This window comes from Pituophis catenifer, unplaced genomic scaffold (genome assembly GCF_029215685.1).
Source record: "Pituophis catenifer annectens isolate HBS135680 unplaced genomic scaffold, rPitCat1.0.hap2 SCAF_6, whole genome shotgun sequence".
Taxonomy (NCBI): domain Eukaryota; kingdom Metazoa; phylum Chordata; class Lepidosauria; order Squamata; family Colubridae; genus Pituophis; species Pituophis catenifer.
In genome coordinates this window covers 41709704-41992710 of record NW_027256886.1, presented here as the reverse complement: position 1 = coordinate 41992710, position 283007 = coordinate 41709704, and the positions used below count along the sequence as shown (strand labels likewise).

At 39.6% G+C, this 283007-nt stretch overlaps 11 protein-coding genes across 14 annotated transcripts; 5 read left to right on the top strand and 6 right to left on the bottom strand.

Moving 5' to 3' along the window:
• Positions 1-25064: 25064 nt before the first annotated feature.
• On the top strand, positions 25065-45236 carry CNNM1 (cyclin and CBS domain divalent metal cation transport mediator 1). Its single transcript, XM_070944938.1, has 13 exons — positions 25065-26583; positions 29795-29938; positions 31079-31219; positions 32844-33013; positions 33983-34082; positions 34964-35011; positions 36788-36850; positions 39174-39340; positions 40995-41175; positions 41434-41547; positions 41648-41764; positions 42073-42178; positions 44289-45236. Exons 1-12 carry the CDS (start codon positions 25065-25067, stop codon positions 42147-42149), a joined length of 2841 nt encoding a protein of 946 aa, XP_070801039.1. The 3' UTR covers positions 42150-42178; positions 44289-45236.
• Positions 45237-46159: 923 nt separating this feature from the next.
• On the bottom strand, positions 46160-53325 carry GOT1 (glutamic-oxaloacetic transaminase 1). The gene is made up of 9 exons (XM_070945384.1): positions 53060-53325; positions 50521-50702; positions 49896-50019; positions 49582-49694; positions 48874-48978; positions 48532-48682; positions 48172-48337; positions 47927-48069; positions 46160-47199 (listed from the first exon to the last, which is right to left on the bottom strand). The coding sequence occupies exons 1-9, from the start codon at positions 53181-53183 to the stop codon at positions 47063-47065; spliced, it is 1245 nt and encodes a 414-aa protein (XP_070801485.1). The 5' UTR covers positions 53184-53325; the 3' UTR covers positions 46160-47062.
• A 49953-nt stretch (positions 53326-103278) lies between these two features.
• NKX2-3 (NK2 homeobox 3) lies at positions 103279-105936 on the top strand. Its single transcript, XM_070946278.1, has 2 exons — positions 103279-103828; positions 105305-105936. Exons 1-2 carry the CDS (start codon positions 103279-103281, stop codon positions 105934-105936), a joined length of 1182 nt encoding a protein of 393 aa, XP_070802379.1.
• Positions 105937-115837: 9901 nt separating this feature from the next.
• Positions 115838-120509, bottom strand: SLC25A28 (solute carrier family 25 member 28). Its single transcript, XM_070945917.1, has 4 exons — positions 120161-120509; positions 119214-119442; positions 117615-117671; positions 115838-116747 (listed from the first exon to the last, which is right to left on the bottom strand). Exons 1-4 carry the CDS (start codon positions 120449-120451, stop codon positions 116230-116232), a joined length of 1095 nt encoding a protein of 364 aa, XP_070802018.1. The 5' UTR covers positions 120452-120509; the 3' UTR covers positions 115838-116229.
• Positions 120510-121295: 786 nt separating this feature from the next.
• ENTPD7 (ectonucleoside triphosphate diphosphohydrolase 7) lies at positions 121296-134135 on the top strand. The gene is made up of 12 exons (XM_070945622.1): positions 121296-121567; positions 123367-123546; positions 125271-125476; positions 126652-126802; positions 127883-127986; positions 128327-128383; positions 128987-129135; positions 129221-129387; positions 130529-130853; positions 130936-131021; positions 131179-131340; positions 132079-134135. The coding sequence occupies exons 1-12, from the start codon at positions 121560-121562 to the stop codon at positions 132305-132307; spliced, it is 1824 nt and encodes a 607-aa protein (XP_070801723.1). The 5' UTR covers positions 121296-121559; the 3' UTR covers positions 132308-134135.
• Positions 134136-135887: 1752 nt separating this feature from the next.
• LOC139318255 (V-type proton ATPase subunit e 2-like) lies at positions 135888-137492 on the bottom strand. Its single transcript, XM_070945623.1, has 3 exons — positions 137389-137492; positions 136676-136723; positions 135888-135981 (listed from the first exon to the last, which is right to left on the bottom strand). The coding sequence occupies exons 1-3, from the start codon at positions 137490-137492 to the stop codon at positions 135888-135890; spliced, it is 246 nt and encodes an 81-aa protein (XP_070801724.1).
• A 2079-nt stretch (positions 137493-139571) lies between these two features.
• COX15 (cytochrome c oxidase assembly homolog COX15) lies at positions 139572-147128 on the bottom strand. Its single transcript, XM_070945472.1, has 9 exons — positions 146986-147128; positions 144482-144669; positions 143786-143908; positions 143379-143565; positions 142396-142563; positions 142087-142168; positions 141655-141809; positions 140961-141074; positions 139572-140231 (listed from the first exon to the last, which is right to left on the bottom strand). Exons 1-9 carry the CDS (start codon positions 147058-147060, stop codon positions 140100-140102), a joined length of 1224 nt encoding a protein of 407 aa, XP_070801573.1. The 5' UTR covers positions 147061-147128; the 3' UTR covers positions 139572-140099.
• A 10-nt stretch (positions 147129-147138) lies between these two features.
• On the top strand, positions 147139-158089 carry CUTC (cutC copper transporter). Of its 4 annotated transcripts, none has more exons than XM_070945474.1 (9): positions 147139-147196; positions 149573-149644; positions 150110-150169; positions 150744-150953; positions 152415-152450; positions 153476-153609; positions 153782-153809; positions 154724-154829; positions 157684-158089. In XM_070945474.1, exons 1-9 carry the CDS (start codon positions 147157-147159, stop codon positions 157793-157795), a joined length of 798 nt encoding a protein of 265 aa, XP_070801575.1. In that variant the 5' UTR covers positions 147139-147156; the 3' UTR covers positions 157796-158089. The 4 variants fall into 4 exon arrangements, with proteins under 4 accessions (XP_070801575.1, XP_070801574.1, XP_070801577.1 ...); XM_070945473.1 differs by lacking the exon at positions 147139-147196 and adding an exon at positions 147242-147339; XM_070945476.1 differs by lacking the exon at positions 147139-147196 and adding an exon at positions 147776-147819.
• Positions 158090-161158: 3069 nt separating this feature from the next.
• ABCC2 (ATP binding cassette subfamily C member 2) lies at positions 161159-197956 on the top strand. The gene is made up of 32 exons (XM_070946062.1): positions 161159-161203; positions 163967-164140; positions 167858-168004; positions 168990-169124; positions 169442-169564; positions 169848-169903; positions 170276-170507; positions 170723-170901; positions 172786-172963; positions 173535-173789; positions 177463-177528; positions 178582-178719; positions 180117-180263; positions 180802-180886; positions 181038-181104; positions 181463-181589; positions 182035-182211; positions 182479-182646; positions 183399-183585; positions 183778-183904; positions 185662-185785; positions 187697-187916; positions 188294-188448; positions 189712-189867; positions 190678-190877; positions 192097-192223; positions 193180-193281; positions 193395-193538; positions 194139-194297; positions 196127-196293; positions 196541-196735; positions 197548-197956. Exons 1-32 carry the CDS (start codon positions 161159-161161, stop codon positions 197675-197677), a joined length of 4692 nt encoding a protein of 1563 aa, XP_070802163.1. The 3' UTR covers positions 197678-197956.
• A 376-nt stretch (positions 197957-198332) lies between these two features.
• Positions 198333-240165, bottom strand: DNMBP (dynamin binding protein). Its single transcript, XM_070946061.1, has 16 exons — positions 240021-240165; positions 234292-234414; positions 230780-232642; positions 208682-208875; positions 207857-207956; positions 206059-206206; positions 205797-205814; positions 205006-205205; positions 204377-204507; positions 204156-204260; positions 203632-203760; positions 202212-202544; positions 201680-201862; positions 200670-200868; positions 200140-200570; positions 198333-199673 (listed from the first exon to the last, which is right to left on the bottom strand). The coding sequence occupies exons 1-16, from the start codon at positions 240163-240165 to the stop codon at positions 199488-199490; spliced, it is 4488 nt and encodes a 1495-aa protein (XP_070802162.1). The 3' UTR covers positions 198333-199487.
• Positions 240166-261349: 21184 nt separating this feature from the next.
• CPN1 (carboxypeptidase N subunit 1) lies at positions 261350-276290 on the bottom strand. The gene is made up of 9 exons (XM_070945332.1): positions 276013-276290; positions 273702-273898; positions 271919-272074; positions 270055-270237; positions 265848-265959; positions 265435-265574; positions 264348-264447; positions 263491-263609; positions 261350-261635 (listed from the first exon to the last, which is right to left on the bottom strand). Exons 1-9 carry the CDS (start codon positions 276233-276235, stop codon positions 261507-261509), a joined length of 1359 nt encoding a protein of 452 aa, XP_070801433.1. The 5' UTR covers positions 276236-276290; the 3' UTR covers positions 261350-261506.
• Between the last annotated feature and the right edge of the window lie 6717 nt (positions 276291-283007).

The window sequence follows — 283007 nt, the reverse complement described above, 5'->3', positions numbered from 1 at the left end:
TTACATAATGCTTTTATTCTTGTAAACTCAAACTCAAACGGATGGGCAAGGCATTTTTACAAACGCAGTTCAATACATCTGTCCATTGATTCAACTTTACTCCCAACCATATTTGTCCCCATCTGTAGAGGCATCTGCCTGTGTAATGGCTGATTGGGGCTTTCCTTCTTATCAGAGAAGGTTGATTTAAACTATGAAAGATTCTGCCAGCTAGTTGTATATTGTTGATTCTGGCGCCATTGCTTGTATTATACATTCTCTTGCAGCGAGTTTCCTCATTATAGATCATGGTCTCCCATCTTCACTTTATACTCCTCTTCCTCACTTGTAGTCTATCACTTGGACTACTTTTGCAGATGGTTTACCACCATCACCTTTTTCTTTTTTTGAAAGAGCACTAGAGCAGTATTGAGAAATAGCTTGACAGACAGGTCACAGATGACTTGGATAATCATGATAATACAATCTACACCTACACTAGTCCACCTATGTCCCACCCCATATTAAGGAATCCAGTTTGTTTGTTTTCCTGCCAGAAAACAGTTGAGAGAGAAACAAAGTCAGGGAAATCAATTACTTACCTCAACTTCTCCTGCATTAAAACAATAAAGAAACCATCAGTTCTTGGTATTGTAACTGTCAGAATACTGTATGGCTCAGCAATCGGTGTATTAAATGTTATGACAGCATACTTTATTACACAGCTCCTAATATTAGAGATTGATGTCCTTCCTTGAAACTAAATTCAAGAAGTTTCAAGATTGACAGAAAGAAATGTGTTTTCCCCCCCACACACATCACATAAATAAAATGTGAAATTCACAACCATCACTTGAAATAATAGCCAATTTGGATGGTTTTGAAAGCACAGTAGTCATATTCATAGAGGAGCAGATTATCAATAACTAATATCAATCTCTTGAGGTTTGTGAGCTTCCAAAGCATCCAAGTTACCATTGATGACACAGAATACTGACTAAATGGAATAGTATGTCTTTCTTGATTCAGCTGCCTCCCACAGAATTTTATCACAAAATGAATCTTTTGCCTCATGGAAGAGATGTCATTTCCAGGATGATATAGGTTTTTTAAAATTTCCTGACTGATCTTCTGGATTCAAAGGTAGCAAGGGTGGACATTTCCAGTTGTTTATCACTAGGCAACTTTGAACTGAAGAATTAAATGCTTAAAATCAGTTGTTATTCAAATTTGGCAACTTTAAAAGGTGTGGCCTTTAACAGTAGTTAAGGTGTTATCTTCCGTAGCACTTGGTGAAATCCAGCTTCAAGTCTATCCTTACCTGTCCAAATTTAACTGAATAATTTGTAGATGGTCACTAACTCTCATTCTTAACTGCTTCATAGGCTTTGCCGCATAAAATTAGCAGAAAACCTCATTCTTTCTTTGACCTTCTGGAGAAAAGGCAAGGATGATGATGATGATGATGATGATGATGATGATGATGATGATGATATAACATGCTGCCTATAGGCAATTTGTTTATTCAGCCATTTATTTGTTTATTTGTTACATATAGCCTTTGGCTTATGACTGCAAGTGAACCCAAAATTTCAGTTGCTCAGCAAGACAGTTGTTAAGTGAGTTTTGTCCCATTTTACAGCCTTTCTTGCTGCAGTTGTTAAGTGAATCATTGCAGCTGTTCAGTTAGTAACCTGGTTGTTAAGTGAATCTGGCTTCCCCATTGACTTTGCCTGTCAGAAATTTGCAAAAGGTGATCACATGATCCTGAGACCCTGCAACAGTCATAAGTGAGTCAGTTGCCAAGCATCTGAATTTGGATCACGCGAGCATGGAGATGCTGCCATGGTCGTAATGTGAAAAATGGTTATAAATCACTTTTTTCAGTGCCATTGTAACTGTGAACAGTCACTAAATAAACTTGTAAGTCGAGGACAACCTGTATATGGCAGCCAATCAACCTGTACAATCAACCTGTAACTCTGGGTAGTTAATCAACAACCTTTATCTAGATAAATTGACTTATTGTGCCATTATAGCTAAGTGTAATCTGTTCAAAAGCCTTCTGTAATTTTTTTATTTTTCTTTTGTTTTCTGGCTTTTTTTACTGTCTTTTATCTGTTTAGCTTTTATGTTTTTGCTATTTAATTTTTTACTGCTATTAGTGAACACATTTATTGGCTACAAATTTAATGAACAAACAAATGTGTTCTAGCACAACCTGCTTAAAAATAAAACAAGGTTTTCTGATTGCTGTTGTTGTTTTAAAGCAATCCCAATTAAACTGGGATTCCAGAACAGAACACATCTGCTCAGAAAGATTAGGGATTACCCTACTCTCATCTGGATTGGGGATGGGGAAGGGAGTCAAAAGAAGAATATCTTTTGGCACACATGTATAGGGCAAATAAAATAAAACATTTAGAAAAGGCCCAGACCCAACCAAAAACTTCACTGTTTGCACCACTTGAGGATCTGGCACCCAGTTGGTGTGAATGGGTTGTTTCTTTCAGATATTATCATAATTACTTCTGAAAGCCAGGTTCCTTTTAAACTCTCCCTGTAAACATTTAGTCCACAATTTTGTTAGGCTTGTAAATAAGCCCCCACACTCCTCCTTCCTCTTCTAGGCTTGCTGTTTTTAATCATAAAAGGAACCTTTGAGAAAAGGGAATATGAGAATGAGATGTAGGGGGTTGTGTGCAATGGAACTTTGTCCAGAGCAGAGGCTGCTTTGGTCCTCCGCAAATTTATGAAGGAGCAAAATTAATCTGATTCTTCGTGTGTTTGACAAGGTTTATGTCAGCATTCACTAGCTTGGAGCTTATGGTCCCTATACAAATGGTTCCCAGCACTAAATGTGCCATTTCCCCAAGATGTTCTTTACTTGCCAGGAGGCAACCAAGGAATGTACCCCCCTCCACCTCCCCCAGAGGTTCCATTGAGTATTTTGGTTTTTGTAAAGTGTGGATGTAGAATCACACTGTACACAACAACCTTCCAGGTGTATCAGTCATTCAAAAGCTTTCTGTCTCATCTTGGGCATCTTCCATGTTTCTTAGCAACTACATTCCACAGGTATGTAATTCCACAGGTAATCCTTACAACCACAATTGAGAATTTCTATTGTTAAGACAGGGGGATGTTAAATGAAATCACACCCAATTTTATGACCCTTTTTTTTTTTTTGCTACAGTTCTTAAATGAGTCACTGTAGTTGTTAAGTAAATCTTGTGGCCTTTAAGCTTTCCCTATTGAATTGGCTTGCCAGAAACCAGCTGGGAAGGTCATCAATGGTGATCTCAGGATGCTGCAAACATTGTAAATATATTCCAGATGCCAAGCAACCAAGCTTTGATCACATGACTGTGGGGAGGCTGTGTCAGTTTTATGTGCAAGGACTGGTTGTAAGTTACATTTTTCAGTACTGTTGTAAATTTGAAACACTAAATCTAATGAAGGCACTAAATAAATGGCTGTAAGTTGAGGACTATCTGTATATGCATTTTGGGAGAAAATAATATTTTAATGCACAGAATAAGGTAAAGTGCGCTTACCCAACTCACTGCCTTTATTTCAACACACTGAGCTCTTGATATCTTTGGTGAGCCTGCAGCATAAATCTATTCATGTTTACTCAGAAGTAAGATTTAGCGTGCTTTCTTCAGAGTAAGACTGCATAATTTTGTGCAACTTAATGTTGGTGAATCTTTGGGTAAGTTCAGAGAAACCAAATGACCCATTTACCCCAAAAGACAACCATGCATTTATTAATACTAATAACATTTTAATAAACAAATTGAAAAAGATATAGTACATGATACAGTTGAAATATTACTTCATTAAATAACTCTCTAGGAGAATTTTTAATAAGCAGGGTATTGCAAACATTCATAGACAGAGATTTAAAAAAATAAAACTCTGAGACCTTTTCTAAGAATTTATTTAATACATCTATTAAAAAAACTCTGGAAATGGCCTCCTTCCAAAGAAAAGCAGGCTGCCAATTAGCTGGAAAAAAATATCGTAAGAATGTCTTTCCTGTATTTAAGCTAAGTTTGTAGTGCAGAAATTGGCACCAAAAGCTTTTGGTGGAGATAAGCATTATCACTTGCTAATATCTATGCATCAATCTGCTGCAGAGTGAAATGGCCAAGACAGACTGGCAACTCTTCATTGAGATATTTCATTTCAGCTTTCTCTCCAACCAGGGACCTCCAGATGGATTGGATTGCAACTTCCATCTTTCTCTTAGGTTATGGCTTTTTCCCCACTTACAAAAGAAATAATGTCCACACCATCTCTAATGCCCCTGGCATGTTGCCTTCATTTTATTCCCAGCTCAATGTTTAAACAGACTAATATATGTGTTGTATGTAATTTTAGATCCAAGCAGCAGTAAATCTTAATCCAAAATTGTCATTTTATAGCTTCAAAGTATGTAAACTCTAAATACTTTGCTACCCATTATCAAATTACCTGTTATGGGTGTGACCAGATATGTTTTGGGTGATGCTGGCACACCATATTTTTTCTGGTCATTGCCAAAACTTCGCTTTCATACCATCAGCACCCCGTCCCCCCATGCTTCCTAATGTTGAAATTAAAACCCTCAAAAGTTTCCAACCAGGCAAAATAGAAAAGAGCCAAGTGCTATTATATCCAGGGAAGAAATGGGGTCATATTTATGCAACTGCATATTTACACAATTCTGAAATGACATCAGGTAGATATAACACCCCTGCTTTTCGTCATTGTAGCAACATGAAAACAGTAAATCAAACTAGACTTTTACTGATTATTTGCCAGCTCATATATTCTTGACAGTTATCTGCTCCTTTACATCCGGCTGTATAGTGATGACAGCTTCTGTCTTCCTCCTCTCCTGGTTTTTGAACTCATGTGTCTCCCTGCATGTATTCAACCACAACTCTTTGTCCTGGAACTTGTTTTCCAGTTAATTTTCCTGTAAGAATACATTTGTGATCAAAACCATCTACTTCTAATTCATGAAAGGCCCAAATGGGACATGAGAGGAAGTCAGACACTTATGGCGTGGCACAATGACATCTGACCCATCTGTCCATGCTGCACTGTCCAGATTAGTGGATGTTTCCCAGCTGGTTTGTAAGATACTGAACAGGAGGATGGCAAAGGCAAATGAGAAAATCAGTCTGTGTCCCTGCACTGACTGGCACATATTCAGATCTGGACAAAACTGATGGGCAAGGAGTTGAAATAGAAACAACAGAGGCAGAATAGAGACAGGTGATGCAGTAGCCAACTTTATGATGGCAATATGATGTTCCAATCCAAGGAATAGTGAATAGTGTTTCTCTGTCTTCCAATGTTTAGGAATGATTGTTTGTCCCCTCAATCTGCTAACCTGAGAAGGCAGCCAGTGGCTGAACAGAGAGAGGAAGAAGTTATGCCCTTTGTGTATTTTCTGTGCCCCAGATGAATGAAAGGGTGGGTGACAGGTAAGCAAGAGCAATTGTGGCCCCATGTCAAGTAAATAGAATTGGTACTTGGATGATGGCATCATCTTCCTTTTGCCTCCAGGCTGCTTGCTTTCCCCTTTCTCCTTTCCCCTTTCCTTTCTTCTCTCCCTCTCCCTCTTCTTTTCTCTCCTACTCTCATTCACAGACATTCAGAGAGAGAAAGTCTGTGAGCCAAGTGCATTTGTGAGAGCAAGTGAACATATTGCAACCCCCTCCTTCCATCTCCACCTAGAGGAGTATCCAGATGTTCTCTCTCCCTAAACCTCTCTGCTGCTAATGCTTTACTGACTGCAATCACACATGCATTTAAAACTGGGATCAATATGCACTGCTGAGGCTTGAGCTCCTTTGGAGTATTAGTCGATGTCACACACACAGGCTGGGAAGTCAGGTTTACCTGGTGCCATGGCACTTACCCTAAAGTCAGCTGGTAGAGGGCTGTAGTTTGAATTGGGCATAAGTCCAATTGGACACAGCTGTATTTGCTTCCCAGCTGAAATGCACAGCTGTGTGAGTGTTATTTTTGCCAGTGCACATTCCATAAGTGCACTAGAGCTGTATTATAGTTTTCATTTGTGGACTGATGTTTGGTTTAGTTTGAGGATGTTAACATTCTTCAAAGCTTCTTCATGGGGTGTTGCTATCTCCCTTTGCCCACAACTTGAAAAGCCAAACAAGTCAGAAATCCAGGTATTATTACCTAAGTATTGGCATGATCTTCCATATAATATCTTGTATTGCAATATTAAAAACAGAACTAGATCAGTCCCATAAAATCTGCAGAATTTTTTGCTGAGCAGGAAGCTGGATTTTGGCCCAAGGCAACCATGCTATCAGTGCACGGATATCACTTCTCTTGGCAGCCCAGGCTGGTGATGTTTCCAGTAAAAGGAATTAGGCGGAAAGCAAAATGCCCTCGCCGTCTTGACTACTTCAGAGACTGGAACACTGAAGTTATCTAAACTATTTCTACAGCCCGATAGCCATATTAGCCAGGTGCTGAAATCACTGCTGTAGATCATATCCAGATGGCTTATGCTGCAAAGGGAGTATAGGTGTTTTTTACCAAATCCGTGCCTGTAATTTCTTTGTTAAGAAAAACATATTCAGTGCAGATCATTTGGGAGATGCCTGGCAAGCAAGGCCACAGTTACCATACCCTCTTTCTCTAAATGAGAGTATGTTTAAACTAAGGAAGGGGAATTCAGAGGAAAGAGCTATCGCTTTGACAATTAACATTACTAAATGACCTGGAAAAAATGTGTCTGGCTGCCTTTTTGCAGAAGTCAGAATGATTTTTCCTCACCGTGTTTGTCATAGCATTACCAGTGGTTACCTAGGCACAAATAGGCAACAGTTATTACAACGTTCATTTCTCCTAATTTCTATATAACAATATGTAGCTTGACTGCATGGATTCATTGTGAGGCTAAATAGTTTGGGGCACAACTATGACACAATAGTTGTTAATTTCTGTAGGAGGTGTCCTTCTGGACTCACTGCAATGATTAGGAATGGGAGCCATGGTGTTGTGGTGATTCTCTAGCTTTCTCCATAGCCAGTTCCAGTTGGTATAGATAGCAATAGCACGTAGACTTATACACTGCTCCATAGTGCTTTATAGCCCTCCCTAAGTGGTTTACAGAGTCAGCATATTGCCCCCAACAATCTGGGTCTTCTTTTTGCCGACCTTGGAAGGATGGAAAGTTGAGTCAACCTTAAGCTGGTGAGAATCAAACTGTTCTGTCCCCGTACCACACACGCACCCCCACAGACGGCCTGGAGTTAATAAGCCACACGACAAAACTCTTTGAAGATAAAGCTGGCAGCAACCCAGTGGCTAGCTGCCAATTCAGACTTTACTCACACAAAACAAAGATTAGACTGCAAGCATTCCGATAAAACAGGCAGAGTTTCAACAATACAAGGATTAATCCAAATGCAGTCCGATAAAGCAGGCAAAGTCCAGTAACGCAGAGATCATGGATTATTTCGTTTTTGCTCATCACAAACTGAACCGGCCACCACACCCACATTTATACCCTGTGGGGTGTGGTCCAGTGACTCAGCTAATCTCTGGCACACCTTCCCCTCTGCTGCGCATGCTTCTCCCTGCGCCTCTGCCGAGGGTCCAGCCAGCACTTATCTTCTTCGTCACTGTCCACCTGTGGCTGCGGGGACGTGCTTGGCTCTGAGCCTATCATTTGGCCTTCGGTGTCCTCCAGAGGCATTGCCAGAGAGGAGGGTCCTGGAGAGGGAGGCCTTGCCAACTCCTCTCCCTCACTCTCAGAGTCTGCATCTGTCGATAGCCCAGGCTCAGGCAACGGAGCCACAACACAAACTGCTGGAAGTTGGCAGAATTAGCCTGCAATACTGCACTGTAACCACTGAGTCGTTCGGGAGTAGGGTGGTATATAAATTTAATAAATAATAACAAATAATAATAATAATACTGCGCCATCACAGCGCAAGAGACAGAGAAGTCAAGACTGAGGCTCCTGGTGTATGGGGTGCCACAGGGCTTGATACGCTGACTCTTGTCTCTGTGTCTGAAGGCTGTTGGGGCATGGATTGGGAGGAATAGGGTTAACCTTAACTTTGACAAAACCAAGTGGCTGTATGTTTTGGATTCTCTAGTCTAATAGTTAAAGTGCCAGACTACATACCTGGAAACTGAGTTTCTAGTCCTGTTTAGAGATGAAAGGTGGCTGGGCAACTTTGAGCCAATCATTCTCAGTTCATTTTATAGGCAATATACCTTTACCATTAGGGTGACTGCCCCGAAATACTATTCTTCTGGAGTTTTTGAATTGTCCTGATAATTAGAACTGTCCTTTAAACATCTGTCAATCATGGAATTTCAGCAAGAACAAGATCAGTCTATCTACAGGACTTTATCAAGTAGGTCTAGGGTCTTTGCTCCTTTTCCTAGACCCCGTTCTATGAAAATAGACTGCAATAAGACATTCTAAGAAGTTGAGTAAAATGTGCAAAATAGTAGGAATCACAAATAGAGCTAAATTGTTGCCCATGCCCATCTCTCCTTTCTTTAAATTTTTTGTGTAGCCATCACTTGTTGTCCTGCAGATTCATCTGTGTCTTATTCTGAGGCAAATGGGTTGGATGGAATTAGATTTACCTTGTGTTTCTATTGTCAGGTTCCAAACAAAAAGAAAAAGAAAGAAACACAGCCAAACATAAACCTGGTTTGTTGCTGCCTGCTTTACTTCTTTTTTGGCACGCACTGACAATCGCAAAAGGAACTTCTTATGCTATTTCAGGCTGAAACCATATTATATATCAAGCAAATTTTGCACCAGTGTGTCCTCTGTCTAGGTTGTCTGTAGTAGATGTTGACCAAAATTTAGAGGGGAGAAGAGGAGTTTGCATCAGCTTGAAATATCCATGAGATAACACTTTGATCCCATTTTCATTACTGATTTGCATCTCATGTCAGAGGTAGTAACAAATAAAGATTTGAGGCTACCATATGATTATTAATATCATTAACAAAAATTGAAATAAAACAAATTGAGAACAAGGGATATATAGTATAACGCAACCCTATTCAATTTACTCAGTAGTACGTTTCTCTGAGTTCACTGAGAGTTACTTCCCCGTAAGAAGATAAAGAAAATTGGCACTCCATAAATTTTACACATTACACAACTTTGTTCAGCAGAAAGACATTATGAAGTCATTTTATTACACAAATTTACACTTCTTTGCCTATCTTTGCTGCACGTTTCAAAGGGCATTGTGAAGCAGAATGTTCTGTTTATATATAAACTTTTTGATCAATAATCTCCCATGATGGGGCAAAGTATCAATGTGGGTATGTGTGTGTGTGCATACATATGTACATATATACTAATTGATAGAGAATATTCCTGATAAACAACAAAAAATATTTTTAGTTGAAAAAATAAAGAACATCATTTATGAAAATTAAAGGATAATAGTCCTTTTTTCTTGAGCCAGCAAAATACCATACTGGAATGAAATTTGCTGATGCCTATTCTGCTCCTATTGTCTCTATTCTGACTCAGTAACATATAACAAACAAAAGCAACAATTTATTCTTGTGGCTTTTGCTGTCTTCCCTTTCTTTATATCATTAGCCAATAGGAAAAATGCCAAAAGTAGCACTGAGGGGGTCTGGCTTCAAAGTTTTGTACATCATCTTTAGAATTCTCCTCGTCTCTTTTCTCCTAGACCTCATTCTAGCATATCACAAATTGAATTGAAGGGGTGCTTTTTTTTAAAGGGTTTTTTTAAAAAAAGGGAAATCATGAATGACAGCCAAAACAAAACAGGTAGAATATAAGTTATAAATTGGTTTAAATGTTATATTTATTATTTAATCAAGCTATATATTAGCAATTTGTGTGCTGTGATAGCAGCTGAGAGTCATAACTCTACACAGTTCTTTTATAATCTGTAGTATTATAAAGAAAATGAACAAATATTTAATTCAAAGTATCAGATACATTTTTTTGGACTTTCCATAACTATGTCAGGCCTGGAAACCATCTTTTGCATTAGGCCTTCAGGCCTGCCACATTTACTACTCTGGGAAACTGGGAGGAGGGATTGTATGGAACAGGGGTGATATATAGTCATAATAACATTCCTTTCTTAGAGAGTCAAGGACATCTTGCCCTGCACCTGGAGGCCTGGAACTGGGAGGCATCTCCAGTTGGGACAGTGCTTTGATTGGATCATGTGATGGACATGTGGGTGCTGGGCAGGGACTTGGACTTTCCTTTGGGTGGGGAGAAGCTTTCAGATTTGGGTTTTTCCAGATATGCCAATATGACATATCTAATAAAATGGAACTTTGAGGAACTTCAAGCCTCGGAGTCTTCTTTCATTGGGAGTGTTACTTGGAACCCTGACAAACTATATGAGGTTTAAGCACTTCAGAATATTTGCTGTTTGGGAATTATGGAAATTTTGTAATCCCCCCAAATGTTGAAAGTCCCAGGTTAGGGAAGGCCTCTGTTATAATTAATCCACAGCTATTCCAGGTCTTGAACCCACTAACTCTCAGGCAGACAATGTTACCTGATGACAATTTCATTAGAATAGAATAGAATAGAATAGAATAGAATAGAATAGAATAGAATAGAATAGAATAGAATAGAATAGAATAGAATAGAATAGAATAGAATAACAGAGTTGGAAGGGACCTTGGAGGTCTTATAGTCCAACCACCTGCTTAGGAAGAAACCCTACACCACTTCAGATAAATGGTTATCTAATCTCTTCTTTAAAACTTCCAATGTTGGAGCATTTACAACTTCTGGAGGCAAGTTGTTCCACTGATTAATTGTTCTAACTGTCAGGAAATTTCTCCTTAGTTTTAGTTCTTAGTTCTTCTCTGTAATCAGCTCTTTCTGACAAGGGAAACAAATGCAGAAGAATATAAGAGCCCCATGGATCATGCCAGTGGTCAGTCTAGATCAGCATTATGTTCCTATAATGTACACACAAATGTCACTGGCAATTTCAACTATTGTCACTGGCAACTATTGCAAAACAAGTACAAGTATTCCTATTTGTGTTTTTCAGCAACATTCACAACACATTGCCTCTGCTTACTTATGTCAAGAAAGTTAAAACCACTGTTTGTTTAAAGTATTCATTTATTTGTTCAGCTTAATACTACTAATGCACAAGATCTCTGAAGCAAAGGATGACAAGAACGGCTATTGCTATTTACATGGAAGATAGATACAGGTAGTCCTCAACTTATGACACTTACTTAGCGACCATTTGAACTTGCAACAGACTCCCTAAATGTACCTACAATCCAATTTTGAAATTACAATAACTACAGACACATATCCTGCAATCACACAATTGCATTTTGGGCACTTAGCAACCAGCTCATATTTATGGCCATTTGCAATGTTATACAGTCACATGACCACAATTTTCAATGATTTTGCTGGTTTCCGGCCTTCACTTCAAGTTTCCAGCAAAAAAATGCCCATTGGGTATAATGGATTTGCTTAACAACCATTACCAAAAAATCTCATAAAGTCAGCTCCTGTTAAGTGGTGACTTGCTTAATATCACAACAATTTACAGTTGTAATTCAAGGTTCCATTATGGTTGTAAATTGAGGGCCATCTGTGCATATGGAAGACTCACTACTGGATTTTGTTCTAGAGAGAGGGATCTTCCCAGGATGCCACAACAAATATCCTGTTCCTCCCCAAAATAAGACATCCCCTGATAATAAGCCCAATCAGACTTTTGAGCGCATGGCAATAAGGCCAAGCACTTATTTCAGGGTTCAAAAAAATATAAGACAGGGTCTTAGTTTTGGGGAAACACGGGTATTATCATAGAAGGGAAAGCTAAAATAATGCACTCGCAGCATAACATAAGCTGACGTGTATGTTTCATCGCCATTGGGCTTTTCCTCATAACCACATCTCTGTTCCAGTGTTTCTCAATCTGCCAGCCTACTAAATCGAAGTCCACACATCTTAAAATCATCAAAGCTAAGAAATACTAGTCCAAGCCTGGCAGTGAATGACTGTGTGGCACCATCTAAAAGTAGCCCATCAGTGAATAAAATGGTATACATCAATGTTTTTCAAACTTGGCAATTTTAAGATGTATAGGTTTCAACTCCAAGAATTCAGTAGCAGCCTAAAGTTTTCAATAGGAACTGGACAGATCCCCATCCTTTGCCATATCATCAAGCCCACTGGAAATGAGGTGTCCTAGATCATACCAATGTTAAAAAAAATTGGTTCAATAAAAAGAGAGCATGGTATTTTAAAACTAGAACACCTAAAGATGACTGTGGGATGGAAAGAGGATGAAGGCTGGAGTTGAGGTGAGTTGAGTGCAATGTCATACAGAGAAACCATGGAAAAATGGTTAGTGAGGCACATTCATTTTGAGATTAGAAGGATGTGTGGATGTCTTTTTCGCATCCCTTCTCTGGAGATGGATGTTTCACGACCACAGTTCCTCACAGCAGAAAAAAAAATGCAGACTTAAATATAATGAGTTATACATGCTGCTCTCTAGATGATCTTCCTTAACTGTTGATTTTGTGCGACAAGAACAACCTGCTTGGAAAGATTTATAGTCTATCCTTTATAAGCAGAGAGAAAAAGTGATCTGATTTGTTGTTTAGCTTTTGTCCTTTCTGGAATGTGCAAAATGTTAAATTATACCATAGCTCTCTGCAGTTTGTATGACCATCTGTCACTGATTACATATTTATATGTAGAACTAGATCAACGTAGGCAACTTATTCTGATCTGAAGGCTGCGTTCCTTCAACTAGTTCTTTAGGTCCTTGTGAGAAGGGAGATTGCCTTTGGCTGTTGTCCCAGATTTGCCCAACTACTACAAACACTGCCTAAAGGCCTTCCAGAGAAAATGTACTGCAATCCTTACATCCGTAACACCCCCACCCCCCAAAAAAAGACATTTGGAGTGCAGATAGAGCAAGCAGCTTTTCCTGAGAAACTCTTGTTTTTATCATTTTGCAAATATCTCCCTTAGCAGGGGAGGCAAACAATAGATCAAAATCTATTGATAAATTTCTGGGGTCATTTGCAGTTCAGATTACTAATTCCAAATTTATTCTCTTTTTAGCGTGTGTGTGTATGTGCGCATACATTTGAGTGGGTGTCTCAAATAAGCCTGAGAATTTTAAAAAGTTTGTGGGAAGAAACAGATGAATGTATTTTGTAACAATTGCAAAAGCCTGCACATTCAGTTGTGGTACTGAAAATAAATTTCACAGTTTAGTTTGTACTCGGGGAACTTGCTGCTTAATTTGAGGCCTCCTCTAAACCAGTTTCCAACAGTGTTTTGAGCCTGCCTTGGAACTTGAGCAGGGAAAAGTTGATCCATTCAGTGACTTTCAACTACAGTATCTCACGTTACTCTGTGGGTATTTCAGATATACGGTATATACAAGTGGCTTATAGGTTTGTTTTCTTAAAAAGAGTACATAAGCTAGAAAGAGGCATATTTTTGTACCTTTCAGAAGAGAGGTCTAATTTAATTTTCTTCAAAAGGATCCAACTGTTATAATTTATAAGACACTACAGTACAGCAAGAAGGAATGTTTATTATATGGCCTCTTCAGCAAAAAAGAACAGATAACAACATAATGCTTTGCCTCAGCAGAAGATATTGCAAATGTGACTTGTCAAAAACAGAATACCATTTTCCTAGCAGTTAAACAAGGCATGGGGAACTCAGAAGTTTCCTATTTCCTATCAGGGCACTACTTTTGTTGCTGAGGTTGCGTATCTGTGCTGTTTCTGTGCCTGAAGGAGACTCCATGATGCCTGGACATTGGGCAAATTTTACAGATATTTTTCCTATGTTCACCAAAACAGTGTTAAAATAATAAAGCAGATTAAAATAAAGTAGTTATGTCTAGTAGGTTTACAACTTAGCCATACCAGAAAACAGAATTAACAGAACGTAGATGTGCAAAATGAGAACAAAAGGGAAAAAAGGAATTGTTTTCTGGAAAAGTTACAAAGGGAATCATATTCAGCCATCAATTAAATCTGAGCTTGTTCCAGAAGTCTTGCAATTTATATGTACGGTATATGTCTTCAAGGTATATGCATTATGCATATGTACTGTATACATGCATGGGGCAGGAGAATATAGAACTTTAGCCAGGTAATGGACATTTTGGGGCAACATTGGCAAGTGTCATTATATTGACCAACCTAAGTAAGCAGTTGGCAGTTGAGGATCTGCTACTATATCATCTTCTAATTTGCAGTAACCAATAAGATTTTATAATTGTAATTTCATTGTAACAAGTAAAGGACATCTTCATCATCCAAGCATTTTTCCACAGGTGTAGGGGCTGTTTTTTTAATCAGTTTCTGAAGCTGAGCTGAATATGGACCAGCCAACAGTTTTGGGCAACAAGCCAGTCAATAAATTTTCGTCACAACTGATGGAACAACAAATAAGGAGCTTAATATACACAAATCTGGTGGCGCAGCAGACTAAAGCACTGTTATTAACATCAGCTGCCTGCAATTACTGCAAGTTCAAATCTCACCAGGCTCAAGGTTGACTCAGCCTTCCATCCTTTCTAAGGTAGGTAAAATGAGGACTCGGATTGTGGGGGCAATAAGCTGACTTTGTATAAAATATACAAAAGTATGAAGGCTATTGCTTAACGCATTGTAAGCCGCCCTGAGTCTCCGGAGAAGGGCGGCATATAAATCAAATCAAAAACAAAAAAACAAAAACCCTGTTTTAAAAAGCTTTTAGGAAAACCTAGATGGACTGAAGGGTCAATTTAGGATTAAAAAATAAATTCCTGATAGGTAGGTGCTCAGGAACAATTTTTCCTTATTTCCAAGCCTGCAAACTAAAATATGTTTAAACATTCACCAAAAAACAGCCATGAGGCTGTGCTTAAAAAGTACTGGGGCTCTGATAGGCAGAACTTGAAGTTCTAAAAAAGGAGAAGAAAAGGTTTTATAAATACAAATTTCATCTGCTTGCCCCTGGCATGGAATCTTTTAGATGCTAGCAATAATACCTATCCCTCTGCCTAAGATATGTGAGATCCTTTTGTGGGTATTGTAATTATGTGAACAAACACTATAACAGTGCCCATGCAGTTTCAATTTCTAATAAAGATCAACACTGAAATCAAGAGAAGTACTACATGGTTTGTTTATGCTGTTTCCATGATAAACAATTTTCCACCTCTATACAGTACTTACTGTCAAATTTCCATACAATAGAAGATCAGACAAAGGATTAATCACAACTTTAGTGTTCTGAAGCCTTTCATTTTCATACATACTAGTTTCAGATCAACCAGTGGAAAATTAGTCCCTTCAACATGCAAGCATCATAACAGCTGTAAGTCAACCCCTCTAAAGAATTTCACAGTCCATCTACATGCTTTGAAAATTACCAGACCTGCAGTCTTTCTGTTTTCAGAAAGATGGAGAAAGGGAGCCACCATATGGCTCTTAAAGTTATTTTCAAATATAGTGAATGTAAAGGAAAGTGTTAGCGACGGCCAAAGAAGGGAACTCTGCCTCAACCAAATATTTTTCTTCTAAACAGAATATTGTGTTAATATGTTGCAGGTACCTTTAAATGCTACTTCAGCATTAAACAAAGGCAAGCCGTGTATCGTTCACTTCTAAACAAAATGCAGACTACAATCTTTTGATTTGATCTTTAAAGTATCTTTTAATCCTATTTTGGATGTTGATTGGGATAAGAGGAACATGCTGGCTAGGAAATTCTGGGAGCTGAAATCCCCACATTTTAAAGTTGTTGAGGCTGAGAGTATATTAGGGGATGTAAATTTCTTTCATTAGTTTTACTTCTTAGAAATGTCGTAATAGGATATAGTGCAAATAGACTGAACAGACTACTGTGTAATATACTTTCATTTAACATCTTGTAGTGCAGGATGTTTCAGGGTATGTCTTCTATGAACTGTCATTTATTTTGCATTTTAAAAAACATGCTAATTCTTAAATACCCTTCACTTTAAAGTTCTCCAACAAGTAACTTGGATATGTCATGTAACCTCCTTTGTCATTTCTAGATTCAAATATATTTATCTGTCCAATAGAGCAACAAAAACAAACTTTCCTCAAAGATTTATACTTTCTGAAATGATTTTTAATCATTTGAAACAATGTACTGTGTTGTGATGGACCTGGAGTAAAATATTTTTTATTCTGTTTTTTCTTTTTCTGTGCGTGAAGACTTGGTCTTTGTACAGTATAAAATGAGGGATTTTAATTCTGATGGGTCTCTCAAAGAACATCTAAAAAATGATTCTAGCTTTGGATTGGTCCAGTGCTGTTGGATTAATTAGGTCTTTCAAAGAACAAGGTAGAGGAAGTTTACAGAGCATGATTTTTGGAATTTTTTCACACATTAGCTTCGCTCTAGATTATGTTACCAGAAGGGAGGAGGAAGAAGGGCTTAAAATGCTTAAGAACATTTCTCTGTGCAATTTTCAGAAATATATAGGACCGACAATTAAAAGAGCCCTGACCCTCTTTTATATAATTTCTATATTTTTGTTGCTGTTGTTGGAAATAATAAGGGAATGCATGGAGAGTATTGCTTCTGGGTATTTTTCCAACCCCTTAATATTTCTTCCACTTTGGCTCATATGAATAGGAGGAACAGGGGCTTAAGGCTGGGCAAGGCAACTGCATTCCAAGTCATTGGCCAATCCATCTGGTACTCCCATAAGGATGCATTAGGCACGTTTTTCAGGATTTTTTTTTTTTTCTGTAGCACCTAGCCAGACCTGGCCTTTTTTCAGACTCAATTTTTCTTTTGTGGGCCTCTTCCACCACACTGCATATGATCCTGTTGGGGTCAGTTTTCAGAGAGTTATTCCGTGATAGATAAGCAGACAGACAGACAGACTTCCAAGTCCATTCGCCTAATTTCTTTCCAACATTCTATTTAGTTGGAAAGAATAAAAGAGTTCAGTTAGAAATTATTATACTTACAAAATTGCCCCTGATTAATTCCACTTTATTTTATTCCTTTTATAAAAATATTTTCCTTATGAATATAATTGTAGAGATAATGGGGAATTTCATTTAAACTAGAAATTGTCCAGGCCAGCACTTTCACGTATGTAATGTTTGTCTGCACTATTTACTTGAATCAATTTCAGCTCCTGATAGTTTCATAGATAGGCTTATTTGTTAGACTTATATCCTGCCTTTCCTTCAGGAGCTCAGTATGGTGTTTCAATTTTTCCACATAGCAACAATCTTCTGAGGTAGTTTGGACTGAAAGTGATTGTCTCAAAGTCAGCCCATCAGTTTCTGTGGCTTAGGGATCATTTGACACCTTGGCAGCAACATACCAACATACACTTGGCAGCAATGTGGAAGTAGTGTATTTTCTATTTTCTTCTTAAAATACCAATCTAGTTCACAATTCTAGGATTTCCTAGGGCCTCCTATCAAAATACTAATCATGTCTAAGTTTAAAAAGCTTTTTAGATCAACCAAAATTGACTTTATACTGCTACATACTAAACACTAAGAAGCACAGTTATAGACTAAATCGGGTGTCTGCAACCTGTGGCTCTGGAGCCGCATGCGGCTCTTTCGTCCCCCTGCTGTGGCTCCCTGTCCACTGAACCCACCACTGGTTGGCCCCGCCCCTCGCCCTCCCCTCCCAGTCACTCCTCACCTGACCTGAGACGGTAAGGACGACAGCAGGAGATGGAGACTTGCTCCATATTCCAGAGCGGGAGCAAAGCACCCCTGTACTCGCTATATCTCGCAGGTGCGTCTTCTGGCCCTTGTTGGTGCTGCACGGACTTTGGTCGCTCAGGGAGATGCGCGACTTGCTCTCTGCCCCAAGACACTGGCCCAGCCGGCTGTGACTGATGCTCTGCATTGTAATGGGCTTCAGGAGAAGGAGGGGACACCATCTGCTCCATTGTGAAGCATGTTAAATTTAACTGTGCTGTGCAAGGCACTGTAAGAGCAGTGGGCAGACTATGGAGGTGGCAACAACAGCTGCATCAGCTGCAGCCAGGCTGAGCCAGGAGAGCAAGGGGAAGGTGAGGGGTGGGGCCAGCCAGTGGTGGGTTCAGCTGACAGGGAGCCACAGCATGGGGACAAAAGAGCTTCATTTATCTGGGAACCTGAAATGAACTCTTGATTTAAATATGGTAAAAAGCACCGAAAGAAGAAGAAAGAACAACATCAGCAAAAAAAAAACACCAACCCTCGACTGTTTTTGGAAATGGTTCAAGAGGGAACAGAGAGAGTGAGTGAGAGAGAGAGAGAGAGAGAGAGAGAGTGAGTGAGAGAGAGAGAGAGAGAGAGAGACCTGTTTCCCACAGAAAAGGAAACACCAGGAGCCACAAAACCTGGGTAAGTGTGGCTGGGGTGTGTGTGTCATGTGACTGAGTGGGAGTGAGTGACGTTGAGTTGGCCACACTCACCCAGGTTTTGTGGCTCCCGGTGATTTCTTTTCTGTGGGAAACGGGTCCAAATGGCTCGTTGAGTGTTTAAGGTTGCAGACCCCTGGATTAGATAGAAAGGAGCCTGCAAATACTTTTTTCTTCTTTAATTATTAAAACTAAAAAGGTAAGACCTCTTACCTTTGTGAGAGCCAGGGTTCAGGTTAATCAAAAAACAACTCCAAAGTGGTTCTATATTACAGGACAAGTAGACTACCTTTGCAGCAAGATTAATGGTTTGAAATAATAGAATCACTGAATGTTGGAAGGGATTACAGAACATGTAGTTTATCCCCCTACCTGTCTAGGAACCCATATTGCAATATCCTCAACATAAGGTCTCCCAGCCTTTGCTGAAAAACAATCATCTGTTCATTCTTGAACAGTCTTTATTGTTAGAAAATTCTTCCAACTGTCCAATTGGAATCAACTTCCTTGTAATTTCAATCCATGGTTTGTTGTCTTACTTTTGCAATCACAATGAAAAAGTCTGTCCCATCTTCTACATGAAAGACCTTCTAATACTTATTATTTATTTCTTTGTTAGATTTATATGCCACCCTTTTCCGGAGACTCAGGGCGGTTTACAATGCATTAAGCAATAGCCTTCATACTTTTGTATATACCTGCTTAGTAGGGCTTTCGCCCCCCCCCAAGCGGTGTTCTTTTTTATACAAAGTCAGTTTATTGCCCCCACAATCCGAGTCCTCATTTTACCTACCTCGAAAGGATGGAAGGCTGAGTCAACCTTGAGCCTGGTGAGATTTGAACTTGCAATAATTGCAGGCAGCTGGCAATTTAAGTGCTACTTTAACAGCACTTAGTCCACTGCGCCACCAGGCTCTTATCTTGAAGACATTTCTCAAGTCTATTTTTCCTTTGTACTCTTTTCTTATCCAAACTAACCATAATATCTCTAAGCATTTCTCATGATCTTTCTTTTTGCAGACTTCACATTGATTGTTCTCCTCTGGACACTTTGGTATTCTCCTTAGTATGTCTGTTACAACCCCACCACAATCTTTGTGTCATCCACCAGTTTTAATAAACATCTTGTCTAACTTCTCATCCAAGTTATACATAAAATAATTTCCATTTTTCCATTATTACAGTTCTGGTAAAAGGACTAGAATGGAAGCCTGCAGCGTGCCACTTGACCGCTCTGCCCAGTACTGATACAGAGCCACTAATATATAGTTATTATAAACCTTTCCACCAGTTCTGTATCAATCTGGTAGCAGCATAGTTTACTTCACATTTTGCTATCTTCAGTGCTAGAAACACATGAAGACTTTATCATCTGTTTTGCTAAATTTAATATAGACAGGCAGACGGACGGACGGACGGAAAGATAGATAGTGTTCATCTCATTCCATTTGGTTATAAAAGTGGCCAGAAAAGTGGTTTGCAAAGTGGTTTGCCATGAGTTGTTCTTGATTAACATTTACTAAGCTCTTGCAAATAATACATTCTAATCTAAATGCTCACGAACTCACTGATAATCTATTCTAGAATTTTGCTGTTATCAGCATTAATTTAGCCAATCTATAATTACCAGGTTCTTTTTCCACTCCTCTCATTTTTAATATAGGACAGTATTCTCCCTTCTCCAATCTTCTGGCACTACAGCCATCCTTCATGATTTCTAAAGATCATAGAATGGAGCTCTGAGATGACATATATTCAAAAGTGTCACATGTACAGTAATTGATTGATCCTGGAGACTGAAAGTAGACAGTTGTTCCTAATTATCTCTCGTTATCTTGGATCACCATTCTCTCTTTGTATCAGATGTTCTGCTTAGCTTCATTTAAATTCAGTTCCCCTTTGGGAAGAAGACCAAAGGAGTAGAAAATCTCTGCCTCACTCTATCATTTGTTATCATTCTACCATCATCTCAAGCAGCAGACCCATTCCTTCCTTTTTTTCCCTCCTCAGCTAACATATCCCACAAAACTTTCTTTTTTGCATTCAGCTTCCCTTGCAAGCCTATGTTCCTTCTGTATTTTAACATTTTTGATATTATGCAGGTATTAGTTACTACTTGCTGGTAGGTATCCTTGGTAATTACATCCATCTTCCATTTCCTGTACATGTTCTTTTGAACTCTTAGCTCAGTGTATCCACATTGCTTTTCTACACCTATTTTCCCCCCCTTTTTTTAGAATTGTGTGTGATTGTATTTCCCTAAGAGTCAAGCTGACAGATTTGCCTGATCTCCTTCACCTTTTCTTCCAGGAGTTGCAACATGTTCTTCCTCGACTTGCAACATGTGTAATTCTTGTCAACTTCAAGAACAAAAATAAAGGCAACATATCCTTGATAGTTCATGAGAGCATTTTTCTCTATCTCCATGATCTCTGATGAACAGAAGAGGAACACCCTCCATTCAATTTTGTTAAAAGCTTTTCATTTTTCTAAAACCCATGGAAAAACCTTTCAGTATCCCAGATTGGTGGCTTCCAACAGAAAATGACACATAGTTTTTAGTTGCCTCCCTTTGACCTCCCTTGCCAAATTCCCCCACAAAACTCCTATTTGCTCTTCTTTGTTGGTGTTCAAATTATAGTTTTGTTCTGAAATGACAGTTTACAGTTTAGCTACTCAAATATTTTGAAAATATTTGCTGAAAGTATGTTTAATTATAATTTATTATTTTTTACACATGCAAAGTCTATGCTTCAAATTTTGAAATATGATGTATGGTGTATTCATATCATATATTCATCCTGTTTTCCAGCACCAATAATTCCCAATGGGGTATCCTCCAGGTGTGTTGAAAGACAGCTGTTCTTATTCCAAGTCAATAGATATGCATTGCTGACTATGACAACTAGGATGATTGTACCTAAATAGGTTTACAGCTAGTGAATGCCAACTACAGCATGGTTGCCAAAACATACACAGTATAGTTGATATAGCCTCATTAGCAAGTTTAGTCTCAGATATAGCATCATATGTTTCATACAGATACTCAAACAAAATAGTTTGTACTCAGTTTTCTACCATGGCATTGGGGAGTGGTGGTATTTAAGATTCAGATAGCAAATATTTTTCATAGGAAAGATGGAAAATATAAATGGATAAAACAGAAGATATTAAAAAAATAGCCAGGAAGACTTTAGGAAGAACAAGCCCGGAAAGGAGGTGATAACAGACAGCTAAAATGAACTTAAGGTAGTAGAAAAAGGATATTCTAAAATATATTAGACAGTGCTCACCCTTGCTAGTTTGCAAGTAGTCTGATTCCCACTAAGCTTTGAGTGTGTTTTCAGGAAAAAGTGCCAAAGAGAATAATTGAAGGGTCTTATCTACTCATTATAAAGACTCTTCCATGGAGTTAAAAAAGATCAAATATTTTACTAGTCAAAGAAATCACCAGCTAGCCACCAGTTCATCCAACTGAGAGAAGAAAAAGAAAATTTGCCACTAATAAACTATAAATATTTTCTTAATTTTTCTTAAGAAAATTCTTAATATGAGAAGCGGTTAAAAGTAGGATAAAATTAGAAGAGAGTATACTTACACCTATTAAGTGCATAGACTAGCTTAAAATTGGAAGTTTAAAAAAATTGTATGTTTTAATGTGCAGGTTTGAAACACTATCTGAATGGGAGGGAGCTAATATACAGAGCAATCATGTCTGCAAAGCTGAAGAAATGAAACAGGTTTTTTTTTTTTGCTGTATTTTATTGGTAGTTTGAATTAAAAGAGAGAAACCTCTCCCTCAAATTACAATTTTGCACTGTTTCTTTCCATCAAATTCTTCAAATCCTCAGGTGCTGTGTGCTACTTGCCTATATCATCTGAACTCATATACTTGAATCTGTGGGTTTAGAAAAATAGAGATTAAAATAAAAAGAATTAGCAACAAATGTGATTTTGACAGGCAGTCTGCACATTTTCTTAAAACCATTTGGCATTTCTTCCATTAGTAAATTAGTAAACTATATTCTTACCATAGAAAGATTTTATATCTAGGAAGGCCTTTTGTGAAGCTACTCTAAAAGCTTCACATTCAAATATATGGACATGAAGAAAATGCCATGTGTTTTTAGAAAGTCTGAAAATTAACCCCAATTAATTTTCAATTTTTTAAAAAAAACTATGGAGAAGTGAGGATATATCGGATAAGGAGGTTATGTTTGCAGATTTTTCAAGTAGCATGAATACATGGATAAGACTTACCATTAGATTTAAATATTGGGACACCAACAGTATTTGTAATATTTGCTCTATTTTCTAATACTGTAAGTAACTAGAGAGTATTGGTAAGAAAAAAAGCTACTCTTCTGGAACAAAGATGATCCCTAATGTTGGACTGCACATGTCTTTATATAAGACATAGATATCTACATTCCAGAAGATCCTACTAAAATGTCCAAGTTTTTTCTTTATTATGCAAAATTTACCTATTGATTCTACTGTGTTCCTTACATATACATATAAAGGAAGACAATGTCCAATTACATACAATTACCCAGCTTCACTTCCTGATCCAGATCTTGCTGTTATTATATATGCAGATGCAATGTTTCCTTTTTCTTTTTTCTTACCAGAGATCAGTATGAACAGCATAATGTTCTTCAACTGGCACCAATAGGAAGGTATCCCTAACACAGAGTTGATTCAAGACCCCACAGCCAAAACACTGAGTTTAAAATAAATAATTTAAAAAAAATATCAGGGGGGAAATATTCAACACACTAAAAGGAGGCCCTTCAGAGTTCTAAGAAAACAAGATTGCAAAATGAAGCTATCCTTTTAAATCTTGACTCCCATCAGATAGCCATTACTCTGTTGGCTTTTCCCCCCCAACCAGGCATCTTCTAATTTTGTTGGGATTACAAATTCTAGAATTTCCAGGTAGTCTTGGAATTCTAGAAGTTGAAAGCTCCCCAAAACAGGAGAATGTCAGGTTGGGAGACATTCTCAACTTTGCCACAAAGTTAAGATTCACTCATGGTAATGACCAAAATTACAATTCAGGGACAGGACACTTTCAAACAACAGGGTCTGGCTATGCTTTTCATTGGTGAGTCTCAAACATTGGTCCATGGACTTTCCATCACTCGTGGAGATTCACCAGGTGGCCTCCCAGTTTGTCTGCATTCACACTTCAGAACCCATCCACTGCTTCAGTCCCCATCTGAGTTGTGCACTGACAGTCATCTGGCTCTCAAGAACAGATCACTAGCTGAAAAATAATTCGGTGAAGTGTAAGTAATAACATAAATAATAATGTAAGTACTAACAGCAAAATGACAAGTAAACAGTTTGCAAGCATAGTTACTGGCTACCAGTCTGCCCGGTTGATGCTGAATGGAAGACATGCAACCTGAAAAATGCAAATAGGAAATGGAACAATGGATACCTTAAAAAAAAGGGCTGGAAATGTTTAATGACAAAATTTTGTTGAAGAAAATTTTGATCATCAAGTTTGTACTTAAGAGTTGCTATTATGACATGGCGTACATAAAAAATTAAGTGTTAAATAAAAGCTTTAATCTGGATTAAATTTTCTGGTGCAAAATTTAGTTTTAAAAAAGAGAAAGCATATACTGTAAAAATGCAAACAAAAATGCTCCCCCAAGATGAACTTCCATATTCTTGCATTTTCCTTGTGTTTCTTTTGTGGTGTATGATTGAAGAACTTCTAAGCAACATTGCCTTGAATGATAGCAGTCCAATACACTCAATCATTATAAATTTATTATATTCTAATGCCTGTTTTCTACAGTATACATTACTGTTTTTTCATTTTCATATAGCTATTTCAAAATTAATACAAAGTACAAATATTTATACAAGTAGAAAAGAAGAAAAAAGCAAATTATTTTATTAGCTTGCCATTAAAGGAGACTAACCAGGAAGAGGGAAAAAATAACAATCCTAGTGCAATTACTGTAAACATTAGGTTAATAAAAACTAATCCATCAGATCTGTTGATACAGCTAGTGCTTCATTCAGTCCTCTTATTTGGTTGCATCTTTCTGGATCTTCAGGATTTGACAGTGTTATTCCAGTGTATTACGATTTCCCGCCTTTCTAATTTTATTCTCTTCTCGGTGGAAGCAAATTTCCATTAACCTCCCTCACTGCACCAGAATCCTAATGTTGCTCTACATATATATTTAAAGAGTAGGAAGATCTGGCAGGTTGCCCAGACAAGCAGGTCAAGGATGCATTAAGGACTGCGCGTTTTCGCTGCACTTCACGATGCATCCCTGCAGGCTGCCTGCCTCCAATAATCACAGCTGGGCCCAGGGACCCCCGGGACCAAGGCGCAGTTAACAGAGACCCACCGATTTCGCAGGGAAATGGAAATATGGAACGTGGGTGGGCTCCACCTTGAAGAGAAGCCCAACTCTGCGACGGATAACATCCGGGGCCATCTTCGCGGCACGCTAGGCTTCATCCACCGTGCGGGTAAATGGGGCGCCCCCGACCCTCTGAGGAAAGCCAAGGGGTTGGCAGGCTCGCCCCATACACACGTGGTCCAGCGGCCGCCCCCAGCGCCTCGAGAGAGTCACGTGCTGCCGGCGCCTGCTCCTCGAAGCCCTGTCTTTCGCCTGGCTGCTGAGGATGGTGGGGCAGGCGGCAGCAGCAGCTTTGGGCCGAGGGCTGGAGCGCAGGAACGCCGGCTGCTGGGGTCGGAGCCGAGGCGCAGTTCTGCTTCTCTTCTTCTCCCTGTCGCCCAGGCCCTCTGGCGGAGCGGCGTGGCTACTGGGGCTGCGGCCAGAGGATACGGCGCCCGGGCGCGTGTGGCTCGAAGGGGGAGCGCTGCGGGCGGCTGAGGGTTCCCGCTTCTTGTTGCGCCTCTACTTCCAGCCGCCGGCCGAAGGGAGCGCCGCCTGTAACGGCAGCAGCGCGAGCGAGAAGGTCGAGCGCCGCGTCGTCTTCGTGGAGGAGCCAGCCAAGGTGGAGCGCTGCCCCGAACGCAGCGCCTGGGCCTCGGACGTGGAAGTGCTGGGCCCGCTTTTGCCCGGAGGCTCGGCCGGCTCGGCTTTAGCCGAGGTGAGAGTGCGGCAACCGCGAAAGGGTGAGCCCGGCGCCGGGCCTGAAGGGCGTCGGTTCGGGCTCTGCGCTTGGGATGGACGAGCCTGGCAACTGCACGGCGCGCCGGGGGGCTTCGTGCTGCAAGTGGAAGCGCCGCCGGCGGGCTCGACCGCGTGGCTGGTCCCGTTGCCCGCGGCCGGCTTGTTGCGGGCTCTGGGCGCACTAATCCTGCTAGCTCTGTCGGCGCTGTTCAGTGGCCTCCGCTTGGCCGTGCTGTCCCTCGATCCGATGGAGCTGCGGGTACTGCGCAACAGTGGCTCGGCTGCAGAGAGGGACCAGGCGCGCAAGGTGGAGGCTGCGCGCGGCCGAGGCGGAAGCGGCACTTACCTCCTGTGCACTCTGTTGCTGGGACAGGCGGGTGCCAACGCCACGCTGGCCGGCTGGTTATGCGCTGCCCTGCAAGCCAGTCACATTTCCCTGCCCGAAGAGAGCCAAGGTGTGCCGTGGCTGCCTGTGCTGCTCTGCACCAGTGTCGTCTTCCTGGGCGGTGAGGTGTTGCCCTACTCCATTTGTTCCCGCCACGGGTTAGCCATTGCTGCACACACGCTCTTTCTCACCCGCCTGCTTATGGCCGCCACCTTCCCCATATGCTATCCACTCAGCCGTTTGCTGGATTGGGCTTTGCATCAAGAGCTGAGCACCTTCTCCACAAGGGAGCGCCTGCTGGAGACCCTGCGGGCTGCTGACCCCCATGGTGATCTTGTGAGTGAGGAGCTAGCCATGGTCCAGGGTGCGCTGGAGTTACGCACCAAGGTAGTTGAGGACATCTTGACGCCTCTGAATGATTGCTTTATGTTGCACTCTGCTGCCATACTTGACTTCACTACCGTTTCTGAGATTCTTCGCTCAGGCTATACCCGCATCCCTGTATATGAAGGTGAGCGACGAGACAACATTGTCGACTTGCTGTTTGTCAAGGATTTGGCTTTCGTGGATCCTGATGACTGCACACCACTGCAGACAGTTACTCGCTTCTATCACCGCCCGCTGCACTGTGTTTTCCATGACACCCGTCTAGATACGCTGCTCGAGGAGTTCAAGAAGGGTGAGGGCCCGGGGCCCCAGCCACTCGCCTCCTGCCAGCATCACATGCCTCTCTACTCCCTGTGCACCCTGCTTGCGAGGTACCCTGGGATCCCACCGTGCCCCCTCCTGCACTGGTCTGCCCTCTTTCTGTAGCCTGGATGTTATGGCTGAATTCTTGGAACAGCACATCAATGTGTCTGTGTGTGTATATATGTGTGGGTGTGGGTGTGTTCCCATTAATGCTCTATCACATATGGCTCATTGTAAATCACTGGAGTTATCCAAAAAGTTTTCCAAATAAGTTACCATATATACTAAGGAATTTTCTCCTGAAACATTTTACCCAATTTGTTCCACTGTTTACATGAACTGCAATGCTGTTGTCAATCTTTCTCCATACAACTTTATGCATTTCTATTCAGTGCAGAGAAACCATGAGCTGAAATTTCTTATTTCTTTACCTTCAATTCTAAAGGAGAAATTAGGCATAATTTTCCTATTACAGCAAAGTGTTAGGAATGTTGCAGGACACACTTGGTATGAACATGTGGAGCTATTATAAGTCTGATTATAATTGTTAAGTCTGATCCATACTGACTCAGAAATGCTAAAGTCCAACATAACTAGAGGATACCAGGTTGAAAAAGATTGTCCAGTGCTAACTGGCAGTAGTTCCTCAGGCAGGGCCTTAGTCTTTTCCAGTCCTATCTGGTTACTCTGCAGATCAGATCTGAGTCTTGTGCATAAAGCATGTGCTACAGCATGGAGCTTTAACTCATCTGCAAGATGAAATCTGTTATTTCTTCTCCTAATATCTGTTGTAAATCTGTCTTCAGTAGCAAAATTATTATAGGACAATTAATGCAGTCTTTACAACTTTGATATCCTATTCAGACATGGCACTAAATGGTGTCTAATTTGTTAATATGGAGGCAAGAAAAAAACAAGCAAGAAATTACAAGTAATAACTATAAAGAGAGTTTCAGCTCTTTGCAAACTCGAGTGAGGTTGTGAAGTCTGGAGTCATTCAACAAAGCACATCATATGTTATCAGTGTTAACATTTAATTTAGATTTGTAGATTTCATATACAGAACCAGTAAACTTGGGAATTCTGCATACATTGAATGGGATGGTCCTTAACTCCCATAATCCTATAGTCAGTGTAACCATCTTCTGTGCTTGCTGGTAATTGTAGGAATTAAAATCCAAAACATCTGGAGAGAATGAGATTTGGGATTGCTGATACAGGTTATATGCAAGGGCATTGCTCACCTAAATTGAGAAAGACAGGCATTTAGTCGGACAAGAATTCTCATGAGATAGGGTTGGATGAATAAATGGCAAACTGAGAATCCAGAGCTACTTCTGGGCTTCCAGACATCATTTATATAAAATCTATGGGTTTTTTTCTTTGTCAACATGATAGATTGTGGTTTTGGATTTAGTTCTGCAATTAGTGATGAAACTCATCCTGGGAAGAAGAAACGAGACATAGTTGCACTATCACAATTTACGTTACACTGTTATAGTTCGCAATCAGAAGAATCAACTTCTTTCTCAGAAAAGTATTTTGCATTTCTTGTGTCTGTGAACATATTGGATCAGAATAATATCACTTTCAAGAGAATGGCCATTGGTGTCTCCACATATCACCATATATCCCTAACTGATACTAGTGTAATTCAGCTGAGCTGGATATAGCAGATGCCAGCAATCTAAAGCAGCTGTTCCCTTGAAAAGTGGGGTGAAAAGACATTTGGTCTTGAATTTGCCTTCTTTTGTTAATCTCCAGGGGTACACTACAGGCTCCCCCGATGCTTCTCCATTCTTCAGTAGCCATATGGAAATCCTTAAGACTCATTGATGTTGTTCGGGGTCATAAGCATTTTCAATTTTATTGTGAACCTTGTAATATCAACTACTAAAACTGAAGTAGCTGAAATACGTGGAGTTTTTGTTTTCAATCTTCCCCAAACTTCAGTTTTTCAGATACTGTCTGTGGTGTGCCTAAAAAAGTAGAAGGAACAGATACCCAAAAATTATATTTCTCTCAGAGCTATGATGGGTATGGTAGCCAGTTGTATAAGCAGAAGGAATAAGCACAAAAAGCTCGTTGTTAAGTAGCATTATGTAGAATGAGTATCTAGTAAAATCTGTATTTTAAATACCATAAAGTAGATGATCAGAATGACTAAGAAATTTAAGTGGAACAGCATCGGAGAGAAAAACAATAAATCTGCACTGTGCTTAACGTCAGAAAGTGTAAGAATTAGCATTTTTAAAAAATTATGCAACAATGCCACTTCAAAGAGAATTATAAATGGTGATCAAAGCTACTCATGGTATTCTAAATGAGATTTAGCTAATGTTCAATCCTAGTGTATTGTGTGGCTTGCTTTAATTGTGCTAATTGAGTAATATTCAGTTTGCTTTCTTAACAAATTATTCCACATTTAGTATATTGGCAGGATTTGCACATGATAAAGGTCAGCTATCACCATTATATAGTTAGTAATAGGGCCTAGTAGAGAGAGAACCATAATAAAAAGTCAAGCTAACTTGGCTTATTTTTTAAAAATGAAAATTGAAAATCAAACCTACGTTACCTTTGTTTCATGGTCAGGTTTTCAGATGTTTCACAAACATATTATACAGAAAGTATCGGCATCTAAGTACATCACCTTGGTTATCTAAAATGCTTGCCCTAATAGGATTTGAATATTAGCAAATATCCTGAACTTTAGGCCATTTTATAAACCTTTTGATGCTAGTTAAATTGCGGGAAGTACTGTAGAATTCATTGCTGGGGAGCATACAATCCCTGATTGGACATTTTGTGCTATCCCAAAGTAACTCCTTTGTTACCTTTTTCCTTTTTTCTCCCATCATTATAAATTCCTCCCTTCTCCAGGGCCAAAGATAACATCTCCTTCAATTTACTTCTCACTGTATGAAAAGTAGCATATATTCCTGAATTTCAAGAAGCAACTTCAAGTCTACGTTTGCATTGCTTAGACTTAGTTGCTTATGTTTCCTTCACATGGAGGAGCAGGTGGTTGGAATAACTTTGCTTTTCATTCCCATTTCAAAAGGGGGCCACTTCTTAGTGAACATTAGTCAAAGGCCCAGAATCCTCAAGTAATCCACTTCCTATCTTATTTTGGGTGCAGTGGGCATTAAACACAATATCTCCTGCATAATTTGTTTCTTCTCATTCTTTCTTTCTAGGTAAATCACACCTTGCAATCGTACAGAGAGTGAATGATGAAGGGGAAGGAGACCCTTTCTATGAAGTGATGGGAATTGTCACTCTGGAGGATGTGATTGAAGAGATAATCAAATCAGAGATTCTGGATGAGACGGATCTCTATAGTAAGTATTAGGGGACCCACTAAGAAGACCTCAAATGGTTTGGGGGATAAGTAACAACATAGAAATTATCGTTTGTTTGCTGTTATTTCTAGCAGTTATAAAATTCTTGCTAAAATCTCTTCATTTCCCTTTCCACAATTCTTACTTGTTGAACATAGCTTTTTCTTATTCTCCAATTAGGCCATATAGAACTTGCCAGTCTTTTCTTGTTGTGTTTTTTCTTGTGTAGTAGCAGCTTTCAGCTAGGGAATCAGGCAGCAATTGCTTTGATGACAAACCAGAATCTCATACATGCCCATCTAAATGAAATGGGATAAGTATATGTCTATCCCTGGATACTAATATTTCATTAGCATAAATGCAGATCCTTAAAATAGCATCTTCCAGAATGAGATCTTTCACTTCATCTCCTTCCTTCTCCTTTCCTGGAAGACTAATCCTTGGGCATTAATGGACTATGAAAAAATACCTTTAATTTGGATGGTAGAACTAGAATGGGAGATATTACTGTGTATGATTAAGATTGGAGACTGCAACAATTTTACTCACTAGATTTTAGTTTGGTGTAGTAGTTACGGCAAAAAGCTATAAACTGGGAAACTGAGTTCTACAGTCACATCAAACTGGGTGATTAATGGGCCAGTAACACTTTCTCAGCTCCATAAAGCAGGCAGTGGCAAACCATTTCCAAAACCTTGCCAAGAAAACTGCAGGGATTTCTCCACATTGTCTCCAGGAGTTAACACTGATTTGAAGGCACACACAAACAAAGAAAAGTTTAAGAAGGCATGGTATTTATTTTCTTCTTCTTAAATTGTTATCCTGTTAATCTAAGGCATAAGCTTGGTAACCCTTGAAGTGTATTACACTTCACATTTTAATTTTTGCTTAGGTATTGAAGTTTGTATTTTAATAAAGCATCACCTAAAAAAGGAGGGGTCTGTAGCTTTGGGTTGGACAGAGTTGATAAGATTTTCAGTGCTGTAGAGAATTGCTGTCTCTCATTTAAGATAAGGGAGCTGTGTCAATGTAAGACCAGCACACTCAAAATGTTGCCATGAGGTTAGGAAGTGAGATACAATTGAGTCCTTTCTAAATTTTCAAAGGCGTAACTATATTTTTTACTTTCTTAATCCTCAGCAGATAATCAGAAAAAGGAAAGGATCCCACATCGGGGTAGGAAACCTCATGATTTCTCCATCTTTAGGCTTTCAGATAGTGAGATGAGAGTAAAGATCTCGCCGCAGCTGCTACTGGCCACTCATCGCTTCATGGCTACAGGTATCTGGCTCTTCTTAGGCTGTTTGCTGCATCTTTGATACTTATTGTTTGATACCCATGCTATTGGCAAGTATCATGAGTATCTTGGAATTATGCTTTTCTAAGAACAGAATGGCATTCATGGTTTTTTTTAAATCTTAAGATTTGTCACCCAATTCTTCTATGGTTTATGTTTTAAGCAGCCAGTTTAATTTAAAGTGGATGAGATGTGTAATGGCATCATTTTCTTTCACTACTGTCTTTCTCCATTGGGGCAAGATATGGTGACCTGAAGTCACTTCTGCAAAAGCATAGCTGACAACTATAGCAAAGGCTAAGGAGCCAGTGAATAAACTGTTTCCTTGGCACCTCTCCAATTAAGGAGATGACAGGAGATCACCCACATATTCTTTGGATGGCTGCTTCTCACAAAAAGACCACAAGACAACATTTTTTCCATGGGTTTGAGTCAGTGGTGGGTTGCCCCCGGTTCGCATTGGTTCTATACAACCAGTAGTAAAACCGGTGGGAGGCTCCATTCACTGATCCTGACATCATCAAAATGCTTCTGCACATGCTCAGAAGAGCGCACATGAAGTGAAGCAGGCGTGCGCACGCGCCCTGTTGCAAACCGGTAGTAAAGGTAAGTAGAACCCATCCCTGGTTTGAGTGCTGGGAAATGATGGAATCAGCCATCTTGCTTATGTTATGCTTATGTTATGCTTATGTTAGTGTTATGACATTGAAAATATTAAAGGAAATCTTTGAAGAATTGAGCCAGAAGTTAGCAACTATAATATCCACACTTAGGTAATGATGTCTGCTTCTGTGGATATATGTTTAAACATATATTAATGAAGGAATGACAGATGTGGGGAAAAAATTATGTGACAAGACAGAAAAAGTATAGAATGGGGAGCTACAAATGACAGGCCAAGAGAATAATTTGGAAGAGGATTTTACTGGATATACAAAAGAAACTTGCTGAAGTTTTGAAAATTAAAAGAAAAATACAAATGATTAAACCAAGAAAATGAGCTGGAAAATATTTTCTTACTGGATCTACAAAAGAAGCTTGTTAAAACATTGAAAACATCTGTGAAAAAATCTGGGATAAAGAAGAATTGAAGAGAAAATAAATCCTGTGACAATATTTGATCGAATTAATGATTAAGACTGTTAGATGTAAAGGCTGTATAAAGTTGGTATATTTGATCAAGGTTATAAGACCTTTTTGCAATATTCTAGCAACCTTTATGGACTTTCTGCTGATAGTAGGATTGAAAAGTTGATGTTTCCTAAATTTGCCTATAGATAAGCGATGAGATATTGGGTGAAGAGATATTTGTTTAATCTTACAGGAGGTGAAATATATTAAATTATACGTCTGATGAAGGTTGGAAATCACTATTTCTTTACTGCATTCTTCCTTTTTTCTTCATTCTTTTTTCCTGCACTGCTAATTCTTTCTTTCTATTCTCTTATTCTAAGTTTAGTTTGTATTAGTTTTACTACTACCGGTATAATTCAAATCCTTAGTATTTTTAATTTGAAAAAAATTATCGTTCTCTGATTACCTTTCTCCTGACTTGTCCAAACACAGAAAGTATAGTTACTGCTTTTCTCCTCTTTTGTTCCTTTGCAGAGGTAGAACCTTTCAAGATGCCACATCTCTCAGAGAAGATCCTGCTACGACTTCTCAAACATCCCAATGTCATCCAGGAGATGAAATTTGATCACAAAAACAAGCGAGCATCTGAACACTATCTTTACCAGCGTAACCGGCCAGTTGACTATTTTGTGCTCATTTTACAGGTTTGTCAAGATTGTGACAGAAATTTGTAACATCAGCTTTATTGTTATAGGAATTAGTTTTTTAATTAGTCTTTTGGTTAATTAGTCTTTTAAAAAACTGAGAAATAAATGTGTATATAAATATGAAATCTTTGTACCAAAAATAGGAAAGGACATGTTCCAAGGATTTGTTTTAGATATTTCTGAATGGCTACAGATAACACATCAGTTCTGATCATGAAAAAATCTTTCTACAAATTACAAGATCACTCAAATAACTTGTACAGGTCTTATTAGAGAATAAAGAATAAGTAGTTGGCCTGCAAATAAAAATCCAGATCTGAGTTTCAGTTTTACATACAGTGTATTTGTTTCAAGCTTTAAAATAAAGGAGAACAATTCAGAAGAGAAAAATAATTTTTAGAAATTTGTCTTGAAGTGACTAAGTTTTATCCAAATAAGTTTGAAAATATGTTTTCTTCTATCACGGGGGCACATTATTCATATTTTTTTTTAATTTAAATATTATCCAACTAGTCATGTAAATTTAAAGAGTTACTATAGTCCCATGAATTTGGAACTGGGGCTGAAAGATTATGTTTTAATTTGACTCGTATTGTTTTAATGGTTCCCTAATAAATTTCCTTACGATTGGTTAACCTTGCTCATTTTTTCTTAGGATCTTCAGTTCTACTATCCTTCCCTTTGATATTTCCATAGCTGCTATATTATTGAGTACTTCAAGATATCTTTTCTGATGTTCCACAGCTATTTTGATTCATATTTCTGTTTTTTTTTTCTTTTATGAAGGAACACCTACAAATATTTGTGAATGAATTGGCTTGTTCTTACCTGAAGTCATTTTCTTGGGTTACATTATGTATATTTTCCTTTTTTCAATGAGTGATCAGATATGAAAGAGAAATGACTGGTGCAGCTGGATTACATGCCTTTGTTTTGTTTGTTTTGTTATTTTGTTTTGTTTTATAGGGAAAAGTGGAGGTAGAAGTGGGAAAAGAAGGATTGCGATTTGAAAATGGTGCTTTCACATACTATGGTGTCCCAGCAATCATGACTGTCATCTGTTCAGGTAGAAATCTAAAATTAAGCACAGAATAGGATGATAGAAGTCACAGAAACAGAACCTAGAATGTTCAGAATAAATGAGCATAAATATGTAATATACAGGAACTTGAAAATTTATTCTGATTTTCACTTAAGCATTTAGGCAAATATAAGGTAAATAAGAAAAAGGCAAAAGAAGACAGACTCCATAATGTAGGGGAGGGCTGGAAAAAAACTATGTAGCATAACGTCTGTTGGCTGAAGAATTACTCCAGACTTTGCATGATGCAATATGAGTTCCAAAAGTGGTAGTAGACCCTGGGCCTGGATCAGGAGAAAGTATAGAAGTTTTTAAGGAGTGAAATGTGTACCTTAGGTAACTGCAAGGCCTAACACTTTTCAAACTCTCATAAATTGAAAAAAGTACCTAGTGTTTTTACCCCATCTGCAAAATGAATACCGGTAGGTTGCATGTGATTTCAGGACTATTTTTTTTCCAGCCCTCACTTGTTTTGTTTCTATCCCTTCTCCTGAGCTTTTGGAAGGAGCCACAGACACATTGATAAAATGATAAGGCTAAAATATTTTTAAGTAGAACACCTTCATTTCATATTACATAAAATTGCAGTATTGCAACATTAACAGAAAATCATATGTTGGGAAGGAAGAGATTTATAAAGCAATTTTCTTTTCCTTACAAGCAGGCAGGTCTTGAAAAAACAAATAATAATAATAATAATAATAATATTTGAGCCATTCATTTGAGCCTGATCCAGGCAAGCAACAGTTGATATTAACCTTCTGCCTCTATATGCCTGAAAATGTGTCTTTTCCCTGTTCAGAGCAGGGATGATACAATAAGGGTCTGATTGGGGATTCACCTTCCATTTCTCCCTGTCTTTTCAGATAATGATGGGCGTAAAATGAGCAGCCTGGCTGGATCATCTTTTCTGTGTATGTACCTCCTACCTGACTTGTTTTTTAATATGGTGATAAGGATTTTTACTAAGCATTGCCAGCTCTACCAGAAAAGTTAAATAAAGTCCACTGTTTCTTGACACCCCAATCCTCCTACAACAGAATTATGAATCAGGATGGGGAGGGTCAGCTACAGTAGATAGTCTTATCATATAGTTTTGCTACATAAAACTTCTTTAATATATAATCTGATATGCACGTTTTAGAGCAACAGTTCTGATGACATAGTTGATAGAACTGTAGATTTTGGTTAAGCCAAGGCTATTTTTAAGATTCGTTTACTACACAAAAAATACGTGGTCTTGTTTGCAAAATACCCTAAACCCGAAACAAATCATGACTCAGTGTAATATGGAGCCAAGTGTGTTAGTTAACTCATGCTGAGAGTTGTGAAGTTCTCAGTTTAAGGTTATATAAACACAAAGATGATCTGCCTTAGTACTCTATCCTGAACCAGTTCCACAGTAAAGTATTGGTCCACTTCGGAGCAACTCATGGCATGCACCCAATAGAAAAGATTTGAGCATCTCAGGGGCAGTGGGAAATAGGGAGGGAGTCACAGCAGGATGAGGAATGAAGAAATCATGGAGATATCATAAACCATCCCAGAGAAAAAGGGCTACAGATAAATATTTGCAAATACCCTGTTCTGCTACTAACATAGTCCATTTGATACTCATTTTATTGGTGAGATATTTAAATATGTTGATCACCAACTTGGTTCTTTCCAGACCTGCTGGACTTCTTCATTATAAATCAGCATAGTTAATTTATAGTAAATGAAGCTGGTGTAATGTATTTTTTCTTTCCTATTCCTTTTCTGTAATGAACAAATCAAGTGCAACCATATAAAAACCTAACCTTCAGTTGACTGACCAGTTGTATATTAATATATCTACCACAGGTATCCATAGATTTCTGCAGTCCGTTTTAGCTAACAGCAGCATCTATTGTAGCTACATGTCTTTGCTGGTTTCATTTTCTTCTCTACTTTTCATTATCTCTTACAATATACATTTTTTAAAAAGCTCATCCCACCATCCTTGACTTACTTAGTTGCTTCTGCTGGCCCCATTTCTTTGTTTTCTTACCAATAATTTTCCCTCCCTCTCAGCCTTAGTGCTCAATCCAAAGCAGAAAAAGAAGAGCATAATTTGTGCCAGACATATTGTAAATGTGCATTTTTGCATTATTTTCCTTGCCTTTGAAAGCTAGAGCTGGCCCTGCATAAACTATTCTGAATAGTAATACAATCAAATAAATATGCACTCAGTGCAGTTCAGGTAAGTCTTTAAAAATAAGGCAACTTCTAAAGCTTGGGTCTATAACTCATGAATATTTTAAAACTAATTTGGTGTTTAGCTATCTGCATTCCATTGTCTGTGTTCTTGGTGCCATCAAATGGTGATTTGTGGAATTGCATCATGGATCTATAAATGCTCATGAAGTATTTATTAAATCCACTGTTTTTAATTTCTGTGAGTCTCAATGTAGTGATGTGAAGTGAAATGCAATATTCAGGATATAATGCCAGGCAGCCTGCAGAGGAACTTTTTTTTTTCAAAACTTACATTCTGTTTACTTCTCGTCCAAGTTATCTAGAAAAAAAACTAAATTTTACAAAATGAAAAGAGCGTAGGTAATGTTCATAGCTCTAGCCTGTCCATGATGCTGAGTAGCTCACTCTAAAGTTTCCTTGCTCCTTTTCCTTTTCTCCTGGTTTTTGTCTCCTGATCCTTGTCTTCTCTCTAGTGCCTGTTTCTGTGTCTCGTACCTTTGCCTTCAGCCGAGGGGAATCTTTGGCTGGGTCCCCAGGTAATAATATACAGTACATGTCACCCAGAAAGAACCCCTGTTTTGCTGCCTTATAATTCGGGGGCGGGGGTGTCCTTCTCTGACTCTTTTCTCCTATGAAAGATACAGGCTTAGAATATCCTGCATGCTTGCAAAACAAATCACTGTGAACCTGTGTGCATGTATTCTGTTTGTCTACTGAATCTGTTTTGCCCATGATGAGCAATATTTTGTGTCCAGACCCATGCATATTATTACAACAATGACTATTTTTCTCATGCTATTGTCATATAAGGAGAGAAGCATTTCTTAAAAGATTATTTTTTAATAAAAGAAGAAGCTAGTATAGTCCAAAGCAAAGGATTAATTTATCATTGTGGTTATTTACAAAAACATGCTTGGGGCCCTTACAAAGGACTCATTGACTTTATAAAGAATAATTTGGAGGCTGGCTTGTTTTACAGGAAATGGGCATTCTGGGATTGCTGTGCTCATGACAACCACTTTTTGACACTACATAATCTCAATGGTTTAAATATTGCCTAACCCTTTCCACCCTAGGAAATGTGTTACTCAAAAGTACTGGTATATTCCAGTCATCCGATTTAAGTGAGGAAAAAGATATTAAATAAGGCTGAATCTCTTTAGTTGCAGCTATGGTTCACTGCTGCAGCCATACATGCTTCTGGTTGATAATAGAAACATATTTTCACTGGTGTGCAGGAGAGTTTTACTTAAGAGAGATCTTCTTAATAAAGCAGCCAAGTGGCAATAATTGAAGGGGGGAAAGAATAATGACAATACAGGGGGAAAAATCTACTGTATATAAGCATTCACTCAAACACCTATGTAATTCAGATCATTAAAAGGGAAAGAATTAAGATTGTGTGGAAGGTATACTTTTAAGTTAAGCCTCTTGAAGTACTCTTAAGCCTCTTGAAGTAATCACAGTTTATAAAGTCTTGTGCCATAAAGTTTCCAGCTGTAAGTTCTTCTTGGAATGGGTCTTTACTTTGGGAAGACATGGAGTGCCGTAGGTTTCTGTAGTAGTTTTTCCTGAATAGGGATCCTAAAATGAAAAACAAAAATTAAAAAGGAGAGTGGAGGACAAGAGAATTTAAATTTGGCACTAGAAAGATAAAGATACTCAAAAGATTCCTCTGTTAGGTATAGATACGCCATGGAGAGGAACCAGCTACTTCCATTTCTGGAAGAAGATTCAGTATAAAAGGCAGCAGCATAAAAGCTGATTCCCTCCACCTCAGCCCAGGCATTCTAGTAGAAGCAGTTGAAATGCAGTCTTACATTTCACTGAGGTATTAAACCAAGAAGATTTTTACAGGAATATATTTTTGTTTTCCTTTTTAAAAAATCTGGTACTTTTCTTTTTCAATTAGGCTTTTAGGCTGCAATCATCTTGGCCTTGCAAGCCCTGATTATTGTTACAAAGTCCCTGTTCTGTGAGCCTGAACAGAAAGCACAACATGTAGGAACCAGGAAACATACTGTAACATTTTGTACTGTACCAATTGGAAAAAGAGAGAGAGAAGAGATCAATTACAAGATGGAAAAGGAAACTTACAGTTCCAAAATGAGATTAAAAAGAAAATAATTCAGGAATACTACGAAAAGTTATATGACAAAGAAAAAATCCCAGAGGAAAGGATAATGTAATACCTGGAAAAAGCCAAATTACTGAAAGTGACTGAAAATATTAAAAATATGTTAAAAGAAAAAATAACAATGATGGAGCTGACAGAGGCGATAGAGACAAGACCAAAAAAAAAAAAAAAACTCAGGACCAGATGGACTACCAGCTGAAGTATATAAACAATTACAGGATATGCTGACTTTGTCAATGTTAGAGGTTTACTATGAGGTTTTGTTAGAAGCTAAGATACCAAACACCTAAATAGATGCTAATATCACTTTAACTCTGAAAGAAGACTCAGACTTGACATAGATAAATAACTATAGGTCTATATTATTACTAAATGCAGATTATAACATTTTTGCGTTAATAATGGCAGAAAGATTAAAAAGAATTCTGAATGAATTTATCCACCCGGATAAAAATGGGATCCTTCCAAAAAGACAAATCAAAAACATTTTGTTGTGGAGATTTCTAAAAGAACAATTCAACACATAAACATTCAGATTTTGGGGAGGAAGCTTATGCAAAATGAAAAGCCAATTGTTGTTATGGGTGGAGTTCATTCCAGATAAATTGTCAATGTTAGGAACAATTAAGAGAAACTTAAGCAGTTCTTCCCCTTAGATCATAGAAGCCAAATTTTAGGCATTGTGTTTTTTCTGTTGTTCATCACTACTTCTTTATTTCTAGTGAATCAATCCCCATCCCGTTGCAGTGGATTAAACCGCTCTGAGTCTCCAATTCGAGAACGTAATGACTATGGAGGCAGCAGCACCCAACTTCATAGTGGCAGCAACAACAACATATACACTCCAGATTACTCTGTTCATATTCTCTGTGATGTACAGTTTGTCAAGGTATCTGCTGGACTGAGTGATTGAAAGAAGTGCCCTCCTTATTGTTCTTTTATGCCATGGATTATGAATAGCCTCATGCCAGGATTGCTCCATGTATCATGTCCAAGAAAATGCATACAAGATTGCACTTCATGTGAAAATAGGTTTGTTAACTGCATAATTAATTAGCAAGCATGCTGGACATAACACAGGGATAATGTGAATCTGGTGAACTTACTAACTTGAGTTAGAAGTGAAGAGACAAAACAAAATTGAGTGATAAAGGAAAAATGGGTGGGAGAATGTTAAATCAGTAGAATAGCACATATAATTTTGCTTCCAGCAAGCTTTTAGAAGAGTCAAGGCATCCTTGTAAACTTTTGGCTTCTGATGAATACAGATGTGTACCCTAAAAATTGTGGAAAGTGTAGTTGTTGGGAACATGCAGTTTTACTCATTACTGCCAGCTGTGCTATAAATTTACTTGGCTAACCTCTACCAAATCACTAAACATAGATGTCATGGCATAATGGCCAGCACATGATAAGAATTCTCACTTCTTATTTTACAAATAACATTTTATTTTTAAGAAAAGTGTTCTGTAACAGTATAGCATTTCAACACCAATACAATTAACTCTCTTTTTCTATCCGACATTATATAGCATGTATACATTTCTTTCTTTACTCCCTTGCCTTTTAAACAACAGCAAAAATGAGCTCCTTCCAAATAATGAAAGGTATAATGATTTCAGGTTGGGTTGGACCTGGTATGCAACAACCTTGAAATAAACCTCCATTTGTTAAGGATTTTGATTACTCTGCTTAAATTCTGTGAGAAAAAAGACAAAAACAATGTGATGAATGCAACTTTGAAAGCAAACATGTTGAGGAAAGTCATATTCCTATGGAGCAGAATAGTAAACCATAAATAATGCTGCAGGGAAGAAGGGGAGGGGAGACCAATGTGTAGAGGCTGTAATGGTTAAGATATTGGGCTAGAAACCAGGAGATTGTGAGCTCTAGTCTCACCTTAGCCACAAAGTCTAACTGGGTGACCTTGCGCCAGTCATTCTTTCTCAGCCCTAGGAAGGAAGCAATGGCAATCCACTTCTGAAAAGTATACCAAGAAAACAGCAGGTGCTAGTCCAGGCAGGAGTCAAAAACTGACTTGAGGGCACCCCCACCCTCCCGCTGAAAAGTGTAATACAAATGATGAAATGAAATAAGAGGGCAGCTCTTCACAGATGAGAACTGCACAGAGTTGAGGTGAAAAAGAATCAAGAGTTGGGAAGATGAGACAAAGGAATTTATTTAAGGCCTGATTTGTAGAAAATAGAAAATATAAAAACAAAAAATCTGAAGAGACAGGCTTCTGATGGAAACAGGGTTGTGTAATTTTACAGCAATTTTCTAGTCAATGAAAAAGAAAAGGGAGATGTGTGAAGTGAAAAAGCCCTTGCACTCAGGATGTAAAGTGGTGGGGTTGTTTATGGTAGCAGAACATCTCTCCCAATCTGTTGCCTACAGCCCTCTAGGTTTGTTGGGCATACAACACCCTTCAATGGCACCAAATTGGGGAAAATACAGAGAAATATAGTAGAAGTTAGAAACACTGAAGAAATGAATTTGCAGAACTAGATAGTTATCTGGCAATTCCTCTGTTTGATTCCTAGATTACTCGGCAACAGTATCAGAATGCACTGGCTGCCAGCCGCATGGATAGCTCTCCCCAGACCCCTGACATGGATGTTTTCAATGATGGTGATTCCACAAAGGCTCCCACAGTCAGAGGCACCCCGCAGACACCTAAGGATGATCCTGCTATCCTCTTGAACGAGAGAAGTAGCATTGTTGGTAGGTGTACCACCAAATAATGTTCCTATAGAGTGACTTGGTAAAAAGACGCTTGTGGGAGCCTTATTGTGAAAAATTATTTTCATTCTCTGCTTTAAATTTATACCCGTCCTAATCAGCCAAGCTTGAAAAAGTTAAATCAACTATTTTATTATAAAATCCTGTGACTGTACCCAGATTTGTATCTTCTCATGATATATTTATGATGAGAGATGTGTGTCCCAACAGGTGCTGCTGAGGTCTCTTTATATCATGCAGCCAGCAAGTCAGAAGGGAATATAAAGAGCCCTACAGACTCTTTGTTCCTGCACATGGAGGGGATCCCCCACAACCAGGAGGAGTTGACAGGCCACCCAGAAATCAGCATGCAGAGTGAGTATTTAAGAGCATGTAATAGCATGGCAGGAAGAAGGTAATGAGCTGTGAGGAAAGGAGGAATCCCAGCCTTATTTTGATTATTGTTGCCTTGCAGAAAATGAAGACTATATTGTCAGGCTGGAACCTGAGTCCTCAAACAGGGAAATGGAGCTCAGCACATCTCCAGGTGCTCCTCAGGAACCCCTAGGAAAGAAGCTACTTTGGACACTTAGTAAGTCATATCAATACCTGGGGGAGGCATTTGTTCACATAAAATTCATGGCATATCAAATGTAGTTTTGGCTGCTCAAGTACAGTCACCGCCCTCCCCCACCTCACTCCATTTATTGTTGATGTTATGGCACAAGTATCTAGGATATACCAGCCAGCATGTTACTTACAACCCCTGAGCTTAAAGAGGCTTAAGTAACTAGTGGGATACCTGGAAAGTGTCCTTTTTTAGAGCTATTAGTTTTGAGGTAGGGTTCCCCCCCACCCCAATAGTGATTATCAACTTTGATACTACTCTTGATACTGCAGGTGGGAGGAGAAAACCTTCGGCAGACGGTGAGAAAAATTCAGATGATAATACTAACTTCACATCGCTTATCACATGAGTGGCAACATGGCTCTGCCTTTCTCACAGGTTGGTACTATATGATGCCCCATTTTTGGCAGTACTGATTACTTCCTAAGTCACTCACTCTGAATATTTTAGAATAATGTGGCTAATCATAATGAAACAAACCAACTTGGAGAGAAATATACTTATATTTGTTTTTATTTATTTTCAAATAGCACATAAAGATTCTGTTTTTAGTCAGGCCCATAATAGACTCTCAAATCACATTTATCCGACAAAATTGTCCACACACTAAATAATTGCTAGTCCAATGTGTTGTATGAACCAGAAACTTGTCAGTTAAATATCAGGAGAGAGACCAGTTTGAAATTACATTTGAATTTTTTCATAGCTCTTCCCCTGACTATTTCATGTGGACCTATAATAATATCACCTCTGACTAGTGGCCTTGCATGGCTCAATTAGTCCATCAAGGAAACAAGGAAGCAAAAGTCAAAAACATGGGGTCAAAACATCAAACTGATAGGAGGGAAGTTCAAAAGTAACGTTAGATAGTATTACTTCACAGAAAGAGTAGTCGAAGCTTGGAACCAACTTCCAGTGCAGGTAGTAGATCAATCATCAGTAACTGAGTTTAAACATGCTTATGATAAACACATGTCTATCAACAAACAAAAATTAAAATTAATAAAATTTAAAACAATAAATGAAAATAAAATTAATTAAAAATAATAAATAAATTAAAAAACCAAAAACAAACAAAATCTCAAAGGGCAGATGGATATATGGGTCTTTTTCTATGTTTCTATAAGTTGTAGGTGCTGAGTGACCCAAATACGAAGTGTTTGATTATAAAACTCATTGCTAAGGCTTGACAGTCATACTCACCTCCTAAACATTCCAGCATCCAAGCAATGCTTCTGCTGACTCCCTAGCCAAAATGGAAGGCCTCATTGATGTAGTAAAGCTTTAACAGTATTTTTCTGGCCCAGGCTATGGCATGCAAGGCAGGAAAAGGTCAGAAACCCTTTATTCCTCAAGCTGGCTACCCTTGACTCAGCATAATTACATGCTGCCAGATCAGATAGTAAGGAACTATGACTGGGTTAAGCAAGTTGTGCAGTATCTCCAAACTGATCCAAATTGTAGACTGCTAGTGGCACACTAAGGTCCACAAGGTTGTCCATCACGTTTCCCAATGTATTCTAGCCAGTTCTCACTTCCTCACACTCACTATCTGTCTAGTCAGTCGGCCATATCACAGCCAGCATCAGTGCATACCATGACTTTTATGTTCAGCACCATTGAGCTTGTTGACAAAATGGATGAGTGGCTGAACATTACTTGGTTGAAGTTTACAAATGATACAAGAAGTAACAATATGTATACTAAGACAGTAATGAACAAGTTTGATCCATCTGGAAAGGCACATTGCTCTACTAAATGGAACTACAGTCTTGTACAAGCAACCCACTAAGAAAAGCGCAAATAGGGAATACAACAATGAATATCTAACAACGATATTTCACTGTGCTTAGTCCCATAGGAACCAGAAAACTAGTTTCCAGAAATTTCTATTGAACATCTAGTGCTAAGATGTTATGACCTGGGGTACATTAAATAATTCCAGCAGTAATTGCTTAATTCTTAATTCCTATTTTTTGCTACAAATGTTACTTTAAAATGGTCTGTAAACATAAAGGAGATGGGAAGGCATATAGAATGGATTTATAATCATTATATTGATTACAAAAAATGTGAACTTGCAAGCATTTTAAGATGAAAGTGTTGAGAGGCATGATCCTCCCATTTTCTATTTATTTAGTGATTCAAGTTTACACAGATGTAAACATAGGGTTTTTTCCCCCCAACACTTGATATTTTTCTTTCAACCTTCTGTAAACTTCCTGTCCTAAGGGCCGTTTGTGCTGCTAAAAATGGTTCTTGTGCATGCTTAGTCTAATGTAAGAAATCATAATCATATTTTCGGAGGTGACTATTAAGAGGAACAATATGCATCATAGTTGAGCCAAAAGGGCCCTAGATTTTCTCCCATGATATGTAGGAAGATATCAGTTCTGTTCTGGCTAGTAAATCAAAGTTGTGTGAATTAGAGCAGGAAAAACAAAGGTTTTTGCAAACTTAAAAGTCTAACGGTTGTCTTCTTTCCCAGGTCTGCAGCATGACAGCCGACTGTGACCAGATTCATGTGTATGTGACAGCACCTGCTTCTCCAACATTAACCACCCCTTACCTTTAGGGTTAAAGAGACCACAGCCATTTAAGCTTCAGAAGTGGCATCAGCAAATATGAGCTGAGAAAGTCTCAGGAAAAAGTGGAAATGAAAACTGTATATTGGTGGAGTGTAAAGATTCCTTTAGGTAGCTTAGCAGGGCAGTGTCCTCACCATCTCAAGAGTTACTATCATTGGGGAAAAATATAAAGGAGATATGCCACTCCTTTAGTGTAGTCCAGGAGAAGATATGAGTACATGTATATGCAACAACATCGCACCATATACTCATAGTTCATCTGCATCTGTGCATTATCCAAATCAGCCCTAGACATATTGGTACTGGTAAACAGCACCAGCAGGGTTTAGGCTGATGGTATGAAGTGCAGATCATGGTACAAATCACCTTGTCATTTGTAACCTGTGAATAAATGGGCTTTTGACCCAGATATTCTGACTTAAAATCAATTGACAAGAAAAGAAGAATTGATATAAGATCTCTGGAAGAAATAATATACACTTGTTTTAAATTTAATTCCTTTGATGTATAGTTTAAACACATACAGGAGAGATGGAGAGAGGGAAAGATAAAGAAAAAATGTATTCAAATTTTAGTAGAGATGCCTCCAAAATGTGACCTTTATGCATCTTCTTGATCAGGCTCAAAATTGAGATCATTGAATGCTTAAAAATGGTTTTGAAATCCATTTTTCCAGCTGTTTAGCTGGTAAAGATCCAAAAGTGGCATAACCAACATTTCATGGACAGACACATCTAACAGTGGCAGGTCCACAGAGGTATTTCTGAACAGTCACTTACTGCGATTTTATTGTTCTTCAAGTAAGGGAGAGGCAGTATTTGCATGTGAAGTAAAAAGAAAAGATTTATTCTGTCTATGGGATACCATTGCTTCTGTTTATTTTTTTAAAGAGTTTTCTGCTTTCCTATAATTTAAACTTGCTGAATTAAAAATAAATTATATCAAAATAAGTTCATGTAGGATTGTAGCACTAAGGTTCTTTCCTTAATATTGTGATTTTTCATTATCTGAAATCTTATTTGCCATCTCAAAAGCTCAACCACTTTCCAGTGCATCCGTGCAACTTGGCTCTAACAATGATATAATTTCTCATTCTGCATAATTTAAAATTGGACGTTGGCGAGAATCTGGACAGGTTTATTAGATGTATTAATCCATTTCAAGACGATCTTTCAAAAATGTGTTTAACTGTGGAGACATAGTGGAAGCTAACAGAAAAAGCATATTTAGTTTCACACACTAAAGAGGAAACAAACCACTTTGTATTGTACTGTATTATAAAAATCTGGACAGCCATTTGATGGCAGCAAAGAGATTGTTCTTTGCTGCTCTGTAGTGTTCAACTGGGGTTTTGTACCCCAAATCTGGTACCACTACCTTATAATTTAGTATGATTATGATGTGAAAAGAATGACTTTAGACATAACAGGATGGTGGCAGCCCTACAGACACCATGGAAGAGTAAGCCTGATAAGATAGTGGATAGCTACCTTGCACCAAGTCAGGCTTCCTTACAGAAAATACATTTCAGGTAAATCAAGATATTGTTGGGTATAGAGCCTTGTGGGCTCAAAGGGAATCTTAACATATTAATTTACCCATTGAAATAAAGTTTTCTGGTAGTTAAGAGAACAAAAAAAAGGGGGGGGGGAATGTGTTCTGTCTTTGTCCTCAAGTTCCTAGGAAGAAGCAATAGATTATGTCAAGCACAGGATCGTGATACTGCTTTAAAAATATAAACGTACAATATTTAAACACGTTGGCTTATAAATGGGAGGTATATGAAGAAATATTTATTCTGCATTGAGGGATAAGGTACAATTATGGTTTACAGTCTTAGTTCATGCGAGACTGAAAGCCAGCAGTAATTACAATCTTGCTTCCTGAAAAAACCCATACAACCCATAACTGCTAGACTAATTATTTAGTATCCGCCCCTGGGGCACTGTCCTTTTGCTTCATCAGGCTCCGGTCAGATGGGGTCAGTTACATAAAGTGCAGAATGTACACATACAAGGCATCAGGAAACGGTTGTATGCTTCCATTCTAGAAGCAGGTGCTATTAATTCGAAGTGTGCAAATTGACAGCTCACATATAGAAAGAACTCATTTTAGTTTCAGTCCCACTGACACATGGATACATAGACACATATCAAGAGGCAAAAAGACACTTTTGGGACAATTGCAGTTTCCAGTCACTCCTGAGCAACAAAGATGAAGGACAGTGAGACTACCAGCTTGGTAGAACGGAAGGAGACCATTCTTCAGGCTATTAAAGTTCAGGTCAACTATTGCATTCAACTGCATGTTAAGTTCTACCTTTTTGTTTTTAAACTCCCAAATCCAAAGACTGATTTGGAATCTAGTAAAGTTAGGAGACAAAAAGATTTAGAGGATTCCTTAATTTTTTTTGAATGTATACAATTATCAATTTTCCATACATATGGAAATAAAATAATATTTTCTCTCTTTCTCATATTCACAATGAGCAGTTTTGGGGAGGAAAGGATTTGAAGCATAAAAATGGTAATGGGGAAAAGTTAAGCAGTGCTCTTTGCTCACCTGCCTTGACTATTTTTGTGCATAAATTCCCCCTAACAGTGATAGCTTGTGTCTTAAAAACAGTTAAAATACTATGGAAGTGACATATATGCAGTGCCCAATTTCAGATTTCCTAGATTTTGGTGACTGCTTCATAGATGGACTTAGCGACATAATCCAGGTTCTTTGTAGTCAAACCACACATGTTGATACGGCCACTGGCCATCAGGTAGATGTGTTTCTCCTTGATCAGGTATTGTACTTGCTTAACTGGAAAGGAAAAAGACAAAATGTCAGGAGTTCTTACCAGAAACCTCAAGCAACTTTTGCTACATTTCATATTTGACCTAGAAGTACCCACAAGATATACTGTAAAAGGCAAGCTGGCAAGTCCCTTTTATTTTTTACCATGCTGTGGACGCTTGATTTGGTCAATGAGAAATAAGCAGTCATGCAGAGAAAATATAGTTAACATCCGCCAAGTGAAACATAAGCCTGTTGTGAACTTTTTTCAAAATGGACGACATGACTAGACTAATAGTGGGGTAGAGGCATGATAATTCATGGTAAAAATACAAAACCTTCTGCCAACCCTTCAAACTAAGCCTGGTTGAGAAACAGATGTCTCAGGGAGAGTCCCTTGTTTCAGAAGGACTGGAAATCCTTTCCAAAACCTTCATTTTTAAGAGCAACAAGGTCAATAGAGGGATGTTCTGAATCACTTGCTCATGCTTTATATTTTCCCAGGACTCGGCACCTCTCCCATCTTCCTTAAGGTCACAGTTAAATGCCTATACAGTTCTTCTTGGCACTCTTAATCACCTACCCCAGGGGTGGGCAAATGTGGCTCTTTTACAACCTGTGGACTTCAACTCCCAGAATTCCTGAGCCAGCCAATTCTGGCTCAGGAATTCTGGGAGTTGAAGTCCACAGGTTGTAAAAGAGCCACATTTGCCCACCCCTGACCTACCCCATCCACTTGCCCCATTGTACTCACTGTTGAGGCCAGTAAAGCTAAACATGCCAATCTGCTCTGTAATGTGATGCCAGGTGCCTGGTGTCCCTAAAGCCTCAAGCCGAGACCGGAGTTCTGCCCGCATCTGCAAGACCCGATCTGCCATTGTCTTCACGTTGTCCTTCCTGCCACAGAATGCGAATGACAAAAATAACTTAAGATTTAATGGCTACTTTTTGTCAACGTTGTTTTTACTGCTCAGCAAACAAATACCGCTCTCTTCTTACCACTCAGCAAAAAGCTCTGGTGTGGTGAGCGTTGTAGCCACAATTCGTGCTCCTTGAGATGGTGGGTTAGACCAAGTAGTACGGACAATCTTTTCCATCTGTGATAGGACACGCTTCACGTTATCCGCATCCTTTGCCACAACAGACAAATTTCCCACTCGCTCATCTGAGGAAAAAGGAAAAGTACAACCATTAACTGAGAAACCAGCCCTGCTCTTCCCATATCAGTAGCTCTGTATAACCACCTGCATTCCAAAGGAATTGCCCCAAAAGGGCTCATAGTTCAATGTAACATAAAACTACAAAGTGGGGAGGCACCCAAAATCTTCCAATTAAGTAACAGATCCCATGAATACTCACTGTACAAGCCGAAATTTTTTGAGAAGGATTGGGCACAGAAGAGTTCAAAGCCCTCCGATACAAACAAACGTACAGCCCAAGCATCTCTATCCAGGCAACCCGAGGCAAAGCCTTGGTAGGCAGAGTCAAAGAATGGGAACAGGAACCGGCGCTGTAAGAATGGAACAGTAAGAAGTGTAGGCTTTAGGCCTGCTCCGTATTATCAATTACCTCCTGGGAAATGAATCTTCACATACTAGCTCTTTGTACTGGGATGCCTTTGCATCAAGAAGTTAAATGCATGACAATAATTTTGGAACACAAAATGCATCTATCTTCTAGTAATATCAGAAGAGTCAGTACCTTCATAACAGCAGCAATTTGTTTCCACTGCTCCTGAGTGGGGTCTGTGCCAGTGGGATTATGAGCGCAAGCATGGAGGATGAAGATGGAAAACTCTGGAGCACTCTGGATAAAGAAAGCAAAAGAACTGGAGTTAACTAAAGTTGCTGAAAGTCAAGCATAAATAGGCTTCCATGTAATCTTGCAGGTAGTGTAGCAGTATTAACTGCTTTCTCATAAGTGGGAAATCTACTCACCCTTATAAAATCCAGAAGATTATTAAGGATTAGGGCCAAAGAAAAACCAAAATGTATTTTAACATTTCCCTGCATCAAAATTATTCAGTTCCTTTTTCTGCAGAATTCTGAAATTTACCATAGATTTTTTGGGGATGATTGATTGGGAGCATGAACAAATATAGTTTAAAAATGCTTCAAAAGTACTATGCGCATACAGGTTCTGCTTCCAGCACTTGGAATTCATACATGTAGAAGAGAATCCTGAGTGGAATGAAGCAAGTAAAAGATGACCATCTTTCTGGCAATTGTTCAGTTACGTGATTCTGAAACAATTCAGTGTAATAATGCTGCACTGACCTCTAGAATGTGCAGCTACTACAAATGATCTACACAGGAAGGTGCTCTCTGCCATGTCCATTGCCCAGCCTTATCTGGTGTTCTTTTCATATTGCTATCTAATTGTTCCCAACCTATAGGATACCTGACGCACCTCCAAATCAGAAAGGAATCCTTGAATGTCCAGACCCCTATTTGCTGCATCCCAGTAGCGATAGTTCCGTATGTCCTTGAAGCCAGCATCCATAAAGACAGATTTATGGTTTTCTGCGGAAAAAAAGGTTCAAGCAAATATGTGATCTATATTAAGAGGGTAGTGTTCCCAAATCCCAGCAATGAACAAAGGCTGTGCTGGAAATCAAGAGAGCTGAAGTCCAAGCATCTGGATACATCACTTTGGAGAAATCAGGATTTTTTTTCTTTTTGCCCCACTCCAGATCAAAAATATTAGCAGCTCTCTGCACTTACCCCAGGAAGGATCAGAAATATAGATAGGGGTGGCTGTGTTGTTGGTTCCATTATACCACCGTCTCAAAAACTCTGCTCCAATACGAAGAGCTCCAGTGCCCCCCAAGGATTGGACACCTCCCACCTGGAATAGAGGGAAAGAAATATTAAGTTGTAAGGTGACCATTCAGCCTTCCTTTCAAATTGGCATCCAAATTGCCATAAGATCTGATACAATGAGATCTCTGCTCTCTCCAAATGGTTCCATCCAATCAAATTGCACGAATTCTACTTCAAATAGGAGGAACAATGTAACACACCAGTCTGTCCATCCTTCTTAGCCCCAAATGTTTCCGTTTCTCCAACTTCTTGACCTAAATGATTCATACTAAGGTAAAACTACTTGTTTCAACATAATGCATTTCTCTCAAAAATGTGTTTTTAGAATTTAGAATTTATTCTCTAAGATCAATAGAATCATTTCATTAAAAATTTATTATTATTTCCTTTTTGTTTGGCAGGTGTATGATATTCAGTTGTGTCAAAAAATGTAGCTGGGTTGGGTAGTTGAAGAACCAACATTTCACAGACCTTTAAGAGGCCAACAATGATTGGCAACAAGTTTCTTTTCCAGCCTCATTCTTACCCTGTTCTCTTTGATGGCTGGGCTATCCTCTCCTAATGCAATTCGTGAGGAATTGGCACGGAAATCCGGCAAGCCCAAAATAGGTAGATATTCATGATTCAAATCGGTGTTCTTGGCAATCATCATTTCCACTTTCCGGACAACTGGCAATACCCATGGCTGCCCTTCATTTGTGCGATAAGCTGAAGGAGAGAATAGAATTACCTTAACAAATGCAAGGAATAATAATGATGATGGGATGGGTGGGTGGGTGGGTGGGTGGTGAGAGAGAATGCAAGGCACCTTCTTATTCTAGATTGTTGGTTTTTACTTTAAAATCTTTTAAGTATGTAAGACTAACAACAATGCAGGACTCTATTTGGAGAGACATTAATCTTCATGGAGACGATCAAATTGTTAGTCTGACTGTTACAAATAAGAGATCTGGGGAACTCTAAAGTTTATAACTGAATAGGAGCTTTGAGGCATAAAACTGTAAGTCTGTAACAAATGTCTTGATTGTTAGAAACAGATTAAAATCATGAGGATGCACAATGGAGCAAGTAACAACAGTTGAGAAATATTGGGAACATTAGTACAAAGAGAATTAAAGAATTTCCTTTAAAGCAGAAAATTTTGGAATGACTTTTCGGCTATTCTACCATATAATGATCAACAAAAGGATGAAAGAACAAGTGCAGATCTAATGCAGGGGCAAAACTTACTGTTTAACAAAGAACTGACCTGCCCATTCAATTTGGACTTTATTTCCTGGTGCAAAGTCTCCTTTCCCATTTCTGCAAGATTTAGGCAGTAATCTCTCAAGGCCCTGCAGCTTGGCTCAACTAGTATTTGGACATCAGCCCAAATCTTCGACAGCCAAACCTCAGTTAGAATATCTGGCACTAGAAGTACACATACCATACTATACCATAACCATAGACACCAAAACCTCTTCCTCTTTTCCTATTGCTGGATATTAGTCTGTACCTAAGGGAATTCAAAAAGGCTCCATAACATTGCTAATTAAACATAGGTAAGTAGCAGTGCTGAATCATAAAGGATTCCTGCAAATTTCAGGCTAGAGCTCTACCATGATCACATCTGTATTTAAATCATCTCAAAAGCATAAGCAAGGTTTTCATCATTAAGAGTCATGGGACTATGTCTTGAGAATTAGTGCAGGCATTGGACAGACTCTAAATTTGGATGTCCTTTATAAAGCAAAGGACACTAATACTGCCCTCTGTGATCACAGCTTGTTACAAAAGTCTTTGGGCAGATCAGACTAGCCATTACACATTCTGCAGGATCCTTTAACTCTAATCAATGCATTGCAAATACTTCTCTGATAATTTTGTCAGGAAATCCAACATAAATGAAACCAAAGAAAAGTATGGCACAAAAAAGAATGGAAATTACACTAATCCTCATGAGTCATCAGTTTAAGTACTTTGGGTTCTAATTATCTGGATCAATAATTATCTAGCTCCAGTATACTACAAGAGCCAGTTAGGTATAGGAATTGAGGCACCTTAACTGGCCTTGTCTTAGATAGAAGACCAGTGGAGTGACATTGGGCCAGTCTCTCTCTCTCTGTCCTAGGAAAGAGGCAATGACAAATCCCTTCCTAAAATCTTGCTAAGAAAACCGCAAGTTGTTCAGCAGTTGCCAGGAGTCAACAGTGACTTAAAAGCACCCACATACACAAAACATCCTTTACAGGTAGTCTTCAAATTATGACCACCATTGAGCCCAAAATTTCTGTTGCTAACTGAAACATTTGTTAAGTGAATTTTGCCCTATTTTACCACATTTCCTGCCACAGTGAAGTGAATAACTACAGTAGTTAAATTAGTAACACAATATAGTGAATCTGGCTTCCCCATTGACATTGCTTGTCAGGTTCCCAAAAGGGGATCACATGACCCTGAGACAATGCAACCGTCATAAATATGAGTCAGTTGCCAAGAGTCTGAATTCTGATGATGTGATCACGGGGATGCTGCAACAGTCATTAAGTGTGAAAAATGCTCATAAGGTTGCAAGTGTGAAAAATGGTCGTAAGTCACTTTTTTCAGTGCCGTTGTAACTTTGAATAGTCACTAAATGAACTATTCCAAATCGAGGGCTACCTGTATTCTATTACTGTACTACTACACCGGTAATTATTTTTCACACAGAAGAGGAATATATATCTGCACATGAAAAATCAAGTGCTTCAAGTCACAAAGAGGGCAAATTGTCAAACCAACATAAACGCCTGTTCGGTGTAAAGAACCAAGTGGATGGAGTTTACCCGCTTCTTATCTCTTCTTAAGGCACACATTCACTCGGGGCTGAGCTTTCAGAAATGCGGCTGCTAAGAACGCACCGCCTATATCGGCTGCCTGCTTCATTAAAGCCGACCCAAACTCAGCAGGGCCCTGTCGGAAATTCGGAGAGGGGATCCCCTGGATCCCAGGGCTCCGCGAGGTTACCTAAAGTGAAAACGCGACTGTCACTGGAGGGCAGAAGAGAGGCAGGCGCGCTTTTCTCCTCCCCGCCTTCCCTCTCTCACCTCCCACTCCGAGGTTGACCTTGCGAGGATCCTCGTCAGCGCGGAAATCTTCCGTGAGCTGGAAAACCGCCACCGGGGCGGCTTGGGGAACGGCGGCAAAGACAGATCCTGCTCCGGGAGCCATGGCGGAAGGGGTCCTAAGCAGCAGCACCACCACCACCAGCTGCGGCTCCCAACAGTGCAAATCCGCTGCCCGCCTGGAGGAGACTTTCACCTTCACCAGCGGAGGCGGGGAAAGAGCCACCCGCCAATCCGTACCTGCCTTGCTCCTCCACCTTGGCAGGCAAGGGCAGGCACAGACCAATCAGGCCGCGGCTGTTGAGGGGGGGCCCGAGGCCGCTCAGCGAATCGCCCGCGACTTCAGCCTGCCGACCGCCGGCTGCCGGCTCAGCTTATCCAATGTTGCAAAGAATGGGAGTGGGAGGTGCAGCCAATCGGCGTCCCCTAAGTTGTATAAAAGGAATGGTTACGCGACTGTGGGCGGGCGAGGCTGGGTTGCGTTGCGCTGCCTATTGGCGGGCCGAGTGAACCGGGAGTGACCCGGATGATGGGTTTGCAGTGTCGTTCGGATTCCTGTGGAGAGGAAGGGGGAGGCCCGTTTCCATCGGGAGGCCCTCCAAGAGATGGGCTCTAGCTAACTGCCGCTTTTCTTCGAAGAAGAGAACTTTCGTGAGGAAAACGAGGCCAAGTTCACTCAAAAGTGCTTTAAAAAAAAAAAAAAAGGCAACTGGACTGTTTTTTTTCCTTGAGAAAGAAGAACAAAACGTTTCGTTTCTCATCCAAGAAACTTCACCAGTTGTGATAATGAATGATGAAAATAATAATGAAATAATGATGAAAACTGAGAACCTCCACAGACCAGGCCAAGTTCACTTCAGATTATCTGAGCAGAAGGCAAAAAATAGGCTGCAATTGAACTGTCAGTGCCAGCAATCCTTGCATCAGGAAAGGCCATGGAGACCAACCCTTGTCATGTTTCCATTTCAAACACATCCATCTCAGTCTAATACAGTGTTTCTCAAACTTGGCTTAAAATTGCCAAGTTTGAGAACCTCTGCAGCTAACAGAACAATCTTGGAAATCATAACCCAAATGTCCATTGAAGCAAAATAGTCTTTAACAGCTCCCCAGAAAGTAACTAAAGTGCCAATTGAACCTCCAGGCAAGTGTTTAGTTTACTTTATTATCATTGCACATCGTACAACGAAATTAAATTATGAAGGTTTCAAGGCAAGGGGGCATACAATGAAAGGACTGCTTTTGAGATTACATTACATTATACTACAGAGAACCATATGAAATTCTTTGAAAGTTGTAATTCCAGATAACTTAATAAAATATTACCCAAATCATTCACATAGCATCCAAGCTCAAATGAACATAATTTTTTTTATCTGCAAAGAAACATGTCCTAGCAACCTGAGGAGCATTGGCATATCAATTCTTTCCCTGCAGAGCAAGTTACTCTGAACAGGATCACCAGAAAAGAATCTTTCAAAGGAATAAGTAGAGAAATAAGCATCCTTTGCTGTTTTTAATCACCACAGTGCAGGTCTGAACATGGTGGCGCAGCGGACTAAAGTGCTGTTAAGTAGCATTTAGCTGCCAGCTGCCTGCAATTACTGCGAGTTCAAATCTCACCAGGCCCAAGGTTGTCAGCCTTCCATCCTTCTGAGGTAGGTAAAATGAGGACCCGGATTGTGGAGGCAATAAGTTGACTTTGTATAAAAAGAACACCGCTTAGGGTGGGCCGAAAGCCCTATTAAGCAGGTATATACAAAAGTATGAAGGCATTAACGCATTGTAAGCCGCCCTGAGTCTCCGGAGAAGGGCGACATATAAATCAAATCAAACCAATAAACATGGGCTTGTACCTGAGCTTTGTTGTATTCATTCTTCACTTTTATCTTTGTTGCTCTAGGCATCTCTTCAACTGTTTGATGTCCTGGAGCTCACTGTCAAGCAAAGGGGCACCCTACCATTGACTATTGCGAGAAGCTTCTCGAGCAATTTTGTCTAAAGTACTAGCCATCTATGTGTTGCAGACAGTGACCAGGCACATGAGAGTCCTGTCCATCAAGTCACAATCAAAGTCCCCAAGTGCCCATAAATCTGGATTCATCAGGTGCCAGGGACAGTTCATCCCAACTGGTCTGCCATGCTTATGGAAGTCAAGGATGCTAACAATGTGACATTTTCCAGGAATGATCTGACAATGGCATAAGTAATGTCCTATGTCATCTATCCAAAGAAATACAGATCTAATAAGTAACCACCTATATGGCTTGAGGCTGAGAAAACCTAAAACTACCGGTAGCTGATGATTGCAACAGAGATAATGCAATCCTGAACACATCTGATTTCCATTCCCAGGACATAGCAGTTGAACTCCCCCAGTACTATAAGACTGGATCCGCTCAGTTTGGAACTATCTTCTCCCTGATTTCAGTTCTGTGGATGCCAGAGAACATGGAACTATACATCTTTCAGACTCCCAAACTTACAGCCTACTCCAGCCAAGATTCTTCACTTAAGGTCTCCAGGTACCCTTAGGACAGAAATAGTTGTGTATGTATTCCGAGAATGAGATAGCTGAAATTTTATACAGGGCTTCTATACTTAACACTTTCTGCGCTTCCAGGCATAGCCTATTCTTCCTGAATATCCTGGCCTTCAGTTATCTTGTCCCTCATAATCCAGCGTTGGCTATTTCATTATGGCTTAATGAAGAGAATGGACAACCTACCAGGCTATATGCTACTCACCAACCTGGGTTTTTGTTTTTTTTTAATCAGCCCTCAAATATTATCACTGAAAGCAAACTGTTGAATTCTGGCAGTGTCATTTTCTCTGGGAAAGCAACAAATTAAAGAAAATAACCTAGTTTTATAACATTTTTAAAAAGCCTCCTCAACTCTCACCACTGGTTCTGAAAAAGGACTGAAACTATCTACTTCTCTTCCTATGATATCATCAGATAACTTCAACAACAACAAAAAGGAAGATTTTAAAACCTTTTTTAAAGTTTCTCTTCCCTTATTATAAAAATCCATCTGCCCCCCCTCCCCCCGAGATAGACTTGGGTGCGAATCAGACTGTTGTTTGGGACTCCCTCCAATCTTGGTTTCTAATCCATTTTCTGAGCCATTTGGAAGGAAAGGTGATACGGTATATGCCCTTTCGTTAAGAAAGACCACGGAGGGGGGCTGCAAATGATTATGAGTAACTTTCAAGAATTAATTTAAACAACAAGTCTATATCAGATCACTTCCTAAATCAAGGCAATGCTCAACAATTTATCCCAATAAATATTTAATAATGCATTGTAATGTCTGTTTCTGTTTGAACAACAGTATAAAACTGTTTATTTATTATGTTTTTCTGCATCCAGCTTCATCCTGAAGATGGATGGAAGATTTTAAACAAACTTTGGCAACTTTTGTTTTCCTGGCAGATGTTTTACATTGCAAGCAAAAATTCAGCCCCCAGCCCCCCTGAAAAAACTGTAAGCAAGAAAACATCAGCCTCATGCCTTTCAGAAATAGAAAACAGCCCTGGCACAAAAAGAAGGAAGAAAACTTTTCTCTGCTTCCTGATTTCTGTTTTGATTCAATTTAGGGTTAAAAATGAGGATCTGAAGAAATAGCAGGTTTTGCAAAGAACTGCAAAACTGAAGTCCTATCTTACAAATAACAAATTAATGATATGAAAAAACCTATGGCTGAAGTGATTTGATGCCAACTTCAAAGCATATAGTTAAGCTATTTTGCACATTACGTATATAATCCATTTTCAGCCCACTCAGCTTCATTGCTGCTTTGGTTACCTGTCTTTTCTGGGCATTTTTTATTAGAGTAAAATTTAATTATCTAAGAAAAATATTAAGAGAAGGAAGGAAGGACACAGAAAAGTAAATCAGCAATTCAAAACTGAAACATTCTGGAAATGTCTGGCATACTCTGCTCCTTTTTTGGGGGGGGATCACCCCATTTTTAGAGTGGTTTGATAGTTTCCAGAAATAAATCAGAAATTGCTTTAAATTTGGGGAATTTACTTTGGAAATTACTATTCCTTTCCAGAATGGCATGTAGGTTCAGTGTGATCTAGAAGAGGAATATATTGATTCAAGAGTATAAACTTTGTAATTCCTTATTCCAAAGTTCATAAAAATGATAATACCTTTTGTTTTAAAAGAGTGGGTTTGGATATTGGTAATCTTAAAGATTATGTAAAGAATTTGAGTCTTTTATTGTAATGCTGTTGACAGCAAATGTCATTATAATAATATATATTAGATTTTACTGCATTTAATAATTCTGCATTGGCTCATGTTGATATTGCTCTAGTACATTATTTTCAGTGCTTTGAAATTGATAAACTAATGATAAAATATTAGTTTTAATAGAAGAGAATGTATGTAGCTCAGGATTGAACTGTGGAGTCCTTATTCTCTGAGCTTGTTTGCTTATGTTCCAGTACTCAACTAGACAACATAAGTGTCCCTCTGAAAGCAAACAACTAAGCTCAGAGAGCAATAGGACTCCAAATAATTACTTTCTTGAAGGTTGTGAGACTGGGGGTTCTCCAATTTTGTGCTGGGGAATATGTTTTAGATTAGGTGAACCTTCCATAAAGAATTCAATTTTTGAAACATTACCCATGCCAATCACTTCCCACATCTCAATAACCTTTTGAAGCCAGAGAGTTTTTGACAAAATTCCTCACACAAATAATAACTGATTAAAGATGACAAAGCTCAGTTCAAATGTCACAACACACAAATATAAACAATGTACATGCATTTATATTAAGTCCTGCCTTAGCCATGAAAGCCAGCTAAGGCAGCTCTGAGCTAGTCACTCTCTTAGCCCAAACAATCAACCTCACAGGGTTGTTGTGGGGAAAATAGAAACAGGAAAATGTGTTGAATATGTTCACCGCCTTGCATTGCTTGTACAATTAATAATAAATACACACACATACTATAACATTCTCAATTTTCTATGCTCAGTATAGCTACTTGAATGTAGCCACTGGGAGGCGCTGCTGTACCACTTTTGTTGGCTCAAGACTTAGTAACCTCTAATTAAGAATTGAGTTAAACATATTTTCTATCAAAGTTTAAAGAGTTTTCATAATCTGGATGCTAACAGATCATTCTTAAAATACAAGGCAGGAAATCTGGGAAAGGTCTCTTATGGTTAGCTATAACTTTTTGAATATAACCTAATAAATGGATCACAATGGTATTTAAACCAGCTTCCAGGATGCTGGTGCAAAGTGTCTCTTTTGTCCGAAATAAAACAAGAATAAGTACAGTCAAGCTTTCCTCCGAACTGACATCTGAGTTCTGAATCCCAAACATTTCCCTTGCACTCTGTCTTTCAGCTTAAAACAATTTTACTATCTAAGTTTTTCTGGTGCTTAAATGTGAAGGTGTTTTATTTTAGAAATTTGTTCTAGACTGTTGTTTTAGTGTGGTTGTAGCTCCAGTTTTCTTATTGTAAATTGCTCTGAGAACTTCAATGAAGAGCTGCTAATAAGCACACAAAGTAAATAAATTGCATTATCAAGTGATTAATTTGCAGTCTATGGCAAACTAAGTGTGAGCAATTCTTGCTTGTAGATGTTGAGATAATGCTTCAAATTCTTAGGGCTGTAAAAACTAGTCACCATTATTTTGCAATCCTGTGTGTATTTATTCATTATCAAATCATGCTGTGTTCCAAAGTGTGTTGAAGATCACAGCCTTAACAAACAAAATCGCTTATGTCATAATATATCAGACTAAAAGTTAGGAAAATATTAATAATTGAAAGGTATATCCAAATTCCACTGGATTGGCCTCTTATCAATTATTTCATTTGCCAGTTATATCCATAACCCAATATATTTGATTCACCTCCAGCTCTCTGATTTATAGATCACGCTGTCTAGAAATTCTAAATTTTATAAGACTTTAAAGCTATGTAAAAAGTTCAAACTTTTAAAGTTTAAATTTCAAAAACTTAACTTTTCTTCTTGTGCTCAGAAATGAGCCAGAAATCTGTAAAAGTATTTAAGCATCAGCAATGATTGTTGAGTCAGTTTACTAAAAGAAAGATAATACTCCACCCTCAAGGTCCCCACCCACTGCACTTTAATCTTGAACAGGTACACAAAAGCAATCCTGGAAAAGTATGTAAAAAGAGAAAATGTAGAAAGGGGCCTTGAGGCACCCCTGTCCCTTCATCTCTTGACTATGATTGATGCAGAGAAATGACCTGCCATTCAACATAAACTCACACACCTGAATCAAGTGTGAGAGAGGATCTCCTCCCCCACTCCTTGCATAGTCCTGTCCCACAGCAAGGCCCCTGCAGAGATCCGTGTTTATGTTTTTACATCCACCATGGAGGCCTTTGAGAAAAGGACTCCCCACAGAGAATGTGGAGAGTTGGGTGTGGGTGTAAATATATCTGTTCTTGGGTCTTCCTTTCTCTAGAAAATGACTTGGGCTAGACATATAAGGGGATTCCTCAAATTCTGACAACTGAACCCCAAAATTCCATTGCTATGCAAGATAGTGAGTTTTGCCCCATTTTATGACTTTCCTTGCCATAGTTGTTAAGTGAATCACTGCAGTTGTTAAGTTAGTACCACAATTGTTAAGTGACTCTGGCTTCCCCAGTGACTTTTCCTGTCAGAAGGTTGCAAAAGGTGATCATATGATCCCAAGGACACTATCTGAGCCATAAATAGGAGTCAGTTGCCAAGCGTCTGAATTTTGATCACATGACCATGGAGATGCTGCAATGGTCGTCGTGAGAAAAATGGTCATAAGTCACTTTTTTCATTGCCGTTATAATTTTGAACGGTCACTAAACGAATAGTTGTATGTGAAGGACGACCTGTACTTTGTTTTTTGTTTTTTTAATTTAATTTTTTTTAAACAAAACATAAAACAAATCCATCATCCATTACAAATGCAAACAGTGTGTCAGTCAGTTACAAATCTTTTGTGCTTCATCCCCATATTCAAAATTTACTAATTATCTAATTTCTCATATTATCAAACAAATCAACATTCTCATTTATCATTTATTTAACTATGGCTTTGTCGCTTCAAAAAATTTATTTTCAAATATTATATTTATAACATTCATTTCATATTTCATATTTCATTTCCATGTTTTATTATCTAGCCATTGATAAAATAAATCCCATGTAGTAGTGTTTATCTTCTTGTTCTCTAATTTCAAATGTCAATTTACTCATTTCAGCACATTCCATGATTTTCTTAATAATTTCATCTTGCATTGGTATTTTTTCATTTTTCCAGTTTTTAGCAAACGCAATTCTAGCAGCTGTTAAAACATTCACAATCAAATATCTCAATTCTCTATTGTATGTTTCTGGCACAATCCCTAATAAAAAATCTCTGGTTTAAAGGCTATAAGTTTTTTTGTCATTTTTTCCAACCATGTGTGGATTTTAGTCCAGTATCTTTTCGCTTCTACACGTGTCCACCACATATGGTAATATGAGCCCGGTATCTGATGACATTTCCAACACTTCTCAGATTTCTTCTTGAACATTCTAGCTATTCTTGTCGGGGGTAGATGCCACCTATAAAACATCTTATACAAATTCTCCTTATATGCTGTTGACATTGTCATTTTATAATTTTGCATCCACAATTTTTGCCATTTCTCTAGATCAATTCCATAACCAAAATTTTTCCCCCATGCAATCATTGTTTCTTTAACTTGTTCTTCTTCCAATTTTACCTCTAATAAATAACCATACAATTTTTTAATTACATAGTCATCAGAACCTATTAAAATTTTATCTAAATTCATCAGATTACTATAAAAACCTTCTGTCTTAGAATCTTTATCATATCTAGAATGTATTTGCATAAATTAAAACCAATCCATTTTTATATCCTGTTCTTCTAGTTCTTGCTTCGATTTAAGTTCACCCTTTTCATTCAGTATCACCTGTACTTTGTTAAGCTCCTTAGCAAAGTAAACCATTTGCTGTATCTGTCACTCTGCCTGCGATTTTAGGGAAAGTTAGTTAATCAATAGTAATGGAGCAGCCATGGGCCAGTTCCTCAAGTAGAGTTAGCTCCTCCATGACAGTGAAAAAAGTAGAATAATGAGCTCAGGTTGTCTCCCTTCTCTTGCCACAAATGAGAGAATAAAGTGCTACCAAATTAGAGCAGGCAAAAGGGGGAGAGGATAGGGAGATGAACTATTATAGTATCAAAGCAAGGATCATTCTTCCTGAGCACATTCAAGTTTGCTGTCTGGCATTGCAGAAGGAAATAGGTGATGATTCCAGATCAAGAAGTGACCAGTGTTCTTCCTGCCTATCTGTTGGTTCGTCTCAAGAACATCTGTAGCAGTTGCAGAGCTATGCATTTTTACCAGTAGTGTTTCCTATGCTTACTAAGTAATTTCCTGTCCTAATTAGTGGCACAGTTAGATAATTATAGACTGACTCTGGACTGAAGTTTTACATAGGATGAAGGACAACAGTTAGATTGTAGTAGTATTATGTCAGTTATTCCAGTACACAGCAAGGCAATTCTATTGTGTTGTACTGTATAGATTTTCTACTAAAAAGAAAATCCTGGACTTTGCCTCCCCACCTCCCATCCCCCATAACCCATACTCTGATGGCATAACTAACTTGCTTAAGTATTACTTACGCTCCTTATCATCTTGGGCAACTGTGTTGCATCAGAGACGTGATCATGTTAACATTCTTCTGATCATAACTGTTCTCTTGTAGACAGGTCCAGACTAGGGAAAGGGTGGACTGTTTTCATTCTCAGCCCCAAGGTCAGGTCAAGAAACTTTTCAGGTCATGTTTCTCAGATTAGCTGATTTCTAAAAGTTGATCCAGATCTCCCTCGTTAACCCTTCATTCTCCTGCATACACTAGCCCAAGATTCATATGCAACCTTGAATTGAAAAGAATATCATGTCCGTATGAGGGATAAAGTGAAACCTTTAGAAACATGATCTTGTGATTCTGGAAAGACATTTGAGATAGTGATACTCCTATTTGTTTACTCTCTACTCATCCTTTCAGCAATAATATTTTTTCTCCATTATTGCTCTACATAGCTTTCAGTGAGTTTATGAAATTCCAAAGGATGCAGAGTAGCTCAGTGTAACATCTGGAATGTGAACAAAGATATTAACAGCAAATACTACAGTCTATATACTCTTTGTATTGCTCCTTAGTTAAGTACACAAGACAAAAATGGATCATACAATTCAGAAACAAGCAGTAGGCACCCAGATTAGGAATCCGGTCCTCCCATATCAAGCATTTAGATAATTGGACAGAATATATTAAAGCTAATGCTCTGAGTAGTCAAGTAATATTATTTGCCTCCTGATATTTGTGCACTGTACAAGGCAGGAAAAAACCCAGAGATTTTAGCAATCTCCAAGATGTTTGGAGATTATTGTATTGCAGCAGTTCTAACAAAACCTCAATTACAGTAGGCAGATAGGTCTTCTTCACTATTCTACATCTAAATTCTAAAGGCAATTCTAAAGATGAAAGGCAATTCTATAAGATAAAATAGGTCAGAGAATCAGTTCAGAGTTGCTGAGGAATTTGGTCAATTTATATTCTGATCCTAATAATAATAACAGCGCGACATGAAAAATCTTCACTTCCCTGGTCTAATAGACAAATAGACATTACAATGGGGAATGGATTGTTATATGCTTATCATTTGGATATTAACAAAAAAAAGCTGGCACTAGGCAGTGACACACTAACAAGTTGATCTGAGGCTTGCCTTTTTAACTTTTCCCTTTTTGCTTCACAAGGAATAACTGCTCCACATGGAGAGAAAGTTTACCTGCTGTTGTAACTGGTAGATGAACATTCAGAATGTCATCACCACAAGAAATCCTAAGAGTGACAAAAAGTAATACCATGTCATCTTCCTAGGGACAAATATATGGGTATAAAAATGTCCGCCTTATGCCAGGCTCATTTGTGGCCAAATTGATGCTGGTTTCAGAAGCAGTCATTTTCCTCCTTAGAGCTACTTACAGTTTTTTGCATAAAAAGAACATGGGGAAAAAATTAAAGGGGAGCCCTTGGACCACCTTATAAGAGAATAAGTATTTTTATAAGAATGTTTATACAGGATTTTAAACATTCTGCACATTGAAAAAACAGAACAAATGGACTTCACTGTAAACACAGGTGAAAATTTCACTGACTGGACTTGGATGAGCCATCTGTTTTAATTACTTGTTGATTTTTAGGAAAGAATAATGTGGTCAAAATTTACTGTTTTGATTGGCTGCAGAATATGATTAAGTTTCTGTCCTTCGATTGGTCTAGTCAGTGGAGTCCAAAATATGGTTGGAGATAATTCAGATGGAAGAGGATATTTGAAGCTTGGGGTTGAACTGTGGGGCCTTTGGTGCTCTCTGAGCTTCATCTTTGCATACATTTAAACATTCTTCTGCATTCTTCTGCAAATGTTTAAAACATTGCAGAACTGGAGAAGTGGGATTTTTTTGAGGATCATATCTATCAGACAGTACTATGTTGACCAGGCTGTGCTACTGTTCTCCTATCTTTTCCTCCTATTTTGTAGTTCCTTCTCATCTCACTGAATCTGCGGTAATTTTAAATGCTTGCCCATTTAGATTGGAGATCTTCATTCGCCCAGCATGGAGACATGTGCATGCAGATTATTTTGAAAATCATCTGAACTATAACTTATTCCCAGTGCTTATCACTGTCATTTGCCCTTTTGAGATCTTGGAAGCTTAAAAAAAAAACACAGAATTTTACCCATCACTTAGATAAGTTCCTCTAAGCCTTAGAGTCTAAGGAACGAAGGGTTTCACAGAAATATTCCCCTAATATTCCAGGCCATCTCTTCAGAATCACTAGTAGAATTATGGGCCACGCGCTTCGTATGGACAAAAAAGAGAGAGAGGTCTCCATTTTCCTAGATTCCTCATTAATGCATTCTTGTTCCGGGACAAGAACCAGAAATCCAAAGACAGCAACGCTCCAGCATGTTTACATTCCTCTGCCTGAAAATATTTTTTGTAAGAAAAGAACTAGATGGAGAAAATTGAAATCTACTTCATCAGAAACTGATCATTTGGGGAGGATATGAAATACCCCAGGGATTGGTTTTGGTCCTGTAGCAATCTTGAAGATTTATAGGCAATAGCCTTCAATATTAACCATGCATTGTTAACAGGTTAACGTGGTCATTTGCCTGCCTGCAATTACTGCGAGTTCAAATCTCACCAGGCTCAAGGTTGACTCAGCCTTCCATCCTTCCGAGGTAGGTAAAATGAGGAACCAGATTGTGGGGACAATAAGCTGACTTTGTATAAAAAAGAACACCGCTTGGGGGGGGGGGCAAAAGCCCAACTAAGCAGGTATATACAAAAGTATGACGGCTATTGCTTAACACACTGTAAGCTGCCCTGAGTCTCCGGAGAAGGGCGGCATATAAATCGAACCAATAAATAAATAAATAAATAAATTTATACCAACTGGGAATTTGCTTCCACATATATCAGGGCAGCCAAAGGCATATCTGAAGCATTATTAAAAGGTTATAAATATGATTTAATTACTATAAGAGTGGTAGTGGATTTGACTCATCAAATATCAATAATTTGGGCTAGCCTGGCACAAAGCAAGGATAGGTTTAGAGCTAAAAAATTTGGGCATTGTTGATGGAAAGCATCAATCTAAAAGTGTCATCTGTTTATAAGCATTGTAGAAGAACTAGACAACACTAAATATGCTTTAGTGCTTACAACAGCCGTCTTATATTAGAGACAATGTAATGGATTGAAAACTCTGCTAAATAAAAAGATTGGTGGAAATCTAAAAAAAAAATTAAGACCAAATTATTAGTCAGAGCCTTTTAGAATTAAAGTGGGAAATGAACACATCCCCAGAGACATATAGAGATAGCTATATAGACAGATACATACACATGCCCATGCACATACACACACTTATCTATTCATGTTTTCATTTCCTATAAGACTGAACAATTGAAAAATCACAAATATAACAATGCAAATTATAATAATATCCATAGGCATTACCTTAATAATTTTACAGCCCTTGGTTAAGACTTCAATTATTATGTTTTTACTTAGATTGTGAATTTAACCACAGAATAATAATATCATCATCATCATCATCATCGATAGGAGGGCAAAAATGCCAAATACAGTCTGAACATCTAGCTGACTGTGCAACAAACCACAGCAATAATAATACCTCCAACAACATAAAATGTCAATATCTGCTAATCCTAAACCCTTGGGAAACACTCAATAGGTAGACAAAACTGCCAAATCCAGTCTAAACATATGGCTTTTCTGTGTAAAGAACCATCATCATCATCAAGGTATGAACAACTGTTATAGAAACTTATCTGGAAGGGGAGAAATTGGGTAATAAGATGCAAAAGTTTACAGATTCTGGTTCACATGGAAGTAGATCCAGCAGGGAAGGGAGGCAGAAATGAGAATTTTAGGCATTTTTTTTTAATTTTCCAATGCATGCATACAAGAGTCAGAGCTACATTGAGTGAGAGAAAAATGCAGATGAGCAAAATGCTGAAAAGAAGAGACACAGCAGGATGTTATAGAACCGTGATGGCGAACCCATGGCATGCGTGCCAGAGGTGGCACATAGAGCCCTCTCTGCTGGCACGCACACCATCATCCCATGTCAGATCTCCATGACATTTCTTTCGTGAGCTTCTATTTCCCTGAACAGAAACAGAAGCTCACGAAAGAAAAAGATCTTACCTTTTGCTGCGCTGCCAGTGTTGGGATTCCCCGCTTCCCACCGGCCGGCTGGTCTGCGGGTCTCTGCTGCACATGTTCACGCATGTCCACGTTCACACACATGCACACACACACCTTTCAGTTTGGGCATCTGCGCGTGCACACAGTTAGGGCACTCGGTGTCTAAAAGGTTTGCCATCACTATTATAGAATGACTGCAGATACAAGCATTTGGCAAGTCAGAAAGTAAATGAGCCGATAAAGAAGAAATGATAGCTGCCAGGCAAGCCTGGTGTGGATCTCAAAATTTGTCTGTCATCAAATTAGGGGAATGATGGATCAAACACTTCAAGACTTATAAAAGTTGTGGAGGAGATATCAGCAGCTTGGAGGCAGGCAGCCTCCAGGGCTGAAAACCACAGGCAATCATCAGGATTTCCTCCCCTCCTTTGTTACATTATTATAGGGAGCCAATTAATTATTTCTTCAACTTTGCCATATTGGCTACTTAAATGAAGAAATTGCCTACTTTTGGGGGGTATTGCCCTCTTGGACTTGATCTGATGGATGGATAATACGATAAACGGACTACCCAAAAACATTCATTAGTTCTTTTACACGTTAGATTTAAATTTTCTTAAGAGCACCCAAATCTGTGCACTGCAATTATAAATGTATAATTGTTCATTGCTTTGCATAAACCTAACTATACATATCTATATCTGGGTTCCTGTGATATCCTCCATGACAATCATCTTACCAAAGAATAGATTATCCATCTCTGTGGCTATCCATCTTCATAATGCATTCAGGTTCTTTTGGCATCTTGAATCTCTTCTGTTTCTGTTTCTCCTTGACAGAGCATTGGGATCTTGAACACTGTAGGGTTAACAATATCTATTTGCTGAATAGTTTGTTCACCACATAGACATGTTCCAAAACTAGTGGTGATTATCCAAACTTGATCTAATCTCTTCTGTTATCTGTAGGCACAAGTTTTGTTTCATCAACTAATACAGTTCCTATATCTGCCATATCTAATATAAGGAAATTTTCTTTATTCTTGAGGCTTTTGATGTATAGAAAAAATGTATATCAACAAAAGGGTGAGGAAAAATAGCAACTGTTTCCTGTCTATTCACTTAGAATGCATTCTAAGGGTGCATTCATGCCAAAAAGAGATTACATTTTCAAAGTGTTATTTTTCAGCTGTTTTCATATTTGGGGCTTTTGATGCAGCTTTGGGATTAGCATTGTGGTGCTTGCTGCTATAGTTCCATGGCTGGGAGAGCTCATATAAGTGCAGTGGTCTTAATATTGGACCAAAACTAGAAAAGTTCAGACTGAAACCATCCACTGAGTTTCCTCTAATGTCTTTGGTCAATGATTCTTTTGCAGTGTTAACATACCTCAGACATGTTGTGAATGTATGCTGTCCTGAGAATAGAATAGAATAGAATAGAATAGAATAGAATAGAGTAGAGTAGAGTAGAGTAGAGTAGAGTAGAGTAGAGTAGAGTAGAGTAGAGTAGAGTAGAGTAGAGTAGAGTAGAATAGAATAGAATAGAATAGAATTTTTTATTGGCCAAATGTGATTGGACACACAAGGAATTTGTCTTGGTGCATATGCTCTCAGTGTACATAAAAGAAAAGATACGTTCATCAAGAATCATAAGGTACAACACTTAATGATTGTCTTGGGTACAAATAAGCAATCAGGAAACTATCAATATAAATTGTAAGGATTCAAGCAACAAAGTTACAGTCATACAGTCATAAGTGGAAGGAGATGGGTAATGAGAACAATGAGAAGATTAATAGTAGTGCAGACTTAGTAAATAGTTTGACAATGTTGAGGGAATTATTTGTTTAGCAGAATGATGGCGTTCGGGAAAAAACAGGTCTACTTGTTCTGGTGTGCAGTGCTCTATAGCGTTGTTTTGAGGGTAGGAGTTGAAACAGTTTATGTCCAGGATGTGAGGGGTCTGTAAATATTTTCACAGCCCTCTTTTTGACTCATGCAGTATACAGGTCCTCAATGGAGGGAAGGTTGGTAGCAATTGTTTTTTCTGCAGCTCTAATTATCCTCTGAAGTCTGTGTCTGTCTTGTTGGGTTGCAGAACCAAACCAGACAGTTATAGAGGTGCAGATGACGGACTCAATAATTCCTCTGTAGAACTGTATCAGCAGCTCCTTGGGCAGTTTGAGCTTTCTGAGTTGGCACAGAAAGAACATTTTTTGTTGAGCTTTTTTGATGATGTTTTTTATGTTAGCTGTCCATTTTAGATCTTGCGATATGGTAGATCCTAGAAATTTGAAGGCCTCTACTGTTGATACTGTGTTGTCTAGTATTGTAAGAGGTGGAAGTATGGAAGGGTTTCTCCTAAAGTCTACCACCATTTCTACGGTTTTGAGTGTGTTTAGTTCCAGATTGTTCCAGTCGCTGCAGGAGCTCACTGCAGGAAGCGCAAAAAATAAATACATAAAGATAATGACAGTAATGACATTTTATAATGAAATTTCTTTTTTAATCCTACATTCAGATTTTAATCCTACATTCAGCTTCCTCCTATTTAAGGAAAAGAAGGTGAATTTGTATTATCCACCTACATACCATACATGTGGTTTATTTTGTTTTCCTGCAATTCAGGAGTTGTTTTTTCTCTTTGAAGGAGGATCTGCTTCTTTTGAAGCCAAGGCCTGCCCTACCCTGCTTTCCCATATTTCTGCTGAATCCTGACTACAACCTAGCCTCCAAAGTGATGGTGAGAAGCAAAGCAGGGCAATAAAAAGTGAAGGTGAGAACATGGCTGTCAGTTCTTACTTATTGCCTCAAATGCCTTTTCTGCCCATCAGGATTGACAGACCAATTTCAATCTTCATGATACAAGCCATATTCCAATCCATGTTGAAGCTCACACAACTTATTCCAGATGGAAACCAGACAGATACACAATTACCTGAAACTTCCTTGCACAGAAAAGAGCCTTTTTCACAGCCAGACTTGATGTTTTATCCCCTGGCATTTTAATTTACATTCACATGTTTGAAAACTTGTCCTTGATGCGCAGACACCATCACACATGTACTTTAACACTTCACCTATTACCAATGTACTCAGGAAAATTTCATTCTTTCTTTATGGTGATAATGAATTTTTAAGGAATTTTCTTTTTTATTTATCCTCTCAGATAAGGAACCATTTATTACATATGTACAACATTGATAGATTTTACCTGGAAGCAATTGAAATTTGCAAATAAATAATTAGGTGTACAATGCATGGCTAAATGTATTGAGAATTCCTCTTTTGTTTTTATAAAGATATATTAATATTTTAATGTCATAGTATTGTGTTGGCAACCATAATTTGCAGTTATCTTCTGTCTTATATATATATTAGTGATAGAAATGGATGTAATTAATTGTTCTTGTATTTTACATTACTCTATCATTGAAACAAAGATTTGATTGATTGATTGATTGATTGATTGATTGATACAAGTGGCATATTTGTCCTACCCAAAATAGGAAAAGAAATATTTGTAATACCTTTTGTGTCCCTAGTGCAAGCTGGATAAATTATTTTGTAGATTTTAAAATGTTGAGGAAATGGGAGTTAATGATGCTGAAGCTTCCCCTTAGCTTCCTTCCTTGATCTTTTCTCCTTTATCCATGAACATAAAGTCATTTCCATTGGCAGAAAATACACATTTGCAAGTAAATATGCAGTATTTAGTAAATAAGCCTCTCTCTATGCAATGATCAATATCTTTTTTGCCACAATTTTATGACATATCTTAAGGGTGGTACTTAACATTAGAACAGTCAGATAATGGACAGGAGATAAGGGAAAGACACTGACCAGAGAAAGAGAAAGAGAGAGAAAGAACTTGTGGGAGAAGGTGTAATTTCCCAATTTATGTTCTCTTTGTTCATTGAGAAGTTGGAGGCAAATCTCTGGTCCATAAATGGGAATGTTTGAAGACTATATTAAACATTATGGGGCAGGCAGGGGAATCTCTGCATGACAAAAAGAGAGAAGAATAAAGATTCATCAGATCAGATGAAGATTAGAAAAGTGCCACCAAGTCAGAAGCTGAAGAAAGAGATTTGTAGGGTCAGCTGAAGTTAAGAAAAGTTGCAATCAATTTAATTTTTTTAAAAAATGCTCCCCTAGTTTGGGCAGAATCATCCCAAGTATTTAGTCATTCAGGAATTCAAACAAACGCAGTTTTGCCCCAGCTAAGGGATCAGGCAGTGGGTGGCCATTTCATTTTAAGCACTGGGATTTGTGTCACGGCATCACCCGTTATTTACTAGAAATGCTGAAGCAGGAAACAAGATAGAGTTAAGCTTGCAGCAGAGCCTGCTACACTGGGGACATTTCTTTTTTAAAAACCTGAGGATAAAGATGGTTGATGCAGATAAGGAGTTCAAGATTCTGTTGTAGCAAGCCTCTGGCAGCAGCTGAAATCAGTTCCCATTCTCATTCAATATTTGAGGTAAATTGTTGCTGCTTTTTAGTTAAGGATTCTTAATTAGTTGGGGGGAACCATGATTAAATATTAAGTATGGGAAGAGGTGCTTGGGAAATAAACTTCTTAAGGTAGTGTTTCTGCCTTAAGATGGCTGGGGCCTGGGGGATTCTGGGAGTCAAAATACATACAGCTTACAGTAAATGGTGCCAAGCTTGAAAAACACTGCCTTAAGGTATAAAATAGCTTGAACAAACTTGACCAAGAGAGAAGAGGACTTCAGTTTTTGCCCCAGTTCTAACAACATGAGGCAGCTACTATTCCCTAACTGGGGACTTCAAGGGTGAATCATATGTGGCAGTGCTACACTGATGGATGTTCCATCTCAAGTGAAATGCTTTGTGCTCGAAGTGTTCTGCAACCTTCCTTAATATACTACAGTCACATCCACTGCTGAGAATTCATGGGAAGAAAAGAGAGCCCAGTGCAACTGCAGGTTCCCAAGAGAATTGTCCTGCAGGATGGAGCTGAAGGTAATTCTCCACTAAGGGAGAATATTGCCTCCTGAAAAGTTATGAAATACAGTGAGCGAGAGAATGCAAATTCAGGATTGGGAATGAATGAAGGAAACAGGCTAACCTGTGCAATGACATTGGTTTCCATTCAACTCCTCACCCTTCCCCTTCGAGCAGGGGAGAGGCAGGGGGAAGTGAGTACAGTGTGCCTCTGCCATTGCATGGAAGTTGAGTGTTTTGAGTGCAGGTTGGCTTCTTAGAGGCCCGTGTTCCTGTGTTTGCGGAAAACAAAGAGGCGTTCTCTGACCCAGGAAACCTGGTGAGATCCCCAGAGATAAACTCCTGCTTGGACACAAAAGCCCTGGCATTGTTCTTCCCCTAAGGCTGCCACATTCTCACAAGTGCAACAAGGCTTTTTTGGCAAGAAAATGTTATCCCTGTCCCTGAAAGCCAAGGAGTGTTCATCCCCACAGCCCTTTTGCCACACATATCCTGCTTCTCCAGGGTCATTTTTATGTTAATGTTGTTGTTTTTTTTTAAATGCCAGCATGAAGACATTATCATTATATTCCTTACATGCTTGTCATTTCTTTATCAAATCCATTCCATTATGCTTATTCGGAGCTAAAGTCAAATCAGCAAGAAGAGAAGTTGAGCAAATGGGCATGACAACAGAGTCAATGTGGATATAACGTGGGGGTGTGAAATGCAATTTCTAGGTTGAAGGTGCAAAACAGGAAACAGTTTTTAAGCAAGGGTTAAAATTATATGGTCAACTTGAATGTACTTGCTATAAAGTGTGTAATTTGATTCAGATAATTTCAAAAAATTATAGATTGTGGTCTGCCTGTCAATCCTTCAGTCACATTAATGTTTAGATACAGCTTTAGCATTTTTAAAATTCCAATTGTTTTCAATGAGTAAATCAAACACATGCTGAAATCCTATTTAAATACATGGGTTTAGAAAGTGTTTTTCTTTGGACAGATTGTGCTCAGATATGGAAAACTAATTTATGAACAAAGCTATAATTATGCTAGTCAAATTGGAAAAGGAAGGAACTCCTGCAAATCAAGGATTTGTTATATAACTTTTAAGAGAATTGCATGCATGGCAAAATGATGGGAAATGTGAAAGAAAACACATTTGTTTGGGAATCCTGAACTTCTAAAGCACCCTGTAATCATTTTTTGTAATACCTCTAATAGAGACTGGTGATATATTATAAATAACCATGCTCTCTGTTTCCCATCATAGATTATCATCATCTGTCAGGAAGAAATAGAATAAAAAATACTGAAAATATGCATCTGAAGAAGTGACATTAGGCAAAATTCAGAGTAAAGACTAAATCTGACCATTCCTTCTTTCAAATAGATGGTCTATCTTGGTTCCTTTCTCGAAACAGCGTTCCTAAGGTTTAGGCAGGTTGGTTGAGAATGATTGGTGCTACAGACATATCTATGGTCAAAGGACAAAACAGCCTTTTTCATATGTCTTAGCTACCATGCCAAACACATGTTTTTAAAAGGAAAGATGAAATTATTGTTGTTGTTTTTTAAATGTTAAGAGAATTCTAATATATCAATGTCATTTGTTCAAGTGGTAGATCAGCGACTCAGCATTGTCTTGACCACAGAATAAAGTTCATCACTATCATCCCTTGGTGAAATAAAAAAGTTATAGGAGTTTGTCACAGATTCTTAATTGTGTTTTCAGAAGATTGACCATACAACTGAATGGCTTAGGAGACCAAACATATAGAACTTGCTTTCATACTTCCAAATACAGGAGTCTTATCTTTTTTGCATGCTAATCCAATTTAGGTGCTGCCAAGAGAGGCAGATTTATACTTCTAAAGGCAATGTTCATTTGGTGAAAAGTGGGGTTCAAAATTATCATATTAAATCAATTTGAGAACCAGACTGATGTAGGGGTTAAGGCTAGAAAGTGGGAGACCATGAGTTCTAGTCCTGCCTTAGCCATGAAAGCCAGCTAGGTGACCATGGGCCAGTCACTCTCTTTCAGCCCAAATCCCCTCACACACAGGGTTGTTATGAGGAAAATAGGAGGATGAAGAGGTGTAGACTATGTTTGCCACTTTGAATTATTATTTAAATAATATGTAAGTAAGTTACGAAAATATTATATAAGAAACTGTAAAAAAAATTCTTAATTCTTAAAATTCTTAATGAATTAATTTCTTAATTCAAAGAAAACTAATGTTGTTCCTAGGAATTTTTCTCTGAATGAATGCAACCATATGAATTTTAACAGAAAGCAAGTAGAAGCCAAATCCTTACCAAACCAAAATTCAAGCCTGTTCTACAAGGCTGATAGTTGTGGGAGATGGTGAACCAGATGGTGACTGTCTGAATTTTCTCTGAGTCCCCTAATAAAATCACGTCACAAATATTTGGGAAGGATCTCTGTAAACATCAAGAGAAAAATGAAACCATGAACCATAAGCAGGATGGGGACTGTAAATAAGATGCCTGGCCAAAGAAAACAAGTGATGACTGTTTGGGAGATAATGTCAAGATTAGTGAGGAAAGGGGACCCACCAGATGTCTGGGACGAAGCCCAGTTCATTCTAGGCATACACCCCAGCCCCAGGTCTACAGCCTGCATTGGCTCCAGAGATGATTTATTGGTGGTAAAGACAATTGCATTTCTACTAGCACACACCTTTCACAGACGATAAAGGTAGCGCTGGATAATTAGCCAATTTTCCCCCCTTAACATTACATGTACAGGGTTTACTGGAATAGTGAATGTAAAAGAGCCTTGGTGACGCAGCAGACTAAAGTGCTGTTAAGTAGCACCAGCTGCCTGCAATTACTGCAAGTTCAAATTTCACCAGGCTCAAGGTTGACTCAGCCTTCCATCCTTTCGAGGATGGTAAAATGAGGACCCGGATTGTGGGGGCAATAAGCTGACTTTGTATAAAAAAGAACACCACTTAGGGGGGGGGCAAAAGCCCTACTAAGCAGGTATATACAAAAGTATGAAGGCTATTGCTTAACGCATTGTAAACTGCCCTGAGTCTCCGGAGAAGGGCGGCATATAAATCGAACCAATAAATAAATAAATAAATAAATAAATAAATAAATAAATAAATAAATAAATAAATAAAATGTAATTCTTCCACAATTCTTCAATTTTAAAAATATCATCTGTGTGCAAGTTTTACTGTATGTGTGATCTTAAGCCAGAACCCATTTTAAAATCTGTGCTTAGAGCCTTTCTCATAGTTGAAATGAAGAGCTATCTACCCACTTTCCAGTTGGTAGAAAATAATTCCACTGTGAAATCTGCTGGCCTCATAGATGAGGCTTATCCTGCTTCTCTTGCCTCTTTTTCCAATCACTCCTGGTCACCTGACTTTCTTCAAAGCTAACCTTGGATGATGCTGGATGAAGGAGAAAAATACCACTTTCATAACTATACAGCTAAGGAACACTTGAGCATCTCTCATTCATATGATTATCCCATATTCAGGGTAAGTTTTCTGCCTATCTAAAGACTAAGAAGCCATGACTTGAGCTTTTTAAATCCACTACCACCATCCCTCATTAAGGGGAGCTAGTATGTCCATTTTATAGGTTAATCCTATCTCCCAAAGTATCCTTCTCCAGAGATACAGAATATAGAGACAGAATGGAGATCTCTTGCATAGGATTTTGTACAACACATACTGTTTGAACTATTCACTTAACATATCCTGTATCACGCTTACTAAATCTGTCTAAGTTCACCTAGAACTTATCTATAGTTAAACAATGCATTTTTTCTAATGCTATTGTCTTCCGCCTCCCATCTTTTTGTAGCAGTCTTTCACTGTTTGTCTTCCATGCATTACTTTTTAACCTCTTTCTCAGTCTGGCAACCCAGCACCCTAAAACAAACGTCGCTAGGATGAGAGGGGCATTCCCACTCCAATACACAAAAGCTAAGCATTTCTATCTAGATGGGATGAGGTGCAGCAAATGGACTATTCAAAAACAGCTTGTGCCAGCAGAAATCAGAAAACGCTATTTTTGATGTGAAGCAAGGAAAGACAGACAGAGGTTGCCTTTGTGGTGTTATGTAGGTAGGTTAAGGACAAAAATGTGTGCTTCTATGCTTGAGAAACAGTGAGTTATCTTCCAACCATGAAAAGCAGGAAGTGTGGCTTATCAGCCATGATAATACTTTTAACTGAATGTTTGAATCTGAGTGGATATTTCATAGAACCAGATGTGGGATGAAAAAATCCCAAACAGAAAAATAATGTATATGCTAATACAATGTTAACTAATCCTATTAAGTAGCTGTATGTCTAATACAAATTTTAGCGGCAGGTTTCTTGTCTCATGCTGTTTTCAGCTATTTCTAAAGCCAGTTTAACAAATCCCAATCTCTGGTGGTTTGACAACAGGGATAGGTTGTCACTCAGTCTGGGCTAAGGCCATTTCTTTGCTTCTTGTCTTTCCCATCTGTGAAGGGAAGATATAAGGGTGAACAGAAGATATGCTGGTAGAGTACTTGGTGGGGGAGGGAATGTTGCCAGTGGTTTTATTTAACTATCTTTGGATCAAGTAGAAGATGTAATGCTTGTACAGGGCAGTGACCAGTCACTGAGGGGAGGGGGCCTGCCAGACTATAGCCAGTCAGAGCTGGGGATGTTGCTAGGTTGAAATGAAGCATTATAGACTAATCCAGGGGTCGGCAACCTTAAACACTCAAAGAACCACAAAGGTCCTAACCAGAAGCCCCACATTCAATTCTGGAGCCAACCGGAAGTCCGGTTCCCTCACCATAGAGCCTCCTCCAAGCATGGCATCCTTTTTCCTCTACCTATCCTAACTGAAAGCCCTATCAATTGTGGAGCCGACCAGTGATGGGGAGCCACAGCAGAGGGATGAAAGAGCCACATGCGGCTCCAGAACCGCAGGTTGCTGACCCCTAGACTAATCCCTCAGAATGGCTAAGATGGCCCAGAATGGAAAACAGGCTATGGATAGGAGGTGGAGTACAATGTCATCTGTTCTTATCCTTGTGGTTATGCTCAATTGGCAAAGGGGCAAAGAGAAAATACAGGTGTAAATTAAGCATAAGGAAAAACCCTTTGATATGAGATCCCGTAATCCAATCAGGGTATTAAAAACAAGTTTTATTACTTTGCTACTGTTTGTTTATTTATTTAGCACATTTGTATAGCCACCCATTCACATAATGACTCTGGAAAGCATACATAATAAAACAAAACACACACAAAAATTGAATTGCTGTTTCAGGTAAAATAAAAAAAGATTAAAACTAGATAAAAGACAGAATGCAAAGACTACTTCCAGTCAACTATCATACAGTGACTTATTATGGTATTCTCAGACTTGTTGGCAAAATCATGCTATGAGGGCCTAGAGTATTTGAGCCTATCTCACCTGGGGGTGGGGTGCATGATGTTCCTAAGGGGTGGGGCATTGCAGAAAAAGCTCTCCTTTTCCATTTTCCTTCTTTTTTTTTTTACTGTTGCTGCTATTGTTTATGATGGTACATTTTTTAAAAAACCAGTCCAGTTGGAAGCTTACCTTTATGTACAACAAACTGGACACTATTTGCAGTGGCATAAATTTTACTGTTTAACTCCTCCATACAAATTAATGCAAATTATATCTTTACACAAAGTTCATGAAAAGAAGCAGATTATTTTGATTACAATAACAGAGATAGATTGTTTCTATATCATATTCTGCTCCAGAAAGAGTACTGGGAAGGAAAACATTTTAGGAGCATCATCAGAGAAGCTGTGCCAGAATAACTATGACTATTGCAACTTCAAGAGGTAGGAGAAGACTATTAGCATACTATCAGCAGGCAAAACTCTCTTTATCGAGTTAACTTTACACTTCAACTTCTCTGCTATAGGGATCCACTTTCAAAAGCCCCTTGCTTAAGCTCTACTACAGGGTCTGCAGCTGGGATAGAGTGAGATTGATGAGAATTTTTGTGATGGATTGCTTGTTAAAGTTTATTATGATGCCAGGTTTTTTTTACTATTTGTGGTTGTATGTATGTATATATTTATAGTATGATGATGCTATTATAATGCTATTATAACGGTTGAGAGCTGCCCAGAATTCAGTACCAGATGGACAGCTATACAAATGTTTTAAATAAGTAAATAAATAAATAATGCATCAGTCAAGTGACTCAGCTTCATTCCTAGAGTTTCACTCAGCATGCTTCATCCTTGTGAAGGAAACACCCATGTCTTCCCTTTGTCTACTGAAACAAGAGGCTGCTTTGGGCCAATCACTGGTAGAGATTGACAGGAGAATATGAGCAAACCCAACATCTCATTCTGCCACAGGACAGCACCCTCCAGGCTATGATCCAAACAAGCAGAGTCATGCCCCATTCTTACTACTACATTTTGTTCACTGATATCTAGCATGTTCCAGGGGAATATCTGCAGGCTAGTAATACTTACCGCTGGGGGTGGGGGGAAGCACAACTATTTTCATTGGCAACCAAGACAATTTATAAGGAAAAACCTGTGTACTGCTAACTGTCACAGTAACTCCTTCTGTCAGTATAGCCCATATTGTTGCCAAGAAAGCAACATTGACGTGGATATGGCGTCACCAGGTCTCAAACCTGACTCAGAGGAGACTAGTTCTTTAACTGAGCTTCTGACAGGACAGTAGGAAGTGCAGAAAGCCTCCAAAACTGTTAAGAATCTGAGATTATAGCAGGGGATATAAATTAACAGAAGTTACACAAGCTAAATAAAATAATCCTGGACAGAATGCATGGAGTCTCTAAGCAGTTTCCATCTGCAATACAGTCCTTTGTTTATTCTATCTGTATTTATGTTAAAATGTTACAGGGAAAAGTGTGGCTGTGGATGAAAAAATAACTTGATATAAGGAATCTGACCAGAAGTTCAAATCAAAGACTCATGATAAGAATGGGCAGCCCCATGAGTAACAACACGATAGGGACAGATTTGAGGACAGGGAGAACATTACAACTCTGATCAAAATATTTATAGTGACGCAAACTTAATTCCATTACTAACAAAAGATTGAATACTATACCTAGGTTGGAATCTCAAGAAAGTGAAATCATTATAATAGTAAATGTTTTAAAATAACAGAAGTAGCTTAAAAAATTCTGGAATGCACATATTCTCAGATGAGGTCATATACTGTCCATACATGCACATATACACACAACACACACATACACACATGGGAGGAAGCAGTGATGGTAAACAGTGAATTTAAAAGTAACATTCAAATAGATAGTGAAAATAATAATTATTTTCTTAACAGTGACAGTTTACAAACCATTTTTAAAATGTTAAGTGTTCCATTTTATGAATGACCGGTATCAGTAAAGTGTGTGTGTATGTATTAATTAAATTTTTATGCCACTGATTTCCCCTACAAACAGACTCTAGGCAGCTTACAAGTTATAAAACAAATAAAATATTATTAAAATATTAACACATTAAAATTACACTGTTTAAAAAATTATTGAAAATTGTACTAAAACTGAAACTAAGAGTCGAGAGATAGGCAGAACAGGGATAAGGTCTTCTGACCCCATCCGCCATTATCTTTTAATTCTGCTTCTCTGTAAACTGTTCTAAAATACAGGATAAGAAAAACATCCAGAACAAACTAAGCAAATCAAGATGATCCTTGCTCAAATAGTACGGTACTTAGAATATGATTGAGTCAATTCTCCCAAACAAGGCATTGTGACATGAGGTTGAATTTGATTCTCAAATGAATATTTTCCTGATGTTGCTGCATAACAGCAGAAATCTTTATAGGCATATCATAGCATGTTTTTTGCTGACTAGCACTGCTTCCTTGAAAATTTGTAGCCAAATAATGGAAATTCAGATAGAATTTTGTATGTCATTCACAATGGTATAGCATAATGATTTCTCTTCCTATTGAGTGCAGAAAATCACAAGATGAATCACAAGCCAATTTATGGAACAAGGTGGATTTCTTAAATTCAGTACTACAATCCTATGCTTATTTTTTTTGTTAATAAGTCCAACTAAAGAAAGTGGGCCATCCAATTAGATATGCACAGAATTAGGCTCTTCAACAGGTAGAACTATCAGTAATAGTAGTACTATACTTATATACTGCACTTCTTCTCAAAGGAAATACTATAAAATCAGTGAATGAATGTTAATTGTAATGATATTACAGTGGTACTTCCTGATAACTATTTGCTGAACTTGGTTCCTCTTTAGATATATTGTACTTGAATTTAGTTGCATTATTACTGCAAGCCTTTTTGAATCAGATATTTTATTTTAAGATAAGTCAAAATCTGCATGTGCAATTTACAGATAGTAATAAAAGTGACACTGTTGCTATATTTTCAGGATCAGACTCAATAAATCATTTAAGAATTAAAAGTTCAAATATATCTCTCTTTATTTACATGAGGCATTCTATATTCACTGAATATTCACAGATAGAAGCAAGCAATGGATGTGTGCAGCTCCTTATATATGTACAATGGGTGGAGCTGAATATGGGAGTGGTGAAGTATGAATACATTAAGAAGTGGAGAATAAATTAACCCCTGATATCCCGTTCATGTACTATTTACATAATGGAGAATAAGGCATTTACTTGTGACAAATCCCCCTCTAAATGCCGATTCGATATGCTACACCAATTACATTCAGATTCAGAACAATACAAAACATGTAACTTAGAAGTCAGGTATTTATGTTGTTTAGATGGCAAAGGTTTCGTTAAAATGTCAGCCAATTGTTCGGATGTTTCACAATGCACCGCTTTAATAAATCCGTCCTGAGATAACTGTCTCACATGTTTAAATTTTATATCTATATGTCTGGATCTTTGTCCAATGGCGTCAGATCTAGATATTTCGATAGCTGCTTTGTTGTCTTCATGCATGATGAAAGGCAAGGTGGGTTTTTTCCAAATATCAGAAATTAAGTCATTAAACCATACAAGGTTATTTGCTGCTTTGGATAGACAAACATATTCTGCTTCTGTTGTAGAAGTAGCCACTAGATCTTGTTTGCCAGTGTACCAGTAAACTGGACAACCGTTAAGAAGAAATATATAGCCAGATGTACTTTTTCTGCATGAAGTGTCTCCAGCCCAATCCGCATCTGCATAGCATGTGAGGTTTGGCTCCTTGACATTATTAGGCTCTAATATCAAACAAAAATCTAAGGTATTCTTTAAATATCTTAAAATTCTTTTGACTGCTTCCCAATGGTACATTGTTGGTTTGCTGACATGTCTGGACAATAAATTGAGGGGCAAAGCGATATCAGGTCTGGTCCAATTGGAAATGTAAAGAAGGGAACCTATGACTGATCTATAGAATGTGTTATCTTTGAACTCAGGGGATGATTCATCTGCATTCCTTAAAAAATCAGTCTGCATAGGAGTGTCACAGGGTTTAGCATCGCTTAGATTACATTTGTTCAAGAGTTCTGTGATCTTATCTCTCTGAGAAAGCTTGAATCCTCTTCTAGTTTTACTAATTTGAACGCCAAGATACTTGTTTACTTTGCCCAAAGATTTCAGTGAAAAATGTTCATTTAGCTTTGTTGCAAATGTTTCTCTTTTTTCTTTATGTTTACCTATGTACAAAATGTCATCCACATATATCAATACAAACTCTATGGAATCATCACCCTTTTTAACAAATAAACAGTTATCAGCAGTAGTGGCACTGAAATCCATAGTTTTAAGTACTTTTACTAAACAATCATACCATCGTTTACCAGATTGTTTTAACCCGTATAAACTTTTGTTTAATAACCAAGTCTCATTTTTGTTTGTATATTGACTGTGAGGTGCTCTTACATATATTTCCTTGTCTAATTCTGCGTGTAAATACGCAGTCTGTATGTCGTATTGGAATACATCGAGATTGAGTGCTGATGCTACCACTAGAGCTGTTTTGACACTCTCAGTTCTCACAGTGGGAGAGTATGTGTCAGTGTAATCTTCGGGATATTTCTGTGCATAACCTTGTGCAACTAATCTGGCCTTATATAGAGTATTGCCTCCCTCTAGATTTTTTATTTTATATATCCACCTAGTGCCAATAATAGTTTTGTCTTTTGGCGCAATTGCAGGTGTAAATACATTTAGTCCTCGTAAACTATCCATCTCTTTAGTCATTGCTGATTCCCATTTTTCCTTTTCTTTAGGAGGAAGTTTTAACACTTCCTCATATGTATTAGGTGTTGTTGATTCTCCATTCATATGCATTATATAATCCTTGTACTTATTTGGCATTTGATTTCTGGTATTTCTAATTGTTTTTTCAGGTTGACTATTATTGTCATGCAAATATCTTGCTTCCTTTTTTGTTAATGTGTCTGTCTTTATTTTGTGTTGACTGTTTGTCCATGTTTTGGTTTTGTTTCTATGTTTGTTGTCATTTTGCTTTTCTATAGTCCTTTTCTCTTGGGCTTTTGTATCTGTGTTGTTGTTTGGGAATATTTCATTAAGATGTATTTTAGACCAGTTGGCCTGTTCATGGAACACAGCTGTTCTGGAAACTATAAATTTGTTATTATTATCAATGAATCTGTATCCTTTTGTACCTGTCTCATATCCCATAAATCTAAGTCTTCTAGACACATTTTCTCCTTTTCTTCTTAATTGTTTAGGTATGTGTACGTCTGCAGTGACTCCAAATATGTGCATGTGTGCTAATTTTGGTTTCCTATTATACATCACTTCATACGGTGTCTTATTTACAATGCTGGACCAAGTTCTATTTTGTGTGTAATTAGAATATTGTAGTGCTTCTGACCAGAATTGTTTGCCTAAGCCAGCATCTTCTAATGTGCATCTAATCATGGTTTGTAATGTTGAGTTCTTTCTCTCTACCACTCCGTTCTGAAACGCGGAAAAGGGGCTAGATGTGTAATGTAACATTCCTCTGTCCTTTAGCCATTGGGAGAATTCTTTAGACATGAATTCACATCCCCTATCTGTCATGATTTGCTTTATTTTAATGTTGTGCTGTGTTTCTACACGTTTGTAGAACTCTTTGAATTTCTGAAATGTTTCATCTTTATGTTTTAATGTGTAAACAAATCCATAACGACTATAATCATCAACAATAGTTAGAAAGTAACGTTTTTTGTAGGTAATTGATGGTGTAAGCGGACCAACTAGGTCCATGTGTACCAAATCAAAAATTTTGTTGGTTGATCTTGTTGATTTTCTAGGTCTGGGACTAGTTTTTAGTTTTGTAGACTTACACACTGAGCATTCCAAATAGTTTTCACAATTTTTTATTTTTACACCTTCTGCGTGTTCAGTCATCTTTTGTACTACAGGGAAACTGGCATGTCCTAACTTCCTATGTAAAACATGAGCACACTCATCGTGAATTGGCTTACCTATTTTAGGTTTTTTTTCATTGTGTGTATCTTTGTGATTATGAGTTACTTCACACTCATCATTGTCACTGTTACTATTGTTTCCATTATCTATCTCAATGCTATCTTCCATATTTGAATCAATGTTGTGTAACCATTCTTCTTTTGTCATTAAATAAGGTAGGCCTCCTTTGATTATTACTGTACCTATATCTATTCCATTCTTTTTTAATGTTGCGTTCCCCTTTGAGAACACAATGTTAGTGTCTGAATCTCTGCTAAGTTTTATGGCACTCAGTATGTTATGAGGTATTTCAGGTATTAGTAATACCCCCTCTATTTTTCCTAAACCAGGTAGGGTTACATTCCCTCTACCTATCACTTGGACCTTCTCTTGATTAGCTACTTTGATTACAAACTTATCTTCTACAAAAGAGGACAATATATTTCTATTGTTTGTGGTGTGATTGGTTGCTCCAGAATCAATGAGCCAATTATTATTTTTTGTTTGTTGTATGTTAGTGTTGTCTTGTTTGTTTAGTCCGTTTAGTGAACCAGATTTCCTATCTTTCGAATTGTCTCTGCCCCCTCTATGTTCTTTATAATTTGGTGGGCTTCTATATCTATATCTATCGATGGAAGACTGTCTATAGTTGTATTTGTTTCTGTGTTCTGACCTATGTCTTTCTTTTGAAAATTTGGGGCAATCTCTCCTATTGTGTTCCTTGGATCCACAGTTGTGGCATCTAAATGTTTCATGATATCTTTCTTGGAAAGCTACCTTCTTATATGGTTTGTGTTCTATGTGACTGTTAGAGCGACTCCTCCTTGAATTGTCTTCAGCTATTAACTTATTGGATAGACTTTCTATGGATAAGTACCCTAGATTGATTGTGTCTAAATGTGACATATAATTATCCCATGATGGGTCAAGTGAGTTGATGATAACACTTTTCATTGTTTGATCTGAAATCACCTCCCCCCTTAAATGCAGTTCAGCTCTAATTTTGTTTAAAGATATTAAATGTTCACTTATGGAAACCCCTGGTTTTATCCTAGAAGAAAAGAAATCTTTAGACATTCTTGTGGTAGTAGCTACACTATCACTGTGAAATAGGTTGAACATGCATTGAATAATTTCTGAGACAGTCATATTTTGCTTAATGCTGTGATACATTGCAGGAGATATACTAGAGATTAATAAGAAAAATGCTCTATGGTGTAAGCAGTCTAGCTTTAGAGTCCAAGGTCTTTTTGGGGGATTAGTGATAAAAAACAGTAAGTTCTCTTTCATAAAGACAACCTGGAGCTGCTGATACCACTCTTGTAAATTAATGCCATCTATTCTCAACTTTGGGAAGTCACTGGGCAAGTTTCCGACATTATTGGGTCCATTACTTACAACCGGAGGTAGTCCGTGGTCTCGTAAATGCTGGAAATTACAAAATGGCATGGGGATGCTCGCAACGAGTCTGCACGATCCTTTCAGCAACTCATGTCTTCCTGGGTCGTCTGCGTGGTCTTGCGCATGCGCGTTGCTCATTTCACTTCTGAAGTCGTCGTGAGAGGTTCTCGTCGTCGCGGCTCGCTCGCTCTGCTCCTCCTCAGATGAATCGGTCTCCGGCTCGATCTTGGGAGTCCTGACGATGGCGGTAGTTCTTTTACTTCTCTTGAGAGCGTTGGTGCTTGCATCGATCTGCGGTGTGGGACGGTATCTGCAGGGCTCTCTGGGTTCAGGCGTCGGTGCCCTCGTCGCCAGGATGGGAGTGGGTAGATTTTGAGGCGTTGACTTGCTCGCTTGCTTTCTATTTGATTTTTTGTTAATCTTTAGTTTCGGTCCAAAGGCAGCAAAAAGCGTTTTCATTGCTGACTCTATTTGTCTGTTTGTTGAATTATCTTCACTTTCCGATTCTGATTCTTCTGAGGCGTTTGGTTTTTCTTTTTTATTTTCATCATCAAGCAATGCCTTTCGCGCCAGAAATTTTGAATTAAGTTTTCTGATTGGCTCTGCATCGCCTACCCCGGAGGTCTGTTGAAACCAAGATGGCTGCCATTCGAAAATTTGCGCGGGATCACCGATTTTCTTCTTTACAGCATTTTTGTTTGTGGCCGTATCACTCACTATTTTTAATTCTTCTGTCTTTTCAGTAGCGATGTGCTTCTCTCTCGCTGCTCCGCTGTTTTTCAGCATATCTTGGAGGTTCGCGATGAGGCTTTCATCGTCCTTCTGACTTTTTAGCAGTTTTAATATTTCTGACCTGAGTTCGTTATTTTCTATTTTGTTTTCCTCTCGGTCATCATTCTCATTTATTATTTCTTCTTCTTCAGTGGTGTATTCTTCAGATTCTCTCGAAATTGCATTTGTGGACTCATCGATTATTTCTTGATCCGTTTCTATTTCTTTGCTGTATGCCCTGGTGTTGGGCCTATTTCTCTTAGACATATTTAAGTTTTTATTGAGTCAATTAACCATCCTCTGCTACCAGCTTGTTGCTATATTTTCAGGATCAGACTCAATAAATCATTTAAGAATTAAAAGTTCAAATATATCTCTCTTTATTTACATGAGGCATTCTATATTCACTGAATATTCACAGATAGAAGCAAGCAATGGATGTGTGCAGCTCCTTATATATGTACAATGGGTGGAGCTGAATATGGGAGTGGTGAAGTATGAATACATTAAGAAGTGGAGAATAAATTAACCCCTGATATCCCGTTCATGTACTATTTACATAATGGAGAATAAGGCATTTACTTGTGACAGACACAAAGAGGGAGAATAAAGTCAAGCAGTGGTCCGGCTATGCGGCCCCATCCATGCCGGACCATCCATACCAACCTGGCCTTGATGAGTTGTCCCATTCCACAGTAGTTATGCCCCTTAAAAGATTCCTCCTTAAAAAGCTTGAAAGGTTAAATGGCTGGAGGGAGAGAAGAGTTCAATTGGATTCTACCTGCAGACTTGAGCAATTGCCCTGAAAAGATCTTCTTCCATGTGGAGGAGGAAATGGAGGATGGATGTAGAGCAATGGACTAAAGCCCTAGGACCATGATGGCGAATCTTTGGCACAGGTGGCACGCGGAACCATATCTGTGGGCACGCGAGCGTTGCCCTAGCTCAACTACAGTGTGCATGCGCATACCGGCCAGCTGATTTTCGGGCCTTCTGGGCCCACCGGAAATCGGGGAACAGGCCGTTTCCAGCCTCCAGAAGGCCTCTGGAGCCTGGGGAGGGTGAAGAAGGGGCCTACCTGGCCCACCGTGCAATTGCGTACCAAAAGCGGAGGGAGTGCAGGGGGGGTCGTGCACGCATGCACGGGGGAGTGGGGCACATAGAATTATGGGTGTGGGCACGTGCATGCATGACTTCCCCCCACGTTCCCCCCCCACTTTTGGCTCTTGATGGCAAAAAGGTTAGCCATCACTGCCCTAGGAGATGTGCAGAAGAAGGTATTATAATTGCTCTCCTTCCTCCTCACTATTCTCAACCCAAAGAAAAATCTAGCAGAAATTCTACCTTCATTCAATTCTCTAGTCTAAACATAAATGTCAAATAGCATTAACTGAGGCTTGCAGCAAAATGATTGGAGAAAGCAAGTTAATAAATGAAAAAAGATATATTGAGCATCAACAAAATATTTAAAGTTGAGACAGTGTAGTTCTACTACACTGCAAAAACAGTTGCCGTGTAAAACTATGAAGGCTCTATTAGGAAAACAAGTGAGTAAACTATGCTATAAGGCAACAAATTAATGCTAATACTGTACAAAGAATTTCCACACAGAATAAGGAAGACAAAAAAGGAAATCCAGTCTCAAGCCAGAAGTGGGCATTTCTTTGGACAATTTAATCTCATTGCAGCAGTTTGCTTTATAAATTACAGTAGTGGTGTAGTAGCTGGAGGAAAAATGTGTTATTGGAGTCTTGTACAGTAGCTCTTAATGTGTTTCCTGAAATGCCCCCAAATCACTACACACGCCAAAAAATCAATTTCTCAATGAAATGAAGTCAGTTTATTTTGGGATTGTAAATTTATCTTTAGCTACTGTAGCTGAACTTCCAAGAAACATGCTGGAAGCTATTAAATCTATACTCCAAGAATCTACCAGAATCGATTTTTAGAAATCTTTATAGTACTTAGATTTAAAAATGCAATGCGGCCCCCTGTCAACAAAGGGATAGCCTCAAGTTTACAAGAAGTGATAGTACCACTTTATACTCCATTAATGAGGCCACACTTGGAATACTGTTTTGAATTCTGGTCACCAAGATACAAAAAAAGATTCTGAGGCCCTAGAAAGGGTGCAGAGAAGATCAACAAAGATGATAAAGGATCTGGGGGCTAAACTGTACAGTCAATGGTTAAGGAAACTGGGTATGTCAAACCTCATCAAAGAGAGATCCAACCTGGAACTAAGAAGAAGTTTCCTTACAGTGAGAACAATCAGAGGAACAGCTGCCTCCTGGAGTTTTAGGTCCTCCATCACAGGAGGTTTTCAAGAAAAGATTGGACAATCATTTGTCTGGGTTGGTATATAAGGTTTCCTGCCTTGGGCAGGGAGTTGGACTAAAAGACTTGCAAAGTCCATTCCAGTCCTATAATTCTGTTCTACTCTATTCTAAAAAGGAAATGGTGAATTAATTAGTTGCTTTGTGGTCCCAGATAATAGCTATTTATGTGTGTTTTGTGCTTTCATAATTAAGAGCGTGGAAAGATACTTGATATAATTCAGGACTATATGATGCAGAATAGTTTTTGCCTACTGAGGTGGCTTAGCCTAAGTAGGGACAGAGAGGAAGAAGGGTATGCCAATGCAATGTTTGCCCCCTTCAAAGCAAAATTCATTTTACACTTTCCTTCACAGTTGAACTCTGTCCACCGTATCAAGTCACAGATTCTCCATTTGCAATAGGATAAGACCAAAGACCAATACTCTGGGGAGGATAATGTCACCAACAAGCATTAAACAATAGACATTATTGGTTATTTATCTTCTAAATAAATCAGCCAGCCCTGGAAAGAGGCAATTTAGAAAAGGCCCTCCCTGGATCTTGGCTCAGCCTTTGCTGCCATCAGGAAGGCAGAAACGGGGAGAAACAGCAGCAAACTCTCACGCAAACAGCCTATTAAAAAAGCCTGTCAGAGGCACCTTGACCTGAAAGCTTGCTCTAGTCTTCAGCTGCCCAGCAGCCCTCCCCTTACATGATGTATTTCCCCTGCCATTTTTAGAGCTGCATTATGTTCACTCCAGGAAACAGCCTCTTCCTTCTTATAAACACAGGCCTGGCTAACTGACCAGCAGCCCTGCCACTCTGCAGCCACGTTCAGTCCATCCATCACAACTTGCTGTCACCCTAGCAACATTTCCCTCAAACTGGTCCAGCTCCAAGGGTGGTAGGGAGGGGGAAGCAGCCCGATTCCAGCCTGCTGACTAATTCCTTGGAAACTCCTAGACAACACAATGAGAAATTCTTTCCAATGGCTCCCGAAATGTCCCTGAAAGGTCACCCAAAGGTTGGTACAAGGACACACACCGTTTCTGCTTTCCATGTTGTCAGCAGGATTGGGTGAAGTGCGTACGTGTGTAAGCTGTCTTGATCTTGTGGTGAGCATGGGTCCCTTCTCTATAGAAATAACCTAGGGCAAGACTCTCAAGGAAAACTTAGTGAACAAAAATGTCAGAGGAAAAAATACTACTGTACTATACACTTTTTGATAAAGTACATACATTGTAATGCCATAGTTGTACTCCATATATTGCTCATTTTGCAGAATAAAATCCCTTTTGCTGTATAAAATATGGACCATTACGAAATAGATGATAGTATTTTACTGAGATATATTACTTAAAATAGATATATAATGTTCAATTTAATTGTTACATATAATTTATGTAATATAAATAATTCATATTAAATTGTATTATGCTCCTCTCATGGCATTTTGAAATTCTTTCCTCCAGATATGATGGATTACAATTCCCAGTATCCTTTGCTGATCAACTAGCACATCTGCAGGGCATGATGTTGAAAATACTAGTAAAGGTGATAGAATGACTCAGACGTTTAATAAGTAAACCTAAATAAAATTACAAATATGTTTCTCTCTATCTTTACTGCTTATACTGTATTGCCTATGGAATGCTTTCTTGAAAAGATTCCCAAAAAAGTGATACATCGTGTTAGACTATTTATATTTTAAGTTAAAGTGAGTTGCCTACCCATTCTAGCCTGATAAACAAGTCATTATGTTTTGAAATCTAACAGACTGAGAGCCAAATTGTGCTCAGGATGTCCCAATCTTCATTATTTAAAATAAATATATTAATAACAGAAGGCCAGTGCCTCATTCTGGACAAGGCTGTGCACCAGGGAGCTGGGCTTAATGCTTCATCCTGTACTATTTCCTCCTAGAAAGTCCCTCCTGCCACAACAAAATGCTTTACTTGGGGGAAATGTGTACACATTTCTCTATACAGTATAGGAATTTGGATCATAAAGATGCCATATAGGAAAGGGGTGGAGCAGCTTCTCTCCAACTCCAAGCAACTGAGTTGTTATTAGTTTATCCATACTGATTACAGATCACTTAATAATTCCTGGCCCAAGCAGAATGCTAGCAGTTTATAGCAATTCAAACTGGGACACCATTTCTGAATTCTCCCCATGCAAAACAATATACACAGGCACATAGAAAACTATCACATCTGGAAAGAGAAATGTTCTAGCTCGGCCTTTTAAACTCTTTTTCTTATGTTTCCTTCAGCAGTGAATAATGTTACTCCTTTCTCTAGGATCTGCACTCCGTTCTACAATCTCAATTTGTTCAAGTGCAAGATAAGCAACCTGTGGTCTCCAGATGTTGCTAAATCGCTACTCCCAATAGTCTTTGACATTGGCTGGTCATTGTATGCAACAATGTTTGAATTGTAGTTCAAAGACTACAAGTGTAGGACAAGTTTGTACTACGAAGAGAAACTAGTCCAACAAAACATATCCTTTCTAATGTGATTTTTTTTCTAGATCCAAGAGTACAGCAGCCCATGGTACATTTTAGAAGTCTGATTTGTGTTATGTGCCTCTGTGTGTGTGTTTTAATAGCACAATAATAGAGCTGATATATACTGAGTAAATCTTTACTCTGAGATCTGATCTAATCAGTATAATGCATGTAATGGCTTGAAACTGTCTAGCTTATATTAGATTAATGTACTGTGCTGTGTGTGGGACTGCCTTTGAAGAAGACCCAAAAACGATAACATCCAGGAACCACAAAATCTAAGGGGTTAACAGCTAGTAATATGAACAATGATATATAGTTAACTATACTGACTCTCATACTCTATTGCTTAAACAGGAAAATAGCATCCATGGATTAGGGAAAGAAAGCACATTATAAAAATTTGCACCATTTGCATTATGATGGTATCATATCATAGGCAACTATTGGACTCTTGAGCATCTTCTACTGCCTCATTTAAGGTCATCAGTGGAGATCCTTTTCCAGAATAAGTGACTATATAAAATGGGTTCCTTTCTTTATTCCCCCCATCCCCCTCAAGTTTTGGGACTTCTGTAGAATTTCTTAGATTCCTGATATTTCTATCTCAAGTTGAGCTTGATTCATGATAATTAATGGGCATGTTTACATTATTTACTTGGTAATAATATAAGGGAAAAATCACATTAACTTTTCCCAGGCCATATTTTTTAAACTTACAAGACTAGAAAATAGTTTTGGGCTCTCCTGATGGACTTCTCAAAAATGCAAATACAACTTCTTCATGGTGGAACAAAAAAAACTACGACTGTAGAATTTCTGCCAAGCATGAAATTTCAAACGATACGGACTCCCTCCATCAATAAAATGACAGTAGCATCAGTGTACAGTGAATATGCTCATTATCTAGATCTGATTTTTCTCACTTGCCTCTATTAAAAGTGCATATGATTCATAATTTACTGTTGCAAGAAATGACTGGGGCATAATGTTTCACGGTTTGGGCTATCCCACATTGTATCCCACAAGCCTTTCAAATGCAAAGGCAAGAAGTTCGTAGATGACTAAGTATGAACAGCAGTTGGGTCCCTATGCTAAGTTGAGTTGGGCCTCAGACACTGGAAAACTGTGATCTAACAAGCTGTTAAAATGTGATTTATGAGCGCTACTACTTCAGAAGAGGAATGTTTAACTGTCTCCTTTAACAGCCTGTAGCTTGATGGCTCTGTGCAGCTTAGATACACAACTGGCATGAAATATTCCATATAAAATCAGCCAGCAGTGTCTCTGTGTTGAGACATTTCCTACCCTGCTCTGACTCAGTGACAATATGACCTTTTCACACTCCTGCAATTTAATTCTGAGCATAGCTTTTACACATTAGAGCTACCCACTGTTCCTAACACTACTGCAACCATTATTAAGAGCTGACTGCTTAAAACCTCTTTAAAAAGTCCTAAAAATAAACATTTAAAGGAGTTTTGCAGTCAGCACAATTAAATTGGATTCAGTCTGGGATGAATGATGTTTCTTACAAATTGGCTACTATAATTTAAATTTACACTTAGCCAATGAAAATCTTTGTGCTGTCGAAGGACTGATTAGAAGGATCCTTTCTTCACACTCCAAATGAAGAGTTGGTAAATTTTCTTTTTTAAACAAATTTTCTGTCCACCATTCCTCTCTGTTTTTCATTATCCCATTCTTCTTTCTTTCTTGTTCCTTTTTTTCTATTACTTTTTGCATTTCATAGAAATGAGATATTACAGTACGAATATACTGTATGAGTATGAATATATGCACTGAATATTTGTGTATATGTGTGTGTGTGTATGTGTGTGTATGTGTATGCGTATGTGTGTATGTGTTTATATATATATATATATATATATATATATATATATATATATATATACACATACATACATACATACACACACACACACACACACACACACACACACACACACTGCTCAAAAAAAATAAAGGGAACACAAGCAGAAGACATCCGAGATCTGAATGAATGAAATAGCCTTATTAAATACTTTGTTCTTTACATACAGTAGTTTTGTGTTCCCTTTAGTTGTTTGAGCAGTGTATAAACTACTGTATGTAAAGAACAAAGTATTTAATAAGGCTATTTCATTCATTCAGATCTCGGGTGTCTTCTGCTTGTGTTCCCTTTATTTTTTTGAGCAATATATACAGAGTGTGTGTGTGTGTGTGTGTGTGTGTGTGTTTTCTTTTCTTTTCATAGGCCTTTATGTGTATTTCTCTTTAGCCAGGTTCTTCCTATGTAAACCCAGGTTTTTATGCAGCCCTAGTTCAGTGAAATCCCAATCCACTAGTTTCTAGGCTTTTTTTCCAGCAGCCAGCAAGTCTCCCAATGGGCAGCAGGGAGCTTGCTGGCTGCTGGCAAAAAAGCCTAGAAACTAGTGGATTGGGATTTCACTGAACTAGGGCTGCATAAAAATCTGGGTTTACGTAGGAAGAACTTGGCTAAAGAGAAATACATACATACATACATATATATACATACATACATATACACTCTGTATGTGTGTGTGTGTATTTCTATTCAAACATATTTGATTCTTAGAGACTGTCTGGACATATCCCTGCAGTGTTCTTGGCAACATTTTTCAGAATTGGTTTGCCATTGCACCTTCCTAGGGCTGAGAGAATGTGACTGGCCTAAGATAACTCAGCTGGCTTTGCGCCAAAGGCACAATAAAGGCAGAACTAGAGCTCCAGATTACCTGATGCCTTAACCATTACACCAGATAGCTTCACAAATAAATATAACAGGTCCTATAGTTTCTGCTTGAAAAAAAAAACAAGTTTGGAGTGTGGTAAGGGAAATGGATAATTCCCTTATTTGTTAATTCCTGTTATTTGCTTATACTGAAAGCATTACCCCACTTCAATGAATATTGTACAAACACATACACACACACATGTATTTTATCTAGAAACCATAGCAATGTTGAACAGTCTATCACTCACTATTTGGTAGTAAAAACAGCATATGTGTATAACCCCTTGGAATAGGATGAAATATGCATGTGAATTGTCATCTTCTCTGACAGCTGAATGGCCCATTTCATTGCTCCAAATTATTCCATATGGTATTATATCAGCTTTACATCACAACGCAATGCACTGTTACTATGTGTAAAATCTTTTCTAACAGAATAAAGATTACATCTGAATAAATACCCATACAATTTATCCAACAATAACAATTTATCCAACAATAACAATTTTTCCAGAAATTAGAAGCAGTTTTTGGGCAGAACCAACCTGTGTAGATTGAAAGTTTGTATTTGAATGTGGCCAGATACCAACTGCAGAAGAATAAAGGAAAGTTATAGCTACACATACAAGTACAGCACAGATGAATCTTGAATACTGCTTGTTTGGGATCGACAGTCCCTCTTTCAAGCGGGGAATTCACCCATTGGGAACAGTTTGGTCTAGCGGTTAAGAGCCAGTTTGGTCTAATGGTAAGGCACCAGGCTAGAAAGCAAAAGACAATTAATTCATGTCCTGCCTTAGCCATGGAATCTGGGTGACTTTGGCACAGTCACTCTCTCTCATCCCAACCCACCTCACAGGGCTGTTGTTGTTATTTTCCCAATAGAAGGGGAAGGTATGTTGGATATGTTCACCACCTTGAGTTATTTGTACAGATAATAAACGTGGGAAACAAATAAATAAGGAAATAAATAAATAAATACTTCAGATCATTATCAAAGGACCACTTGAGAACCTATGTCCTTACCTTAATTCAGTTATTGATGATATTCGCTGTGAAAAATATTTTACTCTCTGCCAGTCAAAGTCTTGCAATCTAGACTTAAGGCCTTGAATCTGACCTTAAGATCTTACTAATAAAATCAGATCTAATGCTTAACTATGCACAGCAATTTTTTTAACTAATGGTGTTCTTATTTATTTACTGTTTTATTGGATCATTTGTATGCCACCCAGAATCACTTTATGGGTGCAATGGGTGGCCATATAAATTTGATTCATAATAAATAAAAACCATGGTGGAGATGCATCCATCAGCCTCTGTGAAGAAGAGCCATTGAACTCTCTGCAACAACAAGGCAATGGGTTCGGTTTTATGTTTACTTGATGTTACCCAGTTAGGACTAGATAAGATGAATCAGATTTTCCCATCTACCCATGCAAACAAACCTGGAGGCCTTTTAATTTGGCATAGCTTGCCCTAATCATCGTGAGCACAAACCAGGCACATACACTTCTTGTACAAATAAACACCTTATTTATTAATTGTACCAATCTGCTCAAAAACTGCATGGACAACAATTGTTATCTGAAAATAACCTTTCTCCCTCAGCTGTGTTTCTCTCAATAGTCACATTGTGTGGCAGCTCCTTGTAATCCCTCAGAAAAGGAAATCCATCCAAAAATTAAGCAAAGATGATAATGAAACACTAGGCAGATTTAGGCATGTGGTAACTGCTGCTAATCCTTTTTTAATATATGATTTTATTAGGTGTTTTTATATGAGTAAAAAAAAACCATTAAATATGTGAAGAAAAATTAAGAAAAAGACAAAAAGAAAAAAAGTACAAGGAACAATATAGATAGAAAAAGGATATTTTAAAAAGTGACTTCTGGTGTCCTTTACAAACTAATTTATTATTTCTCCTCCCTCTTTAAAATTACATTACATAATTCCCCATTTCCCATATTTGACCCGTTTTAATCAGCTGATCCAAAGAGCATATTTCATTTCTCCCCCATTTTCAGCAAAAAGATTTCCAATCTTTTATAAAGTAACTGATGCTAATCCTAAAGATTTAAAAACCATCCCTCTCACTTCACTCTTGAAGAGGAAGCCATTCAGATGAGTAGTCCATAATGCTCTACAGTAGTTTTTCTCCAACCTGGTGCCCTCCAGAAACCCAGGATTTAACACCAAAGGTTCATGCTCATTGGGAAACAGGCAGGGGTTTGAAGACCAAAGAACATGGAGAGCTCTGAGTCGGGGGACCAAAGATAAACTTGGGTGTGAAGGACGAACTTAAAGAGGAATCAGCAAAATAGTTCGGGGTGCCAGCTCTTTCCGTGTGGAAACGCCCAGGAGCCCTTCCCAGAGCTAAAAGAGCCCCCTCCTCATTTGGACAGACCCGGCCAGGCTCAGCCTGTCAACCCAAGTGAAAAGGCTGAGAAGGCAACTCCGGAGACCAGTAGGCGCCGCCCGCCCGCCCGGAGCCTTCCCGGGTTTTGCTCCTGCCCAGCCTCCCGTAGGCTCATCCGCCCGGCAGCTCCTCATTCCCTCGGTGCAGGCAGGGATTCCCACATAAATCAGCGCCGCCGGTTCGCCGGGAAGAGCAGTTTCTCATCGGGCGCTGCTGACAGCCAAGGACAAACAGACCCGGCCTGAGAATAACCACGGCCTGGGCTGAGTTTACACAAGGGCAGGCGCTGTATAAATACGGAGTAAAGCGGGAAGGGATTTGGGGGGGGGGGGGGGCGGGAGAAACAGAGCCCTCGAGCTCGGCGCCCCCTGCACCCCACTGACTTGTAAAGGGTGCGGCCCGATCTGGCGAAAACCTTCGCTTACCACGAAAAGAGTGAAAAGAGAGGGGCATAAGGAGGGCAAGGTGTCCCCCTCCTCTTTAGCTTCTGGAGACCACCGGCCAAGAGCCGATTCTGTAAATAGCCAGTGAGAGTCAAAGGATGAGCCCAGCCTGCGCTTAGTTGGGGGAAACCTTCTCCCAGATGCCTGGTTGAATTGGCCCTTGAATCAAGGGGCACCACCCAGCTCTGCGCGGGCCAGGCAGCTTCGAGGGCCGAGAGAGTTTCAGTGATTTCGCAGCGCTTGGAATTAGGGAACCCACAAAGCCACAGAACTTCGGGCCAAGATATCAGAAACGGGAACTGAGCCTGGCCTAGCGCATCCGGAGGGCACCAGTTGGGGAGCCCTGGTTTAAGGCAAGGGGGTCCAGAGACACGGAAGGTAGTTGCGAGGAAGTGGCTCAAGGAGAAGAGAGGCTCCAGCAAAGCCGAAGGCAAACAGAATCGTGATTCAGCATCTCAGGCGACCCACTGGATCGATCCAGCTCGGGAGAGCAAAATCAGAAGGGATCAGAAGACAGCTACTGGCCGGATTTTCTTAACAGTGCTGTCTTTCCCCTTCTGCCTATTCGTCACAACATTCACACGTGTGCAGAAACCGCAGGCAAAGGAAGATGAAACAGCCTGGTCATTTGTGCATCCTTTTTCCCGAGTAAGCGTCGTCTCAAGCGGGATCGTATTGATTCCAATGGGAGGCGGCGTCTCGACATCTTCTGGAGGTCCGCTTTGAAATCAAGGAGAAATAAAAAATGCCACAAAGATGCTTTTGCAATAGGCAACTGGACTTGGCTTTCCCGTTCAGTCAGAACTGAAGAACTTCTCGGATGAGAAGCGAAATGTCTTTTCCTCAAGGAAAAAAAACGAAGCCCAGTTGCCTTTTTGAAAAAGCACCTTTGAGACAACCACGATCTGGATGACTGAGAATCTCCATGGACATCGAAAACTAAAAATGATTCATTTTGTTCAGACAAATAAAAATGATTAATTTGTGGACAAAGGGGAAGGTACCATTCCTGCAGGTGTCTCCGATTTTGTCTGAGACCCAGATCTTTGGACGTAGAAGTCGAGGACTTGAGGACGTAAGGGGTCAACCAGCACCCAAAGCGGACACAACCGCTGACTGAGCAGTTGGGTCCGACCCTCCCCCGCACTTTCCTTCCCTTTCACAGCCAGCGCGCCATTGAAGCGAAAGCTATTATCGCGCAAGCGCATTACGAATTTTTCAAAAGAATTCCTCCGGATGAAATCTACAGCACTGCAAGTAATTTCTCCGCTCCTTCAAGCACATCCCGATTCCCGTCAATAACTGGCTGTAGAGAGGCAGGAAACTATTGCTAATTTACAGAATCTAATATGTGTCGGTCACCGGGACAAGAGGTTTAGTCTTCCGAGTTTTGGGATTCGTGCTGGAGCCCATCCTCAGGGAATTCCTCCCTAGCAGAGTGTCTAGCAAAGTGGATTTTATTACGATTAGAATTAGAAGTTGCCACAATCTGAAAAAACTAGAATTCTTGTATGTCTGTATGTCTGTATGTATATCTATATACCTTGGTATACCTTGGTGGTACAGCGGACTAAAGTGCTGTTAAGTAGCACTTAGCTGCCAGCTGCCTGCAATTAGTGCGAGTTCAAATCTCACCATCAAGGTTGACTCAGTCTTCCATCCTTCCTAGGTAGGTAAATTGAGGACCCGGATTGTGGGGGCAATAAACTGACTTTGTAGAAACTTATGAGGGGCCAAAAGCCCTAATAAGCAGGTATATACAAAAGAATGAAGGCTATTGCTATAAGTGCATTGTAAGCCGCCCTGAGTCTTCGGAGGAGGGCGGCATATAAATTGAACTAATAAATAAATAAATAAATAAATAAATAAATAAATAAATAAATAAATAAATAAATAAATAAATAAATAAATACACATATACACATATACACACGCACACACATATTAATGCAATTAGGCCGTTTTTCAAATATTCATTCCTACATGATAACGGGATAATCCTTCTTTAAAATAATATCTATTCGGCCTATTTTTTTCCCCTTTAGAATGATTACATTTTTAAGAAATAACTTTATGCAGATAGAAACAATTTGCTTACTCAATTCACGGACAGAGCAATTGACTAAAATTAAACTGGTCACCCCGCTGAGATTTAGGACGGGGTTTCAACCTATGTTTCCTGGAGGGAACCCCCTCCCCCACCCACCGCTTCAGCCTTGATGAAGCCTTGAGTAGCAAAATGAGGGAGGCGAGAGGAAATCGGCGTGCCCAGCCCTTTCGGCTGAGGATCGGCTCCCCTCTCGAACTTCTTTCGCAAAGTCTGCACCCCTCCCTGGGCGGATCGCCGGGGTCCAGCTTGGATTAAGGTGGAGGCGTTTTCGTGTTTCCTTGGGTCTGTTCGGGACCTGAGCGGCCAAACCTGGAGGCTGCGGGGTCTCACCTGGGCCCCACGGGCTCATGGAGCTATTAGAGGCCACAAAAAGGGTTCCTTCCTCGGAGAAGGGGCTTCCTGCTCCGGTCGCTCTCCGATTCCCATCCCCCTCGTTCCGAAGGGCTCCGGCTCCATCCATTACCTTAATCCCTTGTCTAAACATTGCGCGGGGCGGCTGCGACAACAAGGCAGCGCTAAAACCCGAGAGGGCGGATGGGCAACAAAAGAGGCTAATGGGCCCTGCGAGACAATAACCATTAACTGCAGCGGCAGGTTTCGCCCTCCGGAGCACAGGGGGGATAGGCAAGGCGAGATGAGGGAATGGGCGCTCGGAGAGAGACAGCTTCAGCCGGACGCCTGAGAAGCGAACTCGAGGCTGGAGCCTTGAAAGCTTCGTGACTCAACCTCGAGAGCTTCTCTTTGTTGCGGGACTTGGGAGCGGGTCCTTTTCGGGTGTATTTGAGAGCCTTTCCGATCAATGGGAAGAAGGGATTCGTCCTCCGCTCGGCTGGGCGGCTAAACGAAGCTTCTTTTTCACTTCGATGTTAAAAGATGCTTTTGGTATCTTTTTCTCCTATCCAGAAAGCGCGCGTGAGATCTTCCTCTGGCTTCCCAAATGGTTCACACGTAACAAAAACGTATCCCCCCCCCCTTTAAATCCTAAGGCTGCTTTCCTAAGTGAACCTTTCTGGAAATAACGTAGGAGGATCTCCATTTTGCACCTAGCTCAACCTTCCTTTGTTTCAAACTTTCTTCAAGTAAAGGTGGTTTCGATCAAGGTGGGCAAAGTAGACAGAAAGTAGGCAGAAAGATTTCAATCGCAGTTGAAAAAATAATTGCGATAATAAACAGCAAACCGTTTTTCAAAGCCTGCAATCCTAAATGAGGATAGAATTGCAAGCAATGTCCAATTTATTTCAAACGCTGTTTTCGTGCACTTCTTACTAAAAGACCAAGGTTAACAACCCCATTTCGCAGCCCTAAAGTTGAAGGTGAAAAAAGAGGCTTACCGAGGATAACTTCCTCAATTCAGGTGAGATTTACATCAGTTTTCTGGTAATTTGAAGATTAGAAATACCAGAAAGCGCAGCTTTTCAGTTTCTGGAGGGGGAGAAAAGTCTCAGACACCTTGGAGATATTTTGACGTTTCTCCGTTTGTCTTAGTTTATTCAAAATAATAAGACAAAGCAGCTAGAGAAGAACCCTGGGAGAGGTGATAGGAAAGAAGAAGAAAGAAAGAAAGAAAGAAAGAAAGAAAGAAGAAGAAAGAAAGAAAGAAAGAAAGAAAGAAAAGAAAAGAAAGAAAGAAGAAGAAAAGGAGGGAGGGAAGGGAGGAAGGAAGGAAGGAAGGAAGGAAGGAAGGAAGGAAGGAAGGAAGGAAGGAAGGAAGGAAGGAAGGAAGGAAGGAAGGAGGAAGGAGTTTCTGCCTGAAAGACTATCTTCTCCTGGAGCTAGGAAGCTGGAAGTAGCTTCGCAGTTGCTCCATTGACAGGCTCAAGGCAGGTTTTGGCGAGAAGGGGACTTAATGCACCGCAGTTTTGTCCAGAGTCTACGCAACTGGAGGAGCGGGGAAAGTGAAGGATCGGGCCTCGCGTAGCCCGCGATTTCTGCGGCCTTTCGTGCAGTTGTCTCATGAATCTCTTCTAAATCTGCTGCCACCTCAGAGACTGCACAGTTTGATGCAATATGCGTGGTTGCACCAACCCTCTCGCGGACTACCGGTAGATCCCAAAACTAGCTCGGCTTGTTAACCGTTCCAGCCTTTCCTTTCTAGAAACACCGTCATGCTTTGGTTTCGGAAGGGTGAACGCGGTCAGGGCGGTGTATCCAGCCGCCGATTGGTGAAATCTCTAATCCAAAAAAATTCAGATTGGGTGCCACCATTCTAGAGAATTGCATTTCTTGGCGGCCCAGCGAAAAATCCCAAATTGGTATTTTTTAGCTTTCAGGACTACGAGGTAGCCGATTCCCACCAGCTCCGCTCTTGGAGAATCATCTGTTTCTCCCGCTGGTGGGACATTTCCTTAGAGTTACAAGTGAAACAACCGAGAAGCTGCAACTCCGAAAACTGCCCCCAAAGTTATGGACAGAGGCAGGTTCCGCTTAGCGACTGCTGCGCTTCCTATATGGCGATCATACCTTCCCAAATTTGCCGGCTTCGACCTTGTATAACAGCTACGTCAACCTGCCAATGCCGGATCAGTTGCTGGGCCCAGAGCTGGTCGCGCCTTTTTACAAATTGCTGGTGCTGAGTCGTTTTCTGCTTGCCCTAAATTTTTGGTTTTGCGGGGCTTCCTCAATGAGAGTCCATCTCGACAGGCTGCTCAGTTTACGTGTGTGTGTGTGAGAGAGAGAGAGAAAGAGAGAGAGAGAGAGAGACAGAGAGACAGACAGAGATGCACCTACTACCATTGTATTCCTTTCGTTTAAAAGCAAATTAAAAGAGCTCGCACAAAGAAGCGTTGCTTCCAGATTCCTAAACTGGCAACTACCTACTAAGAGAGCGACAAAAAGAGTTTCATTCCAAAGCAGCAGAAACCCCCTTTTAAATATTTTTTTCCGTAGCAACCTAATTTCTCCGTAAATCTTTTTCAATAGGCTTCGGTCTCTCAACTGTAACACATTTTCAGCCAGATCCCAGACGTGTTTACTGAAAAGGAAATCGCCCTGTTGTTTTGCGGCGCTTGAGTTGTGCTTGGGATGGCTCCCCGAAGCAAAGTCGGCAGGAAATACTTCTCTCCAAAACTGCTCTCTTGCAGATGGGATAATCTCCCTCCGAAAATGCGCTAAGGCTCTGGGCTTCGGGAGCAGATCGCCAGGCCCTAACTCCGTTTTCCCATCAAATCATTTACAAGAACAAAAAAAATTGACAAGCAGGCCTGGCCGGGGCTTTCATGGAGAGGTTGATAAGTGCACCGTGTTGCAGGATCTCCATCAGGAGCTCAGTGACTTTCGGAGCTACTCCGCTATGGGAGAACTTCTATTCCAGATCGCAAACAACAGTGTAAAAAATGCGCAGTGGGTGCCCGGGACGTTTGCAGCCTAAACCTAACGAGTTTGCATGACATGGTTTGGTCGCTAGGCCGTGGGGACCCGCTTTAGCTTTTCCTCTGGAGCCCGCATCGCACTTTCCATGCCCCTTGGCTCCCCTGTTTATTTTTAACCTCCTTAGATTATCAGAAGAGTCTTCTGCTGTCCATTTGCTCAGTGAAATTACCGACATTATTCTTGACAAAGTGGAAGAGCTGCCAAACGTCACTTTTATATTGCACAGAGTCCCCAGAAGGTGCTATAATCCGCGCGGCATAAGAATCGTTGTGAAATCAATGATGAGCAGTTACATCCATTTCCTATCGAATGGAATTCACTTACCCCATCGGGGATGGGGAACAGACCCTTCCTCGTCATTTTCCTTACTGAGCCCCCCCACATCTAATTATAAAAGTCATTATCTGTACATTTTGTTTAAAATCTCAGCACCGTTAATTTCAAGGGGAAATCAAATCTATTAAACTCTGTGGATCCATTTTAAGTAATGGCTACCGCAAAGTAAAGTACAGGAAGTCTTAGATACCGTCCAAGATCCACCTACAAGTCAACCTCGCACAAGTTGGGTAGCCTCTTTGGGGACCTAGGAGACTCAAATAAATTGACAATGCAATTCTGAGGTACAACCCTGCTTCACCTTTTATTTTCAGAGAACTGGTACAGGAATCTTGTGGGTTTTTATTTTTGTAGCTTGCCCCCACCTCAGAGAAGGGTACGGAAAGGAAGAGAAGGTAGAAGGAGAGAAGGAAGGAAGGAGGGAGGGAAGGAAGGAAGGAAGGAAAGGAGAAAGAAAAATAAAGAAAGGAAAAAGAGGAAGGAAGGAAGGAAGGAAGGAAGGAAGGAAGGAAGGAAGGAAGAAAGAAAGAAAGAAAGAAAGAAAGAAAGAAAGAAAGAAAGAAAGAAAGAAAGAAAGAAAGAAAGAAAGTCTTGGCAGTGGAAAAAGGGGCCAGCTGGTCGAGCTGGGAGGGGGGAGTTAGGAAACGGAGCCTGGGAAGAATTTTCCTTACCCAGCACTCACCGGACCAGGCTGTAAAGCCTCCCATTCCTTCCCTTCCCTCTGCTCCTGAATTCTGCAATTGCAACAATTCCCAGGAGAGAACAGCAAGCCAACAAGAGGGAAATTAAGAAACTTCGCACGAATTTCATCCATGGTAGTGACGTCACTGAATAGCCACACTAACTCATTCTAATTAGTTAACTTGAAAATGACTAAGGTGACTTTCAGAACTGTCCACGTAGTTGGAATACTTTCCTCCCATCTCTCTCAGACTCACCCTTCCTCAGCCATCTGTGGGAAAGGAAAAGAAAGGAAAGGAAAGGAAAGGAAAGGAAAGGAAAGGAAAGGAAAGGAAAGGAAAGGAAAGGAAAGGAAAGGAAAGGAAAGGAAAGGAAAGGAAAGGAAAATTTGGAGCTTTTTATTCATATTGCATACACAACAGAATAAATTCTGATCATCTCAGCTAATTGTGGAACATAAGATTACAGCAGCTATGATGACTTACTTTTTTTCTACAGATAGATTTTATAAATAATATGATTATTATTAGGAATAATAAAAATACTGTATTCCTGTTCCATAATCGATCAGGCAACCAGAGTAGAAAACTCATGTCCTTTGCCAATCCCTTTTAGTCTTATTCACATAACCGCAGGCACACTACTTCTGAACCAGGAGATTCATTTGATCAGGGTGAAAAGCCGCCTCTGCGATGACCTTCTGATCTTTAAACGAAAAAAAACCGTCCAGCGAGGCAATCCACAACCTTTAACAACCGTGCCTATATTGATAGTGCTGCCAGCTACCGTAACCGTCCTTGGGATGACGCTCATGAGGTGCCATTATTCTCTGTAGGGCGTTGCTTTAAACGATGGGGGAAGGCGAGCGGTGTCACAGGTGATGGCCGCTGTCCTCCTTCCTCGGTTGAATCTTCCTTTCCTCTTCCCGGAATAAGCCTTCCTGGCTCTCAATAGGGCCGGGTTGCCCATCCTCCGCCCGCTCCTGCAGCCGTCCGATCACCCTCCAAGGCAGCTCCCGCTTACCCAGCCGGGGAGGGGAACAGGGCTGCCGGCGCCCCTGCCCGTCCTTTTCTCCCGCGTGGCCCTTCCAGTCCTCTGGGAAAAGCCAAGCCAAGCGACTCCAAGCCAGTTCCCGAGGGACGGGCGGGAGATCTCCGGATTCGACCCTCGGGGCGGGCAGGGAGTGGCGGCACGGCCGGTCCAGAAGCGGGGAGGCTGGGCCAGATGGAGCCAAGGGGCCTTCTTTGTTTCAGGCGGCTCTGGGCGCTCCCCGTGCACCGTGCCCGGGCGGCGGTCTTGGTGGTGCCAAGCTTCCCACGGGGCTCCTCGCCCCTTCGGACTCAAGGCGGCCGCCGGGTCACCTCTGACCCGAAGCCTTGGCGGCCCGGCTCTTCCCCGCTGCCGGTTCACCTTTGGGCAGGTTTCCTCGGAGGGCCGGCTCCCCGCCTTCCAATGGGGGCCCGGCCCGGCCCCTCCTCGCCGTGACGTGCCCCCGCTCGGCCGAAGAGGCGGCTCCGAGTCCAGAGCGGGCTGCTGGTCCTCGCCGAGGCGGGGACTGGCAGAGGCGGCGCCGCGTTCGCATGGACGCCACTTCGCCTGGCTTCGCTCCCGGGCGCGGCCCTTCTGCCCCAGCCGGGCTGGCCGTCTCCTTCTCTCCCCGCCGCCCTGCCCAGGATGCTCCCCAGCCCCGCCACTTCCACCCCCTTCTCCGTCAAGGACATCCTGAAACTGGAGCAGCAGCAGCAGCAGCAGGAGCAGCAACGTCTCGGGGGGCCCCTCGAACCGCCTTTCCCCCCCGCCGCCGCCGCCGGTGCCCTCCTGCCTGCTGAGCTGCCGCTTCTCAGACGGCGAGGAGGAGGAAGAGAGCGAGGAGCAGCAGCCCTTCTTCACCCCCATGGCCTCCACAAAGAGCCAAGCGGACGGGGGCTTCTCCCCGGGCAGCTACGTGCAGGCGGTGCTGCGGAGCACCTGCGAGCCCAAAGGCCTGGCAGAGGAGGCAGAGCCGGCGCGGGACTCGGGAACCGGTGAGTACAAGAGCGCTGGGAGGCCCGACCCTGGCAGGCTTTGGGGCCAGGAGCAGGACCCGCCTAAACCCGGCGCAGGGGCTTCGGCCAAGCCCCTTCAGGGGACCTTCTCAAGAGTGGCCCAGAGCCGGTATCCTCCGTGTTGCCCTGCCCTCCTCTGGAGCCTCGGAAATATTTCTTGGTCACCCGGAGCAGACCGGGATGCTGAGCGCCGGACGCATCTTCCCAGCACGCTTTGTCCCAGGTGCTCCTTCTCGCTCTGCATGTTCGCTTTCAGTCCCTTTTTAGGGGTCCCTCGGGTGGTCTCGGCTTTAGCACCCCCGTCTTGTTGGGATGGTGGGGACGTGATGGAGGCTGCTTTGGAGTGTAAATTGTCTTGCCTGTCGCTAGGAAAGACTGAGTGCTTTGAAGAACTCTTAGGTTATGATCTCCCTTGTCGAAATACTGAGACCACTTGTATCAGGCTGTGTCCCTAAAAGGCTCGTGTGGGGAGGGGGATGATTTTTAATTATGAAATAAGATTGGTTTATTTGAACCGTCACTGGTTAACTTTGTGCAGGGCATGCAACCTTGTCGCCTTCATCTGGAGAGTCAGCCCTATTATAGTCCCTTACTAGAAAACAGGGCTGTAAGCTAACTAGAAAAGCAATTTCTACTCTCCCCCAGGCCCACCCAGCTCTTTCCAAAGAGTGGGGAGATAAATGATAGAGCCAAGGCCAAGCCTTCCTTAGCACAGACATAGGAGGTCAGATTTAGAGGCGGCTTTAAACTCTCCTAGGCCCTCAGGGTAGAGCACCCAAAGAGGGGAGAATCTGGCGCCAGACTTTGCTCAGGAGTGCAGAAAACAATTTATTCCTGATCTGTTTAGAACAGGCCTGCCAGGCCTAGACATGGTGATGGGGAAGAGAAGAGTGCTGTTGTATTTGCAGGAGGGGGATATACTGAAATTGTCCTTCTCTTATCTTGTGGGCAAAGGTCCTTCTTCCAGCTCCCAGTTCTTTCAGACAACCAGTCGCTTTTAATGGGGAAGAGACAGTAATTGATCTAGGCTCAGTTTGACTCCAAACTCTGGGCAAAGAAAATGGCAGGCAGCTCCAGCTCTCTAAGGGCTGCTCTCACATTTCCAAGCCAGGAGGCTAAAGTTGTGTGTAGTTGGAGACCTAACATTGCTAACCTGGTTAGGGTCTTTATTCAAAAATGGTTGGCCGTGTTGCACTTGTTTCATCAAGTCAAAATGCTACTCTGCTCCATTTTTATTTTTGCCTGATTTTTTTTTTTTTTAAAAAAAGTCCTCTTGCCTCTTGTGGAATCTTCAGTCTGTAATCATTGGGACTTGAGTGTAAATCCTGTAAAATAGAGATTAACCCAGAAGATAGTTTGTTTCAAATTGGTATATTGTGTGAATTCAATCACAGTGATTTGTAAGTGGGTGGAAAACACGATCTCAGTCAGATATGAATACTTCATGGTATACTAAACTTTGTGCAGCAAATCATTATAGGAATCCTAAGGATTCACTGTGCTGACTTTTCTTTGGTTGCATCAAGAGAGACTTGGGGACAAATCCATGCCCCACTCAGGAGAAGATAAAGGGAGCTTCCAAAGAGGGGGGGGGTTCCCTCCATGCTCATTCATTCCAGAGAACAGCTGATGGCCCTATTTCCATTATCAGTATCGTGTTGGCAGAGATTGCAGACACTTGTGCCCAAAACCTGGAAAGGGCATCAAGTGGTGCAGATGTGTAGAAATCTGAAAAGGGTCTCCTACTAGGTGTATCTCCAGGCGTTGGCTGCACCGAAATCAATGGCTTAGGGGCAACAATCGCGCTCAGAGGCGGCCGCCTTACCCTTAGGCGTCTTGCCCCATTACTCCTCTCTACTTTCGCTCTTGTTGCAGGCAAAGAGCCCGCGGAGGAGGCCTCGGAGCGTCCCAAGGCGCGCAGCCGGAGGAAGCCGCGGGTGCTCTTCTCGCAGGCGCAGGTATTCGAGCTGGAGAGACGCTTCCAGCAGCAGCGCTACCTTTCTGCTCCCGAGCGGGAGCTCTTGGCCAGCAGCCTCAAGCTCACCTCCACTCAGGTCAAGATCTGGTTCCAGAACCGGCGCTACAAGTGCAAGCGGCAGCGGCAGGACAAGGCCCTGGAACTCGGCGGCCCAGCGGCAGGGGCGGCCCAGCAGCCTCCAGCGCCGCCGCCTCCGCCGCCGCCGCCGCCACGCAGAGTGGCCGTTCCGGTACTGGTGAGGGACGGCAAGCCATGCCTGGGGGGCTCGCAGGCCTACAGCGCGCCCTACAACGCTCCCGCCGCCTCCTACGCGTACAACGGCTTCCCTAATTACGCCTACAGCGGTTCCAGCGGCGCAGCCTACGGCGCCGGCTACAGCTGCAGCTACCCCGCGGCCAACAGCCTGGGCCCCTCGGTGCAACCATCGCCGGGGCCCTATGTAAACGTGGGCGGCTTCCCCGGCGGAGCTCAGCCCTTGCACCAGGGGGCCGCCGGCTCCTCCTGCACTCAGGGCATCCGAGCCTGGTAGGCGGCGCTGCTCCTGGAACTCCGCGGGCCGGAGGGTCGCTGGTCCTCCGCAGCCACTCGGGGGCCGCGCTGGGACCCTTTGGGGAAAAAGGGAGCGACGCCCGAAGAAGCGGACTCCGGCGACGTGGGAGGGGGGCCTTTTCATGTGGCTGGGCTGGAGCACTTCGTCCGCTTACGGAGCTAACCTGGATCGCCGCGATGGACAAGAACAGATTCTCTATTGGGACTCCCGTGGGGAGAGCCCCCACTTGGCCCGAAGCTTCTGGACGGGGCAGGGGCAGGTGCAACCCGGGAGTCGCCGGGTTGCAGTGGGGAAACAGAGGCCAAAGCAGCTTCGCTTATACAAACCTCCCTCGACTCCCCTCCCGCTATCCGTGTATTAAATGTATCGATGTAGCCACACTGCGAGGTGTTTAAGGATCCAATAATAAACAGGTGCAATATCGAGATCTGCCCTTGCTATAGCGCGGAAGGATGGAGGAGGCGCAAATGCGGAGCCGGTCTGGCCCGCTTCCATCCCAGGCAGAAGGAATAAGTCGGTGCCAGCCGTGTCCCTTGCGCAGGTTTAGCCACCTTCCCCCGGTGACTACCCTGCAATTCGGAAGCCCTTATGCCACGCCCATGGCACCTCACTGCCCGGATCGGGGACTGACATGAGGAAGCGGGTATAGGCAGATGCTTCAGGAACGCGGGTTCCCCCCCCCCAAATGTATATGACCCCTACAATACCGTGAGACTCTCCTGGAGGGAATTATATTCCCACAACACTTTAACGGTGCGCCCTGATGGCGAAAGCAACCAGTGTCTCTCCCTCCACTCCATCCTTTCCGCTTTGCTAGGATAGATGTCCTGCTTCGAGCCTAATAAGTGAGAGGCAGGTTTAGTCCGCGAGGCTCCGCTTAGCACTTTCCTGGGGGTGAATTCACCTGTATGACCCTCCTCCCATTCCCCCTTTCCGTGTTAGCTAATCTTAAACCAGAGTAATCTTGCATTACACCGAGAAAGGTGACAAGGGGAGGAACTCGCATTAAAGCGGCGCCGTAGAAGCCCGCCCGGCTTTGGCGAGCAGTAGCCGAGTCCTACCCGAAGCTGCTGAGCCAACGCCCGCAGCAACTACTTCGCTTAACCAAATGGGGATGTGCTTTGTCGCTGCTGCTGCTGGTGAGGCGGATGCCAACTCTCCAGAGTCAAAAGTTTCTCCTTCCAGCCCCTTCGGCAGCGGTCCACTGTCATTCCCTTGTCCCGCGCAAGAAGAGGGTGTCAACACGCTGGCGAACTGCTCAGAGAAGTCCATTGTGGCTACAGGGCCGGGAAGGGACCAGCCGGGAAGGGGCTGAGAAGCGGCATTTACAGAATTGGGAGTTGGGACAAAGGCAGGAGATTAACGGCCTGCGCTGTCCCCACGCTGGGCTCGGACGGGCAAACTGTCCCCCCTTTTAAGGCAATTTTGTCCCGTCCCCCCTTTTAAGCCTGCAGCCCGAAAGCGAGATAGAGTGAAGGGACACAGTTCACTGCCCAATTTCGCCTCGGTTAAGATTTGAAACGGAAAAGATACTAAAGGGCAAAGAGAAGAGATATGGAGTCTATGGAAGCAAACACGTATTACCTACCTATTCTGCCTCCAATCCTCTGATTGACCACATAAATTTTCAGAGGGTTGTGCAGGTACTATAACAATAGAGACCCTCTAAAGTAAGGTTGAATCTCAGCTCTACAAATAACCAGTAAGGAGCTCTCACCTTTCCCACATGGCCTTAAGGTCTCCGTGTAGCATTGCTCCAATCCTGCCATTGGGAGACATAAATCAAATGAGCACAGGCAAGAATGGACCAGCCGGTTCAGAAGGAGATGGGTAGGCTTCTGCAACCATTAGCTTGGATCTGATGACCAAGTTTTCTTTCAGCTCTACCCAAAAGTCTTGAATGCCTATCTGTAATTCAAGTGAATCTGTGAATTCTGTGAATCTGTAATTCAACTGAGCCAGTTTGGTGTATTGGTTAAGGCGTCAGGCTAGAAATCTGGGGAATTTGCTCCTGGTTTAGACATGAAGACAGCTGGTTGATCTTAGGCCAGCCACTTTCCCTAAGTTCTAAGAAGGAGGCAATGGCAAATCACTTCTGAAAAGACTTATCAAGAAAACTGCAGGGACTTGTCCAGGCAGTCTCCAAGAATCGGACATGATAGAACAGAAAAGAAAAATGAATATAGGCGCTGTTACCACTTTTTAAATTAGGAGCTAAATTACATTTGAATGAATTATGGAGATTGCAAAGTACATTGTACCATGTCCATTGCAGGTGATAATCTTTTTTGGTAATGGTGCTGGGGTAACCAACTTAAGTATACCTATTCTTAAATTTTGCTCCTACTCTTCATATAAAAAGATATAGCACAATAAATACAAACAACTCTTCATATAAAAAGATATAGCACAATAAATACAAACAACTACAATGATTAAGCAATGCAGTTTAAAAGATATAGGGAGAGTTGTCTATCACCTGACCTGCCATCTATTGATTTTGCCTTCAGGCTCATGGGCTTGATCTCCACCTGCAATGGAATGAGGCTGCACAACACACTACAGTGTAGTAATTTAGGGGCATATTAGAGTTGAATTACTCCTCTATAACACCCCCTATCCCAGGAGAATAGAAATGGTTTCAGGATGGGACCGTGCAGCAGTTACCATGTTGTCTTTCCATTTGCATGGGGTAATTTCTTTTAACTAGTCAACCTGGTGATTTCCAAATGTGTTTCACTGCAGCTCTGAATCAGTACCTGTAATTCCAGTAGTCAGAGTTGAAGACACAGCTGGAGAAGTGCAGACACTAAGAAAAAAAGTGTAATGCTTCAAACCTAGATTAACTTTTGAGTGGAGATGTTACACACATGAAATCTGGCAATAGTAGCTGTTCCAGGTCCCTTAAATCTGAAAGATTACATAGTTGCAACTTCTCAGTATGGATGGATGGATGGATGAATGAATGAATAAATAAATATTTTTTCTCTGAAAAAATAAAGTCCAAGCAAAAGAAAGAAGAAAGTACTGGTCTACATGAACAAGGAGACTATGGAAGAATTAAATAATTAATATTTAATAGGCTCATGTGCTTGCCACTAGTGGGAAAATTGCATTACAAATTAAGTTGCACCCCACTACCAAATGGATCTGGAAGGCTCCACAAATATTCAACATTTATATTAAAATGTTAATGCAGCCTAGTTCGTTCCAGATGCATTGAATCTGTAATCTCTTTGGAGAAGATGGTCTGAAGGGAACCCTTAGGATGCCAGTAACTGTAGGAGTTACAGTATAAATCCTTGAGATCTTTGGATATTCAGAGAAAAGAGAAAGATCTTCACTAATGAGCAGCTCATTCTGTGATTAGATGGCACACAAGCAATCAACTGTGGAACACCTATATGGCACCAGATTTCAATGAATTAGTTTGTGTAGAAATATTATTAATTCTCTCAGTCTCATTGATCTGTTATTCATTTATTGATTTGTCATAGTTAGATCATAGGATCAGATCAAAAGCCCATCTGGTCCACTTTCCTCTTCTTTTCCCAATTCTCATAATCACAGTATTCTGCCACTCAAAGCACATCATAGCATCCTGCCATTCAGGTTCTGAAAGAGTTGCTTTTCAGAGTACACCAACTCCTTTTGCAATAATTTTTTCAAGGTATACCCAGCTTCTGCTGGAAGAGATTATAAAGCAAATATCTGGGGTAGAATATTAGACATTGGAAGACCATGAGTCCTAATCTTGTTTTAGGCACAGTCAGCTGGCTGACATGGGCCAGTAACTTTCTCTCAGCCCTAGGAAGAAGGCAATGTCAAACCAATTCTGAAGTCTTGCAAAGAATAATTTAGGAACCTGTCCAGGCAATCACAAAAGTCAAAACTAACTCAAAGATGCACATACACACAATTGGTAACAGGATCTGTGTTCCTCAGAGTGGTCTCTGTGGAGATTCAAGATCAAGTTCCGATCAAAATTCCGATCAAAACTATAAAGTCATGAAACCCCCAGCCTCTCTCTCTTTTGGTCACCTCTTGGAGCTGAGCAAGACAAGAGAAGCAGTAACACTACTGCTGGCAGTTTTGCCTCCCCATTTCCGCTCTCTCTTTACATCTGACTTGACATTTTACAATTGGTCTTTAAAATATCTGGAAAAGGAGGGGAGGGAAGAGAAGGAAGATCATTGACACAGCAAATCTATTCTGTAAAAGATAGGGCCAAGGAGTAGCAAAGTTGTAGCTAAAATTCGAAGGTCAGGGAAACACTAACCCACTGGACCACAAGAGAAGACACACCCTCCAGGAAAGGAGAATCCATAGTTGGATTGCTTGTTTCGTGAGCAGGAAGAAAAGCAACAGAGGCTTTAATCACAGATCAGGGATGACTTAGAGCAGAGGTCTTCAAACTTGGCAGCTTTAAGACTTGTGGACTTCAACTCCTAGAATTCTCCAGCCAGCTGGAGATAACCCACTTGTGTGGAAAGGCTCACTGAATTTGAAACTGGGGGCATGATTTATCCATAAAGAGTACAGGTAGTCCTCGATTTACAACAGTTCATTTAGTGACTGTTCAAAGTTACAACGGCACCAAAAAAAAGTAACCTATGACCATTTTCCACACTTACAACCATTGCAGCATCCCCTTGGTCACATGATCAAAATTCTGATGGTTGGCAACTGGTTCATATTTATGACGGTTGCTGTGTCCTGAGGTCATATGATCAGCTTTTGCAACCTTCTGACAAGTAAAGTCAATAGGGAAGCCAGATTCACTTTGCAACGATGTTACTAACTTAAATGCAACGATTCACTTAACAACTGTGTCAAGAAAAATCATAAAATGGGACAAACTCACTTAACAAATGTTTCATTTAGCAACATAAATTTTGGGCTCAATTGTGGTCATAACTCGAGGGATACCTGTACTAGCAGGATGCCTTGCCCCTGAAACGTCCAATCCTTATCTACAGTAAAATCTTCAAAATTGGGTAGCCATCATTATACTTTTTGCCAATGAATCTTAGAGCTTGACCAGGAACTGTAGAACAGAGATTATATTAGCTGTGCTGAATTTCCCTTCATTCAGCTTCATTAGATGGTCCCAGTTCCTAGCATTATGCCATGCAGGGCTGGAACAACTTGAGATTTTAATTATAGGGAAAGCGACTGTGTAGAAAATGAAGGGAAGAACAGTTATTTATTTCTCTTATGCACTCCTGGATTTAAAGGAAATGATCATATCCGAAGAATTGTTAGTTTTAATTTAAAAAAAGGAATCTCAGACCACCCGCAACTCCCTTCCCCACCTGATCCCATGATAAATACTCTTTAATAAATAATAGTGAAATTGTGAATAGTGAATAGTGAAATTTCCATAGAGTTCATGCTTTTCACCTGACACATGAAGCTAGTTAACAGGAATTTGTTCTCATCCTATGGCCTTGTATCCCTATCCTTTACTCCCTCTAGTAAGGGCTTTTTACTTGAAGATAATTCCATATATCACATGACCTTCAGCTCAGTTCTCACTTCCCTTCCGGAAACAATTTGATTGATTCATCTATTTTTCATTATCTAATCGAAGATAATAATCTCTTCAATTCTCTTAATCTTAGAAGTGTCACCCTTCTTGATGGATAAATACAGATGTATGTAAAAATATGTAAATAAATACATGGGAAAGTGGTGGCGGGGGGGATGGGGACACGGGACTAAGGGGAAACCCTGTAATAGCCCTCTGAGAACTCTGACTGGCAATCAGCAAGTACATGGAGTAGCCTGAATGCAAGCAGTGCAACATTTTGTAGAAGATCCCCTTTGTGGAACTAGAGAATGATCACCTCCTCCCATCCTCCATGAACAATACGGTATTGGTAGCAAGATTTTGTGATCTTGTGCAGGGGTGAAATGCTCCCGGTTCGGACCGGATCGCCTGATCTGGTAGCGATGGAGGTGGGTGGTTCGGAGAACCGGTAGCAAAAATCCCTGCCCCCCCCCATTGCCCAGCTGAGCCGCGCAATCATCAGAGGCTTTTTCTTATTTTTAAAAGCATATTTTCTACAACCTCTTCCGCCAAAGAGGTTATACAAAAAGTGCTTTTAAAAGTAAAAACAAAGCCTCTGCGGATCAGGCAAGTCAGCTGCGATCATCAGAGGCTTAAAAAAAAAGAAAAAGCCTCTGCCAATCAGGCAAGTCAGCTGGGATCGTCAGACGCTGAAAAAAAAAAAGCCTCTGCCAATCAGGCAAGTCAGCTGGGATCGTCAGAGGCTTTAAAAGCATTTTAAACAACCTCTTCAGCCGAAGAGGTTGTAGAAAAATGGTTTTAAAAGTAAAAAAAAAAAAAAAAAAACTTGGCCATGCCCACTCAGTCATATTACCCCCCAAGCCACACCCACAGAACCGGTAGTAACAAAATTTACATTTCACCACTGATCTTGTGTCCCACGTCCTAAGGAAAGCCTAGAATAACTTTACTGCCACAAGACTGCAATGCTAAGGCCAGCTTCCTTTCAATCCAGCTCAGTGGTTTCCTTAGCAACTCATAGATAGATGATAGATAATGGAGCAGCAGCAGCAACTCGGATTTTTCTTGGCATGCAAATCCACGGCACTGCTCCTTGAAAGGGCAGCTTTTTCGTGATTCCATCAACCCAGACAGTGGCGATACAGTATTGTATTCTCCAGGCAGAGCACAAAAAAAAAAGAGGATGGGAACGGCGCCTTTGGCAGCATCCCCACCTATTGGCTGGTGTAATAACTGCATCTTAAACGGCTTCACTGCTAGAGTAGATGTACTTACAGTAGTATAGAAGTTGTTCATATTTCTCATTCGGAGAAATTATGTGTTATAGGGAATTAAGCATTATATCCAAAATACTGTCTGGCTTTAATCAAGAACAATTAACAATTAAATGAGAACAATTAACCAGTGGAACAGCTTGCCTTCAGAAATTGTAGGTACTTCATCACTGGAGGTTTTTAAGAGACTGGACAGCCACTTGTCTCAAATTGTATAGCGTCTCCTTCTTGAGCAGGGTGTTGGACTAGAAGACTTCCAAGGTCTCATCCAGCTCTATTCTGATTGATTGATCATGTTCTCTCCTTAAGCAGAGGAGACTGTTATTTCAGACTGTTATTTATGTAGCACACAACTAACATTTCTCCTTTCTGCCCCACCATAGAAGAGTAGTTCTACATTTAGGATGTCTTTGTATAAAATTAATCAACCAACCAAATTAGCAATAATGGAAACATAGTATCCAGCAGATAATATTTTGTATTTTGTGCTTTTTAAGAAGCCTACCGCTATAATTATTACAGCAGGAATAATTCTCCTGATGCTAAATATATCAAATAATTCCAATAGAAGAGGATATACTGTATGTAGTTCAGGGCTGAACTATGGAACCATTGGTGCTCTCAGAGCTTGGTTGTTTGCTTCCTAACGTTTCATTAACCAACTAGGCAACATCATCAGTGTCATGATGATGTTATCTAGCCAAATAATAAAACTTCTGCAATTAAGCAACCAAGCTCAGAGAGCCCTAAAGACTCCACATATCAATGGTGAAGGATAATATTCCTTTCAAGAGTAAATAGAATGGACACCAGTGACAATTGATACCCAACTGGCTTCTGATTACATCTTCAAATATATAGTATATAAAAAGATATTACAATCACCAACCTCAGTCCTGATGACCTATCAACATGCATCTGGGAAGGCCTTCATGTTCCCTTATCAGCTAGCTGTTGATACCAAAACTGCCTGCTGCTTTTCCATAACCCTTCATTCTCAGAATATTCATATTCATATTCATATTCATTTATTTATTTAATTTTATTTATTGGTTCGATTTATATGCCGCCCTTCTCCAGAGACTCAGGGCGGCTTACAATGCGTTAAGCAATAGCCTTCATACTTTTGTATATACCTGCTTAGTAGGGCTTTCGGCCCCCCAAGCGGTGTTCTTTATTATACAGTCAGCTTATTTAGTTCCAAAATCCAGCCTAACTCCATTGCTGCATGAATATTCCAATACCTGAAATCAGAGAAGTGGGAAAGAGAGGTGGGAAATGATCCTTACCTTGGGCTCACATTTGGGCAGAGACCATGCAGACAGGATGCCTAAGAACGTATCGCTGTGGAAATATCTAAAAAGATTTATTCTCATTCTTTCATAACCACAACAGAAAGTGGCTCAAACTATGAACAGCCAAGCAAAAAGTTATTGAGTGCATCTGGCGGCTGCACACATGGAATCATCCTTTAACTTTTAAAGATTCATATCTTTATTTAGATATCTCTGATAAGAAAGGAATCATTCTACCCAAGCTTTATGACAGGGAGAGGGAACGCCTATCCCCATTTGTTAGATGATATTAGCAGGGAGTGTGGATAAAACCAACTGTAGATGAGATCAATCATTTCCATTTTCACCCTTGCACTCCTAATCTTTTCTAATCTGATCCAGTGTCATCCAGATGTGCTGTGATTGCAATTCCCAGATATCTGAAATTGCTAAAGAATCATCTTAAAGATATGCAGGGACACAGGAAACACCATAAAAGTAATTCCTGAGGGAGGTTTATACCACAGTAAAGCAGAAGTGGAGAATAAATACAAAATGCATTTTCCTAACCATAGACATTGCTACAGTAAGAATGTATGATACATATGATTGCATGTGTTCCCAAGTGGTGACATTTCCTAGGACATGACTTTCTAGCAAAGGCTAAAAGATAAGTCAGTAGAAGATAAATTAAGATACAGCAAGGCAGTTACGCGTGAACAAAAGGACACTTCAAGGAGAAAATATTTTACTTCCTACTTTGGTTCAAATTATGGCTCAGGAATGTCCCTTTCCCTGCAGCTATTGATACACTGCTAGGAATGTAAAGCTGGGATATACTCATCTGAAGCAGACAGAGAGCAATACTATACAAAGATTTATGTTGCATTTTGACAGAACTATTAACATACTAAAAACACTGCCTTAACTGCATTGCTATATTTATTGCCTCTATATAGCCCTCCATTGTAAAATGTCAGTTTCTAAGCCTTGAGATGAAGAAGGAAAGCTAATCACAATTAATTCCTTATAATGACAAATGCATTTATCACCTCCAAAAGTTCTGTAACTTTGAAGTTAAGTTTGTTCTTACAAGGCCACTCCATGTTAAATGTTAACAATTACAGAACTACTATCCCCTCTATTAAATTCATATTTCATTGGTGGACAGAAAAAGGTTTTATTGTTACAAATACAAGCTAATGCAGAGCAGCATATTTTGCAAGGGTTAATGGAGTAACATGTTCTACAAGAGCACCTCTTCTTCAATTGCAGTTTGGTACCCATCTGTTCTTGTCGTATCAGACTTGTGTATATGCATGTGAACAATTTTTACCATGCATATGTGTATTATATAACTTTTTCACAGTGTAATTTTAATACAACGCCTAACAAGTCAGTTGAAGGACACCACAAGTTAAAGCAGTGTCTCTTTTCACTATTCTCATACATACTGAGATTAAGTGGACTGGCAATAGTGCTGAATAGACTGTGCTAAGTGTTGAAAAGTCACAAATGCTTTATGAGTAGCATCCAACAGAGAACAGACTTTTCTTGGATCTCAATGTACATCATACAACATTCAGCATTATGAAAGGGAATCTTACTTATCTTCCACCTTTTCAGATCAGAAGACAAAACAATTCCTTCATAAAAGTGTAATGAATATCCTATCTATAAGGAAGGGTTTGCTGGGACTAATCAATGTTGGAATCTAACACCATCAGGAAAGCTGCACGTTCCCCACCCTCTTCCATAAAGAAATGCTCAGAATCATCTGGTAAGAAAGAGACAAGGCCTAGGACAATAAAGCAGACTTTATTGGAAGTGCCAAGGGCCACAACAATCAAAGCCTTCTCAAAGAGCATGAGGTCTGTGTGAGTGCTAATAGACAACAGCTTAGCTAACACTTCTTCTGCCTCTACTAATTCTTACCTGCAATCATTTCTGAAAATGCAGGCTATCACCCCAATTTCCAGTAATTCCACCCTGGTCTTTATTTATATCCAACACCTGGGGCATGTTTGTTAGATGATAAGCTAAAAGCAGGTGAAGTTGCTGTTTGCTGTATACTTTCCATTGAGAGAACAATGGGCTGTGCAAAATGCAGCAGCAGGCAAGAGGCGGCATCAGTATTCCAAAGTCTTGCTTGTCATCTGAGTTTGGCACCAGCCAAGTCGATAACGCCAATTCACTTCCTGGACAACCGTTCCTCCTTTCGCTTTGTTAAGATGTACTTGAAGAACTCATACACAGACCATGCAATAGCTGTGGAGGGCATCTGGTAAATGACACGTGCCTGAACCCCACGGAAATACGCAGTTAGCCCGCCCACGCGGTACACCGTCCTGAATGCGTGAGCCATACCTGTGATGTGCCCACTGATGTTGGTATTCAGTGCCAAGGCTTCCTGTGTATTCAGCAATGTTTTGCAAACGTCCAAAGGTGTGGTGGCAGCAGCTGCAATGGCACCTGCACAGGCACCTGCCACCATGTGGGAACTAGGGTTGTACTGTCTGTGGGGGTTGAGGTGCTCCTGTAGGGATTCATATGCCATGAAATGGATAGCCTGAAAGGGGATGTTCATGGTCAGCTGAGTGGTATAGCTTCGGTAGAAAGCTCCTGCCCCTTCATTGCACCACACCGCACGCACACAGTCTGTTACTCGTTGGTATGGAGAATTGTACATCTGCATTCTTTGTTTAACCACTGGAAATGGGTGATAACAGCAATCCAACCATATTGAAATGTGGGAAAGAAAGAAAAAAACTCTAATGAATAAAGGAGTATAACCTGCATTCAGTGTACACACTCACCCGGACTCTTATGCTTCAGTATTCAATACAGTCCTCACATAAACCTCAGTACAGGAATATATTATCAATCTATCAAGCCTTATACAATTGCATTAAATCAGCAGACCCAGACCCCCCTTTCTAGATTGTGGAAAATATTTAGGACCACTAGAATGAGTTTTGGTTTTCTTACAGAAAACCAAACATGAAGCAGGGAACATGAAGCCACGTTACAATATAATTTTCATTCACTTTTTCATGTTTATAATAAGGCAAGACCATATGGTTGAGGCAAGCTTTTCCTGTAGCAGCCCGTTCCATGGAACATCTTCCCTTCAGAGATCAGACAGGCCCCAACCCTGCTAGCCTTTTACAAGGTCCTAAAACCCTGGCTATGCCCCTGAGTCTGGAGTGCTGAACGTGCCAAGGGCCCTGTTAACTGGCCAATACCTTGTTCTTATATATCTTGAATTGGATTTTTAATCTGCTTTTTTTTTGCTGGTTTTATTATTTTTATTTTTTAAAAAAGTTTTTATTTTATTTTTAATCATAGTATATTTTCTGAATTGTAAATTGCAGTTTCATTGACGAAGATGGGCGGACACAGAAATTGAACAAACAAACAAACATATTCCAGTCAATGCAATCCATCATTCAAATGAAATTTGTAGAAATAATTGCTCTGTCTCCCTTTCTTCTAACAAACAAGTGAATATTTTCTGGTGATAATAAAAATAATTATCTTCATGAAAGATGGAGCAGACAGGAAAAACAGTATTACCTTCCGCTGGATTCATGGCTGCATCGTGAAGCAACGTTGCCACACAGCCTGCTGCACCTGCAAGACAAGGACTGTTAAATATGAAGAAAAGTTGAGATGAGACCCATGATGGTCTTAATGACATCCCAGATTAGGCCATCACAATATTATACATGTGAAAATAGGGACATAAGCCATTCCTTCCAAGGGACAAGTAGCTTATGCAGAACTAAGTCTTAACTTTCAATAAGAACAGCAGAAATAACCAAGATTCTAATACAATGTTTCTCCAAATTAAATCCATTTACAACTAGAAAAAAAGAGGAAGCAGAATATCTTCTAAACATTTTAGTTAAGATCTTTGTAATTAATATGAAGCAGACAAAAGCTAAGATAATTCTACTATTAGTAAGCTGTGCAGCATTTCAGTTTTGATCTTCTACAACTGTTTCAGAAAGAGTGAAAGCAGGGGCAGGAAGGAATAGGACTCAGGAAAAGATATAGCTACTTTACAATGTTGCATGCAAATGCTAATTTCATACTTCTCCTCCCTCTGCGGCATCTTTTGGATCCTGAATCTGAAATGTTGCATAAACCTACTATTTACATCCTTATAAACAGTCTTCAACTTTTGACCATTCATTTAGTGGCTTAAAAATTACGACAGTGCTGAAAAAGTCTGTCCTTGCACTTACAACCATTGCACCACCTTCATGTTCACAAAATTGCAATTCAGGCATTTGGCAACCAGCTTACTTTTATAACCTATATCCTACAGTCACATGATAGCTGTATTTGTAACCTTTTTTGCCAATTTGCAGCAAAAAACAACTATTCAAAAGAATGAGTTCACACTTATGATCATGGTGTTTGCTTAATGACTGTAGATGTACCAACAACCATGGTGATTCACTGACCATCATAACAATGATCATAAAATTGGGTCTGAATTGATTTATGACTGCAACAACTTAAGATGGAAATTCTGGTCCCAATTGTAATCATAAGCTGAGGACTATCTATACTATCTTTCTCCTAAAATGTCAACAAGATGCAGGGGGTGATGAGTTATGTCTTAGATTTTAAGAGATAAAATACCACAATCAGATAATCAGAGATTAAGTAGAAGCTTTAGAAATAAACTATTCTTAGGAAGCAGATTTGACTAAATGAATGGAACAGCACCTGTAACAGCAAGCCTGGAATTCTCCCCATTCAATTAAGTTGCTAAAAGAAAGAGGCATTGAGGCAAATACAAGCATATGCATCTTAAGCACATCAGTATGCATGTTTTAAAAAACAGAAATATATGCAATCACAGTCACTCTTCTACCACATCACTTTCTCACATAAGATACAAAAACACATGCCAGAAACCTTATTTGCCCATTTTTATCCCTAAATCCCTACAGACCATATATTGCTCAAAGAGACATACTGCTAACATACTGTTTTGCTGCAAACAGAATACAGCATCATGAAAGAATGTCCATAACCTTGAGGGTTCAGACAGTACTAATGCCAGAATAATAAGAATAAATCTGGCATCCTCTCACTCTGAGCCCCAACTGGTACAACTAGAACCCCAGGATGGGGTTAGGAGGCAGGAAGGGATAATACCGTTGGCCACGTGACTATTGCCCCCAGCATGGATAAGGTTGGTAAGTGTCTTTTTCAATTTTTCGTAGCAGGCGAAATACAAGGCATGGGCAGGACCAGCCCCTGTAGCTGTGATGTTCAATCCACGCATAGGTCTCCAGATCCCTTCAGTTCGGACAATCCGCCACAAAGCCTCCAGCACATTCCGGTAACGAGCAGCAGGTTCTGGTTGCAGGCTTTGCATCCTTGTCTGCCAGTGCGGGGATGGGGGGAGGGGGGAGCAGGTTAGATATGTTTAGAGATTTACTCAAATAAGTTCTCCCAGCCAAACTCTGTCCACCCACTTCCCGTTTACAAACCTTCAGCATTTGAGTCTCTGCTTTAATTCTGCTGTATGCTCTCTCTCCCTACTTACATGAGATTTTTTGCAGACAGTATGATTCCCTGAAAGGTGTCTGGAAGTATAATAAACTTCCAAACAATTCCCCCCCACCCCGCCCTCCTAAAATCTCCTATGCAATGGCTGAGTCCAATCCGTTTTTCCGGCAAAAAGGGACTAGTCTGAGATGGAAGGAATAGATCCAATTCTCAATCGCTGGTGGCAATGCTTCTTAACTGTCATCTCAAGTTCGGGACTCAGAAGACTGCCCATTGCCACTTCCGTCGCCAACCGCAAAAGGCACACAATTACTTGTTGCTCCCTCTTCTTCTTGGCCTCATTCATAGTAACCACCCCGAGACGCGCATCGCTTTGACCTTCTGTCAAACCTCCTTGTCGCTTATTGGAGCAATTCGGAGGGAGCCGAAGGATTCCCCCCAACCGGCCAATGTCCGACCTCATGGAGCACCCCCGTGAGGAGCCCTGCGCGATCTTTCTCCAGCCCTCCTCGAAGGCATCACCCGTCCCTGTTCCCTGCCCGCCCAGCCGCCCCTCGGAGGCACCGACGCGGCTCGCCGCCTCTCCTCACCTTGACACAGTCCACCGGGTACATAACGCTGTGCTCCAGCACCCCAGCCACAGCCCCTGCGAGCATGTGGGTGGAAGCGGCGGAGCCGCGGGGAAGGGCCTCGTAGTCCGGCTCCCGGCCGGTTTCCGTGTCCGTTCCTGTCCCCCCCTCCCCGCCGCCCCCCGAGGGCCACGGCCACACCCAACCCGACCCTCCCCCGCCATCCCCGCCCAGCAGCAAGAGGAGCAGGCGGCCCGGCGCCGCCGCGCCCCGCTGACCGGGCCCCGCCGCGCCGCCTGCCCCCAGCTCCATGGCGCCTCCGTCGAGTCGGTTACGGGATACCCCACTCGGTCCTGCGGCTCCCGCTCAGTCCATCCCGCCTACTGGCACTGCGGATTGGTCGCGGTCCGTGTTCGCGCCGCCCTAGGCCGACGCGCATTGGTCGGTTGGCAAAGGCCGGCCTTGAGCCCCGCCTATCAAAAAAAGGTATTCGGCGATGCCCCTTTGACCTTTTGTTCTATCCTCACTCCATTGGGCACCTTTCCGCCGAACGCGCTTCTACGTCGGAAAAGGGGACAGTCATTGGCTACGCTGCCTGTCAGGCTGGAAGTCAGCCTGGTAAGAAGGGATGGCCGCTTTTATGGCGCGTGTGGTTTGTTTGGAGAAGCTGGTTGGTTTGACTTTAAAGATGACGCTGCCGTGGGTAGCGTGTGTCCCTGTGGCTCGCCGGGGGGGGGGCTGCCGAGCGCGGGCTCATCGGGGATTCCACGGGGTCGCCAGCTTCTCAAATTTCGGCTGACAGCGAAGCCGATCGAGCCGAACTTTCGAAAGAGTCTCCTTTAGGCCTCCGAATTGGGCAACCTTCTCGTGACGTCAGCTCATGAAACTGGAACGCCCGCCCTCAGCCGAGACCGGCCCCTGCATTGGCCAGTGACGTTCCCGAAACTGAGGTTGCTTAACGACGCTTCGGGATTGTGTCTCGGCAACTGAAAGTTTGCGAGCTGATTGGGTAAGAAGGTCAGGAGGCGGGGCCGTGACTGCCGAACTGCTCAAAGCGGCCGCCTTGGGCCCGCTACGTCAACCGCAGCCTCGTCCCCATTGGCCGCCTCTTCCGAGCTCCCTCGTCCTGAGGACGTGGCTGGAAAGTGAGCCCCGGCAGGTTCTGGACGGAGGAAAGAGCGGCAGCTGTAAGTCCCTCCGTTGAAGAGGGAGATCCGGGACCCTCCAATTCGGAGGCGCGAAGATAAGGTACTTCGTGGCCGTAGTGGAAGAGGGGAGTCGGGGTCTGAGGGGGCTCACATCCTCCTCGACTTTCTCCTGTAAAAGCTCCGGGATCCTGTGGCGGAAAGGCAAGAGATGCGACTCCCTTCTGGAGACCGTTAGAGGACGCTGACAGACTCTGGACAGCGGGGGGGACCATATGGCCAGGTGAGGTGACGGGAAAGCGAAGTCTGTTAACATGCCTTCCTTCCTTCTTTCCCCATTCAAGGTCTGCATCCTCCCCAGACGGCATGAGAACGGTTGGTTGAGCCTGTTTAAGGGGGGGAAAAACGGCTGCTGTAGGTTAGAGGGGGAAATAATCTTATGCCCCAAGTTTCAGGGGAAATATATGCTTCTTTTCCCACCCTCCTCGCTCTTATAAACCGGCCCAGCACAGTCCGGTTGGCATCCAGGAGGGTTCAAAGATCACACTCCTTGCCTGCCAGTCGGAGAAGGTGACTGTATGATTCCTGTGGGTGGGGAAAGTGGGAGACAAGTTTCCTCCTTTGCTGTTCTGTTCCGAAAGGTAGGTCGAGACTTCCCGGAGAAAAGGGAAGAGATATGCTATAATGCTATTTATAATGCCTTGGTAGTGCAGTGGACTAAAGTGCTGTTAACTAGCACTTAGCTGCCAGCTGCCTGCAATTACTGTGAGTTCAAATCTCACCAGGCTCAAGTTTGATTCAGTCTTCCATCCTTCCGAGGTAGGTAAAATGAGGACCCCGATTGTGGGGGCAATTAGCTGACTTTGTGTGTGTGTGTGTGTGTGTGTGTATATATATAAATATATATATATAAAACACCGCTTGGGGGGGGGCAAAAGCCCTACTAGGCAGGTATATACAAAAGTATGACGGCTATTGCTTAACACATTGTAAGCCTCCCTGAGTCTCCGGAGAAGAGCGGCATATAAATCGAACAAATAAATAAATAAATAAATAAATGCAGCATTACATAGCTATATCATGACAAAATGATTATCTGTCTGCTGGTGGGAATTCTGAAAGTTGCTGTCCAGTCCACTGGAGAAAAATGGGCTGAGGGAGGCAGGTGTCAGTCACTCATTACAGTTATATGCAATAGGGGTAAGTCTCAGTACAATACAAGAGGAGGAATTGCAGTGGGTTGTGGTATAGATAGAAGCTTTAAAGTCTTGGTCATTTATTCAAAGGATTGATATCCCATATTTCAGCTGACAGGTTTGATTTTTTTCTAATAAGTACAATCCTCCTCTGTCCTCTTGCTTCCAATGAAAGCAATGATGAAGAAAGAATGTTCCGGTACCAATTATAAATATTTTAATCCCTTCTTTCCTTCTGCCATAGTCTGAATGGCATCCATAGTCTTTGATGGCAGTTAGGGAGGGTCCAATCCCTGCTAATGATCCTCCAAAGATATCAGAAAGTGGTCCTGTTTTTGTTTTCTTCTGCTTCTGTCGTGTGGAAGAACTGGTGTCATGAGATTTCTGGGCAATGGGTGAAGAAGCTTCTCAGAGCTGTTGATGGCATAAAGGAACCAGCTTTAATGTTCGTTTTTATCTGTGTTCTTTAATGTTCTTTATTAAAGAACACTTTAATGTTTTTTAATGTTTTTAAGACTTTAATATTCTTTAAGACTTTAATGTTCTTATTTATCTGTGAAGCTCATGTCAAGCCCAGTTACATTATATGTTGTCTCCCAACCCTATTGGAAGATTTCCTCCTTATAGCTTTGAGCCAAATTGATTTTTTGTGGATATTAGAAACATCTACACTTAGCTTTTTAATATTATAGTCCAGTGTTTTTCAACCTTGGCATGTGGACTTCAACTTCCAGAACTCCAGATAGCTCACTGGGGAATTCTGGGAGTTGAAGTCCACACATCTTAAACATCCTAAACAAATTTGAGAAATATTGCTATAATCATTGTACTTATAAGCAACAGTGGTTGAGACAGTCTTTGAAAAAACTGCTTTTTCTTTTTCCAGGATCAGTTTTTCCTGCCTGTGTCCAGCATCTTGGCACTTCACTGTGCCTTCAGTGAGCCTTTGTCTCCGTCAGCGTTTCGCCCTGGTACTCCTGTTATTTGCAGTCTTTCTTCTACTGATTGTGGCAATTAAAAATCTGTGGCACTGGAAAACTGATTCTCGGGATAGGCAGTTTGAAAGGTAGGTAAGTGGAGCATTGGGTTGAAATGAGACCTGCTAAGTTAAAACAAAGAATGCTTTCCAGAATAGCAGGGGTGGGGGTGGAGGGGCTGGAAGCTGCAATCGGGACAGCTTCCAAAAGTTGTCTGCAAGCCAAATGTGTTGATGTGTAAAAAAAATTATTTGGTTTCTATAGCTGCCCATCTCAGCAAACAACTCTGGGCGGCTCACAATTCAAAATCATACACTACAATTAAAATCTCAAAAACATTTTAAAACAATAAAAACAATAACCATTAAAACACTAAAAAAATTAAAACAATTAAAAATGATCAGTTTCTTCTCCAGCCACTTACAGAACAGAGAAAGAAAAAAAAAGGGATGGTAGTCAGAAGAATGGGAGTTTGACCATTATTCCCTTCATCCCTTCTTGTCATTGGCAAATTATTCCCAACAGATTACAGCTGAGAAAATATAGTTCTCAACAGAAAAAAAAATCCATGTCTTAAGAGAGAAATCTTATGGTTTTAAAATCCAAATCACATTGATTTATTTGTTATACAAGATCTCTATTCATTGTGGATAGCATTTTTATATTTATGCAGAAATAAGTCCAGTTGCAGTCAATGCAATTTACTTCTTAATAGGTATGCTTAGGACTACAATCTAATTAGATCTCAGTATAAACCCTGTTGGAGAGAAAAGAAGATGGGCCAATCAAGATTCATTGTCTCCATGTACAAATTAGTTGATCATCAAAATACATTGTAAAAGGAATTTTAGAAAGAAAAAAACCCCAGAGAACAATATTGCTCTAATGGAGCACAAATTGTCCAGTAAAACAATTAGTTATTATATTGGACATAGAAGACACTGGATGCTTGTAACCAAATTCTGAAGATATTATGTATGCACAATATAAATTCTAAATTTCTCTATTTAGAGAATAGAGACTGATTTCTTGTACAAATTATCAAGGGAAGAAAGTGATCACAATTTGTGTCATATAAAATCTTTCTACCTGCTTTTTCTTTAATCTTAGCAGAAAGATTTTAACTTTATTTTAAACACTGATTGAAATCTAAAACAAGTCAGAAGATATTGTAGTGCCCCCCCCCCCAATCCACATTCTCTTATTGATTGAAGTTAGCATTCGTTCTCCCCCAGGTGGTGAAAAAGGAGCTGCCTGGACCAAATTTAGCTTGTATTTTCTCACTAGTAAAATTGATCCTGTTATAATAATGCTGCTTTTTTTGGGGGGGGGGAGAGAAAATGGTTGCATTGGCCCTTAAATTAATAGAACAATGGAAAGAAAATCAGCATTAAGAGCCCAAGATATCCACTGGAAATTCTTCATGAAAGGAGGACAATTTTGTTCCTGTGCCTGGGAGCTCATAGGGTCCGGTTGGAATAAAATAGGCTGAAACGGAACCTTAGCAAGATGGAGCTGCTGTTTGTTCATTATGATTCCATTAAATCCCAGTGTAGTCTCTTGGGATTAAGCACTACCTCTAAAGGAACAGCTTGCTAACAAATGCAGTCATGAAGTGGGCTTTCTTAGCTGCATTGTTCAGATAGATAGGTGGTCCTCTTACAGCTAAGAGTGCTCCAATACTAGAATAACTGTCTTTTGGGGATGATTAGAACCATAGAAAAATATTCTATGAAAAGTCAGCTTGATTTCTGTGCTGCAAATTTACTCTTACATATTTTCACACAATGCTAAATCACTTTTCCACTTGCAGGTATTTAGCACGTTATCGTGCCTTGGAGGCAACAGACACAAAGGATCCAGCTCTGAGTTATGGGGTGGTTGTTGACTGTGGGAGCAGTGGGTCCCGGGTCTTTGTGTATTATTGGCCACCACACAATGGGAATCCTCATCACTTACTTGACATCCGGCAAATGCGAGATCACAGCAGTGAACCTGTGGTCAAGAAGATCAAACCAGGTTTGGAATGTTCTAATTACTTTCTGTTACAGTAGGCAGACCTCCATGAAAAGCAGGTGGCAGATCCCATAGTTGTCCTTGATGTGCTGGTGTACATCTGTACTTTGGCAAGAGATAATGTTGATGTGACCTTAGCTAGTCATTTTTTAATCTGTTTTTTTTTTAATTCTAACACCTGTACAAACTAAAATGTTTCACAAATTCTATTCAATGCAGTGTAAACATTATTCAGAGCAAGAATATTATTAGCATAATACCACACTCTCTTAAAGTATGAACAAATCTGCAGCTCCATCTTGCCATCAGTTTCAGCCCATTTCATAATAATTAGTATTATAAATTATATATGTTAATTACACACACACTAGATAAAAGTTGGATAAAAACTTCTGTTTTCAAAATACTTGTCCATTTTAATCAATTTAATTAAACTAATTTGAATTTCAACTTTAGATAATGGAATAAAATGTACCTATTATATGATATAAATATGGTCTTTTTTTTTCTTCTCAGCCAATATATTGTTTCATTGCTTTTTAAAAAATAGAGATAAACTGGTGTAAGAGTGAGAAGGCATTTATTCAGTGCTAAAAGATCCACATACAGCTTCCATGTCTTAAATATTTCTTGAGTAAATTGTACAGTAAATTAATATGCTTAAAAGATTGCATTTTTAAAAAGCTATTTTAAAGCTTTATAATTTACATTAATATTTGTTAATTTATATGGTTTAATAAAAAATGTGTTTAAGTTGAAATTTGGAGAGCCCATCCTCATTAAGATATATACAAATATAAATATAACAACCTCGTATTATTTAAGGCTTTTTTTAACTAACATTGAAAAAATAAAGTTTATATTTTTAATCAAATGAAAGGGAACAGAATGGAATAAAAATAGCAGTTTTGTTAGACCAGATATGTTAATACCCGTAGTTTAAATGGATAATTTTTTTATCACCTGCAAATTTATACATTTTAAAAGGGTTTGGATATATAAAATATATATATTTCCATTATTAGGGCGCAAAAAATATTTTTTAAGATTTGTTCATACTTGTAAGTGTGGTATTAAAAAATTCTGTTATCTAAACTTGTGTTATAAAGCCATCTGGTATGTCTTAGTTATTTGGTCTAGGTAAAGGAAACTAAAGAGACAGTTCTTTTCTTGAATAGGGATCTCTACACTGGCAAAAACTCCAGAGAAGGCTAATGAATATATGAAGCCACTGCTCACCTTTGCTGCTGCCTATGTACCCAAAGTCAAGCACAAAGAGACACCACTCTACATTATGTGTACAGCAGGCATGAGGCTGTTGCCTGACAAGTAAGTGATCAACAACTTTCTTAGACTTGATCCTGGCCTTTTGGGGACTTAAAAGCAGGAAGTACTGGGTTGTTAGACAGGGAGTGAATAGGGAAGATTTCTCAAAGTGCAGAACTCTTGTATGGCAAATTTTCTGTAGGGTTTTATTATTTATTTATTTATTTATTTATTTATTTATTTATTTATTTATTTATTTATTTATTTATTTATTTATTTATTTATTTATTTATTTATTTATTTATTTATTTATTTATTTATTTGTTCGATTTATATGCCGCCCTTCTCCGGAGACTCAGGGCGGCTTACAATGAGTTAAGCAATAGCCTTCATACTTTTGTATATACCTGCTTAGTAGGGCTTTCGGCCCCCCCTAAGAGGTGTTCTTTTTTATACAAAATCAGCTTATTGCCCCCACAATCCGGGTCCTCATTTTACCTACCTCAGAAGGATGGAAGGCTGAGTCAACCTTGAGCCTGGTGAGATTTGAACTCGCAGTAATTGCAGGCAGCTGGCAGCTAAGTGCTACTTAACAGCACTTTAGTCTGCTGCACCACCAAGGCTCTTATTTTAGCTATTCCTTTTTTTCCAATTTCCCAATTTTGCTCACTGTAAAGCAACTCTGTTTTCTTCATTTAGATATAGTTAGTGGAACTCCATTTCCATCACTACCAGTGGTGGGTTGCTACCGGTTTGCCCCAGTTTGGGCAAACCGGTAGTGGCGGCGGGAGGCTCTGCCCACCCGCCTGAAGGTCATCAAATATGCTCGCGTATGTGCAGAAGCTTCTGCGTATATGCAGAAGTGGTGCGCGCACAAGCAAACCGGTAGCAAAGGTAAGTGAAACATATCACTGATTGCTACCCTGACCTTCTTTGTAGCTCTATATTAAAGCTCAAAGGTTTGCAAACTTAGAACTGAAAACTGTTCCAATAGAAAAAGATTCAATTCTTGCACCAAGGAGTAAAGAGACAGGTTTTCAAATTGATGGGGGAGACTGCTATAATCTCTGGAAAGGTAAACAGAGCAGGATGGGTAAATAGGGTAGGAGGAAATATTCCTCATTTGCTTATGGATCTTTGCAGGCAGCAGGAGGCCATCCTGGGGGACTTGGTGAAGGACATACCCTTGGAATATGACTTCCTCTTCTCAGAATCTCAGGCAGAAGTGATTTCAGGGAAACAAGAAGGTACGGATCCGAGTTTAATCTCTTCATGTTTCAGTGATGCAATATCAAAGACAGACTGAAAGTGTATGTATGTAGTGAAACCAGATTTGGCTGGAATTGATGGGTGAATTTGGTCTTGGTGAATTGTTTTCTGGCCCAATGTGAGCTGTTCTGTGACTTGCCTTGTTTTAGGGGTTTATGGATAGTGGAGGTCAGCATGCTGCTCCACCTGTTGTTGGATGTACCTGCCCCTATAAGGGGCTTCCTTTTTTTAACCCGTGCAGAAATAGTGTTTAAGCACCAAAGCTGCTCTGCTTCTTTGGTGGGACTGATGTTGCATTTTGTGTTCTTTCTCTTCCAGGTGTCTATGCTTGGATAGGCATCAACTTTGTCCTAGGTAGATTTGATCATGCGGAAGGTGAGATTTATTTATTTATTGTTTATTTATTGGTTTGATTTATATGCTGCCCTTTTCCGGAGACTCAGGGCGGCTTACAATGCATTAAGCAATAGCTTTCATACTTTTGTATATACCTGCTTAGTAGGGCTTTCGCCCCCCCCAAGCGGTGTTCTTTTTTATACAAAGTTAGCTTATTGCCCCCACAAACCGGGTCCTCATTTTACCTACCTCAAAAGGATGGACGGCTGAGTCAACCTTGAGCCTGGTGAGATTTGAACTTACAGTAATTGCAGGCAGCTGGTGTTACTTAACAGTGCTTTAGTCTGCTGCGCCACCACTTGGTGTTATTTAGAGAAAGGTCTCTTGAAATATGGGGCCCAATGAGTGGATGGCTGTTTTCTCATTGACACATGAAGGAGGGAATTCTATGCATTTCTTCATTCCTAGCAGGAGCAAAGAATTGGCTGTCCTATTCATTTATTCCCTTTTGTCTCCTCAATAGAACAGAAACAAAAATAAAGTGAAAGGCAGAAACTCCTTTCCCCTTTCTCTTCCCTGTTTTCTTTTTTTCTACAATTAATAATTTATTCTCCCTCTCTTCTCTTTCTACCTGGGCTACAGAGGAAGATGCACTGATTTCTGTGACCCTGTCAGGTCAAGAAGAGCCTATGGTCCGAAAAAGAACAGTTGGGATCCTCGACATGGGAGGTGCATCCCTGCAAATAGCCTATGAGGTGCCAAACTCAATCCCCTTTTCTTCCCCACAGCAGGTACATCTCTTGACTAGAGAGGGTTTGTAATGGGGGGGGGCACTCAACTAGGTTTAGCTTTTTACCACTTTTCTTTTCCTTCTAGGAGGAAGCTGCCAAAAGTTTGCTTGCAGACTTCAACTTGGGATGTGATGTGCAACACACAAAACATGTGTATCGAGTCTATGTCAATACTTTCTTGGGCTTTGGAGGCAACTTTGCTCGGCAACGATATGAAGAACTGGTGCTGAATCAGACCATCACTCACAACAGGTATCCTTGTGCTGTTGAAATGAATTTCCAAGACAATTATTATGGAATTATTATTATGGACAATTATTAGGAAACCTTATGATATTATTTATCATAAGGTTTCCTAGGATTAGCAATTGAACTTTCTGTTCCCCATATACCAAGGAAGGCCCAAAATAGGGTTGAGGAACTACAAGACGTCAATGAAGAGATTCTGTGCAAACTGCACAGAATCCAATTATAATTATATACACAGAAAAAGGTGGTTTGGGATGGGGGATATTTAATCAATACTTAATCAGAAGACTTATTCTGTCTTTCTCTGTAAAGTCTGTAAAGTTAAAGATTTTTAAAAATATTACTGCCCTATGTTTTCCTGTTGAACAATTCCCCCTTTTCCTGCTATATTATTCCAAATTAAAGTCGGAATCAGACTGCAGGAATGATGCAAAAGAATTCAGAGTATTTGATGTAGAAAAAATAAATTGAGAATGCTCTTTCGGCATTCTTAGACATTATGTATCTATAAGATTTCATGACTAAATCTTGCTACATTTTAAAAAGTGCCCTGCAATCCATCCAATCTTCTAGGGAAGTTTGTAGGAAAGTCTTTTAATACAAAAATCACAATATACGGTTTATGTACTGTAATGTGTTATGTACTTGCAATATGCCAAAAACAGTCCATATTGCTCTTCAATCTGCAATTAAGGATTAGGTCTTCACTGTTTCTGTCTTAGACAAGTCAAAATGATTGACTGATTCAATGTGCTTCTGTACTACTAAACTTAAAATTGTGACTCCCAGTGGGAGTATAAAAGTATAAAAACCAATGAAACTAATGAAAATCCAAAACAGTCCTGTTGTGCTGAATAGCAAGGAAGCTGTGAAGATAGTATTATTGCTGCCACAGGTAATCATGCCTCTGGAGGTCAGTTTATATGCCGTTGTTGATTGTAGTCTCAAGTTTCAGGTATCTGTTATTAAGATGTGTGTGTTTGTGCGTGAGTGTTTATTTGTTTTAGGGAAAATCTGGGAAGTAAACTGGGTACCTGAATGAGGGCAAGGGAAAAATTGGTGTTCTGACCTGGTTGGTGCCATGAATTTGGAATGCTGTCTTAATTTTTACAGATATATTTATTTATTCATTCATTTGTTATAGATTGCGCAGTGTACAAATAGGTTTGAATCCTGAAGTGCCAGTCTTAGACCCGTGCCTGCCAATGGGACTAGAGGATGTTGTGGATAAAGGTGGGCAGGCAATGCATGTCAGGGGCCAAGGTGATTGGAGGAGCTGTGCAGAACAACTGCGCCCCCTATTGGCTGGAAACAACAGCAGTGGAAGTTCTTTGAGTAATTCCTATCAGGCATCTATTGATTTTATGAACAGTGAATTCTACGGGTTCTCGGAATTCTATTACTGCACTGATGATGTGCTGCGTCTAGGAGGATCTTATCTAAGCAGTACATTCACACGTGCTGCTCAAGTGAGTACGACTTTTGCCTTGATAATTTTCTGTGTGTCTCTTATTTTTTACACTAATCTCCCTTTGCTTTACTACCCTCCAGGATTATTGTAGCCTGAGCTGGTCAGTATTGCTACAGAGATTCCAAGACAAGCTTTACTCACCACATGCAGACCTCCACCGTGTTAAGTAAGGAGCCATTCTTACCTCTTGCAGGAGAAGAACTGGGGGTAGACTATAAATCTATAGTCCTATGTTTGCAGTGTTGGGACAAGAGCCTTAGAAATTACTAAGAGGAGTCCCAGATCTGCATCTTTGTAATGAAACTGATACGTTCTGTTTGCAGGTATCAATGCTTCAAGTCAGCTTGGATGCACCAAGTTCTACATGAAGGATTCCATTTCCCCAAAGATTACTCTAGCTTGCGTACAGTGCAGTTGTTATATGACCGAGAAGTGCAATGGACATTGGGAGCCATTCTTTATAAAACCCGCTTTTTACCTCTCAGGTATTATAGTATGTTATTTCCTGAGTTTTGTGAGTTTTTCTCTAGGAGTCAAGTCATCTTGGGAACACCAACATCAGCCTTTTGGAAGAAGAGTTTTAGGGGATATTTCCCTTTCTTTCATAAATTGTTTGTGAGATTTGAACTAACACAAGCCAAATCTTTAGGTATCTGGGACTTAAATTTTCTTCATGCATTTGAAGGTTTATTTACCTTCAATTTTTGGTAGCTAAAATCCTGTGACTTTACTTTCAGGTCAAACTAGAATACTGTATATGAACTGATGTGGGGGTTAGGTAGGAGTGTAATCTTCTTCCACAGAATTGGTCCTTAAAGAGTTCTCGCCTCTGGGAAGGCAGGTGATACAATATATGGAAGTATCCAGAAAGGTAGCCTTATCACAAGAAAGATGAGTTGGAGCTCTATGTCACAGTCCTTGCGCCTCTCGTAAAATAAAAGACACTATAAGTAAATAGTGTCAAAATTTCCATTAAACATTATCACACATTAGCAGGTACAGGATAATGTATGATTAAAGAAACTATTAAGATCAGTTGTAAATCCCTATTTAATTATAAACCATATGAGAAGACTTTGGGCCAGTTGCTTCCTAACCTCTCTCAAGACTATTGAAATGATAAAATTGGAGGGGGGGGCAGGGTTTACATATAACACTCTAAGCACTAGGGAGAATGTGATATACAAGAAGTATAACAGTAGCCAATTTCTGTTCTGTTTCAGGGACATCCAACGGGAGAGCTTCCATCAGTCACATAGCTCTTGGTTCCATCTTTCCTTTGTCTACAATCATTATCTGTTTTTTGGGTGTATTCTTGTGGTGACGTTTGCAATTGGGCTCTACCTCCTCCGTCTGCGCCGTATCCACCATCAGCCATTGCAGTCAGCACCCCTTGATCTGCTGTGGCTAGAAGAAGTTGTACCACTGCCAGCTCAGAAAGAAGGCTCCTGACAAAAGAATGCTGTTAGGACTGTTGCGGTGACTGTCCAGTGTTTCCTGGTTTTTAATGGGCCAAAAGCTGTGATTCCCTTTTTCCCCCCAGTCCAAAATACTGTAACACTCCTTGTTAGTCTCAGAGTGGCTGCTCAATATTATTCTACCCCAAGGGCCATGGCTGCCAGGGGACATCAGATTGTACCTGAAGTTCCTAACTGGGATAGGACAATCATGTTGCAGGTGTTACAGGGCAAGGACCAAAGGTTCACTTCCATCCCTGTTGGAATTGAAACAGTATCAATGCAAATAACCAAAGAAAACTATCTGCTCAGGAAAAGGTGGGTGGGAGAACTTGCCACAGGATATTTGCAGGACCAAGCAGCTTTTCTGAGGGATCTTCTGCAAAGGAAAGTGAAGAGCTCATACTGGTGCTTGCCCTCTGATTTGAATAGAAGCGTCTTGTTGTACCAGTGGCTGAGAGAGGACTCATGTAGGATCCATTGGACAAAAAATGTAGGATCCATTGGACAAAAAAACACTCCTTTAAAACCAGAAGAAAAAGAAGCTACAATTGGCTGCTACATTCTGCCTTCTTTTTCCACTTGTGGTTTTCGAGGAATTGAATTTTGCACAAAGAAAGCATGGGGATTCTGTCAGATTCTCTATTACATACATGATGAAGGATGGCTCATTGGGGATGCTCCTTCCTTGGACATTTCATCTATTTCTAGTACAGGTAATCCCCCAGGTACGACCATGCATTTAGTGAATTTTCATCAGAAGAAATTTATTCAGGTAAGGTACTTACATTAGAAATTCAAAACTGCGATCAAAAAGAAGTCTCTGTAGCCATGTGACTTGGATTCAGTCACTACTGCAGTGATGGCCATTTTAAACTGTAACTTTCCTTTGCCGTTCTGGGTTACAACATGAAATTTCCTGAAGCTGGCAGGTTCCCGCCCCCCCCCCCCCCCCCCGCGGTCATATGGCCAAACAAGATCCAGTGATTTTGCAACTAGTGCCAAGTTTGTTTTGTTTTTTTGATGTTACCTGGGGAGGCTTGTGCTGATCAGAGGCAGCATTTTTTAAAAAGAGGTTTTAAATTTAAATTGCCTCCAGATTTTGTGAGTGCCCCATCACTGGAGACTTTTTCAGAAGAGACTGAATAGGCATTTATCAGAAATTCCCCCCCACCCCAATTTGGCTGGCTGCCTAGAGAGGCTTGAATTGACTAGCATTTTTTTAAAAAGTCCTTGCCTGTCTGGATAGGCTTGAGTTTAGCAGGGGCAAGTGATTTTTTATTTTAAAGCAACTTAAGCTGAGAGTTCTGTTACACCCCACCCCGCTGCCTGAAGATGCTTGAGCTGTCTTTAAAAAGCAACTGCAAGCGGAGAGCTCTGGGAGCCTGCTTGGAGGCAATTTAGTTCCTGAGCTGAAGGCTGCACCGGAAACAGCTGATGGGCGGCTGGCAGCAGCAGAGAAAGCCTCTCAGTTCAGTTAACGATGGCAGTGATTAATTAACAGAGGAAATTGTCAGATTTTGTTCATTTAACAACCCATTTGATTCAATTAACAAATTTGATTTTAAAAATTTGTAAAATTAAGTCTAATTCATTTGAAGAATTTTTTGACTTATAACCCTAATGGGCAGGTTCCATTAGGGTCGTACCTCGAGGACTACCTGTATAGCAGAAAACTATCTTGAAATACAAACCATTCTGGATAACTGAACTTATTTCAACAATGACTGTCTAAATCAACGGTGGGCTACATTTCGTAATGTATTTGTTTGAATACTTGAAATCCAGTGAAGTGTAGCAATAAATTACACTGAACTATGTAATCAGAGTTTCTTGAAACCATCTTTGATGTTACTTTTCTATAGCCCAAGGGGTTACACAAGCCATTATTCCTCATGTGCCTTTCTACTTAGTTAAAGATCTAAAGGAAAAAATATATATACACTGCTCAAAAAAATAAAGGGAACACAGGCAGAAGACATCCAAGATCTGAATGAATGAAATAGCCTTATTAAATACTTTGTTCGTTACATACAGTAGTTTTGTGTTCCCTTTAGTTGTTTGAGCAGTGTATAAACTACTGAATGTAAAGAACAAAGTATTTAATAAGGCTATTTCATTCATTCAGATCTCAGATGTCTTCTGCTTGTGATCCCTTTATTTTTTTGAGCAGTATATTTTAAAAGTTTGAATGCTTGTACAGAATAAACTCCTGCATGGCTTGCATTTTCCCATTTCTACTTTTGAAAGGGAGAGTCATTTATTGGCTTCAATCCAGTGCTGGGTTGCACCCGGTTCTGTCCGGTTCTTTAGAACCGGTAGTAAAACCGGAGGGAGGCTCCACCCTGACGTCATCATGGGTGATCTGCGCATGCGCAGAAGCTTCTGCACAGAAGCGCGCGTAGTCCTGTTGCAAACCTGTAGTAAAGGTAAGTAGAACCCATCCCTGCTTCAATCTTATTTATTTAATTTATATCCTGCCTTTATTATTATAAATAACAAGGTGATGAAGACATAATAGTCCTTTCTCCTATTTTCCTCACAATAACAATTTTCCCCACAATTGAACTAAAATGAGTTCAAGGGAGAGTGAGTGAGTCACCCAAAGTCACCCAGTTAGCTTTCATGTGTAAGGCAATGTTAAATTCATAGTGTCCTGGCTTCTAGCTTAGTGCCTTAACCAGACTAAACTGGCTCTCAGTCATGAGTAGCTAGACTGAAATCATGCTTGGCAACAAAATCTCCACCCAAAATTTGATTTTGGTAAAACTACTTTAAAATGATAAAAGTAAAATCTGCTGATTCATTGTAGAGAAATTCACCCAATAGGACCCCACCAACAGTACATCACAAACAGTACTTTAATTTTCACAATACAACTTTATACCATATTTACAACTGGTAGTTAACATGGACAATTAGAAATGTCTAAGCAAATATACTCTGACAGAAGAACCTTGTATGCAAAGATCAAGATGTGGAGAAACCTACAAATTTACCATGTCATTTGAAATGGAGAAAAGTTATTTCTCTTATTCAGAAGGATATTGCAAAGCTCTTATCAACAGTGATTTAATCTAAAGGGTATAACCACTTACTGTACTACTTACTTTACTGCAATTACGAAGGTAGGGTTCTTAATAAAAACATTTAACATGATATATGCCAAAGTATCAGTTAAAATTGGAAGGCGGGATGGTCACTACAGTGGAAATGGGTTGTAAAAGATTCATCACACTTTCAACTGGAAAGGGCATGGGGTGAAACCTGAAAGAGAAAGATTATCACTGGTGAACTTTCACAAAAGAGAGAGAACCTGTCTTAGAACTATAAACTGCTTCCCTTCTCTGCCTTACACAGACAAAAAGAATAACTGCCTATTGGATTCATAAATTTTGATCATACCAGTGCAGGTCCAGGACAAGTAGAGTCAAACTCGGGATTTCTTGCAAATAATAATGCAGTCAATCCTTTTTTCTTTCCAGTTGTTAGTTGGTTACAACCCACAAGAAGCTGGTCATTTCTATGCTTTTATGAGTATGAATAGGTGGATACCTACCTATTAAATTGGTGTGTCATTCCCACTGAAAGAGCACATACCAGATGGTATCATTCTTCAGCTGAGGGCCAAAGAGAGGATTGGCTTGAGAAAGAATTGCTAAAAGCCAGCTGCAAGAAAAAAAGATAATATTGCTGTATGAGAGAATCACAACTAAGAGCAAAGAAATTAATTTAAAAGCATGATATGTATAATTGTTTATGATGAAAGATAAGAATTAGTAAAGAATACAAGGGTGAGATGAGAATCTGAATGTAATTCAGATTAGTAAATAGTGTCAAGAGGAAATCAAGAAAATAATAGACAAGTGAAAGAAACTAGTGAAGCAAAAGGAACTTATAAAATGAAGGTACAGTTCAAATGTTTTGCATGAAAAAGTGTTAGAAAATAGAATAATATCCCAGTGGAATTAATGGAAAGAGAATATAAGGAAAGAAGATATGGAAGCTATTTGGAAGAGGGTGAAAGGAATTATGTTACAAAGTACCATAGAGCTGAATTATGCTTATTAGAAATATGAGAAAAGATGCTTTGTGAAATTATGTTGAAAGATGCTGTGAATAACAAAATGTGCATATAATAAAATAAATAAAAGTTCGCACTGTTCCAGCGGCACAGCAGATAACATCATCCTACCAGCATGCTAAGAATGAAGTATAGCTTCTTTTATCTCAGATTACTTTTTTTTTCCAGAAAGGAGGAATTGGGATTATATTACTATATCATCCTCAGCTAGAAAAGCATATGTCTTTTTTTTTTTTTTTAGAAACAGCTCCAGCTATCTCATTCCCATGATTTACTTACAAAAGATAGCAACAAACAGCAGTTGTCACCAGCATGGTAATAACCACTCTAAAGAAAAAAGAAAAAAGTTAGAGAAACATATAAGGAAATTTCAGGATAACAGAATCAAGAATTACATCCTAGGCATAAAGTAATTGTACTGTAAGCTATTATTCTTTTGGATGTACATCATGTAACAGAATCCTACCAGATGATCTAGCTAAGCCTTTTGGTAGTTGATTATCCATAGCAAAATCAAGAGCATAAATCAACACTTGCCCCCACTTCCCTTTGGTGAAATGATACACTCTATTCTACACAGAGCATTGATCTGTGATAGCACAGTTTCTGAAAACGGACGCATCACTTATGTCTCTTGCCCTACCCTTGGCTGGGGATTCAGGGGTCTCAACAGAAGAGGGCACTGGGGGAAGCAGGCTAGAAGGCACACAAGGGGTGGGGTGGGGTGAGCAGCTAGATCAGTATTTCTCAACCTTGGCAGCTTGCGAATGTGTGGACTTGCTGGCTGGAGAATTTTGGAAGTTGAAATGTTCAAATCCTCAAAGGTTGAGGAACACCGAGGTAGATCAACGGCTTCAAGGTCTTGAACATTTTCCTATTCCTACATTTTCCTAAGCTATTGACGCTCCATCCTGGGGCGTCAATAGCTTAGAATGAATCGAGGTGGTGTGAATGGGAAGGCGAGGAAGAGATAGGGCGGAAAGAAGCCTCACCCGCGATTGGGCCCCTTCGGCACCAGCCACGGACCCGCAAATCCCACGAGCCCCCAGAAGATGGAGAAGAGGACCATCGGCAACGCTAAGCCGTGCGCAGTCATAGCGAGGCCGGTTCGGATCGACGAGAGGAGCTGTCCACTTCTGCAAAACCAAGGCTCCGCCCCCTCTCTCCGATTCCCGTACTGATTGGTCCCTTGGACAACCTCTCCGGCTTGCTTCCGGATCCAACTCCGCAGGCGTCGCGGTGATTGGCTGGCCCCTGGTCTTTCATTGATCCTTCTTTTGGAATTTGGGATCCGCGCACGTTATACAATACTGTCCATTTGGCCTCTGCCAAATCGCCTCCAACGAGCCTCGAGACTTGCAGCATAGAAAGACCCAGGGTGCCCATTCAGTAGCTTTCTCGATGAGCCGAAATATTTTATTTTTCACATTTCTAAAAGCGCCCACCTCCCTCCGCCCATCTTCCTCAAAAGGGGAATTCTATCTAGTTTCTACAGTATTTGAGTGAATGCTGGCTGGTGGTAAAATATCAGCAAGGTTAAGGAACGAACCTATTTTGAAAGGAATTGGTGTTATTTGGGGATTTCTGAAATAATGAGTCGAAGTCCTGCCCTGATAATTACAAGATCCATTCATAAATTTAAGTAAAATTAATTTCCTTTGATCTTATACAACAAAATGTATATAGTTTAGTAATCCCAGATAAAGTTTAATAAGGATTGGTTACAAGTACCGTACTTTTGGAGTTGCTATTAGAAGTTATCTTTAACTTCTAAGTTAAAGTTTTCAGAGAAAGTCAATTATATAAATATGACTGGGCAACGAAAGCTAAAATTTCAGAGGATAATATTCTTTTGAACTATATACCTAGTACATGGAGTGTGATAACTGGACAACATAAATGTGCCCTTATAACTACAAGACTAATATTGCAGCACTGAAAAAATAAATGTATAGCTCCATTTACTCAATGGATTGAAGGCCTGATTGCACTTTCCACTTACAAGTGGATTGTCTATAGATAATATATGAATATTATCATTGGACAAGTATATATACAATTTTAGTCATGTATTGTTATAATGACATATACTATGAATTTTTTTCACTTTTTTGTTAAAGCACTTTTCCCCCCTCTTCTCTCCAACAATAAAAAAAGTTTGGCTTCAACATATGATAGATCAGAGCAAGCAAAAAACTGGGCAGATAATAAAATATTCAACATCCTGTTCCTGATTACTGTTCCTGTTGTAGCTGGGATATTTAACAATTACCTAATAATTACAGGGATTTGAATGTGGGCTGTATCTTTTTGAACTTGGTGTATCCAGGGAGCACAGACTGGAAGAAAATATTTGAGGATTTTTTTGAGAGCCATTTTGGCCAGGAAACCAGGGGACTGCAAGTTCTGCTTAACACATGAAAACTGGATGGATGACTTTGGGTCAATCGTTCTCTCTCAGCCCAACTCCCTCAAAGGGTTCTTGTGGGAAAATAGGAGGAGGAAGGACTATTAGATATGTTCACTGCCTTAAATTATTTATGAAAACAATAAAGTCAGGATATAAATATTTTTCTAGTACCCACTGTAGGTTTTGCATAAGACGGCATTTAAAAGGCAGACAAATTAACTATAATCACATCATATCAAGCAATTGATTGAATAGCGATATAATGACCAAGTTCACATATTATACTAAGACATAAATCAGGATTTACAGGTCACAATGGCTGAGTTCACACTTCATTTTAACATAAAAATAATCAAGGTATATGATAACTAACAAAACTAAGCTGTTAATGTTTGTAGATGACCTGGCTAAGCTTCTGCTCACTGTATGAATTAGAAATGTTTTCTGAATGCATATTATTGTGAGCCCTGAGAGAGGGAAGTCAAACAAGAAACATGCACCCAGTATGTTTAAGAATTAAAGCAAACAATTGTGGAGATGACTTCTTGACAAACCAAATTAATTGGATGGTGAATATATCACTTTGCTTTTGTTTTCTGACTGTGGAAGTCATTGTTCTACCTACGTAATTCCAAGTTTTATTGTTTACTATTTTTTAAAAAGTTTATGATTAATCTTGTACTATTTCAAGTCGTAAAATATAATATGGCTTTCTCTTTTAACATATTAATAATAGGTTGCATAAGGACATGAAAAAACAGTGGATAAAAAAATGTTTATCATGTTTATTTAGAACTCATAATACACTATATGTTAATATTTAAAAATGAACTAGATTCCACTAAAAGAAATATGAAAGCACATAGTTGCATATAATTTAGAATATAAACTGCATTTTCCCATCCTTCACATAATACAAATACTTCCAAATTTCCAAGGCCACTCATTCCATAATCCTATTCTACATCATGCCATCTTTCATATACAGAATTTAAGGATAGACACCACTGAAATTATTTGTGGTTTTATCTTCAATGAACTGTATAGCAGGACATGAGGAATAGCCAAAACAATCTTTCATTTTTTCCACAGATATAATCTCAATAATTTTATAAAGTGAAAAAGGCCAGCAAAACAGATAATGGTTTGTATTCTTGTTTTGAAGCAGTGTTCTCCACATCAATGAAGCCAAGGTAGCAATCTATACAGTCCTCTTCTTCAATTCATTCTTCAGGCAGAGGATCACATGGTTCATATTGTATAGGTGTTAATTCTGAATATTCAACGCTTGACCTATTTAGGAATCCCTCTGAGTTCATGAATTAGCCACACAGCCATACTGAGCAACATCAAAGAACCTGATTGATGAGTAGCTGCTAAAGGAGTTGGGACATACAGAAGTAATGTGCTGATACCCAGGGTGACCTGCAATGGAGTAAAAATATCAGTGCTGAATCAGGTATAACTGAGTGTATATATAGCATGTTTTACAAATGTTCAGAAGACCTTTCTATCTGTTGATCTTACCTTTGTATACTGTATAAACAGTAATACAAAACAACTTTATAATGAGAGGAGTTAGTGATGGATTGCATGTGACAGCTTAACTTTCTGCCAGGATTTTAATGTTTGTGGTTTTTAATGGATATATGTATTTATTATGCTGTTTTATTATTGATGTTGTTTTAACTGTTGGTTGGGAGCCGCCCGAAGTTTGATATATAGGCAGCTATATATAGGCAGCTATATAACTATAAGTAAGTACCACAAGTAAGTAGCTTTGGTTACTCACTCTCTTACATTCTTTACACTCTTACAAGAACAAGAAAAAGGAACAACTGTAATAGTAATCCACCCTTTGCTTCATGAAATAATGCTTACACAGTTTCACCTTTTCTGGCAATTTCTTCCATTATGATATGACAAGTCTGTCTGTCTGTTTCTAGCTCAAAACTATATGAAAAAAAACTGGTCTGTACGGTGTCATGGTTACTATTAACTATGTTTAAAATCCCTGAATCAATCATCCAAGATAAATTAGTTTAAATAAGTACATAAACATCTAGAAGGACATATTTCTCTGAATATTATTTCTCTGCTAGCTGGAATTTAAATATGTACATTAAAATGTGTACATTAATGAGAAATCAATACCTGAAGATATGCTACAGTCAATAAGGAAGCAAATGCCATTCTAGTTCTACGTGGGAGAGAGATCTTCCTGGAAAGTAGATAGAGAATTGTGATGGCTGCAACTGAGGAAATACCCTGAAGAACGAAAGAAAAAACCTATTAAAACATCTTCCAACAGCCCCATAAAAGTTCCATTTTACAAAGCAAGCCATCTTGCTTTCATCAGGAGGCAAATGGGTAGGACAAACAGTGGGTATACTGATACATACATAGCAATTTTCAAGCATTGCCTTCTCCTATACCTTATACTAGGTCAACAGCAATTCTTGAGATTCAGATTATAGTCTCTAGGCTCTACTATTGTGGCCTTATCCTCATAATTTTTATATTCAAATCCTCTTAATGGGTGGGTGTCCAAAGATTATTGTAGTACATTTGCAATACCCTTGTTTTAATGGATCATGCAAGCTTCAGAACTGAGCCAACGTTTTTACTGTTTTAACAAAAATGATCATTCTGACCTTCATACCTGGAGCAATTTTTAAAATTATAGATGGTAGGAACTGAAATTAGTATCTTAGATATGTAAAAGCTAACACTCCATCAAAGCTGGTAGAATTCATTCCCATAACCTTAGGTTTTTTTGTGTGTATTTTTTTTTAACTAAGATAAAAAAAACCCTATTACTTCATAGCATAAAGGCAATGTTGCGTACCAGGATTCTGTGATCAAACTGCACTGTTGTGGGATTCTCAAATATATTCTTTGCCATTGGGGAAAAAGCAAGGAGATCATCAGGTATCCAGCGTTCTCCCATCTTTGGAAAGGAATTATATACAAGACCAGCATCCAGTCCAGCCACAAATGCTCCTACAGTTTCAGAGAACAGAGGCTGACACACTTGAAGATAGTTTTTCAATAAGATTTAAAAGTTTTCAAGATGTTAATTTTTATCCCTACACCATATAACATTTCCTAGCTCTGTATACTGTCCTTCAGGAGAAGGGATTTAAGAACTTTTGCATCACAGAAAAATGAAAACTTTATCATGGACCTGATGAAGCAAGGACTTACAATAGATGCATTTTTCTTATTTCCCCCTATTCCCCACCTCCAAATTTAAGGCACCAATAACAGAGACATTTACCTGAGAGGGCAGTGAGAAAGATGAGTCCTGATGTCCCATAAGCAAATTTTCGCAGGCGTAATAGTTGGTGGATTTTAGGTAGCTGCCAAAACACAAGTACAGCAGTAAATGCTATAAACCTTTCATATATTCTACATAAAAGATCTTACAAAAGTAACATATTTTCTGATTGCATTGTCCATCTCTGCCTCCTGTCTAAGCCTGTATAGGACATATCTGCCATGCCTCTTCCTTATTCCAAATGCAAATGTTGTCTAGGACTATGGCAGCAAACCAATATTCAAGATACAAATCCGATATTTTACATACCTTATGTTGTGGTAGCAACAAGGATAGCCCAGTCCATAAACTGTAGCAGTAAAGAACAAGAGCAGATCCCAGATGTGCAGTTAAACGATATTGACTGACCCGAGGGATATCATAGGAATTTGGCTTTTCCTCTAATCCACTTTTGACCATATACCAGCCCAAAAGACCCTGCAAAAATAACAAAATAATTATACTGAAACAAAATTTATTTCTTTTCCTGCTAATATCATATATATTACATGCAATTTCAAAACAGAGATTCATGCAAATAGAGCTTTGTGTGCAAGCACTCTCCGCTCGCATGAGCGGAGCTTCACATGTGAGTGCAAGGGACCACTGCTTGGGCAAGTGGATGGTACATCACTTGCACCAATGGAGCTGTGCACGCACCTGCCATTCACACACACACACACACACACACACACACACACACACACACACACAAACTCGCACCGGGCCGGGCTGCCAAGACGAAACAATTTGTGACCGCTGCTCTAGGTCACATTGATTAAACAATGTCATCATGTGTAATCCAGGAAATGTACTTTCTCTGTGGCCTGCCCTCTGGAATGACCTCCCACCAAAGACTCATGTGGTTTTTAACTTAAGGATCTTCAAGAAACTATCAAAAACTTGGCTGCTCTCCCAAGCCTTGGGGTAGATTGATTGTGGAGTCCCTAATGTTTGGTGGGTTGTTGCTGAGTTAGCCTTGAACTGAATTTAAATAAACAACAGGATCATGTTCACAGCCTGATCCACACATTTTCTTTCCTCATTCTTTCTTTCCTTCCTTCATTGCCTAATCATCTCTAGCACAATTACTTCAAGCTTCTGCAAGGTATCAGAAATTACAGGCTTTGACTCACATATAGCTCAGCACCAGCCGTTTGAATGTTGAGATATTACTATTTTTCATTGCATGTCTCAGTTATTTTACGAATGCCCACAACCATTTATTCCTAAATTCCAATAGCCATTCGTACCTGAAAGCAGACAAGCCCACACAGGGCAAGGACATGACCTTTCAAGGACTGGCTCAAGTAGCCCTTTCTCCAGAAGTAGGCTGCTGGAAGGATGTAAGCCAACCCTACCAGTCGCCCCCACATACGATGTGAGTACTCCATGTACCAGATGAATTTGAACTCTGTCAGTGTCATGTCATGGTTCAGGCTGTTGCATTGGGGATTTTTTTTTTTCAAAAATAGAGGAAAAAAACAGCAACAAAGTTTAATAATTTCTCTCTAATTTTCAACTCAAATTCCCTCAAAAAAAGTGGCCAAAGTCCCCCTTTCCCACCCCACTTGTCTGTTGTAGAGAGAGCCATGCAAATAATAGAATTCCTCCTAACTGAACTTTAGTTTGAAGGAACATAAACATGAATCATACGTACATTTTAAACTCTGGAAATTGCTGATACTTTAGGAATTCTGCCTCCCAGTCCTCCTGCGTTTGAGGAGGCTTCATCTCCCGCACTAAGTGCCAGTCAACCATTGAAAGCCCAGATTCTGTCAACCTTAGAAAGAGAACAAAGAAACTATTTATCAGGGGAGAAGGTCCTTTCATATTAAAATATGATAGAAGTGCCTACCTAGAAAAGCAGAGTCAGAACATAACAAGACAATTTAGAAATCGATGCAGAGGCAAAGCAGGTGAGGGGAATTTACACACAAACCTATTAGTGATTAAAAAATACTTAAAAAAATGCATATATAGTAAAAATAATGTACATATCTCATAGATTTTCCAAGGGAAAAGGAAATAAGATTATCTTAAACACTCTGGAGGATTGATATAAAGAGTCATATAAAAATGTAATATATTTAGTTTGCACTTTTAAATGACATGTTCAGCTCAAACACTAAGACACAGAACTCCTACCTCAATAGTCAAAGACATAAAAAGAATGACACAAGCATTCAAAGGGAACATATTTTTTTTACACATTCACTAACACTTAGCGTACACAGCAAAGCTATGAGGAAGTTGCAAAAATATATTTTTGGATATAAAAAGTTCCATTGAATATGATGCATATAATGTGAGAAAAAGATGGGGGAGCTGAGGATGAGAAAGTAACTTTCCTCACCTGGTTATGCCACCAAGTACCACAGCTCCAGCCACAGTACCGCTGCAGATTAGGAGCCAACGTCCTACTATTCGGTCTTTCACAACATTGGGGACAGGTGGTGCTGCCACTCTGGAATGTGAAGCTGCTTCTGAAACTGCACTGTGTTGTGTCCGTTTCTGCAGGAGCTGCCACCACCTGAGACATTGCTAAAGACAAAGAAGGTGATTAAGACACTAATTAACTATTCCAGTAAGTATATAAATACTTAGTACGGTACAGTATTAAATATTTTTACTACTGGACTGGACTGAGGAGATAACTGTTAATAAAAAAGGAACCACAACCATTGGAAAGGTGCACTTTTTAATAAAAAAATGTTTTTGGTATATCATTTTCTTTCTTCTGTTATGTCTGATTCTTGAAAATGGGCTGGATAGATTCCCTGCAGTTTTCTTGGCAACATTTTTCCTTCCTAGGGCTGAGAGATTAATGACCTGCCCAAGGTTACCCAGATGACTTTGTGCCCATGGTGGGAGTGGAACTCACAGTCTCCCAGTTTCTAGCCTAACCACTATACCAAAGTGGCTTTCAATATATCACTTAAGTCAGTGTTTCTCAACCTTGGCAGCGTGACGATGTGTGGACTTCAACTCACAGAATTCCCCATCCGGGAATGCTGGCTGGAGAATTCTGGAAGTGGAAGTCCACACATCTTCGTTGCCAAGGTTGAGAAATACTGACTTAAGATGTACTTAAAGGAGAAGCGATTGTGCTTTTAAAAAGCACAAGAAAAAACACATTCACAAGAGTTCTAATAGAAAATGATACATTAGAATGTCAACTGATTTGACCACAAAGCTTAGTACAACTTTTTATATTTTTATTGTAGAAGAGAGTTTGCTGTGGATGTTACTGTTCTCAGAAACAGTAACATCCACAGCAAACAATGATGGCAAATAGCAACACATGTACAATAATGTCATCATGAACTGTAAAACGTATATCATTGTATCCTAATATCTGATCATGTACGCAAACCAGGGCATGTGTATCATCAATTTTTCCCTCTGGAGATGACCACATTCATAAGTACCTCAAAGAGAAAAGAAGCCAATAGAAGCCGATAGTAAGGAACTACCATCTCTATCAGCTTATTCTGGATTCTTGTCCTTTGAGCTTGCTTCTTGCAGATGCTTAGTTACGAGGCACTGATAAGGTTGCCTTGTAATTAAATGTCTGCAAGAAGAAAAGCAAATTCAGCGAACAACAAAACCCAACAATTCAATCGTGAGTTACATATATAGTACAGGTAGTCCTCAACTTACAACCACAACTGGGATCAGAATTTCTGTTTCTAAGCAAGATGGATATTAAGTGAGTTGCACCCAATTTTACAACCTTTTTGCCATGATTGTTAAATGAATCCAGTTGTTAAGTGAATCATATGGCCATTAAATGAATTTGGCTTCCCCCATTGACTGTTGGAAGCCAGCTGGGAAGGTTGCAAATAGTGATCATGATCAGGATGTTGCAACATAAATACATGTTGGTGGCAAAGGACACAGATTTTTATCATGCGACTGTGGGGATGCTGCAACAGTAATAAGTGTGAGGATCAACCATAACTCTCTCCTTGTAGTGCTGATATAATTTTTAACAGTTGCTAAATGAATGGTTATGAGTCAAACATTTTACATTATCTGCCCCTTAACTGGATGGTCAAGCCTTTACATTATACTGTAAGGAAGATCAGCAAAACCATCTTATTTTGGAGATATTAATGTTAACCAAGTTTTCTAAGCATCCTATTCTTATCTCAGCCAGGAATTAGAATACGTTAAAAACTGGTAAACACCCCCCACCACATTCCTATTCTATTTCAGATCCATGTAGCACTCTTTTGGGGCCAAAAATTAAGACCAGATTTTATCTTAATTTTGCTATCTAATAAGCGGGTTTCAATGCTTTATGGCATAATTATGCATATTTATATATGCATATTTATATGCATACACACACACACACACACACACACACACACATATGCATATTTATGGCATATGTTTCAATGACATAAATGCTTTAAATAAACAAGGGGATTTCCATGTTTTGGTTTGCTGAAATAAACCCTTTTCTCTTTTTTTACATTAAAAACCCAGCAATGTGGAAAGTGCAGGTTCCATTTTAAAGGATGTGTTAAGAGTAAATTGAGACTATTTTTCTGGGAAACAGAAGTACACGAACTGTGACAGCAAGCAATACTTGCTTGATATACTTACATGGATGATATATTACACGGTAGGTCACCCTGATTATCATAGAAACGTGATCCCAAGTCACTTCGTACGTTATACGTTTTGTGTGTACGTGGGTGTAAGACTCCGTATGGCCATGAAATTGCAGGACAGAATAAAATAATAAAATTCGCTTTATTATTTAATTTTTGTTAAATAATGTTTGCAGCCCAGATGTGATAGCCCTAACTTTAGAGATCAGGAAATCATACTCTATTGTACCAGTACCTGGCCGGAAGAATTTCCTTGACGGGATGCCAGCAAAAATCGAGGACCTCCTAGTAGTACCGTCCGTAAGAGCATCGCTCCAAGTTACCGCGCGGAAACAGCTTTCCTCTAACCGGAAGTAAGACGACTTCCCCCGGAAACGAAGTGCGGCAAGTTCCATGGGATCACGTGATGGTTGGCACGGCGCTTCCCGCGTTCAAGGTCAAGAAAGGTGAGAGCTGGGGGGCGTGGCCTTCTCCCTTTCCCAGCAGTCCCGTCAACCTTAAAGCCACCTCCGGCGGAGCTCCCCCCCCCGTGACTGACGTAGAATGAGGAAATGGGACCGGAAACGAGGCCCGGTGGGAGGGTGCGAGGGTGAGTGGGTGGAGGCGAAATTAAGAACGGGAGCCGGAAGGGATCATGAGGCTTGGGAAGGCGGAGTTTGAACGCAATACCCTTAAGTCCGCGCGCACCCACCCCACCTTTAATAGGTTCAGAATAGCTTCGAAAGAAGCAAATCAAGCAGTGGGGAGGTTTCGCTGGGGCCCCACTTCTGCTTGGGTTTGGCTCGCTGCTCTTAGCTGCATCCGCTCCAGAAAACTAAACGGGGAAAGGCGCCGCAGATAAGGGGGCTGATGGGTTTTTTATTAGAATACTCCTTTGTGTGTCTGCTTAAGACAGGGGTCCTCAAACTTGGCAGCTTTAAGACTTGTGGACTTCAACTCCCAGAATTCTCCAGCCAGCATAGCTGGCTGGAGAATTCTGGGAGTTGAAGTCCACAAGTCTTAAAGCTGCCAAGTTTGAAGACCTCTGGCCTAAGTTCACACACTGAATTCAGTGGGTTTTTGATCCCAGGTACGCACGCAACTCTGAGCAAGTTCTGCTGGGCTTGGGATTTACATGTGTAGGATTGCACTTCTAATATTAATCCGTTTGAAACGATCCTCAGATGTGGAAGAGCAAAACAGAGAAGAGATTATTAGGGTGACTCTTCCTGGCAAACTTTTTAGATCTTGGAAGTGGGTGTGTATTGACACACACAAATTGGCATCAGCACATGTGCTGTAAAGTGATGGGAGTTAGCCGTTTCTTCCCTCATCATGGAAGATCTACTAAAAACCATCCTCCCAAATCTGCTACTTTCAGTGAGAAAACATACAGTAAAGTAAAGACTTTCACTATTTTTCTGATGAATAAATAAATTGGTCTCCAGTTTTCCCTTCTGTTAAAATGATACAGTTACAATAAGGTTATATTTATATACCTTATAAGCTTTATAAAGTTATATTTAGTTCAGGCTAAGTGTTTGCCCATATAGCTCCTAAGTTATTTTTGTTTTTTCATAATGTAAAGCATGCATAACACTTATGTAAAATAATATAAACCATTAATACAATGCCAACAGTGCAATTAACTGGCACTATTTCAGATGAACATGGGATTCTAGTATTCTAAGTATAAGAACTGTTGTAAAATAAGCATAAGTATGTTTCACTAAGTTATTGAATACTTTATAGGTTGAAAGATTTGCTTTGGACTAAACATGTGGTAATAATCTACACAAGAAGTTAGAGTAGTTAGAGTTGCCAAACTCATGTGAGTATTTGATAGTACAGTGGTCTAAAGCACCCTGTTATTAACCAACTGCCTGCAATTACTGCAGGTTCGAATCTCACCAAGGCTCAAGGTTGACTCAGCCTTCCATCCTTTCTAAGGTAGGTAAATTGAGGACCCAGTTGTGGGGGCAATAAGCTGACTTTGTATAAATATACAAAAGTATGAAGGCTATTGCTTAGCGCATTGTAAGCCGCCCTGAGTCTCCGGAGAAGGGCGGCATATAAATCAAATAAATAAATAATAAATAGTATTTTGTCTTATAGTCAAAAAGTTGATCATAGACAATTGTGTTACTTATTAGCAATCACAGGTCAGTCTTTATGTGCCTAAATTTTTTCTGCATTCGCCTAGGATGCTATATTCATCACTTTTGTGGATGCCAGATCTTTCCTCAACTTTGTAATTCCTATTTAACAGCCAAAATACCAAAAATACCAAAAAGCAAAGTCAGTTTTTGCTCATTGTACTATAGTAGAATCTTTTTACATGGAGAAAAAATTGGATCTTTAATAAATAAAATTATTATTGCTGTTGCCTCTCCCTTTATGCTCTCATCTTAATTTTCTTTTTTTGTGCTTTAGGAAAATCTTTGGCATTACCTTTATTTAATTACCTTAATTATTGTATGTAATGCATAAATGTGCTAATATATTGTCTTCAGAAGTTTATATTCATTCATTACTTTCAAAAGTAATATGGAGGTGGTAATATCAAGTCTTCTGTTAAAGTTTTAGCTTTTCACTAATAATTCCTAGCTATGTTTTTCAGAGAGTGTTTTTTATAGTAGCATAGACAGAATTTAACTAGTAAATGGAAATCTAGGAACCTTCTGAGTTTTGAGTTCAGATATATTTGGGTTAATCATGCAGAAGAAACTGAGTGAGAGCTACAGTTTGAGATATATTTTCACCTTTTTCATAAATAGTCTTATCCTTTTCTCAAGGGCAGAGTCCAGTTGCCCCATAACTTCTGCTTTGTGTTTCTCTTCAAGGAATGGCCAATGGCTTTCTCATGGAAGTATGTGTTGATTCAGTGGAATCTGCCATTAACGCTGAAAGAGGAGGTAATTCCATAAAATAGAAGTTGAAGATACTGGGAGACCTACTTCTGGGGGACATAGGCTATTGCAAAAAGCGTTATGAAGCCATTTTAGAAATTATTTTGGAGGGAAAAGCAAGATGTGTAATGTTACAAAGTATAAACCTATGTATTCCTTTTAATATCCAATTCTTTTGGATGTGCTCTGACACAGGCAAGGTGCAAATTTATATGAATAGATAATTCATATACAGCTGTTTTAGAGAGTTTGTGTTGTTTTACTTTAATCAGTCCCTCAGCAAATCATGTGGAATGCATATTCACTTTTTCATATTTATTACTACTTAGAAGTCCAAATGAGGACATTAAATAAGCTCTTTCCTTGTAAATGAACTTTCAGGAATGCCCAGAAACATTTCTGTTACAGCAAAAAAAATATTGTTTCTAACATCTGCTTTCAAATAGTATACCGGTATCTGTATCTTTGCAGGTGCTGGTCGCCTTGAATTATGTGCCAATCTGATGGAGGGTGGAACTACACCAAGTATTGGTGAGTTGACAAGCTGAATCTAGCCTCTCAGCCTTTACAGTAATGAGAACTGAATAGTGCTATAAAATGTTGTAAGCTAGTTCTTGGTCTACAGTAGGGGTGTCAAACTGGCTGCCCATGGGCCAGATGTGTCACACGTAGGCCATGTGCACCCCAGCTCTGCAAATGGGAAAAACGTCGCAAAACATCACATGACAGAAAAGTGACGCTGCGAGTTTGACACCCGTGATCTACAGCATTCCAACTCTCAGATAAAAAGGAAGATAATTATTTTTCTAATTGAAACCAGAATGTTATGGCATTAGCCATGTTTTCCTTTTTAGAAGCAGGTTAAGACCTTTTCATTTTTGTTCATATGCACTTCTTCAACATCCCTTTTACTTCCCAACCTCTTCAGGAAAAGGTAAGAACTTTTTTTTTCTTTTGGATTATTGCTACAGGAAGCAGAATTGAGGAGCTAGTTTTTTTGCGTTGGTATCATTATCTTTTGTTATAGTGTAGTTTACTGTCATGTCATATTCATGTGCTATCTCAGCTTTTAACTGATGTGTCTTATCTCTTTTATTACTTATAGGTATTTTGCAAGTAGTGAAGCAATGCACAAGAATCCCCATATTTGTAATGATCCGCCCCCGTGGTGGGGATTTCCTCTACTCTGATCGGGAAACAGAGGTGATGAAAGCTGACATCCAATTTGCCAAGCAGTATGGAGCAGATGGGCTGGTATTTGGAGCTTTAACTGAGGATGGCTATGTAGACACAGAACTCTGCACAGAACTGCTTGGTTAGAGTCTTGTTTTCCTTAAGATTTATTTGATTTCTGTGAACATAACTTTAGTAAATCCAAATCTCAGATAGAAAACCCCCCAATAGTGTTTTATAGGTAGGTGTTACGACCCCTGTACCTTATTGCTTGGGAGAAGCAGGCTCATTCTTCTGAATTGAGATGGATGTATCGTTGAAGTATGAGTATAGGAAAGTTACAGTAACTGCTTCCCGTTCATCTAGGGGTATTGTGCGTTATTATTAGAATTGGCCAATTTTTTAGTTCTTTCTCATATAAGATGAATCATATAGTTGTGTTTTTTGTTTTTTTTAATCCAAGAGCTCATGTTTTCAGAGAAAAAGAAATAGTATATATTTTCCAATCACTCATAACCCTTAAAGACTTTTCAGCTAGCAGCTTTCAGCATCTTTAATGAAGCCTTTTCATTTAATTTTATGTTTATAATTTCTAGACAGTTCTGCATCAGAATGGGTTCTACAAATTTATAGAGAAAGAAAGTTCAAAGTGACAGATATACTCCATATGGTACTCCATATAGTACACCATATAGTGCAAATAAAAGTAAATATAATTTTAGCTGTAAAACTGAAAGCGTATGAACAATGTAGCAAAGGCAAGGCAGTTAGTTACAATGTATGGACAAATAAAATTATTTTGATCCGACACTAAAGATATAGTCATACAGCAAGTATATATTATTATATAAAAGTAAAAAGTTGAGGTTTTTCTACTGCACCAAAAAGAATCAGAAGTCAATGGTTTTTTTTTCTTTTCCCCCTTATTCTACACTTTTCTTTCTTCCCCCTTCCCCCTTATTTTCATTTTTCTTGATACTCCTGTTATTTTATATTTGATAAACTAGTAAAATATTTGAAATGAAAATATAGTCATACAGTAAAAATAGTAAAATAATCTAGCAATTCTTTAGGGAGAATGTCACAAAATTGGATTGATACAAAGAAAAGGCCTTTTCTTTGTGTTAAAAAAATTAGTGTATCTACCGTAAGAGACAGTCCTTCAGGTATTTGGTTCCAAAGACACTTAAAGCATTAAAACAAATATTCATTTAATTCTGTGAATGATTTATTGACATGTAGTCTATGGAGAAGAATAGAAATATTTATTTATTTAATTTATATATCAAATTTAGAGATTGCCCCTCTCACTCAAAGATTCTATGATTCTATCTTAGATTCTTTGATTCTAAGATTGCTTTTCAGTAGGTACATGAACATAATTGTTGTAAGGGATTTCATATACAAAAGGTAGAACAAACTTTGAAAAGATATCTTGGTAGACAAGATTAGAAGCTGATACAGATTGTAGAAATAGTCTCAAGGTAGCAAGATGGCTGAACTATTATACAAGCTGCCTTTTTATGAAAAGTCTTTTGTAAGAAAAATATATGTTTTCACCTCAGCATGAGAATGTTACTGATTAGAGGTCTTTCCTTTGCAGCTGCTGCTCGCCCTTTGCCAGTCACTTTCCACAGAGGTGAGTTTTATAGCTTAAAAAGGGAATTGGAAAAATGCAGGCCCAGACACTGTGACATATCAGTTGGCTTTGTGAGAATGTGGTCTGAGGTGTCACTGCTTCCGCCTAGGGAATTCAGCCTTACTTGGAGATCCAGACTCATGATTAATATCCTGCTTTTTATTTATTACAAAAATATTTATATTGCATGAATCAGTGGTGGGTTGCCCCCAGTTTGTACCAGTTCTATAGAACCGGTAGTAAAACCGGCGGGAGGCTCTGCCCACCAATCCCGACATCATCTAAATGCTTCTGAGCATGTGCAGAAGAGCGCGCGCGCGAGCAAAGCAAGCACGCATGTGCGGCCCCATTGCAAACCGGTAGTAGTAGAACCCACCCCTGGCATGAATGGTTAGACTTTTCTTATTAGTAGATATTTTTCCTACAGACTGATTTGTTCCAATGCAGCTTTTTTTCTTTTGAACGTTAAAAAAATCAAAACATTTAAGGAATAAAATAAATGAGTATTTAAAATAAAAATAAAAAATAAAATATCAATAAAAAACCAGAAAGGTTACGTTTGTTATAAAATTTAAAATTAATTATTTCAATGCTTAAATAATTGACTATATAAAACCAGACTTTCTAGGAAATAATTGGAAACCATCACAAAACTCTGTACATTAGTTATATATTTATTTTTGCAATTATGGGCAGAGTTGTGTATCATCTCTTAAATGTCATTGTCTTATATTGATGTCATGCTGCTCAGGAATGTTATCCATTTGATAATCCATGACAAACAGCTAACATAGTAATAAAATTCAGGAGAGCAGGCCCACCTCTGTCTTTTGAATTTTATAAAATATTATATTTTACTCTTATGTTTTCCCCTTTCCCAGTATATGTGTTAACTGTTATTTGCTAATCTTGTATTTCTTATTCTAGAACTAAGATTGACACTATTTGAAATTAAAAACTTACCTAAAATAACATTTTATCAATTGTATTTAGTCTTAACCAGGAGAGTTTTAATTCCCCTGCAGCTTTTGACATGGTGTGTGATCCTGTAACAGCCATGGAAACACTGATATCCATAGGTTTTGAACGGGTGCTAACTAGTGGTTGTGACAGCTCTGCCCTGGAGGGGCTGCCCTTGATTAAGCGACTGACAGAACAGGTGAGCTTCCATTTCTCCCATTTTGTAATTCTGCTGATAATTTATCCTTTTTTCCCTGACAATTCAGAATAGAGAAAATGTCAGCTAGCTGTCAATCTGATATCTGAAGATTCTATGTGAGTTATATTTTTTGTTACAAGTAAGGTTACTAATCCTTTTTTTTTCTTTATAGGCAAAGGGCAGGATTATTATTGTACCAGGTAAGTTTGTTATGAGTGCCATTAGCTGATATAGGGTAAAGTTCAAGAATGTATTGATAAGGACTATGTTAGTTTTTGGATGAGAGTTTACTGGACTTCATTTCTATCCCCTCTCTAAACTTTGCTAGCATTAGTATTACTATTCTACTCTATCGATACTAGGGGTCTGCAACCTTAAACACTCAAAGAGCCATTTGGACCTATTTCCCACAGAAAAGAAAACACCAGGAGCCACAAAACCTGGGTGGGTGTGGTCAACTCGATGTCACTTACTTCCACCAGTCACATGACCCCGACCCCCCCCAGCCACGCCTAACCAGCTGGTCATTAGGGCAGAGAACCAGTTGTTAAAAAACACCGGGAACACAAACCCCTTTTGACATCTCTCTCTCCCCCCCTCTCTCTGTATCTCTCTATGTCTCTCTCTCCCCCCCTCTCTCTGTATCTCTCTATGTCTCTCTCTCTCCCCCTCTCTCTGTATCTCTGTCTCTGCCCTGGCCGCTTCTCCATCACCTGCCATCGCCCTTACCTTCTCAGGCCAGGCGAAGAGTGACTGGGAGGGGAGGGCAAGGGGGGGAGCCAGCCAGTGGTGGGATCACCCGACAGGGAGCCACAGCAGAGGGCCCAAAGAGCCGCATACGGCTCTGGAGCCGCAGGTTGCTGACACCTGATCTATACTATCAAGGAAAAACAACAGCGATTGGTCCTTGAAGAGGAATACTATCTAGCAGATTTACTTGCTGAAGAGATGCAAGTTTGCTAACAGTTGACATTAAAAGCTAAAGTGTTTTTGAGAAATAATCCCAGATTCAGAGCAGAGATTCCCTCTAATATCTAGAGAAAATTGGCTTTGTTTTGTGAACACTTACGCTTAACTTCTCATTTGTGACTCAGAGGTGGATTATCTCCAACAGGGGGAGGCATAACAGAGAGAAACCTACAAAGAATTTTAGAAGGTTCTGGTGCTTCTGAGTTTCACTGCTCGGCTCGCTCAGCCAAAAACTCAGGCATGAAATTCAGGTAATAGGACAAGTTCTTCCTTGCCTTAATCTTGTTTGTATTACTTAATGTAACTTTACAGTTTGTAAACTGAATAAAAGCACTGGATGCATTGCAATAAGATTCATATCTAGTTCCTAACTTCTTAGCTGTAACAAGGAAGCTGTCAGGCTACTGAAGCAGCCATTGGCATTTTGGTATTTCAGTAAAGTGACAACAGGGGGGTGTTCTGATAAATGCTGTGCATTGACCAAATAAGAATAGGTTTGAAGTTGTTCTTTTCCTGATTTTTTTTCTGGGTTCAGGTGGTCCTTGAGATACGACCCTAATGAAGATCTGCCCATTATGGCCTATATTGTGATTGCTGTTAAGTGAAGAATCTCACTTAATTAAACCTCAAACCTGTTCCCCCCAGTGCAGGTGTTAAATGAACATGCAGGTCGTTAAGTGGAGCACAGGGCATCGCAGGGATTGTTACAGTAGCCAGAGTGGTTTGTCCTGCAGCTGCCATTTTGTTCTGCCCCCAAGTGGAGAACAGGTCCAGATGCTGCAGGGTCCCAGTGGGGGGGATGCTTATATTAAATTGGTACTGAATTACAGATAATACACAGGAATGAAATCTAAACAGTTTCGCTACCGGTTCTGTGGGCGTGGCTTAATTAGTGGGCGTGGCTTGGTGGTCAGGTGACTGGGTGGGCGTGGCTTGGTGGTCAGGTGGACGGGGCCAAGTCGATGTCACTTCTTTGCCCTTTTTTAACCTACAAAACACAACTCAACCAACTTTCACACTTTACACACACACAACACAACAGGCTCACCCACAATGTAAAATCAGCTGTGCTACACCCAAAATGGCCCCTGCAACAAGCAGGAACCTCACACAGCCACAAAAAGCACAAAAACCCAACGTTCACACTTTACACACACACAACACAACACAACACAACACAACACAACACAACACAACAGGCTTACCCACAATGTAAAAGCAGCTGTGCTAGACCCAAAATGGCCCCTGCAACTAGCAGGAACCTCACACAGCCACAAAAAGCCCAAAAAACCAACATTCACACTTTACACACACACAACACAACACAACACAACTGGCTCACCCACAATGTAAAAGCAGCTGTGCTAGACCCAAAATGGCCCCTGCAACAAGCAGGAACCTCACACAGCCACAAAAAGCCCAAAAAACCAAGGTTCACACTTAACACACACACAACACAACACAACACAACACAACTGGCTCATCCACAATGTAAAAAGCAGCTGTGCTAGACCCAAAATGGCCCCTGCAACAAGCAGGAACAGCACACAGCCACAAAAAGCCCAAAAAACCAACTTTCACACTTTACACACACACAACACAACACAACACAACTGGCTCACCCACAATGTAAAAGCAGCTGTGCTACACCCAAAATGGCCCCTGCAACAAGCAGGAACCTCACACAGCCACAAAAAGCCCAAAAAACCAACATTCACACTTTATGCACGAACAACACAACACAACACAACTGGCTCACCCACAATGTAAAAGCAGTTGTGCTAGACCCAAAACAGCCCCTGCAACAAGCAGGAACCTCACACAGCCACAAAAAGCCCAAAAAACCAACTTTCACACTTTACACACACACAACACAACACAACACAACACAACACAACACAACACAACACAACACAACTGGCTCACCCACAATGTAAAAGCAGCTGTGCTACACCCAAAATGGCCCCTGCAACTAGCAGGAACCTCACACAGCCACAAAAAGCCCAAAAAACCAACATTCACACTTTATGCACAAACAACACAACACAACACAACTGGCTCACCCACAATGTAAAAGCAGTTGTGCTAGACCCAAAATGGCCCCTGCAACAAGCAGGAACCTCACACAACCACAAAAAGCCCAAAAAACTAACTTTCACACTTTACACATACACAACACAACACAACACAACTGGCTCACCCACAATGTAAAAGCAGTTGTGCTAGACCCAAAATGGCCCCTGCAACAAGCAGGAACCTCACACAGCCACAAAAAGCCCAAAAAACCAACTTTCACACTTTACACACACACACAACACAACACAACACAACACAACTGGCTCACCCACAATGTAAAAGCAGCTGTGTTACACCCAAAATGGCCCCTGCAACAAGCAGGAACCTCACATAGCCACAAAAAGCCCAAAAAACCAACGTTCACACTTTATACAGACAAAATTCCACATACAGCTTTGTGAGATTTTGTGTGTGTGTGTAGTTAGAGTGAAACACTACAGAAACACACAATATCGCAGAAAGCTGCACAAATATTTTATTTTATTTTATTTTTATTTTTATATAAAAGCAGCTAAATTTAAAACTTCCTAAACTTTAAATGGCTAGGTCTAAAAAAAGAACAACTAAAAAAAACCCCAATTAGCTATTTTTTTTAAAGCTCCCAAAGGGGAAAAAAACTTACAGGCAAGCAGGCCGCTAGATAGAGCTGCTCACCGATGAGCTTGATTGCAGGCAGGGAGATTCAGTTGCTTGCTGATGCAATGGATTGCAGGGATTACAGGAAGCGAAGCAAGGCAGGTGTTGCAACCAGCGAAGAGCGAAGGTAAGCAAGCTGGAGGCTGTGGGGGAAGGGATTTTTGCTACCGGTTCTCTGAACTGCCCGTTGCCATCGCTACCGACTCGCCCCAGCCGGTCCGAACCGGGAGCATTTCACCCCTGATAATACATAACCTATGGTCAGTTGTAAGGGCAAAAGGGGGTCATATGTAGCTTTGGAGGGGATGTTATAACTTTGAACAGCTGTTAATTGATTGTATCCCGAGGATTACTTTTTAGATAATATTTAAAGACTTGTTCCTTTTCTTTTAGAAACTCCAGTGTTAAGATGGGAACCTCCCTCTCTACACCTGAGCATTCTAGCATGGTGGCAGATGTGACTAAAGTGAGGACCCTGAATGCCATTGCAAAGAACGTCCTGTAGAAAAAGAAGAGGATACGGGACAGGAAGACCTACTATCCCCTGACTTCCCTGTTCCTTAAGTGTAGACATTTCAGTAGTATTTGGATCAGTCTAATGAAGATGCTGATGTGTGTTTTTCTCCTCTTCCCACTCCCTAGTCTTCGTTCAAGCAGTCTTTTCACTAAATAGTGTGACATCATTTGTCTATGAGGAGCAAACTCTAGCGAGACGTGAAACTAGCTAAAGAGGCATTCATCACTGGGTGAAACTCGTTTAGACTTTTACTTTTCAAATAAATGATGAAGCTGATTTTCATCCCTGTAGCCCTTCTTCATGCCATGTGTTTTGTCCAGCTTGGGTAGGGACTTTGGTATTTATTCCAGGCAGGCAAGAGAGGTGAGTATATTATGCTTCCCTTCTTAGTTCACTTGGATGAAAATTCAGGCCTCTGTTTCTGTGGAATGCAGGACTAAAATGGAATTTAGCATTAGCAGGATGAAATGGAATTTAGTGAGAGGTAATTCTTTTCATTTATATAATGGGTGGCTAAAAAAGCAAGAACAGCATGGGAAAATGGTGCAATACCTTGTAACTGATTCCAGGTTGTGACAATTTAAAGGGCTTAGATGTTTCCACAAATTGGATCCTTTCACATAAGACAAGAAAAAAAAAGTTGGTAGGGGTACCATCCTTTGGGAAGTATAACAAAGGATCAGTAAGCAAGAGTTAGCAGTGCAAGCTTTGCCATATCCAAACTTAGGCACATTGATTTCATCTGTCACAAATGATGAAGAAATTAATAGGAGTTAGTAATGCTATTCAAACATGACTCTGGGAAGAGTGCAAACTTTTTTTTTTGCAAAGTTTCCTTCTATTTTTCCTTGAATTGTTAAGTTACCAGGATAAACCTTCCAATAGCTGTAGTCCCTGTGTTAGGGTGGTAATTGGGATTGGGATTGCTGTCACAGAGTGAGGCATTCATAAAGTGTGATGACATCACCCAGGCCGGCCTAGTTGTCATATAACCCCAAAACATGCAGATCATTAAGTGGAAAGTGGAGGGAGTCCAAGAGAAGGAGCATAAGGATGCCTCTGGTGTGGGGGAGGCCTGGGGAGGCTGTGAGCAAGTTGTGGGAGGGCTGGTGTGAGCTCAGTGCAGTATGAGTTCAGGGAGGCTGTGGAAGTGCATGAGTGCAAGTGCAGAGAGGCCAAGGGAAGGAGAGCAATTTGTATGTGTGTGTGCGTGCGTGCGTGTGTATGTGTACATACACAAGGAAGCCAGGAAAGAAGGGTGCTGGTGAGTGCGTGTCTGAATGAGTGCAGGGAGGCTGAGGGAGGAGGGCATTAGTGAGTTCCTATGTGTGCATGAGTGCAGGAAGCTGAGGAACAAGGGCATTGAACGAGAGTGAGAAAAGGGGGAAGAAGGTTGTAGTGCATGTGAGTGAAGAAAGGCTGGGTGAGGGGGAGAATTACCCAAGTGGCTTGGGTCCTTCCCTGCTGGCTTCCCCATTGACTTGCTTGTAGGAAATTGACAGAGAAGGTCTGCAATAGCAAGCATGTGACTGGGATGCAACCGGTCATAAGTGGAAACTGGTTTCCTAGCACCCAAATCTTGTACATGTGACCGTGGGGAGCTGCAACAACTGGAACTTCAAGGTTGTAAGTCTCTTTGTTCAGTACTCATAATTTGGAACATTCTGTGAATGACGGAGCATAATTCAAGAGCTACCTATATTGTTTACATATAATATAGAAATATTTCAGAAAATAAAAGTAAGTTAAAGTGGTTGTGGACTGGAATGAAATGTTCAAGAAAACAAAAACAGCTTCTCTTGCTGCTGTAAAGACCACAATGTATGCCAAGCAAAGAAGTCTAGGAAGAACATTCCATAAGGGAAGACTTACCACTGAGCACTTACCACTTTCTTGCCACTAGATTTGACTGATTTAGAGAAGTAAGGAAACGGAAAAAGGGTTTGATGCAATGATTGTATCACTAATATAGGAGATTGTCCTGTCAAATAACCTGGTCTCAAGTCCTGTTGAATTTTAAATAGGACTGGACATTTTTTTTTATTCTGAAGGTTTATTGATTTTTGTCCATTAGCTTCATATGCACATCCCATTAATATCATTTTATCAGTTGGATTTAGAAACGAACTGTAAGCTTGTACAGATGGCCAAATACCAATGTCATAACATAATGTATAAAACACTTCAAACAAACTGCATGTGGAAGTATTAAAGTAGTGCAAGAATACATGGAGCAAAACAAAGTCAGAAAAGTTCAATAAATAATTGTGTTTTCATTTAACCAATGTTGCAAGAGTTCAGGAGACTTTGAGCCAAATGTTATATTGTGCAAGTCACGCACTGTAAAAGAAGGTGGTGGACTGTTTGCTGCATAAAATTAACTCTTTCCCTTCCCTTCAAATAGAAGACCGAGGAAAGGAATATCTCAGTGCAATGACTTTGCATTTTTAGAAAATTCTCAAAGGAATTATAACACCCCACAGGACAGCCAGTTACTGATTACGTCTCACCCTCAAACCGAATACCAGTCTACAATAGATATTTTTCAAAAATATGTTGATATTTAATTAACCAAGGGATATAAATCCTCCATCCTGTGCGCACCAAACACTTTCCTTAGAATTAAATAATCGTTTGCTCTGGGTTTAGTCATTTACAGCATATGAAAAAAAGCCTTTTCACTGTGTTCAGTTTTTTCAGTGTTTTCTGATGTTTTTTGAAATTGGTGTCACCATTGCTGGCTAGAAATAAATTGGGGAAGAGAGTGAGTAGGGAAAGAGTTCGGTGTAGTAATTAAGATGCCAGGATAGAAACTGGGAGACCATGATTCTAGTCCTGCCTTAGGCTCAAATTCAGGTAGGTCACTGTGAGCCAGTCACTTTTTCTCAGCCTTAGGGCAATGGAAATGGCAAACCATTTCCAAAAATTTTTCCAAAAAAACTGCTTGGACTTTTTTAGGCCATCAACAAGAGTCAAAACTGACTTGAAGACATAGTCTTCTCCAAACTGGATTCCCAGTGCAGAACTAATCTGCTAAAAGAACTCTCTCCATGTATATTTCACCCACCAATTCCTGGAGAAGGAGGACTTTTAAAATTTTATCATATATTTTGAGAATGTCATCCAGGACATTGTTACTCTCTACTCAGATCCATTAATTTTGTATCTCTCAAGTCTTAGAAAATGCCAGCCAGCTCTTCTCCACAGTTCCTGAGATGGATTATAGGGTTAAAGATTAATGGTATTTTATCAGGTTCCTAATACTGCTTTGTTGAACACTTGGGACTTTTGCCCTGGCTTCCTGGGTTAGACAGAATAGTTTGACAACAGCTGGAGGAGAGACCATTTGCCATGGCAGCAGCAACTTTGGATCATTTTTGTGGTTCTGTTTTCTGGGTAAGTGTTTTCTAGATAAGTTTTCTGGGTAAGTAAATCTTAGTCAGGATGACACTAAATGTAATTATCATGAATTGTGAGAAGATGTTTGATAACGGTAAAGCAATTTAATTTGTGAGTTGGGACAGTTACTGATTTATACATACAGCAAATATGTACAAATAAGATTGCTATTGAGGCAATACAAACTCACTGTATATCCATTTTGAAACATTGACTTTACTGGTTTTAATTTATAGTGTCTTATTGGTGGGACTTCAGAACTTAGCTATAGGAAAACGTTTACATTGTTTTCAATGCACATTATAACAACCATTTATAAATACATTCATTCTAAAGAAGAGAAATTCTTTAGACTTTTATTAAAATTAACATTCTTTTTATTTCACAAAGACGAAGAAAATGGATGATCTATGTGAGCAGTAATACAGGTTGGATGATTGACTGATTCCATAAAAAAAAACCCACTCTTGTAAAGAAAGCATGTCAGAAAAGGACATTTTGCTTAACTTTGTCCAAAATGTGCTAGTTTCCTAAATAGTTTTTGATTGGGTCAGTGTTTAGATATGTTGCTTTCCTTTTAAATTCTGAAGTGATATATCACGTGATTATTATGTAAGCCTCTCTGACTTATTTTTGTGATTTAGGTAGCATATATAAATGAATGAATAATTCTAATTGTCTCATGTAAATCTTAGTTTTATGAATTTTGGGAAGAGAACACTTCTGTATTTTGTAATCGCCCTGATTTATACAGTAATTTGATTTTACAAGTCCAGACTAAGTAACAAAAAATCTTTTCTGATTTACTGCCCTGGGAGTGGCATAAAGCTACCGCTATATAAACCCCCCTCCCCCAGTATTTTTAAGACATAGCTAGATACACAGATAGTTCTTGACTTACAACCATAGTTGAACCCAAAATTTTCATTGCTAAGGAAGACAACATTGAGATATATATACACATACATACATACACATACACATACACATACACATATACATATGTTTGAAAGAAAGAAAATTATTAAGTTCCCAGTTTATTTTGAAGATGTCTTTATTTTGAATGTTTTATATTTTGATTATTTTTAAGGAACATTGCGCCTGGATAAAAATTATCCTCCTTAAAATAATCAAAATATAAAGCAAAGTATTCCCAGAGTCACAATCCTATAAACTCTAGTAGAGATTTTGCCTTAGTTACTGATTTAGAAAATGGTTTGATAGAATTCCCCAATTCATTTTATGGAGGAGTGTTTTTTTTGGATTGCTACTGGCTATATATAGCAAATGCTGCTACCTTCTGCCCGTTTACATGCCATCATGCCTTTTAAGGAAAAAAATAAAAAATGTTTGTCCTCCAATATTTCCCTAGGCAAGAGTGAAAACCTTGAGATGCACATATGGTAAACATCTCATATAACATGGCATTTATATTGTTTCCAGTTGGGACAAGAGGTCAAGATATCCCATGATAGATACTCAAGAGGAACCACCAATACACATTTACAATATAGAATTGGAAAGCATAGCCAAGTGTTCCAAGGCTCAGCAGAGGAAAAAACTAAATGTTTATGACACAGGAAGAGAGGGAGAGAGAGAGAGAGACCAATATTGAACATCTGAGGGTTGATTTCCATAATACAGCACTTTCACACCATCATTGTCATCACTTTCCAGCTGCTCAAAAACAGTTTGAAAATTATTCGAGATTGTTCATCTTCAGTTCGGTTAATTCAGATATGTTGAGAATTAAGAATTAAAAATAACTGCTCTGCATTAAGCTTCTGCAGAACAGAAGCCTAAGCATGAAACTGACAACATCTTGTAGCTTCCTTGTCTTAAATGAAGAGGTTGGGGCAAAACTGTCAGGTCAGCATTGTCCTTAGAGCTCCTTTCAGGATCCAATTCAGGTTACCAGATGAGTAAACAAATGTCCATTCTTCTTCATTATGGTTGATTATAATTTACTGAAGAGGCCAAATTATGTGAAATCATAAATTAAAATAGATCTGTGAATGGAGTAAATGCCTTGAATTGAAATGTCTATGACTGGATTTACACTGGATTTGGTGTACTAGATGTACTGGATTTAGTGTACTAGATGTACACTACAGTGACTTTACAGCAGCACTGAAAAAAGTGACTTATGACTGCTTTTCACATTTATGACCATTGCAGCATACCCATGGTCACGTGATCAAAATTCAGATGCTTGGCATGTGGTGTTTGCACTGTCCCAGGGTCATGTGATTGCGACCTTCTGACATGCAAAGTGAAGCCAGGTTCACTTAAAGTGTTACTAAACTGCTGCCCTGATTCACTTACTCATCAAGACACGAAAGGTGGTAAAATGGGAAACACTATGTGTAGAAAAGTACAAACTCTTTAAAAAGTGTTTTCCAGTGCTATCTTCTAAAATGAACTTAATTACAATTCAGTCATGCTGTTTTATATATAGGACAAATGAAAGAGGATGTGAACGAATGAAAAATAATGAAAAGATGTAGGGAATGGATAACAATGCAAGTAGTATTTATCTACTTGCATTGATAAGTAGTCGTAAATCCTTGAGATATACCATATTGTTATTGATTTATATGATCACAACATTTAAACTGCAGTAGTTGCTGTATTTATTGGCAGAGCAAAGACATAATGGAACCTTGGGAAGAAGTGTGAGAGACAGACTTTTTATATTTTAACAATCCATTTTAAACTGAGCCTTCAGCATAAATTTCTTTTGTTTCTCGTTACCCCCAGAATTCCTCTTTCCTGGACAATGACAATGCCGATCTGCCACTTTGCTTTGAACAGACAGTTCTTGTCTGGATCCCTCTGGGCTTCCTTTGGCTCTTTGGCCCATGGAAGCTTCTTCCCATGTGCAAATCTAAGCTGAAGAAATCATCAGTCACCAAGCTGTATCTCATAAAGCAGGTGGGAGAGAAAGTCCTTTTCCAGAGTTTGTCAAACAGTAGAAGGGTACTCAATTTGAAGAGTACCATCATTTCCTTGAAATAGATAAGGTGATAGTGATGTGAAAAAATTCCAGTTGATCACTTAAAATGTTATATCTCTCCTTAACCTTATATTGTGTTCATATTATATAGCATGAAATTATTGTTCTTGTTTTAGAATATGTCCATGTTCTATATAGTTAACTGATGTACTACTGTATCTGTGTGTGGGTGTATGTGATTGTGAAATTTAGATCTAAATGTAGCTTTAAAAAAAGAGCAAGAAGAACAATAAAAAATATCCAGAAATGATAGATCTAGTTTTCTGTAAATCAGTATTCTTTGATTTGCTAATTAATGTTAAGTGTTTATTTTTCCCAAAAGTACTAAGATGAATGTACTATTGAAATGTCTTGTTCTATGGATGAACTTAATTTAATTTTGTAACTATCTTGATTGTTATGGAATACAGCTATTAGTTACCTATTTTTGAGTGTTTTTTTAAGAAAAAAACCCAATGAAGGCTTAATTATATAGTGCATTAAGCAGTTGATTGCTTAGCTATGTCTGATGAAATTGCAAGAAAGTAGCCAAAAGCAAAAGTTGCATGGGATTTTAAAAATTGCTGTTCCTAACTGTCAGATATATATTTATGGTCGTGCTCATTTGGTTCTAGTGATTGACCAAAGTTATTTGGTCAATACAGCTTCAGGTTCAAAAAGTTGTTTTATTATTTACAAAATATATACATGCATACAATAACGAACAGGGTGTCCTGTTCCACCTTTTACCCTAACTGTATGACTCAGATGTTGAGAGGAGAGATAAATTCAGGTGTTGTCTTGCTGAGAGATAGATGAGAGAGAGAGAGAGAAAACAGGGAAGATGTCCAAGTGGTTTCTGGGTAAGAGTCCAATAAAAGAGTTCATTGGCTGATATAGTCACATGTGATGTCTGTAAAGACTTAACCCCTTCTAGTCTCTGGTGCATCATATGCAGGCAATATTCTGACACTAACAACCAATGACATTTCTTAAAACTGAAGCCAAAGAACTGCCTTTCTAAGAATTGGCTGTATTACACTCATATTCAACTTCAACTTTATTAAGTGTATTTCAAAGTGCAGTGTTATTTTGTGTGGCTTTAGAAAGATTTCTTTGAGTAAAGCATCTCAAATCCTGGTCTTAAAAAGCTACGTATGAATTCAACTAACTTCCCATATTATTATATTTGTTGTTTGCTAACATTTTTGTACCTTTCCATAAAATGTAATATTTCCATAAAATGTAATATTCAGCCTGATGTCCATAAAATGTAATATTTAACTAAAGAACCCCTGACTTGCTGGATCATCATTTCAGAGATAGCTTCCTTACCAGATTCCTCAATGTTTTCAACAATCACAGGGCTTTTAATGTAATGCCTTAATGAGAAAAGTTCTTAAAAATTCAGAGCGATATTCAGAGATGTATCTGCTTTGAAAATAGCTTATATTGAAATGTATAGCATAGTTAAACATCAGGAACTGACCACAGGAAATGTTTTATGACATTTTGTATTATTGCCAAATTTCAATTCCATGAGAATCATGTGTTCTGGATTTTGGATGCATTCTGTAAATTAGCAGATTTGAGGTACCTTATTTCTGTAATTAAAGGTTATACGCAGACAGACAGACATGACTGTTTTAATAGTATATAGATAGATTAGTTTAGCTAAGAAGACAATATTGTGGAAGTTGACAAGCTTTACTTCAATATCTACTAAACTGAAAATTTCTGTTCTGCTCTGTTTCTACATTGCTACATCTGGTGTGCCAGTTAGCCTCCTTCCTTGTTGGGAGACCCTTCAGACAGTCACTCATACCATAATCACCTCACTACTGCAATGTTCTTCTATGGAGCGTCCCTTGAAAACCATTCAGAGGCTTCTATTAGTCCATAAGGTAGCAGTGCAGGCAGTGGTGTGTGACACCTTTATTTCACAATCTGCACTGGTTGCCACTATGCTTTTAGGTGTGATTCAAGGTTCTAGTCATCCCTTTAAAAGCCTTAAATGGCATAGGGCCAGATTATTTGAGGACTGCCTATCTCTCATAGCTTCTGCCTGGCTGGCATGTGCCAGCAGAATTAGTGCAATTCAGAGTCCTCTGCATCAAACATTGCCATCTATTGGAATACAAGAAGTATACCTTCTCTGTTGTGGGAGTACCTATTCCAGTGATGGCTAACCTTTTTGCCATCGCGTGCCAAAAGCGGGGGGAGTGCGTGGGGGGGAGTGTGCGTGTGCTCACACCCATAATTCAATGCCCCCCCGTGCCCCTGCGCATGCACACACGACCTCCCCCCGCTTTTGGCATGCAACACCAAAAAGGTTAGCAGTGGGCCCAGTAGGCCTGTTTTTTGCCCGCCCCAGGCTCTAGAGGCTTTCTTGGGTGGGAGGTGGGAGGGCAAAACCAGCCTTTCCCACCTCCCCGGAGGCTGGAAACGGCCTGTTTCCCGACTTCTGGTGGGACTGGAAGGCCCGAAAATCAGCTGGTCGGCACGCAGATGCACACTGGAACTCAGCTAAGGCAACGCTCGTGTGCCCACAGATATGGCTCCACGTGCCACCTGTGGCATGCGTGCCATAGGTTCGCCATCATGGACCTATTCTCTGGTATGAGATTTGTATGATTCCTACTCTGTTGGCGTTCCATAAAGCTTTGAAGACCTAGTTTTAACCTTGGGTTAAAATAGATTAAGCCTCTTGATTGATGTATTTTTGTGGATCCCATTTTGCTTTATTTTGTATTGGGTTTTTATGATTTAATATATTGTGAACTGCTCAGAGTCAATAAATAAGTACATATTTACACAGTTGCTGTATTAAGCTGTTTAAGTTTTATTTTAATTATGTTTGACTACCACCCTACCTAGGCTTTGTATTATTAGTTATAATTTATAGTTGAAACAAAACAGACCAACTGATTGACTAAAGCCTAAATGGCTGGTTTCATACAATGTTAAGGCACAATCAGATAAAATCACATTGTAGCTTAGTTTGATGTATAGATACACCAAGTCTTGTGTTAGTTTTCTCCAACCAGGTTTCATGTTGGGTAGTTGTTGACCAGCATTTCTATATATTTAATAGATAAGACTGTTGAGGATGTTAGTGAACTTACTCTCATGCATCTCCAACCAAGCTGGAGTTTTTGTGGGAGCAATTATGGAATGTGTTATACAGATACACTAATTAACTCTCCAGTGCTCAAGACACATTGAGATACTGTTTGAAAAACCATTGGGTCATAATATACTTTTTGGATTGTACCAGCTGTTCAGCTTTGTCCCATTTAGCAGATTTTTGGCTAATCTCAGAAAAGGTATGCAGGGTTGGACCTAGTTAGTACTGGTTTTCCTGAACCACTATGAATTCTTAGAACTGTAGGTTAGACTAGGAGGGTTTTAAAATATAAAATAAGATCTAAAGTCAGTTGCAAACCACTGCTGTTTTGTTTTCAGCTACTGGAACATTGCATTAGCAAGGACCAAGCTCAATACATTGCAATCTTTAAGTTTTCCTTTATTTTGTGGTTTCTTCTCTTTGATGCTTTGTAAACTTTTCGGAAATTTGTTCCTTTGAAACCTAATAGGCAGTAAGACCTAATGAGTAGTATGTCACTGTTTATGTCACTCTCTCTTCTTTTAATCAGGTGTTGACTTTGCTGCTCTTACTGATGGCATTAACTGAAGTGGTTTTTACCATTGTTGAAGACTCAGGGAAGCTACAGGAGCCCACCTTTAATAATGGAAGACCTGCTGTCCAGTACACAAATCCTGTACTCTATTCCGTCACTTGGGTGAGAGTCACTTCTTGCCATAGTTTTACTCTGTATCAGGACAAAAGCATTCTTTATTTAGTTTTCTCTCCACGTTGCTGACTCCAGACTGATAAATTCAACACCAATCTATTTCTATTGTTTTAGACTAGTACTCATTAAAAGTTTTGAGAGTGGATTTTCTTTATGTCAATGTTCCCCACTCATGATGGAAGTGTTGATTCAGCACATCTAATGGGGTGAGGTTAGAGGCATTAGAGGGAAGGAATTTGGGGGAATTTAAAGACTTTCCCCCAAAGTATTGCATGTAAGTTTCTCAATCAGCTTTTTGAGTCTGGTCATTTTCTTTTATGTTGTTTAAGAAAAAGAGACCTCTGATTTAAAACAGATATATCAGGTTTCATTCAAGATGCTACTTTTATATATCAATGGATGGAAACTAATCAAGGAGAAAACCAACCTAGAAATAAGGAGAAATTTCCTGACAGTTAGAACAATTAATCAGTGGAATGGCTTGCCTTCAGAAGTTGTGGATGCTGCATCACTGGAGGCTTTAAAAAAGAGATTGGACAACCACTTGTCTGAAATGGCATAGGTCTTCTACTTGACCAGGAGGTTGGACTAGAAGACCTCCAAGTTCCCTTCCAATTCTGTTATTCTGTTATTTTGTCATATTTTCAACAGTAGATAAAATAACACTTTTGGGGTTTGCCCTGAACATATTTAAAAGAAAACAGAGTAATAGGAACAAAGTTTCTTCCCCATCGTTAACTTCATCAACTCTGCCCTTTGCTTCATCCTCCCTGCAATTTCTATTAAATGCAAGTACTGCTGACCTTGTCGCAATGGAGTATGTTTTGTTACATAAAGAAGTTAATCTTCAAACTGCTCTCCATTAATAAGTTCCATGTCCTCCTGATAGAACAATTTTATGGGGCACTATTTTCTTCTGAAGGACTTAAGGCAATTTAGATTTATAATCTCTCTGCTTTTCTCTACACTGCAGATACTTGTTTTGCTGATCCATGATAGCTGTCGTTTCACAGTGTGCAGAGATTCGGGGATTCTTTTCCTTTTCTTCATGTTTTCTTTAATCAGTGGTGTATTTCAGCTCCAGACACTTATCCGACAAGCAGTGCAGGTGAGAAGCTAAAGAGAGAGAAGGAGAAATGGGGTAATAAAGCCTCTTGGAAGCAGTTTTTCCTTTAGCCATGTTTCCACTGCAAATAATTAAAATTACTACATTCGGTTTAGCTAGCCATCTATCAATTGTAGCTTCTCTTACCGTGCACACTTGATGCTGCAGGGGTAGAGATTTGGGGAACATCATCTGTGTGAAAAGAAACCACACATAGGAGGGTTCTTCCAGGTTCTTAGTTACCAGGGAAGGTCAAGGCAAATTTATTATTTTTTTTGGCACTTCCACTTGTAATTCGCATTTGCTTTCCTCTCTTTCAGGGCTCCATTACAGATGTACCACGTTTCAGCTTCTTCCTTGGGTCCTATGGACTTCAACTCCTCTTACTATCTGTTTCAGTTATTTCTGACATTGCTCCTGAAATGAAGGAAGATGCAAAGAAAGTGAGAGTCATTAGTCAAATGTTTCTATTTGCAGAGTAATTGTCAAGGTAGGGAATAGTTATGGGCATTCTAGAGAAGGATGCCTGCTTTTAGACAGCTTCCCAGTAAAATAGGAATCTTTCCACCTACCAGTTCTACAGGAGCATTAATTGCAGTTTGCCATAGCACCCACCTCATGCATTGTAGGGTGAGAGTGACTGAAATTCTTGTTTGGAAGATCAGACTGCATCACTTTGTTTCCTAGATGTTTAACCTTGAAAGTTCTGCCTCCTTTATTTCACAGAACCCAGAGATCACAGCCTCTTTCCTGAGTTCCATCACTTTCCATTGGTATCACAGGTATGCAGTTCTACTTGGAAAAAGACAAGGGAGTGTCAACAACAATAGGCAGTAGCATTTATATTTTAATCTTGAGATGCTGGCAGTTCATGTCATTGCAATGTTACCCGTGGTTGCAGGGACAAAGGGGTGAATATGGATGTTTCCATTGATTGGCTATATTGTGATTACAGTGAAGAGCAAAGAACAGTACAACTTTTCTCAAACTTCCTAGCAGTTGTATGGTCAACTTTAGCAAAATGGAAATAGGGTATAGATTCTTATTATTGCTCAGGATTGACATCCTTGTGCCTCACATTTCATTGCTAAAGCTATACAGAGTAAGCAGGATGTCTGGATTTCACACTCTGATGGAATTTGCTTACTTTTCAGTATGGTGGTCAAGGGATATCGGAAACCATTAGAGATTGATGACCTCTGGGATTTGAGGGATTCGGAGAAGACACAGCAGGTTTTTTGCACATTTGAGAAGAGTATGAAGACTGGGGTCAGAAAGGCTCAACGAAAACTAGAGAATTGGCATCGGAAGAGGAAACAGCGTTTGGCAGGCACTGACCTTACAAATGGCTTGAGCAAGGCCCAGAGTCAAGATGCATTAGTTCTGGTAAATATTACTACTTTGTAGGAAGTCTTACATTTTATTTCTGAAAAATGGCAATGATGGAAATGGGAGAAATTTAGGACATGACATTTTCCACTATCTGCTGTATCCCAGTGTTAGAACACCTGGTGACAGTAAGATTGGTTCTTATCAGGGGTGGTCTGACTGGAAGACTGAGATAAGCAGATGCTTGATAACAAATTTTGCTTTGAATTTAGGAAGAGAAGGAGAAAAAGCCCAAGAAAATGGTGACTGCTGGAGAACAATCCAAAAATTACCATGCTAAACACTGGTTAATTGTTGCTTTGTTTCAAACTTGTGCTGGAAAGCTTCTGAAATCTGTCGCACTGAAGTTGATACACGATTGTCTATTGTTTGTGAATCCACTACTGCTGAAGTAAGTTCTTATTTCAGGTTTTATTTTAAACCTCACTGATCTGATGGATGAACCCAAAACACTGGAATGGCAGTCAAGCAAATTTATGGTGCAAGATTGTGTCAAATTCTGTTCAAAATACTAGATAAAAATTAGAAAATAAAAATGTTTTAAACATTTCCATAATTTTTGAGACAAATCTTTTTGCTGTTGCTGTTTTGCAGGATCCTATCTGGGTTGGTCACTAGAGGTGACCACACATTCTGGTTGAGGGAGAAGTCCCCTGAGGATAGGCTCCAGCATGAGTCTGAAAGCTTGGAAGACTAAATCTTGGGCCCCAGTGACCGATCCAGATAGGATCCTACAACATTATCCTGGGACATGTATATTTGCCTTCATTCATATTGCTGTTTTATTTCTATTGTCAAATTCACTAGACAGAGACTAAATGTTATTCTGCAATGTCTCTTCTGCTTTTTCAACATTTTTGCTCTCTACATTTTGCTATTGTATGTAATATGCTGTCCAGCTCTTTCTAACACTATCCCAAGCCACCAAATTCAGACCCAATGTTCTCTTTCCACCTAGGATATGAACTGTCATGGATGTATCATATCTTAAATTGTTCTGACGGTAGGTGGAAAGGAGAAGGCAATCAGCAACCCTTAAGTCTATTTTTCAGTATCCTCAGAATCCTCCCTTTGCTATGATTTCCCCTCCCTTGAGGTAGAGAACACATGAAAATTATGGAGTAATCCCTGAAATAGATGTACTATAGGTATAAAGAGGAGATAAAACAAAACTTGATCCAGCAGTTAGCCCTTCCCAATGTATGTTATGGCTTTAATCCATTTTAGTCTTTAGCCCTCCCACCCCCCAAAAAAAATTAACTGCAGTTTTCAGTTAATTTTAGATTAACCGAAGATTAAAAGTTGCCAATGCCAGTTATAGATCTTAAAGTAAGCCTGCAAAATAAATATCTCATTCCAGATTTCTGCTTTAAAATTGTTAGGATAGTTTTATAAGTGACCATATCACAGGATATCTCATATCTGTGTCTAGGACCTGAAAACAAGTTTGTCCCAGTTTAACAATGCAGCTGCAATCCCATTTAATTATTTGTAGGGTATGTTACAGGTAAGCAGCCCAAGGCCACAGGACTCCTTGCGGCCCCTGCCAGTGTGACTCACTCACCCACCAATCTTGCCTCGCTTGAAACATCTCTGGATCCCTGAATGGTGGTGTTTCTGTCTGTAGGAGTTTCATTTCTCACCATTCTGAGTCAGGAAATAGAAAGAAACTATAATGTAAGGCCTGAAATAGAATTAATATGGTTTAGAAAACAAACAACCCAACCTCTTTAAATGTCAGAAAAGAAAAAAACTAAATTGCACCTTCATTCATGTATGTGATGTAATTCAAGTTTCAAGTTTCAAGTTTATTAGATTTCTATACCTCCCTTCTCCCGAAGGACTCAGGGCGGTGTAATCTGACTCACTTTGAATCATTACCCCCCAATACCTAGTGAGGTATGGTCTCAGTCACTGTAAAAGATTGGCCTACTTTATTACCCAAGACCATATTCTCAGAAGAAATTAAGCTGGCTCCTGTGTGATTTTCAGCATTAATGGCGCAGATCCCTCTGAGCTTAATGGAACTTATTTCTGAATTGATATACATAGTGCAGAACGGCAGATGATGGAGTCTTGTGGGCCATTTAACCCCAAATATTCCTGGGTGTAGTTCTATGTGGGATACTCATTGCTTGCATTGCACAAACCTGATTGAGGACTCCATGAAGGACCAAGCTGGTATAGATAGAGTCAGCAGGAAGTGTTCTTGGTATATGGTCTCTAAAAGTCTATATGGCATTTGGGGTGATGTACAGGTTATCTTTTCTTATAGGATGATAATCAACTTTGTATCTGATCCCAAGGCCTACCTTTGGCAGGGCTTTGTGTTCGCAGTGCTGCTCTTTGTGACTGCGTTGGTGCAGTCTCTCTGCCTACAGCAGTATTTCCAGCTGTGTTTTGAAGTTGGAATGAATTTACGCACTTCTCTTATGGCTGCTATCTACAAAAAGGTCAGTAGGCTCTTGAATTGGTGGTAGTGGGCGATTTTCCTAATGCTGGCCAATCTGTGTTGATAGGATGCTTTCTTCTTATTGGGTCTGTGTGTAAAAGTTGGGTTTGTTCAGCACTGCCATAAATCTGATGCTTCTGGATCTTTATATTGATTTATATGTATTGATTTATACATATACATATACATATACATATACATATACATATACATATACATATACATATACATATACATATACATATACATATACATATACATATACATATACATACATACATACATACACACACACACACACATACACAGACACACACACACACACACACACCCTTTTGCACCCGTTAGCTGAATAAAATATTGCTCCTATCTAATATATTAGAATGGTCTTCCCCAACCTTATAACCTTCAAATATTTTGTGGTTCAATTTCTCTTCATTCCCAGCTCTCCTGGCCAGTGACTTGTTTGGTTAAGGATAATTGGGGTTTTGATCAAAGCAATTTAAAGAGCATCGGGATGCAGATTAATGCATTTGAACAATATTCTGTTTCAAAACCGATTCTGTTCTCAGGCACTTACAGTCTCCAATGTTACACGGAAGGAATCAACAGTGGGCGAGACAGTGAATCTGATGTCAGTAGATGCCCAGCGCTTCATGGATTTCACACTCTATATGCATCAACTGTGGTCATCTCCACTGCAGATTATTATATCTCTTGTCTTTCTATGGACTGAGCTGGGACCCTCAGTGCTTGCTGGGATTGGTGTGATGGTGCTACTTATCCCTTTAAATGCTGTGCTGGTCGCTAAGTCCAGGAATATTCAAGTAAGTACAGGTTTCCTTTTTCAGATATTGTCATGAAGGGTCAGCATAATTGGAATTTGCTGAAGGCCCATGTTTCATCAAGAGCCCATTTGAGAAATGCCTCTCAAGGAAGCTCTTCTTTTTTTAACCCCTGCATTTAGCTTAGTCAGCTTTCTGGCTCAAAAAACAGTGCTAGTCTGATGGAGGAACAGTAAATGAAGATGCTTACCTGTTCCTTGGCTTTCCATCTGGAGATAAGTAGCTGGTTACACTGAAGGAAAATAAGCAAACAAATAGCAAATCTGACAGCAATGCTGATAAAAGGAGAAGTGTTGTTTGTTTGTTTGTTTGTTTATATAACAAGTTTATACAGTGACACAACGCACATATAGGTAGCTTTGGATGGCTTACAATATTGAAAAAATCTGCCATATAATAAAACCCCATAATCACTCCCCCTCCCACCTCCATCCCCCATGGCAGCAACTTATTCAGCCTGTTAATCAGCTCTATCTACACTCATTGTCCCCAGGCCTGGTGATGAAACTGCATTTTTATGGCCTTTTGTAAAAGTAACAGGATGGGGCTAATCTTACTTCAGGAGGAATGATATTCCATAAAGAAGTGGTCACCACTGAGAAGACCTTTTTCATGGTTCCACCAGATGTATGTCCCTAATAGATGGGCCCCATAACCCTGCCTTCCTGTTCTGATGGACCAGAGGGATATAATAAAGGAGAGATAGTACTTCAAATAGTCTGACCCCAAGCCATGTAGAGGTTTAAAGGTGATAACAAACACCTTGAATTGTACCTGAAAGCAGATTGGCAGCCAGTGAAGCTCCTGCAGAGGAGGTGACACATGAGCATGTCTAGGCTCATACAAACTGTTCAGGCCGCTGACTTTTGAACTAATTGAAGCTTCTGGTTACTCTTTAAGGGCAGTCCCATGTAGAGTCCATTACATTAATCAAGATGAGATGACAAGAGCGTAGGTGACTGTAAGAAGGGCACTTTGGCCCATGAATGGGAATAACTGGTGCACAACTCAAAGTTGTGCAAAGGCTCTCTTGGCTACAACTCCTACCTGAAGCAGGAGTTGCAAGTCCAGGGGAACACCCAGATTATGCACTGGGTCAGTCTATGGCAATGCAATGCCATCCATGACATTCCAAGAGCCAAAGAGTCCCTAACCCAGAGCCACTCCATTTTGCCAGGGTTAAGTTTTAGCCTGTTGCTCCCCATTCAGACCTCAACAGACCTCAAACAGCCTCCAGGCACCAAGAGAGGATGGTTACAGAATTGCTTAGCTCACCATGGACTGAGTATCAGTATATTACCTCAGCCCATGGTGACAGATGAACTCCCTCAGCAGTTTCATATGGATGTTAAATAGGAACAGAAAAAATACCAACACTTAAGGGATCCCAGGAGGCAGGTATCAGGAGCTAGATCTCCCACTCTTGATCAACTGAGCCTGGTGGCTCAGCAGACTAAAAGCATTGTGATTAACACCAGCTGTCTGCAATTACTGTAAGTTCAAATCTCACCAGGCTCAAGGTTGACTCAGCCTTCCATCCTTTCTAAGGTAGGTAAAATGAGGACCCAGTTTGTGGGGGCAATAAACTGACTTTTTATAAATATACAAAAGTATGAAGGCTATTGCTTAACGCATTGTAAGCTGCCCTGAGTCCCAGGAGAAGGGCGGCATATAAATCAAATTAAAAAAAAAAACATTGACTGAGAATGGCCTTGGAGGAGGGAAAAAAATCAAGACAACATATTGCTCCCCCCCCCCTACCCAATTCCAGAGTTTATAAAGGCTGTATTTCCAGGTATCTTTCAATTCCTGGAGCCATCACTGCTAATTCACAGTTGAAGTTTCAGAATTGTCCTTCTTTCACTCTAGACTTTGAATGTTATGGAGGTTGTCCCAAAAGTAAGTGATACATGTCACTTGTTTTTGGGACAACCTCCTTGTCCCCACTTTTACCCTAGGAGATTGAAGGCACCAGCTGATGTCTAACTGAATTGTTTCATAAATCCTAGAGAAATTAATATTTAGAAAGACTATAGAAAAGATTACCAAGAGATTATCTGTAAAGCATGTTGGAAATAATATCATAAATGCCAGAACTCAGCATAGATTTTTTTAGTACAAATTTTACCAGACTAATTTTATCTCATTTTTTGAATAGATTGAGGGAATATTGTTACTTGACATCAGTAATACATTTCACAAAGTGCTCCATGACATGCTGATTTGCACAGTGATTAAAAGTGAGGTGACTGTCAAGACAGTTCAGTGAATGGCTAGGAAAATCATGCTCAAACACCAACTGCTCTTCATCAAATTGAAAAAAATTGTAGGGTACTATAAGTCACTAGTTCCTTTATTCTTTTATTAGTAATTGGTGTGATAAAATGAATGCAATGTTTATCAAGCTAGTAGATGAAATAAAATTGGGAAGGATACCGAATACATTTGAAGACACAAATGGAATTCAAAAGGTTCTGAAAGTTCTGATTAAGAAATGGGTTAAAAATAATAGAATGAAATTTAACAGGGACAAATGCAGTGATGGGATTCAGCCAGTTCACACCACTTCGGGAGAACCGGTTGTTAACTTTCTGAGCAGATTGGCAAACTGGTTGTTGGAAGAAATCATTAGGACAGAGAACTGTTTGTTAAATTACTTGAATCCCACCATTGGACAAATGCACAGGTTCTACATGAAATGGGGTATATGGCTTGGCAATAATTCATGTGAAAAAGATCCTAGAATAATATAATAGATTAATTGAACTGTACAGAAAAGTAAATTTCAATTGGATGTTAGAAAAAACTTCCCTAAAAAAGGATTTGACAGTAGAATCAGTTGCCAAGAGAAGTGATCAAATTTTCTTTACTGGATGTGTTCAAGTGGAAACGAGGCATCCATTTTATTTGGGATGCTTTACTATAGATTTTGCTGTGAGCAAAATCCTCTCATTGTTCTAAATGGTCCCTTCCATTTCAGTGATTCTAGACCAAATATGCCCTGCACTTTCATTTTTATTATCCCATGATAATAAAATAATAATTTTTACTTGATAATCCTCAACACTACTATTAGCATCATTTTCACCCAGGATACACCCATTTTCACCATTGCTCTACAACATACCCAGTACGACAATGCTGCAGTCCCTCATTTTCCTTTCAGAAACAGCAGCAAATCCCGTTGATTATCTAAGGAATTGGTTCTGAAACATGTGGTAATATGGGCCCTACTCTGGGGGTAATGGGGCATTTGTAATTGGTTGTTTGTCAGTGAAGGATTTGGTTTGGGACTGCTGCTGCTGAGATGCTTGAGTAAAGTAACAGAGTCTAGATGGTTTTGTTTATTTATTGATTTGAGAGGAGTGATTGGATCAAAGCATTTCAGAACTGTTGGTCTAAGGCAAAACAAAACCAATCAACCAGTTGAGGTGTACTCATAAACATCTAATTGACCTGATCCTGGGTTTTATTATTTTATTGTCGATGTTTTAACTGGGTTTTTAATTACGTTACTTTTATTGTATGTCTTAACCTGTGTTCGCTGCGCTGAGTCCTTAGGGAGAAGGGCGGCATATAAATTTTTGGAAATAAATAAAATAAATAAATATTTTATGTGTTTCTGTTTTGATATATACTTCATTTATTTTATCAGGTGAAAAATATGAAGCACAAGGATGAGCGCATGAAAATAATGAATGAAATTCTTAATGGCATCAAGGTGAGCAATAAACTGATTGCCATCAGTGGGGCTTTATTGCTATACCTTGTATTGGTCAGACTAGGGTTTAAAGTAGAATTCTTTTTCCTGTTGGGATATATATTTCCTCACTTGTACTCTGGTCTATAAACATCACTGGATAGGGCCAAAGGCAAAGTGGAGAGAGACAAAGAAAAAAGCCTGAAGCCATAGTAAGCCAAGGTTGTAGATTTTTCCAGTCATGGTATAAATCAGAGTGAACAACCTTTTGAAGGGATCATAGGTTGTGTGTGTGTGTGTGTGTGTGTGTGTGTGTGTGTGTGTGTGTGTGTGTATTTGGGTGGGGTGATCTGAGGCTGTAGTGGGTAGGATGGGAATTTTAGGATTGGGTTATTGAGAAATTTAAAAATGTTCAAAATCTGTTTCAAGGGCTAAACAAATTATTGTGTGTGTTCTGCCTAAAACAGCAGAAAACCGCACTACTAATTTGCAGTAGAGTACTTAGGGATGTCTTAAGATTTGTGAACTGTATGTCTCAGTTTAACTAGACAAGTTATATGGCAGCTGTGATTTACCTGAAGTCCCTCTTAGATGCCATCCTGAAACAAATATGTGACAGTATCTATGTTTTATTTGAGTATTATCAATGTACATATTAGTCCAATGGGCTGGGCATTGCCCACCTTAAAAATGGAAGCAGGGTGGAATGAAGCCATCTCTTTTATTTTGAATTGTATGACTCAGTATGACTGAGCCCCATATTTGATGAATATCTGGAGTTTTTTGTGCTTTCTGAGCTTGGTTGTTTGATTGCAGACATTTCATTACCCAACTAGGTAACATCATCAGTGCTAGTAAGTGTGAGGTTTGTTTGTTATATACAATAGCTTGCCCTGCCAGTGTTGGTGGAGATGTGATTTCCTCAATTTCCCCCACAATCACTAGCACTGATGATATTACCTAGTCAGATAATGAAATATCTGCCAGCAAATAAGCAGTTTCGGAGAGCACCAAGGACTCCATGATTCAACTCTGAGCTACATATGTTCTTTTCTGTTGATGAGTATCTTTCAGATCCTGAAGTTCTTTGCTTGGGAGCTCTCATTTCAGAAGCAAGTTGAAAAGATCCGGGCTTGGGAACTGAAAGGGCTGCTGCGCTTTTTCCATTTACAATCAATTGGCATCTTCATCTTCTCTTGTGCACCTTTTCTAGTAAGACAATCCAGAGAATAGGAGGGGCATTAAGAAGAGGAAAGCAAGTAAATGAACACAAATTGATTCTGTTCATACTGATAGATGTTAGTGAGGATGAGTCCTGCGGCAACTTAGCAATTTCTCACATGGCCTTGTCTTTCAGGATTTTGGTCTTAACACATGTGCAGGACAGCAGGCTAGGGAAAGATGGTCTTGACTAATTTTAATTAAGAGGGATAGCCAAAGGTTTGTTGGCTTAGAACCAAGACAAAACTATGAAGATGGCCTGTCTTCAATTAAAACATTGGCTTAAAACAAAATATTACACTCTGAGCTTGGATTGAAGACTGCAAAAGTTGGATGCACTTAGTGCAAATCCATGACCATCCTACTAAAAAAAATTCTCAAGGACTGAAGGTTAACTGTATGTCTACTTCACAAAGCAACATTTTACCTTCCCATATTTGTTGCTCTCTGGAAACCCCATCAGTATTGGAATCAGTCAGACATGAATGGAATGGCATATAAACCTAATAAAAATAAATACATTCTCAAGCCAATGCTAGCTATGAATAATGAGTTTGATAGCCAAAGACAGTTGAGAGCCAAATTGAGAAAGGCTGATTTAGACTAAAGAGTCTGAAGTGCAAGCAGAAACTTAACTATAATTAGAAGTACTTAGCAAAGGATTAATTTTTAGCTGTTTTAGAGAACACTACATTACTTTAACAGTAACTATTTTAATAACCAACAATATATGTTTAAACATGAATTAGAGAAGGAAGCTATTATAGTTTATATAATATTATATTATAGTTTATTGCTGGTAAGGCTTGATCTGGTGTAGAATTGGCACAAGTTAGAGATGGATAGGGAAATTATTTTATTAAGTTGTTTAAATAAATATGCTAGTCTGGATCTATTGAATATATAGGATGACTCAGAACATACGAACATAAAAAATATGTGCACTTTTCTGATTTCTTCAATGCAATTTACAGCTTAAAAGCTAGTTACCAAAATCAACATATGCATTAATGTATATCACAGAAAAGTCTTAACTATATTAATGCAGATATTATTATAGAAATACTGTATATGAATGGACATTTTCTATGGAAAGATTTGTTTGCAAATAATGTACACACTAGGAAAAGTATGCACAAAAATGTATGCATTACAAATGCTTACCAAAAATGTGTGCAATTTTTTAAAAAAAACCAAACAAAGCAGAATTGTTTATATGGGAGGAAAAGTGCAAAAATTCACAGCTCTTCCTCATATTCTAAATCTCTCTCTGGTTTGTAGTCTTTCCTTGGTGGGCATTTCTCCAGCCTCTTAAGACGTTCTTTAGAAACTAAATAACCCCAATTCAACCACTTTCAATTCCTTTTTTCCTCACTTCTCTCACCTAGGTCTCTGTAGCTACCTTTGCTGTCTATGTGATGGTGGATGAGAACAACATCTTGGATGCACAGAAGGCCTTTACTTCTATAGCACTCTTCAATATCCTGCGCTTCCCACTTGGCATGTTTCCACTGACACTGTCCTCCATGGTGCAAGTGAGCAGCCTTACAAGGAATATATACATCAGGGCAGGGGTGAAATCCAATTTTTTTCCCTACTGGTTCTGTGGGCGTGGTTTGGTGGGCATGGCAGGGGAAGGATATTGCAAAATCTCCATTCTCACCCCACTCCAGGGGAAGGATACTGCAAAATCTCCATTCCCTTCCCACTCTGGGGCCAGCCAGAGGTGGTATTTGCCAGTTCTCTGAATTACTCAAAATTTCCACTACTGGTTCTCCAGAACCTGTTAGAACCTGCTGGATTTTACCCCGCATCAGGGGAGAAGGAGCCTGACTTGAGAATTAATGCCGATCTCTTTCCCATATTTATTTTGTACCATTGGCAAATAAGTTCCATTAGAATGTGTATAGAGGTTAAGATATTACAAATTTAAGTTCAGTCATCTATATGACTGGTGTTCCTCAATCTGACTTGGAATATTGAAAACTATGAAGTAGATTCTAGGAAGCATCCAAGAAGACTGCCTGGTGGCTCTGGAGCTGTCATGCCTGACTTTGTCTTTAAATTTTACAGGTGAAAGTATCTACTGACCGACTAGAGCAGTACCTGGGTAGTGAAGACCTGAACACTTCAGCTATATGGCATAATTCCATCTCTGGTAAATTACGTTTAGAGTTCAGGCTTGGGTGGTCAGAACAGACAAAGCTTTTGAGAAAATATGCAGAAGTACAAAGTGTGTTTGTGTACTGGGTCTGGACTGCGTAGTTCTCTCTCCTTAAGGTTGAAATTGCCCTTTCTTTCTCTTCCAGCCTGTGCTGTGAAATTCCATGAAGCCTCTTTTGCCTGGGACCAGGATTCTGATGTCACTGTAAAAGAGTAAGTCACCATATAAATCAGGGCAAATTAGCAATTTTAAGACTTGTGGACTTCAACTCCCAGAATTCCTCAGCCAGCAAAGCTTGTGGAGTTGAAGTCCCAGGATTTATAGATCACAGGTTGGGTTGTGGGTGGAATGGGGATTCTTTTTATCCAGTGACATACTGAATTGGGCACCAAACAAACAAACAAACAAACAAACAAACAAACAAACAAACAAACACATTCTCTTATTCTTAGAGGACATCTGGCACTGCTTTACTGGAAACTATACTCTAGCCTAGGGACTGACACCCATTTTTTAAACTGCCTCCAGGCATTAACTTCACATCTGTTTATGCGGCATTCTTCTCTACAGCATAACCTTGGAGATTGCTAATGGAAGCCTTGTAGCCATAGTGGGGTCTGTGGGATCAGGAAAATCTTCATTGATATCTGCCATGTTGGGCGAGATGGAGAACATCAAGGGACACATCAATATTCAGGTGAAGGAAAACCTTTTTTTCTTGAATTAAATATGGACTATGTAATAAATAGAACAAATTACTCTGATAGAATCCTGAAGCGAGGTCACTGTTTGGAAGCTCACTTCTGTTTAAAAACAGGAATAAAACAAACATCCTGTTCCATTCCCAGTAAATAGATAGTTCTACTAGAGAGTTTCTATGCCGGCTTATTCCCTTATAGAGAAATTTTCTACAAAGCTGGACCTTCAAAACTGAATTGTTGCCTGCAGTCTGAAGGAATTCAATCCAATCCCTCCTGATTGTTTTAAAAAAATTACTCTGCCACAGACTCTGCCAGACTTAAGTACTCAACGAATACTTATTTCCCCCTGCACTCCTCCTTTTTCCAACTGCTGACAAAAGACAATAGTTCTTTCCAGTTACTATGTTAAGTAACTGAATATAATTTTTCCATTTTCTTCAGGGCTCTATGGCCTATGTGCCTCAGCAAGCATGGATACAAAATGCCACTTTGAAAGACAACATCCTTTTTGGGTCCCCCCTAGATGAGACTCGATATCAACAAGTGCTGGAGGCCTGTGCTTTGCTTCCTGACCTACAATTGCTTCCAGGAAGAGACCTGACTGAGATTGGAGAAAAGGTATCATTACTGAGCTCAGTAATCAAAAAAGTACTGAAAGGTATATTAATTAGTTTAATTTCTGCCAGATTTATCAGGAGAATTTATCACACCCTAACCAGTCTTATTTGCCTATTGAATGCTGGCTAACTCCATCTTTCTAATTGCACGAACAAAAAGCCTTTAGGCTGCATGGTGTAATCATCCTTGATTTCAGTAACCCTGGAATTGTGCAAACAATATCACTGGTATGGATCATAGAGAGGTTCAGTGTTCTTTCTTTCATAGGGAATTAACTTGAGTGGAGGTCAGAAACAACGTGTTAGCCTGGCTAGAGCTGTATACAGCAATGCGGATATATACTTATTGGATGATCCCCTCTCAGCTGTGGATGCCCATGTAGGACGGCACATTTTTGACAAAGTGCTTGGGCCGGAAGGATTGTTACAGAATAAGGTAAATTTGCACTATGGATTAGGGAGGGGTAAAGAGACCAAGGGCAGAACATTTATCTAATCATGAAAAGAATTAAGTATCTGAGAACTGCATTGGCAATAATGTTCTATTTTTGAGGAGTCATGGTTATATCGGGCTAGGGAATTGTTTTGAGAAATGGAAAAATAGTATTATTTCTCATGTTAAAATTCAAGAAATATGTAATTTATCTGTTTTTGAAAAGACAATTTTATCCACTGATATACAAATAACACAATATCTTCTCTTTTTCATCATCATGGAGAAAATCTATCTATGTGATTGCTAGGAGTTAAAAATGACTTCATGGCACATTATCAATCAGAAAATGTGCTCCTTTGACATTTATTTTATGAAACTTTGTAACAATAGGGAATTAACACTTTTCTTTAATTTAGATATGCTTTAGTATTGTTTGATATGTGATGGATATGTGATATGATAGCTTCCCCCTTTTCGTGTTTGATACTGCTTTATTTTGCTATTTTCCTATATTTTCTTTTTTTCCACTTCTTTCTATTTATTAATATAAAAATTCATATAAAATTTGTTAAGATAAATAAACTTTATTATAAATCTTAAAAAATGTCCAAGAAGAAAAAAAGAGGAAAAAAAGTTGAGGGCATTGAATACTTCGTAGAATCATTGTTTATTTAACATGAGCGAAATCCGGGATAGCATGACTAGGAATGTTAAATTATTCTTTGAATTTGTTACACTTATTTGTGCTACAGACACGGATCCTAGTGACTCATAACTTAAGCTTCCTTGCACAAGTTGATGATATTGTCGTATTAGAGGCTGGAACTGTGATGGAACGTGGTTCCTACAGCACTTTACTGGCAAATAGTGGATCATTTGCTCAGTTGCTCAACACATATGGCAATCAACAGGATAATATACATGAAGAAGAAGCTATGGGTAAGGTAGTAACAATAACTAAACATATAGCATCTATAATTACTTTCGTTTTAAGATGAGTTAATTAAGATGAAGCTATAACAAAACACATATCAAGGCAATAAGATGTAATATGATGATTTTCAGATTTGCTCACCTGGGAGTTGTTTCCATCCTTTTATTTAAATATCCCATGCTCTTGGTTATTTTTAGCAGGCATGGACGAAGAGCAGGAACCGGATGAATATCCTGAACTTGCAACTGAAGAAGTACCAGCTGATGTGGTAACCATTACGCAGAAGAATGAGGCCAGTGTCCAACAAAAAATCTTCAATCGCAGGTCAGTTCTTTTACAAGCCCATTATTCCTTTATTCCCTTTCTGTCTCCCTATTTCCACTTGCTTTTTTCTCCTTTTTTCAGTTACTGTTTTCTCCCCTTCTTTTTTCCTGCCCTTTTGTGATTTTTGCATATCTCCTGATCCTGGTCTGGTTAGCTTTCTTCATAAATTATTGAAGCATCACTGGAAACAGCTCAGCAACCTACATTTTATCTTTGTTCTCCTGATGTTGGTTTGTGTCACCCACAGACCATAATTTACAAAGCTTTGTTCTACTGTTTACCATACTGCAGAACATCCAGTAGCAAAAAATAGAAAGGATAGAAAAGGGATCTCAGGCAAATGACAACTCTTTCTATAACCAGAGCAATACCTGGCTTCCCCTAATGTTTGTGGCTAAAGAAAAGTCTCAGACGAAGCAGTGGGCAACTCTCCAAAATATGCAATTTCAAGAAACTGATCCTTTCTAATGTGTTGTGCCTCAGAAGTAACTAATAATGACATTCAGCCCCAATATACCCAGTATATCATTGTCTTCATGCTTGTTTTATTGTAGTTTACCCTAATCTGGGCATCTTCTAGATATATGGGATATGTATTTATTTTTCCTACCTTAATCCTAACATGCTGAATAACAAGATAAAACAGAGAAAAAAAATACACAATGAGACACCAAATGCCACTAAGGACCAAAGTAAATTCAATTAATCCTTTTGAAAAATAGGATTTCTTAATTACATTCTATTAATATAATTCTCTCAACTTTCTCCCATATTAATTCCCAATATATCCTATTAAAACTTTATGGTGGTAACTTATTTCTTGGAGCTAGATCCAAGATTTGGAATAAGGTTATTCATGTCATTCTTATATTATTCATGTCAGCTTATATTATTACCGCAACAACATTAGGAATCAATTTCTCAACACCTGCCTTCGTAACACTTTTATTATCCTTTCATATATGCCCTGCTTTTGGTCTAGGTAGAATTTGAAGAACACAATCAAAGAAGTAGGATCGTCCATACAATATTACAGTTTGTATTATCTCCAACATTCTGACAAGGAATTCTGAGAGTTATAGTCTCTCTATATCTATACAATAAAATGTTTTCTTTCTTTCCTTCCTTCCTTCCTTCCTTCCTTCCTTCCTTCCTTCCTTCCTTCCTTCCTTCCTTCCTTCCTTCCTTCCCATAGCCTATCTCTTGGCAACTCACCATATAACAAAAACTAAATAAAAACACAATATAAAATAGATAAATAAGGATGGGAATCTGAACACACACACACACAAAACATGTACTATATAAAACATCCAATAAGGGGCTCCACCTAACCTAACTTGGGAGAATATTCTTTTAGAGATTCCAGGATTGCATCAGGGTGGGAGCCATGGGGGATCTCATTCCAGAGGGCAGGTGCTGCAATAGGGAGGGTATGTGTCCTGATAGATGGCACTGTTTAATTGAATGAACTCTGAACGTACCAACTCCATTAGGTTATACTGGCTGGGAGAACCAATGGGAAAGAGCCATCAAACAACCTGCTTCTCTGAACTTCTACATTATTAGCCAACCTAGAATTTCATCACTGGATTCCTTTCTGAGCTATTTTAGGCAAGGGTGCAAACTGCATAAATATTATGAACCCTTGGAAGATTTTTCTTTTTCAGATATGTTTTTAAAAAGCAAGGCAACATAGTGCCAGGGCAGCCAAGTTATAGAAATTCTGCCTTTTACCATTAACATTTCTGTTTTAGCCGCAGTACCAGCAGTAACATATCCATCAGGAAAGGTCATCAAGGGCATTTGAATGAGAAGAAAACATTGACAGAGTTTAAAGGACAGAGATTGATTGATAAGGAAGCCATGGAAACTGGCAAGGTAAGAGATGAAGACAGAGGAATGTTACACTCTTCTCAAAGAACTAGATAGAGATTATTTATGGAGGTTAGAGAAGGAATCAATAAAGTTTTGTGGGGGTTTCTTTTTGCTATGACTAGACACACTACGATAGCTTTACACAATACCTTATTAGATCACACAGCTTCCTCAATGAAAAGCTGTTGCATTGGCTGAGCAGGGCTAACTCCATCCTTCTAGCACATATGAATTGGTTTAACCACAAAATTGTGAACTTTTAACATTATGTAGTATAATTATATACCTTAATTAAATTACATATATTTATATGTGCCCCAAGACAATTCCTTTTCACTCAGTGCTTTAGACCTTAGTCCTTATTGTTATTAAAGTGAAATATAGTCCTTGTCTCTCTTCAAAAATTCTTGCATTCATTGGAGATTATGTGCTGCCTCAAGGTGGATGCTCCTTATATGGCTAAAATTGTATAGCAAAGTTGTTGCTAAGCTCCAAGCCAGGTTCCAACTCTACTGTAAACAACGCTGCTGTTAAGCAACCAAGCTCAGCTCCTAAGCTCCAGGCAGGATCAAGCCAAGATTGGCTGCTTACTGTGGCTTGTGGTCCTGGCAGCTGACCTTATGTCTTGCCATTAATTGTTGCAGTTACCTGGACATCATTTTCCATTTCCTCAGGCTGAGGGTGAGAGGTATGCTAACCTAGCAGGCTATGGTCTTCCGCATGGCCCTGAAAAGGCCAAGCTGGGGCTAAAGTAGCCAATTGTGGACACCATTATATCAGTCCAATAGTGTGGCCATGTTGGTCAGTCTGCCTTTTTCTCAGCAAGTTCCCCAATTGACTGGTTCCCACTCAGATTTCTTGGCAGAGCCAGGATTGTAAAACAATATGTCCCATTAAGGGGTTGGGGGATGGGTTGAAACTAGCTTTAGGAGGACTTTTGGTTTTGCCTAGCAGCAGCCATTCCAACCCATGTTTTCAGCATTGCTTTTATTTATTTAGTATTTATTTATTGGTTCGGTTTATATGCCGCCCTTCTCCGGAGACTCAGGGCGGCTTACAATGCGTTAAGCAATAGCCTTCATACTTTTGTATATACCTGCTTAGTGGGGCTTTCGGCCCCTCCTAAGTGGTGTTCTTTTTACACAAAGTCAGCTTATTGCCCCCACAATCCGGGTCCTCATTTTACCTACCTCGAAAGGATGGAAGGCTGAGTCAACCTTAAGCCTGGTGAGATTTGAACTTGCAGTAATTGCAGGCAGCTGGCTTTACTTTAACAGTACTTTAGCCACTGCGCCACCAAGGCTTTTCCCAAGGGCAGACCACACTTTCAGCTTTATCCCTAAGAAAGTGTGATGACATTCTAGTTTCAAGGTCTCGATTCTTGTTTGCGTCTGTTTGTACTTTTTTTTGCCATTATCTGATGCCTAGTATAAGAATTTTTGGATTTCCACTACAGCCTTCCTGAGAGTAGCTCTGTCTTTAGTTTTGATATTTTAAGCCAGTGATGGCAAACCTTTTAGGCACTGAGTGCTCAAAGTGTGTGTGCACACCCAAACTGCAAGGCGTGGGTGCATGTGTGTGTGCCCATGCATGGACGCACCTGTGCAAGTGCATGCGTGGCAGAGATCCGAAGACCAGCTGGCTGGTGGGAGACCCGCGCATGTTGGCAGAGACTCAAAACAGAGCTGAGGTGATGGTGTGTGTGCCCACAGAGAGGGCTCTGCGTGCCACCACTGGCACGCATGCCATAGGTTCGCCACCACTGTTGGCGCTGTAAGCTGTTTCTATTATATCCATGTCAATATATTTGTGAGACCTAGATTTACTGGAATGTAAGGAGTCTGCAGGACCTGACATTAGAAAGTGCAAAACAATTGTGCAGTGTATGATTCATCACAATGCTGTGCTATGCAGGTGAAGCTATTTACATATCTGCGATACTTACGTGCTATCGGTTGGGGCCTCTCAATAAGCATCCTCATCGGTTATATTGGACAAGCTGCATCCTTCATTGGTTTCAACCTCTGGCTTAGTGACTGGACGAACGATGCTGTACGCTATCAGAATATGACCTATCCGGTCACGCAACGTGATATGCGTATTGGAATCTATGGAGCACTGGGTGGAAGCAACAGTAAGTTTCCCCAAAGTCAGACCACTTGCTATTATCTGCTTCCCTTACTCCCTCCCTAGACTGGGAAAAAAAAATCTTATTCTGTCTCTGGAGGGACAGAGAATCATCATAAACAGCATAAAAAGCCCCTCTAGCTCTCATCATCAGTCTGATAATTTATGCTATACAAACATTTTGGTAGATTCTTTTTGGAGGCTTGAATTCTGTATGTCAGAACAGAATGAATTGACACAACATAGCAGAGGATTGAGTGGCATGTTTATGATATCATCAAGATGCAACACAAAGGTAACAGAAGTCAAATGTGTTTTATGCAGAGTACCTTATCAACGTCCCCACCTGCATCGGGGTCTGAACAGTGCTTGTGTTTCTTCTAGGTCTCTTCCTGCTGACTGCAATTGTTCTTTGTTCCTTTGGGAGTATCCGAGCTTCCCGGATCCTGCATGAACAGCTCCTCAGTAATATCCTGCGGGTGCCTATGAGTTTCTTTGATTCAACACCAACTGGTCGTATCGTGAACAGATTTGCCAAGGTCAAAACTCTGGCTTTGTGAGGATCTTATAATTGATACAGCCTAAGTACTAATCATGAGGAGTGGGCTTGAATCTGGGGGTCCTCCTGGACGCAACTCCTGCTTGAGAAGGAGGTGGCAGTTGTGTTCAGGAGAGTTATAATACAGCTATTTCTAGTGTGCTAATTACAGTAATTTCTGGATCAGAAAACTGCTCACAATCTGTCATCCTCTAATCATCTGTCGTTTGGATTGTGTAATGGAGTTCTCAAAAAGTATTTGGAAACTACAGCTAGTAGAAAATAGAGTGGCCAAGTGCTGATGGGTGTTTCCTATTATGCTTATGTGACTACATTGCTTCACGAGCTGCATCGGTTGCTGGTTGGCTTCTGGATACGATGCAAGGTGCCGCTTGTTACCTTCCAGGTCCTTCATAGCTATTACCTAGTTATCTTTATCTTTAGTTATCTTTAGGACTGCCTTCTCCATAGTCATGTGCTTGTCTGATCAAATCAGATAGGCCCTTAGGCTTTGGGACTCATCCGCTGCAGAGGTCTAATCTCCACCTTTCCTCCTGTGTTTCAAAAGAGTCTTTCCTAGATATTTTTTTTCTTAAGCTAGAGATTTTGCCTTATTTCCTTTGATCTATTCCCTATAACCAGTCAAGAATTTAATTCTTGATTATATTGATACTTTCACACATACTCTTTGCTCAGTCATTTAAATACTGGGTTTCTAATATTCTCCATTCTGGACCAATTTGGACCATGCTACGCTGTTTTCACACACAGTTGCTCCATCTACTACAGACAGTGTAGTAATGAACCGTCCATAACTTAGTTAGCCAACCTTTGCTAACATGTGAACATGGGATTTTTGCACATGTGAATAAACAAAAGAATAAAGCCATTAATAAACAGAAAACTGGTCATGGATGCATTTTCTGTATCTTCTACATGGAAGAAATTTAAGTTAGTCTTCTTGTAAGCTTATCAACCATCACTGATGCCCAAATACTACCATTAACATTTTGTATTGAAATCCTTGAATGCAGAAAATTATTTTTTTATAATCCAAGAACAGTTATGAGATATCCTCACCACTGCAACAGAGTTATTTTAAACACCAAGCATCATGGGAAAGACGGCATACAGTATGAAAAGTTTAGAATAAAGGCAGGCATTTTGAATTTGGTATAAAAGTACTGTTAGATTGCCTCATACAGGGACTTCTGCTGAGTATTCTTATTTTACTAGTTTTATTTTTATTCTCACCTTTTTACAGGATATTTTCACTGTGGATGAGACTATACCAATATCACTTCGTTCCTGGATGAACTGCTTCTTTATGATTCTCAGTACTCTAGTGATAATTTGCTTAGCTACGCCTTATTTTGCAATTGTCATCCTGCCTTTGGGGATCCTGTACTACTTCATTCTAGTGAGTTGTCAATAGAGCTGGGAGTGCATATTCTTGCAATAAAACCTTCAGAGTTCTTACTCAGAAATTCATTTCTAAAGACAGCTGCTGCTGCCTCTTTAGATCCAAATCTGTGATGCTTTGTAGAATGTGAAAGAAAAGACAGTGAAAGTCCTGTATGTTTCAAAAGAAGGCAGATTCAGGAATACTTAATATCTTATTGTACTCTCAATACTCAATAATATTGCATTCTAATATTCTTAAGTATATTTGACTCTTTTGGATCTCTGTCAGAAAATGTTGACTCCACACACATCTTTCTATAAAATAATCCTAACACTGTTATGGATTTTCTGGTGAGTCTTGATGATAATGAAAATGCCATAGATTGAAAAACTGTTTGAACCTTGGGTATATAAAACAAAAGATTAATTAAATCACATATTCCTAAAATTGAATAGTCCTCTTTTCCACTCATAATGCAGATCTGTCCCAGTGTTTGCTTTGTTCATTTCTGAAATGGTATTCCCCTGTAGCTATGACAGTGATAAGATAGCAAAGAACATGTTAAAAGAACATGGCCAGACTATGAGGTGAATTGTATGTAAACCCACACATCTATATTGTGGAGAAGTAGACCTTTGCTTTAAGAACATTAATTAGAAACAATTTGCTCAAATACAAGAATTATGTGCCAGAATAATGTACACTTGAAATGATAGGATGCCACAATTTTGTTTTATCTTAGTTAAAACTGAGAAAAACAAACTCCAATATGATGTGTTGTAATATAGTTTCATGGATCTTGCTGAGTTGTCTCTTTTTTCCTAGCAATTCTATGTGGCTACATCCCGCCAGCTACGACGTTTGGACTCTGTCACCCGGTCTCCAATTTATTCCCATTTTGGTGAGACAGTATCAGGTCTCTCTGTCATCAGGGCTTTTGGGCATCAGGAGCGCTTCCTGCAGCACAATGAGAAGATTGTGGATGTGAATCAGAAGTCTGTTTACTCTTGGGGTGTTTCCAACAGGCAAGTCTCTCCTGTAGAAGATACAAATCTATAATATAGGTTGCCAGGTTTTTTTGTCCACTGCCATCATGAAAGACAATTGGTCTCCCATCCTCAGCTGCTGAATTTTCCCCAGATAATATGACATTTTGCAATATTCTAGCCTGTGTGAGAGCATGATCTGATATGTACATCTTTCTGGCCTTTACTCTAATGTGGGCCATTCATCCTCAAGTAGCATCATTAGATAATCCTCCTAAGGTTAGCCTTCTAAAGAATTGAGTGGAATGGAGTGGAGTAGAATAAAAAATTACTTGTAAAACAATAGAAATAACAACAACAACAACAACAACAACAACAACAACCCTGTAACCAGTGGAAGGGAGAAATAATATGTAATAAATGGATAAATAATACTACAGTCACACACTATGGATACACATTAGAGAGAACTTAAGTTAGTACTTCTCTGTTTGGTTTCTTCCTGATGAATTCGACCAACTTCTTGAATTCTCAGAATTCAAGGGAGACATGAAATTGGGAAGACTGGCTTTAATATTATTGCAAAGATTGAAACAGTAGACACTTTCTGTTGGCTATTTAGGAATAATAAATCTGAAATTTAAAAGTAAGTTTTTTTTCCTCTTGAGTGTTTGACTGATATATATGGTAGGTAGTCCTTGGCTTATGACCACAATTGAGGCGAAAATTTTGCTGCTGAGTTGTTTGTTAAGTGACTTTTGTTCAATTTAAGACCTTTCTGGCCACAAAGTGAATCACTGCAGTTGTTAAGTCACAGAAGCTAGAGTCCCTTAACACGGTTGTTAAGGGATTGTAGCTTCCCCATTAACTTTGCTCGTCAGAAGGTTGCAAAAACGGATCACATGACCCCAGGACAGTGCAACCGCCATAAATATGAACCAATTACTGAGCGGCCAAATTTTGATCATGTGACCGTGGGGCTGCTGGGACAGTCATACATTTGAAAAAATGGCCATGTCACTGTTTTCAGTGCCATTGTAACTTTGAACAGTCATTAAATGAACTGTTATAAGTCGAGGACTATCTGTGGTATGAACCAGGTATTTAGGAGGTCAGGAGAAGGTATACAGGGGGCATTTCTGTTGCAAGCCAGTGAGAGGAGATTAATTTGAGGTTTGTTCCAGAATCTCTCCTTTATAAAGCAGTAAAGATTGCTTATGAGATGTCATAGACTCCCATTCTCTCTCTCTTTCTAAAGGTGGCTGGCTATGCGACTAGAATTGGTGGGGAATTTGACAGTTTTCTTTGCAGCACTTCTAGCAGTCTTTGTTAAAGATTCCTTGAACAGTGGCATCGTGGGACTCTCCATCTCCTCGGCTCTGAATGTGAGTAACGGAGACTCATATTCTAAGACAAAGAGATAGCTGAATGGGGGCTTGCTGTGTATGTATACTGACATGTCCGATGTATCAGTTCTGATTGTAAATCTATCTGGCTGCAGTCCTCTAATCCTGGGCTTCTGGCACTGTTTTTAACTGCAAGTCCATTGTGGTAATATAGTACTGCTAGCAATAAGAAAAACATCAAGCAAATTAATTTTAAATGTGTTGCTCAATTAACCATGTGATTAATTCTGACACTGAAAGTCATATATTAGAAATTATACATTCTCAGGGGACCCAGTTTGTGGAGGCAATAAGCTGAGTTTGTATGAATATATACAAAAGTATGAAGGCTATTGCTTAACGCATTGTAAGAAATTATACATTCTCGGATGAAATCAGTGGATTTATAAATCAGTTCATAATTATTGTGTTGAGAAGAAAGTGGAATGAAATAAACAATATCTTTTATTATAAACGTAGTAACTAATCCAGACCATATACAACTGAGGTCCTCCAGATCCCAGTAACCCAATCTAACCTAAATACTGAATAGTGAAAATGCTGAGAATTCTAGTTCAAGAACATTTGGAAAGTTTCAAGTTCCCCAACTTTGCGTTGCCCAAAAATGTTGAAGTTATTCCTCTGGAGCAGGGGTGTCAAACTCGCGGCATCATGGCGGCTTCACGTGGCATATCTAGACTTTTTTCCCCTTTGCTAAACCGGGCGGGGGTGGAGCCAGCATGTGATGCATCTGGTCCCGGGGCCGCAATTTTTAAGGCTCTGGAGCCTTAAAAGAAACTATGATGTTTCTAGTAACATAAGTGAATATGAATATGACAATCTTGTTGGGATCTATAAATAATATCCAAATGGAATATATTCAATGTAACTATTTGATCAGAGTGGGAATTGAAAAAGCAGAATGACAATAGTGATACCTCCATTGATTTATTTAGATAACTCAAACTCTGAACTGGTTGGTGCGAATGACGTCGGAGCTGGAGACAAACATTGTGGCTATAGAGAGATTGTATGAATACACAGAAATTGCAAATGAGGTACAGAAAATGGAGCTGTGCAAATGATATATACTTGTGTACATATGTGAGATGAAGAGATGTGTGAAATTGTTCTAAGCATGTTCTTCTAATGGTCATCTTCCCATGTGTAGGCACCATGGGTGACAGCAAAGAGACCACCTTCTCAATGGCCCAACAATGGAGAGATCACTTTCATAGACTACAAGGTTCGGTATCGGCCAGACCTAGAGCTAGTTCTAGATGGGATCAGCTGTGATATCAAGGGTACCGAGAAGGTGAGATATCTTGGGAAAAGACATCAATCGAGCTTTCAGGGTTTTATTGAGAATGAGTATGGTCCAGGAGAAAGAAGAGTGAAATCAAGTGGAGATAAAATGGGGAAAGACTTGGCCTTCCTACTTTCCATACAGGGGTGAAATGGACCGGATTGGGCAATCCGGTAGCGATTGTGGCAGGTGCCACCTGCCAGTAGCGATGGCGGCACAAGGCTCCACCCACCCACCCACCCACCCGGGTTTAGTTACTTCCTGGTTTTAACAAGGAAGTAATGTGTTTTTTATCCTCTGCGCATGTGCAGAAGGTTTTGCACATGCGCAGAGGGTCTGTGCGCATGGTGCATGCACTTCCGAACCAGTAAGGAAGGTAAGTAGATTTCACCCGATTCCGTATTCTAATTTATGCTAAATTGCTCAGATATCAAGAATGTCCTTTTTTGCTGAAAGCAAAATAACAGTTACTGAGCAACCTGTCATGGACTTATTTGGCAATAGCAGGAATGGACGATGTAAACACAGTTGGATCACAGAAACAGGCCACAAGAAGAGAGAAATTAAAGCTTTATCAGACACCCAATTCCTGGAATTCTGCCTTCTCAGATTGGTGTGGTGGGCCGAACAGGAGCTGGAAAATCCTCTCTCACAAATTGCCTCTTTCGCATCTTGGAAGCAGCTGGAGGAAAGATCTTAATCGATGGACTTGATATAGCAGCAATTGGCCTTCATGACCTACGTGAGAAACTCACTATCATCCCACAGGTAAAAGAAACCCTAGAGCATGGGTGTCAAACTTGCGGTGTCACGTTGCCATCATATCTGGCCCACGGTTGGTTGCACGAATACTCTAACAAACTCCATCTGCACATTGTAGTAATGAGGGAAAAAGGGATAAGGGAGGTGTTCTTTTTTTACCAGCTTGCAGTTACTACTTCCTTTGGAGTAGGTGCTGACAGAGGATTTTGGCAATTAAAACTATTTTGAATTCCAGGAGTTAAGGCAGCTGAAGAGCTGAAGAAACTTATTAATTTTATTATTCAATTCAACTTAATTCAATTATTCAAAGAGGTAGCTAATACTATAGCTACCTCTTCTACATATAGGCTGGGTTTACACAACATGGCTTATCAGTTAAAGAGCTGAGATGTGTCTATGCCAGGGGTAGGCAATTGTGGCCCTTTTACAACCTGTGGACTTCAACTCCCAGAATTCCTGAGACAGCCAAGCTGCCTCAGGAATTCTGGGAGTTGAAGTCCACAGGTTGTAAAAGGGCCACAGTTGCCCACCCCTGTTCTATGTGATACTTTAGTTTGTTCTGTAAACCCACACCATTTGGTTAACTGATGATACAATGTATTATGAAAGGAATAACACAATGGGCTAGTTCAGCTACTACATAAAGTATATTATCTGCTCTGGGTGTACAGTAGTTGTGAGCCTTGAAAGGTCGTCCAAACAAGAAGCAAACCTAAGAGTAATAGTTCTATCTTTATAGTAAGTTACACTAACTCTCGAACCTTTACAATCCAAGAACTAGGGAGAATCAGTTCTGAGATGTTTGTCACTTACCCTTTTTTTTTTTTGGTAGGCTCAGCTGCCTCTTAGCTGACCATAGCCTCGCCTGCAGATCTTCCTTCTCTCTCCCAATGTCATTCCCAATACCATTACAGTAGCGAAAAGCAATTTCATGATGGTTAAATACAAACGTGAACACTGGGCCCTATCTAACAAAATGAAATTCAATGTAGAGAAAAGTAAAATCTTACACTTAGGCAAGAAAAATCAAAAGTACACATATAGACTAGGTGAAACCAGGCTTAATAGCAGTAACTGTGAGAGGGATCTTTGGAGTCTTAGTGGACAACCAGTTAAATAGCAGTGTGCGGCGGCAGCCAAAAAAGCCATTGCAATCGTAAGTGGCATTAACAAACAGATACAATCAAGATGAAGGGTGGTACTCTTGATACCACTCTATAAAGCCTTAGTAAGACCACACCTAGAGTACTGCATCCAGTTTTGGTCACTACACTATAAAAAAGATGTTGAGATTCTAAGAAAGAGTGCAGAGAACCACCACCAAAATGATTAGGGGACTGGAGGCTAAAACGTACGATGAACGGTTGAAGGAACTGGGCATGGCTAGTCTAGTGAAGAGAAGGAACAGGGGAGACATGATAGCAGTGTTCCAATATTTGAGGGGCTGCCACAGAGAGGAAGGGAGTCAAGCTATTTTCCAAAGCACCTGAAGGCCAGACAAGGAATAATGGATGGAAACTGAACAAGGAGAGAGTCAACCTGGAAAGGAGGAGAAATTTTCTAACAGTGAGAACAATCAATCAATGGAACAGCTTGCCTTCAGAAATTGTGGGAGCTTCATCACTGGAAGCTTTCAGGAAGAGACTGGACTGCCGTCTGTCAAAACTGGTATAGGATCTACTTGGGCTGGGGTTTGACTAGATGACCTGATAGTTCCCTTCCAACTCTATTAAACTGTATCTATAACTGCTTCTACTCTCTTACCTCAATTTATTTTAGCCATAGTTCTTAATCAAACTAGCCTTGATTAAAGTGCCTTTTATCTACTTTTTCAGGACCCTATACTCTTTTCGGGGAGCTTGCGTATGAATCTGGATCCATTTGATCAGTATTCAGATGAAGACATCTGGCATGCTCTAGAATTGGCACACCTGAAGTCCTATGTACAAGCTCTACCTGAAGGGGTGTCTTCTCCAGTGAGTGAAGGAGGAGAGAACTTGAGGTATAGGAAATTAGTGAAAATGGCCAAGAGCTGGTGTCATCTTAAGATACCATATGTGCTTGAGCTATTCAAGTACCTCCTATTTGGCGTTATTCTCTAATTGAGTCTCACAGCCTGGCTTGATTGATGGAGAGTATTATCTGGACTGATGTTCATTTCAGTTTCCTGCAATTATTTGCATTAATTTTGATAGTAACATCAATAATCAATTTTTATTTGTGTGTCCCTCTTCCTTCCCACCTTCCAGTGTGGGGCAGAGGCAGCTTGTATGCCTGGCACGAGCCCTGCTTCGTAAATCCAAAATCTTGATTTTGGATGAAGCAACAGCTGCTGTAGATATGGAAACTGATCACTTGATCCAAGAGACAATCCGAAGCGAATTTGCCAACTGCACCGTAATCACCATTGCCCATCGGTTACACACTATCATGGACAGCCATAGGTAATTATTTGCATTAATGTGTGTGTGTCTGTGTCAGTGAACGAAAAGGTACACAGCTGGGAACGGAGTATTTCTATCATGCACCCAAAAGACCATGCCGAATAGCCATAGGAGGCAGCAAAGGAATCCATGATAGAGAATATTAAACTACAGGGATGAAAGTTCTGCCACAACAGGATTGTGTGGAGCACTCCAAAAAATAGAGGGTTAGAAAACACTCTTAAATCTTGTTGCACTATTCACTTGGTTTCCCTTTTATCATTTTGATTCGTAAATCTATACTTCTATACTGTCTAAAATTGGATTGATAATATCTAATCAACTCTTTTCCTCTGTTCACCCTTTCAAAATTATATAATAGGCGATCCATGCAAGTACAGGTAGTTCTCGACGTATGACCACAATTGAGCCCAAACTTTATGTTGCTATGTGAGAAATTTGTTAAGTGAATATTACCCCATTTTACAACTTTTCTTGCCACATTTATTAACTGAATCACTGCAGTTGTTAAATTAGTAACACGGTTGTTAAGCAAATCTGGCTTCCCCATTGACTTTGGTCGTCAGGTCGCAATAGGGAATCACATGACCCAGGGACACTGCAACCGTCATAAAGGTGAGTCAGCTGTCAAGCATCCAAATATAAATCATGTGACCATGGGGATGCTGCAATGGTCATAAATGTGAAAAATGGTGATAAATCCCTTTTTTCAGTGCTGTTCTAACGTCAAACGGTCACTAAATGTACTACTGTAACTTGAGAACTATCTGTATTGAAACGTTCCCAAATTCATATTGCTCTTTCTCTTCTAGGGTGATGGTACTTCAGGAAGGAAAGATTGTAGAATTTGACAGCCCTGAAGAGCTGCTTCAACAGCAAGGCATCTTTGCAGGGTTGGCCAGGGAAGCTGGCATAACAAGAAGTCAGGACACTGCACTTTAGAGGAACGGGAGCTCAAGGCAGAAAAATCACCGGCATTGCGATTTTCCTTGATTTGCCACTGGCACTGAATGAAAAATGTTACCAGCGCTGCTAGTGTCACTTACCCTTAAAACATAATAGTTTACAGAGCATTACCTGAGACTTTAAGGCAGCTTTATTATTTTGGGGTCAGCATCAGCATGTGTTTGCTTACCTGGAAAGAACTTGAGGTTAGGCATCATGCTAAAATGTTACCACAGGGTCACTACGTGAAATCAAGGAATAAAATGTGGGAAACCATTCTGAGCAATCCAGATTTCATACCCTTCTTGCATGTATGTTGTATATAGTTTTTTGAAGGTTGGCTTTTATACTATTCTTTTATGTTGGTATCTTCAACATAGGTTGAGTTATTGTCCTCTATGCTGGCTGAAGATTCTAGGAGATGCAAGCCAACAGTGAGAGATAGCATAGTGAAGCAGGCTACTAGCAGATTATTTTTCAAACTTTTGGTCTTTATTAAAAAGATCATAAAAAAAGATTCCAGAAGTATTTTGGACTTATCAAAATGCTTAGAGTCTTTGTAAGATAAATCTCTCTTATTTAGTTTTTGATATAAACTTTTACCAGTTATCACTGGAATTTAAAAAAGTATTTATCAAATTTATATAGCCACTCATCTCCTCCAAAGAAATACTCTGGGCAGCATATATAATAATTCTCAATAGCCTCTGGTTAAGATTTCCCGAGTATAGAAAATAAATTTGTACACTAGAAAGAGAAAGAGCATTGTTTCTGTCCAAAATAAATATAAGTAATTTGAGAAATATATTTTATTTACACAACAGCAACTCAAGCAAGTTACTCAGGAAGCAAAACATAGTTTTTTCATTCTGCTGTTTCCCCCAGAGCATAAATGCTCCCCCTCCAGCTCTGACCTGAGTCAGGGACAAAAGAATTGCAGCCTTGCCCTGTCACAGATACTGCAGCATGCAAGATGAGCACCAAACCTGTCTAAAGTTGAACCAAAGAATAATTTTGCCCAACAGCAAACAATGTTAAGTAATACTGAGACAGGGAAAGGACACATGGAATATATGCTTCTTGGTGGTAACACTCAGCAACTCTCCGAACCCATCTTTCTTCTAGGCTCACTCCTTACAGGGCTGAAGATACGTGGTTTCACAAAGGGCAAAAATACCAACAACTATTTGTCATAACTATTAGTAGGTTCAGCTACACCTTTGAGCACCGGCTGCTGGAGGACAACAGTAAGATTGCGCCTTAAGAGGTGATTCTATTTGTTTGTTTCTTTATATCTTGCCTTTATTATTTTTATAAATAATTCAAGGCAGCAAATATACCTAATACTCCTTTGGTGACTCTTCTGAAATACTGAACTTATAGCAATCGCACTTATACCACTTCACAGTGCTTTACAGCCCTCTCTAAGCAGTTTATAGAGTTGGCATGTTGCCCCCAACAATCTGAGTCCTCCTTTTATCTTAACTGGCTCCCTTCTCATGCTTATGCACCAATAGTCAGATATCTCTCTTGGCTGCATGATTTCCAGCCAGTTTAAAATCCAGTTAGTGGACTGAATGTTTACCTCAATTGGAAATATGAGCTCCACACAGCACTGCTTAGAAGAAGACAGGGCTGTCTCAGGCTACACAGTAAGAGAATTGCATCCAACTTTGATGGAAACCAGGTCCAACTCCCCACATAAATATACTGAAATCCAAACTTTCAGAGGAATGATGTGGATGCAAGAGTATGCCCTTGCATGGTAGTTATAAAGGCACCAGTTTGTGACATCTATTACAGCAGCTCACGTGTATTCAGTCTTGCGAATGTAACTGGATGGTACATAACCCCGTTTCCCATGTGCCTCTGCCAGCCACCATTCCTGGTTGCCAGTTATGTCTTCAAATTGTAGAATCTTTAGTCTTTGATTGGCTGTTACACTCAGTTCATTTGAATTGCGGCCCTTAAAGGTATAAAGGGCATAATAGACCTGGAAGCAAAAAATATAGGAGGAGGTGAGAAAGAACACAGGACAAAACCAATTGCTATCTTCATTTTGGGCCAACCAGAAACCCTCCTAAATTGTTCTTTTTATTTTGCTACATAATACTTTGGGGATTCTCTCTCTCTTATAAGTACGAAACCTATTTCCAGAGTAGATCTAAATAAATTTGCATTTCTTTCAGCAAAGTGTTAAATTCTTCCTAGTCATCCAAAATACTGCATTACTAAGAAGATGTTAGTTATAAAAACTAGCTAGCCATTTTAGAATCGATATACTAGTCTTGTTCAAACCATAAAGCAGAATTTGCTTTGACCCATTTTGGCTTTGTCCAATGTATGAATCCAAACAATTCTGGGTTTTGGTATGCCATGATCAAATGAAATTTACAATATATGAATCAGGCCATTAAAAGCAACGAGCATGTGTCTACATATGCTTCTGTCCCACTCACCTGATTTCCCATGCACTCACTGCTCTTCAGCCTTAAGTTGTCCACTGATGGGGCTGGCCTTGCCTTGTACCGGGCTTGGTGCCCGTTTCGTGCATCTGGATTACTGTGTCGCCGAGATGATGGAGGATTGCGGGATGGCTGTGCAGATTCCACAGTGGGACCCATCTGGAGCTGGCAAACAGCGTCCAACTCTGAGAGAGTCTGAACAGAATTAATCAGGTTGTCTGGGATGCCAGAGTCCTGTGCAGGCTTATGCGGGCTGTTAACAGACGTGATGGTCAAAATGTTGTTTGGTGTACTGATTCCATGGGATGAGGAAGAACCGCTGAGTTCAGATTCACCAGATGAATGACTGCCCAGAGAGACATCTGAGTGGCTACAGCGTGGATTGTAAGGTTTCAGAAAGGAGCTGTACACAAAGCCCTTTGTCACTGTAGAGATGGGAGAAGGAAGAAAATAATCACTAATGCTAAGCATAATACAGGTGGGAACAGGACCTAGGGCTGAGGTTCAGAAACATTTCCACTCACCTCCATTGTCAATAAGCCAACGGTTCTGACTGCCCATAGGATCCTTTTTCTTGAGAACACCCACAAGATCCCCCTCCAATAAGGACACATCCAGCTCTTGAGCTGCATTGAAGTTACGCTCAGCCTGAAATAGCTTCTCAGGAGGATAGCGGGCCAGGAGGGCTACTCGCAGTTCATCTGACTGTAACATGTAACTGGGCTATAAGGGAAACAACTCCAGTGAATAATCCAGGCATCTATAGTTCTTCGCTCAGACTCATTTTTAAAACAGTAAATACCAGTGGTGGGTTGCTACCAGTACGCAGCGGTTTGGGCGAACTAGTAGCACCAACTATCACCTGGTAGTGAACTGGTTCCTCCCGATGTTCAGATTGGCCCACCCACCTATCTGGGCTCCTTTTTTTACCTTTATTTTCTCAGCTGATTAGCACGGCAGAGTGGATTGCCGTGCGAATCAGCTTTGCTCCCCCCAGTAGAAACATGGAAAGTTTTTGCCAATTGCGCGCACGCATGAAGTCATGCTCGAAGCACACAATCAGCAAACCGGTAGTAAAACTGGGAGGAACCCATCACTGCTGAGTACCATATTAGATCAGCCAAAGAGCTTCATGTAATATAGTAATCAAGTTGAAGCATTACATTTTAGAAGCTCACAAACATGGTTGAAGGGCTGGGATGACGGAACTTTCTGTTGTTGCTCCCAACAATAAATAGGCTTTTAAAGTATATTACTTATGATTCAAAAAGTAATGTACAGCCAGTGACTAGTAATCACTGATAGCCTGAACTTCCATTAAATTCTCCAACCCTGTTTTAAAACCTTCTACTTTGGTGACTATTAGCGTATCTGATGGCAATGAATTCCACAGATTATCTGTTTACTCTTTTCGATATCAGGAAGAATACATTAAGCCCCCAAGTACTCTTCACCATGACCGTACTGACATTAATGTCATAATTCCACCTCTAGAGGGCAGCCTTCCATCTCTTGTTACTTGCACAGAACTCACCATGCCCAGAAGGGGTTGTTTTCGCACTGACTGGCGCTCCAGGCTTTTTCGTTCAAAGGGCTTTTTAATGGTAGCGATGCTCTCCGGAAAGAAGGTAAAGACCTGGAGTTGCTGGAGGACTCTACTATGCTCTTCCTGGAAGATGGCAATAAGATTCCCTTCCCTGCCAACCACTTGCAGCAGCTGAGATAGAGGAAAGCAATATTAGGCATGAGTCAGAAAAGGACAATTTTAGGTAAATTCTTCTCAATAAGAACCCACTATATTCAGAGTAACCATGACGATAATTTGATGGCTCCAAAACAGTGAGGATTGCTTCCTCACTTCCATGTTAGTGGAGAGGTAATCAGTATTAATAATTCTACCATGGATCTCCTCCAAGGAACATTTCATTTAGAGGTCTATATGTTCAGTGAAAACATGCCTTACAAGTGAAAAAGATGGAGAAGAAAACCTGGAAGTGCCGTGTTCTTTCCTTCCGTTCTCATGGAAAGCGCCAGCCATGCCAGCCACTTGCAGCTTCTGTACTTACTGAGAGCAAAGGCTGAAGTTCCTGCAGTGCCAGGCGTACAAAGTCACAGTGAGCCTCGGCGTAGCTCCGCAGACAGCTAGTGAAAAGCTCCTTGGCACAGCACTGAAATTTGGGCAGTTCATCCAGCAGCTGGGTGTTCAAGGCCTCGTAATTGTTGCGTGCTGACTGTAATTCTTCCAAGGTCCGCTTGTCCTTTAACCTCTCGGCCCGCTCGGTGCACGTGTGGAAATCCAGGAGCTTATCAAAGCGTTTCTGCACCAGTTTGTGAGGCCCAGCAAACATGCTCAGCAGCTGATTCAGAGGGGTGATCACCAGACGCTCAGTGCGCTTCTTCTGCAAAGCAGAGAGCAACAATCAGACTGCAGCTTTTCCCACTCTGCCAAATTACTTTGATGCATTCAGTAGAAATTGAAGAAGAAAAATTCTTCCATTAACAAAAGCAAGCCCTTCCATTTATACTATCATTATGATCAAATAGGCCTTATTATATGTTTTAATGTATATTTATATAATGTATAAACATATATGTTTTAATGCAAAATAGAACATAAAATGATAGGATTGGAAGGGATCCAATCCTAGACTAGACTAGAAGGTCTTCTAGTTCAATCCTGTTTGAGCAGCGGACAAATGGCTATCTAGTCTCTTTCTTTCTTTCTATCTATCCTTTATCCCTGAATAGCAATAGCACTTATATACCGCTTCACAGTGCTTTACAGCCCTCTCTAAGCAGTTTACAGAGTCAGCATATTGCCCCCAACAATCTGGGTCCTTATTTTACCCACCTCGGAAGGATGGAAGGCTGAGTCAACCTTGAGCCTAGTGAGATTCGAACTGTCAAATTGCAGGCAGCCAGAAGGCAGCAGAAGTAGCCTGCAGTACTGCACTCTAATCACTGTGCCACTGTGGCTCATAATGTAAGATCTCCCGCATTTACCAGAAATTTTGAAACCATCAAATATTTTCTCCTCTCCATTTCCATAGTATTATTTGTCCAGCAAACTTACATGCCAGCTGCTGTCTATAGTGTTTTAGAGCTTTCATGTTTTTTCAAGAACATTTCCATATTTCTAGGAATTCTGTAATTCTGTGCCTGTAGTGATGGTGGTAGAGGTAGCAGTAGTAGTAGTAATAATTGAATGTCTTCCTGATGATTTAGATTATAACTTCCATCAATCCTAGTCAAAATGACCAGTGAACTGGGGAAAGGGGACCTCTCATCAAAAACCTTTGGAAGGGAGCTACAGGCTGAGAAGGATGCTTAGATAACACTTTATTATAGCCAAAAGCCAGTTAGTTCTACTGCTTAGTGAAAGGCTCTTTAATCTCTTCTAAACAGAGTTGTCTTCCCAATGTTTCTGGTAGTAGATACTTTTACCTAAGCTTTCAAATGAAAGAAAGGAATAAAGCTCTCACTCACAAAATCAGAGAACAGCTGATCACTGATGAAACCATGAATCTTCTGGAACTGCTCCAACTCAGCACTACCCTTCTCCATGCACAGCTCCCACATACTCAATGCTGCTGTCACTTTAACACTAGCTGATTCCTGAAGGCCAAAACAACAACAACAATCTCATAAGCATAAATTGGCTTGAAGTATGCTCTTACACCAACCAGCTCCAGAGGCAGGCATAGTCTTGAATTGTAAGCCTGGCATTATACAAGCCTAGCCATCGGAGTGTCTTCTAATCAGTGGTGGGATTCAAGTAATTTAACAACCGGTTCTCTGCCCTAATGGTTTCTTCCAACAACCAGTTTGCCAAGCTGGTCAGAAAGTTAACAACCGGTTCTCCCGAAGTGTTGCGACCTGGCTGAATCCCACCATTTCTTCTAATCCATTCCTTTGACACCCCTCAGCCTTATTAGAGACTGATATCACAATCTTTCTCAACATACCCTTCCCCCTTTACCCAGACACATAGACACACAAAACTTATTTACCCTGACATGTTGAAGGTAAAGGGAAAGATCCCGGATAAAAGATTTAATCAGACGCTGCTGCATCCTGAAATTCTTTTCAGTCTCCTCAAAAGCCTCATCTTTGAGCTGCCAGAGAGAGGGTGGGAGGAAGGGAGAGAGGCTGTGAACCCTCTGAAGGTTCCCGCAGTGCCAAATCCTTGTAACAACCTTAAAACATGTGAGCAGAAACAACTCTTATTCACCTGGGGAGCAAAACCTGTGAGATGTTTCAGGTGACTGCTGACCCGATTGGATTTCTTGATTATAGAGTGGAAATTAAGTTTGGAGATCTTCTCAATCAGGCTATCGTCATCAGTCTTCCTGTACTTCAATACTGAAAAGGAGACAGAATTAGCCCCATACTGGGGAGTTGTTAGCTGACCAGCTTTCCTGTGTCTTTTGTTACAGATCCCATCCTCACTATCTCATTCTAATGCCACCCGAGTGTTACTTTTAAACCAGAAGAACACCATCAAAGCTAGAGAGCACAGCATAGTTATATTACAGTTTAATGGGTTTTTTGTTCTTATTCCCAACACCCACAGAAATAGCTTTTCCCAACCCAGGTACACTTTAGTTGTGTGGACTTCAATTCACACAACTTCCAGATGAATCCAATCTTCCCAACTTGGTCTATACTTCATATCTTTTAAAATTAGAACTCAAAAGAATACAGTTCTCTACTGGCTGAGAAGTGTTGTGGAGAAAGCAAGTTTTTTCCCCCACAGCAGCCCACCTGGTACAGGCAATCTTCAAATGCAACATTGCACAGCCCCTTCCCACTTATCCACATTGACTGTATTATTCCTGTGTTGGTTGACCTGAAACTCACCTAGATCTTTCCGGCGCTTGTACTCGTTGAGGTTACCGTTGATCTCCTTGACAGCTAAGACAGCAGCTGCCAAAGGAGCACGATCAGGGTGCGACTCGGGAGTAGCACTCAGGAGTTCCATCAGGAGCAAAGGATAGCGCATCACACGTTGAACAGGCTTGATCAGGAAGGAGCCCAGGTCAATATAGTTGGTGCAACCCCTGACAGTGTCAGAACACAAAGGAGCACTTGGAATCAAGTGACATCCGGACTCTACTGCTAAAAGTACTGCACTCTAGTATTTATTTGGCGTATGGCATACTATACATGGACTAGCAATATATATATAAACATTTACATGCACTCTAGTAACTACTCACCTTCAAAACTGACTTCCCTCTACATCCTAAACTATTGCATCCAAGTAATTCCACATCTATCAAGCCATTTTCTTGCCAGAAACCTCAGCCCTTCACAGCTAAACAACATGACACCAGCGATCCCAGCCGCTAAATTCCACAAATTTTTACATGCATCCTTCTCTGGCTAATGTTAACAATACTCACTTGCTGACTAGCTGCACCTGCTCAATATCTATGCTATTCATCTTGCCACTCCCAATCCTATCTCACTGTCCTCAGGCTAAGCAGGTTAACATGGCTGTAAACTGTCAGCTTATTTGAATCCTGACTGTGCAAATGATTTCTGCAGTTGTCTCCTACAAACGACTCATCCCCCATTATATTTCCAAATCCTTTTCTCCTGTTGTAGATACCTAAACAAGTAAGTCAATAGTATATAAAGATGCTTACCATTCAGTGTACAGACTCCTGGCAGTTCCACAGCAGGAAGAAAAACATACAAGAAAGAGTAGATGATGAGCATGTTTTATTTTATTGCCTTGTAGCTATTAAATTGCAGATGGACATGTCAAGCAGCCACTGTATGCATCCCCTTCTACTTTAATTCATAAGGTCACAATTATGCTAGGATAAGAGATACACCTGAGGCAGTACCACACAAGCACAAAACAGCAGTTGTCTAAGCAGTTTAGAAGTCCATAATGTCTTTTACCTGAGGATCTCCAGAGATTCAAGCAGAAGCTTCTGCACCCTTTCATCCTTTTCATAGGCCTCTAGAAGAGCAATAGCTTCATCATGATTCTGGCAATATACCTTATACACAGCCTCCAGCTCAGCCTGCAGCTCCAGAAAGACTGGCCCTTAGGAACAGAAGTAAATTGTTAATGTGGTAGCACACAGGCAGTATCATATTGCTTAGATTAAAGAACTAAGTTATTTATTTTATAAATATATTTATAAAACATATAAAAAGCATCAAGCATTAAATTCAGTGATAAAACAATGATTTGCTCTGAATAGTAATAAAATAAAATAGTGAAATATATACTGTAAACAGATATGCAAGCCAATATAAATATCAGATCAATATAAATCCAGTAATTCAGGAAATTGTGAAACATGATGAATCTTGTGACAATTGATTCTAGTCTTTTTAATTGTTAATTGTAATGTTTTTATAGTTATGATTTTATGGCAACGTAAGTCACTCAGTCACTTTGGATACTGGGTAAATTTAACAAATAATTATCTCAAATAAGTTTGTTTTGAGATTGTTCCTGTTACAAAAAAGATTCTTGCGTGAAATTCTTCATCACACAGAATCTCAGTTGTAAAATATATTCCAGGCTATACTGATTTGTAAACAATTTCCACAAAAATATTAAGAAGCATTATTTTAGTATTTTTCTTCATATTGTTTTTCCAATAGGAAAAATGTACTCCTGGTGGCCTTCTTTTTCTATTTTTAGTGCCCCTATTGTACTGTATGAAATCATATTTTAAGAATTTTGGTGCCTGTGGATTATTTGAAAGTATTAATGCTGATATCTCTGAAAGAAAAACAAAGGCAAATCTTTTTATTTCTTGATGTAACAGATATGGTAGGAAACAACCCCAAAGTTAAATGAAGACCACTATTAATATTATCTAAGAACATTGTACCAGACAACATCTTCTTTAACTGTGGGCCACCAGAATCAGCATGGGACTCCAGGTGTGGTTGATTCTATCAGAAAATACGCTGCTTTTCCCTCTTCATCTTGGACATGACAAAATACAATTCATCTGAAACTTGGATTACTGCCATATATAAAGTCACAAATTATTCCAGCTTGATTTATTTTCACAAGTTACCCAGTTCACACTCGGTTCGTTATAAAAAGAGACAAGTTCACTATCTATTATTTGCTTTGTAATCCAGTTTCCATTCAAATTAATGGAGGGGGAAACCAAGCACTGACATAAAAAAAAAAGCTCTATTGGATGAAAGTAATCCCTCCAATTCAGAATACTATATAAAATCAGTATAATTTTTGGGAAAAAAGCACCGCTTGATAAATGAATTATAATTAGCAAAATTATGCTGATATCAGCAGGTTGGATCAGCCTTCTCCAATATGGATGCCATCCTGAGGTGTCAGCATGAACTCCCAAACTCTTAGCAGTAGCCTTTTACAGCTGATATTCTGGTAATTGCAGACCGCACATCTGGAGGATTCAAGGCTGAGGAAGGCTGGCTTACGCATCCCCTAAGCAAGACCTATCTTTGCCTCTTCTAATCATTCTCCTTCCGTCCAGTCTAGTGCTCAGGTATCCCACAAGTAAAGGTAAAGGTTTCCCCTGTCCAAGTTGTGCCTGACACTAGAGGGCGGTGCTCATCTCTGTTTCTTAGCTGAGGGAGCCAGCGTTGTACCAGCATGACTGTATGCTGAGGTGCATGGAACATGGTTACCATGGAGGGGTTATCACGGAACACTGTTATCACAAGTACCAATAGGTAAAACACATACCAACAGCATCTGCGGCTTCCAGGGAGCTCAACAACTTCTTTGAGAAAACAATTACTCCACAGATGTTCCCAAACAGCAGTTCACAATCTACATGTGGCATCTAGGAGGAAGCAAAGGGCAATTTGTTCCGGGGCACTGTTTTCATATGGAAATTCATCTTGTGACCTTTTCCCCATGAACATAAAGCAGTGCTACAAAACAATAATAAATGCTGTTTGAGCACCAAGAATAACACCCTGTAAACACACAGACTAGCATCATCCTTGTTGGTATTGATACTAAGAACAGCTGAAAATGGCCCTTTCAACTCTGGAACAAGTATTCCAGAGAAAGTATCACTGTCAGGACCTCTGCTTCTCTACAAAATTATACAAATACAATTAATTCAGTTCAAGTTACATGCTGATACCTTTCGTCTCTTCCCGAAATCTGAAAGTGATCTGGTTCAGGATTACCTAATAAGCTTTCATTTAAAGTTTTTAATGTTTGTGTCTTTTTATGACATGTTTTTTATTGTATATTGCCGAGTCACATCCATGAGACAGGCAACTATATAAATATGGTAGATATAATGACAGAAGAAAGAAAGAAAGAAAGAAAGAAAGAAAGAAAGGAAGGAAGGAAGGAAGGAAGGAAGGAAGGAAGGAAGGAAGGAAGGAAGGAAGGAAGGAAGGAAGGAAGGAAAGAAAGAAAGAAAGACAAATAGTTTAATTTCTTGTATTATCTCCAAAAATTCTATCCAGTGCTCTAACCACTATCCTCAATGGCTCAATGTGATTCAATTATGTTCTGTTTCTGGTGAAAAGCTACACATTATACTCTCACCTGTGCCTCCTGTAATGGCACCAGGACCTTCTGGACACACATTTCAAGATCCCGGATATAATCCTGTTCAGTCTGCAACAGTTCGGCAATGACTTTTGCTCTCTTCTCCAGCATTCTTTGTTCTGGGTTTGGTGTGGTGGCTGCGGGAGGTGCTGACTCCAGTGATGTTGGCTGGGATGTTAGCAGAGTCATTTCTGAAAGAGAGCAGAGCAATCAGGACAGAAACTCGGAATCAGCAGCTCAATATAAAGCAGCAAAAGGTACCTGGAAGGCTCTCTGCCAAATCCAAATTACACAAGACCATCAGCTGGCATTTAGCAGATAAAAGGGTCTTTTTGTCTTGAACAGGCTCTTTGCATAAGCTGCACTACCCACATATTTCCTGCCTTCTCCCACTTGTGATTAGTCTGAGGATTTCAGTAAGTGATGATTGTGTTAGTAAAAACAATTAATTAGGATAAAGAATGAAAATTGTCCTCTAGTCCTTGAGATTGGCAAGGGCCAAGTATCAGAGACAGTTTGACAAGACTGGGAAGTTTGTACAAGGTTTTTCATCTAAGGTCAAGAGGTAACAAATATATTTTAAATCAAGAGTTTTTTTATGTATGTATTTAAAATATTTATGTAGCTGCCCAAAAACTCTGGATAGTTCACATCAAAAAAACCCATACATTTACAATAAAAATATTGAAACAAAAAAAAAAAAATTAAAATCTGGCATCTATAGCTAAACATTCACATGCAGCCTACAAGTTCATCTAATCAATTTCACTCTATCCCTTGGCTTTAGGGAAAAGCCAGCTCTTAAGTGCTTCTTAGAAGGTTAGAAGGATGAACGTGCCAAACTTCAGGGGGAAGGTGTTCCATAAGGCAGGGACTGACATGGAAAAAGCTCGTTTCCTAAATTCCATAAAATGGCAATATTTAAGGAAGGGTAGTAGGAGCATGCCCACCCTGTCTAATCTGGAAGGATAGCCAGATGTCCTTAGGGAGAGGTGGCCCTGCAGAAAACCTGGTCCCATGCCATATATGGTGTTAAAGGTAATGACCAACATATTGAACTGCACTCAGAATAAAACCAACAGCCTCCCACCGACCGGTTCACTCGCACAGAGAGGGCCTCCTCAGGGTGCCGTCGGCCAGACAGTGCCGGCTGGCGACCCCCAGGGGGAGAGCCTTCTCTGTGGCAGCACCCGCCCTCTGGAATGACCTACCCCCTGAGATACGCACGATATCAGACCTCCCGACTTTTCGTCGGGCCCTGAAAACACACCTATTCCATCTAGCCGGGCTGGCTTGATCCCATCCTCTCAGTTTTAATTGAATTCGGTTTTAATTGGGTTGTTTTTAAATCTTGGGCTGAAATTATTTAATTGTTTTTTAAATTGTTTTTAAATTTTATATGCAATGTTTTATCTTGGCTGTACACCGCCCTGAGTCCCGCAGGAGAAGGGCGGTATAGAAATAAAATAAAATAAAATAAAATAAAATAAATAAATAAAAAAACTAGGAGCCAGGGCTTTAATGCGGATTGTAATGCGGATAAACCTAGAAGTAACCATCTCTGCACATTCCACCACATTTTGGACCAGCTGTAACTTCCGCGTAGTCTTCACAGGAAACCCCATGTAGAGTGCGTTGAAATAATGTGGCTTGAGTGACTATGAGCAAGACCGCATAGTCCAAAAAAAAGGGTGCAATTGGGATATAAGATGTGCAAAGGCCTCCCCCGTCACAGCTGCTACCTGTTCCTTGAGCAAGAGCTGTGAATCTAGGATCTCCAAACTGTGCACCAGCTCAGTCCAGAAATGGCACCCCTTCCAGAGTCATAGATAGATTATCACTTGAGCCTGGAGGGTCAAAACCCTATAACCATCTAATCTTGCCAAGGTTGAGTCAAAGCCAGTTCCTCCACACCCAGACCCTGACAATCTCCTGGCACTCAGCCAGCATTGCAAGAGCATCACCTGTCTGGCAAGGGGTGAAGATGTATAGATATCATCAATGTATTGATGATACTGCATCCCAGGCCATCAGATGACCTCCCCCAGGTAATTTTAGGTAGAAGTTAAAAAGGAGAGGCGATGGACCTAATCCCGTAGTTGTTATTAGGCTCCCCTAAGATCGCTGACTAGAACTTGCCATAAGGGAGGAGAATCATTGTAAAGCACATATTTACACTGATCTTACTTACCATAGAAAATACAGATTCATGTGGAAAATAAGAGAAATGTCACTTTAATTGCTTTAAAATCCCCTGGATAGATGGAGTCTGAGCAGAGCCAGTTTGGTGTACTAGTTAAGGAGCTGGCCTAGAAACCAGGAGGCTATAAGTTCTAGTCCTACCTTGGCTATGAAAGCCAGCTAGGTGACTTTGGCCCAGTCACTCTCTCTCAGCCCAACACACCTCAGAGGGTTGTTCTTGTGGGTAAAACACAAAGAAAGAGTATTTTGTATGTTCATTGCCTTGTGTTACTTATAAGGCAATAAAGATGGAATGAAAATCTAATAATAAATAAATAGGTAGTACCAGTCTAAGAACTGTATCTCACTCTATTTTTAAAAAATATACCTAGATATAATTTAGCTTAATTTTAATTAAAATTGTAGTTTAATGACTGACAGTTACTGACATTCAAGTAGAATGTAATGAATTTAAAAAACAACATATTCACCTATCCATATTTTGTTCATTCCATGCAACGCTGTAAATAACCAATAAGTATTTTACCCTGTTTCCCCCAAAATAAGACATCCCCTGATAATAAGTCCAATCGGGCTTTTGAGTGCATGGCAATAAGACCAAGCACTTATTTCAGGGTTCAAAAAAATATAAGACAGGGTCTTATTTTCAGGGAAACACGGGTAAGTGCTGTATATAACAATTTTTATAAGAAAAGGAAATTGAGGAAAGGATATGATACAATAGATGTATTTATTCTTAACTCTGTAGGAGTTATTTTTCAATTCATATTAAATGGAACTGGGCTATGGATCCATTGTAACAACAACAACAAATCATACAAATGAGAAAGGATCAAAAATATTAGGGGTGTTCAATTCTTCCTTCAATGGTCCTTATTTGTTCATTCCAAAAATGAAATCAGGCACTGTAACAGTATCATACATTTTTATCAATGGAAGCAATGCAATCCTTATTTATTACTATCCTAGAATGGAACAGATGGATCACTATTGTGCTGACTTCTGCTTGTCTAGACTTAAAGAAACCCTGTTGTTGTCTGGGAGATTCGAGAGAATGGGAAAGTGTAGACATGAATACTCTCTTCGTAGCAACACACTAAAGAGGAATACCACCTCAGCTCTGAAACCGCTTGGAAATCCCTTGTTTAATTTTTCAGCAATCTGTGTGCAATAGGCATTAAAAGAATGTGAAACTATCCCATTACCATCCTGAGAACAATGATTAGTTGTCGTTGTAAGGCTTGAGTGCAGAAATTAATGTTAAGGGATTTTTTAAAATAATTTTTATTAAATCTTTAAAGAACAATAACAGGAACGAATACAAACCAAATTAGAACAGAGAGCAAAAAAGAGAACTAGAAAAAGTGAAAAGTGCAATAAGAAAATAAAAAAGCAGAAATTTTTTTTAAAGATTATAAATTTACAAAGAAGTAGCTTCTGATATTCTTCAGCGCAGTTACAAATACTATTATGTTTTAATTAATGATATGTTATTGTTATACTTTAAATATTTTATATTTTCAGTTTGTCTGTCATAGCAAGTTTTGTCAATTTCATTATTCCACCATGGTGGATAGCATCCAATCTTTCTATCTCTCTGCATGTGGTATTTTGACTTAGGACCTGTCATTAAGAGACCATTTAACATTACAAAATGTTATGGAAAATGGGAGTTATGACTCAGTCCTGAAGTTCTGTTATGGTCACCTACCCCCATGGTCACACTTCAGACATTTGGCAATGCAGCCACATTTATGACCGGTTACTTCTGGTTTTAGGCAAAACTGATAATGGGTCTACTTAATGACTACAGTGCTTAATAATTGCCATAAAAAAGGTCATAAAATCAGGTTGGTCATGTCCCAACATTTGACCGTAATGGGTTGACTCAAATTATAGTTCAAATTCTGCCTTACTCCATACCATAAGTCTTTTTTATCCATTTTGAATCTTTCTTACAACTATAAATGGGAAAACCATTGATAACTGTATTTTCCTGCTATAGTTGTTCTCTTGATTTAATCTTATATTTCCCTGAATTTTCCAATAATTCCCAGGATATCACCCATTTGTCTTTGCCTGCTTCTGTGAAATGGTTCTTGTGCTGAGATCCACAGAGGTGTTTCAGATGCAACCAGGGTCTATATCTATTCCATATTCTCAATATGGCACATCTAATAAAATTATTTTTAAAATCCACATTACTTTTATCATGCCATAAGTATCCATACCAACCAACCCCCAGGTTATGATCTTGTAACTCTAAAAGTCACTTGTTTCACAGCAACATCCATTCCTTCATCAAACCAAACAACAAGCTGCAAAATACATTTTCCAATCCAGTAACCCCACGCTCCTCTTTGCTTTGCATCTTGTAACAGTTTATATTCAACTTATATCTAAAGTTGTATGTTAAGTATGTTTTTTTCATTTTTTATGGTACATTGATTTTTAGCACAGAAATTCTCCCTAATAATGACATTTCTCTCATCTTAACATATCCTTCTTAATTCCATGTCTTAACAGTTAGTTTGAAACAATATACAATTCATGTTTGTTATAAAAATACCTACCGGTAAGTACATTTTTCTCAATTTTAATACCAATTTTCTCCCATCAGTTCTATTTGACTTTCTAATTTCATAATTTTTGTTAACATTTTTGACTTATGATTGCTAATCTTAAAACTTGTTAGCAACAAAAGTCCTTTAGTATTCCCATTAATGTTTTTACTCTCTCTAGGTAGTTCTTCCAAAACTAATATCAGTTTATCCACAAACACCCTTAATTTATAAGCTTCTTAATTCCCTAGATTCTTTGATCTTGTCCTATGTCTCTATTCAATAATAGTCAGGAACTAAAATGAACAAGATTAGAGACAATGGCATCCTTGTCTTGTCCCTTTTTGAATCTCAAAAGGTTTTGTTAGTTGTTCATTACAATTATTTCTGATTAAATAGGTAAATCTTACCCATTTAATAAAATTATCTCCAAGATTCATTCCAGGACTCTTTAACAAAAAAAACCCCAATCCAATTCAAATTGTCAAAAGCCTTCTTTGCATCTAAGAATATCAATGCAGATTATTTTTTTAATGTTACTCCAAATACTTCAGAATATCCAAAATATTTCTAATATTATCTTGTAATTGTCTTTTAGATAAAAACACACATTGATCTTCATGAATATAAAGTTTTGTAAAATTACTATAACTTTTCAACCATGGTAAACAATTTATAGTTATTATTCAATAAAGATATTGGCCAATAATTTATTGCTAAAGTCAAGTGTTGGGCATAAAGTATTAATGCTTATTAACCTCTTCCCAGCTATCAGCTATTCATTCTGTAAAATAATATTGTTTATTATAAAAGCTCCTCAAAATATTTATAGTAATAAGCTGGCCCTGAATATGGAACAGGTGCCTTCCCTGTTTTAATTTTTTTAATAGTTTCATACACTTCCCCTACACTAGGTATACTAACAAATATGTTTTTTATTTAATGGATAATTTGGAACTTGTTGATAGATGAAGATTAAAAATGATGAGTCGAACGAATGTACTTATTTTACTGAAAGACAGAACTTTTTCAAGGATATGGGTTGGATTTCAAAGATTTGGCTACTATTGTTCATAAGATAGACACAGGTTTTCTCAGATCACAAACAAGTGTCTTTAATTTTACAAGAAAAAAATGGCTCTTTTACATGGAAATTGAATCAGATGCTATTAATAAAGATAGTGGAGGACTACAAAAAAAGTTAAAAGAATTGTTTGAAAATAATCTTAATAAAAACACAGATGTAAGAATGAATTGATGAAAGTGAAGCTTTTTAAGAGGATGCTTTATATAATAGTGAACTCCAAAAGAAAAGGCAGGAAAAAATACAATTGATTTTGGATGAGATAAATGAAGAATTAGAAAAATCCCCAAGGATGATAACTATTACTCGCCAAATTAAGTTTTTATAGGGCAGCATCTATTTCTGTTAACAGTGAGAGAGATGCAAATAAAGATGGAATTATGCAAAACAAATAAATTCTGAATTTGCGAATAAACATGGGAAATCCTCGGCATATAAATTGGGAAAAGACAAAGTGATATTAAAAGTCTCAAGAAGGAAATACTGTAATAAAAGATTAATGCAAATATGCAAAAAGTGTTCAAATAGCACTACTCTTCTTTATATAAAGGTCAAGATTTTCCTCGGGGGGGGGGGAGAAAGTGGATGAATAGAAGCAGAATTTAACGAAGATTACAGAGAATCGGAGACCACCTCTGAATGGACTATAACCGTAAGGGAGTGAATGTGAAGGGATTTTTGAGTATGATCGACTTTGCTTCTTTGAAGAAACAAAGAAATAAAAGACAGCGCCTGCCAACACGCCCAGAGCAGATGAACTTTCGCAAGAGGCGGCCCATTTGGAGACGAACGTGGGGCGCTTTGAACGCCTTGAGCTTGTATTAGGACGTGACTGGCACCCAGTGGCGCGGCCACGAACAAAAACTACGAGGCATTCCTCTCCCTCCAACGACTCCGGGGCTTCTGGCCTCCCATCGCTGGGTTTCCCTCCTCCGGGGAGCGCTGCAAACACGAGCGGGGCATTTGCGCGCCCACTAAGGCTGCAGGCCAGAATTCTTCCCGGGCCGGCTGGGAAGAGGGGAGACTGGAAGGCGTGGCCTCGCCCAAGAGGAGCGCGCAGCAGCTTCGAAGCAACTTCAAGCCCCCGAGCGCAGAGCCCTAACCCAGCCGGACGCCTCCCGCGATCCTACCTGCCATCACCTCCCTGCGCTTTTCGCCCAGCCGAATGCAGAGGCCATCCCTGTCCTCACTGGCGGTTCCAAACGGGAGCCTGTCTCGGATAAGAAACCGAGGGTAGCCAGAACAAAGCAGACCCCCAGAGCCTTCGCTCTTCGCTTATTAGCATCTCAATGGCCCCGGGGAGGGAGAGGCTATCTAGATCAGGAGCAACATCAAAGCCCGGAGCTGGGAATCGCCGGCCGTGGACACGACCACCCCAGTTCTTCAGATCCGACGCCCCTCTCCTCTGAAACGAGGCCCCGGGGATGGTCGGATAATCAGTTTTGATATCCGATGGGCAGTGCTGGGCGAATGCAGATCTTAACAGGAAAGAGTTGAGGGCCACTTTTGGCCAGCCGCGCCCCAGCTGCATTAAATTGCACAACTTAATACATGTGGGGCGCGGCCGCCTAAAACCAAAACAACAGGAGAGTTTTGTCCTGACCCAGGATCGTGTTTTGCTGTCCAGTGAATCAATGCTAATAAGAAGCGAAGTTACTTTTGCCTGGACTTTGACGGCATGGAAAAGAGGTTGCAGGCAGCAGATGTGCGATCCGGGTTGGCTCCTTGGTAGTTCGGCCTGAAACGATTCCTGGTTTTCTACCGCACCTGCTGTTGTCTAATTCAAGCCCCCCTCCACCCCCCCCCCCCCTCAGGTTCACATGGAGATTCCTGGGTCCCAGAACAACCCACCGCCCCTCCCCGCCCGGCAAATCCTCGGCATTGAGTCTTTTAAAAAGGGGGGGGGAAGTCACGTGCTCTTCCCAGCAGCATTCCTGCGGGTCCCTCCCGAGGCTCCTTCCCATAACTCCATCCCATACATAGGGTTGTGTAAAATGAAAGGAAGAAATTGCTCCCCCAGGCACGATGGCAATCAAACACTTCCAGGAAGTCTAACAGTGTTTCCCTCATTTTACATGTGTTACAAAAATGTATCAATAACTAAATCAAAGCAAACTCTGCCATCCCTCTTCTAGAGTTCTCCCAATGACACTTGGAAAACAGCCGCCTCTCTCTTTGGAAACCTACCAACAGCATTTTACAATAAATGCTATTATTTTCAAAGGCCATAAAAAAAAAGTAGAGCCAATGGGTAGAGGTCACTGCATTAGTTGGCACAACAGCAGGTTTGTTTTCTTGGTACCAGATCTTACTCTTCTGATCAAGTGGGCTGAATTTCAATGAGCCTGGCAGCTGCTACCCTCTTGTCTTCCATGACTGGAAGTTTACCGGCATGCAGTTTGTATCTCACGCCTACCCTCAGTGACCAATGCAGAGACACATGCGTATAGATGCATTGTTTCAGTCAAGAATTTGCCGTATGAAAAGAGGCAGACAATCCTAATGGCTGAAAGCAAGCCATTGGGAAGGCAACATTTATAGGGCAGTGAGAATACCACAATTTGTGCGAATTCACATAGGCCCATCCTTTGCTCAGTGCTATTTGTCTTTTCATCAACAACTTTCTTGCCCCAATGTAATACTTCACTCAGACTTGGCAACTGCAATGGCCAACAGCTTTGGTATATAGCTGTTTTATAGAAGTCAAAATATCTTGTGTCTTGCTAGGGAGGTTTCACATTAGATCAACATGTAATCCTGTGACGAGCCTGAATTCTTACTGCATATCAACTCCAACTACCGTAGGATGCCAAATACCTTTTGCATAGCCCATTATTGGATGGGGCCTTTTCCTTCATTATCTTTTTTCTTTGCTGCTACTAAACCTCTTTGAAGGTTTAGAATTATCCTTTATTGTCTAAATTATGATAGCTCTGGACAGCTCTGCAGACAAGGCATTGTAATTTAACACTAGCTGTCTGCAATTAAAATAAGTTCGAATCTTGCCAGGCTCAAAGTTGACTCAGCCTTCCATCCTTTCTAAGGTAGGTAAATTAAGGACCCAGTTTTGTGGGGGCAATAAGCTGACTTGTATAAAATATTCAAAAGTATGAAGGCTATTGCTTAACGCACTGTAAGCTGCCCTGAGTCTCCGGAGAAGGGTGGCATATAAATCAAATTAAAAAAAAAAAACTTGGTGGAATATAGGGAAGTTAAAGGATACCAAAGAAATCTATGTCTCTGAGTGACAAAGACTTTGATTAAGCAACTCTTAAGTGGCGAGGGGGTTTCAGTAGCTCAACTTCTCCAGTTATCTCAATTCTGTCAATATTAGTTAAAATTCTTCTTAAACTAGACAGGGAGAGATATTTCCATATTTGGACTCTGAGCATCCCTTATATCTGCCCTTCCACTTGTACCTCCCAAATCCCTGTTTCTAAAGTGTCCTCCACCTGCCTGAAAAGAAAAGGCAAGTTTTCAATGCCTTATACAAGGCGGGGCCATCCTAACTTCCGCCATATCAGATCGTATGGAATGTGTAGAATAATCAAAGGCAGATAATCTTACAATAACCCAGCTCTGTACTAAGAAGGACTTTATACATGATAATAAGCACTTTGAATTGTACTTGGACGCTGATTGGGAATCAATGAGTTGTGATGTGGGCATACTGTGATGTTCCCATAAGTTACTCACACTGCTAAATTCTGAGCCAACTGTAACTTCTAAGTGATCTTCAAGGGTAGCCCCATGTAGTATATGTTGCAAGAGTCCAAGTGGGAGGGGACCAAGATATGGTGAAATTAGTGCACAAAATGGATTTGTGCACAGGCCCTCCTGGCTACTGTTATTACCTGCTCCTTAAACAAAAGTCCAGAAAGACTCCAAAATTGCACACTGGTTCTTTCTGGTGGAGTATTAACCCAACCAGAGTTAATGATGGGAAGTGCACAGCTATGGGAACCTCTAAAACTCAAAGCCACTTGGCTTTGCTAGGGTTAAATTGGACTCCTCCAGATCCCATAGCCTTCTAAGCTTGGCAAAGAATCTTGACTGCATCACTTCATCAGCTAGGGTTAGAGATGTATAGTGACTGATATCATTATACTAATGGTACTTCAACCCATGCTGAAAGTCCCAATCAACAGTTTTATGTACATATTAAACAGGGCCAGAGAGAGAACAGAACCCCAAGGCCCCCATCAACATCAAATGAAATCATCTTGGAGGAAGGACTATCACTACAATACCATGTCCCGAGTCTTAAATTCTTAGGCCAGTATAGAAGGACACTATGATCAATGGCACCGAAAGCCACTGAGAGAACCAGGAAAGCCAGGATAGAAACTTCACCACCATCCTGATCCTACCACAAATCATCAAAAAGTGCAATCACTGATTTCTCAGTACTGATAATCCTGAATGTCAACAGTTTGGTACCGATCTGACTTTAAGTGGAAAGCCATTTTAAAGGAGAGGCACAGGTATAGAAGACACACTCCTATGGTTCCTGAAGGATGGGACTCCAAGGGTTCCTTCCCTATTAGATCTGATCAGATGGGCAGAAAGTACTGGGAAAAGAGGGTTGCTGTGTTAGAAATGTTCTGCAGCAACATTGCAATCTGGCAGCAGTTACTGAAGGCCCTCTTGAGTGTAGACTCCACACCCATTGTAGGGCTTCTTTAATGAAAAAGCCTGGGAACGATTCCATCAATTAAGAACAAGACTGAAACATCCAGCTCGGTATGTGAACTTGGAAGGCCAAATGAAAGCAGCCTTCTGCATTGTCTTTCAAGCAACAGACAGCTGGGATTTGCTGTTCTTTGCATATTCCTCCCCTTCTGAGGGAATCAGTACGTTGCATAAGAAATTCCAAGAAGGTGTGGTTCGCACTTGAATGTACACACACTGTGAGCAATGTCAGAAACAAAAATGGTGCAACCTAGCAGAGTAATGATAAAGGAGATTATTTGCAGTTCAGGGTTGAAATGAGGGGTCCTTGGGGCTCTCTGAGCTTGTTTGTTTTCTTCCATAGGTTTCCTTACACAAACTAGGTAACAACATCAATGCAATGATGTTGTTACCTGGTTTGGTAATGAAATGTCTGTCAAGCTCAGAGAGCACCAAGGACCCTGCGAATAGAGTAACTCCTACATCTGCAGCAGAAGAAAAAAAATCCAGGATTTCTGCCCAGTGCAACCAGAAAACTACAACCAGAGAGAAAATTCCATGGGTCTGACATGCACACGGCCACAATATCTAACTGAAAGCAAGTTTCTGTTTCAGGTTTCATTGCTTTTTGCCTAAAAAGCAGCACAGCAAACAAGGAGACAAAAAACCAGCCTCCACTGAGCTGAGGCACAGGCACCGGAGGGTATGGGAGAGAGGAATCTCTGTTGGAGAAGGGGTGGGGGGGCACCCGGAAGAATCAATAGATTGTAACTCTCAGTATGTAATTCTGGGCTTCTAAAACTGGAATCTGCAACAAAATATGCAGGTAGACTAACTTGGCAAATATTCTTCCAAGATATTGTATTTTATTCCTCCTCTCTCCCCTCTCCTCCAATTTACCGCCCTATTGATTCATTCATTTCCCCTTCCTAGCCAGTTTTTCTACTTCTGCAAAACTCTGGGTTCCTCCACACCTGTTGATACCCTTCTTTGGGGTATTCCTTCAGCCTTACAAAAAATCCTACTCACAGACTGGCTGGGCTCATACATACCATGGTTTGGTTTTGGCTTGCTGAGTTATACAAAGCTAACCATAGCCGTTTATAAAGCCATGGGTTATAGCCTTGTATATTGCATGAATGTGATCCACAAATGTACCACTTGTGGTTAGCTGAATAAACCATAGTTTATTCTACAATTATGATTAATGAAACCGCCACGTTTGGACAAGTGCAGTTCTGCTCTATGTTGCATTACATACCTGAAGGGCACAAGGTTGGGTAAACTAAGCTAAGTGTAACCTGTGAATCTAGGCACTGAGTTTGCTCTCCTCCAGCTGCCATGACAGGAAATATTTTGTTTTTCCTGCCAAGAGGCATTTTCCCTTAGAAATCTGTCAGGATTTCCCACTCAAGCAGGGGGAAGGGGCCAAAGCTCTTAGTGAGCAGAGCTGCAACAAGATTTTCTGAGCTTCGGTCATGCATAGTTATGATGCAGGTTCAGTAATTATAGGAGCATGTTTTCTTAGAAAATCTTTCACCAGTTGAAATTATTAGAAATTATCTTGCACCACATCCTCTTATTCACAGGTAAAGCATACACAGGTGCGTCTTTCACAGCCTGCCAGTAGGAATCTTTGCCCAACACAGCAAATCATCTTTAGAAGGATGTAGAAACAAGGCAGACATGCCAGACATGCTTATGGTAATTTCTCACAAAGCATCAATATGCCGTTAGTAGATTGTAAATCTTAAGTATTGTGTGAATTGTTCCATAATTCAATATTTATATTTAAGTTTTAATTTACATATCCTATGCCTTTTTTTAAAAAAACTGTAGAATGGTTTACAACATATTAAAATACAAATCAATCTTAAAGAACAAGACCCATACTATGTTATGGTTTGTTTAATCATGATTATTGAATAAATTACAATGGCTAGAATTAACTGGTCATGCTGAAAACTGATTTATAAACTACAGTGATTGGCTTCATATAGCATGTTATGGGGGTTTAACTTCTGCAGAGTGTATAAGCTGGCAATACAGAAAACTGATTTGCTCAGAATTTTTTTTATACTGAGATATGGAAACTTTGTTCTTTACCTAAGAAGGTATGAAACACCTTCTTCTAAAAGTAGTGTTTGCTTCCATCAGATAATTCTTTGCATCCTAATCCAAAGTTAGCTAGATCTTGCAAGCAGTGATAACTGGCAAGTCTCAAACTCTCAGGTAATTGTCACGCAAGTTAGCTGGCTATGTCCCAATTCTTCAATTTATATTATCCGAAACTAATCCAGACAAACAATATGACACATTTGACAAACATGGATGCTTCTTGCAAAATTGTTTGTACTGGTATGAATATGACTGTCTAGAATACTGTGAATGTGCTGGTAATTAATGGTTAATCAAAAACTATATTAAAAAAACAAAGTGGGTAAAACATGCAGAACACGGTTTTGGATTTTTTCCAACCCCTTGAAGGCGTGCATGTGCTCTGGGTCACATGACAAGGAGGGAAATTGGAATGGACTGTCGCTCACATTTCAAGCCACTGTCCAGTTGCATCTCCCATAGGGACTGAGATATTTTTCAGGATACTGCTCTTTCCTTTACAGTCCTAGTTTGATTTAGCCCTAAATCAAACTTTTGATAAGGGGCTAGATTTTTCTTTTACTGCTGTCTCTTCCTATGCCAACTTTGATTCTGTACTATTCTGTTTTCAAAGGGTTATCACAGTGATAGGTAAACACAGAGAATCCTGAGACAAATGCTTTGGGTTGGAAAGAATAACATTTCTTGATGTTGGAAGTCTCTCCCTGAACTTTGGAAGGGAAACCTTTCAGACAGCGAGGGAGAAAATATTTGAATTTCTGAGAAACAGTAAAAAAAAAGAAGAATAGTAGTTTAGCTGAAGGGAATCTTCAGAGATCTGCATATTTATTCTTAACATGTGATATGAGATTAGTACTCATACTAATCAGTACATATATTTAAATTTATTTTCAAATGTCAGGTTTCTTGTTAACATTGTAGGATTGAATCAAGTAATTCAGGAGTTGACTTATTTTATAATTTTAGAGAAAATAGAAATGTGAGAAATTAGCACTTAATCAATAAGTTAGCTTTACTTGTATCATTAATATCAGTCACATAATTCAGTTGTTTGCTATTTATGAAGACAAGTAGCTGTCCATTTGTCTTAGGGTATCTTGGATCAGAATTTTGAATAAAGGATTTATTGCACAATATATATATTCCATCCTTTTGAGACTAATTTAGTGTTTTTCGCTCTAATTAGGATTACAAATACAACATAAATGTCAATGTTCTATATTATTCCAGTGGAAACTGAACTATGAAGTCTCTGGAATTCTGCATGGGGGGAAGTAGGGAGGTTAATTAGTCATTCTCAACCTTTTAGCTACTGTAAACTATGGAAATCTGAGAAAGGTTTAAACAGCATAGAAGCAGATGGACAAACAGCTATAGGAGGATTAAATGCCAGTTTGAGAAAAGATTAAGGCCAATAACCTCCACCAGATTGTCTAGAAAGGAACCTGTAAAAGTAATATTCATTTGCTCATAAAGAAAATCAAACACAGTTCCTTTTTTATGCTCAGATAAGGGATGACTAAGGAATGACCAAACATTTTGCAATCTAATTCATTAGAAGGGCCACAAGAGTACTTCAAGCTCTAGCTACAGGGGTGAAATGCTCCCGGTTCGGACCGGATCACCCAATCCCGTAGTGATGGCGGCCAGTGGTTCGGAGAACCGGTAGCAAAAATCCCTACCACCCACCCCCCATGCCCAGCTGAGCCACGCAGTCATCAGAGGCTGTTTTTTTAACTTTTAAAAGCATTTTTTCTATAACCTCTTTGGCCCAAAAAAATGCTTTTAAAAGTAAAAAAAAAAAAAAAGCCTCTGATGATCGTGCTCAGCTGGGATCGTCAGAGGCTTTTAAAAGCATTTTTTCTGCAACCTCTTTGGCTGAAGAGGTTGTAGAAAAAATGGTTTTAAAAATTAAAAAAAAATTGGCCAAGCCCAACCAGTCACATTACCCCTCACCAAGCCATGCCCACAGAACCAGTAGTAACAAATTTTACATTTCACCACTGCCTAGCTACCTATTTCTTGGACTAAAGAAAGTCAAGGAATGCATGACAAAGAAATGTTAAACGAAAGGCAGGTAAAAGGCATAATAACCATAATTATAAGCATAATAATGAACTGTAGGGAAAGAAAAGCAGTTATTCTACTGTTTCAGACTGGGAGAAATCACCATTTCTTGTCAATGACTACAAATTTCACTCTAGGCGAAGGTGGGTTTTACTCTAAAAAGAAGGTGGGTCCAATATGTTCGCTTTATTGAAAGGTAAGCAATTTTTTGTAGCCTGAAGGAAATACTAAGGCCACTGTCTACTGAGCATTGTATAACTGATAATAAAGGCAGAAGCAAGAGATGAGTAATAAGAGATGAAGTAGATAATAACCTATCACACGGTGGAATGTTGGTATATAGAAGTACATGCTTTTTGTGTGTGTGTGTGTGTGCGTGTGTGTGTTACAGTAGCAGATGAACATAAGCAACTTAAGTGTTACACCCAGAACACACAGAGTAATAAGATGTATAGGTTGGACCAGCGGTGAAAACTGCCGGATCTATCCGGCTCGCGCGAACTGGTAGAGCTGGCGGCGGGAAACTCTGCCTACCTGCCGGGACATTATTATGTCCCATTTTTGACCCTCTTTGCATGAACAGAAGGCTCTGCGCATGAGCAGGAGAGGTACACGCGCTCACATTCCCAAACCGGTAGCGAAAGTAAGTGCATTTCACCACTGGGTTGGACGCATAAGTATCTGTTTGGGAGCTGGCAAATGATGAAAACTGTGTTACAGCTAGTCCTTGTCTTATGACTATAATTGGGCCCACATCTTCTGTTGCTAAGTGATGTGGCCATTTAGTAATTTGTGCCCAATTTTACAACCTTATTTTTCTGCAAATCATCACAGTTGTCAAGCAAATTCAGCTTCCCTCATTGCCTCTGCTTCTCAGAAGCTTTTTGGGAAGATCAAATCCCAAGACCTCAGGATGCTACAAATACATGCCAGGTGCCAAATGCCCAAATTTTAATCACACATCAGCTCTGCTTCTCCTTTTGTAATCTAAGATCTGATTGATAATACTGAAAGGCTTTATCAGATTCTTAGTATACAACACTGCCTTCAAATCTGAGCCCACCATGCCTTGTTACACTCATATTCCAAGGGAACCCATAAGGGAGGATTTAAGATAAACAAGACCAGAGCATAAGATCTTTTGCTTGAGTCACTTTGTAAATGTCTATGCACACTGATGGCAATAAAGGAACAATAACATTTGCTTACAGCATTATGCATCTAGCACAATGGCCGAATATAAAAACTGGGCTGGTTTGTAGCACCGAAAACAAAACAAGACTCAGTGCATTTCTCACCTACATTTCTCAATGCAAGTACAGATAACTTCCTTATAGCTAATCCAAGCGAACTGGACCAAAGTGAATGGGCATGCTGTAAGACAGGTATGCAAGTGCTACTGCTGCAAAGAATAAGCTCAAAGCAGCAGGCAAAGCAAGCTTCATATTAAGGAAAATTAAACACTTCACCAGTAAATGAGAAACCCAGCTAAATTAATTTTCTCAAATAAATCGGCTTAAAATTATGAAGGTTGCAAAGCAAGATATCAAAAACATGTCAGTTTGGAGAACTATAAACTAAGGTAAGATTGCAGCCCAAAGAGATATTGGCTGGTTTACACTTGGTATTAAAATATGATGTATTTTTGTTTAGCATACTCTGTTAACATGCTGTAATTTAATAAGAAGTCCTGGTTAACAAAATGTTGGCAAAACTTCATGTATGAACAGGGTAGTTGTTCTACATAATGACTTATCTAACATTTCTTTAGTGCTAATTTTCTATTTTAAACTATAAGCTGCCCAGAACTGTTTGAGAGTTGATTAATTAATTATGTGCCATAAAGTTGTTTTTGACTCCTAGTGACCATATAAGCACATTTTCTCCATGACAGTTGGAGACTTCTCCATGATTGTTGGGGAGTTGGTCAGCCTCTCAATTCTGCACATTAAGAAAAAAAAAGAAAGAATCTCACAGCCCAAGATTTCCAAGAGGTTCTGCGGGATGTTTACAGTACCGTATGTATTGCTTAGACCAGGGGTCAACAACCTTTCGGACCTTAGGGACCACTAAATTCATAATTTTAAATCCTGCGGACCACTAACATGATCTGCCTAATAACCGGCTGGATAGGAGGGGTGGCTAGGTGGTCTGGGTGGGTGTGGTCAACTCAATGTCACTCACGTTGAGGGGCACCTTGCCAGCCACTACTCACCCCTCCCCTCCAAGCCCCTCCTCACTTGCCCACCCAGTCTCCTTAGTGCCCCAACAGGAAGCAGTTGTTGGAGCTAAGCAGCCACTATGAGAAAGAGTTGACGAAACAGCTGGCTCAGTTCAAATTGGATCTGGCCGAGAAGGAAGCTCAGCAGAAGCACCTCACTGAGGACTAGGAGCATAGGCTTTCCAAGCAGAGCGAAGACCTGTGGGAGTGCAAGGCCAGATACCGGCACCTGGAGGCTCAGCAGGCATAGATGGTCAGCCAGTTCCAGGCCATGATGCAGTCCCACTGGAATGAGGCCCTCCGGCTCTTTGCCACCAGTGGCGCTTCCCTCCAGCCTTTGCCCAAAGCCCCCCACCAGGAGGCTGAAACAGACCCCGAGTCAGAATTTCTGCCCCCCTCCGACCCACACAAAAAGACCCCGAAGGGGGAGACTCTGCAGCAACACAAATGTTCATTGCACGTATCCGGCCCAGGGGCTGTATTTTGAGGACCCCAATTTAGTGCAATATAAAAAATGCAAATAATTTTTCTGCGGACCACCAAAATTTTCTCACGGACCACCAGTGGTCCACGGACCGCTGTCTTAGACTAAACCTGGGCATTTTATGGCCCCTGGGCCACATCTGGCCCTTAAACTGTTCCTGTCTGGCCCATTTGAGATGAATGAGAAATTAGAACTTGTATATAAGTGTATACCATGCATACACTATATTGCTTTTATTTTGAAGGCGATTACTATTTTTTTTTTCAATTTATGTATGTGCCTGTGTGCATGCCTACACATTTCACAGCCTTATTGGTTCAGCCCTTCACAGTAGTCCTACTTTCTCAATGTGGTCCCTTGGGAAAATTAATTAATTATCCTTAGATTTAGAACTCTGAAATTTATGAAACTTTATATTCAGATCACTTTTTTCTTAGTCCCCTGAACAACTGCCTCGAGAGGTAGATGGAACTGAAAAGGAATGGCACAAGTATCTCAGTGAGGGGCGTGGATGAGGGGGGATTAGATTCAGGGTCTTTGTTCAACACCTTAACTAATAAACCAATAAAGGAGATGCAAAGTTAGTTTCAAAGAACTGCACAGGATCCGGTCCTGAGCTCAAAGATTCTTTTGGAAGCTAGTCCATACAGAGAAAGGGAGAGGCCACTTTACTAATGCTGCAGTAGTAGCTATTTATCCTATCCAGGAAAGAGAAAAGGCAAGCACAAAAGAAACCAAGTCTAATGTATAAAGATTATTTACAGTATGAGAAACAATTATTTAATTTCTACAAAATAGCTGATGAATGACAGGCAGTTCTTCATTTTACAATGCTGTGGTAAATGCAGGTGTTTGTTTTAGGGCTGTTTGCAGGGGTGAAATCCAGCAGGTTCTGACAGGTTCTGGAGAACCGGTAGAGGAAATTTTGAGCAGTTCAGAGAACCGGCAAATACCACCTCTGGTTGGCCCGAGTAGGGTGGGAATGCAGATTTTGCAATATCCTTCCTCTGGAGTGGGGTGGGAATGGAGATTTTGCAGTATCCTTTCCCTGCCACGCCCACAAAACCACACCCACCAAGCCACACCATGCCCACCAAGCCACGCCCACAGAACCGATAGTAAAAAAATTTGGATTTTACCACTGGCTGCTTGTCTGGAGAAGGTATGGACATCCAAAGAACTGTAGAGTTTGCCCCACAATCCTTTGATGATTTCGCATAACTTACCTTGCTTTCCTTTTATATGGTGCCTGAGGACGCTGGGAGCGGTACGACGGTAACAGCTGTTCCGTTGCCAGGCTTCTGAGCTACCTGCCCTTCCAGCTTCATCCTCCCAGTCCAGATTCCAGTCTGAGCGTCCTGCACGTGTTCTGGGACACCCACCCTTCCAGATGTGCGCACCTGCTGCAGTTTCAATCCTTTTGGTATCTGGCGCATACCGTGATTTGGCAATTTCACACCCAGGTTCTAATTCCTGATTGCCATTCTCATTTCTCAGGGACCAAGGTGGTGGATCTTCTAGGGCAGAGTGTTTTATAACATCCGTGGTACAGCTCCCAGAAATTGCTCCTGAATGTTGGGCATTGTGGGAGACTTCACACAACATAAATAAGCTTTCTGGCTTCCCAAAGTATTTCCAGTCACTGCTATAGTCCACATACCTGTCATTTTTCTTCTTATCAATCCTATCCAAGGTATGGCCACCTGTGTTCCAATCCTCTGTTGCACGGTCATGGAAATTCCAATTTCCCTTCCAACAGTTTGTATCTCCATTTCTGGAGAATCTAAAATCGGCATCCTGGTCGCCTTTATGCACAACAGATTTCTTGTGAACCACTTGGGTATTATTTTCAAAGTCTGTATAGTAGCCGTCTTCTTCCAGATAACCATTGCTTCCTGTCTCATGCTCCTCATACAGATTCATCTTCCTCTGGTCCACGGATTGTTTATCCTCCTCCACATAGTCCTTGCAGTTTCTGGTCACACTGCCGTCCCTGTATCCACTATCTCCATTTTTGAAATGTTCAAAGACTCTCTTCACAGGTCTGATGGTGCCATACAGGTCCCTGTTTCTACACTCGCTCTTCCAGTTTTCTCTACCACCATCTTGCCCACCTTCCTTATAAATCTTTCGTCTTCTTACAGAGCTGTAGTCTTTGTACTCACGGTTGGGGAATTGTGACAGACAGATCTGTTGTCCTGGAGAGTTTATCTGATTTCTGGACTCAGAATAAATGCTCATATTCTTCCTGGTGTGTTCTTATCCCACCCCTCCCCCTTTCCTTTCTCAGAAGTTCACCATTCCTTCATAACTACCCTTTCCCTGCACCTCACCCCTCAGACGGTGCTGACTAACTGCCTACAACAGAGAAGCTGTGTAACCTTCGTACCCAATAGGCAGCCAGTTCAGACAGCCTCTCCCTGCTGCTGGCAGGTAATGAGTAACAAGAATACCACAGTTTGGATTGGACCAGTGCCCTGCCCAAACCGGCTTCTCTGCTTTATAATGCTAAAGGCAGGAGTAAGTGACCTCTCTTTAGGGCTCGTAGGTTCAGGAAAACTAAGCATGTGGTTTATGTGTTTATATCACCCAAGGACTTCTCTGGGTGTGGGAATACATTTTTGAAAAGCACGCAGCTTTGGAAAATTGCCAAACTTTGGATTCTTAGACGTCTCTGGTCTTCTTGTAGTAGAATCATTGACTATTAAGATATCTCGCATCAACCTGTTTCCCAGTGACCCATTCTATTTCATCCAAGAAGCCCAAATACATAGCAAATAATACAGCACTGGGCTTGAATGCTTTTCATATCTCAGAGTTCAGTTAATTCATTGTCTCAAGCTTACAAAATCCTAGATAGACATTAAGTCCCTGATAATTAGCATGGGAATGATTAAACTTCAGAAAATAAAGCCGTGGCATGTAATGCAGAATAAAACAATTTATATAGAAAGACAACTAATTTCACAGCTTTCAAAGAAAAACACAAAAACACCTACTTAGCAAATTTTCTAAGAAGATAAAAGGAAGATGTTTTCTGTCTTTCTATGACCACTAATTCTTTTATTTGCTCATGTCTATTTTTCTCAAGTCTCTGTGCCTCATAAAGATGAACAAAATTACATAATCATTATTGGGGAGGGGGCAGGAAGTGGAGAAAAGCACCAAGAAAGAATTATGATGCCCTGCAAAGAACTCAGATGAGCCAAACTGTTTATTTATTCAGTGGATTTGAGAGAGCTGGCATTTTTAAGTGTATCTTCCCAAGTGCTAATAGCTTTCTAGTCAATAAAAATAGAAAGAAAACATTTGTACATAATAATTTATGCACACAGTGATTGGCAGCAAGTTATTCTCCTAAGATTCAGAGCAACTTTATTATTTTCATTCTTCCCCAACCCTACCCCTCTCAATTTCTAGTTAATTGATATTGATCCTCCTGGTTAGAATGCAGTATTGCAAGCTAACTCTGCCCATAGCCTGAAATTTGATCCTAACTAGCTCAAGGTTGACTCAGCCTCCCATCCTTCAGTAAAATGAGGACCCAGATTGTTTGGGGATAATATGCTGACATTTAACCCACCCAGAGAATGCTGTAAAGCATTATGAGGCGGTATGTAAGTCTAAGTGCTATTGCTAATGCTATTCCATTCTTCTTCATATTGGGTTGTAGGATATATACAAGAACTTGTTTGGGCATTTGGCCTAAATACAGTATTCATTTTGGAGGGCTACTTGCATGTTCTTTACCTGTTTGTATTCTTTTTGCAGGGTTTCACTGTCAACAGACAGAATCAGAGTAAAAGGAGTGAGGAGTAAAAGGAATTTGCTTCCGCATTACTGTTACATATTTATTTTTTAACACCTGAAACAAGTTAAGAAGCTCTGTGGTAATAACATTGTCACGCCATGGTTGTTGCCCAGAAACAGCCAGTGAGTAAGCAACATGTTCAAAAGCTAAGCCAATTTTTTAAAATAACTAATGCATTATACAATATCACTGCTGAAGTTATAGTTTGATCTGATTACAGTTGTAAGCAAGAAAAGTGGACATCTAGAATGTATTTTCCCCACAAGTATCCCAGTACAGACCCAATCTGGCACATTCTTCCCAGCCTCAGGCCTCTTTTGGAAATACAGTATGAGATATTGAACATAAAAACCTTTTCTGTAAATACTTGCCCCAGTCAAAGATCCTGGAAGAGCAAGAGGCAGTTTAGATTATTGTGCATCTTAAAAACCAGAAAGATGTTGTGAGAGAATAGGGCTGAATTTAACATAGTGTCCTATTACTTCCTCTTTCTTTGTGGAGTCCTTGGTGCTCTCTAGGTTTGGTTCTTGGATGAGAAGCGAAACGTCTTCAAAGAAAAACCAGAAAGTCCAGTTGCCTCTTGAAAAAAAGCATCTTTGGGACAACCATGACCTAGATAACTGAGAATCTCCATAGACATCTAGGTTTGGTTGTTTGCTTGTAGACATTTCACCATACAGATAATGTTACCTGTTTAGGTAATGAAATGTCTGCAAGCAAACAGCCAAGCTCAAGAGAGTATCAAGGACTCAAAATTTCAACCCTGAAAGAATACATATATTCTTTCCTCCTTTTTCATTTCCACCTATGCAAAAGGTAGATGTGGGTTAGGGTCTGTCCTCTCTATCCACCCTCACCGAGACTGACAGTACTCACCCTTCAGCTCCTGTAGCTCCAGGCACAGAGATGATATTTTACAGTCACAGAGGTCCACGTTCTCTAATGTCTCAGCTCGTCCAGCCTCGTCTTGTGGCTGTTCCAGTGTTGCACTGAGCTCTGTGTGAGTCTTCCTGTAAAAATCAAGTTCTTGCTCTAATTCTTGAATACGATTCAATAAGAAAGGACATGGAGATGTTTTTCCAGACTCAATAGTGTTCCCTTGTCTCTCTCTGCTCCCCAACTTAACTGTGGCTGGGCTTTTCCTTTGGCTCCCTGGAGGTGGAAGTGGTGCTGGCCTGGAGGGCCGCATAGAAGGTGGAATACTCTGTGAGACAGATGCAATGCTGGGGCTGAGCCTTACTGGCACATGTGGTGAGGCAGAGACAGGAATACCAGGTCGAGGAGGGGGTGGCCGTAGCACCTTTCTTCTCTGTGAAGTATTCTCTACTGTACCACATACAATATCTCTCTCACAATTGAAATCCAGAATGGAAAAATGCCGAGCAACATTATCCTGCTCAAAAGTGTCATAGCCACCATGGCCTATAGGATTTGTCAGGCTCTGTTCAAACTGAGCCAGCTGCTCTGTCAGTTTTGAGTCAAGGTCCCCACAGATCTCCCCGTGGGCCACATCTTGAGGAAGTTCATTCTGAGTACCTTGACAGACAGGCCAAATGTCCAAGCTCTCCTGAGTTCCATGGAAGCTGGAAGAATGAGATTGAGGTTTCTGCTGCTGACCATCCATGCAAACAACTAAGTCCTCACAAAGAATGTTGTGGTGGATCAGACTATGACCCTCTCCATCCTGCTCTAAGTGCTTGCAGCCTTTCAAATGGTCCCATGAAGTTTTGGGGGTTTGAATGGGCTCTGGTTTATCCGAATGGTCATAGTGTTGGGTTTTTACCTGAAGTGGAGAATGAGGTATGGAAGAAACTCCATTGACAGTTTTATTAGAATCTAGGGGGGAAGTGCCTGACACTTCTAAAGGAACAGAGCCAAGGCAGCTTTCCTTCTGGTGATTTGGTATTTGGTTCTGTTTTACTTCAGAGTCCAAATAATTCCTTTGCATCAAAGGAAGTTGACAAGTCTTTTCCTCAGTATAATCTGAACTCCATCCAGGCTCCTCTGACATGCCAGGGCAACCTGCTTTGTGAAGACTGGCTATAACAGAATCCACCCCCTTTGGCAAATATCCAGATTTCCATTGCTTTCTAGGCTGTAGGCAGTTCTCCTCCAACTTCACAAACCGGTGAGGAAAGATGCCACGTTTTCCTCGAAGTTCGCCCTCTAGCCAGCCATCTTCCAGAACTTCCAGAATTCGGATCCGTTCCCCCACCTCAAAGTCTAGTTCTGCTGATTCCAGGGCTTGGAACTGATAGAGAGCAATCCCATAAGGTCCTGACAATGCCACTTCATCACTCCACGGCTTCTCCTCTTCCTGGGGATATGTATCTTTCATTCCATTTATCTTTGGAATCTCTGATGAAGTCGGATCATTTGGGTTATTGTTGGTTTTTAGGGGACCCAAAAGCTCCACAAATCCCTCTGGGAAGATGCCTCGGCGACCTTGAATCTCCCCTTCAAACCATCCAGGTTCTGGAATTCCAACAATGATAATTACATCCCCTTCCCGGAAATCAAGTTCCTCCTCCATCTGGGCTGAAAGACTCATCAGTGCTCGGGCCTGACCTAGAGCATAGGATGGCATTTCCAGTGTTGCGCCATGTAGGAATCGGGGACCAAAACCTGAGAGGCTGAGTTCTCGAACACAGGATGATGGGAAGAAACCACTGGTTCCCCAGCTGCTCCGGCCTTTCAGCCAAGGAGATGCTATAGAATCATTCAAAATCACCAGGTCTCCTGCAGGGATAAGGAACACATTATTATTTTATTTTATTTATCAAATTTCTACACCAACCAGTCAACATCTTGATTTGGACCCAGAAGTAAACTGACACCCAGTTGGCATTTCACATAGCCAAGGTGTTACCATAGAGGTACCCAAAACTGCTTGTTCTATATTCCCAGATACTCTTCAAGGATAGCCCCATATAAAGTACATTGCAGTAGTCTGTATGTGAGATGACCAGGACATGAATGACAGAAAGAAAGGCTTTCTGATCCAGGAAAGGGCGTAACTAATGCAAAACAGGAAGTTGAGCAAAAATCTCTTCGCCAGGACTGCCACCTTACCCTCAAGCAGGGATCATGAATCCGAGAGGATCTGCATATTAGCTCTAAGTCTATCTGGGGAAGGGCAAACCACATCCAAGACTGAAAATGATAACCCTCAGATACAGGGAAGCCTCCTTCCTACATCCAGTCTTACCAGTCTTCAGTTGAAACCTGTTGTTCTCCATCCAGACCCCCAGAGTCTCCAAGCACCATGAAAGGGTATCCATAACATTGTTTATTTCACCTGGGAATCATCCACAGACTGATGATACGTCGGTGACAAATGATCTCCCCCAGACTGAGCCCTGCAGCATTCTACGAAGCAGGGGCTCCAGCCTCTTCCTCTGGCTTCCTATCAACATTCAACACCAATTGGGACAAGCCCTGGAGGAAGGAGGTAAACTGTCCACCACTCCCAGCTCCTGAGGCTGACCCAAAAGGATACCATGGTTGATGGTACTGAAAACTGTTGTTGTTAAGTGAGTGGATGTTGACCTTTTTTTGCCATGATTGTTTAGCAAATCACTGCAGTTAAGCAAATCTGGCTTTCCCCAAGGATTTTACCTGTTGGAAGCCACTTGGAAAGGTTGCAAATGGTGATCCTATGACCCTGGGATGGTGCAGTCATCATAACTACATGCTGGTTGCCAAGAGACCAAACTCTGATCACATGTCCATAGGGATGCTGCAACAGTTGTAAGTGTGAGGACTGGTTGCAAGTCACTTTTTTTTAGTGCTGCTGTAACTTTGAATTGTCACTAAATGAATGGTTCTAAATTGAGAACTATCTGTAGTCCAACTTATGATTTCAATTCAAAGCAGCCAGTCACAAAGATTGCTCTCAATTGCATCTGACAAACAACTATATTTATTTATTTATATTTATTCCGCCTTTATTATTTTTATGAATAACTCAAGGTGGCAAACAAATCCAATACTCCCATCTCCTCCTGTTTCTCCACAACAATAACTCTGTGAGGTGGATTGGACTAAGAGAGAGTGACAGGCCCAAAGTCACCCAGCCGGCTTTCATGCCTAAGGCAGGACTAGAACTCGAAGTATCCTAATTTCTAGCTTACTGCCTTAACCACTAGACCAAATGTGCTGGAAAATAGCAATTATCCTAGTGACTGTAGAGATTATCAGACTTCTGTTCCAATATAGCAAGACTACTAAGGTACAGAAGCAGAAAGCCCTGGACCACTATGATTAGAACTGTAAGGGAGAAAGGACGCCGAAGAGAATTCCTTTTGATGGACTGACAGAGATCTAGAGAAGAGCAGAGCATTAAGGAACTCCTGCCCAAGTAAGGAATGCATGGAAATCGCCAGTACCTCTCTGCAGGGCCAAGCTGCCAGGCTCTTGGGAAGTGAAGTTGCTGATACAAACAAACAGCTTCTCTCCTTGCTTCATAACAGGAACATCCACAGGTTCTACAAAGCTGCTGGGGAACTGGCCTAAAATGGATAAGAGCAAAGAGCATTTTCAATAGAACAGGAAAAAAAAAATCTAAATAGTGGAAATGATAGTCATGGTTCTGTCCCCCGACATCTATCTATTTCATTCTTTACCATGGCATAAAAGCACCTCAAAGTTTTCTCCTGCTGCCATCCTTTTCATCAGGATTCTCCCAGCCTTTCACACTGAAAATATGGTGGGAAGTGAGCAGTGTAATAAACTGTCTTCAGTGCTAACTATTCTGTTGTCAATTCCGTAAAATCGAGGGATTTGTACTGCTTTCCTCATTTAATATACTGCTTTCCTCATTTAATATACTGTACACTTGCTAAGATAAAGAAATTCTGCAGTGTACATTGTTGGAAACCGCAAACGTGAATTGAGTTTTGCTTCATGAGAATTGACAAACTTTGATAACTTCCATTGGTAACACCAACAATATGAAAATATAAGGAAAATGTGCTATGATTTACCAGGTCATTGGTCCACCTTACTTAGTATTGTCTACTATCACAATTGTACCCTTAAGGAAAATTAAAATTTCTTAATTGAAATAGAAAATTCCACAGAAACATCAAGTGAATTTCTACATTAAAGCTCTTTTTTTTTTTAGAATAGCAAGCATTTATAGCTAAATGACAATTCAGAAATGTTTAGTATGGATTTTATTTTGCTAAGATTTAATCCATCCTTCATGATGGAACTATTTGCCAACATCTTTCAACAAAATGGGAGTCAAATTCATGTCAGATCCAGTCTGGCATAAAACAAGATGACCAAAATGAGCCATGAAAGGATTGAAATATAACTAAACAAAGGATTTGATTCCTAATACCCTTACAGAAAATTCCAAGCACTTTCTTCTAGGATCAATTTAATGGTTCTCACCCGAGAGGTATGTTGCTTTTCCTTTGTATGGGACAATCTCTTCCCTCCATCCATATCAGGTTGTTCTTTTTACTGGAAATGTGATTGTCATTATTCATCTAGCTAATAAGTGTATCTAGAGCTTTTGTCCATGAAGAAGCATTGATATTTTCTGTCTAGACCACCAGGACATCAACTATAATGCTGTACTTGTCAATATCTCTAATGATTGTATTAGTTCTAATACTTTTAAAAACAGGTCCTGGAATATATGTATTAAATCAAGTGGTTCAGTTGACGGTTAACTCTCCCTATCTCTTACTGGAGAAGTTAAGTTATAGCTTAAATAATTTTTGGTTCTGTGATGAGCCACAAGATTGTGCAATGGATGAATGCAGAGAGTTGGGAATAGCTCCCTCTCCTGGTTGTTTCAAGTTCTCTTTCTTATGTTCTCAAAAGATAGCTGCTCTACAACTACTTGAGATCAGAAAGCTTTTTCAAAATGGCCTTCTTATGGGCACAGTTTATTATAGCAAATTAACGTGATATGCGTATGTTACCATTTTTATTTAGTAATCAGCACTTGTTCAACTTTTTTTCATCTGTTCTCTTTCTCTCTTTCAGACATATGCACATGGACACACACACAGAGAGGGAATAATCATTGTTGGCAGAAAGTTCCACAAATTTTTGCTCTGTCCTGCTTTTCTAGTATTAAGTTCCTGAACAACAACAATTATTGTGAATTCCTGTTTTATAACATAAATATCTGTACACCCATCTTTTTGTAAATAATTTTTATAATTTAAATTTTATAATAAAACAATTGTTATACATCAAAAATCAAAACAATACAACATTACCATTTTAGAATCATCTCCATATTTAAAGACTAATTTCCATAATTTGATTCTTCCATCTTTTGAAAGCAATAAGACAGAGCCATCTGCAGCAAGCTGGGATTTCATCAAATTAATAAAATATGTCTTGTGGTGTCACAAGGACAACTCTGTTACTAACTTCTTTTCTTGTAACATCATGATGCAAATACAATAAGCTTGCATCACAATGTACATCCTGGGAAGATTGCGTCTATAGGTGAAGAGCAATAAAGGAAACTATTCAGAAGTACCCTAAATCCTTGTCTTTCTTGATTCTTGGGGCCTAACAGGAATACTGACATTAAAAGAAAAAGAACTCAAAAAAGGATGCTGACATTTCAGAATTCTTATATAGGTAAAATTCTTATATAGGTAAAATTCTTATATAGGTAAAAATGTATGCATGCATTAATGATTATTGTTCCTGAATCTGTGTTTCACTATTTCATGGAGTTAACAGCAGGGTAGGAAAGAGCCTTGGTGGCACAGCAGACTAAAGTGCTGTTAAGTAACACCAACTGCCCGCAATTACTGCAAGTTCAAATCTCACCAGGCTCAAGGTTGACTCAGCCTTCCATCCTTCCAAGGTAGGTATAATGAGGACCCGGATTGTGGGGGCAATAAACTGACTTTGTATAAAAAAGAACACCGCTTGGGGGGGCCAAAAGCCCTACTAAGCTGGTATATACAAAAGTATGAAGGCTATTGCTTAACACATTGTAAGCCGCCCTGAGTCTCCGAAGAAGGGCGGCATATAAATCGAACCAATAAATAAATAAATAAATAAATAATAGGTTAAAAAAGAAGCTAAAATGGGTAAGTCAAATATTTTACTATATCCATCAGAATATATTACAAATGAAGATGAGGAGGCTTTGGTGCTCTCTGAGCTTGCTTGTTTTCTTGCATTACCCAAACTAGGTAACTTCACTAGCACTACTGAAGTTACCTAGTTTGGGTAACGAAATGTTTGCAAGAAAACAAGCAAGCTCAGAGAGCACCAAGGACCCCTCATTTCAACCCTAAGCTACAAATATTCTCATTTATCATTACTCTACTAGATTGCACTATTGCTTGTTTCCTGACGCTGCTCACAATGCGTGTACATTCAAGTTTCAACTCTAAGCTACAAATATTCTCATTGATCAGTACAAATGAAGATTCATGTCTGAGCATTGCTTCAGGCCGCCTTCCTCAACCTCCTGACTTCTCAGTTACTATAACTGATAGCAACAATATATTTGAAAGGCAACAGGTTGAGTGAGGAAGGTTACTGAAAAGTCTAACAGAAATATATGTGGGGGCCAGTGCACTGATGATATTACCTAGTTAGGTTAATGAAATGTCTGCAAGAAAACAAGCAAGCTCAGAGAGCATCAAGGACCCCTCATTTCAATCCTGAGCTACAAATATTCTCCTTTATTAGAAATATATGTATATATTTTAAAATTCTGATGGAACTCATACCTCACCTTTATATGTGGCCATGCCCTTTAATGATCCCATAAGATAAATCTGACCAAGAGTATTATAATTTTCTTTCAGGTTTGCACAGAGAAAAAAGGGCAGTTTCAACGAAAGATAGAGAGACACTGTGCTTTTATGAAGTCAGAAGCAGTGGTGGGATTCAAATAATTTAACAACTGGTTCTCTGCCCTAATGACCACCTGGGTAGACATGGCTTGGTGGTCATGTGACCATGTGGGCGTGATGAACTCAATGTCACTCATGTTGATGGGCGCTTCGCCTTAGCTGTTACAATATAATAAGGGTTAACCAGAGAGGCAGTAAGCAGGGCAATAAAGATTAGGCTAGAAACAACACCAGAATGTTTACTTCCTGCCTTCCTTACAGGATTAGCCTTGTAAAGTGGGAAAAAACAAAATAAGATTTCTTCCAACCTCTGAACTGCTTAGAAAGTTAACAACCGGTTCTACCGAATAGGTGTGAATTGGCTGAATCCCACCACTGGTCAGAAGTCTTGGGTTATATTACTAATTTTCAAAACAGGCACTGTCCTAAAAACTATCCCAAATTGTTCAGGGTATTGTGGCTACGCTGATCCCATAAGATGTTGAGACTCTAGAAAGTGTGCAGAGTAGAGCGACAAAGATTATTAGGGGACTGGAGGCTAAAACATATGAAGAACGGTTGCTGGAACTGGGTATGTCTAGTCTGATGAAAAGAAGGACTAGGGGAGACATGATAGCAGTGTTCCAATATCTCAGGGGCTGCCACAAAGAAGAGGGAGTCAAGCTATTCTCCAAAGCACCTGAGGGTAGGACAAGGCAATGGGTGGCAACTAATCAAGGAGAGAAGCAATTTACAGATACAGATTAACAGAGTTGGAAGGGAATTTAGGAGAAGTTTCCTGACAGTTAGAACAATTAATCAATAGAATGACTTGCCTCCAGAGGTTGTGAATGCTCCAACACTGGAAATTTTTAAGAAGAGATTGGATAACCATTTGTCTGAAGTGGTGTAGGGTTTCTTGCCTAAGCAGGGGGTTGGACTAGAAGACCTCCAAAGTCCCTTCCAACTCTGTTATTCTATTCTATTACCATATACTGAGTATATTGAGAATTATATTCCATTTGACTGGTTAAGGAAACTAAGAATTATAAAAAGAAAAAGGGAAGCAAGCTTCTGATATATTAATAGCTATCTCGTTTCTCTAATTGCAAGACCAAACAGTACAACAGAGAGGTATCAGGAAGTGTGTGGGAGCCCAAACATTTACAGAAATACCAAAAAGTATTAGATAAAGAAACCAGAACGCCCCTTCAAAAAAGGGGGAGGAAGGGGATAAAAATGTCTCCTGAACGCTCCACAGAGACTATGGTCTCATCCATATAGCCATTTGCTGAGCTTTCCTCTTGTCCTGGAACCAAAAAGACTTTTACGTCAGCATAAATTGTGCAGCATACCTTTCAGGCACACCAGAATGGGGCTGTGCTGCATTGCTGGTTGCAGAGGTCTACCACGTGACACTTTTAAAGGCAGAAAATGATGCTTTCCTTGACTGGAAGTTCAGTTCCAGTTTCAAAATCACAGGAAAAGTTATCACTAACCACCAGGCAGAAAGGGCATTAGGGTGGTGCTTATATGCATCCAATCACATCTTTTTCTAATTTTTCATCAGAGTTATTGATCTTTCAACTGCTAAATAATAGTAAAGAAAGGCTTAAAAGTTTTAAAATCTTTATTTAGGATGAAATTTCCTTAGCTTTACTTGTTCAGCTCCTCTAGCACTTCTAGCCGAACCGTCTATGGAGATTCTCAGTCATCCAGGTCAAAAGGCAACTGGACTTTGGTTTCATTCTCAACCAAGAACTTCTTCGGTTCTGACTGAATGATGGGAAATGAAAGGATTTATATCCTTTTTATCATGCAACCACTTGTACCATTTTTGATAAAATGAAAGAAAGATCTAAGGTGTGTTAAATATTGGTTAAAAGTGAGTTAAAATGTCACCAAGTATTATTTATGTAAATAGTTAAAACACTGCACATCCGATACAAATTGAAAATGTTTATTATATTTATGTGTTCTACGTTATTGTTTGAATGATTGTTTGTTTGTTTGTTTGTTTGTTTTCTTTTTATTTCCTTTTTGTTCTGTAAAAAATCTCAATAAAGTTTCTATAAAAAAAAAAAAGAAAGGATTTATATCCTTTGACTGTAAAGAACATAAATCCTTTCATTCCCCACCATTCAGTCAGAACCGAGTATGCTTCTTGGATGAGAAGTGAAACACTGTCAAGAAAAAACAAAGGAAGCTCAGTTGCTTTTGAAAAGCACCTTTGGGTTCTGACGCAACCAACTTCATGAACTGACCCAAAGACCTTTTAGATGTACCTGTGACTCCTTCCTTCTTCCCAAACAGCCAAAACTCATCTATGACTGCCAGCACTTCAGTGATATCCCCCACAAACAGTGGCAGTTCCTCAGATACGCTGGGGCAGAAATCAAAGACAGCCCGCACCAGGGAGCCTGTCTCCATCTTTGGAATCTGCAATAAAGAGATACAAAATCCAGATTAGGACAGCAATGCCAACATGTTACAAATTGAAAAAGGCAGGTAACAGGTTGCACAAACGCAAGAACATCAGCTCGTTCCAGAAATCATGCAAAGACTTGTGTCAGCTACTCCTTTGTGGAACACAAAATGTATTTCCACATCTCACTAATCATAGCGCAACAATGCCTCACTATTTTTATTTTTTTATAATAATTTTATTAAAGATTACAATATATGGATAATACAAAAAAGAAAGAAGTGCAAAAAAGAAAGAAAAAAAATTAAAAGAAAAGAAATAACTCCCATTATAATCCCAGAAAGTATAATCATCTGTAACAATTTATTACCATCTCTTAAAATACAAATAAACAACCTCTTCATCTCACATCAATTCCCCTCTCCCCATTTTTTAGCTGTCATATTTTATATTATTACTGTTTTGTAGCATTCTATTTATATAGTTCTATTTTTAATATTGTAAGTCCCCCAGAGTCAAACTGTGATAAGATGAGTGGTCAATAACTTAGATAGATAGATAGATAGATAGATAGATAGATAGATAGATAGATAGATAGATGATATCATCCCATTTTCTACAAACAAGTCTTTAAAACCTCATCTGCCATTCTAATCAGGAAAAAATCCATTCAGTTACCCAAAATAACAACCTATGTATTATAAATTTGATATATGAGCCCATTTTATTCCTTTGTTTTACATTTATATCTCACTTTTTATCATTAAATAAATCCCACAAATTTCATCATCCAAATAGAGTCAGTAAAAAACCAAGAAAAATGATCAGAGATAACAATCAGATAAATTGGAAATATAGCAAATAAACAAAATCTTAAAAATATCATCATCACCCAGTCCTGGTAAAAAAAATCCATTAAAAATTTCCACAAATACCTGTATAATTTAATTTTGGTCAAATAAACCATCTTTATATTCCTTCCTCTTACCCCCAACAATCTTAATATTCAGACTCTTCAAATAACCTATTAGACTATTTTGGTACATGGGTTTAAATGCTCAGAAGAATAAGAGTTTTGTGTTGAGAAATACTGTGGCCTGAGGGCAGGTTAACCATCCAGAAATTCTCTGTACTGACAGCCAGTCATTTAGCAACTTGAAAAACAGTTAAAGCCTCCATCCCAGGCACTTGCCTTCTGTTACTCAAATTCAAGCCATCTTTAAGAACAGCAATGGACAGTGGTTTTTCCTAATGACAGGTGAGGCTAAGAAGGAAGGGAAATGCAGCCAGAGGAATTCACCAATTGCTGCCTTTAATTGTCTTGCATTAAAACTATAAGGACAGCACCACTTGCCAGCCAGAGTGCTCTTGAGGCACTCTCAAATCCAATCATACAATTTATTTCAGCATACATTCCTGATAGCTAAAGGATGACATTATCATACTGGGTCTATAGTCTTACAGTTGTAAAGGATCTTTGTTACATCTCAAGTCTATGTGATCCACACCAGCACGGAGGGATTTAGTACAGGGGTCTCCAACCTTGGTCACTTTACGACTTGTGGACTTCAACTCCCAGAGTTTTACTGGCTGAGGAATTCTGGGAGTTGAAGTTCACAAGTCTTAAAATGGCCAAGGTTGGAGACCCCTGATTTAGTAGGCTAGTAAATACCATTCAGTATCTAAGTCAAATAAATAAAAGATAAATACATTTCATCTGTCTTTTCCCACAAACCATTGTTCCTCTCTTAGTTGCTCACTCCTATTTTCTATAAAAGTCTTCATATGAGATTTTGCTCTTTATCATCCTGGCCTTATTTTCTGCTTTACTTCCTCCTGATGTCATCTGCCTGCCAACCTGCTGACCTCCTCTGTTGCCTAGCTTGCTTTCAGATATTATTTTCAATCAGCTCTTCCTCTAGCCCTTTCCTGTTTCACTTTGAACTTGGATGAATTTCATAGAAGACTCGATATCAGTTATGTACCTCCAAGGAGAGGAATAGGGAAAAGGAGCTAAGTTCACTAATTCACTAGTAGAATATCTTGTTTTGGATGAGATAAATCTGAGATTCAAACTCTACCATCTGCAGTTAATGATATGTAAGATATCTGCAACAGTGAGCAACAGTGATATGTAAAATATCTGCAACAAGAAGCAGCAGTGAGAACTGGACTTCGCAACTAACAACAAAACAACAAAGATATCTGTTTGATATACCATAAACTGATGGTAGTATATGAAGAAATACTGTCCTGACATGAGGCAGGAATTATTAAGTACATGCACATGAGTAATCTGGCACAACCCCACCTTGTCCTAGACCAGTCTTCTCTAGAGTTCTGGGTGTGTTGGGCTAGAATTGCCTCATGGTCAGCAGCTCTGAAAAAAATAGCAGTTGTAGCCAAAATATTTTGAGAGTGAAGATTGGTAGACTTCTGAAAATATTTCATATACAACTGTAACCTAAATCCTGGTCAGTAACTATACATTACTGATCAATTTAGATCTAAATCTCATTGGTAAATGTCATTAGTTAGACCGATGAGTCCCATGATAGACTTAGCATGCCCATGGATAAACTGTTGTGCCCAGTCCCAAGCAATCTTGTATTTTATGCATAAAAAGGTCATGGGGGAAAGTTGACATGAAACTACTAGGGGAGGAAGGAGTTTATGGGATCCCATTCATAAATTGTTCCTAATTCACACACAATTCTAAGCCAGAAAGGAATTGCCTTCTGAGAATCAAGAATGTATAGAGCAATTGTTCAAATTGGGTAGGACCAAGTTTTCATCCCCCACCCCCACCCCGGGCTTTTGATCAAATTTTCAAGTCTTTCTTTAGTTTTAAAGGTTTGTGGAAAGGTCGCACAACAGCTGTGGTGAAAGATGGTAGAAAAACCACAGTTTGGATTTTCAAAATTCACAGTCAAAGGAAGTTGCAAGAGCCAAGCAAAAAAGTTCAGGGACTGCATCCTTGAACTAAACCATAATTTAGTGTAGTACACTGTGTGAGCCCAACTAATGTTGCTTATTAAATAAACCATATTTTTAAAAATGTTAACACTGCAAAATATGAATCAAGTTGAAATGTGTGGGCTATATGGCTGAGGATTATGGGAATCAATTCAACACCCCTGAAATGAAATTCAACACCCCTTGAAAGGCTTCAGATGAGAGAAACCTAGTCTGAAGGGAGCACTAGGTCCAGAAATCACAGCACTATTAGGACTTCATATTGTTAAAAATGTATGGGAAGGGTTCAAACATAATCTTTAAAGGGTGGAATGACAGAAGCTTGTGTATTGAAAAGTGGGTGTGATATGCATACAGAGTGACCCAAGCAGATAAGTTATTGGATTCTTCCATTGCACTATGCTGTAGTGTAATTTACTTCATATTGTTTTCCCCCAAAGGACTGAGTCCTGCCTATCTGAAGGGCTGCCTCTCCCATTACCAAACCACTCTAAAGGTGAAGCCATTATGAAGAGGATCATTTGTTTAGCGTGCCTTTCTCTGGCTCACTCTCAGGTTAAGGAATGCATTTCTTCAAATAAAAATGTTTTTTTAAAAAAATATACTTCTAACAAACAAAATATTTTATGAAGCCAACCATTTATAATTTGTGAATTGTGGCTTATGCTTAGCATGTTTCAAGTATACCCCCCCATTCAATAAACCATGGGTTACAAACCATGGCTTAATGTTATTTGTGAGCTTACTCAGAAAGGTAACAGAGCTACCTCAGTTCTATCACAGTATATGTGGAGAATGAACAATTCTAGTGACTGGTCATGTGTACAATATGTGGGAAATTTCCAAATGTTCATACAGTCAGGTATTGTGATTTTTTTTTTTTTTTTACTTTCAGCTCCAGCTCAATAGACATTTCCCCAATTTCAAAAATCACAGAGCTTTTAGGAAGGAAACAGATGACATGCAGGAAAGAAGGGCAAGCAAGCACGGAAGCTTAGAACTTCCCTGACGCACAGGATTGTGCATTGGTGAGAATAGACACAAAGAAGGAAAAAACTGATCTGGCTATCAAACTTTTTCTACCTTTCCAATAATTTTGTTCTTATCTCTTTAACTAACTGGATTGGAATTATAACATTTATTCCACTAATACGAACACAAGGAAAAAGCTTTCTCCTGATGCGTCTGGAAAGTTGGTGGTTCTATTCTCCCAGCTTTATCGTAGTCATTGTAACTTCTTCATTTAAATCAGGGGTCTCCAAACTTGGCAACTTTAAGACTTGTGGACTTCAGCTCCCAGAATTCCTCAGCCAGTCCACAAGTCTTAAAGTTGCCAAGTTTGGAGATCCCTGATTTAAATAGTGAAAAAAGTGGGAATGGCAATGTTTTGGTATTAATAGGCTGCATTGCATGGGTGGGTTTCCAGAGTTATTTTTCCTGGGGTGGGATTTTTTTTTTATTTTTTTTTTGGAGCGGGGAGATTTTTCTCTTTTACTGTTTTAACCCGATTTTGGAGTTTACCATTTTTGTATATATATTTTTCCTCTGTGGCAGGAAAGCACATTACCCATTTTGAGTAGAGGGGTCTCCAAAGAGTCTTTACAAAGGGGGAAGAGTTATGGAGTGTATGAGTGCCAAAGACACAGACTGTGTGCCTTTGCTGTATGCCATGAGACTTATATGGGAGTTCCCCACGGTCCTGTGCCTTTAGCATTAGAAATCAAGAGGGATAAAGCACATGCTTTCATTAGATGACACACTTGCCTCCTCTTAGACCATAAATAAGTTATACGTCCCCCACTTCCAACCAGGGGATAAACATGTTGCCGTGCCTGGGAAGTGTCCATTTGCACATGTGGAACTCTGGCTGTGTAGTTCTTAAAAGAAATAACTGGATGCGTATCGATACAAGTGTGTATATCAAAACCCACAAAACAGGATGAAGTTAGTTTGAATGAGGGACTGCAGAGAACAATATGCTGTTTTGATGGCATTGCTTTATTATCAGGCATGGGTTTCGACATGGCAACAATGTGAAGCTTGCCTTTTTCAGAAATGCTGCCTTGGCAATTCCCAGCTTTTATACTGCTGATAGATGGAGAACAATGTTACCAGTTGGCTTTCAACTATGATCCCAGCTGCAACATGCAATATATAAAACAAATCCTTCCTTATGGTTGGATTGCATCAAATAAATACTTCCAACCTCAACAACTTTAAGAGATAACTTCATCCAATAAAACAGCTGCTGATATATATGAAAAACTGCAGAGGAATTCAATAGATATATTTAGAAACAAAAAAAAAATCACAGCCATAAGAGATCTTGAGATGATGTATTTTGCCTCTTTGTGAGACACAATGAATCAGCCCTCTTCGTAGATATATAACTATTAAGACCACAAAAACAGAAAAGGCAAGTTCAGGTTTGTGTATCAAATAAGCTCACGTTGAGATAATTGTAATACAGTCTGTGTAGGACCATCCTTGCTCTTGACCTGGGAAGCCACAGAATGCAGTGGAAAAGTTACCGAATGGGGAACCTGCTTGTGCCCAGGGTACCAACAGTACTGAAGCATCTGCAATGATTCAAAGATTTGGTTTTAATATCTTAGGACCAAGACTCTGATTAAATGTTTTTTCCATTATGGTTGGTTACTGAAGATCATGCTACAAGGGCTGCTCAACGTCATTAAGCAACAAGTCTTGTCCAAACTTTGGAATGCTCATCCCCCAAATTCAGGAAGCAGCCACCAGACTACAGTTGATCAAATTATGTTCCACAGAATTTAAAGGATAAAAAATGACTCAATAAAACAATAAGGGAGAAAGGGTTCCCTTGAATGTAACCAATTTTCTATCAGCTTTGTTTTTCATTAGGAATTCCACCCCCCCCCTTAAAAAACTGATTCTATGGCCTGAAAAATTTTGAAAACCCTTGCATTGGAAGATATTTTTGGCACCTGTTGAAAACTCCACCAAGGCCTGATATGAAAGTTATGTATGTTTTTCCTTCCTGATCTTATACAAGAGTATGTTTTATTGAATATTGTTCTTAAATTGTTGTTTAGTATTATCTAATGTATTTATTGATTATGTTTTTATTATAAACTGCCTTGTAATGCTTTGGTATATGAAGCAATATATAACACAGCTATTTTTATTTTCAGTAATCCATGAATTAAAAACCCTAGGTACTCTTTATTTCTGGTAGAAAGGAAGCAGCTGGCATAAGGAATATAGAGCAGAGGTTCCCAAACTCATCAACTCATCAACCCTTTCATGAGGTTCTAGATTGTCTATTGACTCCCAAACATTTATTATATGAAAATAATTTTAAGAACCATTAACTTATTAACTCCAGTTGCCTCTTGAACTTTGGGACAATCATGACCTGGATGACTGAGAATCTCCATAGACATTTAACTTAACTAATTCTATTAACAATAATACTGACCCCTTGGATAGCCCCACTGATCCTTGGGGGTCAATACTGTATGTATTTTGGAGATCCCTGTTTTAGAGATTTCAAGATGAAAGGATCTGCAGATTAAGAATGGATTTTCCAGTCAACGTGTGTCGCAATGAGAAGAAACTACATCTGGCAGCATTCTACTGACCTTGAACTGTCCAGATGACTACCAGCTGCAGAATTTTAGCCTAGAACAACACGACTGCTTTCTTTAAAGATCATGTGGAAGATTCTTCAAATTGTAAAATACTTGATATCACTTTTAAGGTCTTTTAGGAGAGCCTGATTAAATAGAAGCCTTCTCTGGCATTGTCACCCAACACACTGAACATCAGATTTCTCCCTGCCTACCTGGTCATCTTTTTGACCTCTGGCATTGTTGGCATTCCTGAGCTAGTTCTGCTTTTGCACCCCAGACACTTAATCCCTGCACATAACTGGCATAATGTCATTCATAGGCAACCACATGCTACTTCTAACACTTTACAGTCAGTCAGAAAGAGCTGGATTATTGGAGAACCTTTGAGCTGAAAGTTAACAATTCATTCAGATTTTATTTTTTTTTACTCTTTGTGTGCAGGAGCACAATGGAATGCAACAATTGCAATTACCCTGCAAGTATAAAAGCACTGAAAGAGGTGCGAATTCACAGTGACATTGTGGACAAGCTAATGATGGAAAGATGACTAAAATGTATGGCAAATTTTTATTTGTTTATTTTTATTTATTTATTTATATCCCAACCTTATAGAATACTCAGACCACTGATAGCTATAAATAATCTAATAATCTTAACATGAATTACAAGGCCAATAACGAGTATTAAATCTGAAATGATTACAGAGGATAAGAAAAGCAGCACCTTTTTCTCCACTTTGGAGAAATATCAAACTGGCACAATATATAGAAGGGCTATAATTCTGTGGTGGATTGCATGCTTTGCTTGCAAAGCTTTAGATTCAATTCCTGGCAATGCCAGAAAAGGTTAGGCTCCATCTTAGGTTCTGGCGAACCAATAGGAAGTCAGTGCAGACAATAATGAACTAAATATGACTGTGCAGAAGGTTGCTCTAGTATTGCAAACTGTCCATGATGTACACCTTCCTTAAGGCAGGATTTTTTGTGATGCCAGGAGAAGAGTAAGAAGGCACAAATAGATTTGGAAGTGTCCCAACTCATAAATATTGATAATCTAGCACTGAAGCTACTGCCTTCCAAAGATATAATAATACAAGTCAAGGTGGCCTTGCAGCATAGAATTATAGAGTGACCATTGTGCAAACTCCATCTTTGTGCAAGAATCCAAACTAAAACACTCATGACAGACATCCAGTGTTACTTTACTATTTTGATAACAGTTAACCTGTCATGTCTAAAATGTAAAAGAAAAAACCCTGCACTATTATGCCCCTGTTAAGAGAAGGATTCAATCAGCTGCATAAGAATAATGAGCAAATAATGATGATTATAAGGAAGGCCAATGGCAGAACAACCCTCTAGCTCAGGGGTCTCCAACCTTGGCAACTTTAAGACTTGTGGACTTCAACTCCCAGAGTTCCTCAGCCAGCAAAGCTGGAAGTTGAAGTCCAGAAGTCTTAAAGTTGCCAAGGTTGGAGACCCCTGCTCTAGCTACTGTAACATAGAAAATGCAATTTAAAAGATTGCTCAACGAGTTCCATATCTTATACTGATTATGCAAATAGGTACACACAAAAAGGAGAACAATATGTGCATACTATAACTTTTCCTATATTGTAACTTGGTGAGTTACAAGTGGGTTAAGCCTTGGGACCCTTTTCATTGTATAATATTGTCTTCTGGAGCCAGCCCTCCCTTGTGTTTGTTAGGCTGGCTCCAAAAACTGTAGCTTATTCCATGATAAAATATCAACAGATTGTTGTTTCCTTAGGAACATCTGCTTGCCAATCTTTCTTCCAAACTAAGGCCTAGAGGGAGGAAACAATATCTCAGCTTCATCCGGCTGCCTCATTAGAGAACCCAGCCTTCTATCCTAAACAGAAAACTGTTCCCAGATTTTTTGCCTCCAGCTTCCTTCTTTTGACCAGCAATATTCAGTCCAAGTATAACAGGCCAGTGTGCTGCAGGAGAAGGCCATCCAGGGGAGAGGAGGTGGGGAAGCGTGTTATGTACCCAAGCCTTGGCCCACAGCTGAGTCACCAACTTTAACTCCCTGCCAGTACTCCTCCCTCTTATTTCAGGGTCATCCACAAACGAATAGAAATAGTAGAAGAATCCCTATCATCCTTCTGCCGTATAAGTTCAGGAAGGTTTATTATATATGCAAGATGACTGGATTCTTCTGGTCTTCAGAAGACTCTGATAGCCAAGACTTCATTGAATTTAATTTTCCATGGTTCCCTCAGCAATACTAATCTAAACCCTCACAACAGGTTTAGATTATCCTTTGCAGTGCTTCCATTTCTTCTGCCAAAAGTGTCATAACCATCTTTGAAAATAACACAAGGCACCTAACAAACTCCACCTTAGCAGTAAACATTTATTTGACCCAGTCACTCTCAATCCAGCCTATCTCTAAGGCTAAGATAAAATGAAGAGATTTTTCTTGTATAAGGTACTTTCAGCTCCCAGAAGAAAAACAAGTTATAACTCTAACATATAAATGAAAATAAGTAAAACACATTGGTAGAGCACCAGATTGAGAAAAGTATCTACAGATGTCACTAACCTTTACATTTCAAAGTTTATGAGAATCTCCATACAAATCCAATGCCCATTTTGAACCAGTTTCAGACCTCTGCAATCACATAACATCAGTTAATACATGAACTGAGTCAGTTTTTTTCTCTGCCTCTGAAGCCTGGGAGTCATCTTTGAAACATTCAGCTCTATGAGGTTTGTGTAAGCAACCCCAGCATCATTGGGATCTAGGCACCCAGGCTTCAGGCACCTCAGCAGGTCTTTTAAGGGGGAAAGATGGCTTTTGTTTTTCCAAGACCTATGGAAATTCAGAGGAAGCATCTTTTTTCCACAGTTGTCGGTTGGACAACAGTAAAGGCAATATTGGATAGCTTTTGGACTTAATCACTATTAGCTCTCACCAAACCTCCCATAATTCTTATTCTGCAATTAGGGAATGGCTGCATCAGTTTAACAGGAGAATACATCAGGAAAGCATAGAACAGAAAATAAGTCCTTTATCCCCTTCCCACTTAGAATACATGGCCTAGTCACAGAATAACCTTCACTGACTCTTGCTTCAGTCCCCTTACAGTATTCTTCTTAGGTATAAGGAAATACTATAATGTAATAGGTCTCTGCAACCTTGACCAGCTTTTGTGAAGTTTAACATTATAGACTGAATGTGGGTGTGTATGCCTAACAATGTCCCCATCCTTGTCACTTCAATCAGCCCTTCCTAATTGAAAAAAAACCACACTACTGTAGACTCCTACTCAAACTGAATGCAAGCTGAATCAGCCATATGACTGCAAACATGATTCCCAGATGAGGATGCTTATCAAACACTAAAATTGACAAGCACAAGGCAATTATTAATAGTAATCTAATTTGACATGGGGAATTGAATAGCTACTTATTCCTAACTACTAATATGCCATAATGAACAGAGTTGGCACGTCCAGAAGAACCAATCCATCCCTAGAAAAATATTATTCTTCAGTCATGCTAATAAGGCAATCTTTTGATCAAATTATAGCTGGAATACAAATTCATGCATGTTCCAGCAACTTTTCCAAAGCTATAATAGCTGTTTGATTATTAATTTTCCCCCAAAGCAGAGATAACATGGTGGGCAACATGTGCACGGATTAGACCAATTAAGGTTTTAAAGCAAGGTCTAATCACTTATTTTCCTAGACAAAAGATCCATGTGTCCTTCAATTAATCAGTACATATACACAGTTCCATATTGTATGTGCATTCAGAACTTAAACACTATGAGTGACAGAAACAAAACTGTGACATCCTAGTCAGATATTGTGTCTATAAACTATCTCCCAATTGTGTTGTGATAAACTCTCAATTTTCCTTCCATGTGTTCCCATTTGGAAAACAGCATTATGTTAGCATAAATACAAAATGATGGATAAGAAAAGCTTGCCATATTAAACAGAAGTTAAAATAATAACTAAGAATGACCAGCAAATTTCAGTAAAGCATATTAGCCATTTGCACCAAAAAAAATCCAAAAACCATTATCACAATCCCTTATGTATTTTCAGCAAAGGTGTAAAACACCTGGGATTTGCTCATTACTGACCCAAATAGGAATAACACTATTCCTTATATGAGCAAAATGGAATAGAATACAATAGAATCAATTTTTTTTATTGGCCAAGTGTGATTGGACACACAAGGAATTTGTCTTGGTGCATACGCGCTCAGTCTAAAAAAGATGCTTCTTATGTGTGGCCTTCCAAATGCTTTCAATTTCAATACCTTCTCTTCTTAATGTCTTTCAAACAGCTGGCAACTGAAGTCCAATGCATCTAGAGGGCTCTGAAGTAGAGAACTTCCATCACCGTGACCATCAGTTAGGCTGGCTGAGGCTAAAGGAAATTGTAGCTCAAATATTTGGAATTGATGTTGAGGAAAGACACTTTAATTTACCAACACATCAAAGTTATGCTCAGTATTCTATATTTGATAATGGTTAGGTATGTGCATGTATGGAACAGGGTGTACAGAGCATCTTACAATACCACAGAAAGGTTTTTTCCAGCCCCGATATTAATTTCCATTTTAAAAAAGTTTGAGATGCAGAAACTGTTTCTTCACAAAGTACAGGTAGTCCTCAACTTGCAACAATTCATTTAGTGACTGTTCAGAATTACAATGGCACTGAAAAAAGTGACTTATAACCATTTTTCACATTTATGACTGTTGTAGCATCTCCATGCTTATGTGATATAAATTCAGATGCTTTGCTACTAACTCATATTTATGATGGTTGCAGCATCTGGTTGAGCCCACTCAGTTCACTCTGTTAGGAAAAACTAATAGTCAGAGAGGTGCTTGATCCACATCAGGGCAACCCAAAGCAACTCTCATTTGGAGAAGCAAAAGAAGTTTTCTCTCAGGAATCATAATACTAGTATTCCTCAACTTATGACCACAATTGGGATTGGAATTGCCAATGAAAGTTGTTGTGGTTATTAAATTAAATCAGACCCAATTTTACATTATCTTTGATGGTTGTTAAGCGAACTGCCACAGTTGTTAAGCAAATCATGCAGTTGTTAAATAAATAAAAGTTTCCCCACTGGGCTTTTTTTTTTTTGCAAAGCAGCAAAAAAAGGGTCACAAATCATGATCGTGTGACTGCAGGATGCTGCAACTAGTCATAAATGTGAACTGGTTGCCAAACATCTGAATTACGATCACATGACCACAGGGGGAGGATGATACGACAGTCATAAGCGCTAATACAGGTTGCAAATCACTTTTTCCAAGGCCGTCATAACTTTGAACCAAACAAAATGATGGTGAGTCAAAGACTACATGGAATCATCACAAAACTTTAGGGGCACTTCTTTCTTAGAAACTCAATTGCAGGAATGCCTCCCAGTAGATCTGGGCCTGAAAATTAATACCAGCCAGTATGGTCAAAAATAAAATTATTGAGATGCCAAAGTCAAAGGTTTCATGGGTTATGAACAGTGAAGCAACAGTTATATGTTTCTTCTTCCTGGGTACTTAGATCTATACAACTGGATCTAGTTTCTTGTACTGTAAGGCAAGGATGCAAACTTAAAAACAAAGTTACTAGAAGCAAAGTAGGCAAGCAATCCATAAATAAGAAATGTCCTGCTGGATTAACACAGAGGTAATTAGAGAAGCATACTGCCTCTGATACAGGAGATAATAGAAAGTTGTCAAGACTACTGAATAACCTTAGCATCTGGAAAAAAGAGGGAAAAAATCCATCAAAAACCAGAAACCATCTATTTTTTTTTTTCAAAAAAAGAAGAAAGGATCATGTATTATTATAATAGGCTGTCCAAATTAAATATATGAATGTACTGTATACAAAATTATTCTATCTGTTAAAAGTCCAGCGATGAAGGAAGCAAACATTGAGAGGTGTCCTTTAAAATGGTGCCAGTGACACCATTCAAACACACAAGCAATCAGCAGGCACAAGATTGTTCTAGAAAATATGCTTAACAAAACTCTGTGAAGATATTTGTTCCTAGTTATAACCTCAGAGAGGCTCCTGCCTACAAAACATGTTGAAGAAAATGTAATTCCCTTTTTTTGTCATCTTATATGCCACAGTTAGCCTTGTGAAGCATGAATTCAGAAATACTGAATAAACAACAACCCAGGTCTAGGAACTCTTTACAAGTTTTCCCAAAATTTGCAAAGGAATTGTGTTGTATAGCTACAGAAAAGGAATAGAGAAAATGAAAAATTTAGGCCAATCAGAATCAGTTCACTGTGTAACAAATTTCTACATGGAAATTGCAAGTCATAACTTAACATGTGGCATACACATGCAAAAAAGCCCAATGCTTAACATTTATAGGGCTGATTGGTGGGGCCTTCAGCACCCGCTGGCATTTTGGCCTCCTTGCAATCTTATTACTGCTCCCACCACACCCTTTCCCTCATATGCACACTTCTAAGCAAGCAGGCTTACCCAGCTGCATATTCACCATTATAAACTTGCTGTCACAGGATACAATTTATCATAGTATGTGAAAGAATTGGCTTAACTGAAGATGATAAAAACTTATTAAAGTGCTGTCCTCTGGTACATTCATACGTGAGTTTGAAAATAAAATGTGAAAAAAAATTAGCTGCTCCAGAATTAACCGTACCACAAGGCCCAAATGATGATGAGAAACAGAAATGAGACCTGCAAAGGAATCAGCCCAAGAGAGCCATTGTACAGCATGTGTATTATGACAAATGCTTAAGTGTGTCCAGACGAGGAATTTGACAATACGTGATACAATTTCAAGAAGATGGATATCTAAGGTCATGTTCACAGCATAAATTTGCCCCGGCAACATTTTTTGATGCTTGGCCTTTGTAATATTGCCTTTATCTCGTCCCTCAGAGCACAAATGAAATAAGCTTAAGTCATCTTCAGTTGTAAAATTTATTAGAGTCTAGACTATCTCCCATTACTTTGGAGGGAGTCAGGACAGGAATAAACAATAACGGTAGCAAATTGTATGCTGGCATTGTTTACAACTGACTCAGTGGTGAGTGGGTGGCACTTTAACTTGATAATGGAGGCCTTAAATACTTCTCACAAGGTCACTAAGAAACAACAATATTTGTACTAATGTTATAATTTATAGAACTTTCTGAACATTCACTGGCTTGGACCATTGAACCTAGAAAATATGAACTGAAGTCTAAACTCCAACATCATTTTAAGAGACATGTATTCAAAAATCCTGAAGTATAGGGTGGAGGGGGAGAGAAACCACATGGTTCAAAAGACTTTAATGCATCCCTGATCTGGGAAGATGCTGAATGAATCTAGGTTAACTGGGTACTATTATCTCAAGGGAAAGGGTATTTTTTTAAATAGCTCAATACATTCTAGTTTTTGAGATATTAAACCAAAAGAAAACATACAAGACGTATCAAGCCAAAATCAAACAAGGGCATATTTCTAATGGCAATAATTTTTGCAGAATTTCCCCCTTTTTGTTGCAGCATTTTTTTTAAGGAAACTAGATATCTTTTAAAAAGAATCATATAATTGTATTATGCTCTTTGACCTTATTCATACCCAGGAGTTATCTCTAACTAAGGCATATTATAGCGATTATATCACTATCTATATATCTGTATCTATCACTCTATTATATTAGTAATATCAGATAAAACTAGCATTCCTTTAGTCAATAACCAATTCCTTTCTGCGCTAATATTTTATCATTGCTCAACATGTTACATTATAATTCTATAGCAGGATCACTGATTTTTATTTTCAAGTTCAATCGTCAGAAAAGGCAGGCAACTACAACACAACTTTTGAGTCTTGTCTCACAATTTACAATGATCAGCAAGCGTCAATAATTATGATGCTGGAATTGACCATTCGAAAGGCAGAATGAATGTCAGATGTAGGCTGTGTCTTGCATTAAGGCACTGTTTCTCAATCTTGGCAAAATTGAAGACGTGTGGATTTCAGCTCCCAGAATTCCCCAGCTAGCATGCTGGGAGTTGAAGTCTACACACCTTTCAAGTTGCCAAGGTTGAGAAACACTGAACTAAGGCACGAGTGATACTGACAAACCCTGTCATCACGAAGGAAAAGGGAAAAGTCAGTCACTTCTGTCTGGAGAGCTGCTTCCGAGTCTATATTCTTAAAGTAACTCCTGTAACCGGCAGGGGTGACATAAGATGAGCAGCAAAGCAAAATCTCCGGCCGATGGGACCAAAACCAAGTGACAGAAAGTCGTATTCCCACCCTTCCTGGGAGAGGGATGATTCCCAGGTTGGGAACTGGCACCAGGGAACTGTGGGAAAAAATGATGTCCGGAGAACGAGTGTGGGTTCGTGAGGGACGAATCGTACAGGAAGCGGGTCCAACGTGTCCTCTCTGAAGACTGCGGGACGCGATGGGGAGGGGTGGGGAGATGGGGTCTCCCACAGAAAACGAAGCACTGAGGCGACCGAAGCAGCACCGCACCACTTAATGAGACCAGCAGAAGCCATGAAGTGAGAGGTGGGGCCCCATCGAAGGACTTTCCTTTTCACACGAGAATCTTTGGGACGCGAGCGAAACTAAACCACCAGAGAAACCTGAGACCGGACGCGGAAAGGGAAATCTCCGCAGGAATCCTTCCTCCTCCTCCTCCTCCGCTGTCCCCGGCAGCCCCTACCTGTTACGCGGTCCTTCGGCCGCTCCAGCCCAGCAGATCTCCCTGTCGCTTGGCCCCCGTGAGCAGCCGCGGCCCAGAGCTCAGCCTCGCCCACCCCGAGTCGCCGCCCTCTCCAGCCTGCTTGCCTTCTCAGCGCCCCCTTTCCGCCACCGAGCGTACTCGGGGCTGGAGGCGGCAGGTCGCAGTCGCGAGTTGGCAAGGCAGAAGCAAAGTCTAACTCGGACGTGTTGCAAGGGGTAAACCCGACTCACCTCCAGGCTCGTTCCAGAGGCGGAGGAAGGGAACTCAGCACGTGCTCAAAAGTCCTGAAAATTAATTCCGACTCTCCGGACTCCTGTCTAACGGCGCGGGGTGCATGGCCAATCACCTCCAATTAGCATCAACTATTAGCATCAACCTTTAGTAACACCCTTGAAACTTCCACCACATTTCTTAAAATAACTTGACACGCAGAAAAAGCATAATTCTTGGAGAGTCCAGATATGTAACTCTGACTGGAATCATCTAGTAAAACATTCCCAGTGGGGCCTTTGATTTGGATTCCTGTATTTTCTTTGACCTGCAGATTCCCCTCCTCCCCCCCTTCCTATGCCATACTCAGCTTGCTTTTGAAACTTCTGGACATCAGAAAGGATTGGCACAGAAAGCGTCTGTTTGAAAAAAAAACACATCAAACCCTATGTGGCATGAAGAATTGGCCAAGATGCACATTGGTTTTTAGAGATCAAAATCAAAGCCGCCTTATTATAGCTTAGTGGGATGTATGAAATCACCCTGTGTAAAAATAGGCAGCATGGGAGTGCTGTTGCAGTAAAAGTAGAGGTGGGAACAGTAAAGGCATTGAGTCATTATTTCAGCTGCCATATATAAATGGCATACCATATTATTAAGCAAAAAAATCCTACTTTTCTATGTAAAAATCACTTTGGGCTTCAATAAAAAGGATGTAAAAACTATAAAGTTCCCAAACAGAAAAGCTTTCACAGTTCTTGCTTAGTCAATGGGATTGGTGGCGGGAAGGTGAGAGAAAATGTGACTGATTTTACAGTCATCTTTGTACTGATTTACATGCTTACAGGACAGATGGAGTGAAGGAGAGCCCTCAAGCCTGCTAATTGAGTCTCACCCATCAATTAGGGATAAGATATTTTTCAAAAATTTCTGTCAGACAGCAGAAATATTTCTAAATTTTCTATTTTGGGTTACAGATTTCCTCACTTCTTAAATTATAGGTAGGATAGAACTCTTGCTAAAAAAGTGTGATTTGAAGATCCTAGACCCGTGATGGCACGCGGAGCCATATCTGTGGGCACGCAAATGTTGCACTAGCTCAGCTCCAGCACGCATGCGTGCGCCGGCCAGCTGATTTTGGGGCCTTTCAGGCCCACTGGAAGTCAGGAAACAGGCCATTTCCAGCCTCTGGAGGGCCTCCAGGGGGATTGGGAAGGCTGTTTTCACCCTCCCCAGGCTCCTAGAAAGCCTCTGGAGCCTGGGGAGGGCAAAAAGCAGATCTACCGGGCCCACTGTGCTATCACGTGCCAAAAGCGGGGGAGTGCGGGGGGGGTCATGCGTGCATGCACAGGGGGGCGGGGGGCATTGAATTATGGTTGTGGACACACACGCATGCACACGACTCTCCCGCGTTCCCCCCCCCACTTTTGGCATGCAGCGGCAAAAAGGTTAGCCATAACTGTCCTAGACTGATGGCTCCTGCCAGAGCCTTTTCTTAGCCTTGGCAGGGGCACCATTTACAACCATTTTTGGCTCAAATTCTGACATCAGTAACCCTTGCCCTTGCCATTTCATATTTGGATTATTGCAATTCACTCTATAAGACCTTATCGCAGAAGCTAGAATTAGTCAGAATTCATCTGCCAGCCTGTGATTGGTCCAAAGTGGTTCAGCACAATAAAACCAATCTAATAGGAACTGTAATGGTTATCAGTAGGCTTCTGGTTCCAATTCAAGATACTGTTAAAGTCCATTGTGGTTGATTCAGGCAAAGTCTGCCTGTCCATTTTGCCCATCCTGAAAGTAGAGGATGAAAGTCCATCTTCTGTGACAGGTTAAGGAGGAGGGAGTCAAGGAATCAGTGTTCTCAGTCCTTTGCTATGGAGCAGCTTGTGAATATGGCTTCTTTCCTGTTTTCTTTCAGAAATCAGAGAAACCAGTTCCTTTCCAACAAGCATGAAGGGTAGAGACTGTAACTTAGCTGGAAATAGCTAAGCTAAATAGACAGTTTTGTGCAAATGAGTTTTTTTTTTTTTTGTTTTAAGTGTTTTATTATTAAGAAATTATAATAATACAATTTTTGTCCATCCGGTTACATAGTGTAGAAAAAAGAAATACAGAAAAATATAAATGTTTGTACATATAGATAATCTTTGCTAGACGGTTACATGGTATAAAAATGTATTCTTATATCATTCTTAATGTATATATATATAATAGGTCTTTAAAGGTAAATTAATAAATACGTAAGTCATATCTTTTGCTTACCCATGTAACCTTTCCTTGCCTCGTTATATTTTCTACCATCTACAGTACATCTTCTCTTTCTATTTCATTTAACTATTTCTTGTACTCACTCTGGTCTCTTTCATTTTTTATTTCATCTTCCTCTTCTCTAACCACCCGTACCACTTGTCCCACACGCTATAATAGTCAGAATCTTCAAATTAACACTAGAAATTAATGATAGAGAAGATTGTGCAGATGAGTTTTATTTTGTTAGTTGTAAGGTTGATAGAGTTCTAGGAGAAGACAGTATATAAATGATTGTACGTAAAAATAATTTCCAGCAGTTAATGCCCAAACTGTTCTCATCTCATTGAGATACCCAAATTTGCTGATAAAATTAGAAGAGAGTTCAAATAGATATTCTTTCTGTTACAAATTAGATATAATTTATGGTAGTCCTTTGCCAGGCCTGCTTACCCCCACCACTATGTAGTTCTCCCAAAGTTGTCTTTAGCTTTTGTTACTTAAAATAATAACCCAAATTGCTCTTTCCTTTTTAAAAAAACTTTGCTGCTAAGTTTTAGTGGCATAATTTCTGCAGACTCATGGTTGAAGAAAAAGAAAAAGGAAGGGACTGAGGACAGTAAGCAGGTCACAGATTGCCCACCTTGCTACAAAGTGTAATTCTGAGAATTTCCCTTTCCCACTGCTCTGAATCTAAGCTTAAATAGTTTTCTTCCACTGCTATACATTGAGAATGCTAGGAAAGATTGTAAAGACTACCCAGTTTCTTTCACTAATTATTTTATGAAGTATTAATCTCAGCTAAGCAAGGATCTTCTACTGTACTTTATTGTCAGATTATTGTATTTTTAGTTTAGTTCTTGTCAATAGACAGAATCAGCCTGATTGACAAAATGGTGTTTAGAAGTCTTTTCAAATAAGTTCCAAAATAGTTGGGAGAAATGCCAGAGAACTAAAAGGTAAATTTTATCAGTCTCACGTATATTTCATGATTTTTTTAAAAATTTAGTGTTACTTGTCTTAAATATGGTATTTTCCAAAACAGTGTTCATCTAATCAATTAATGTAAACAGCTATACTTGCCAGGAGGAAAATAAATTCCCATGAAGACAACTTTATTAACAAATTCAAAGTTCATGAAATAGTTCACAAGCTTTCATAAATGCTTTGCAAACTTGCACCAACTTTATAAAAACTAATTACATATGAAATACCCTATGGAATATGGATTTTTATTTTCTCACGGATATTTAGATATTAGCTTGGAAATTCTGAACTATCAAAAATTCAAATCAAATCCTATATGGATTCAGATGTCAAATAGAAATATATGTTAAACAGTGTAATCCACTGAAAGCTAGTTCAAGGCATTTTGCTGCCAGAAGTGTGGGACAATATAGTGCCTCCTCACACTTCATGTACAAAATTACATTACAATCGTAGCTGAGGTTTTTCTCCAAAACTGGTACTATCTCTGCATATGTATACTACCAACTTTTGGCCTTGGATCCACTTCAGAAAAAATACTGCTAATAAAACCCAACATGATAAAGCGGTTACAAACTCAGCAAGCATAAAAAATAATATGAAAAATTTACAAGGGTTGCATCTGTCACTTATACCAATTATATGTTGTCATATACCACTGACATTTAAGTTGAGGTAATGGTAGCAACAGTTGTGATAAGAATCTTTGGCTTGTTCCCACTTTCACCTGGGTGTAGTACAGTGGTGATATCCAAATTTTTTTACTACCGGTTCTGTGGGCGTGGCTTGGTGGGCATGGTGTGGCTTGGTGGGCGTGGCAGGGGAAGGATACTGCAAAATCTCCATTCTCTCCCCACTCCTGGGGGAAGGTATTGCAAAATCTCCATTCCCACCCCACTCTGGGGCAACCCAGAGGTGGTATTTGCCAGTTCTTTGAACTACTCAAAATTTCTGCTACCGGTTCTCCAGAACCTGTCAGAACCTGCTGGATTTCACCCCTGGAATAGCAGTGGGAAATAGGCAGGGGTGGGATTCAGCCAGTTCGGACCAGTTCATTTAGCTGCGTTTTTTAAGCCACATGCATGCGTGCAAGTGCACATGTGAGCAAAGCACATGCGCAGAAGGGGCGCACGCACATTTTCAGTGCTGGGGCGAACTGGTTGTTAATTCATGTGCCGGTCACCTCTGGAAATAGGGATAAGCCTTACACCAACAGGTTTCAATGGTAGTCCAAAGTGTAAAATCTGTTACTGTATACTTCAACCATTACCCTGCCGGCAGAGTCAGGCAATCAATAGAAGATGAAATCAGAGGAGTTCTTATCTGTCATTTCGAGTGGATGTGGGTATATGCCCTCCCCTCTAGTCCCTATCTGTCATTCTGCAGTTAATCTCTGCATACAGTTGTATATAGCAACATTGTGCTGCTGATTGATCAAACTACAAAACAATTCTAGACTACTTCCCTACTAGTAACTGCTTTAACTCTACAGTATGACCCTTACCGTTTAATGCAAGTGTGGATAGCAAAATAGTGGAATTGTGTACCAGGGAAATAGAATAGGAGGCTCAGCTAGTGTTAGATCTCCACTCCTATTGCAATCTAAACAGAACACAGAGAAATTTGGAAGTCTGCATGTCTCTGTCTATATAAGGCGGGGAAATGAAGGGAAGAGAAATTCAGAGTAAGTTGCTTGTAATTTAACTCCCTTACTAAATCTGATCTGGTCTGTTCTGGTTTTCACTTTATTGAACTTGGGTAATGACAAAATGGATTCTTGGAAGAGGAACATAGAAAAACAAGCCTAGAAATTGTAGACAAAATCCTACTATAGTGGTCTGATGTGCAGATGCTTCTCCCTCTGACGAGTGGAAAGCTGAAGGGGAGCATGCAAAGCCGGACGCATGCATTGCAGACAAATAATCAGGTCAGTACCATTTGGCAGTAACCTGAAATGGTCACTATAGAGTCAGGAGAGGGAGCAATTTCTGCTGATTCAAAGATAGATGAATAGCATTAACACTGCAGGCCCAATGATCTGTAGAAAAGTTCAGATCTGAATAAACTCATATTAGGCTGGCTTGAGCAGGCACATAAAGTTAGCCTCTATAATTCAGTATAAAGTTGTGTCACAAATATTTAACAGTTACTGTTTTGTATATGGTTTCCCCCCCCCGCCCCCATGCATTGGAAACTTTTCCAATATTCATGTAAACAACTGATTTAAAACATCCTATTATAACTTTTTTCCATGATTACACTGCAGTGCCCAGAAGAGGGCAATGTAGGCTCTCATGAGCTACAGTACTATAGTGTTCTTGAGAAAGTAAAAGACAGGACGGATTAGAATTTCATAGAACAGAATAGCCTAATGCCTGCCCTCCTTCGGAAAGAGTTTTCAGCCCACAATGCAGTTAAATATATATTTAATAAGCAGAGAGCTTTAGACGTGTTTCATGATTGTGAGGGTCATCAGAAGGTTGGGTGCTTCTTAAAAAGTTCATTTGCCACTATAGTTGACATTACATGTCAGACATGGCTCCTTCAGCTTTTATGTAGTCAAGGACTATCTTCATCATAGTGTCTGCCATGGGGCAGCCCGTGGGACAATTTTTTTTTGCTGCAGTTTATTGTGGCACCTTTTCTTATATGCCTTTGGTACAGGAGGATTGTTCAAAGGTTCCCGTCTGAGTTGGAAATACACCTGAAAGAGACAAAAGTCACTGAAATGCCATCCAATGAAAAATTACATTACATACTGTACCTCCTCTCTCTGCCAGATGGAAGCATATCATATTCTTTTTTTTCCCATTTAGAAACAGAATTCAATTCAGGGGTGAAATGTAACATTTGTTACTACTGGTTCTGTGGGCGTGGCTTGGTGGTGGGGGGTTAATGTGACTGGGTGGGCGTGGCCAACTTTTTTTTTTTAACTTTTCAAAGCATTTTTTCTAATGCTTTGAAAAGCCTCTGCCGATCAGTCAACTCAGCTGGGATCGTCAGAGACTTTTCAAAGCATTTTTTTTACTACCTCTTCTGCCAAGAGGTTGCAGAAAGAAATGCTTTGAAAAGCCTCTGACTATCCCAGCTGAGCCCCACGATCATTAGAGGCTTTTTTTTTTTACTTTTAAAAACATTTTTTTGTCGGAAGAGGTTGTAGAAAAAATGCTTTTAAAAGTAAAAAAAAAAAGTCTCTGATGATCCTGCGGCTCAGCTGGGCATAGTGGTGGTGGTGGGGGGCACAGGGATTTTTGCTACCGGTTCTCCGAACCACCCGCTGCCATCGCTACTGGATCGGGCGGTCCAGTCCAAACCGGGAGCATTTCACCCCTGATTCAATTGGATAAGGTCCTGTGGATGAATTTAAAAAAAAACACACACACAAAACTATGCAGTAAAACAAGGGAGTATGTATTTGCCAAATTTCTATCAGTGAATCAGAAGAACTACATTCTAGGAAAGTCATCTATTTATGTATAGATCTGTTATTATATAGGGGTTTTTTAAAGAAAAGGTTAATGGTCTCTAGATGGATAGTATATTATTTTATTTAGAAAACTGTATGCTTAGAGCTAAGATTTAGATTTTGATGTAACTAAAAAAAATGTATAGTCTTTCCTCAGATAGGCCAATAAAAAGACATAAGATACATTTCAATCCTTGGGACAAGCAATGATAAGTTAGCTCCAGATTTGGGCATAATTCTAGCAATGAGAAACAGCAAGAGATTTCCAAGGAATGCTATGATAGTGCCAGGCAGCTAAGTGTCATATTAATTTCCAACAATTCTTCAGATCAGTGATATGAAGGAGAAAATGTGAGAAATTAACATTTAGCTATGGTGAATCATCTCACATTACTGCCTGGGTAGGGAATTTATGGTCCTTCAGATGTTGCTGAACTATAGCAACTCTTACCTTTGGCTATGCTGGCTGGGGCTGCTTAAGAGTCATATAGTTCAGCAATAACTGATTCTCCTCCAGTGACTGCTGGACTGACTTTTTTTTTTTAAAGGGAGTCCAACTAGTGCTGGATTGTATGCTGCCCAGAGTCACTTGCTCATGAGATGGGCAGCACTATAAATTAAATGAATAAATAAATAAATAAATAATGGGGCAACAAAGTCCTGGCTACTATATAAGAATAACCTATGCTGTTATTAGGTTATGATGTATAATAACCTGAAACATATTAGTTGCAATGTTTTTCCAGCCAAAGCTGTTTCTGGCTATCAGAAACATAAATCGATGCTCCTTATATAAGCCAGCCTCTTATAAACTAACTTAATTGCAAAATAGACTGCATGACTAGTGGATAATTTATACTTAAGGGAAATGTAACGAGTATTTTCTTGTTTTTTTTCCCTTCCAGTATGGAAAAGCTATACCATTTTTTGGGCTGAAAAGTAATTTCTCATTTCCATAGTATTTTCACTAATCAAGATATCAAGTTGCTGCAGTTGAGGGAATACATATACATGCAGATACTTTCTTCTTTTTCCTTCCCTACTTCATACTGGAAGAGGGAGAATTGTATTTTCTCTTTCCTTCCATACTCACCAGTGAGGGCTGAGCTGGGCCAACAGTCACCATCACAGTCTGAGGTTGGTAACCATCTGCTGATGCAATAACTTTATAATTACCAGGCAATAGCAGCCTGAAGTAGTCCCCATGTTCACCTACATGAGAGAAGAAGATATTAAAAGATGCAGATCAGGGGTGAAATTCACTTACCTTCCCTACTGGTTTGCAAGTATGCGCACACATTCCTTATTCATTCTTCATCATATGAAGGTCTAAATGTCTTCAATTCAACATACATGGAATTCATATATGCCATTTGCACCTTCATAAATTCAAGCTGAATACAGCATATATGAATGGTTGAAAATAATGGATAAGTAAACAATCCCAGATGTAAAGTAAGTTTTTCCTTGTCCTTCTAGAATAGATGGTGAAATGCAACCTAAGGGAGTCAGAATCCTTCAGCCACACTTTTTTAGGGTTAGCTTTTGACTTAATTTAATAAAGTTAATAAAAATATCACAAACTCCAGAAATCCTGTCCACAGGCAAGCCTGACTACATGTCTATTTCATACAAACATACACCGTAGATACATTACATAGTCTAAAGCTAATAGTGCAATGCTACAATATTAAGTGTTCCCTATATTGTTATAGGATTACAACTTTCAAAATATCCAGAAAGGGAATTCTGACTGTACATAAGTCCTCCTAATAAATTTGGCAGGAACCAGTTTTGGAAGTGCTTTCATCGAGTTACTGTTTAATTTCTGACTTTGTTACTAAATTCTAGCAACTTTTAAAATTCAAATTACAATCTGGTAAAAATCTATGAAATCAATTTAAGCATTCCTTTTAAAAAAGCTTCAGTTGTGTTAGGCTGAGTACCAACCTGTAGTGACATCATGGCCAATTCCTTCCACAGAAATTACAGCTCCTGCAAGTTTGTTGTTGTTCTCATCTGACACCAGGCCTTTGATGCCCTGGTGAATCTGCACAACAGAAATACTGAACAGCCTTAGGACTAAGACCATGGTACTTAGGAAGAATACAGCAACAATTCATTTTGTCTGAAGCTTCATCAGTGATAGGGCTTCTTTACTGGTCTGAGAAAAGATCCTTTCCCAGTTCACAATGATAAATTCAGTGATAAAAGATAAATGTGGTGTATTCAGAAAGTCCCAGGTTCATCCATCAGCAGCTTCAGAATGGATAGAAAGGCCTGACTGTATCTGAGTTCCAGAGTTGTCATGTATTCTAGATTCATTTATTAGACGAACAAGAAAAAAACTGAGTCTGCACATATCTAATCAGAATTGTATTGTCTCTAGGAAAGAGTTAGGAAAAATGTGGGAGATGCTGGGACAGGAATGGTGGGAAGGCACTGGGAGATTTGGAACAATGTAAGGGCTGACAGAAAAGCACTGGGAAGACTGGTGGAGATGTGCAGCAGTGGCAAGAAAACACTGAGAAGATAGAAGTATGAGGATTGGTAAGAAACATACTTTTGTGCATGCATGTGCAAAGTAGTACATAGGCTTTTTTATGAATATTCAAAAGCACTTTCAAGTTTAATGGATGCTCAGGTTTAATAGATGTGCCATCCCCCCTATTCAAAAAACAGTGGTATGCTTGGCATATTGGACAATGGGAGCCCCATCCTTTGCCATTACTGTGCTGCACTGTTAACAGCCAAACAGCTGATAGATGCGCCAGCAATACCAACCTACTGCACACGCACCACCAACACCCTGGATAGCCTCCTTGTCAGACCCAGGTTGGCAGACAATGCAACTCTTATTGCCTGTTTCTAAGACAGACCAGCCCCATTGCCCTGCCCTTGGTATTCCACTGCCAAATAGTCAAATCAAGGGTTCATTATTTAATGTACCATCTTATAAGCATGAAAGAAAGAGGGGATCAAATTTTTTAAAAGGTTTGCCAAAAAGCAGAATCATATTGTGTCATAATTTTGTTACCTCCTCTATGTAGGCAATAAGGGCCTCCCGATTTGCCAGCCACTCATATTCCAGTTCCTCCTGTGGCGGGAATTTCTTGCAGCTCAGTTCAAGGGTAATTTCAAAGCAGTTGGTGTGTAGGTAATTGAAATCCTGCATCCCTGAAGGACAGAGAGAGCTGGAGATACATACTGATAAAAAGTCTTAAGCATCCCTTTGAGCTAAATGTCACCAACTAAAAGGATGGAAAAAAGGGCATGACTTGATATCTGAGTATGAGGCCCAAAGATCAAAACAATAGAAGAGCTCCAAAGTAGGGAACTTTTCTAACCATTCGAAAGGCCATTACTCTTACACGATGGGACATTTCAAAATCTTCTCTCCAAAATATACTTACTCTCTTTCTCTTGTGCTATCACCCCATTTTGCCTTACCTTTGCTGAGTGAGTACCAGGATGCCCCATTAGTGATGCCATCAACAAAGAAGTCTCCACAGTTTGTACCCCGATGCATCCATCCATGGGAATAAGAATAAACCTTGGCCAACTGGAAAGAAAATATCAAGCTGGTCATATATTTTCACCTGTCCAGTCACATTGCAAGCTGGAAATAGACTCTAGGTCTAAAAAGGGAAAAAAGAAGACCTTAATATCTCCTTTGCAATATTAGTGTCCTTGCTTCCTATTAAGAAAAGCTATTCTATCATATTATGTAGCAGACTCAATGCTATTCTGAGCAAAACAAGAAAAAAACATAAACATTCACAGCATACAGTGAAAGAGCCAAAGAAAATAATTATTTATTCTTCTCCCACTCCTCCCATAAGAACATTTAAAAAGCCCCGTGTGATTAGGCCACAGGCCCATTTATCCCATTTTATTTCATAGCAATGAACCAAATATCATTGAGAAAGCTACAGTAGACTTTCTCTTGGTTCCAGAAATTAATATTAATATATATGGTGTCTCTTTTATTAGATATAATGAACAGCCATTGTGATTAATAGTGAATGATGGCTTTATCTTCCATGAACTTTTATTAGCTTTTTTAAAAAAAAATTAAGCTGGTTGTCATCATTATATTTGTGAAAGTAAATTCAAAAAAGTATTATTTGTATATGTTCTGAACTTCCTGCCCTTCACATTTATTAAATCACCTGAGTTACAGTATTTTGAGAAGTAGAGGGGAAAAAATATTTTATTTTTTATATGATTCTATTTTTCCCCACTTAACTTGAAGAAACCTTAATGTAATTTTTCAACTTGGGCAGGAGGGCTATTCCAACAACTCACAATTTAGGTTATACTTTTCTACTTCTACAATTCTCAATTATTGTTTTATTATTTATTATTTAAAATCAACTTTACATAGAATTTTACAAATGTATAACTTTGTATAGAGGAATTGTATCACCAAATTATTTTTACTTTCCTAATAATAGCCTAACACCTCCATCTTGAAATCAGCCTTTTTGGCAGCTTTTGGATTATTCACTACCAGTTCAGGGCCCATCAAATATGTTTATAATTTATTTAAAACAGTTTTATTTCACTATCATCTACAGAGGTAGTGTACTACATAGCAAATAAAAATAAAAGACCCAGGAGTAGAATAATAATACTTAAAACATCAAAAATATCAATTAATAGAATCAGAAAGAATATATTGAAAGCTTTCCCAAAATGAAAAGTCAGCACTACATTCAAAAAGGTTGTCTATAAAAAAATGTTATTTTTTTTCCTGACTGTGTAGGAGTTGGCTTCCTTGCATTTTTTTCCCTTGAAGTTTCTCCTCTGTCTTTCTCATGGTACAACTCCAAGACTGGAAGGAATCCAATAACTGGCTATGAGTCATTATTACAAACAAGCATAAATATTCATTGCAGTTTTAAAATTATCAGTATCATGCTATATTACACAAGATATATTGCAATACTAGTCATTTGGCCTGAGGATCAAGTTGAGAGCTTCACGAGCAAATTGAACAAACATTTGTAATACTAAATATATACAAGGACTCTAGTATTATTATTTACAACAGAACTAGTTGCTTCATACGCATTCCAGAAAAAAAATCAGGGAATCAGAATTAAAACACAGAACTGATCACAAGCCACCTCTGGGAAGTGACATAAAATGTATACAGTTAAAAAAAGCTACTGTTTCCTCCCAACCGGTATTTCCGACGATCAGCTCTGCAGCAGGGTTTAGCTTTGCTAAACTGCACTGCACAGCTGATCCCCCCCCTGCTGTTCTACTTACCTTCCCAAGCCTCCTTTTGGCCTGTACTGTGCATGCACACACAGTGCATGTTTGGCAGCAGTGCGCATGCGCGGCCAGTAACCAGTAGCAAACTGGTTCAGATTTCACCACTGCCATTAACTGTTAATTAAGAATATTAATATATGATGTTTGTTTATTTATTTATTTATTGGTTCGATTTATATGCTGCTCTTCTCTGAAGACTCAGGACGGCTTACAATGCGTTACGCAATAGCCTTCATACTTTTGTATATACCTGCTTAGTAGGGCTTTTGGCCCTCCCCCAAGCGGTGTTCTTTTTATACAAAGTCAGCTTATTGCCCCCACAATCCAGGTCCTCATTTTACCTACCTCGGAAGGATGGAAGGCTGAGTCAACCTTGAGCCTGGTGAGATTTGAACTTGTAGTAATTGCAGACAGCTGGAAGCTAAGTGCTACTTAACAGCACTTTAGTCTGCTGTGCCACCAAGGCTCCTTGGTGGCGCAGAACACCAATGTTCTCAACCTGTCTCCAGACTACCACGAAGATGACCTCTGTTCATCTTTCCATCGTTCAGTTCATAGAAGTGGCGTTTTTCTGTTTCTTCTAAGCTTTACTTAGTAGTCTGCCATGAATTGTTCTGAGGTAAATCTAGGGCAGGAGGCTGGCCTGCTACTTTTGATTAATTTAGGCTATTGCAAGCATGCCTTGATATGATTGCTGGGCACTGAGTTTCAGAGCCATTTGCTTTGCTCTCACACCATGCCCCCCCAAAAAATCATCTCCCCCATTTCTCTTTCAACTCTTGAGTGGCAGGGGAAGTGGGAAGCAGATGAGGAAAGCAGGATTTTTTGGATTCTATTTCTCCAGGTACTGAAAGATCCCCTTCCCCTAAGAAAGGGTAAAAAGGGGATCTATGCCGGGATCAGAGAACAATAACAGTAAGAGAGTTGGGAGGGACCTTGGAGGTCATCTAGACCAACCCCCTGCTCACGCAGGAGACTTGTACTAGGGATTCAAACTGCCAACCTTTCTGATCGACAAGCTCAGTGTCTTGGCCACTGAGCCACCTAGTCAGGCTATAGAAAAGGAGTCATTTTCCTCTTTTCCCCTTCATCACTCTTCTCATACACCACGGGAAGGAGAGAAATGGTCTTCTGGTGCCAGTTTCTTCTGGAACCATTATTGGATTCACTCTTACCATGGAAATTCTGCTTTACCACAATGATGCCAGCTGAAGGGGCTCTTCCCCTCATCTCAGCTGTCCATTTCTCACTGGTGCAGCAATGCCAAAACTGCAAAGAGATCTTTTTATATATATCCAGCAATCTTTTGTAAGACTGCTGGATATGCATAAATACAACTGAATAAATATTTAAAATTCTTCACAGTGGTTTTAGCATCATAGCACTGAAGCCCTGAGGGAAAGGGGGGTGTTTTAAACAGTATACAGCATGCACCCTGGAAGAGCAGTTCTATTGCATTCATTCACACCAAAAAGGATAAGCAGACCCAAAGGTACTTTTTCAAAAGGCAACTGGACTTTCTTGGTTTTTTCTCTCTCTCTTTTTTCTTTGAAGAGATTTCGCTTCTTATCCAAGAAGCTGCTTCAGCTCTGATTGGATGGTGGGGAATGGAAGAAAAAGAATGCAGATGATCAGCATGACCAGTCAGAGCTGAAGAAGCTTCTTGGATGAGAAGTGAAACCTCTTCAAAGAAAAATAAATAAATCCAGTTGCCTCTTGAAAAAGTATTTTTGGGACAACTATGGCCTGGATGACTGAGAATCTCCATAGACATAAGAAGACCCACTTTTCCTCCTCTGCCTCCTCTTGGTAAGTGATCAGGAGGATGGGTGGAAAGAAAGAAGAGGCATTCTCCCAAGATCTCAATTTGGATAGAATCTCTATTCAGCTTAATTCCCAAGACTGGGTATTTGTCCAAAATGCAGTCACACTTAAGCTGATATATTTTATTGTCGGTTTCCACACTGGTCATGTTGGTGTGCAGAACCAACCTGAGGCGAAGGTAACCAGCATCTAATGGTCCCCTAAAAGACAGCCTATGTTCTATACAGATATTATTTTATTTATTTATTTGATTTATTTGATTTTTATACTGCCCTTCTCCAGCAGGACTCAGGGCGGTGGACAGCCAAAAGTAAAAACACAACATACAAAAATTAAAACAGTTTAAAAGATATTAAATAACATCGGCCACAATTTAAAATAACCCAGTTAAAATTAATTTCAAATTAAAACCAAAGGATGGGATCAACCAGCCCGGCTAGATGAAATAAGTGGGTTTTAAGGGCCCGACGAAAAGTCTGGAGGTCCGGTATCATCCGGTATTGATCTGAATCTATTTCATCTTGCTTTTATTATCCCTGACATTTCTCACCTTTCTGAAGAGGATGTCATCAGGCGTGGGAGTGCTATTTGATTGCCAGTTGCCACGAATTCTCTGTTCATGGGATTTGTCATAGGGATAATTGGCAACTACAGCTCCACCATGAAGATTGGCTGAGAGAATAAAATTGTAACTCTTCATCCACTGAATTACAGCCAATGTCTCTGATTCTACCTGTCAGAAATACACAAAATATCAAGCCAAATGCTCAACCTGATTCTTAATACTTCTAATTTGTTCCAGAACCTGCAGCACTGCCCTCACGGGAACATACCCAGAATGCATATAAAAATGCTTACATGACTGTTCTCTAATCTCAAAATTCTCTGGCTTTGGAGATTATTATGGAAGTTAGCAAGTGCCCATTTACAAAACCCTTTAAATCCTTCATTTTTGCTTGCACCAATTGCTAATTCATTGCTGGATACAGTTCAATAGATTGGTAATTATTTTGAAAACCCTAAATGGCAATGTCTCAGACGTTGCCTCCTCAACTACCATCCTTGCTTGCCTGTTATTAAGATCAAGTGGGAAATCTTTTTCCTGCTTTCATGTACCACAGAAATGTTTTTGGTTGCAATGAGATATGGACTCTATCTATTAAAACCCAATTTTGGCAGAATTTTAATCTGCCAAACTGACTTAGCTTTATTGGAGAAGAGTGGGTTATCTGACTCTGTTTTGCTCATGTTTTCTATCTTACTGTTGCAATGCTAAGTTTATTTATTTATTTAGATAATTTATATGGCCACCCATTCACTTTCAGTGATTCTAAGCAGCTGACAAAAATTTTGTACAATGTATTAGGTATCTATTAAATACTCAACACACGAGTATCTAAATAATAAACAATGAGGAAAGATCTTAAGTGCACACTAATTATAATCTGACTTTCTTGTTTGTCATCTTCCTTCATCCCTCCCTCCCTCCCTCTCATACACAAAAACACACACTCATACACAGAGCACAAATGCACACTATTGAAGTCTATTTAGTGGTTAAAATTATCTGTTGCACGAATCCCATAACCATTTAGGTTCACAAACTTTATGTTTTTAGCATGTCCAACTGGCTTATTGTGTCTTATTCAGCAAATCATACTTAAGCAACTCATGGCTTAGGACAATATGTGAATCTAGTCATGATTCTGCATTTTAGAAACTGGGAGACTGTGAATTCTAGTCCTGCCTTAGGCACAAAACCTACCTGGATGACCTTGGACCAGTCATACTCTCTCAGCGCTGGAAGGAGGCAGTAGTAAACTGTTTTTGAAATTTTGCCAAGAAAACTGCAGGGGCTAGCCCAGGAAATCACCAGGAGACAATGCTGATTTGAAGGCAGCATGTGAATGCACGTGCATACATGCGTGCATGCCCGTGGCCAGGCACGCACATACACAGGCTCAAGCAAGTGTGCAGACTTTATACTCGTCCTGATCTTATTTAATGCATATAGGACTTCATATGGCTAACGTCAGAAATGATGGCCTTGCTAGGTTCCTAAGAGATGTTTAAGCACTTAGGAACCAATTCTTAACATGTTAATTTTCCATATCTAGATACACAGACAGAGACCCAGACAAAATCTTCTTCCTGTGTTCCAAAGGACTATGATCCAGGGAGTATTAAAGCAGTTGGGTTTTCTCCATATGTAATTTGGCTCTTAGAGAAAAGTGAAGAGAATGGCAAAAAAGTAGAGGGAACTTAATTCATGCAGTATTGTAAGAGTCCAGTAACCTGCATTACATAGCCATCACAAGTTTCTACAACCACATGGCTAGGATGGATGAGTGGATAAACTATAAGTGGATACAGTATACACATTACTTGAAAGGGATTAATTGGATTGGCATTACCTGGCTTTTCCAATTATCTGGCAAAGGGATGTGATGATTGGGTCCACCCTGTTTCTCATTGGAATACATGATGGTGTTGAGGTCAGGAAAATTACGGTTAAGGTCGACTCCATTGACATTGTTTCTCCCAATGACATAATCTAAATAACTTTGGTTCTAAAAAGAGAATAATAAATTTTTGTGTTATTGTAGATATGTTTAAGTGAATACCATATTTTAGCTTATCTCTTGAGTCATCAAAAGGGAGATACGTATTTCAGAAAAGAGAATAAAAGCCGTTCAGGAGCTTCTGGATTTCAGGATGCTAAGAATAGTTGCCAAATATTTATTGAGCAGGGTCTTCTGATACAGATTAGCATAGTCAGAATTCAACAGACAACCCTAAATTAAAGATGATTGTATTTTAAGAAACATCTCTTTTTCCTTAACACAACTGTATTCAAAGCCACAGTGCATAAACATGAAATGCAGAATTGAAATGCCTTTATTTTTATGGCCCCAAAAATCAGTTTGAATTATAGGAATCAGTTTTCCCTTGGGCTGGGAAATTGGCTGTTGCCTTTACTAATCAATGTCACTTGCCCTGCTCACAGATCTTTTGCTGAAAGAACAATAAACTGCTCAGAATATCCAAAACAATAAATGGTCAGAACAGTTTGGAACTGTGTTAAGTACACTATTATAAATTGGAAAAGTTTGTGGAAAGCCTGTTATCTGGAGGTCCCCCAATTGCTGTGACTTTCCTCCTCTGAAGTCATCGTGACGTCAGTCATCCTCTGAAGAGCAAGAAAGTGAAAGCAAGTTGGCCAGTGGCATTCATTGCAATGTGATGCCTGTTTCCCAATCACGGGAAAATATGGGGAAGATTGAAATGTCTCACTTTTACAGGTCTGCAACAATGACATCATCAGATCATAGTGGATACGGAGAGTTTTGCTACAGTTCAGCATCCATGACCGAAAGTGACCACAGGGAACACAGAGAATTACTTTATTTTATTGTTTAGCTAGTATTGTTGACATTGGCAGGCATAAGTCCTACTTTTTTTACCAGTAGATATACCAAAAGATTTTCTGCATTCAAAACATATGTTCTACTTTTTACTACATAGTATTGTAATATGTTGCCTTCTAAATCAGATTAAGATCCAACTCTCTCACTTATAAATTCTTAATAGCGGCAAGCTATATGTCTCTGGAAGATCACAAACAAGCAATCATGATAAGTTTATACAATATTCTGTAGCAGTCACCTGAGTCTATTCTTAAGATGTATTGCCTTTTGACATAGAAGTTTAATTCTATGAGCCTTGATAGTACAGTGGTCTACGCACCCTGTTATTAACACAGCTGCCTGCAATTTACTGCTGGTTCGAATCTCTTCAAGGCTCAAGGTTGACTCAGCCTTCCATCCTTTCTAAGGTAGGTGAAATGAGGACCCAGTTTGTGGGGGCAATAAGCTGACTTTATATAAATATACGAAAGTATGAAGGCTATTGCTTAACACATTGTAAGCCGCCCTGAGTCTCCGGAGAAGGGCGGCATATAAATCAAATTAAAAAAAAAAAATTCAGCTGTTGCAATGCATAAAGTTTGATTTAGAGTCTGTGACTTTGGCTTTCCCAAATTTGATATCTCCAAAAGTGCTGGAACTAACTAAACATTCTGAAAATTGTACTTCCAACACATTCAGTAATGCCATTCCTCTCTCCCTTGGCTGCCTTAAAACAAACTTTTGTTATTATCATGACAATTGAAATATAAAAGGAATGCTTGCCTAGTACCTGGGCAGCTGCCACTTCATATCCATCAGGATTCATCGAAGGTAAGAGGTGAATGCGTGTTTCATGGATGAGCTGTGTAATGCGCGGATTACCATGGCGATACTCTTCACACAGGAAATCCGCAAGCTGGAGCAACAGTTCCCGGCCTAGTACCTCATTCCCATGCATGTTTGCCACATACTTGAATTCTGGCTCCACTGAGAAAGGGAGAAATTTGCTGACAGTGGAACAGAGTAGATAGATTCAACACAACTGGGTGCTGATGCATAAACATTGAGGTCAAGCAGGAGGGGGAACAGCATAGATTCCCAAATGGCATTCTGTGGTGATGAAACTATAGCTGTGGCCTTTTGTATTGTGGAAAGAAGCTCATTGTGAGGCTATGTGCTTCTTCCGGCCACATGTTCCCTGTCAAACGAAGAGAGGTTAATTGCTGTCTCTCATACAGAACTTAAAAGTACGGGGCAATGGACAGGAATCAGTGCTTGGAGAAAATGGGAAGAAGCAGTGCATTGTATGAGAATGGTATGTATCCTGGGGGCAAATCTTTTCCTGCAGTGGAGAATTGAAAGTAGGGCACAGTCACAACCACATAATCAGGGTCTCTATTTCCTTATTTCATACAGTGCATCTAAAGGTCCCTTCCACCGTTCCTCTTCAGCTTATCTCCTAGAATGTCACATTCCAGCCTTCTAAAGCTTAATGGGGGTTAAAGTAAATTGCAAAATAAAATCAGCATGATTTAGCCTCAAATTCATTTATGTAAAACTGTTTCCCCCATAGATGCCCCCCTTTTCTCTACGTGTACCCTGCAGGATGCATAAAAACAATTATTAGGCTCTGAGAGGGCCATTCTACAGGAAGAAGGCTATTAATTATGTTCAGAAGTCTCTAGAATTGTAGGCAGGATATCTGCAAATATAGGTAGTCCTACTTTATGCACAAAAGAATAAAAATGTTTGTGTAGATTATAAGGTGGGGAAGAATCCATGTATACATAATAGACATCCCTTGACCAAACTTGCAGCTGATCCCAGCCTCTTTTTCCCTATCCATTTCCCTATCCATTCATCAGTTCTGTGTTCCTCTTCTTATATCCTTAAAAATCTTGGAAACAGCTGGTCTATGGGATTTCTTTTCATGAATTATAATGGCTTACCTGCTAATCTTGGTAGTAAGAAACCTTACTAATTGTTTATTAGTGTTATCTATCTTGTAGGATTAATGCATAACACGATGGATATCATACTTGTAAATGCTGAACTTGGCACATCAGAGAAATGAACATTTACTAAATTACTAAAACACAAATACTGCTCTTTTAATTTGGTTTTGGGGTATACAAGTAAAAAAGATCATAACATGTCATAAAAATAAAAAGGTAGAAGTAAAAGGATTGTCTAAAGAATTTTAATTATCTGCTCTTACGCTTAATGTAACTGCTGAATAATTCTACAATGCCTAGTTGAATAAAAATATTTTTGCCTAACATCTACTGGATAATAGTTAGGAGTAGACTAGTCTCTTCCAGTCTGGTATCCCCCAGATATGTTGAACTTCAGCTTCTGTAATTCCTAAGTACACTACTTTGGGGAAGGTACTCATTAACCAGAATACTTCTAATGAAAAACCTCTTTGCTTTAGCTGTTAAAGGTATAGCAAGGGCTTCAACGCATGATCTTTGGTCTCAGAATTCTTGCTGCATAATTATGAGTCTGGCACCTGTATTTCCCTCTCTTTGTCAGGCTCTGCCCCACTTATTCAAAAGTGTAGTCTATCAAAGCTATAATTTGCAACAACATAGTTATGAGTGTTAAGGCAGAGAGATAGTGTAGGGAGAAGTAAAGGTTTTGTCATCTTCCAAGATTAATATTAATTTTGTCCAATTAGTTAACATTATTTTGTAGAATTAAAGTACAGCATTAAAAAAGAGAGCTGGAGTTGAATCTTTGGATTTGGGATTAAACTTTACCTTAATTACAAGCCCCAGATGGTTGCTAGTACATATATCTCAGACCTTCACATGAAATGAAATAAACCCACTAACGTGTCATGAGGCTTAATACATTTTTAAAACCATGCTATTAATTAAACAAGTCAATGTCAATCCAAACACCTGTTCTGTTCTGCACAGCCTTCCCCCTTCCCCTTGACTTGACCAAACTTTCTGCTAGGAATACCGTGGCCCTGGCTTGATTCCATTAGGCACAGAGATTCCAGCACCACACTGAACCCAATTGTGCATTGATCAAGCAGAGCAGAAAGAAGCATCTCTTCAACTATACAAGAGTTATACCTTGGGCACACTTACTGGGCTCATGGATGCCAGGAGAGTCGCTGAATTCCAGCACATAGAGGTTGCGGCCCTGCACACTGCGCCCAATGCTGTACAGCCTGGTAACATAGGGGCATGAGCCCCTTACATCGAACAGCGCCTGCACCAATTCCTCATAGCGGTGATGGACATAGTTAATTGAGGCAGCCACTCTCACCAAGAGCAGAACTTTTCCAAGGAGCCAAAGCCACTGATACATCTTTCTCTGGATGGCAAGCAGCTTTTTGCAGGAGACGATAGCTCTCCAAGCTTGCTTTTTGACAGCAACTAAAATGCAAACTCAACCCGGTTCTCTCCAGTTTTACAGTCAAGTGCCAGCCCACTCCACCTGTGGTGGAGACAGTGGTGGGAGGAGCATCTCAATGAATGCCCCTTACAGCGAGGGAAGAATTTTTAATGCTGAGTTCTTCCCCTTGTGCTCTAGTACACACATATGCCACAGAGCTTTTAGAGCCAGAATTATTCAAAACCTCTGCACGTTTAGAAAGTTGTGTTGATTTCTGTTCATTTATTAACTGAAGGGTAAACAGGCATCTGAAATCTCCTGGCTCTTCATGGTAGGACAGAGACCTGATCAAAATCTCTCCGACAGGAAAACATATTCAGGAAGACTCACTAGATTTCAAGAAGCACATTTTCAGCCACAAGCCAAAGCTCTTACATACACAATTGTAACAAAGCAAGCATCTCTGAACATGTACAACATGCTTCTTCTTTTCTATGGTCCCTCTATATTCGGAAGTTAGACATAGTCAGAACATATTCTCTGATTCTAGAACAGATCTGGGGTCTGGCAGCTGTTTTAAAAACTGCCATTGGAACCGAAAATACTTTTATATTATAAACTTCCATAAAGTGTTTGTATCCTATAAAGGAATCAATGCTTTAAAATAAACAGAGTGCGTTGCATAGTAAATGTTATCTGGGACAAAGGGCAAATGGTGAGGCATGAAATTGGCTCAGCTCTTAGTCCTATGCTCAATTTTGCTCAGGACCTAAAGCCCAGTTTCACTATGGTTCCTTTTTCAAATTACATTATAAATAGGCCTATATCTGAACTGAAAAATCTGGAAGATAGTTTAATAGCAGCAAAGAGGTACAGAAATGTCTCAGCTCAGATATGATAGTCATAAATATTCATAAAAGGCCTGAGAGCTATCTTGACAATCAAGACTGGAACAAATGAAGGTTTTTGGTTGGCCATGTTTTAAGCCAGGTGCAGCATGCACTCTAGCAGTCTTTTGTTTGCATTCAGTTTTAGCATCTGAAAAGAATGTGCAATTTATCTAAATAAAATAAATTATAGGGAAACCCTGATGTAAGAAGATGGTGTCCATCCTGAATTGAAGGAAAAACTAAAAATTCCTGTAAACTCCTAATCAAATGTTCCTCCTCATTAAACATATTGCCAAAGTACATCCACTGATCTATTTGTTGTTGTTTTTAACAATTTATGCATTTTATAACTTATTTTTCCTGTGAAACATAACTAGCTTGATTAATTTTCAGATCCCTGCTCTTTATTGCAGCATATAATGTTGTAACATTCATAGATAATCATTCATATTCTCAGCTAACAACATACCATCACAGGCTCACAAGTGTTCCACATTTTCAGTCGATGTAGATCTAATCTAACTACGAGCCTTTCTAATATATTTGCTTTATTAATGACATAATAACAATTTAGGATAATTCTCATGTTCATTCATTTTGCAACATATCAAATTCAGCATCTATCGAACTACATATACTGAAGATGTGTCCTCACATTGCTTAATAAATTGTGCTTCAAATGTTTATTCTTCTTCAGGCTTATTTTGTGCCATTTATAGAAGCTTTATCAGCCCAATCAACATAGAGGACATTATGCAGCCTACTATTAAGGAGACCAGTCCCACTTTAGCCTGCTATATGGCAGACAAGATATTATGAGATTATAGTTATAGGATATGGATTACGGGAAGAGGTAAAGCTCAAACAATATATCTTCAGGAGAAGGGTAAGATGCAAACAGCAGGTTAATACTGGGTCAGGCTGAAAGACAGGGTTTGCAGAAGTAATAAATTACATGGATTGGCTACTATGTGTCAGTGTAATAAAATCGATTACATCCCTTCTTCCCTCTATACAAGTTCCATTCCAGAACAGATATCCAATTTGATCTCAATAAGACAGGCCATATGCTATAATTGTATTTGTTCTGACCTGCTTAACAGAGATGCTCAACTGATGGAATTAAACCAGGCATTCAGCAGATGGAACTACCATCCCATAGATAAACCAGGATAATATTAAAAGTCAGACCATGTAAGTCGTCATTACCTACAGCTCATAGCTCAAGTCATTCAAGCATACTATTTATAAGCTACAATCCTTACTGAATAATAACATTACACTTTCTTAGGCACTTGATAGACCTGTACTTGCCTACCACCAATCATTTAGCTTGAAGGAAATTCTCACAAAAAACAAGCAACAACAAAGCAAAGATGCTAACATAGGAACCATACCCTAAAACAAATCCATTTACACCAATGGCACCAACACAAACCACAACAATTTCACATAACAGTAGAGGTATCTTCATATGTTCTTCCTCTGAAGTTATATATGCCATCATCTGCCAACAATTTTCTCTGGATTCTGTATAGGACAAACATGTCTGAGTTTATGCAAAATACTTAAAAAAGATATAAGTTTGATATCAGGCTCAAAAACCCTGTTTTCTCTTCCCCTGACTAATTTCATTTTAAATTTTACATCAATTTAGCTACCCATGCTTCTGATGAGATCAATTGTAGTTTATGAAATTTTACATCTTTTAAAAAATTATTAATCTGAAAAGTTGCTACCAGACCCCTTCTGATTTTTCATCTCCCTCTTTCTATTTTCCTTTTGGAAGAAAGAAGCAATAATATTAAGACTTGGCAAACCCAGTCATCAAATTTCTAAATCACTTTCCAATCATTCCAAAGATTTGAAGGAACCAAATTATATTATTTAATTTGTAAAACAATTGAAAGAATTGAGTTGACCAACTCTTGAACTGAAACATCCATTTGTTCAGCTCTGGTCCATCCCTATTTTGACTCAAGTTTCTCCCTAAGGGGTAAAAGAAGATAGCTGAATCAGTGATGTTGAACAAAATGCAGAATAAATGAACAGTTAAGGTTTGAGTTATATATGGCAAGAAAATGAGACATAAGGATTCTGAAGAAATAAATATAAATATTACTGGAATTTTTTTTTTTTTTTAATTTGATTTATATGCCGCCCTTCTCCGGAGACTCAGGGCGGCTTACAGTGCGTTAAGCAATTTTCAATTATTCTCTTATCTCAGATTATTAACAATAAATCTACTGGGAAAGAGTTAATAAATCCTTCGTCTCCTTTGCTGTATTTAACTTTTTCTTGAAGAGTTTTCTTTTCAGAGTATTAAATCTGTGATGTTTGATACCTGCAGTATGGAATGTTTTATCATCTAAATACTGCCTTTCTGCATATGAGGGCTAATCTCTCCCAATTCTCCCCTTAATTAAGCAGAACAATTCCCATAGTTCTTGTGTTTCAGAGAAATGAGCAGGAATTTTGCTAAGACAGTCTCATTCAACTTGAGCTTCTGGAATGCATCAGTGAGATTTTAAACAGTAACCAGTGAAACTGCTGGAATCCCCCGTTTGGGCATTTTTGCTCTTACCTTCTGGGTCAAATTGTATAGGAGAAGGGAACCTGCGGGTGGAGTGAAAAGGGGAGTTAGCCTAGAATCCCTACATAGCCACAAGAGAAGTAGTGCCATTGACCCTTATCTAACTAGGCAGATGCTGAATGTTAGCTGAGAAAATTGTTTCTTTTGCCATGCTGTTCTCTTCCTTCATTTGGGAAATAATGGACAAACACCAATGACATTAATCAAAGCATTTTTAATATGCCATATAAATACAGAGATGTACACATGTATAAAGTGAATATTTGTTTCATTTGGACAGGAAAGACAAGGTTTAAACTATTTTCAGGAATTATGTGACAGCATCCCAGCATCACCAGTCCTGAATTATTCTTCCTCCAAGCCTGAGGCCAAGAAGGGCTACTAACAGATGTTTAATAATATACTATACATTCCTTGCTCTTAATTCCCTTCCCACCATATGCCTACAGTTGGGATTCTTGCAAATCAGCCTCTTAAAGAGTATGAATTCAGCAGCAACCCCAGTAACAGGATAAGGGACCTAATACATTGTGTAATTTGGACAGATTAAATCATAAAAGAATAACAGACACCTATTAACTAGGATCAATATAAAGAGGTAGACAAGCTTTCCCCAATCATGGGGCCTTCCAGGAATGTAGGACTATCAGTGCCACCATCTTTTCAACAAGAGGATTGGACATGCTAGCTGGGGATGATGGAGATGGTAGCCCAGCACATCTGAATAGTATCAGACTGGCAGAATAAAGAGATTGTCACTTTTTCTAGTGACTGTCTCACTCCAATCAGTAAGGCAGAAAAATACTGAAAGAATGTCAACTGATTTTTCCCCCTATTAAAATACCAAAGTAGCTGGGAAGTATGTAGAATATTGTTATTTATTTTTATTCATTTATTCTATATTTGGACTAAGGAAGGTTCTGAATGTGCAAAGATGAGTGAGTTTAAATACAATTCACCTAGAAAACCACTTCACTAACATGAATGCATTTGGTGACTAGTAAAAAAGCTTTTGAAAAATTAGTGCAAAATGAATGCTTATTTTGAGTAATTGACATGTGAATATGTGGCATAGTATATGCTGTAATGCTTGTTCTCATTAAGACAAGATTCCCAACAATTCTGACACATAAATGTAGTCAATACTTACCGGGTATGAATATGATATGAGTATGGCATGAGTATGTTTCATACTCTGATTCAGAATTCTCATTCAAGTTCTATTGAAGCATACTATTACTTCTATTCATCAGATTTTAATTATCCTCTTTCATGTCTTTGCAAACTGTTTTAAAGGGTAATCCATGTCATTATTTGTCAAAAGTATACTTGTTTGAAATAAAATTCCTGAGGTGGGAACCACATTGTTGAAAAACATTCTGTGTTAAATAAGAAGGGTCATTGAAATTCTTGCTAATTTTAGAGTTATACATTGTACAAAGACAAAACGTACCATGTTATGACTTAGTACAATGTGTCAACTCAGACACTGTAGATTATAAACATGGTTTATAACTAAGAAATGAACAATAAGCTACTATAGTTTAAGAAAAGTGCGCGCCAAATGGATCAATGCTTAACATATGTGAATCACTTCTTTGTTATGTTAAACAATGTTTCTATATTCTATTTTTGTATTTCTATAATTATGGATTAAATAAAAGCAGATTCCTTAAATTAGCCAAACAGCATGAACATTTCCTTTATTTATCCTAGTTCCTTCAATGCTGGTATCAGACGCCTACCAGATCAACTGTCAGCCTCTGGATCTGTGATTAGCTGCCCATATTTTCCACCATGTGATTCTACCATTTAAACTCTCAGATTTGATCTACTGTAATATGCAACGCGAGATCAATCTAATCTGAAAACTGGAAAGCTGGTGGGTGAAAAATCTGATTGATCATATCTATGCATTTATTTAATTAATATCCCACCTTTATTATTTTTACAAATAACTCAAGGTTGCAAACATATAAAACACAGCTTCCTCCTCCTATTTTCCATATAACAACAATCCTGTGAAGCAGGTTGGGCTGAGAGAGAGTGACTGGCCCAAAGTCAGCAAGCTGGCTTTCATGGCTAAGGTGAGACTTGAACTCATGGTCTTCCATTTTCTAGCCTGATGTCTTAACCACTAGGCCAAACTGGCTTTTACTTTTTTCCTCTAGGATATCACCTCTGTCTGCACGACTCTTCCCTAACTAAAGCCATGATTATTGGTGTATAACAGGCTTATTCCATTGGTCTGATTCTCCAGAGGAGTTGAGATTGGCAGGAATGTTTCTATCCTGAAGCAAATAGCAAGAGTGGCACAGATGTACAGGCAGGTTGGCTGCTGATTGACGATCTTTTCAAATGTTGCTGGATCAATAATGTTACCAGAGGATAACTTAGGTTTGCTAATCAGCAGACAGACTAGATTAACAGACTGGCTCATTTGTTATAGGAATGCTGGAAATGTTTTGACTATACAGGTAGTCCTTGACTTACGACCACGATTGAACCCAAAATTTAGGTTACTAAGTGAGATATTTGTTAAGTGAGTTTTGCCCCATTTTACAAACTTTCTTGCCACAGTTGTTAAGTGAATCATTGCAGTTGTTAAGTTAGAAACACAGTTGTTAAATGACTTTGGCTTCCCCATTGACTTTGCTTGTGCGGAAGGTTGCAAAAGTTGATTGCATGAACCAGGAACCCTGCAACCATCATAAATATGAACCAGTTGCCAAGTGTCTGAATTTTGATCATGTGATCATAGGGATGCTACAATGGTAGTAAGTGTGAAAAAATGGTCATAGGTTACTTTTTTTAATGCCGTTGTAAGTTTGAATAGTCACTAAAAACGAATTGTTGTAAGTCGAGGACTACCTGTATTCCTAATTTACAGTAAAACCTCAGTGCAAGGCAGTTTTTTCCCCCCTAGGAACATTCCTTTGATGCTTGTAAGAAGGAATTCTCCTTCCACAGGTCCCGCCCTTAAGAACGTTTGCATTGCAAGCATGTGAATTCGGTTGCGAAGGGATTGTTTCCCTCTTCCCCAGTATAGTTTTTGAATAATAATAATAATACCAATGGATTTTGATAATATAGAGTGTGAAATCAAACCTCAGTGCCCAGGAACTATATAACTTACATAAGGCAGCTGACAGTGAATCTAAACACTTCATAAACAGTTCATCAGTGCAAGGCCTGTTACTCAGGTACCAACTGTTACACATCAGGAATAATTTACTGCTCCTTTTTCTGGTCAAGCTGCAAA

Coding starts and splice junctions, on each gene's coding strand:
- DNMBP (XM_070946061.1), bottom strand. CDS start 240,165: ATGGAGACAGGCTCCCTGGTGCGGGCTGTCTTTGATTTCTGCCCCAGC. Junction 203,761..204,155: donor TTTACCTTCAACATGTCAGG/GTAAATAAGTTT, acceptor TTTGGCCTTCAG/GAATCAGCTAGTGTTAAAGT. Junction 199,674..200,139: donor GTGAGTGCATGGGAAATCAG/GTGAGTGGGACA, acceptor TTTTGCTTCCAG/GTCTATTATGCCCTTTATAC.
- ENTPD7 (XM_070945622.1), top strand. Junction 129,136..129,220: donor CCTTTTCTTCCCCACAGCAG/GTACATCTCTTG, acceptor TTTTCCTTCTAG/GAGGAAGCTGCCAAAAGTTT. Junction 130,854..130,935: donor CATTCACACGTGCTGCTCAA/GTGAGTACGACT, acceptor ACTACCCTCCAG/GATTATTGTAGCCTGAGCTG.
- SLC25A28 (XM_070945917.1), bottom strand. CDS start 120,451: ATGGAGCTGGGGGCAGGCGGCGCGGCGGGGCCCGGTCAGCGGGGCGCG. Junction 117,672..119,213: donor CAATAGTCACGTGGCCAACG/GTATTATCCCTT, acceptor CTTGTCTTGCAG/GTGCAGCAGGCTGTGTGGCA. Junction 116,748..117,614: donor AGCCATGAATCCAGCGGAAG/GTAATACTGTTT, acceptor ACCCATTTCCAG/TGGTTAAACAAAGAATGCAG.
- CUTC (XM_070945473.1), top strand. CDS start 147,294: ATGAGGAAATGGGACCGGAAACGAGGCCCGGTGGGAGGGTGCGAGG. Junction 150,170..150,743: donor TGGAACTACACCAAGTATTG/GTGAGTTGACAA, acceptor TATTACTTATAG/GTATTTTGCAAGTAGTGAAG. Junction 153,610..153,781: donor TTAAGCGACTGACAGAACAG/GTGAGCTTCCAT, acceptor TTTTCTTTATAG/GCAAAGGGCAGGATTATTAT.
- COX15 (XM_070945472.1), bottom strand. CDS start 147,060: ATGCTCTTACGGACGGTACTACTAGGAGGTCCTCGATTTTTGCTGGCA. Junction 143,909..144,481: donor GTACTTGGTGGCATAACCAG/GTGAGGAAAGTT, acceptor TCTCTTTCTAAG/GTTGACAGAATCTGGGCTTT. Junction 143,566..143,785: donor CAATTTCCAGAGTTTAAAAT/GTACGTATGATT, acceptor CCAATGCAACAG/CCTGAACCATGACATGACAC.
- GOT1 (XM_070945384.1), bottom strand. CDS start 53,183: ATGGCTCCCGGAGCAGGATCTGTCTTTGCCGCCGTTCCCCAAGCCGCC. Junction 50,020..50,520: donor CAGCCATCAAAGAGAACAGG/GTAAGAATGAGG, acceptor CCTCTATTCCAG/GTGGGAGGTGTCCAATCCTT. Junction 48,070..48,171: donor CCAGAGCTTTTTGCTGAGTG/GTAAGAAGAGAG, acceptor ATTCTGTGGCAG/GAAGGACAACGTGAAGACAA.
- LOC139318255 (XM_070945623.1), bottom strand. CDS start 137,492: ATGACTGCGCACGGCTTAGCGTTGCCGATGGTCCTCTTCTCCATCTTC. Junction 136,724..137,388: donor CCGAAGGGGCCCAATCGCGG/GTGAGGCTTCTT, acceptor TTTTTTCTTTAG/AGTGGTTATTACCATGCTGG. Junction 135,982..136,675: donor GCTGTTTGTTGCTATCTTTT/GTAAGTAAATCA, acceptor TTTTTCTTGCAG/CTGGCTTTTAGCAATTCTTT.
- NKX2-3 (XM_070946278.1), top strand. CDS start 103,279: ATGGCCTCCACAAAGAGCCAAGCGGACGGGGGCTTCTCCCCGGGCAGC. Junction 103,829..105,304: donor GTGCTTTGAAGAACTCTTAG/GTTATGATCTCC, acceptor CTCTTGTTGCAG/GCAAAGAGCCCGCGGAGGAG.
- ABCC2 (XM_070946062.1), top strand. CDS start 161,159: ATGGCAGCAGCAACTTTGGATCATTTTTGTGGTTCTGTTTTCTGG. Junction 182,212..182,478: donor TGACTGAGATTGGAGAAAAG/GTATCATTACTG, acceptor TTTCTTTCATAG/GGAATTAACTTGAGTGGAGG. Junction 188,449..189,711: donor TCGTGAACAGATTTGCCAAG/GTCAAAACTCTG, acceptor ACCTTTTTACAG/GATATTTTCACTGTGGATGA.
- CNNM1 (XM_070944938.1), top strand. CDS start 25,065: ATGGTGGGGCAGGCGGCAGCAGCAGCTTTGGGCCGAGGGCTGGAGCGC. Junction 26,584..29,794: donor GCTCGAGGAGTTCAAGAAGG/GTGAGGGCCCGG, acceptor CTTTCTTTCTAG/GTAAATCACACCTTGCAATC. Junction 33,014..33,982: donor ATTTTGTGCTCATTTTACAG/GTTTGTCAAGAT, acceptor TTTGTTTTATAG/GGAAAAGTGGAGGTAGAAGT.
- CPN1 (XM_070945332.1), bottom strand. CDS start 276,235: ATGTATCAGTGGCTTTGGCTCCTTGGAAAAGTTCTGCTCTTGGTGAGA. Junction 264,448..265,434: donor TTATTGCCTACATAGAGGAG/GTAACAAAATTA, acceptor TCTGTTGTGCAG/ATTCACCAGGGCATCAAAGG. Junction 263,610..264,347: donor TGGCCATGATGTCACTACAG/GTTGGTACTCAG, acceptor TCTCTCATGTAG/GTGAACATGGGGACTACTTC.